The sequence below is a fragment of the Ovis aries genome, chromosome 13 (assembly GCF_016772045.2).
Source record: "Ovis aries strain OAR_USU_Benz2616 breed Rambouillet chromosome 13, ARS-UI_Ramb_v3.0, whole genome shotgun sequence".
Taxonomy (NCBI): Eukaryota; Metazoa; Chordata; class Mammalia; order Artiodactyla; family Bovidae; genus Ovis; species Ovis aries.
In genome coordinates, this window is record NC_056066.1 from 65148200 (window position 1) to 65377093 (window position 228894).

The 228894-nt window shown below is 48.4% G+C and overlaps 2 protein-coding genes across 39 annotated transcripts; both read left to right on the forward strand.

Moving 5' to 3' along the window:
* Window positions 1-29623: 29623 nt before the first annotated feature.
* On the forward strand, window positions 29624-197792 carry EPB41L1 (erythrocyte membrane protein band 4.1 like 1). Of its 36 annotated transcripts, XM_042230098.2 has the most exons (28): window positions 29624-29696; window positions 48000-48174; window positions 48857-49119; window positions 81459-81510; window positions 140674-140864; window positions 142500-142664; window positions 144578-144682; window positions 145489-145531; window positions 149156-149231; window positions 154917-155135; window positions 157332-157419; window positions 157941-158093; window positions 159945-160042; window positions 160499-160674; window positions 161956-162104; window positions 162980-163015; window positions 165450-165632; window positions 168719-168823; window positions 172506-174506; window positions 175015-175122; window positions 176192-176602; window positions 178338-178442; window positions 180537-180617; window positions 185299-185385; window positions 186184-186267; window positions 188264-188344; window positions 188653-188769; window positions 194440-197792. In XM_042230098.2, exons 5-28 carry the CDS (start codon window positions 140688-140690, stop codon window positions 194446-194448), a joined length of 4857 nt encoding a protein of 1618 aa, XP_042086032.1. In that variant the 5' UTR covers window positions 29624-29696; window positions 48000-48174; window positions 48857-49119; window positions 81459-81510; window positions 140674-140687; the 3' UTR covers window positions 194449-197792. The 36 variants fall into 36 exon arrangements, with proteins under 36 accessions (XP_042086032.1, XP_042086031.1, XP_042086030.1 ...); XM_042230097.2 differs by lacking the exons at window positions 29624-29696; window positions 48000-48174; window positions 48857-49119 and adding exons at window positions 63209-63342; window positions 74534-74595; XM_042230096.2 differs by lacking the exons at window positions 29624-29696; window positions 48000-48174; window positions 48857-49119 and adding an exon at window positions 63209-63342.
* A 3440-nt stretch (window positions 197793-201232) lies between these two features.
* Window positions 201233-221147, forward strand: AAR2 (AAR2 splicing factor). Of its 3 annotated transcripts, none has more exons than XM_027977153.2 (4): window positions 201233-201454; window positions 204245-205044; window positions 209080-209309; window positions 219820-221147. In XM_027977153.2, exons 2-4 carry the CDS (start codon window positions 204288-204290, stop codon window positions 219985-219987), a joined length of 1155 nt encoding a protein of 384 aa, XP_027832954.2. In that variant the 5' UTR covers window positions 201233-201454; window positions 204245-204287; the 3' UTR covers window positions 219988-221147. The 3 variants fall into 3 exon arrangements, with proteins under 3 accessions (XP_027832954.2, XP_027832953.2, XP_012044534.1); XM_027977152.2 differs by having other exon boundaries at window positions 201233-201286; XM_012189144.4 differs by lacking the exon at window positions 219820-221147 and adding an exon at window positions 213119-213707 and having other exon boundaries at window positions 201233-201286.
* Window positions 221148-228894: the final 7747 nt, after the last annotated feature.

A 228894-nucleotide genomic window follows, 5' to 3' on the forward strand; every position in this document is an offset into this window, starting at 1 on the left:
TGTCTCCCGGAGTTTGCTCAGACTCGTGTCCATTGAGTCGGTGATGCTATCTAACCATCTCATCCTCTGCTGCCCGCCCCCCTTCTACTGGTTTTCAAATGTGAGCAGTGAATTCAAATTATTTTTGAAATACTGTGTTAGGCAAACAAAACACACACGTAGGCTGTGTTGGGCCCACATGCTGCCAGTCTGCCAATAGCTTGTCGAGTGGCTCTGTCTGACTGACAGGGTGTTGCCGGAGCCTGGAGTGAGGTGTGACCGTGGGGGCAGATACAAGGAGCCCGAGATAGATGGGCAGCGTGACAGGAGCTGGCATCCTGGGTGAAGGATGAAAAGTCAGCAGCCTGAGAGGGAGGACACAGACCCGAGGCAAGGAGGTGCTCGGTGGGACTCACGGAGGGTTTCTTGGTCCCTCTGGCAGGCTCTGGAAGCTACCAGTCACTGGTCTGGGCTGGCTTTACTTGTTGGTAGTGCTGGGCCTAGAACTCAGGGTTCCTGTCTCCCTCCAGCCTTGGTACCACAGACCCAGGACCTAGTCATCTCTCTCCCTTGGGAAACCCCATGGTTTAGCTTTGAGAGCCCCGAAGGGCCTGGAAGAGGCCACGGCAGCACAAGAGCCCAGCCTGGGAGAAGGCAGAAGCCCCTCCGCCAGTCCCCACCCACTCACCTACACCACCCCTGCAAGGAGCAGACTCTGAGGAACACCCAGACACTGAACTCTGGAGAGCCTGCTTCTGCTTGTCTCACGGGATCCCGGTAAGCGCCTTGGTCACCTGCAGCCCAGGTGCCCCAGTGGCACAATGAGCATGTTGGACAAGATGGACGCTTTCTACCAGTGAGCAAGAGGTGAGTGGAGTCTGAAAAGCGTACTCGACATTATAATTTTGTGTGTTTAATTTAAAACAAAACTGTGTTCATGGTGCACAGCAAAGGAGGAGGAGCAGCTGGACTTCCCTGGTGGTCCAGTGGCTAAGACCCCGAGCTCCCAATGCAGGGGACCTGGGTTCCATCCCTGACCAGGGAGCTAGATCCCATATGCCACAGCTAACAGTTTGCATGCCACAACTAAAGATCCCACGTGCCACAACCAAGACCTGCCACAGTGTCGCCCTAATGGTCTGGGATTGGGCAACAAGAATGAAGACAGAACATGAAATCTTGTGCAATGGGTCAGGGTGGTGCAGCCCCTACTGGACTGAGGTGCAGAGTCCACTCTGAGGCCAGCTTTTATTCCTAATTGCAGGCTACAAAACTGTCTTTGATCTGTCTTTCCCAAGACACTACATTGACATAGCCCACATCTTGTTTTTACCCCAGGCCATTCCCTTCTGGGATAGTCTCAGGAACAATCAGCAAGTGTGTGGGCAGTGTTCATACCTAATGCGGACCCTGTGTTCCAAGGTCCATGCTTTCATGATCCCAGTCATACTCCCTTTTGGGTCTGGCCTTGGGGTTTGTAACAAGGCTGTCATTCTAAGAAAAACATGAAAAATAATCATCAATGTGGTTTCTTAATATATGCTGTTTTTCTAGGTGGTATTCCTGTGAAATTTCTCAAGGCTGTGAAAGCACATTATTAGGAACTCCCACTTACATCTTTCCCTTCTTCTTTTTGCAGGAGTAGATATGCTATCTGAGCAACTTTTTTCTTCATCAGTTCTCAGATGGTTTCTGTCGTGCATCTGAGGACTAGACACAAAAGAATTAAAAATATACATCCTGATATTATACTACCAAGTAACACTCCTCCTAAAGTTTTAATCCACATCATGGGGTTAAGTTTATGTAAGCTTTCCTTGATTTCTTTAAATAAATCAGTTTCTGGGAGTAATTTTATTTTATTTATTTATTTTTTCTGGGAGTAATTTTAAATGAACATTCTGCATATTAGAAATAGTAGCCTGTAATTGGGAAATATTTAAGGAAAGATTATTACGAATGTGTCCTCTCAAATGTTTAGATAATTGATCCCAAGTATATGCACTTTGATTATACTTATGAGGTGTGACACAAAAGGAAGAGATATTTCAATCACACTTAAGATGAATCTGTAATTTAAAATTTTGTACTTTGTCCCCTAGTAGGAGAACTGAATTTTCTAAATCAATCAATTGGTCATTAACTTCTTGGTCTATGTGGGTTTGACTTCCCCAGGTAGAACTTGCATTTTGGTGCTGCTGTTGTACAAAGGTAGCTGTTTGTATAGTTTGATGCAGAGCCACCCTGGCTACTGCTGCGGTTGTGGCTGTGGCGATAATTCCCCACAATAGCTGTTATAAGGAGTCCAATAAACCTTTTGGAACGTTGCAGTACTTCCTTTATAACCTTTAAAAGAGCATGTATTTCAGGGGAGCCTTCCCAAGGTCTGGTTTGATTTCCTGGAAGCCATATTCGCAATCTCCTTCTTAATGTAACAAATGAGTGATGAAAATTATAAAGTGAAGAATTTGAGCAAGTATGTAATTTGCAGTCCTGGCAAGAAAGTGTCTGTACACTTTCACTGATAGAAATTGTTCAAGAGCACATAAGGATCTCTCGCACAGCCTGAATGTAAAATGTCCAGTTTGTACTGGTATTAAATGTCAATGAATAATTAGTTTTATCAGAATAATGTCCACCCCAAATTTGGAATTTTTTAAGACTTAAAGTCAATCTCCAAATCTCTGTTTGCCCTCTTTCTTGATCCAGTTGTGGGAAGGGGGTGACATGCCACTACCATGCCGTATAATTGGATGATCTGAATGAGTGGTGGTATTAGTATGGTCAAAGACTTTATGCACCTGCCAACGCAGCCGTTTGTGAGGACTGCAGGACTGATCTGATGAGAGCAATTAGAGACTGCATACCCCTTAGAGGACCAGTCCCATACAATTCCATAGGCACCGTTAATCAAAATTACTCCCTCAGTCCCGTGGCAATTATCCCACTGAATACAATCTTGTTTTTCAGATCTTGAATACAATCTTGTTTTTCAGAACAGCTTGCGATGTTCACATAAAGGTCTGTCTGATTTGGTGTCATTATTGGGTTCTGAGTCGTTATAAGCAAAACTCAGACCAGAGAGAAAATATAGTTGAACCTTAGTATAGTTATGATTTAAAGAATTAGTGAACAGCCAGGCTTGCATAGATAATTTAAGACATCCTGTATCTGGTCCTACACAAATTGGCCAGGATTCATACCCATAAGTAACACTGAAGGGAGTCACTTTCTCTTTTTAAACAAGAGGAAGGCATGTATCTTCAGGTCCTGATATCCAGGAAGAATCATTAACATAAACGGGGATCATATAATCCCCCCAGTTAATGAGTTTTAGTAATGGGGGGTTAGGTATATATGCCCAATAAGTATATATACCAATAAGTATAATTCTTTGCTTCTGCCAAAACCAAGGGTATACTCACTGTGATGGTTATCAGGGCAAACATAACCATGATGAGGTTGTCGGGAGTCACTGGTTGTTTCTGCTCAGTTTTAGTCTATGAGCTGGAATCCACACAGGTTCTAGACCTTTTCCTGGGGAGATACAAGCAAACCCTCTTTCCCATGTAATTAACTTTCCCGGTGACCAAGCATTTGTTAGTGGACCTTGCCACCAAATCACAGTCTTAGTTGTATTTGTGGTTGTAGCCTGAAAATGTTGCTCAGCTACAGTTGCCATAGTTTGTGTACAAATATTCAAAAATTGAGAGTAAATAAAACTTTATTCAATATTGTTTATTGTCCTATGGCATTTTCCCTTTTTGTTTTTGTATTATATGTTTAAGTGATTGATTAGCCCTCTCCATTATGGGCTATTGTTATGGGTTACAGAGAATGTCAGTAGAATGTTTTATAGATCAAATTTTTAAAAATTGTTGGAATGTTCTACTGTTATAAGCAGGGCCGTTATCAGTTTTTCTAGTTTTTGGTAGTTTTATAACAGCAAAAGAAGCATATAAATGTCTGTGTATATGTTTTGTAGTCTCATTGTAGTCTCACTGGAGTGAGCAGTGGCCCATATAAATTGACAGAATGTATCAATAGTCATTTGTACATAAGTCAGTTCAGTCACTCAGTCGTGTCTGACTCTTTGCAACCCCATGAATCACAGCATGCCAGGCCTCCCTGTCCATCACCAACTCTCGGAGTCTGCCCCAACCCATGTCCATCGAGTTGGCGATGCCATCCAGCCATCTCATCCTCTGTCATCCCCTTCTCTTCCTGCTCCCAGTCCTTCCCAGCATTAGGGTCTTTTCCAATGAGTCAACTCTTTGCATGAGGTGGCCAAAGTATTGGAGTTTCAGCTTCAACATCAGTCCTTCCAGGACTGATCTCCTTTAGGAGTTTACCAGAGGAAGATATATGAGTTACATCCATTATAACTGTGGATTTTAAATGGAACTGTATATCATCATTATATCAGTCACACATTTGATAATGTAAGGGACAACATTTCTTGAAACAGGCAATAAAGAAAGCAATATAGTTAGCAGTAATAGTAAAATCATAAGTAAGAACTTAAGTCAAGAACTTTTATTAGGTGTAGCCCAGTGACATCTTTAAGTCATCTGACTTAGTCTGTTAAATGACTATAGCTTGTTGTTAACTTCCTGGTTCTGGATCCTGGAGCATCTGATCTTTATTTAAAGACTGGTTACTAAGATAAGTTTTAGAAACAAAGAGTGTCTTGTCAATGAAGGACCTTTTTAATTTAACTTAACGAAACCTCTTAGCAATGTAACATCAGTTCAGTTCATTCGCTCAGTCATGTCCACCTCTGTGCTACCCCATGAGCTGTAGCACACCAGGCCTCCCTGTCCACCACCAACTGCTGGAGTCCACCCAAATCCATGTCCATTGAGTCGGTGATACCATCCAACCATCTCATCCTCTGTCGTCCCCTTCTCCTCCTGCCTTCAATCTTTCCCAACATCAGGGTCTTTTCCAATGAGTCAGCTCTTCGCATCAGATGGCCAAAGTATTGGAGTTTCAGCTTCACCATCAGTCCTTCCAATGAACACCCAGGACTGATGTCCTTTAGGATGGACTGGTTGGATCTCCTTGCAGTCCAAGGGACTCTCAAGAGTTTTATACAACACCACAGTTCAAAAGCATCAATTCTTCAGTGCTCAGCTTTCTTTATAGTCCAACTCTTACATTCATACATGACCACTGGAAAAACCATAGCCTTGACTAGATGGACCTTTGTTGACAAAGTAATATCTCTGCTTTTGAATATGCTATCTAGGTTGATCATAACTTTCCTTCCAAGGAGTAAGCGTCTTTTAATTTCATGGCTGCAGTCACCATCTGCAGTGGTTTTGGAGCCCCCAAAAATAAAGTCAGCCATTGTTTCCACTGTTTCCCCATCTATTTGCCATGAAGTGATGGGACTGGATGCCATGATCTTCGTTTTCTGAATGTTGAGCTTTAAGCCAACTTTTTCACTCTCCTCTTTCACTTTCATCAAGAGGCTCTTTAGTTGTTCTTTACTTTCTGCCATAAGGGTGGTGTCATCTGTATATCTGGGGTTATTGATATTTCTCCCGGCAATCTTGATTCCAGCTTGTGCTTCCTCCAGCCTAGCGTTTCTCATGATGTACTCTGCATATAAGTTAAATAAGCAGGGTGACAATATACAGCCTTGACGTCCTCCTTTTCCTATTTGGAACCAATCTGTTGTTCCATGTCCAGTTCTAAGGAATTATCTGAGAAGTGAGTCTTAGTAAATATAGATCTTAATGAACAAAGCTAGAACTTAAGATTCAGTGAAACATTAGATGTCATAGGCCTGACATCAGTTGGGTGGATGTTTCTTTTAAAGCTCCCCAGTATACTCTTGAGATTTTTTTATATGTCTGGAGACTTTTTTTTTTTTACCTTGATGAGGCTGTTCAGAACCCAAATGTTTCTAATTTCTGGAGTGATGAGGCAGAGAGAAAAGAAAAATGTTTTAATCTTATCCACAAGTGTAAATCACTAGATTGTTTTAAACCATCAGTGACTTGAGAAGAGCTTTTTTATATCTGAAAACAAAGATTAGAAGCCAGTAATATGTCAGAAAAAAAGTCATGAAAATTGTCATATTTAGCAGTCTGTTCAATCTCAGGTAACCAGTCCCTTTGTTTTGTAGTCCTTGCCTGACAACCAAGGATGTCAGTAAAAATGACAGTCTCCAAGAAGTTTGTGAAGTTTTTTGTCAATGTCTGTACGACCTGTCCAGCAAAGTGGGTGTCCCAATCACTGGAGATCGCATAAAATGTATTTTAACCAATTTTTTTCATTGTGAAATATTAACCCTATAGCCAGGAAAGGCTTTATCTTATCAAATAAAAGTGAGGTTTGCCAGGGAGCCAGGAAAAGCCAAGCGGCCGTCTTGGACTTCCCATAGCCCTGACTGTTTGGTTTATAGCCATTATTTATCCATTTTAAATTTCCTGATGGGTTAATTTTGTAGAAGCAGTATGAGCTTTGTCTATACGTGTCACAGTCTCCATATATCATTGTGAAATAACACTCATTCACTTTATCAAAGTAGCAAAAAAGTTTAAAAGCAAGTATGAGTCACCTAAAGACAAAGAAATTTATATAGGCTGTTATCAAAAGCCATATTCCAAGAAGACTTTGGGTTTTTTTTTAAACAGGAAGAGAAAAATCAAACTCCAGATTGGTACCAGCTTATATTCATTGTGAAACAATAGTTATTCACTTAATCAAAGTAACAGTAAAAGATTTCAAAGGCAGTTTAGTGTCTTAAGAAACCTGTATCATGCACAAAACTCTCTTCCACTTGCCGCAACCCTTTTTTACATTTCTGTATTCATCACTCTATTTGCCCATTCAGAGAACAGCCATTTGTATGTTCAGATGTATTTCCCTTTTCCTTAATAGAATGTAATTCCATTCCGTATACCTTTTTATTAGAAACACACATCTTACTTTTCTTTAGCAACCATGAACTCTTGTATATTAGCATTTTATAGATTGGTGAACATAAGTACCAGTTTTAATTTTTTTAAAATATTTGCTTTTTTTTTTTTAAAATAGAAAACATCTCAGGATGGCACCAAACATATTTATTAATAGTCCAAAATCTCTTTAGTTTTTCTGTAAGAGGAAGTTAGTGTTTAGTTAACTAATGTCTTAAAATCTTATTTTGTTTGGAAATGACCTAGCTATTTAATAAACTTTTATCATTTAGTTTAGTACAACCCTAGAAATTTAATTTACCCCAATCCTCAGAGATTATTTTAGATAGGTATTTCTAAAATATAATTATTTTTAATAGAGTTTATCTAAAAGTTTTCATCTCATTTATATATATTTGTATATAGTTACTTTTTTTGTTGACAAATTTAGTTTACCTTAAACCTAGGCACAGTAAAAGTATTACACAATGTTGATGACTTAAGACATGTCTTAATTAGATTAGCAAACAAACAGTAATGTTAGATATTTAATACTGAATATTTTTCAGTTCAATGTGAACCTGAATTTAAATAGAGCTTATTTATAAATTAACCTCATATTATCCAAAAACAAAGACACACACTGAGACACAGATAAATTTAGACAGACAGACAGACAGAGATCTCATAGTTTTCCACTTGAAATTTAAAATATCTTTTTGCCCCTTCTTTTTTTTTTCTTGGTTTGAGTTCTACCAATTTATTTATGGCTGGAGTCCCAGATAGAATGGGCTGTGTATCCCAAGAACATGATAAGAGTTTACTTCAGGTTTTTTCCCAAGCCTGTTTTTGTTTCCCAGGCAGAACTGGAGCTCCAGGAAAGTATTTTAACAAGTCAACTTTTTCCGAACTGCACATGCAAGAAGAACCGGTTTTGCAATTTCAAAAAAGATTTTATTTTAACCAGTTTTCTCCGGAGTCTAAAGAATGAATATCATGGCCATTCAGTGTCAAAATGCCATTCAATGTCAAAAATCCATAAAATGAATGATATATGCAAGAGGGAATTGCTGTCGCACTGGGTTTAAAGCCTTGGCTACAAAATTTTGACAAATAGTGGGACTGTTAAGCATACATTGAGGTAATGCAGTCCATTGAAATCTTTTATGTGACTCCTTTAAATTAATGCAAGGAACTGAAAAGGCAAATCTAGGTTGATCATCAGGGTGTAAAGGAATAGTAAAACAACAACTTTGAGATCAATAACAAATGCCAATTTCTTAGAATCATACTAGGATTAGGTAGACCACCTCATAAAGCACCCACTGAAACAATAACAGCATTAACAGCTCTCAAATCAGTAAGCATTTTCCATTTAACAGATTTCTTTTGTATAATGAACACTGGAGAATTCCAAGGGCTAAAAGACTCAATAATATGTCCCTTACTAAGTTGTTCATTAATTAGTGTAAAGCCTCCAGTTTTCCTTGTTTTAGAGGCCACTGCTCTATCCACGGAGAAGGCAATGGCACCCTACTCCAGTACAATTGCCTGGAAAATCCCATGGACGGAGGAGCCTAGTGGGCTGCAGTCCATGGGGTCGCTAAGAGTCGGACATGACTGAGCGCCCTCACTTTCACTTTTCACTTTCATGCATTGGAGAAGGAAATGGCAGCCCACTCCAGTGTTCTTGCCTGGAGAGTCCCAGGGATGGGGGAGCCTGGTAGGCTGCCGTCCACGGGGTTGCACAGAGTCGGACATGACTGAAGTGACTTAGCAGCAGCAGCAGCAGCTCTATCCACACAGGGTGATCAGCTTTCCAATTAAGAGGTATAGGTGTGGGTGGAGGAAGATTAATACGAGCAGTGGCCCCTAGTGAAAATGGGGAGATTTGAAATCTTGAGTAGTCAAAGGATAATTTCTTCCTTGTTGATTTTTGCCCAGGCCCAATCTTCGTATATAACCTCGATTGAACATAATTTGACAACTGGCCTCGCTATATTGATTTTGAGGTTTTTCAAAAGAGTCATCATCACTTTCATCAAAAGAATCGGAAGTCTGCAAAGGCTCCAGTACTGACTTAATTAATGCTCATGTACTCCAAATAGAAACAGGGAGCGGAGTTCCTTTTGTATGTTCTTTCTTTAACTCGGCTCCAACCTTTTCCCAGACTTTTAAATCTAAGGTCCCTATTGACGGGAACCAACAGCAATATTTATCTGCTGTTTGTAACAATTCTAATAATCACCCTTCACTAATAGAAGTTCCTCCCGCTTTTAAGAGCTGTCTTAATAAATATATGGGCAATAGTGTTCTGCACTTTCAACATTTCCCATTTTAACCCTGATTAAATGCCTGAGGACTTACCAGCGTGAATTTTCAGAGGGAGCCCTCTCAACCGTCCCAGGTTCTGCTACACTGTATTTTCACTTTCGCTCCTAGTGGTCTTTCGCTTCAGCCTCATGTTGGGTGCCAATTGTTGCCCTGATGGTCCAGGAGTGAGCGATGAAAATGAAGACAGACCATGAAATCTGGTGCGATGGGTCAGGGGACCTGCAGCCTCTACTGGACTGAGGTGCAGAGTCCACTCTGAGGCCAGCTTTTATTCCTAATTGCAGACTACAACACTTTCTTTGATGTATCTTTCCCAAGACACTATACTGACATAGTCCACGTCTCCTTGTTTTTACCCCAGGCCATTCCCTTCTGGGATAGTCTCAGGAACAATCAGCAAGTGCGTAGGCAGTGTTCATACCTAACGCCGACCCCGTGTTCCAGGGTCCATGCTTTCATGATCCCAGTCATACTCCCTTTTGGGTCTGGCCTTGTGATTTGTAACAAGGCTGTCATTCTAAGAAAAACATGAAAAATAATCATCAATGTGGTTTCTTAATATATGCTGTTTTTCTAGGTGGTATTCCTGTGAAATTTCTCAAGGCTGTGAAAGTACATTATTAGGAATTCCCACTACACCAGAGTCAAATAAATAAGTTATTATTTTTAAAAATGAATTAAAGGAGTAGGGAATTTATCTCTCAGAAGAAGATGTGGATAAAAAAGAGGAGAGAAGTAGTGCACGTCATCATCTAAACTTTTCTGACGATTCCAGGGGGTTGAGGAGTCTGGGACATCCGTGGCAGTGTGGAAGTGCTGCCTGTGACCTACAAGGACAGGGTGGCATGGTTTGGGAACCAGGTAAGTTGGGGTTTCAGACTATATTTAAAGATCTTTGTGCATGTAGGGCTGTGGCTCCAAGATGAAGACATAGACATTTTGTTCATTCATTTGAAATATACTTATTAAGTACTTGCTCAGTAGCAGATTCAAAGGAGGATAAGAGGCAGTTTGCATTTTCTCTTATTCTGTAGGCCAGAGGTTGGCAAACTCTTTCTATAAAAGGACAAATACTGAACATTTTAGGTTTTGCAGACCTTACGGTCTTTCTTGTAACTACTCAACTCTGTATAGTGAAGGCAGCCTTTGTGTTCCAATAAAGCTTTATTTACCAAAGCAGGTGGCAGGCTAGGTCAGTTCAGTTCAGTCGCTCAGTTGTGTCCAACTCTTTGCTACCCTATGAATTGCAGCACACCAGGCCTCTCTGTCCATCACCAACTCCCGGAGTTCACTCAAACTCACATCCATTGAGTTGGTGATGCCATCCAGCCATCTCATCCTCTGTCGTCCCCTTCTTCTCCTGCCCCCAATCCCTCCCAGCATAAAAGTCTTTTCCAATGAGTCAACTCTTTGCATGAGGTGGCCAAAGTACTGGAGTTTCAGCTTTAGCATCATTCCTTCCAAAGAACACTCAGGACTGATCTCCTTTAGGATGGACTGGTTGGATCTCCTTGCAGTCCAAGGGACTCTCAAGAGTCTTCTCCAACACCACAGTTCAAAAGCATCAATTCTTTGGTGCTCAGCTTTCTTCATAGTCCAACTCTCACATCCATACATGACCACTGGAAAACCATAGCCTTAACTAGATGGACCTTTGTTGACAAAGTAATGTCTCTGCTTTTGAATATGCTATCTAAGTTGATCATAACTTTCCTTCCAAGGAGTAAGCATCTTTTAACTTCATGGCTGCAATCACCATCTGCAGTGATTTTGGAGCCCCCCAAAATAAAGTCAGCCACTGTTTCCACTGTTTCCCCATCTATTTGCCATGAAGTGATGGGACTGGATGCCATGATCTTTGTTTTCTGAATGCTGAGCTTTAAGCCAACTTTTTCACTCTCCTCTTTCACTTTCATCAAGAGGCTTTTAGTTCCTCTTCACTTTCTTCCATAAGGGTGGTGTCATCTGCATATCTGAGGCTATTGATATTTCTCTCAGCAGTCTTGATTCCAGCTTGTGCTTCTTCCAACCCAGCGTTTCTCATGATGTACCCTGCATATAAGTTAAATAAGCAGGGTGACACTATACAGCCTTGACACACTCCTTTTCCTATTTGGAGCCGGTCTGTTGTTCCATGTCCAGTTCTAACTGTTGCTTTCTGACCTGCGTACAGGTTTCTCAAGAGGCAGGTCAGGCTGTCTGGTATTCTCATCTCTTTCAGAATTCTCCAGTTTATTGTGATCCACACAGTCAAAGGCTTTGGCATAGTCAATAAAGCAGAAATAGATGTTTTTCTGGAACTCTCTTGCTTTTTTGATGATCCAGCGGATGTTGGCAATTTGATCTCTGGTTCCTCTGCCTTTTCTAAAACCAGCTTGAACATCAGGAAGTTCATGGTTCACGTATTGCTGAAGCCTGGCTTGCAGAACTTTGAGCATTACTTTACTAGCGTGTGAGATGAGTGCAGTTGTGTGGTAGTTTGAGCATTCTTTGGCATTTCCTTTCTTTGGGATTGGAATTAAAACTGACCTTTTCCAGTCCTGTGGCCATTGCTGAGTTTTCCAAATTTGCTGGCATATGGAGTGCAGCACTTTGACAGCATCATCTTTCAGGATTTGAAATAGCTCAACTGGAATTCCATCACCTCCACTAGCTTTGTTCATAGTGATGCTTTCTAAGGCCCACTTGACTTCACATTCTAGGATGTCTGGCTCTAGGTGAGTGATCACACCATTATGATTATCTTGGTCGTGAAGATCTTTTTTGTACAGTTCTTCTGTGTATTCTTGCCACCTCTTCTTAATATCTTCTGCTTCTGTTAGGTCATACCATTTCTGTCCTTTATTGAGTCTATCTTTGCATGAAATGTTCCCTTGGTATCTCTAATGTTCTGGAAGAGACCTCTAGTCTTTCCCATTCTGTTGTTTTCCTCTATTTCTTTGCATTGATCTCTGGGGACGGCTTTCCTCAGGCTAGATTTGGCCTATGTGCCATTGTTGGCTGACCCCTCTCTGAGCAACAGGGAGCCCTTGAATGGTTTTTTAAACATGTATTTATTTGGCTGAGCTTGGTCTCAGTTGCAGCATGCAGGATCTTCAGTCTTTGAGCAGCATGTGGGATCTTTAGTTGCAGCATGTGGGATCTAGTTCCCTGACCAGGGATTGAACCTGGGCCCCTTGCATTGGGAGCTCAGAGTCTTAGCGATTGGACCATCAGGAAGTCCCCCCTTGAAGGTTCTTGAGCTGAACTGACATGACCAGAGAATAGGCGGGAGGCCAATTACTGAGCATTTGTTTTGTGACAGTTATCTTGCTAAGCATCTAATGACTTGGACTAAGATCCTAGGTCTGCCACTTAGTGGCTGCTTAGGGTTAAAGAGAGGGCTCAGTGGGTAAAGAATCTGCCTGCAGTGCAGGGGACACAGGAGATGTGGGTTTGATCCCTGGCTCAGGAAGTTCCCCTGGAGAAGGAAATGGCAACCCATTCCAATATTCTAGCCTGAAAAATCCCATGAACAGAGGAGCCTGGCAGCTATAGTCCAGGGGGGTCACAAAGGGTCAAACACGACTGAGCGACTGAGCAGAGACACGTACAGCAAGGTGGAGGATTTTATTCACCAAGACTCCCACATCCAGCTTCCTGGGATGTGAAAGAAAAAGTTTCCAGTGTAGGGGCAGAGTATGTCTTCTAGGGGAGCGGTGGGTAAGAAATTAGACTAGGAGAACAATCTGGAAGCCAGAGTGCCCTGTGTGTGGGGGAGAGTCTGTGAGGGCTAGGCTTTGGGAAATCATGAGGGGGGCAAAGAAAGCCAGTACATGACAGATAAAAAAACTTGAGAACGAGAAATGCCCAGCGAGGTCTTCAAAGAGCTTTTCCATGCTCTGAGAACATGCTTCTCCTTCAGCGTGTTCTTGAGAAACCAAGTCAACATTTGAATAGCTCTTACTTATGATTTTATGTAGTACTGCTGTTTCTTTGACTTCAGTAACCAAGCAGAGAGTGGACTACAGTCCATGGGGTCACAAAGAGTCAGACATGACCACGAGCCCTCCCCACCCTGTTCCACCCATTCATAACCAGGACATATGAATGTGTCCTAGTTATGTTCAGTTATACATATGAAGTCCCTGATGCATAGTACATGCTCGATACGTGTTACATGGTATTGGTGGCGGTGGTTCAGTTGCTAAGTCATGTTTGACTCTTGCAACCCCATGGATCGTAGCCTGCCAGGCTCCTCTAGTGCCTTTTGGATCAAGATCAGTTTGGCCATCCAGAGACTCTCTTCCTCCTTCCATGAAATGGGAAACAGAGGCTTTGGAAGGCTAAGCCTTCATAATCAATGATAAAGACCATCTCCAAGAGATTTGGGATAGGAGGGTCCTGGCAGTCATCTTGCCCAACCCCCCCACTCTTCAGTCAGTTAAAAGGTTAATGTCAATATTAAGGGGCAGCCTTGGGAGCTAGCAGAGGCAGATCACCAAAGCTTTAACCAGCACTAAGGGTGAAAGTGAAAGTTGCTGAGTTGTGTCCGACTCTTTGCCACCCCATGGACTATACAGTCCACAGAATTCATTAGGCCAGAATACTGGAGTGGGTAGCCTTTCCCTTCTCCAGGGGATCTTCCTAACCCAGGGATCAAACCCAGGTCTCCCACATTACGGGCAGATTCTTTACCAGCTGAGCCACCAGGGAAACCCAAGAACACAGGCGTGCGTAGCCTATGTCTTTTTCCCAGCCCAGGAATTGAACAGGGTCTCCTTCATTGCAGGCTGATTCTTTACCAGCTGAGCTATAAGGAAAGCCTGCACTATGGGTGAGGGCGCTGTTTGAAGGAGGAATGGGTGGAACCGGGTGGGGCGGGCTTGTGATCCTGGGTATGTAGGAGCCTCAGAACCTGTGGGCTGTGGCTTCAGAATCCTCCCCTCCCCCGCACACACCAGGAATCAGAATCAGGCAGGGAGGATACATTAGGATTTATGTGGCAGAAAAGCTCATTCAGAAGGAACCAGAATGACACCCTTGGCACAAGCACTAGCAATCAGTATACATTTTCAGTGCTATGGAGGTTCTCCTCGGCCACCTGGCACAGATCCAAGGGCCAGCAAGCCCACACTGACCATCACGAGGGAGAAGAGCCCAGGCTCAGGCACGGAGTGGCCCCCGCCCCATGTGCCTGCACTGTGGGAGGCACTCTGCACAGGCTGTCACTCATCCTGAAAATACTTTCTGGCAACTAACCAGGTGGCACTAGGGTTAAGGCTAAGGCATTTGACAGATGATGAGCCTGAGGCCCAGAGACGCAAAGGCCTGGCCTAAGCTCACTCAGGAGAAGGAAATGGCAACCCACTCCAGTATTCTTGCCTGGAGAATCCCAGGGATGGCGGAGCCTGGTGGGCTGCCATCTATGGGGTTGCACAGAATCAGACACGACTGAAGCAACTTAGCAGCAGCAAGCTCACTCAGCTACCAGGTGGTGGTTCCAGGAAATCTGAGTGCTTTCTCTGCTCCCCCCAGGCCCTCCCAGGCAGGCAGCATCGGGTGTGTGCTGTGACACCACCCTTACTCATCTATCCCAAATGAGCCACCTGTTTTCAAACAAATTCTGTACACACAACCCTGGAAGTATGCTGGAGAAAATCCATCCACCCTCTGGGGTAGTTTCCCATATGTAAGCAAGCCTAGTCATACTCGGAGAGGCACACCCAGGCCACTCAAGCCAGAAATATAGCCCCCAGCACTGATAGCTCCCACTGTTTGGGGAAAAAGGAAAAAACCCATTTGAGAAACACAGGAGATATTGCCAGCATTTGTTTATAGAAAGTGTTTGTTTAAGAGCCCTTCTCAGGGTTGGAAGCAAAAAGCATTCTTTAAATTCTCTATCCCTTTTATGTAACTCATGGAAAAGTCTTGCCTTCCACTTATGGAAAGTCTAAGGGGTGAGACCGGTCACTCTGCCACTCCCGGGGCACCACCAGAGGCCATGTTGCCGTATGCTTTTCTGACATTTGGGGATTTAAAGGGTTTATTCACACGGGTGCTGAGTTGCAGAATTTGCAATCACTGGCTCAGAGCTGATAATGAAGGCGAGCAGTATCTAGGTGGCTGAGAAGCAGCACCAAAGCTGGAACGAGGGTTTTTCATGGCTTCTAAAGGTTGTGGACTTTCTCCCTGGAGACAGAGCCTGTGGACATTGAGAGGGTGGCATATCTGGACAAGTGCTGTGTGACTTTCAGCCACGCTCCATCCCTTTCTGGAGCTTCACTTCCGTCCTTTATAAAATTTGCAGGGTCCGGTAGGCATTCTTAAAGTGAAAGTGAAACTGTTAGTCACTCAATTGTGTCTGACTCTTTGGAACTCCAAGGACTGTAGCCCATCAGGCACTTCTGTCTTTGGGATTCTCCAGGCAACAATACTGGAGTGGATTGCCATTCCCTTCTCCAGGGAATCTTCCCAACCCAGGGATTGAACCCAGGTCTCCTACATTGCAGGCATATTCTTTACTGTCTGAGCCAACAGACAGTAAGCCTCCCCTCATTTCACCAGAAAATCAGAATCAAGAAGAAAACAGATTACCAAGACCCATGGTGAAGGACAGGGAAGCCTGGCATGCTGCAGTCTCTAGGGTCACAAAGAGTCAGACACCACTGAGCGACTGAACTACAACAACAGGAAGTAAGGAGATGAGCCATGCAGATATCTTGGGAAGAATGTTCCAGGCAGAGAGACAGCACATTCAACTTGACTAAATAAGAGCAAGAAAGCTGGTGTGGTTGGAATTGAGTCAAAGGAGAGAGAAACTGGAAGAGGGCAAGGGCAGAGGGGACTGGGGGCCAGCTCATGATCACGTGAAGGGAGCCTTTGGAAAGTTCTTAGCAGAAGAGTGATCTGGCTATAGACGAGGGGTTTAAGCCTGAGTGTAGTGTGGGATGGGGGACAGTTGGGAAGCCAGTGCCAGTGGCATAATCCAAGTAGGAGATTATTGTGGCTCAGCGGTGTCTTGAGGGGGGTGATATATTTTGATGGTAGGACCTACCATGCATGAACGCTCAGTCATGTCCTACTCTTTTTGGCCCCATAGGCTGTAGCCTGCCAGGCTTCTCTGTCCATGGAATTTTCTAGGCAAGGATCCTGGAGCAGGTTACCATTTCCTAAGGATAACACCAAAGATTTTGGTTTGAGTAAGTGGAAGGATGGAGTAACCGTTTCCTGAATAGAGAAGACTGTAGAAGAAGCGTATTTACGGTGAGTAACACGAGTGTGGTTTTCAGCAGTTTTTTTTAAAAAAAAGGATTTAAGGAAGAAGTGACAATACATGTAAAGCAGTTAGAACACCACCAGGCACTTCATGCACTCATGCAAGGTTAATATTATCCCTATTTTCACACTACCGGTTTTGTAGAAAAGCCAGGACTCAAACCAGGAATCTGGGGACTTTCCTAGTGGTCCAGTGGTCAGGAACCCTCCTTCTAATTCATGGGAAGCAGGTCTGATCCCTGGTTGGATAACTAAGACCCCACATGCCGTGGGGTAACTAAGCCTGGAGGAAGAGAGTGGAGACTCCTGCAAGCGGGCTTGGGTTCCAATTTTCCAGTCCCACTGTGACCGCAGCCCACTCACCTCACCTCTGCAGCCTCAGCTCACCTGTTACTTCAAGAGTTGTGAAGATTAACTATAGAATATGAAATACCCATCCTAAGGTAACTAAGCCAGAATACTGCAACTAGAGAAGCCCAGGCGCTGCAATGAACACCCAGTACAGCCTAAAAACAAATAAGCAAACAAACAGGTTTGTTTGGCTCCAAACCTGGGTTTGTTTTTCTTCTTTAACATCCTCAATCTTCCATGATCCCTTGTCCTTAACGTTTCATGCTGATACTGTCAGAAAGTTCTTCCTCCTGCTTAATGGCAGTCTGTCCTATTGCAGTTAGAATCTGGTCCTCTGTTTGGGACTTTTGGGTTATTTCAAGTAAGGTGAGCAAGTTCTTGCTTTTGTTGGGGGTGGGGGTGGGGTGGGGAGCAGGTGGCAGCCCATGAGCTATTTGCCTCTTCAAGCATTATTGGTAGAATCATGAAATTTAAATTCCCTTTTCAAAAGTCTTCATCACAAGAAAGGTCATTCAGAACTTCACTGACAATAGGTAATTCCTAAACAATGTTTTTTAAAAAAATAGGCAAGTAGAAGGTATTGGTAGGTGGATATTTATCTGTATAGATATATTAGAAAAATTCTAAAGATGTTTTAATCTTTCGTAATCCCCAAATTTAAATGTGTATAATGAGAACTGAAACATTTCCACTATTTCACCCATTTAATCTCATCTCCCAAGGATAACTCGACTATGAAAAGTTGGTACATAGGCTTTTCAAAGTTCACATACTCATACCCATTTCCTTATTTATTATTTTAACAACAGGAAAAAGAAAGATGTTATACCAGCGCTATCCAATAGAGTTTTCTGCAGTGATGCCAGTGTTGTGTCCTGAGAGTCCACCAGTCACACATGTCTACTGAGCACTTGAAATGTGGCTAATGTGACTGGGGACTGAATTTTTAAGTAATTCAAATAGCTCTAGGTAGTGGCTCTCATAATGGACAGTATTGTGTTACCCATTTGGGCTTTTTACTTAACAGTATCATGGACATTTCTTTTGTGTGTAATTTTACAAGTTTTGAAGTCATCTCACAGAAAAGATGTAGTAATGGTACAAAAAAAGTTTTTCCCCTGAGCCGCTGAGAGTAAATCAGGACCGGATGCGTTCACTCACCTAGGTAATTTAGTGTTTATTCCCTCAGACAAGGACATTCTCTTGTGTAACCACAACCATCAAAATCAGGAAATTATCACTGACACGTGACAGCCATTGACTCCTCAGAGCCCATCCGCATCTTGCCAGTTGTCCCAGGAACATCCTTCCTAACAATGGATCTAGTTACGATCCTGCAGTACGCTTAGCGGGCACGCCTCTTTTGTTTGCTTCTTTCTGATATAGCTTTCTTTGACATTCATGACATTGATACTTTTGAAGATTATAGACCAGTTACTTTGTAGCGTGTTCTTTCTACAAGACACAGCTTGTTTGATGTTTTTCTCCTGATCAGATATAGGTTATGCATCTTGGCCAGGAAATCCCAGAAGTAATGCTGTGTTCTTCCCACCGGATGTTACCAGGTGATACAAGATTTCAATGGGCCCCATTATTGTAATGTTAATTTTGATTGTTGGGTTAAAATGGTGTCCCATTGTACAGTTACTCTTATGATTTCATTTTTATTTTAAAATGTATGTATGTTGTAGTTAAAATAAAAACATGAAGTTTACCATCTTAACCATTTTTAGGAGTATAGTTCAGGAGTGTGGAGTATGTACATTGTGAGAGGGATCACCAGAATTTTTTCATCTTGCAAATCTGAAATTCTGTACCTATTAAATGACTCCCCTTCCTCCCTCTCCCCATCCCCTGGTAACTACCTTTCTACTTTGTCACTATGAATTTGACAACTTTAAATACCTCACATAAGCAGAATCATACAATATTTGTGTTTCTGAGACTGGCTTATTTCACTAAGCCCAGTGTCCTCAAGGTTCATCCCAGTTGTAGCCTGTGACAGGATTTCCTTCCTTTTTAAGGCTGAAGAATATTCCATGTCATGTATATATGTATGTATCTATATCTATATACACTGAATTTTGTTTATCCATTCATATGTTCTATTTCTGAGATTCTGGATCATCTTTACTATTATTCTGAATTATTTTCTGGGTAGATTGCCTATTTCTTCACTTATTTGGTCTTATGAGTTTTTACCTTGCTCCTTCACCTGTAACATATTTCTCTGTCATCTCATTTTTGCTGATGGGTGGGGCTGTGTTCCTGTCTTGCTGGTTCCTTGGCCTGAGGCATCCGGTATTTGCAGGCAGTTGGGTGGAGCCCAAGTCTTGGTGCTGAGATGAGGACCTCTGGGAGAGCTCACACCTATTAATATTCCCTGGGGCCTGAAGTTCTCTGTTGGTCTAGCAGCTTGGACTCAGTGCTCCCATCCCAGGGGATCAGGCCTGACCCCCTGCCTGCGAGGAGACGTGAGCTCCAGGTCCTCCTAACTATCTTGCCTCCACCCCTTCCATTTATCTGTTGACAGGGATGTGGGTTCCACCTCTTGGCTTCTGTGAATAGTGCTACTGTGGACATGGATATGCAAATATCTCTTTGAGACCTGCTTTCAAGTTCCTTGCATATATGCAGAAGCTGGACTGCTTGGTCATATGGTGGTTCTAGTTTTTGTTTTTTGTTAGTTTATTTATTTGACTGTGTCAGGTCTGAGTTGCAGCATGTGGGCTCAATAGTTGTATCATGGACTTAGTTGCTCCTCGGCATGAAGGATCATTTTTTGAACCTGTGTTCCCTGTATTGCACAGCATATCCTTAACCACTGGACCACTAGGGAAGTCCCATAGTTTTGATGTTTTTGAGAAACTGTCATCCTGATCTCCATAGCAGTTGCAACATTTTAGGATACCACCAACAGTGAACAAGGGTTCCAATTTCTCCACATCCTTGTCAACTTTTGTTATTCTTTGTTTTTGTTAGTAGCCATTCTAATGAGATAGCTACAAGAAAAGATGTTCTTTTCATTATAGGGGGCTGGAATGCAAAAGTAGGAAGTCAAGAAATACCTGAAGTAACATGCAAATTTGGGTCTTGGAGTACAGAATGAAGCAGGGCAAAGGCTAATAGAGTTTTGCCAAGAAAATGCACTGGTCATAGCAAATACCCTCTTCCAACAACAAAGGAGAAGACTCTACACGTGGACCAGATGGTCCATCACCAGATGGTCAATACCAAAATCAGAGTGATTATATTCTTTGCAGCCAAAGATGAAGTTCTATACAATCAGCAAAAACAAGACTGGGAGCTGACTGTGGCATAGACCATGAACTCCTATTGACACATTCAGACTTAAATTGAAGGAAGTAGGGAAGACCACTAGACCATTCAGGTATGACCTAAATCAAATCCCTTACGATTATACAGTGGAAGTGACAAATAGATTCAAGGGATTAGATCTGATAGATAGAGTGCCTGATGAACTATGGATGGAGGTCCGTGACATTGTACAGCAGGCAGGGATCAAGACCATCTCCGAGGAAAAGCAATGCCAAAAGGCAAAATAGCTGTCTGAGGAGGCCTTACAAATAGCTGAGAAAAGAGAAGTGAAAGGCAAAGGAGAAAATAAGCATCTGAATGCAGAGTTCCAAAGAATAGCAAGGAGAGGTAGGAAAGCCCTCCTCAGTGATCAGTGCAAAGAAACAGGGGAAAACAGCAGAATGGGAAAGGCTAGAGATCTTTCAAGAAAATTAGAGATACCAAGGGAACATTTCATGCAAAGATGGGCTCGATAAAGGACAGAAATGGTATGGACCTAACAGAAGCAGAAGATATTAAGATGTGGCAACAATACACAGAAGAACTGTACAAAAAAGATCTTCACGACCCAGATAATCACAATGGTGTGATCACTCACCTAGAGCCAGACATCCTGGAATGTGAAGTCAAGGGGACCTTAGGAAGCATCACTATGAACAAAACTAGTGGAGGTGATGGAATTCCAGTTGAGCTATTTCAAATCCTAAAAGATGATGCTGTGAAAGTGCTGCACTCTATATGCCAGCAAATTTGGAAAACTCATCAATGGCCACAGGACTGGAAAAGGTCAGTTTTCATTCCAGTCCCAAAGAAAGGCAATGACAAAGAATGCTCAAACTACCACACAATTGCACTCATCTCACATGCTAGCAAAGTAGTGCTCAAAATTCTCCAAGTACGCGAACCGTGAACTTCCTGATGTTCAAGCTGGTTTTAGAAAAGGCAGAGGAACCAGAGATCAAATTGCCAACATCCGCTGGACCATCAAAAACCAAGAGAGTTCTGGTAAAACATCTACTTCTGTTTCATTGACTATGCCAAAACCTTTGACTGTGTGGATCACAGCAAAATGTGGAAAATTCTGAAAGAGATGGGAATACCAGACCACCTGACTTGCCTCTTGAGAAATCTGTATACAGGTCAAGAAGCAACAGTTAGAACTGGACATGGAACAACAGACTGGTTCCAAATCAGGAAAGAAGTAAGTCGAGGCTGTATATTGTCACCCTGCTTATTTAACATATGCAGAGTACATCATGAGAAATGCTGGGCTGGATGAAGCACAAGCTGGAATCAAGATTGCTGGGAGAAATATCAATAACCTCAGTTATACAGATGACCCCACCCTTATGGCAGAAAGTGAAGAAGAACTAAAGAGCCTCTTGATGAAAGTGAAAGAGGAGAGTGAAAAGTTGGCTTAAAACTCAACATTCAGAAAACGAAGATCATGGCATCTGGTCCCATCACTTCACACCAAATAGATGGGGAAACAATGGAAACAGTGACAGAATTTATTTTGGGGGGCTCCAAAATCACTGCAGATGGTGACAGCACCCATGAAATTAAAAGACTCTTGCTCCTTGGAAGAAAAGTTATGATCAACCTAGACAGCATATTAAAAAGCAGAGACATTACTTTGTCAACAAATATCCATCTAGTCAAAGCTATGGGTTTTCCAGAAGTCATATATGGATGTGAGAGTTGGAGTATAAAGAAAGCTAAGCACCAAAGAATTGATGCTTTTGAACTGTGGTATTGGAGAAGACTCTTGAGAGTCCCTTGGGCTGCAAGGAAATCCAACTAGTCCATCCTAAAGGATATCAGTCCTGAGTGTTCATTGGAAGGACTGATGCTGAAGCTGAAACTCCAATACTTTGGCCATCTGATGCGAAGAGCTGACTCACTGGAAAAGACCCTGTTGCTGGGAAAGATTGAAGGCGGGAGGAGAAGGGGACGACATGATGAGATGGCTGGATGGCACCATTGACTCAATGGACATGAGTTTGGGTGAACTCCGGGAGTTGATGGACAGGGAGGCCTGGAATGCTGCAGTCTATGGGGTCACAAAGAGTCGGACACAACTGAGCGACTGAGCTAAGGTGAACTAGTTGTATTTCCTTGCAGTTCAAGGGACTCTCGAGTCTTCTCCAACATCACAGCTCAAAAGCATCAGTTCTTTGGTGCTCAGCTTTCTTTATAGTCCAACTCTCACATCCATACATGACTCCTATTCATTCATGTATATTGGCATTGGCCTCATAGCTTCCTACTTTATTCAATGTGTTATAATTTTATTATCATTTTCTATTTTGATGCATAAATTGTCACAGATTAGGCCAATGGAAGCCGCTTCAAGCTTGCTTCTGGGCTCCTTTTGACACGTTCTTGCTATTCTCTGAGGCACTCTCTTGTTTTCTGCTGCCCTGGAGTAGTCCAGGCTGATTTTGCTTTCCTGTTGCAGCCCTTGGAATTAACCATTTCTCCAAGGACCTTGCTTCCTTTTAGTAGAGAATGGGATTTAGCAACTTCTGGCCCAGGCTCTGCTGTTGATGAAATGTGTGACTTTGAAAAGCCCAGCAACTGGAGAGGCCCAACAGCTCATCAAGCAGCTGGAACAAACCTCTCATTTCCAGAGAAGGGGACTGAGGCCCAGATGGGATCAAGGGGCCAACGTTTCCCAGCTGAGACAGCTTCAACGAGAGCTGAGGCATCTGACTCCCTTTCAGTGCTCTTCCCCTGGTAATGCATGCTGTTAGCTCTGAGATGTGATCCTGACGGGGTCTGCTCCTCTGTGGACTCCCTTTTCCTTTTCTGTCCACTGAGGGTTAGCTTTGCTCTGGGGGTCCAGGATTGCCCTTCTGAGGGCTAACCTTGTCTTTTTAAAATTTGCTTTTCTATTTATTTTTGGGTCTTCACTGTTCTGCGGGTCTTCTTTAGTTGCAGGGAGTGGGGGGTCTGCTCTTCATTGCAGCGCACGGGCTTAATTGCGGGACACGGGTTCTAGAGCACGGAGGCTTCTAAAGCACAGGCTCAATAGTTTGGCACAAGGGGTTAGTTGTTCCACCGTATGTGGGATCTTCCCAGATCAGGGATTGAACCCAGGTGGATTCTTTACCACTGAGACACTGGGGAAACACCTAACCTTGTCTTTTAACTCTTTATGAGCCTACCTTCTCTCTACCCTGCAGACCTTTATGGGCAACTCTGCCTTAAATTACAGAGAGCTTCAGCTTTTATCCAGCTCTGTGGATTGGGCTGCAGACTGGTCCTAGGCTGAGATGAGCTGTCCAAATGCACCTAGTTCTCCCCTTCTAGATCAGGGGTTCCAGGCATATGTGCCTCCCTGAAGCCCATCTCTGTCAGCTAACACCTGTCTCTTAGGGGCAGCAACAGGAGATGACAACCGGGAGGGCCTCATCTTGCGCCCTCACTGGCTCCTGGCCCACCAGTTATACAAAAACAGCCCCAGGGAAGCACTAGAAATGCCACCTCCTGACATTTGGAGTCGTGTCTCGTGTCACCCTCAAAGCCAGGTTTAAGAACCCCTCTGATATCCCATTAGAGAATGTTTCATGCCTGATTTGAGAGTGGGTGGTGCTCACCCTACCTTCACCCTCTGGTTGGGTCATCTGACAGGAACTGCCAGCCTGGGAAGCCCTGAATATTCAACCAGTGTCAGCAGCAGCTATACCGTACAAGGCAGTCTGAAAAGCAGAGATTTGGTCTCTTTTGTGTTTAATGCACTGCCTAAGCCCCTACTGTGTCAGGGATTGTGCTGCCCCGTGGTTAAGATTTAAGCCAGAGCTCAATCCACAGCAAACAATGACAACAGAAGTGGCTTCCATCCACAAGGGGCTGCCAAGGGAAAGTGTGTAACTTTGGACATCTGGTTCTGGCACTTTAATTCTGGGGTGTCAGATAAGACTGTATATAAAGTTTGAGAGGGCAAGGAAGAATGATTTTGCTAGACGAAAGATGGGGAAAGGGCACTGTGGGCAGAAGGAATAGCTTGAGCAAAGTTGGAAACGCCGCAAGAGCAGAGATACCTAGAAAAGCAAGACATGGGGTGGTAGAGGGGGGAGGTATATAAGCAATGAAAGGCCTCATTAGATGCCTTAGAGCCCAGGCATGAAGGATGTGGACACTATGTTCTATGGAGTGTGTATGCTAACTTTGCAAGAATGGAAACTTCATTAAGGTTTTTAAAATAACATTTATTTCTTAAAAGTTAACATATACATAATAGGAAACCAAAAAGCACAAGAAGCAAAAAACGAAGTCATTCATAATCACAAGCAGTTTACCGTTTGACATCTCCTTCTAGGTCTCATTTGTGTATTTTCACAACTAAGCATTCATTTTTATGTAATTAAGACCATACAGTTATGTATCATGCTGTTTCACACATCATGAATATTTACCATTTCAAAGTCCCAAAGCTATGAGTATTTTGATAACCAAGAATACACTACACCAACTCAATCTGGAAGGAAAAAAATGTAATCTTGCCTTTCTTGGCAACAAAAATTTTAAAGACAAAAATGGCAACAGGCCTCTAGATAAACATATTGGCAGAGCTATGATTAAAATACTACATTCCCTTAATGTTCAATTAAAATGAGACATAAAGCAACAGAGTACACAAAGTATAATAGTTCTAAGAGGATTCATCATCTGATCTAAACTATTAAGGTATTAGCAAGGAGGTATGTTTCTGCTGAATTATTTAGCAATGCATTCCTATAGGACAGCCAGGAGATGCACACACATCAATGGTTATCATCAAAATATAAACGCGAGCGCATCCACATACAGCCTTCCCTCTATACTTCCTTCCTCCCCTCAGCTGCCAACCTAAATGAACAAGTCCTGATGTACATTTCTCAGAGAAGGTATAATTCCAGGTCCAAGATGCTGCCTTTTTAAAAAAAATCAATTCTAACATAACAAAGATATTTACAAATTGTTAATTCACTAGTTCTACTTTATATCATACCTTGTCACCTCAGGACATCTAAAAAGCCTAGATGCTGCAAAGTAATGAAGCTTGTCCACAATAAACACAGGTACGTCACAAAAATGCACATACAGGCCTATAGTTAAAACCTAAAACTGTCTTCCAGATAATGGGAGATATTAGCCAAGAGCCCTTCCCCTCACCCTTCCTCTTACTCCTCCAGCATTTCAGCGACTAAGTACCAGACTACATCTAGTTCCAAGAGGTGGATTAACATAGATACTCCCAGAAGACACAGCCCTTCCTAAAAACCAACAAAAGGGCATTCATTAAGGGGTTATTTTACTACCTCTACTTTTAATACACTTTGGGCATTAGGACTTGCTTGTTCTTTAATACACAGCAATATTAACTAAAATGCACAAACAGAACAACGGGTAGACAATCTGAACTTGTCTATGAAGACTGATGGGCACAGAGCCCTTCTCTCTCTGCACTTCCTTCCCTGTCCCCCCCTCCCCCGCCACCACCCAGTAAGCGTCAGCTTACTCTCCAAGACAACCCCACTACCCAAATAAAACCATTCCTATTAATTAACAGAAAAAAAACCCCCAAAACTTAAAAGGTGTTTAACTCTCTACTTTCAAAATAGGTTGTGTACTTTTACACATCTAAAAGGCTAGATGTTTCAAATAAGGATTTAAGTTTGTCCACTATACATACACACAGTAGCACTGAATACACTGTGTACAATGGCTATAGTCTCAAAGTATCATCTCAACAGGAACATGCTAGCCAAGGACCCTTCCCCTTCTCTATCAACCCAGTGGACAAGTCTAATAAGCATCTATAATGCTTAGAGGGGATTTTAACAATTTCACTTCTGCCAGTTGTTTTCAGAAATCTTGCCTATGAATTTTAACATCAAGCGTACACAATGTATTTATTGGTTATTTTTGTCATACACTGGCAAGCTCTTTAACATCTAGAAAGGCTAGATGTTGTAAATTTGGACGTTTGTCCCTTATATACACTATGTACACAGCTAAGTAAACCAAAACGCAGACACATACAGGACAATGGTTAACCATCCTAACATAAACATACTGGTATAACCCCCCTTGTACTTTCTCCCTGAACCAGCGCAAGTAAATTAATATGTACTGCTCTGAGAGGTGGTTTGATCATTCTGATCATTCCATTTCTAAACGAGTATTTCGTATGAATCTTAACAAAAGGATATATCTACAAATTTCACTACCTCTACTTTTAACATACTTTGTGCACTTCTAAACATCTAGAAAGACTAGATGTTTCAAATAAGGACTTAAGTTTGTCCGCTATATACACAGTAGTGTTGAATAAACTACACACATGTAACAATGGTTATACCTGAAGGTATCTTCTACAAAGGAACATTCTGGTCTAGAACCTTTCATTTCTTCCAATTCCTCCTTTTTGCCATCCATCCAACAGTGGGTGGAAGTACAGGCACATGTATCACTTAGATGTGATTTATTATAATTTCACTTTCAAAGGTCCTTTTCAGAAGACAGCCTTTCCAATGAATTGTAACACAAAGTGTACAAAATGTGTTAGTTTACTAACCCTACTTTTGTCATACATTGGCAACCTCTTTAATATCTAGAGACTAGATATTATAAAATTGGGACCCATTTGTCCAGTATATACATAATATACACAGTAAAGTTAAATGAAATGTACTTAACATATAAAGCAATGGTAAGCTGAAATGTTCTAGTACACACTAGCAAAACATCTTTTGCAAACCTCCCTCCCACCTCCCTCAACCCAATGAAAAAGCAGAGTATACTGTTCAGAGAGGAGGTTTAACAATTCCATTTCCAATTACAGTATTTCCCATCAGTTTTAAAAAGCTATTTACAAGAAGCATTATAACACTATGTCTACTGTAAAATGCATCAAGCACTTCTAAATATCTAGAAAGACTAGATATTTCATGTAAGAACTTACTTGTCCACTATATACACAGTACTGTTAAGTAAAATTGCACACAGGTAACAATGGTTATAATTTGAGGTATCTCCTAAATATGACCATTTTGGCCTGAACCATTCCCACCCTCACTTCCTTTTCTCCACCACCAATCCAGTGGACAAGTACAGGTATGTGTAACACTTAGAGGTGTCTGAATACATTCATATAAAAAAATCATTTACAGAAAACCAGCATTCCTAGGAATTTCAACACAAAGTGTACAAAATGGGCTAATTTTACTACTTTGTCATACACTGGCAACCTCTTTAACATCTAGAGACTAGATGTCACAAAATTAGGACTCATTTGTCCATTATATACACTATATACACAGCAAAACAAAATGCACGTAATATACAAAAAATGGTTTCATCTGAAAATGTCCAGGTGCAAACAACTAGCATATTACCTTTTGTAATTCTTTCCCTCCCACCTCCTCCAAACCACTGAACAAATGTAAGCAACAGTATACTGCTCAGAGTGGCTTAACATTTAACATTCTCAAAGACAGTACTTCTACAAATTTGAGCAAAAAGTTATTTACAAAGCGGTATTTCACTACCTCTACATTTAACATACGTCGGGCACTTCTAAACATCTAGGTGGGCTAGATGTTTCAAATAAGGACTTCATTTGTCCACTATATACAAAGCAGTCTTGAATAAACTGCCACATGTAACAGTTAAAATCTTGAAATTGTCTTCAAAATATGAGTATTCTAGCCTAAGACCCTCCCCTTCTCTCCTCTCTTCTCTCCACCATCATACCCAGGGGGCTATAATGCTCAAATTTTCAGAAGACAATCTTCCCTAGAAATTTTAACACAAAATGTACAAAATGTATTATTTACTAACTCTATTTTTGTCATACACTGGCAACCTCTTTAACATCTAGAAAGACTAGATGTTGTAAATTAGGACTCATTTGTCCATTATATACACTATATACACAGCAAAGTGAAACAAAACGCACTAACGGAAAAGACAATGGTTACTCTCGCCTCACTATAAACACACTGGCACAGAGATCTGCACTTCTCTCCCCTCTCCCGACACTGAACCAGTGCACAAAACACAAAGTGTACTGCTCCAGAAAGTGATCTGGCCAATCCTCCCCCCGTCCCACCCCGCCCCCGCTCCCCAACATCATTTCATATGAATTTTAAAAGGTATTTACAAAATGTCTTTTTACTACCTCGACTTTTAACATATATCAGGCACTTCAGAACATCTAGAAAGACTAGGTATTTCCAAAAAGTACTTATTCTCAACTATATATACAGTAGTGAGGAATAAAATGCACACACTAAAAAATGGTTATATAGAAATGTCTTCTAAGTATGACCAGTCTGACATAGCACTTTCTATTCTTCCTCCTCAAGGTCTTCTATTCGACGTCGTCCAACCCACTGAACAAACGGGGACTTCAGTGGCTCCGGAAGTTGCTTCTAGAGGTAATCAAACAACTCCATTTCGAAAAGTCATTTCCAGAAGACATTTCTTTTCTATAGTTTTCTTTTTTTAAACAAATGGGCATTTACAAGACGCGATTTTTCTAACTATTTTATCATACGTCGGCAACCTCTTCACATCTAGGAGGCCTAGATGTAGCGAAAGTTTTCTTTTGAAAGGTTGGGGGTAAAGTTGAGAGCAGCTTTTTCATATTATATACACAGGCCTTTATCAGCGGCCAGTAAATCTTCCCAGAGGACGGCGGGCACTTTCTGTTGGCCACAAGGGGTATGTTATTCTACCATTTCCATCTTCCGACATCAATGTCTCGGTAGAACGACGATCACCGCCCGCTGGCCCGCTAACGTTCCACCCGCCGTCAACTGCGGCTCCGCTCACCTTGCGGGCCCGTTAAGGCCTTTGTCCGTCGTTGCCCGGACGAGGAGAGGTCTCGTCCAACTGGGACAGAGCGGCCACCTCAGGTCGCGGATCCGCGTGGCCCCAAGGTCTAAGGATGGACGAGCTGGCGTCCACAATCCTTCCCGGGCCTCCGAGGCTCTAACGGCCCTCCGCGGAGTCAGAGCGGCCGCCATTCTTCTAGTCCTGCCACGCCCGACGCCCAAAGGCGCCACGTTCTCGGTGACCAGGCGGAGGCTTCGCCTAAGCCCAAGCCCTGCAGGTCTGGGTGAAGAGACCCAGCGGTCGGCAGGATCCTGGTTCGGAGGGGCCGCCGCCATTAGGTCGTGGAGGTGGGGGGTGGGGGCAGGGGGAGAGTTTCGAGGCTGCTTCCAGTCTTGGGCCCTGCCAACTGCCGGCCTCGGCGACCGCTCTACAAAACACACCCGAGAATGTCCCGGGGCCCCCCAGTTCACCTACCGACCAGAGGCCGGAGGGCCTGGAGGGCCCCAGGGTAGAAGGCCACGATCCGCTTCTGTCCGCGCTCTCTGCCGGAACTGAGTTGGCAGTTCTCTTCGCTGGCTAGAGAGGAGGGGCACCGGAAGTGCCTTCGCGCTGGGACCCGCGAGCCAAGGTTCCGGGACTAAAACGTTCCGGCAGGGAGGAGGACAAGGGAGGTGTCACGTGAAATTGGGACGCCCGCCTGGCTTGCCCTTCCAAACGGTAATTTTTCAGAATTCCCCGAGCATGCGTATTTCTTTCTTGCCTCACACCCCCGACTGTTGGACGCTGAGGCTTCTTACAACCGTTCACTTATTTCAGTTCAGGCGCTCAGTCGTGTCCTACTCTTTGCGACCCCATGGACTGCATGCAGCACGCCAGGCCACCCTGCCCATCACCAAGTCCCGGAGCTTACTCAAACTCATGTCCATCGAGTCGGTGATGTCTTCCAACCATTTCATCTTCTGTCGTCCCCTTCTCTTCCTGCCTTCAATCTATCCCAGCACCAGGGTCTTTTCCAGTGAGTCAGTTCTTCACATCAGGTGGCCAAAGTATTGGAGTTTCAGCTTCAGCGTCAGTCCTTCCAGTGAATATTCAGGACTGATTTCCTTTAGGATGGACTGGTTGGATTTCCCTGCTATCCAAGGGACTCTCAATAGTCTTCTCCAACACCACGGCTCAAAAGCATCAATTCTTTGGTGCTCAGCTTTCTTTATACTCCAACTCTCACATCCATACATGGCTACTGAAAAACCCATAGCTTTGAGTAGACGGACATTTGTTGGCAAAGTAATGTCTCTGCTTTTTAATATGCTGTCTAGGTTGGTCATAACTTTTCTTCCAAGGAGCAAGAGTCTTTTAATTTCATGGGTGCTGTCACCATCTGCAGTGATTTTGGAGGCCCCCAAAATAAATTCTATCACTGTTTCCCCTTCTATTTGGTATGAAGTGATGAGACTGGATGCCATGATCTTTGTTTTCTGAATGCTGAGTTTTAAGCTAACTTTTCACTCTCCTCTTTCACTTTCATCAAGAGGCTCTTTAGTTCTTCACTTTTTGCCATAAGGGTGGTATCATCTGTATAACTGAGGTTATTCATATTTCTCTCGGCAATCTTGATTTCAGCTTGTGCTTCCTCCAGCCTGGCATTTCTCATGATGTACTCTGCATATAAGTTAAATAAGCAGGGTGACAATATACAGCCTTGACACACTCCTTTCCAAATTTGGAACCGGTCTGTTGTTCCATGTCCAGTTCTAACTGTTGCTTCTTGACCTGCATACAGATTTCTCAAAGGACTGGTCAGGTGGTCTGGTATTCCCATCTGTTTCAGGATTTTCCACATTTTGTTGTGATCCACACAGTCAAAGGCTTTGGCATAGTCAATAAAGCAGAAGTAGATATTTATCTTGAACTCTCTTGTTTTTTTGATGATCCAATAGATGTTGGTAATTTGATCTCTGGTTCCTCTGCCTTTTCTAAATCCAGCTTGAATATCTGGAAGTTCACAGTTCACATACTGTTGAAGCCTAGCTTGGAGAATTTTGAGCATTACTTTGCTAGCGTGAGATGAGTGCAATTGTGCAATAGTTTGAGCATTCTTTGGCATTGCCTTTCTTTGGGATTGGAATTAAAACTGACCTTTTCCAGTCCTGTGGCCACTGCTGAGTTTTCCAAATTTGCTGACATATTGAGTGCAGCACTTTATGCTATCATCTTTTAGGATTTGAAATAGCTCAACTAGAATTCCATCAACTCCACTAGCTTTGTTTGTAATGATGCTTCCTAAGGGCCGCTTGACTTCAGACTCCAGAATGTCTGGCTCTCGATAAGTGATCACACCATCGTGGTTATCTGGGTCATGATTTTTTTTGTATAGTTCTTCTGTATATTGTTGCCGCCTCTTCTTAATATCTTCTACTTCTGTTAGGTCCATACCATTTCTGTCCTTTATTATGTCCATGGAGTTGCAAAGAATCAGAAAGGACTGAGCAACTTTCATTCATCTATCACTTATTTATTGAGCACCTACTGTGTGCCACATAAGCACTGGGGGATGCAGCTGCAAAGGGGTGTGAAAATTTCTGCCCCCTTGAAATTTATACTCTAGTAGGGAAAACAGACAATCCTTAAAATGTGTGAAAGGGCAGAAATGGTGAAAGTGCTATGAAAAAATAAAAGGAGAATATGAGGTGTGCCTGTGGAATGTTTTACATGGTGCCCAGATGACTTTTGAGCAGACATATGGAGGTGAAGGAATGAACCAGCCAAGAGGATGTCAGGTGGAAGAGCCTTCCTGGCAAAGGGAACAGCCAGTGAATAGGCTCTAAAGCTGAGGAATATGGAGATGGCCTGATCCAGAAACAGCAAATAGACTCGAGCAAGTTAGTGAGAAGTCAAAAGTGAGTGAGAAGTAAAAAGTGTAGAGGTTAAACCATTCGAGTATGGAAGTTGGTGTTTTTTTCTGGTGAAATGGGAACTGTTGGAGGGGTTTGGCCTGAAGCATGGAAAATAGCTGATGTAGAACCAGAGGTAAAATCAGGGAGACCTAATAGACCATGGCTGTCAAGAGGGTGAAATTGGATAGTGGCTTGTAGCAGACTGATGGCAGCAAAGATGGCAAAAAGGTGAATTCAGGATAAATATAAGATCCAGCCTGCAGGATTTGCTGATAGACCAGATGTGAAGTGGGAAAGAGAGGAATCAAGGATAACTCGAAGGCTTTTGGCCTGAGCAAATAAGAGAGGGTATTGCCCTTAAGTGAGATGGGAGAAACCATGGGAAGAGGCAATTTAGGGGAGACTATGAGGAATTCAGTTTTGGGCATGATAAGTGTGAGATGCCTGTTTGACATTCAAGTGGAAATGTCAAGTAGACAGTTGGATTTGTGAGTCTGGCATTTAGGGGAAAGTCTGAGCTGAATATGTACTTTTGGGAGTCATCAGAATGTATGTAGATTATCTTTGAAGCTATGAGGCTGCATGAAAGAACCAAGGGCATGGACAGAGAGAGAGGGAGTTCTCAGGTCTGAGCCCTGGGGCACTGTGACGTGTACAGATCAAGGTGATGAGAAGGAACCGACAAAGGAGACCAAGGAGTGACCAAAGGGGTAGGAGGACAAAAACAGAATGTGGTATCCTGGAAGGAAATGAAGGAAGTGTTTCAAGGGAGAGTTATCAACAGTGTCAAACACTGCTGATAGGTCATGCAAGATATGGTTGAGAAGTATATGTCTAGCTTTTATAATAAATGTCATGAGCAACATTCTTGTGGGTTTTCAAACTTTGCGGAGGCTTCTGATTTCCTTTGGATGCAATTCTAGAAATCTAAAGAAAGATCCAGGGTTGGTTCAGGTTTGAGACTCTTGATGCAGATCCACAGAGGATTCCTAGGAGGAAAATCCTATAGTCAGGAAGACCCTTCTGCTGGAAAGTGGAAAGCAGGAATGTTGAGAAGGCCAGGAGCTCTGGGCACTGAGGCTGTAGTCCACTATGAGATGACAGAGGCCTGAGCCTTGGAAGTGGCTATAGGAGCAGAAAACAGGTGGGGTGAGGCTTTCTAGATTAGCAAAGGAAGGAGCCCCCAGGCTCAATACCTGGAGAGAAGAGGGAGGAGGGGGAAGGAGGAGTCACAGATCATACACGGGTTTCGAACAAGATCCACCTGGCTAGGTGAATAGTTGGTAGAATAACCAAGACAAGGAAAAGAACAGTCTCAGAGTGGAGTTCCTGGTCCCCTTTCTGATCTCCCTCCCTTCTAAGCAGCCAACAGGCTGATACCACTGAAACCTAAAGATGATGAGGTCAACCATGTACACATTTTGGTTTCTACTTGATATCTCCACTTGATGTTCTAACAGTATCTTAAACTCCTCTTGTGCAAAAGAAAACCCTTGGTATCTCCCCAGAGCCTGCTCTTCTCCAAATCAGTAAATGGTAGTATCATCCACCCAGTTCTCAAATAAAAAACTAGGCCTCCTGGTGGCTCACCTGCAGGTGAATCCACCTGCAATGCAGGAGACACAGGTTTGATCCCTCTGTTGGGAAGATCCTCTGGAGGAGGAAATGGCAACACACTCCAGTATGCTTGCCTGGAGAATCCCCAGGGACAGAGGAGCCTGGCGGGCTGCAGTCCATGGGGTGCAAGGAGTCAAACATGACTGAAGCAACTTGGCACACATCTTTGATACTACTCTTCTTTCACTCTCCATCCCCCAACCATCACAGGTACTATCTCCTTCCTAAATATTTTTAAGGTACGGCCTATCTCCTGTGCTGTCCAATATAATATAGTAGCTGCTAGTTACAAGAGGCTATTTTTTTTTAAAATTGAAGTATAGTTAACTTATGATATTGTGTTAGTTTCAGGTGTACAGCAAAGTGATTCAGTTATATGTTATATATATATTTCAGATTATTTTCCATTATGTTGTTACAAGGTATTATGTATTATTCCCTGTGTTGTATGGTAAATCCTTGTTGGTCATCTATTTTATGTATAGCAGTTTGTTAATCCCATTCTCCTAATTTATCCACCCCCCTCTTCCCCTTTGGGTAACCATAAGTTTGTTTTCTATGTCTGTGTTTGTTTTCTATATAGATTCATTTGTATAATTTTTTAGATTCCATATATAAGTGATATATGATTTCTTCCTCTGTCTGACTTATTTTGCTTAGTATGATATTCTCTAGGTTCATCCATATTGCCGCAAATGGCAATATTTCATTTATTTTTATGGCTGAGTAATATTCCATTGTATGTATATATCACATCCTCTTAAACCAATCATCTGCTGATTGGCATTTGGGTTGTTTCCATGTCTTGGCTTTTTGTGACCCATGGACTATACAGTCCATGGAATTCTCCAGGCCAGAATACTGAAGTGGGTAGCCTTTCCCTTCTTCAATGGATCTTCCCAACCCAAAGATTAAACCCAGGTCTCCCACATTGCAGGTGAATTTTTTACCAGCTGAGCCACCAGGGAAGTCCATATATCACATCCTCTTAAACCAATCATCTGCTGATTAGCATTTGGGTTGTTTCCATGTCTTGGCTAGGGTAAATAGTGCTGTTATGAACATAGGGATGCCCGTGTCTTTTCAACTAAGTCTTTTCTTCTTTTCCAGATATATGGCCAGGAGTGGGATGACTGGATCCTACAGCAGCTTTAGTTTCAGGGTTTTTTTTAAGAAAACTCCATAATGTTTTTCGTAGTGGCTGCACCAATTTTCATTCCCACCAACAGTGTAGGAGGATTCTCTTTTCTCTACACCCTCTCCAGCATGTATTACGTGGAGACTTTTTGGTGATAGCCCTTCACTGGTGTGAGGTGATACCTCATTGTGGCTTTTATTTACATTTCTCTAATAATCAGTGGTATTGGAACATCTCTTCATGTACCTGTTGGCCATCTGTATGTCTTCTTTGGAGAAAAACCTGTTTAGGTCTTCTGCCCATTTTTTGATTGGGTTGTTTGGTTTTTTGTTATTGCATTGTATGAGCTATTTGTATGTTTTGGAAATTAACTACAGGAGGCTATTTAAATTTGAATTAATTAAAATAACATGAAATTAAAAATTCAATTCTTCAGTTGCACTAGCCACATTCTAAGTGCTCAAGAGCCACAGATGGCCAGTGGATACTGTCTGAGCACAGAGCTAGATAGAACATTTCCACCATCTAGAAAGTCATAGGGCAGTGCAGATCTATAACCTAGTCTGAATCAGCAATATCTCTAGTCTGGGTGACTTGAATAGCCTCTTAATTGAAGTTCTGACTGTTTCTACTACTCTTCCCTTCAAATCCATGTTTCAACCTTAGTGGCTCTTTATTGCACCTTGAAAAAATGCAAACTTCTTACCCTGGCCTATTGCCCTCTCTTGTTACATCCCAGACACACTGGTCTCCTTGCTCTTTTCTCTACTCTTCAAGCTCTTCTCAACCTCAGGGGCTTTACATATGCTGTCCCCTCTACCTGAAAGGCTTTGCACCTGGCTCCTGGCAAGGCTAAGTTTCTTCTCACTTTATAGGTCTCAGTTCCAATATTATTTGGAGTGATATCATGTAATATGTCTTTCATATAATAAAACATGTTATATGATATCACATATCAGGACATTTCCTGACCTCCCTGTCTCAAAAAGTTTTTTTCCAGTTATCATCAAGTGGCCTTACTTATTTCCTTCATTCATCCACCAGAATACCTCATCATTTTACTAGTAATTAACATGTCTGGAGGGGCCTTCCTGGTGGTAGAGTGGTTAAGAATGTACTTTGCAATGCAAGGGACACCAGTTCGATCCCTGGTCTAGGAAGATCCCAGATGCCGGGGGGCAACTAAGCCCATGCACTGCAGCTACTAAGCCCACACACACTGCAGTTACTGAAAGCCCACTGGCCTAGAGCCTGTGCTTCGCAACAAGAGAAACCACCTTAAGGAGAAGCCCACAGACTGCAACAAAGAGTAGCTCCTGCTCAGGGTAACTAGAGAAAGCCCATATAATGTAATGAAGACCCAAACAGCCAAATAATAAATAGATCTAAAAAAAAATAAAGAAAAACATGTCTCAGGACTTCCCTGGCGGCCCAGTGGTTAAGACTCCATGCTGCCACTGCAGGGATCGTGGTTTGATCCATGGTCAGGAAACTAAGATCCCACATGACACACGGTGTGGGGCCCCCCCCCCAAAAAAAATTTAATTTGTGTACTTCTGTGCTAGGCACTGTACATAGGATTTGGCTATATGCTTTACCATATTTATTAATTTGCTAGTTTATTATTTTTTTTCCTTCTTGTTTTCTCCTTGTGACCCTTCCTGGCACCCAGTACTATGCCCAGCATACAGTGGACATTAATAATTGTTAGACAAATGAATGAATTTATTGGGCAGTTACTATGGGTTAGACATTGTGCTAATAACTGTCTCATTTAATTTGCACTGCAATTCTTCCTTCCAATTTTGTGAAGTAGGTATTACTCTCTTCCTTTTATGAGAGGCTGTGTCATTTATCTAGTTCTTTGGAAGAACTAGGATTCTAACCTAGGTCATGTGATTCCAGAGCTCCCTGGCACTAGAGAAGGTTTAGAAGCCTGAGTACACACCAGCCTGCAGCCACCCACAGTTCAGACTAGAAGCAGGGAAATTTAAAAAGACTTATTTCTTGAAGTACTTTCTATTTCAGATCAGGTCAGAGATTCTGGGGCATCACTGCTCAACCAGGAGGTAGATTCAGGGCCTGGGTCAAGACTCAGGATGGTGCAGAGTAGGGCAAGCTAAATACTCCAATGTAAGCATCCTCAGTGGGGCTGGAGAACTGGCCTACAGACCCCAGGCAAGACTCGGGGTGTACAGGATCTGACTGCGGACTCCGGCCACGGCCGTGTCTCTCTGCGTGTCTCAGATGAAGGGTGAAACAGGGAAAAAAAGTAAGAATAACGAGCCTTCCTGGCACTTCTCCTCGGGAAACATCACATGTCAGGCCTGTGACATGGAGCGTGTTTGTTAGGCCAACGGTTCCCAGCTCATTAGTGGGAATGGTGCTGAACAGCAAGCCACCCACGCAGCTCGTTTGGGAAACACAGTGCCGCATCCATCCCTCCCCGGCCTGGGCATGCGCAGTTCCAGCGTTATCAACATCAGCGCGTATCTGCACCGAGGCAGGTCTGCTTGGCATCAGGGCTCCCGGGAATGGATTGTGTGTGGGTGTGTCCCAGAGAGGCTGCTCGTAATCCTCATCATTATCATCATTGCCTCAATCTGAGACGGTTCTGTTTTAGTACAGAGTTTCTCAAACATCCCCTAATCAGCGTTAACAACTACCGCCATACCTTTGTACCATCGATACCAGTTTTTACTTAATAACGCTCTGTGAACTGACTCACTCAGCACAGTCATCACTGTGTTAGCCTTGTCCTCAGTGCTGTTTGTGAACTCATCAATTTGACATACACGTTATGTTTTCCTAAGATCTGGAATATTACAAATATACAGCTCTTTAAAATAAAGATCAGCTGAGTTCACTTGAAATCATCTTAGTGCAACCAAAATGCAAAACAGTTGGAGACAAAGGGACACAAGAGACATCCTGAAAGAGTTTCCAGTGGCGAAAATTGGAGCAATTTGAGCAAGAAAAGAAATAACACAGTACCAGATTATAGCCCAGAGTATAAATATCCATGAGTTCATACTGATGTAGATAAATAATGGAACAAATAAATAAATGGAGAAAGGACAAATCTTCCTAAAGAAAGTTTCCAAATAATTTATCCCCTCCAGGATATGGAGCTTAATCTTCTCTCCCGCCTCCCCCACCTGAAAGTGGGCTGCCCTTGGTGACTTGCTTTCAGAGAGTAGAAAGAAAGGAAAAACAAGAAACTCCACAGGAGAGAAGCTTGGTAAACTTTACCTTGGCCAGGCACTCAAGGTGATCAAGTCATATTAATAGCCTACCCCTGACATGATGCCAGGAAAAAGGCCACTTAACCTTGATGATAACCCTCACTGAAACCATGAGAAAAGCATCAGTGAAACCTAAATTGGGGGACATTCTATAAAATGATGAACACCAAAGTATTCCTCAAAACTGTCAAGGTCATGAAAAACAAGGAAAGTCTGAGAAATTGTCCCAGGCTGGAAGAGACTAAGGGGACATGCAGATTAAATGTAATGTAGTATTTTGGATGGAACCTTGGAACAGAAAATGGACGTTAGGGGGAAAGCTTAGTGAAATCCAAATAAAATGCAGAGTTGAGTTAACAGGAAGATACCAGAGTTGGTTTCTTAGTTGTGACCAATGCACCAGAGTCATGTTAAATGTTAGCAGTATGGGAACTTGGGGGAGGGGTACATGGAAACTCTCTGTACTATAGGAAATCTCTATACTCTGTAAATCAAAGATTTACATTTGTTTCCTGTAAATATAAAATTATTTTAGAGTAATTGTATTTTTAGTGAGGGGGGTTGTGTACACATTAGTGGTTTGGAACATGAATTTTGAAGACTTGCAGATTTAGACCTGTGTATTTGTTGCCTGTGGCTGATGTAACAAATTACCACAAAACTGATAGCCTGAAACAGCAGAAATGTATTCTGTCATAGTTCTAAAGACCAGAATCTCAACATTAGATTTATTGGGCTGAAATCAAGGTGTTGAGAGGACCACGTTCCCTTCAGACTTGTCCTTGTCTCTTGCAGGCTGTGGCTGCCTGCATTCATTGGCTTTCTGGCTGCATCACTCTGATCTCTGCCTCCAAGGTTTCATTTTCTCCTGCTGTTCTCTGTGTGTCTGCCTGCCCCCGCACCTCCCCCGCCCCCCGCACCTCCCCCCCCCCCCCCACAGCCCTCTGCTTTCCTCTTGTAAGGATATTTGTGATGGCATTTCATGCCCACCTGGATGATCTCCTCAACTCAACATCCATAATTTAATTAATCACATCTGTAAAAACCCTCTTCCCAGATAAGTTAGTATCTACAGGCTTCAGGGATTAGATCTCTGCATCTTTGGGAGGTCATTATTCAGCCTACTGCAGCCTGGTTGTGTGAAATTTAGGACTTCTGTAGTATCAAAAAAGTTCCTCTAAAACTGAAAACAACAAAAACTGTGTAACTATTTTTAACATCTTCATTTGAGTTTCACTTGAAGTCATCTTAGTGCAACTAGTGGGACCCAAGCAACACTTTGCAAAACAACTGGTACAAGAGTCTAGTCTCAGAAGTCTTAGAGGGACTTCCCTGGTAGTCCAGAGGTTAAGAATCTGCCTTGCAATGCAGAGAATGTGGGTTTGAGCCCTGGTTGGGGAACTAAGAGCCCATATGCCCACAAGCCTTGGAGCAACTAAGCCTGAGCGCACATGCACCGCAACAGCAAGAACCCATGTGCTCCAACTAAGACCAGATGCAGCCAAATAAATATTTTTTAAAAAAGAAGTCAGAATTAAATTCTAAATGGACTCCATACAAACAAACTTGTGACCTTGGGTAAGTCAGTATATTTTTTGAAGGGTATACTCCTCTTCTGTACAAGAGGGATGCTAAGCTTTGCCTAGAGGAATGCTGTCAGAACCCGTAGACCATGTAGCAGACGTACAGCAAACATTCAGTCAACCTCCTCTTCATACCCCCTCTACTTTTTAGAGTATGTTAGAGTATGTTACAGCTCACAAAATATTTTCTATATACAAAAATGTGTTTAATTGCCCTAAAATTTCACCCTTTTGTGGTGAGATAAAGCCAACTTTTCCTTCCCAGACTAGACAGATGGAAAAACTGAGACTTAATGTTAATTGACTTAGCCAACATCACCCAGTTAGAAGGCTGGAGACAGCAGGAGTCTGAGAACAGGATGGGCAGGAGTCGGGAGGCAGTGCCCCCTTTAGATGGGGAGAGTTTTGCATTCTGGTCACTTGACTTCTTTTAATGACTTTTTTGGCCCTTGTAGGCATTTGAGTTTATGACCCATGATGTGATTCTAACTGCTGGCTCACATTGCTGGAATTTGTTCAAAGATCTTTAAACTCGAAGCCCTGAGGCTCTGCCCATAGGGTTCCCGAGCGACAGCTTCCTGTGGCCTCTTGGCCCTGGGCTTCTCTGATCTCACAGGTTTTCCTTTCTCTGAACTCTATGAGATAGACCCACAGTTTGTCCCCTGGTTTGGCCAGGATCCTGGTTTCGATAGCTCCTTGTTCTGAATCCTTGAAGCAGAGATGAAAACAAGAGCCTCATGCATAGCGTTGGGTGTTTTTAAGGAGACCACGGAGGCCTTCTGAAGGTGACTCATCTCTGCCCTCCAAGGTCAGAAAGAAGGGACCAGAAGGTGTGCGGAGGGCCCAGGAGCCCATGTCAGGAGTTAGACTGCCCAGGATCCAATCCTGGCTCCCCACACAGCCCCTTGACTCTGGTCAAGTCACCAGTCCTTCTGTACTTGTTTCCCCGTTTGTAATAAGGAAACCTTCATTATTTCCCTCAAAAGAAAATTGTGAGGCTCGAGTGAATTATTGTACACGAAGCTGTTATTACAGCGCTTGGTACAAGGTGAGTGTTCACCCTATTCATTATTAAGCCCAGAGAACCCTAAACACCTCTTTCCAAGAGCTGTTCTCCTGTTTCCATACGCGCCCTCTGACTGGGGAAATCTGATTCCTCCTGAGGGGCAACGCAGGGTTCAGGAGAGGTGGAAGTTCTGGGTCTCCGTCACTGTGTAGCTTGACGTGTGTCATTCCCGGTCTCCCCATCATTCCCGGTCTCCCCATCATTCCCCTCTATACAAGGGGACGACAAAAGCGCCAGCCGCAGCCTCTGCCGCTCTGCGGAGAGCAGCCTGCCCAGGCTCGCCGCCCCGCCGCCCCGCCACTACGCGGCCGGGACCTCCACTCCGCAGGCACGGTGTTGGTGGAGCGGCGTTGAGGAAGGAAACCAGCGACTCCCGCCGGGTCCAAAACTGCCATGGCCACGCCTGAAGGCTGTCGGGAGGAGAGAACGAGGCCCCGCCCAGAACGAAGCCCCGCCCCAACAAGGTTCCGCCCAGAAAGGAGGCCTAGGGCCTCAGTTCCGGGATTCCGCGGAGACTTTGCCCCGGCTCGCTGATTCCGTCAGTGCCTGACAGAAGTGCCTCTGACTGGCCGACTGTGTCTGACTGACCACAGACGCCATCACTGTCGTCTATTTGGCTGTGTCTAATGAAAACAGATTTCGTGAATGCCTGATGGACCAAGACCGCGTGATCTGTCTGCCTGACCACAGTCGACTGACTGACTGCCCTACCTGGCTAATGGCAGCTGGGACCGACGGCGCGTGTCTGACTGAGTCGATCTTGCTGTTTCTGACTGACCAGATTCCCTCTGTGCTCAACAAGCTGTATCTGAGTGACCGAGGCCCTGTGTGATTAGTCAATCACACAGCTCAGCTGTGTGTTTTGACCCCAGCTCAGCTCAGCTGATTCTAACTACACCCGGGCCTGTGCGGCTGCCCGAGGCCCCTGCGCCTCTGCCTGACTGGCTGGCTGACAAGCTGGCTGGTTATCCTGACTGCATTGGTCTCACTACAGCCTCTGTGCCTGGTGGGGTCCGCCTGACTGGCCATCTGACAGGTGGGATCAGCCCTCCTGAAGAGTGGACTGACGGCATCTGCCAGACTGCTGGGCTGAGTTTGCGGCTGGCTGGTTCTGGCTGACTGACTGAATCTAACTGTGTCTCAGTGAGCCAGTTTCTGTGCTTTTTTGTATTTGGTTAGGTTTTTCTTGGCTGTGCGGCATAAGGTTCTTAGTTCCCCTACCAGGGATCGAACCCGTAGCCCCTGTAGTGGGAGCACAGAGTCACTGGACCACCAGAGAAATCCCAGGGACTGGGTTTCTGAATGACTGAGTCTGCCTGACTATCCCTCCCTGACCACTTCTGCCTGACTGTGCTTTATGGACAGCGTCTGTCTCTGGCTACACTTGACTGTCGGCTGCCTCTTCTACATTCCATAATGTCAGTTGAATCAGATTGCTGCCTGCCTGAACTGCGGCTGACCAGCTGAATCTGACTTGGCCTCTGAAATTCTCTCCCTAATGACCTCCTTCACTCCAGCTCCCCAACAAATGGCTTCTGAGGTGTTCCTTGTCCAGGGAGCTGGGGCCCAGATGTTTTCAGCTGTAAGTCTGGCCTTGGGGGTTCATAGCAAGGGCTTAGACACAGAAGAGAACGTAGGATGGGGCCTTTGGGGGATGGAGAGAGAAGGAATGGAGGCCATACAGGGAGCAGCTGGAAGAAATTGCAGGGGTCCTCAAGGTCCCAGGCTTGGGATCTGGTGATGTAACAGATTCAGCACCTTGAGGAGACAGGCTGGCGTGTGGGAGCCACAATGCGGCATGACTCTGTTTCTTCACGTTTGTGGGATGTCTCTGTCAGTGTCTTGCTGCTCTGTCCCACAGACCTCAGATCTCCTTCCACATTCCTGAATTTAAATCTTTTTCAGTGTGTGTGTGTGTGTACTGGCCACATCAACTGCACAAAATGGAGAAAGAGGCTGTGTACCAGAATAAGGAGAACACAAATACAGGGAGGGAATTTCCTGATGGTCCAGTGGTTAAGACTCTCTGCTTCCACTGCAGGGGGCATGGGTTTGATTCCTGGTCAGGGAACTAAGATCCCACATGCCAGAGAATTAGATTTGGGGGAATTAAAAAAAGTAAGCATGTCAAGTGCATGGGTGTGCTATGAATTATAGCTATTAATAATAATAAATGAGAGTACCGGACTAGCTTATCTCGATCAAGCTCCAGCATTCTGAGATGCTGCCTTTCCATTAATAACAGAGGCCTAGCTGCCTCACTGATTTCATTATAAGCCAAGGGAGGAATGGGAGGAAATAAACAGCTCTGCTCCCAAGGGCTCTGTCTTAGTCAGCTTGGGCTGCGATAACAAAATACCATAGACTGAGGTTTCAAACAATGCACATTTGTTATTCAAAATTCTGGGAGTTGTAAAGTTCGAGATCAAGGTGCAGGTGGATTTGGTTCCTGATGAGGAACCTTTTCCTGGCCTGCGGACTGTTGCTCTCTCACTGTGTCCTCGCATAGTGATGAGAGAGAGCTCTGCTGTTTTCCTCTTCTATTTTTTATTCTACTGTTTGTCCATGCCACATGACATGCAGTATCTTAGTTCCCCGACCAGGGATCAAACCCATGACCCCTGCAGTGGAAGTGCAGAGCCTTAACCACTGGACCGCCAGGGGAGTCCAAGAAATTCTTACGGTAGGGTGTAGTAATCTAGGCTTTTTTAAAAAAAATTATTTATTTTGGCTGTGCTGGATCATCATTAGTTGCGGCACTCAGGCATCTCAATGTCGTGGCTTCTTGTATTGCGACCACAGGCTCTAGGGCCCATGGGCTCAGTAGTTGTGGCACATGGGCTTAGTTGCCCCAAGTCATGTGGGATCTTCCCTGACCAGAATCGAACCTGTGTCCCTTGCATTGCGAGGTAGATTATTAACCACTGGATCACCAGTGAAGCCCAGTAGTTTATGTTTTAACAAGCCCTCCCAGTGTTGTTGATGCGTACTAAAGTTTCAGAAACACTAGGGGAATGATTGTGGTAGCTCTGGTGTCAGACTGTCCACATTAGAATTTCAACTCTACTGATTTTGTGCAAGTTATTGAATTTCTGAGCCTCAGTTTTCTTATTTGCATAGTCAGTATAATTACGATCACTTTAAACTCTTGTTGAGAGTATTAGGGCATATGAAGCACATAATTTCAGTTCTAGGAATGTATCCTGTGAACCTAGTCCAGCATATGCTGGATGATGTATGTTCACGATATGCACTGATTTGTTGTTTGTAATGGAAAAGAAACACCCTAAATATCTATCCATAGGGGACTGTTTTAATAAATCATGGTCCTAACATGCAAAGAATGAGGCAGCTCTTTGTAGACTCCTATGAAAAGATTGCCAGAATTTTCAAGTTAAAAAAACAAAGTACATGATGAACCTATTTGCAGGGCAGGAATAGAGGGGCAGACAGAGAGAACAGGCCTGTGGACACAGTTGGGGAAGGAGAGGGTGGGAAGAATTGAAAGAGCAGCATTGAAACATATATATTACCGTATGTAAAACAGATAGCTAGTGGGAAGATGCTGTGTAATACAGGGAGTTCAACCTGGTGCTCTGTGACAACCTAGAGGGGTGGGATGGGGCAGGGGGTTGGGAGGGAAGTTCAAGAGGGAGGAGCCATATGTATACTTGTGGCTAATTCACGTTGATATATGGCAGAAACCAATACAACATTGTAAACCAATTATCCTCCAATTAAAAATAATAAATAAAAAGCAAAGTACATAATGGTATGTCTAGCATGCTCCCATGTGTGTACAAAAAAAGACTACACAATCTGTGAAAATGCATAGGTTATCTTTGAAAGCATACTCAGGATACAGTGAGAGAAGAAATGAGTGGCTGGAAAGAGGGAAAGGAGGGAAATTTATTTTTACATACCTTTATCTTTTTATGACTTAAAATTTGCAGTATGTACATGCATTTTCTGTTCACAGAAATGAAGTTTTACAAAAAAGACACTAGTTGGCATAGTGCCTGGCAGCGGTGGTGGTGACAGCCATTCCACAGCTCTAAGCAGATGAACCAATGCAGAAATGCAGCCCAGGGCGTCCAGGGTGTGGCTGCAACATCTGTTCCTTTCATTTCCTGTAGTCTGTGTTGCCCCATTAGAGAATCCTTGCATTTTAGAGATGGGGAGGGCTTTAAGATTCTCTGGCAGAACACTTTCATTTTAATGATGAAGAAACAAAGCCCTAGAGAGAGGCCATAACCAGCCCAAGCTTTCCCAGAGAACTAAGGCTCACCCTGGGGCCTCTTTCACAACATTGTAAGACTAAGCTTTCAATAATTCTGCTTTTAGAGCCCCATCACCAGTCTGCTTGGAAACTGGAAAGACTCCTTCACATGGCTGTTAAGACTAGTTGTGGTAAAGTTCCTAACCAAACTTTCCAACCAATTTTCCACCTTCTCCTATGTGAATTCTCTACCCTGGCCAAATAAGTCTCTTCACTGACCCCAGATGCTCCTGCTTTCCAGATACCACAGTCCGTGCTCTCTGTCTGAAATGCACCTCTCTTTCCTATTTGTAGAGATTCTACCTACACACTGAGGCAGAATCACATCTGAATCACACTTCCCCTAGGAAGTCTTCCCTCATTACTCTGGCTCATGGATCTCTGAACTAAATTAAACATTTCTTGTAACATGTCTACTTCTGAAGAGGGGAATAGGATGCTTCTCTGCGTCTTGAACAATGGAACTGAACTAGGAGAGAGCCGGTTCCTCGTCCCGACTCTCTGTTTCTGGAGGAAAGTGGGCACACGAACTTGGCCCTTCTTCCTGTCTCGAGGAAGCCCTGGGGGAAGATGCCCCTGAGCCAGCCTGGAGCCAGGAGCCTGTCTGCAGAAACTGTTGGGCCTGTTCCTCCCACTGATGTTTACTTGGCCGGGAGGCCCAGCATGATGAAACCTGGCCCTGTTGCCGAGCACCTTGGGAGGCCTCCCTCCAGGGTCCCTCTGTACTCAGACAGTGGCCCTTTGTGGAGCAGAGAAGCAGGACTGAAAGTGGAGCTGCCTCCGTTCCCCCCACCCCCCCACCCCCGCCATCCCCGGCAGTCGTGGACCATCCTGTGCCTGGGTGGCCTCTGTGCAAATCTGCGGCTGGCAGAGTGAGGTAGGTCATCCAGGCAACCAGCTAGACTGGAGGAGCGAGGAAGGGTCCTGCCAGAAGGGCCTGCTGAAACCAGACCTGCTGAGCGTCTAGTCCCTTAACTGCACAGAGGCTGCTGCTTCTTCTGGAGACTGGTCCCCCTACAGGCCAGAGTGACACTTTTCACCATCCTGTCTGTGTCTGTGTATGTGCTCAATCGTTCAGTTGTGCCCTGACTTTGCGACTCCATGGACTGTAGCCCACCAGGCTCCTTGTCCTCTTCCAGGGGATCTTCCCAACCCAGGAATCAAACCTGAGAATCCTGCATTGGCAGGCGGATTCTTTACTGCTCAGCCATCGGAGAAGGCCCTTCTCATCCCACCACTGCCATATATGCCCTAGGATTTACGGCAAGCCCTTCTAATGTGGGTTCTCCCTTCTGCCTCTGTTTCACTGGACCCTACACTCACTCAGCGGAGAAGGCAATGGCAACCCACTCCAGTACTCTTGCCTGGAAAATCCCATGGACTGAGGAGCCTGGTGGGCTGCAGTCCATGGGGTCTCTAAGAGTCGGATACGACTGAGCGTCTTCACTTTCACTTTTCACTTTCATGCATTGGAGAAGGAAATGGCACCCCACTCCAGTGTTCTTGCCTGGAGAATCCCAAGGACGGCGGAGCCTGGTGGGCTGCCATCTATGGGGTCACACAGAGTCGGACACGACTGAAGCGACTCAGCAGCAGCAGCAGCACACTCACTCAGAGGTGGGGTTTGGGGGAATGGGGAATGGGAGGGCAGATTGGGAATCCTTAGATGTCATCCCAAACCTGGTGGGTGGAAATCAAGGGGAGGGACGACTGACTACAGGGAGGAGTATCGTGTAGCACAGGTGAAAACAAAGGGCATTTCCCTGACCTGGGGTCAGGAGGCTCAGGACTCCTGCTGAGCCACTGACTTGCTGGGTGACAGTAGCCAGTTGCTCTCCTTTTCTCTGCCCCTGTTTCTCTAGCTGGCCTCACTTTCCCAGCTGCAAACTTACGGAGGCAGAGTTGATGAATGTCAAGAATTTTTGCAGCTCTGATTTTTCAAAATTCTGTGATCACAGGGAGGAAAAGGAAGAGCGGGGGTGGGTTAGATGTAGGTAGCTGACACAGTGCTCTCTGGCTTCACCAGCAGTCACTGAGCAGCCTCTTCTCTGCTTCCATGATCCCATCCCCTTCTCGTTTCCACCTCACTTTGAGGGTTTCTTCTTTTTTTCCCCATATGGACCATTTAAAAAGACTTAATTGAATTTGTTACAATATTGCTTCTGTTTTTTTTTTTTTTTTTTTTTTTTGGCTGAGAGGCATATGAGATCTTAGCTCCCCAACCAGGGACTGAACCCATATCCCCTGCATTAGACCTCGGGGGAGGTCCTCTTGACCTCTTGTGATGAGAGCTAGAAGCTGATTGGTATACATTTGTTTTATTCCATGTTTTGCCCCCAGAGGGACAGGAAGGGGGGCAGAAAATAAAAGACAGAGGAGGGACTTCCTTGGTGGTCCAGTGGTTAACACTTCACACTCCCAGTGCAGGGCACTCCATTCTATCCCTTGTCAGGGAACTAGATCCCACATGCTGCAACTAGGAGTTCACACGCCACAACAAAGAGTGAAGGTCCCGAGTGCCGCAACTAAGACTTGGCACAGCCAAATAAACAAATACAAATTAAACTTAAAAAACAGAAAGAGAGGTAAGGGTGGGATAGACAGAACTGATGAAAGAGAGCTCAAGGAGAGAAAAGAGGAAGGAAAAGGGAAGGTGGGGATGATGAAAGAGGGGAAGTAGAAGCAAGAGGAGGTAAGGCTGAAAGAAAAAGGGTGAAATGAGATAGGGGGAAGAAGGTAGGAATGAAAGAGAAAAACAGGAAGAGAGCCAGTGGGAAAAGACTGAAGCTTGGATATAGTGCACATGTGGGGATGTCTTGGGGTTTTCCAGGGCAAAAACAGTTCAGTTTGTTTGGAGCTAAGAGTGTGTGTAGGGAAGACAAAATTAGAACCAGGTTGTAAAAGGTTTTGAATGCCAGGCTAACAGATTTGGACTTTATGTCTACTATTTTCTGCAGCTCAAATCCCCTGGGTGAGGGCCAGAGAGGCGTTTTCATTCATCCATCCATTTAACAAGGGACAATGTCTTATCCAATGGTGTATCCCCAGAGCATAATACAATATTTGCACAGAAGAGCTAGTCAGGAAATGCCTAGAAAAATTGAACACTTGAACCGAAAGTGGAGTCCTTGGAGCTAGCAGGGGCTGTGACCATCTCACAGAGAGTGTAAGAATGTGTGTATATGCTTATTCACTCAGAGCAACCCCATGGACTGTAGCCTGCCGACTCCTCTGTTCAAGAGATTCTCCAGGCAAGAATTCTGGAGTGGGTAGCCATTCGTTTCTCCAGGGCATCTTCCCAACCTAGGGATTGAACCCTGTCTCCTGCATTGCAGGTGGATTCTTTACCATCTGAGCCACGAGGGAAGTCCAGGTAAAAGAATAACCATAGTTTAAGCTAGCAACTGCTAGGTACCCTAAGAAAGGTCCAGATAAGTGTCATGGGAGATCAGAGGAAAGTGAGACAGCCCTCCCTGTTAACTTGCAGCATGAAAGTCCCAGAGAAGATTGTAATGGGGTCATTTTAGGTCACATACCCAACCTTGAATTAATCTTTGTGCCCAGGAAGATAAATCTCATTGGCGGTTACAGAGTTGTGTGTATGAATGAAGAGCAAAGAGTTCTCTAAAGAAAAGGGGGAGGTTATTGCCAGAAGAGCGGAAATTAGAACCAGGCATGGCTGCCGCAGCCTGCTGTAATGAAAAGAGGTGAGCCACGTCGGGAGGAGTAGGGATTTTATTAGGGTAGGGATCCGTACGAGATTGGTGGGGAGGCTAGGACACCTGAGGCTCCCCATGGGAGGCCCCCATGCAGGGCCTCAGGTAACAAGCTAAGGAGTTGAGACTTGTCGTTTGAGCTGGAGAGGGTCCTTGTTGGAGCTGTGCTCTGGAATATTTAATCAGACCACTAAGGTATAGAATGGAGCAGAGGCCAGAAGGCCCAGCACTGATGGGAAATTATTCCAGCATGTTCTTTGATAAAATCCATATGCAGGACCTGTCACCCACCTCAGTGTGCTTTGTATTGTAACTTGGTCTGTTTTTTGTTCTCCTCAGTCTAGGTCCGAAAGCTCAAAAGGACAGAGTCACACCTCTGCTAAAAGGGGCTGTCCCTTCCTTCTCTCGGTGTGGCAAGCACTTCACCGGGGAAATGGATGCTCCAGAAATTTACAGGGGCAGGTGAACCCTCGTAAAGTGCTCACTCTCTGAAGATCTGGGCAGTTTCCAGCCAAACTTCTGGAGAGCGGCAGGATCAGCAGCCCTTGTCACTGGGAACCTGACATAATGATAAGAGAAGCAGCTGCGAGGGATCTTAACAGGTAACTGCAGGCTCCTGCTTTTGAGCAAGCCAGTAGCCCGGGCCCTGTTCTAAATATCTCCACAAGGGGACTTCTGTGCTGGTCCAGTGATTTAGACTACACCTTACAATGCAGGGGATGTGGGTTCAATCCCTGGTCAGGGAAATAAAATCCCACATGCAACTAAATCCACACACCAAACCTGCTGAAGTCCGTATCTGAGCCTGCATTTCCTTGTAGGTAAAATGAAGGGAGGAACACCAACCACAGAGAGTCCTTGTGACGGTTGAATAAGTTAACGCTATTGGCAGAGTGCCACACAAGCCACAGGCACTGGGCAAATGTGAATTCTTATTCATCTTTCAGTAACAGAGCTACAGACTGTTAGAGCTCAAGGGGTCTTAGAAGGGACTGGTCCAACCCTTTCATTCCATATGGTGAGAGGACTCCTGATAGCTAATCTCTTTCCTGTTGAAGTATTTGCTGATTCTGTCTTCACTAGAAGCAGAGAGCTGATGTCCCTCCTACGTAAATCCAATTTGAGCTCTATATCTGCCCATAAAAGGATATCTTGACTCCTCCATTTTTCCCCAAGAACACTTGCCTATCATTTGCTCTTTGCTCTGCCAAAGGTGTGATCAATTAATGTACCATATTCAAAGTGATCACGATTATGTGGGAGGATTGTATTAGCAACACAGCGGGGGAATCCTAAACAAATCCAGCAGTCCTGGAATAGCTGAAGGAAATTGGTCGTATTTATTCTTGGATAAGCTAAGAGTTAAATACAATTACTTGTAATTTTTTCACTCTGCTTAATATTTTTAGGAATACAAATTGTTATTTTTCTTTTTTGAGGGCTTTAAAAAATAATTTTATTTTATTTATTATTTTTGGCTGTGCTGGGTCTTTGTGGCTCAGGCCTTTCCTCCAGTTGCAGCAAATGGAGGCTACTCTCCAGTTGGGGTGTGCAGGCTTCTCATTGCTGTAGCTTCTCTGGTTGTGGAACATGGGTTCTAGAGCACAGGCTCAATAGTTGTGGTGCTCAGGCTTAGTTGCTCCTTGGCATATGGGAGCTTCCCAGATCAGGGATTGAACCTGTGTCTCCTGCATTGGCAGGTGGATTGTCTACTAGGGAGCCACCAGGGAAACCCCAAGAGGGCTTAAAAAAAATTTTTTTTTGGCTGTGCTGGGTGTTCCTTGCTTTCTCTAGCTGTGGTGTGCAGGCTTCTTTTGTTGAGGAGGATGGGCTCTAGAGTGCTTGGACCCAGTGGTTGTAGCCTGCTGGCTCAGTAGCCCCACAGCACGTGGGATCTTAATTCCCCGACCAGGCATCGAAGCTGAGTCCCCTGCATTGGAAGGTGGATTCTTAATCACTGAACCACCAAGGAAGTCCCCAAATTGTTATTTTTATTGTGGCAAAATACATATAACATGAAATGTCCTATATTAACTATTTTTAGGGTACAATTCAGTGACATTAGGTACATTCACAAAGTTGTGTGGCCACCACCAGCAGTCCCAGAACTTCATCATCCCAAACAGAAATTCTTTACCCATAAACAATAACTACCTTCCTCCCAGTCCCTGGTAACCTCTAGTCTGGTTTCTCTCTATTAATTTGCCTATGCTAGAAACTTCATATAAGTGAAACAAACACTATGTATCCTTTGGTATCTGGCTTCTTTCACTTAGCATAATGTTTTCAAGGTTCATGTTGTGGCATATATCAGAATTTCATTCCTTCTTAAGGCTGAATAATATTCCATTGTATGAAAATTGGAGATATCAAGGGAACATTTCATGAGCGCGATAAAGGATAGAAACAGTAAGGATCTAACAGAAGCAGAAGAGGTTAAGAAGAGGTGGCCAGAATACACAGAACTATACCAAAAAAAAGTCTTAATGACCTGGATAACTACAGTGATGTCATCACTCACTTAGAGCCAGACACCCTGGGATGCGAAGACAAGAGGGCCTTAGGAAGCATCACTACGAGCAAAGATAGTGAAAGTGACAGAATTCCAGTTGAGCTATTTCAAATCCTGAAAGATGATGCTGTGAAAGTGCTGCACTCAATAGTTAGCATATTTGGAGAACTCAGCAGTGGCCACAGGACTGGGAATTGTCAGTTTTCATTTCAATCCCAAAGAAGGGCAATGCCAAAGAATGTTCAAACTACCATACAGTTTCACTGATTTCACGTGCTAGCAAAGTTATGCTCAAAATCCTTCAAGCTAGGCTTTGGCATACGTGAACTGAGAACTTACAGATCTATGAGCTGGGTTTAAAAAAGGCAGAGGAACCAGAGATCAAATTGCTGACATTCTTTGTTGGATCATGGAAAAAGCAAGAGAGTTCCAGAAAAATATCTACTTCTGCTTCATTAACTAAGCTAACGCCTTCGACTGTGTATATCACAACACACTGTGGAAAACTCTTAAAGAGACGGGAATACCAGACCACCTTAGCTGCCTCCTGAGAAACCTGTATGCAGGTCAAGAAGCAGCAATTAGCACTGGACATGAAACAATGGACTGGTTCAAAACTGGAAAAGGAGTACATCAAGACTGTATATTGTCACCCTGCTTATTTAATTTCTATGCAGAGTACATCATGCAAAATGCTGGGCTGGATGAAGCACAAGCTGGAATCAAGATTGCCAGGAGAAATATCAATAAGCTCAGATATGCAGATGACACCACCCTTATGGCAGAAAGAGAAGAGGAACTAAAGAGACTCTTAATGAAGATGAAAGAGGAAAGTGAAAAAGTTGGCTTAAAATTCAGCATTCAAAACACTAAGATCATGGTATCCGGTCCCATCACTTCATGGCAAATAGATGGGGAAACAATGGAAACAGTGACAGATTTTATTTTCTTGGGTTCCAAAATCACTGTGGACAGTGACTGTAGCCATGAAATTAAAAGACGCTTGCTCCTCAGAAGAAAAGCTATGACAAACCTAGACAGTGTATTAAAAAGCAGACACACACGCATACACACACACACACACAAAGCAGAGACATTACTTTGCCAACAATGGTCCATATAGTCAAAGCTATGGTTTTTCCATAGCTTTGGTAGTCATGTATGCATGTGAGAGTTGGATCATAAAGAAGGCTGAGTGCCAACGAATTGATGCTTTTGAGCTGTGGTATTGGAGAAGACTCTTGAGAGTCCCTTGGACAGCAAGGAGATCAAACCAGTCAATTCTAAAGGAAATCAACTCTGAATATTCATTGGAAGGACTGATGCTGAAGCTGAAGTGTCAATATTTTGGCCACCTGATGCAAAGAGCCCACTCATTGGAAAAGACCCTGATGGTGGGAAAGATTGAAGGCAGGAGGAGAAGGGGACGACAGAAGATGAAAGGCTAGGTAGCATAACCGACTCAATGGACATAAATTTGAGCAAACTCTGGGAGACAGTGTAGGACAGGGAGCCTGGCGTGTTGCAGTCTAGGGAGTCTCAAAGAGTCGAACACGACTTAGCAACTGAACAACAACAAGGAGATTTCACTCTCTCTGCCTAATAGACTTCAATTTGGGACACTAGCCTTTGCTGCCTTTGGACTGAGATTACACTGCTGGCTGTCCTGGGTCTCCAGCTTGCTAACTGCAGATCTTGGGACTTCTTGGCCTCTATAACTGAAACAAGGGAAGGGGGCAGAGCACAGTCTTTCTAAGAATGACATAGTCATAGGACATCACAAAAACTGGTTAAAACCAATGAGGTCCAAGATGGCAGAAGATTCAACTTCCAGTAGACCTTGAGCCTTATTATATGCTCACTGTAATATATTAGAATCCAAATGGCACACCCACCAGTGCCATGACAGCCCCTTACTTGAAACAGTTGGAATAATCCTCTCACTCATTAGTCCATGAAATTACCCATCCAGGAAAAACTAACCACCCCATATTTTGGGGCCTCTCACCTTTTAAGATGGCCTACACTCTGTGGGGTGTGTTTCTCTTTAAATGAATCCACTTCTTGCTTTTGTCTCTCACTGAATACTTTCTGCCATGAGACAGAAAGAACTTGAGCTTCATTAAGTCCTGAGACCAGGTATGTGATCTCAATGAAGAGACAATGGGTTCTGGCAGAGTTCGAGTCCTTACCCATGAGTTCAAATCCTGACTGAGGTCTCACTCTTCCTGCGCGCTGGGGCGTCCTTCTCTTCACATTGAAGAAGGAATTCATAGGGCCTGGACTCCATCTTAGGCCTGTTCATGCTGATCATGCTTGGCCACCTTTCCAATGGACTCTGAACTCTGTGTTTAGACATATATGGTGCCATGACTCAGATTTAACCTGGCCGGAGCAACCTCAGCTCAGCCCCTGCAAGGTGAAAGCCAAGTGGAAGCTGAATGAGAGGAAAACCCAATGCAGAGGAAGTGACAAGAAGCCCAGCGTGCTGAAAACTGGGACAGCAAAAACAAACAAACAGCAGAAAGCTCACAGGGCTCAGTCTCAGATTCCAGAAGACCTCCGGTTAAGGTCAACAAGCTACAACATGCGGTGCCAGTTTAACAAGGATGTATAAAACTACACGACCGTGGGAAATATCACTCACTCTTAGATGGACACCACTATAAGGACTCTGAGGATTGCGATAAGCAAGAGAGGGACGCCCAATGCCCCTTGCTGTCTCAGCTCAGCAGGAAGTAGCCAGAGAGACCTTGATGCCCTATTCCCAAAGAATCGGGCCTCCCATCTCTTGAGGGGGGAATGTTAGGTAGTTAGAAAAGGAAAAAGGAGCCCAGAATGGCAGTGGCTAAAAGACAAAGAGAAAAACTTACAAAAATAGAACAAAGGAAGGTCCGAGGACTGCAGTGAGAACCTCAGGTGAAACAAACAGCCCTCCTGGCTAGCCCAGTTTACACAGGGCCGGCTCAAGGGGAGGAGAAAAATCATACAAAAAGAGGAGCCAAATTTCAGCGGGGGGTTTCTCGTCTCTTCGCATCTTTTGGGTCAGCCCGCCCTCACACCTCAAGGATGTATTTTCCTTTGCTTGCCAAATAAAACTGAGCTGTAACACGAAAAAAAAAAAAAAATCCTGACTGAGTTGCACAGTTTCATAATCACATGGGTTAATTCCTTATAATAAATCTATCTCTCTATTGATATGCATGCTAAGTCGCTTCAGTTGTGTCTGACTCTTTGCAATCCTCTGGACTGTAGCCTGCCAAGCACCTCTGTTCATGGGATCTTCCAGACAAGAATACTGGAGTGGGTTGCCATTTCCTTCTCCAGGGGATCTTCCTGACCCAGGGATGGAACCCGAGTCTCTTAGGTCTCCTCCATTGGCAGGTGGGTTCTTTACCACTAGCTCCACCTGGGAAGCCCAATATAGTCTATATATCCTATTAGTTGTTTCTGTGGAGAACTCAGAGTAATACAATTTGTGCTTTTTATGTCTTGTTTAAGAAATTCTCTTCTATCCTGAAGTCCTAAATATAATCTCCTTTAGTTACTTCCAAAGATTTTAAGGTTTTGCATTTCAAATTTAGGTCCTTAATCCAACGGAAGGTTATTATTGTGTGTGCTCCAAGGTAGAAGTCCAATTTTATTTTTTCCAAATGAATAATCAATTGTTCAGTATCATTTTAAAAGTAATCCATCTGTGTTAATTTCCCAGGGCTGTCATAACAAATTACCATAAATTGGGTGGCTTAAAACAACAGAAAATTTATTCTCTCACAGTTCAAGAGGCCAGGAGTCCAAAATCAAGGTATGGGCAGAATTGGTTTCTTCTGGAAGCTCTGAGGGAGAAAACATCCCATGCCTTTCTCCTAGTTTCAGGTGGTTCTAGCGATCCTTACCACTAAGGATTTGCTTGTAGACACATCACACTAGTCTCTGCCCCTACCTTCACGTCTCCTTCTTCTCTTTGTTTCTGTGGTTCTTCTTTTCTCACGTAGACACCAGTCACTGGATTTAGGGCACCGTCTAAATCCAGGTGTGTTCACCTTGAGACCCTTGACTAATTACATCTGGAAAGATCCGGTTGCCTAAGGTAGAACCTTTCTACCCTAAGGTTCCAGGTAGAAATGAATTTGGAGGAGATACTATTCCACCTGTGACACCATCCTTTGCTATTCTTTTGCAAATGTCATCTCTATTATATAACAAATGTCCATATAAGTGTGGGTAGAATAGTCATCTTCTCATGCAAACTTCTGATGAAATGGTTATACATGTCACAAGATCATCTTATTAATCCTCACAACAGTTCTATGAGGTAAGTACTACAAAAATCACGTTATTATTGTGATAACAACACCAAATCTCATTGTCTTTTAACAAAAAATTTTTCTCCCTCAGATTACACATCAGCAGCTGTGGGGCAGCTGTGGGTTGGCTGAGGCTCTGCTCTCTGTGTTGAAGGCTGTAGGCACAGGTGATGCCATTCTAGTGGCAGAGATAAAAGAGTTTGATTTTAGGCTAAAACATGCTATGGTTCTTCAGGTTTCTGCTTAGGACTGGCCTATAGTCTCTCCAACTCAAATTCCATTGGCCAAAGGGAGTCATGTGATCAAGTCTGACCTCGGCCTGGGGAAGTGTACTCCTTCCTTTGGAGTCACGTGGCAACTGGCTAGAATGTGTAATCTTACTGGGAAGAGGGAAAGCAAATAGTCTGAGACAATGATCTCTCCCACAGGGGTTAAGTAACTTGCCCAAGGTCAAAGAGCTGAGAAGGGACAGAGCCAGGATTCAAACTCAGACAGTCTTTCTCCACAGCCATAGTGCACTCCACACCTCCATGCCTGCTAGATGGTGTGCAAATCCATCTAAGCTTTAGGCTTTCTGCATGTGCGTTCCTATAGCCTGGAGTGTCCCTCTTCCTCTGCATGTTCAATTTACCTTTTAAGATCCACTCTGGTAACTCCTTTGTGAACTTCTGTCCTTGGAATTAATCACCATCTGCCCCCATCACTGTTTAAAATTTTGGCTGTGCTGGGTTTTTGTTCTAGCACATTAGCTTTCTCTAGTGTGATCTTTAGGGAGTTTTCTAGTCGTGGTTAATGGGCAGATGGTGACTGCAGCCATGAAATTAAAAGACGCTTGCTCCTTGGAAGAAAAGCTATGACCAACCTAGACAGCATATTAAAAAGCAGAGACATTACTTTGCCAACAAAGGTCCGCCTAGTCAAAGCTATGGTTTTTCCAGTAGTCATGTATGGATGTGAGAGCTGGACTATAAAAAAAGCTGAGTGCCAAAGAATTGATGCTTTTGAGCTGTGTTGGAGAAGACTCAAGAGTCCCTTGGACTGCAAGGAGATCCAACCAGTCCATCCTAAAGGAAATCAGTCCTGAATATTCATTGGAAGAACTGATGCTGAAGCCAAAACTCCAATACTTTGGCCACCTGATGTGAAGAACTGACTCACTGGAAAAGACCCTGATGCTGGGAAAGATTGAAGGCAGGAGGAGATGGGGACGACAGAGGATGAGACGGTTGAATGGCATCACTGACTCGATGGATATGAGTTTGAGCAAGCTCCTTGGAAGAAAAGTTATGACCAACCTAGACAGCATATTCAAAAGCAGAGACATTACTTTGCTGACTAAGGTCCGTCTAGTCAAGGCTATGGTTTTTCCTGTGGTCATGTATGGGTGTGAGAGTTGGACTGTGAAGAAGGCTGAGCACCGAAGAATTGATGCTTTTGAACTGTGGTGTTGGAGAAGACTCTTGAGAGTCCCTTGGACTGCAAGGAGACCCAACCAGTTCATTCTGAAGGAGATCAGCCCTGGGATTTCTTTGGAAGGAATGATGCTAAAGCTGAAATTCCAATACTTTGGCCACCTCATACAGAGTTGACTCATTGGAAAAGACTCTGACGCTGGGAGGGATTGGGGGCAGGAGGAGAAGGGGATGGCAGAGGATGAGATGGCTGGATGGCATCACTGACTCGATGGACATAAGTCTGAGTGAACTCTAGGAGTTGGTGATGGACAGGGAGGCCTGGAAAGCTGCAGTCCATGGGGTTGCAAAGAGTTGGACTCGACTGAGTGACTGAACTGAACTGAACTGAATGGGCTTAGTTGCCCCGAGCCATCTGGGATCTTAGTTCCTGGACCAGGGATCAAACCTGAGTCCCCTGCATTGGAAGGTGGATTCTTAACCACTGAACCACCAGGTAAGTCTCTCCAATCACACTTTATAAGTATATACTCTTTTGTACTCACTGCGCTATCCTGTCTGAAGGGTGGGAATGCATTCTTATTTCTCATGTGTCTCCTCTGCCCCGGGGCCTTGCACAGTGTCCCCTAAATGTTTGCAGTATTTGGGGGGTGGGGCTGAGCTGCAATGGGGCCATGCTCCTGGGGATGAGAATATTTGGCCTACTTTTTCATCCCTCTAACCTAAGCTTAGCACCTGGTGCTTAGGTGACTGGCAGGTCAGCACCCCGTGACTCACTCTGTAAGCCTTTAGCACCTCGAGCCCTTGGGCTGGGGTGTGTGTGTGTTGGTGATGGTGAGGGAGGAGGTGGGAATTAACTTTTGCCTTTCAGAAGCCCTCCCCTTCCCCTGCCCCAGGAAAAGGACAAGTAAAAGTCCTTCTCTTAAATGGTCTGGGCAAGTCCCTACCCATTAGGTGTAGGAGGCCTGGGGAGGCCTTGGAAGGTACAGGGAAGGGTGAAAGCACTGCTGGGTCAGAGGAGAGGAGCAGAGAAGAGGAAAGAGTGTGAACTGCACCGTGAAAGCTTTACCTAACTTGTCCAAGTGATTGAATTTAACCTCTCTGAGCTTCAGTTTCCCCAGCTGTCATCTGGAGACCATCTTGCCTTCTTCCCTAAGCAGTTGTAAAAATATATAGTTGAATGTTAGAAGCCCTTAGGAATGCAGCCTTGATATTACACAGACTTGTGTTGGAATCCCCCTCATAAATGATGCAACTGTGGGAAAAATGCAAAGCTCCAGGAGCCATGGTGCCCTCATCTATAAAATGGGGGTAATAATTAGAGCTACCTCCCAGGGTGAGAAAACTATGTAAATAAAGTGCTTGGCACATAGTGCTCAACAATACTGTTTTCATATGAGTTGATGACACTTATTATTTACGGAAAGGACCACACCTGGGAACGTTAAAAGGAAGGACATGGAGTCTAACTCACCCTGGAACCGACTGCTTCCTTTAGCCAAGTATGAGGTGTGGCTCAAAGGAATGAGGAAGCTGTTCAGGAGGTGACAGCACAGAGCACGCAGTCTTCACACTATCTCCTCCCAAGGGGGTGGAGTAGGGAGGTTAGCTGACCCACCCCAAAGATCAGATGTCCTTGTCCCCTGCCCACCCCAGCCCCACCACACACACCTACAGTCCATTGACTCGTTATGGTGCCTTCCTGCCAATCAAGTCATCAAATCTTACGGGGGCAGCCTTTGTAATAATAATGATTGTATGAGACTGGTGGTACTGTTACTCTGAAGCATCCTTCATAATCTCTTTCCCAGAAACAGAATCTGGAGTTAGGGACTTCCCTGGTAGTGCAGTGGATAAGAATCTGCCTGCCATGGGGACATGGGTTTGATCCCTGGTCTGGGAAGATTCTACATGCCGTGGAGCCCATGTGCCTGGAGCCTGTGCTCTGCAATAAGAGAAGCCACTGCAATGAGAAGCCCGTAAACCACAATGAAGAGTAGACCCCTCTGGCCACAACTAGAGAAAGTCTGTGCTCAGCAACGAAGACCCAGAGCAACCAAAAATAAACAAGCAAACAAAAATTAATAAATAAAGCTATCGTGGGACTTCCCTGGGGGCGGGGGAGGGGGGGGGAAGAATCTGCCTTCCAAGGCAGGGGACCTGAGTTCGATCTCTGATCAGGGAGCTAAGATCCCACATGCCATGGGGCAACTAAACCTGGGCACCACAACTAGAGAGCCCACGTGCTGCAACTCGAGAAGCCCTAAAGCCATGAAGAAGTGACATGCTGCAACTGAGACCAGTTAAATAAATTAAAAAAATATATAGATTATATGAAGAATCCAGAGTTAGCAGGGACTTGGAGATTATTCTGCATTTCACAGATGGGGAAACTGAAGTCCAGAGAAGGGAAGGGTTTACCCTGCTGCTGCTGCTGCTGCTGCTGCTGCTAAATCGCTTCAGTCGTGTCCGACTCTGTGCGACCCCATAGACGGCAGCCCACCAGGCTCCCCTGTCCCTGGGATTCTCCAGGCAAGAACACTGGAGAGGATTGCCATTTCCTTCTCCAATGCAGGAAAGGTGAAAAGTGAAAGTGAAGTCACCCCACAAAAAGTTCATGGCAGAGGTAGGACTGAAAACTGTAGCTCCTGACTTCCAGCCCAGGGCCAGCGCTCCTGTCACCACACACCAGTCCTAGGCTTTCTTTTCCCACTGCTACCCAACCTATTCTCTAATCTTCTGGACCACTACAGTGGTCCCTAACTGGTCCTTCCTGCCTCTAGTGCCTTCCTATCAATTTGTTCTATATATTCAGCCTGGTGACTGTCTGGAAGCACAGCCTTGATCTTGTCTGTTCCCTCCTAATAGAGCTTACTCATTTTTCAGCTTGAAGAGTTATCTGATTCCTGGTTCAACCTCTAACTGAAGACCCAATCTTTGTTTGAATACATTTATTGACTCCAGATCCAGAAATTGTACCTGTGTCTCCTGCATTGGAGCTTCCCTGGTGGCTCAGTGGTAAAGAATCTGCCTGCAAGGCAGGAGACGCAGGAGACAGGAGTTCAATCCCTGGGCCGGGAAGATCCCTTAGAGGAGGGCATGGCAACCCACTCCAGTTTTCTTGCCTGCAAAATCCCATGGACAGAGGAGTGTGGTGGGCTACAGTCCATAGGGTCTCAAAGAGTCAGACATGACTGAAGAGACCGAGTACGCAGGCATGCACTCTTGCATTGGCAGGCAGATTCTTTACCCCTGTTGACTGTTAGAGTTCTTTATAATAAGCTGAAATTCTCCTGGATGTCCACCCACTGAAGCTGAGTGGAATTCTTTCACATCCATTTGCCAGCAAATTGTAGTCAGTGTTTGATATGAGCCAGGTCCTGGGGGGATTAGGTGCTGAGGGGAACAAGAAAGAGAAATTGGACATGGATCCTTCCATCAGAGAGTAGGGCTCAGGGCTTCACAGAGTTTTTTGTTTTGTTTATTAGGCCTAAAAAATAAGAAACCGATCAAATCCCCTTTCTATATGACAGCCCTTTAGATGTTTGGAGACAGCCTCTATATCCTCCTGTGCTTTCCCTTCCCCAGGGTATTTATTTAATTTGCCACAGAACATGGCATCCGGGTTTCAGCATTCTGGTCTCTTCTAGACATGCTCTAGTGTGACAGTGTACCCTTCGGAACGTAGGCCTGGAGCTGAGCTCTGTGGCCCATTTGTGATCAGCCCAAGTCAGCCCAGAGTCTCTAACAGAGGCTGAATTAGAACCACAGAGGTCTAACCTTCTGTTTCTGTTGATACAGTGTATCATGTTCACTCTCCTCCTCTTCCTTCCTTTTTTCTTTCCTCCTACCCTCCCTTCCTTCTTTCTTTTTTCTTTTTCTTTTTCTTTTTTTTGCAGCCACCTATTGTTGAACTTGAGGTCAACTCAAACCTGTAAGTCATTGTCACTGAAACTGCTCTTAATAAGATTCCTTCTACCCTGTATTTTGGGCACTGGTCCAACATGGCAGCCACTGGCCCCATGTGACAATTTACATTTAAAGTACTTAAACAGAAAAAAACTTAACACTAATTGAAATTAAGATTTTAGTTTCTCATTTGTAGGAGTCACATTTCAAGGGCTCAACCACCACAATTGTCTAGTGGCTACTAACTCAGATAATGCCTATTTAGGACATTTCCATCATCACGAAAAGTTATATGGGACTGCTCTGATTTGGACTGAAGGGCAGGTATTTACATTTATCCCTGGTGGCACTTACTTCATCTTGTTAGTTCCAGCTCAGCTGCTGAGATCTTTTGGAAACTCATTTTGGTTTCCGGAGTGTTTGTGGGCCCTCCCAACTTTATGACAGCTGTAGATTTGATGAGCGTTTCATGCCTTCCTCTGCTTCATTTAAAACCACTGATAAAAATGTCCAGTGGACCAGAGCTGCACCAGAGCACCGCACGTGGCCCTCTGCACTGCAGGGTCACTCAGGCAGTAGTTTAACCCATGAGGCCTATATACCAGGCCCTGTGTGCCAGGCACCTGGTACACACGAGACAGACAATGGCAAGTAAAGAGTCCTGCTAGGAATTCAAATGCCTTTACCTTGCATTCAGGGTTGCTTCTTTCTGGCCTATAGTAGCTAAGTGCAGGCTTGAGAATCAGCTTCCTGGGTTTGGATCCTGATTCTGCCACTTTATTTATTTAAGAAAATATTTATTCATTTATTTTTATTATTATTTTTTGGCTGCACTGGGTCTTTGTTGGGGGCTCTCTAGTGGCTGCACGTGGACTCAGTTGCCCTGCAGCATGTGGAATCTTCTAGGACCAGGGATTGAACCAGTGTCCCCTGCATTCAAAGGCAGATTCTTAATCATTGGACCACCAGGGACGTCCTCTCTGCCACTTTATAGACTATATAATGTCTTCGTGTTTCAATTTCCTAAGAACCTCCATCCCACCATGTTGTTATGAGATTAAATGAGTTAGTGCAAGTAAAGCTCTTAGAACAGCTCCTGGCATATAGTAATTAATGTAATATTAACTATTATTTCTCATGCTCAGTCCTGCTTTGGGGTCTCAGGGCCTCACTTCTGTCCTCTTTTAGTTTGTGGATGACTTTTCAGGCCCAAATGAGGCCTGCCCTCCTTGATTTCTTATGTTCTTGGCTGCTCACCTGGCACTTTCTATCTCTGCTGGAGGGGTTACTGCAGTGAGGAACTCCAATAACTGTCAGGCTTCATCTTGGTTCTGTTCTGCTAGAGAGACCTAGGACAAGCTTTCATCTATAAAATGAAGAAATGATCATCACAGCTGCCTCACAGCACCACAGTCAGGGCTAAGTGAGACAAAGTAGATGCGACTTCCTGCCCTTAGTAGGCCTTTTCATCCAGTAAAGCCTCTGAAAGTGCGGCTTCTTCCACATTTCTGTGCTTTAAGTCGTGTCTAAGCAAGGAGGTCAGGCTCATTATTACCTGTACTTCTGGAGGGCCTGCCCCTATCCCAGGAGTTCTGGGCAGGAATCCCCTGTTTCTTCTGTGGAATGTGGATCCCAAATGGGTTCCCTGCCTTCTCCTCCCTGCTGTCTCGAGCTTGCTGAACTTAGGTTAGTTCCTCCCCCCAAGCCTCAGTCTGTACTCAAAGTAGGACCTGACGGGGCACCTCTAAGGGCGGTGGTGATTTAAACTCTAATTTAGAAAAGCTCTTTACTTTGGGTGTGTCTGAGATTGTGGAGGGTGGGTGTTGGCGCCCCGAGACAGGGGCCAGCACTTGGAAAGCACCCCTACCCCTGCCAGGGTTCGGAGGTACTGCCACCTGGGCTGAGCCCTTCCCCGAATGAGCGGCGCGCTCTTCCTCGAGCTCGGGTCGCGGGAACAATGGGAGGGCGGCTGGGAGGCGGGTGGGCGTCGGCCAGGTCAGAACTGGAGGTGGACCCGGCCGGCGAGCTGGGCGCCTGGGCTGTGGGGTTAGACCGGGGCATTGGGCTGAGAGCCGAGGCGTCTTAGCCAGGGAAAACCGAGGTCGGCGCTGGCGGGGACCGGGAGGAGGCAGGGGGCGGGGCCCGAGCCCACCAGGCTGGGACCGGGAGGGCGCGGAGGCCCTGGGTGGGGTCTCCTCGGGGTCTCCCCGGCACTCGCCCCGGCCTCTGAGCTCCGCGGCGACACAGATAGGCGCCCGGCCCACGTGGGGAAGCGGGCGGCGGGCCAGCAGCGCCAGGCGGGCTCGCGGGGCTCAGCTCCCTCCCTTGCTCCCCTCCCCGGGGGCCGGCGCGGCTCCTCCCGACGCGCGGCCCCGGCTCGGGCAGCTCGGGCAGCTCGCGCGGCGGCGCTCCTCCCGCTGCTCGCTCGCTCGTTCGCCCGTGGCGGCCGGGATCGCCGGCGCTTCGTCGCGGGGAGCCGGCCGGGGCGGGGCGGAGCGGGGAGCCCGGGCGAGGGGGGCGGGCGGGGAGGGGGCTGCGCCGAGGGAGAGAGGGAGGGAGCGGGCGAGCCAGCGAGCGAGCGGGGCGTTTGTGCGCAGCTCCAGTGCGCCTCGGAGCCCGCCGGGCGGCCGCCGGACACACCGACCGAGGACAGACAGCGCCCGGAAGCCGCGCTGCCGCAGCCAGGTTAGCCACCCTTGCCGCCTACTTGGGGCCCCGGGGACCCCGCCGCTTCTGGGCTGGTGGGCGTGGGGAGGGGAATCGCCGAGGGCTCCGAGCGCGATTCCCGGTCCTGGAGCACTGACAGGCGGGTTGGCAGGCTCCAGAGGCGGGGTGGACACCACTGAGGCGGGCGGCGGGCGCCCAGAGCCGGCGGGGTTGGGGGGACCCGGGCCTCGGTTTGTGAGTCTCAGTACTGGCGCCCGTATGTGTGTGTGTCGGGGTCTTCGTCGCCGGATGTGTGTGGGGTGTGAGCGCGCGTGTGCCCGTGGGTCCGTGCAAGTGGATGATCGGTGTGTGCGCGTGCGTGTGTGAGAGGGTGTGTGCCCTGTGTCTCCGCGCGTCCGGGTGGTGTGTGTGTGTGCGTGTGTCTGGGGGTGAATGTGTCTATGAGAGGGTGTGTCTGAATGTGTAACTGAGTGTGTGTACATTTGGATGAGGGTGTGTGCCGATGGCTTCGCCGGTGGCTGGAACCTGTGGCGGTGTGCGTGTGTGTGCGCGCGCGCCAGTGTGAGTCCCCGTGTGTGCGTGTGTGAGGGCGGGTGTGCACCCACGTAGCCCCGCGTAGCCCCGGTGTGCGTGTGCGCGGCTTTGTCTGCACACAGCCGGGAGGAAAGGGGTGGGGGAGGCTGCTGAGGCGCCGCCGTCGCCGGGAACCAGGCACCTGGCCTGGGCAGAGGGCGGCGGCGGCGGTGGGAGGGTGCCCTCGGGGCCGAGACTCCCCGCCGGCAGGTGGGCGGCCACGCCCGGGGGGGCCGGAGGGAGCCGGGGTGACAGCGGAGCCGGCGCGCCCGGCAGAGCCGGAGCGGAGGGCGTGTCCTGCCTGGAGCCCGGGGGTGTGTGTGTGCGGGTGGCGGTGGCGACAGCGGTCCCTAGGTTGGTGACCCAGTCGGTTCAGGGATCCATTTCCTGTCGTGGCGCTGGGACTGTCGCCCAGAGGCAAACCGGGCCCTACCAGGTCTGCCACACACCCACCCTCGCCCCTCCCTGCTCCCTGGGGTAGAGCCGCACCTTAGGTGCCCTGAGGGGAGGAGGGAGATCCACTCTCTTAAAGGGCCAGTGCCCCAACTCCAAGGAATCCCCCTCAGGAGATAGCTACTCGGAGAGAGGTCTCTGGGTGTGTCTTACTCCTTTCTCCATCAGTTGGTGCAGCGCAGGCATTTGGAAATGTGTGCATGTGTGCGTGTTCTCTCTGTGTGTTTCTTGTGCGTTTGAAGGCACAGGTGTATTTCATCAGTGAACAGCGAATGAGGCATCTCTTGATGTCTATGTGTATGTGTTTTTCCATGAGCTTTCGTATATTTGTTTCTATGTATGTACACATAGCTGTTTGTGTGTTAGTGAGTCTGTGCATGTGGGTTTGCAAGAGAAGTGGCGTTTTGCTGCCAACTGGAAGAGGATAGAAAAATTCTGTCCAGGCCACCCTGTTTTAGAAAAACTGGGTGAAAAGGTGGTTTGCAAATTTAGCCTCTGGCTTTGCAGGTTTCAGATGCTGGTACTGAAATGTAGGTAGAATGAGATTAGACTAGCTAGGAGGATAGAAATGGAGACCCTTCCAAGAGGAAGGAACTGTTTTGGAAGAAGGCTATCCAAGTGTAAGAATTCACCCTTCACTTCTAGTTCTTCTTCCCTGGAACCTGACCTCCCCCTCTGCTGCTCAGCTTGCCAAGATAAAGTACACAGGATTTGAAGTATAAAGGGAGTGAGCTGGCAATGAGAAAAGAAGGAGGGTGGCTAGGTAATAGGATTGGGCCAACAGCAGATTTCTGCAATTTAAAAAATGTTTCCCCACCAAGTCAGCAGAAGTTGGGGGTAAGCTGAGCCTGCTGTTGTCTTTCCCAAATCTCTCAGGGCAGGAAAGGCTGGTCTGCAGCTCAGGAGCCCTGGAATTTGATGCAGGGGTCTCCTTTTGACTTTGGTCAAACCTTTCATGTACTTAGCTATTCACTCGACAGATTTTTTTTGAGCTTCTCTTATATAAGAGTCTAAACCCCCTAAGCCTCAGTTTCCCTAGCTGAGCAGCTATTAGGCTGGATTCTGGGACTTTAAGGCCCCTTCCCTTCCTCAGAGTGCTAGAGTTTGTCTCACTGTTACTCACATTTAGGAATCTACCTTTCCAGCCCCTAAATGGGGGCCTCCCAGGTGGCACTAGGGGTAAGAACCTGCCTGCCAATGCAGGAGACACAGGTTCGATCCCTGGGTAGGGAAGATCCCCTGGAGGAGGAAATGGCAACCCACTGCAGTATTCTTGCCTGGAGAATCCCATGGAGAGAGGAGCCTGGTGGGCTATTGTCCATGGGGTTGCAGACAGTCGAACACAACTGAGCACAACACATCCTCCAAATATCCTGGCCATGGGTTTCACTCACTGCTCCCCCTTGCCCTCATATATTCCAGTCTAGAGCAGTGATCCTCAGAGTATGGTCACCCGACCAGAAGCAGCAGCAGGGTGACCTAGGATCTTGTTAGACATTCTCGGGGTTCCCACCAGATATACAGAATCAATAACTCTCAGGGTGGTGCCCAGCAGTCCATGTTTTAACAAACATAGGTAATTCTGATGTACACTAGAGCTCAAGAGAGGTGCAGACAGGGAGCTGGAACCTCCTAGAGGAGGAAACCCCTGGAAAGCATTTCCTGCCCCCTTCCTGAAATAGCTGACAGCCATAATTGTGATCTTGGACAAATTGCTGCTTCACCAAATAATGCAATGACTCATTGACAGTGTCTGCTCTGGGCCAGGTTCTGAGTAAGGGGTTTTCCCTGCTCTGCTTCGTTTCTCCACTTCTTATGCTGATCTACAAGACCCGCAAGACTGAGTCCCTGCCCACTTCCCTAGAAACCATCAGTCTGGCCTTCCTTTAGTTTATCCAGGCGCCAGGAGCTCATATGCATTTGGGATTTTGCACTTGCTGTTCCCTCCATCTACCACACCCTTCCTCTGCTGCTTGTCTTGGTTAACTCCCACTCTTGAGATTTCAGCTCAAAAACCACTTTCTCGGGGGAGCCTTCACCCAGCAACTCCCTAAAACAAGTCAGTTTTTCCTGTTTTACATTCTTACAGCTTCCTGTATTTCGTAGCGCTTGTGAGAGTTTATAATTATACTTGAACTTGTTAGTTGGCTGTCTGTCTCCCCTCGCTGAATTGTGATGCCATCTGGGCAGGAACCTGCTTCTCAGTCCTTCTAGTATCCCACACAGTGTTTGGCTTACGATTCATGTTCGATAAATTTGTTGAATGGATGACTTTATAAAATGGAAGACGGTACTAAATGATACTTGGGGCTTCCCAGGTGACTCAGTGGTAAAGAATCTGCCTGCCAGTGCAGGAGACACAGGAGACGTGGACTCGATCCCTGGGTCGAGAAAACCCCCTGGAGGAGGGCATGCAAACCCACTCTGGCATTCTTGCCTGGAGAATCCCATGGACAGAGGAGCCTGGTGGGCAACAATCCATGGGGTCGCAAAGAGCAGGACACAACTGAGCAACTGAACTTGCAGTGTTCATATTAAATGGTACCTAAAGTGTCCTCTCAAGCCCTGATCTTCTAATATCTGAGCAGGCCTCAGACTTTTTATATATATATATTTATATGTATAGTATATATTTACATATATATATATAGTAGATTTATATATCTGTCTTATTTTTCACTGCTATGTCACCATAGATTTGGGACCTTAATGTGTGCCCAGGTCCATGCTGGGCTCTGCTTTAGGAGAGGCGGGAAAAAACTCTTCAGAAGACACAGTTTTCCGTGTCCTCCTGGGTTAAGTTCCTTCAAGAATGACAAGAAGAATGCTCATCTAGGTCCATGTCTTATTACATGACTGTGAGCAAGTCACTTCTTTCTTGTTTGTTTCCTCTTCTGTGAAATGAAGGTATTAGAATGGATGGTATACCTAGTATTGGTTGTTAGCACTGGCATTAGAGTATGTAGCACTGTCTTTGCCACATACTAGTCGAGTAGACTTGGGCAAGTGACTTCATCTCTTCATTTCCTCACCTGTAAAATAGGATCAATAATAATATTGGGTTCTGAAAATAAAATGAAGGAATATACATTCTTTTATTTAAAAATCCGTTAACCTGTTAATTTGTATTGGGACTTTTTTGCAGTATGCAGGATCATTGTTGCGTTCTATGGGATCTTTCATTATGGTGCACAAACTCTGTAGTTATGGCCTGAGGGCTTCAGAGCGAGTGGGCTTCAGTAGTGGCAGAGTGCAGGCTTAGTAGCTCTGCGATGGTATATGGGATCTTAGTTTCCCGACTAGGGATCGAACCTGCATCCCCTGCTTTTGGAAGGAAGATTCTTAACCACTGGACCACCAGGGAAGTCCAAACAGTTCAACATTCTTAAATGCCTTTGTACTGGGCCCTAGGCCTACAGAGACAGAAATGAATGCAGCATGTTCCCAGGCTGGGTATGTGGGGCGATGTGCGATGCCATGGTACAATGTCCAGGGTGTCAGGGTATGGCTGTTCATGGAGGAAAAGGCAGTGTTTGGGCTAGATTTTATTTTCCAGGTAGCTGGAGCAGCTCATGCAAAGGCATTGTGACTTGTTAAGGGAAATACAAAGAGTTCTATGTGGTTGGAGCAGAAGGTGGTGAGTGGTGGGGACAGGTGCAGTGAGTGGCTGGAGATAAAGAGGACATTTGAGGCCAGATCTGGCTGGGGCTGAAGAGCTTGAGTCCTACAGGTGCTGGTGGAGTTAGGGAAGAAGACTAAGCTAGCCAGGAAGGATCAGATTTGCATTTCAAAACCACAGCTCTCCAGGTGGTGGGAGAGGTTGGCTTGGGTGGAGGGGGAGGATCGTTCACCTGGGGCTCACAGGGTGCTTATTTGCATGATGGAAGGGCCTGGTGGGGTGGATAGAGACCCGGACCACAGAACAACCCTGGTGGATGGAGACTTCAGGTCAGCCTGAACCAGAGTGGTGAAGTAGAGATGAGAATGACTCCTCCCAGGACCCCAGGCCTCCATTCACTTCCAAGGCTGCCTAGTGGGAATCTGAAAACTGGAATTTAAGAATTCCAGGTCTGCTGCTCAATGGACTCACCATGTATTAATTTCTTAGGGCTGCTTCATGAAATACCACAATCTGGGTGGCTTAAAAAAGCAGAAATGTTTTCTCTGGCAGTGTGGAACTAGAAGTCAGAAAGCAAGGTGTCGGCAATGTTGGTTTCATCTGAAAGCTCTGAGCAGGGGGTCTGTTCTGTGCCCCCTCCTAACTTCTGGTGGTGGCCAGCAATCCGTGGAGCTCCCTGGCTTGCAGCTGCACCTGCCTCTGTTGTCACGTGGCTTTCTCCCCTTCCTCCCGGTGTGTCTCTGTGTCATCTCCTCTTCTAAGGACATCAGTCATGTTGGGCTTAGTGCCAGCATGACCTCATTTTATTTTAACTAATTGCATCTGCAAAGACTCTGTTTCCAAACAAGGCCACATTCTGAGCTTCTTTGAAGACATGAATTTGAGGGCGGACACTATTCAACCCAGTACATACAGGAAGATGGAAAAGAGTGCAGGCCTTGGGGTCCCGAAAGCCCAGGTCCAAATCCAGGCTTTGCTTTTTCTCAGCCTCAGTGTCATCTTCTCTGAAATGGGAACAGTAGCAGCTGGATTGCTGGGTTGTGGTAGTGAGACGTGGTCAAGGTAACAAATGTGGGGACTTCCCTGGTGGTCCAATGGCTAAGACTCTGAGTTCCCAATGCAGGGGTCCTGGGTTCAATCCCTGGTCAGGGCACTAAGATCCCACAGGCTACAACTAAGAGTCCACATGCCGAAACTAAAGATCTTGTGTGCTGTAACAAGGGCACAGTGCTGTCAAATAAATAAATTAATTAAAATATACTGACAAAATAAAACCAAGGACAACAGCTGTGAGTGAGCCTGGTGAGGTGGCACACAGCAGGCACCCAGGAATTATTACTTCCTCTTTGGCTCCCCTTTCTCTGCACTTAGTAGCCTGGACAAATCACCTAAATCTTGCGTCACTGTCCTCATCTGCCAAATATGAATAGTTATCATCCAGGTCTACCTACCTCACCAGATTGTGAACCCCAGGGGATAATAAGAAAGCTCTTTGTAAATTGCTTTTGAGTTCGTGGCTGTGATTTTTAATGATAATCGTCATCTCCGTGATAACCCTTGGCCATTGCCACATCCACGGCACTCTCAGCAGAGCCCAGCCCAGCCCACTCTTCTTCTGAGGCAAGTCCTTGTTGCCCCTTTGTGCTTCCAGGCGTCCTACCAGCAGGAGAGCTCTGTCAGAGTCAGGAGAACCTTAGAGATGCTGGTCCTCCATTGCCCTCATTAGCCAGAGGAGGGAAGCAGATTCTGAGGGAAGTGACACCCCTGAAGGTCAACAGCTGGTCAGGGGCAATTGGAACACCCTGTTTGTGGTTCCTGTTTAGAGTCTGAATGGTCCTTTTTCCCTGGCTGCAACTTTAGCCCCAGAAGCAGGACCTTGGCGCAGGTGGTGGCCTGGAGAGAGGATGACACAAGGCCCAGATTTGGGGACGCAGCGGGGAGAGTCCTGCTCAGTTAGGATCAGATTCCCCAGCAAGGGGGTCCCTGAGTCCTGAGTGGACGAGCGCTGCCTCCGCGCAGGCTCAATGGACAGGTCATTTTGCTCTCTGCCTGCTCTGGGGGTGGAGGCCGCGCGCCATGGGCAGGCAGCAGCCTCGTGGGGAGCCAGAGAGTGAAGGTAACCCAAGGCTTCAGTGTCCCTACTGACAGCCGGGGCAGTGCTTCTCAGCAGGCTATGTACCTCTCAGCCTTGCCTTGGCCAGCCTGGGGAAGGCTCTGGAAAGAAGAGAAGGCTTATCCTGTTTTGGCAGTTTCACCAAAGTCATATTCCTTCCCCCACGCTGGTAAGCCAGGCCCCTCCTCAGCCTCAACTGTCCTTTCCCTTCCTCCTCCCTCTTCTCAATTCCTTCTCACTCCCTTCTCCTGCCTTCTTCCCCCCTGCTTTCTCTCTCCCCATCATCTCTCCAGATTAAAGGTCTGAAGATAAAGACCCAGTTCTGGTGGCTGGCTTGGGGGTTGCTTGAGGCGACCTAAGAATTAGAAAGCTTAGAGTCTTCCTCATTAGAGGCTGGGCTGGTGACTGATAAACAAGTGCTTACGTTTATTGGCTCACCAGGTGCCAGGCCCCGTGCTAAGCGCTTTATGCGCCTTATGTCTTTTAATCCTTGCAGCTACCCAGTGAGGCAGGGATTACGATCCCATTTTATTAAAGGAGGCTAATAACTTGCCCAAGTCCTACCCAGTCCTCAGCCAGCAAGTGGCACAGCCGGGATTTCAATCCAGATCTATCCAAAGCCCACGGGTGCTCTTGAACGTTTCCTATACTGCCCTGATGGAGCCTTGGAGGATACTTAGGTGTCCGCAGAGGGATGCACACTTGCTCGAATCTGGAGAATAGAGACTGTGGATTCCACCCCAGGCTTCCTCTCAAGGTTTTGCTGTTACCCCATCAGAGACCAGCCTTCCTATAGGTGCTCGGCCTCTGGTTCTAGGCAGCTGCCCACCTGCAGGAGAAATGCTGCATCAGGGGCAGGTGACAGGGTAGGACTGAAGGCATTTGGCTTTTTATTTATATATTTATTAACTATTGAAAAAAATCCAGACTTCATTTTATTTATTAAAAAAAATTTTAGACCATACCCTGAGGCATGTGGGACCTACATTCCCCAATCAGGGATCAAACCCACACCCCACACCCCCTGCACTGGAAGATGGAGTCTTAACCACTGGATCGCCAGAGAAGTCCTGGCCTTTTCTTTAGATGTTGTTTTGTCACTGGTTTTCTTAGTTTTTCATGGATTGCCCAGAGTGTCCCAGTTAAATAAGCTTATCATCTTTCAAAGCTTAGAAGAGTGCTTGGGGGCTTGGAGGTCCTCTATCAGCCTCAGTGATGGAGGGGAGAGAGGCAGAGGCTGAAGCCAGGAAAGCACACTTGTTCTCAAAAGGAAAAGGAAGGAAGACAGACCAGGCCGAGGGCCAGAGTGAGAGTCTGGAGAGAGGAAAAGAGCCTTTTGGCTGAAATCGATAGAAACCTTCCTCTCAGCCCAAGTTCAGCCCAGGAGTCCAGACTGCCTCCCAGTCAGGGCTGCTGATCTCAGAAGGTCACTTCAGAATCTGGCCAGCTTCAATCCACTTGCTGGGCCTCCACCCACCCCCACCATAACCTTGACCTTGACCGTGGTCAGCTTGAGCAGGTGGCTCAACCAGAGGGGACTTTGATTAATGAGCAGTGGCTTTAAAACTTCTAGCTATGGAGCCCTCTCTATATTCAATAGGTGAGACAGCTAAAAATCACTGTGACTCAGCACCCTGTGCTGGGGCCCTGGAATCAGCCCGTTTTAATCGGTTCCAGTTGAGGTGACTGGGACACGGAGGGTTCTCAGATTGTCCTCAGAGAACACTGGTCTCAGATGTTTGTGAACTTCTGAAATAGCATGCACAATTCTCAGAGTGTTCTTTGTTCTCCAGAAAGGACCCCTAGGCACCATGTGAGTCTTTGAGTCAAGACCCATAAAAGTTTAGAACTGCCGAGACAAGGATTGTTGTACTGAGTGGGAGCCTAAGGACTGGAGAAAGGTCACTAGGAGGTCATGGCAGAGGGGGGTGTTGAAGTCAGATTTCTCCCTCCTCTCAGCACATGGCTGGTTTTGCTCTGAAGATGCGAACCCGGCTCTTCCGCTATCAGGGCCTCAGTTTTCCCAGGTGTAAAGTGAGGTCTGGGCAGGATAAGCCCCAGGTCTCATGCAGCTTTGATCTGTGGTTCTAGAAGCCAGGCCTTCTGCTGTCCACTTCACATTCTTTGTCCCTTTCCTCGCTGCCTCCCCAGCTTCACCCACTTCTGATAGGACCACCTCCTCTCTTCAGCATCTCCCATCTTCAGAGCTTCTACGCAGAGCCTGGATTCTAGCCCCTTGAGCCCGTCTTGTCAGACCATGTGTCCAGGCACCCAGCCCTTTCTTCCTGTCCATGCCCACTCATCAGATTTAACCAGGTGCCTGTGAGTCTGGGAGCACTCATGGTGACCTCTCTTCAGGGCCGGATGCCTGGGCCCAGTGCCAAGGGGAGGAGCTGGTAGAGGGGATCTGCTGTGGCTCCTGGGACACACCCAGTGCTTACCTGTGTCTTTGCCCCAACATCCTGGGTTCATCTCTGCCAGGAATGCCACCCGCCTCCCTCCCTAGTCACTGCTGAAATCCTGCCTGCCTTGTCCAGGCTCAGCTCAGATGCTAACCTCTGTCCCCCAAAGCCTTGTGAGCCCTCTCATCCCCACCCCCACAGTGACATCTGTCTTTCCCCCCTCTGTAGTACCTTATCTGTTCCCCTCTGGGGACAAGGTCTGCTTGCTCTTTGATTTATCCTGGCACGTGGCTTGTCTCTCGTGCTAGATTGTGAGCACCAGATCGCTCATGTAACCTTCTGTGCAGCCAGCACCTAGCACAGAGCTTTGCACAGAGCAGGTGCTTAATAGAAGGTTATGCAGTTTTATTTACTGAGTCTGCCTCTGGCGCTGGGGAAGGACTGGTTTCTCTGGAGCCCCCACGACCTCAGCACTGTCGAGTCACAACTTCTCACTTACCCCCTCTTTTATGTGTGGATTGGAGGGAGGCAAGTAGGGCAGTGGATAAGAACTGAAATTCCAGTCTTGACTCTGCCATTTCCTGGCCACGTGGTCTTGGACAAATCATTTCACCTCTCTGAACCTCAGTTTCCTCAGTTTAAAACAAAGGAGCAGGAATGACAATGGGGCTTGAGAGACTTAACTGAAAAGACGTGTGTTAAATGCTGAGATCCGAGCATTGTAAAGAATAAATGGTCAGTAAACAATTAAAAAATATATATTTATTTATTTGGCTCCACTGGGTCTTAGTTGTGGCATGTGGGATCTTTGGTTTCAGCGTGTGAACTTTTCGTTTTGACGTGTGGGATCTAGTTCCTAATCAAGGATCGAACCAGGACCCCCTGCTTTGGGAGCATGGCATCTTAGCCACTGGACCACCTGGGAAGTCCCTTAATAAGCGATTATAATTCTTTATTTTTCAGCTAATGGTTATTACCCTTGCTGTTTCAGCAGGTAGCCGCTGTGTTCTCACCATGCTAGGGAGCAAGGGTGAGGGACAGAGAAAAGTCATTGCAAGGGGTCCTTGGTCTGCAGGGTCTTAAGGTCATGTAGCAGGGCTGGTAAGACTGTCTTCCAGGAAGCAGTGGCTGAGAGAGACACGGCTGAGAGAGTTGAGGAGTGAGTGTTCAGTGTAGACTCCATGCTGTAGGCAACATTAGAGCTGAAAGGGGATGAAGCAGGAGGGGACAGGGGGAGTCAGGGAGACAGCTATTCCCTGGGGAGATCAAGGAGACGAGTATCAGGCCAAAGATGGGAGAGTGGGCCGCAAGCTCGGAGAGTTGTGAGAAGGAAGCAGGAAAGGGTGGAGTGAAACAGGAGCGACTCTAGAATCTCCACTTCTCTGGTGAGCCAGTGGTTAAGAATCTGCCTTGCAATGCAAGGGACGCAGGTTTGATCCCCAGCTGGGGAACTAAAATCCCATGTGCCATAGAGCAACTAAGCCTCCACATGCCACAGCTAGAGAGTCTGTGCATCACAATGAGGCAAGAAGGATCCCATGTGCTGAAGCTAGGACCTGACACAGCCAAGTAAATAAACAAATGTTTTTTGTTTTTTAAAATAAAAATTGTTTTAAAAAAAAGGGCCTTAGGGTCAATGCTCCAGATGAAGGGTGAGCTTCAAACTTTGTCTTACCAAGAAGAAACTGGGGGAGTGATCACTCATGATGCTGCTGCTGAGAACGACAGAGAGAAGACTGGAAAGGTGGGGCAGGAAAAGAAAGTTGGGACTTTATGGAGGAGGTAGTAGGGCCCAGTGAGCATGGAGGCCCTTTGTCCCATTGCCCAGGCTTGAGCTGAGAATAGTCCGGGGTGAACTGGTGCTCCGGGGCTCTGCAGTCCTATCTCAGAATCTATCTCGTAACATCAAGGCTGCTTGTTTACCTGGCCAGGATCTGAACACTGGTCTGTCTGAAGTTAAAACTCAAATTGATCCCAGAAATGTCAGAAACTCTGAATATCAGGGGAAGCAATCTCTTAGTCCACCCCTCTCACTTCCTCGTTACACAGACCGGAAGCAGAGGTCCAGAAGGGGGAGCCCCTACCCAAGAACGCCCAGGGAACTGGCCACAGTGAGTTCCACACGAGCCTGGGGTGGGCTACGATCCTTTGTAGGTCTGGGTTAGGGGATGGGGGCAAGAGGGTGAGGAGGGGGCCCCAGGAGGGGTGTATAAATGACAAGCGAATGCCAGATGAGAGCAGTCCGTTGCTAGGGTGTGTGTGTGATCCCAGGTGGGTGGGATGTGAGTGGGCTGGAACCGTCATCATCCCGGGCTTTCCTTCTTCCCGGAAAGAAAAAAAGGCCACATAGGTGGGATCCAGGGGAATATTGGGATGTGGGGGAGTTCAGGGGGTGGCCTGAGAAGAAGAAGCTGTTGCCAGGCAGCGAGAGACATGACTGTGTTACAGCAGCATGGAGCACACCAGCAGCTTGGGCCTGGCCCCATGTAGCCCTGTACATGACACTGTAGTGTTATCCGTCACCCCTTGTTTATGGGGAAGATTGCGCTACAAAGGTCACAGCTCGGAAGGGCAGTGCCAGGGCTGGGGGACTTCAGAGCCATTTCCTGGCATGTTCTGGGTGACTGCCCTCCCGGTCCTCAGCCCAGCTTGGTCTCAGCAAGGACCCAGGACAAGTCAACTTTTGCTTTCCTCCACCTGGGGCTTCCTGGGAGGCTCAATTGGTAAAGAACCTGTCTGCCAAAGCAGTAGATGCAAGAGATGAGGGTTCCATCCTGGGTGGGGAAGATCCCCTGGAAGAGGAAAGGGCAACCTATTCCAGTATTCTTGCCTGGAAAATCCCATGGACAGAGGAGCCTGGCAGACTACAGTCCATAGGGTCGCAGAGAGTCAGACATGACTGAGCGCGTGCGTGTGTGCAGGCGCACGCGCGTGCATGCACACACACACACGCACACACACACACACTTCTCCTCTATCACCTCACCTGCTTATTTGTTAATTAAAAATATTTATTGAGGGACTTCCCTGGTGGTCCAGTGGTTAAGAATCTACCTTCCTAGGCAAGGGACGTGGGTCCAATCCCTGGTTGGGGAACCAAGATCCCACATGTGAGGGGGGTAGTGGGGGTGGGTAGCTAAGCTGGCCTACCACAACTAGAGAGCCCACCTGCCACAAAGAAAGATCCCATGTGCTGCAACTAAGACCCAACACAGCCAAATAAATAATTTTTTTTTAAATTTATTGAGTACCTACTATGTGCCAGGCACTGCCCCTGACCTTATGGAACTTACACAACCCCCCTCTAGTTGCCCCACACTGGTAGGATGGGAAGGAGGAGGTGGGTGGCTTTACTAACCACCTCTTTCTCCGTTTCACTCCAACCCCTTCCTCTCTATCCCCTTCCAAGTCCCCCCACCCCAGACGGGACTTTCTGCTGGAACTGCCTCCTGCTGAAGTGGAAACCAGAGTTAATTGTTAAACCTAATAACTGGTGAGAGTTTCGCCCGGTTAGGCTGAAGGGAGGGGGCTGAATGCTAGCCATGCTCCCCAGGAGACGAGTGGAACCACCCAGGTTCTTCTGGCCTATCCCTGCCACCCTTTCCCTTCTCTGGAATCTGCCTCCTGGGCCTGCTCCTCCCTCCTCCTAGGGGTGGGAGTGGACTGCCTCTTGGACCCTTTCCCTGGACTCCAGCTGAGGTGACCCTGGGAGGTGAGTACAGGCTCTGGCCCTAGTCCAGGGGCCTCTGGGTGAGTGTTCTTGGGCAAGATGTCAGGGAGGGCATGGCAGCTAGCCTCAGGGGACCCAACCCAGAGGACAAGCAGCCAGTGGACCTTGCTGGCTTTGCCTCCTGCCGGGTAAGGGAGAGAGGGCTGGTGGGAACGACACCCTAGTGGCCTAAGCCCCACATACAGGACCACCGCCTAGTGCAGACCACGCTACTTCCTCTCCTTTAACCCTTAATTCCTGTTAGGGGACATTCTCTGGGCTTCCTTAGTGGCTCAGTGGTAAAGAACTCGCCTGCCAATGCAGGAAACTCAGGTTCGATCCCTGAGTTGGGAAGATCCTCTGGGGAAGGAAATGGCAACCCACTCCAGTGCTGTTGCCTGGAAAATCCCGTGGACAGAGGAGCCTGCTGGTCTGCAGTCCATGGGGCTGTAAAGAGTTCAGACGTGACTGAGCAAGTGAGCACATATTCTGCCACTAGACTTGCGGAGTTGGGGGATTTAGTGGTAAAGGCTTATTTATTCCTCTAGAAGTCTGTGCCTGAGACCAGGTCCCTGCCAGGCTTTAGGGACAGAGCTTAGGCTTCTGAGTCAGACAGTCTGTGGGTCACAGCTGAGTGACTTTGGGCTGGTCACCTATCTCTCTGAGCCCCCATGCCATCCTCCGAGCATGGGCACACTGATCCCTTTGCCACCTGCACCGTGAGTATAAAGGCACCTGAGGTAGATACTAACATCAGGCTCTGCAGGGGGTTGGAATGAGTAAATCCGGTTCTGTTGACATTCGACTTGACTTTAGGAGGCTCAGCTCTGGATTAGGGGCATGGAGGCCACCAGCCCCACCCTCTAGGACTTGACTGTTGGGACTTTGTTGTCCCATACAGTAGCCACGTGTGGCTATGGAGCACTTGAAATGTGGCTAGTGCCACTGAGGAACGGAATTTGTAATCGTATTTAATTTTAAAACATTTATTTATTTGACTGCGCCGGGTCTCAGTTGTAGCGTCACAGGCATCTTTAGGTGAGGCTTCCGAACACTTAGATGCACCATGGAGGGTCTAGAATCCTAACCAGAGATGGAACCTACGCCACCCGTATTGGGAGCGTGGAGTCTTAGCCACTGGACCATCAGGAATTCCCAATCTTATTTACTTTTAAATAACTTAAAATTTAAACAGAATACTCCAGTTATTGGAAAACATCTGTGTCTGTTTGTGAACTTAGGTTTGTGAAAACACTTTTTCAATTGTAAAGGTTAAGAGACTCTAAATAACTGATGAAAATTTAGCGTCGGGTATACACTGGATTTAGAAGATTTAGTATGAAAAAAAAAGATTGTAAAACATTTCAGTAATACTTAGGGGTTTTTTTTTGGGCAGAGGGAGCTGCATCGCATGACTTGTGGGATCTTAGTTCTTTAACTAGGGATTGAACCAGGGCCCCAAGCAGTGGAAACTCAGAGTCCTAACCACTGGACTGCCAGGGGATTCCTTCAAAAACACTTTTGATATTGTTAAATAAATATACCATTAAAATTAATTTCACCTGTTCCTTTGTACTCTTTTAAATGTGGCTACTGAAAACTTTTAAATTACATATTTGGCTTGCATTATATTTTGATTGGATAAAAACTGTTCTAGCCTGAGAGCTGAGTTGGACATGTTGGAATAATAATACAAAACTGCAAAGATTAGATACTTGGGGAGGTTTAGGGTGAGAGTAAAGGCCAGATATCCCCTTACTCACTGCCCCCCTATATCTGGGTCCACACCCCATGGTGGAATGTTACCCTGAATAACTCCACAGCCTCAAGAATAAGAGCAGGACTTCTAGTGCCAAATGAAGAGCCTGTGTCTGGGTGGCCATGCTACTCACTTGCTCTGAGTGTGACCTTGGGCAGATCACTTCACTTGGTTGAACCTTAGTCTCTCATCTGTAAATCTAGACTAAGGGTGAGATTTACCTCGTTGATGGAGGGGATTACTTAAGATAGAATCCAGGTGCAGCTCTTGGGCCAGCACAGTGCCTGGCACATATGTACAGTCGAGTCTTAGCTGCGACCGTGGTTGCTTCTACTGCTAGTCTTCAGAGCTGTTGCTACTGGTATTGCATCCATGAGCTTGGATTTGGTGTTTCCTTTGGTCCAGATGGGACAGGGGCCAGAGGGAAAGGAGAAGTTAAAAGAGCTTGAGGGTGGGACTTGGGGTGGGCACTGCGGGGATGCTTTGTTCAGTACCTTGGGGGGATTGCTAGACTTTGGGGAAGCTCTTTGGTTCTTCAGGTTCCATAGTTGATCAGGCTAAAGATATGAGACCATTTTACAGATGAGAAAGGTGAGGGAAAGTGATCAGGCTATATAGCCAGAGGCTGAATGCAAGGTTTCCCATGCCTGTTGTGGAAATATGGGAGCCACTGTTAAGAGGCCCCCTTTGGGGGTTTGTGAGAGCGGAGCCTGAGCTAGAGAGTCTGGCATTCATGAGGAATGGTTATGACTAGTCTTCCATAGCTGGAAGGGATCTTGACACCATTCAGTATACTGTCTCCTTCTTGAGCTAAAGAAACAGAGAGCTGAGTGTGTGTATGTGTGTGTGTGTGACCTCTCCAGGATCTGTCAACAAGTTGGGGGCCAAGCTGGAACTGGGTCTGTTTGTTTAGATCCAGCCCTCAGCTCAGCCCTGGCAGGACGGATGGCCCTGCTTGTCAGCCTCTCCTCTCCTGCCTGGTCCCCGGTGAGGGCTGCTGAGAAAGAAGCTTTTGTTTCATCAGCTCCTTCTGGTTTCCTCTCAAGGTGGCTTCATCACCACCCTCTCTCCATCTGCCTGGTTTGCATTTGTCCCTGTTCCAGGTTTAAAGGGCCCTGAAATCTGAAGCTTCTACTTTCTTCCACCATCATGTCTACTTTCTGGATAACTGTAGGGGAGATCACGGGCTTTTCATCAAGAAGGCCTGGGTTTAAATCCCTCTTCTACCATGAATTCCCTCTATGGCTTTGGTCAAGTCATTATAATGTTTAGTCACGTCTTCATCTAAAAAGTAAGTGTTAGTCACTCAGTCGTGTCCAGCTCTCTGTGATCCCATGGACTGTAGCCCCCCAGGCTCTTCTGTCCATGGAATTCTCTAGGCAAGAATACTGGAGTGGGTGGCCATTTCCTTCTCTAGGAGATCTTCCCCACCCAGGGATTGAACCTGAGTCTCCCACATTGCAGGCAGATTCTTTACTGTCTGAGCCACAGGGAGGAACCCAAATGGTGAATGAGTGTATAACCTGGCAGGTAAGAACCTGAACTCTGGGTCTCACTCCAGCATGGATTCTCTAATGCTCTTCAGTGAGTCCTTTCACCTTCCGGGGTCCCAGGGTCCACATCTGGAAATGGGAGCTGCTATCTCCTGGGTTGTTGTGATAGGGAGCTATGCTGAGTTTTTCACAGGCAGCATCTCTTTGAATCCTCCCTTTAGCCCTGGAAGTGGACGCTCTTACTCCTGTTTTCCAAATGAGGAAACTGAGGCTCCCAGCCACTTGCTGGAGAGTGATAAAGCCAGAATTCAAACCAACTCTGTGTGGCTGCAGAAGGTGAAAGTGTTAGTTGCTCAGTCATGTCCGACTCTTTGCGACCCCATGGACTGTAGCCCGCCAGGCTCTGTCCATGGGATTCTCCAGGCAAGAATACTGGAGTGGGTTGCCATACCCTTCTCCAGGGGATCTTCCTGACCCAGGGATCAACCCAGCTGCAGAGTCTCAGCTTAAACCACTGCACTGCATTGCCTCCCAGGTCCCTTGGTAGCTGATCCCCCAGGTTGAAACTGGACTTCGGGAAACAGTAGATGGGGAAACAGGTTGTAAGCTACAGGGTGACAGATGTTACAGCTGCAGGGCCCGTGACCTGAGGCCTCTTGGGTGGGAGAGCAGGAACAAGGCGCCTGCTCCTGCTGTTTCAACCTCAGCCCAGGTGGTCTTCCCTTGATTCTTATTTTCTATGTGAAGCAGAAACACCTCATCCAACCTGGAGGTTACTGTTCTGAGTGTGTGAATCCAGGGGACCCGAGGTTTCTCCTCCAGTGATTCTGCCCATCGTGTACTAGGCCAGGCCTGAAGTTGGGGCTGAAAGATGATTAAAAAGGGTCTTCAATACCCTGTGGGTGGGGACTTCCCTGGTGGTCCAGTGGTTAAGAGTCCAGCTTACAGTGCACGGGATGTGGGTTTGATCCCTGCTCTAAGCCCGTGCATCACAACAAAAGATCCCATGTGATGTGATGAAGATTCCACATGCCACAACTAAGACCCAATGCAGCCAAATAAGTAAATATTAAAAAAAAAAAAAAAAAACAATGGAATGAATTAGCTCAGAACAGAATATTAATGCTATAAAGACCTTAGGGACACCTGAGTCCAACCATGTTTATTTTACAGGTGGGGAAACTGAGGTAAGGATAGGCCAGGTTGAAAGAACAGTGGCTATGTTTGTCCTGGGTGGAGACCAGGGGACTGCTGTGAAAGGGGCACCTGAGGTGTAGGCAGACCTTTCTCTTCCTTATCCCCCAAGATCTGGTCCACCAATGATTTCTGGGAATGCATGTGTGCGTGTATGCTCAGTTGCTTCAGTCTTATCCGGCTCTTTGCGACCCTATGGACTGTAGCCTGCCAGGCTCCTCTGTCCATGGGATTCTCCAGGCAAGAATACTGGAGGGGGTTGCCATTTCCTTCTCCAGGGGATCTTCCCCACCCGGGGACTGAGCCCAAGTCTCCTAGGTCTCCTGCATTGGCAGGCCGGTTCTTTACCACTGGTGCTACCTGGGAAGGTCATTTCTGGGGATACCACTGCTCAAAGAGCTCTGGAATCCAGCCACCAGGTTCCAGGTCTGCTGTCACCACCCCAGCCTGGGTCCTTATCATGTGCCCCCAGACAACCACAGCAGCCTCCAACTCACACGCCTAAAGCTGCTCTTGCCGGTTTTCAGTCCATTCTCAACCCTGCAGGTCAATGGTTTCCCGTAGCTTTTAGACTCTCGAGTCTGGATTCTTTACCTTACCCTCAGAGGCCCTTCCTGGCCTGGGCCCTGCAGGCCGCTCCAGTTTCATATTTGTTACTTTCCCTTTGGCTCCGCAGAGTCACACGGGCCTTTCTGTGTAACAGGTTCAGCAACTTCCTGAAGGTTCCTCAGAGAGTCAAATGCCAGCCTCTCAGTTTCCAACTCCATGCTGGGTCCACAAACTCAGTTCGGAGGTGCTAACACTGTCTGCTCCTTCCAGGTGTCTGACTGCCGTCCTTCCGCCCGGGGAAGCTGGTGTGGTCGGAGCCAGGGTGAGTGTTCCAGAGGCCCAGCCTCCTCTGCTCAGGTTGGACAAATTGACCTTTCAGCCCTCAGGTTATTTTAATGTATTTTACTGCTGGGGAGGTGGGAGTTTGTCTAGGCTACAGATTCCTGGTGGGCCTGAAAAACGAGGGCAGTGTTGAGAGTTCTCTCTGGTTTGGGCTTATTTTGAGGAAGGGACTGAAATGGGTATTCGTTAAGTGCCTCTGTGTTAGGCAGCGTGCTTTGTCCAAATCGCTTCTCCATCCACCATGCTTGGGGGCGAGTGACCTTGAACCTAGAAGCTAGATCCGCTGACCTGAGGCCCTGGTTTTCTTTTGCTAACCTCTTGGAGTTTGTAGACTAGATTCAGAAGGGAGTGTTTTCATTCTGGTTCTGCCACTGATTGGTACATGACCTTGGGCAGCTACCTCCCTCTCTGTTGGCCTCGAGGTCATATATACATTGTCAGGGTAGGGCAGAGGTGGAGTCAGGGTGAAAGAGTTGCTTTGAAATCTTCCAGCAGTGAAATCTCCTTTTCAAGTGAACCCCAAAGAATCTCACTGTACAAAACAGTACAGGAGTTGCAGCCATCGTCAAAGTTGGGGTGAGCCTGGGGGACTCTAACTGGCTAATTCCTCAGCTTCTAGAAGCCCCCCAACAATGCCATGGAACTGTCCTGAGCTCTGTGCAAGATACTTCACAAACCACTGGCCTGGGGCGTGTCAAAGCCCCTTTCCACCTCCTGGTGACTCTGGCAGGGTGAGGTCGTGGAGAGGGAACTGAGCCAAGAAGTTATACTGGTCGGGGAGATCGCGGAGTAATAGGCAGATGTCACTGTGGGGTTATTAGTAAGGCACAACTGTCAGGGTTGTGATGTCATCATTCTAGAATCCTCTGTTTTCTTTGTGTGTTTTCTGGCCTCGCGCATGCAGCATGCAGGATGATAGTTCCCCAACTGGGGATCAAACCCACACCTCCTGCAGTGGAAGCGCAGAGTCCTAACTGCTGGACCACCAGGGACATCCCACTCTGGTTTTGATTTTTGATTAGACATAAAGCACCTCTGTACCCTTAGGGGAACTCCTGTGTGTGTGTGTGTGTGTGTGTGTGTGTGTGTGTGTGTGTGTGTGTAGGCAGCAGCGGCTGTGGGTGTTGAGGTGGGGCTGGACAGACCAGGGCAGATAGAATAAATGTCAAACAGAGCTGGGAGCATGTTGCTCCCAGGGGTGGCAGGGATTCAGGTGGCTTTAGCTCCAGTTGAAAGGAATGATTTGGCTCTTTCCGGCCAGCGCACGGGCCCCGTGGAGGTCGCTGGGCAGGAAGCACTGGGAACAAGGAATCCTCTGTCTGCAGTCACAGCACAGCTTGGACAGAGGAGGTGGATTACGAGTTCCCGGGAGGCGGCCTGCTGGGCTTTGCCTGACATTTGGGCAAATGGGTGGGGAGAAGGGGAACTGAGTGTATGTGTGTATGGTGGAGAAGAGGGTCGAGTTTTTGTCGTAACATTTATTCCACAAGTTCCTTGAGCTCTCTAAGCCCATTAGGAAGCCCTCTAAGGAGCCATGTTCAGAGGCAGGCGGTCCTGGAGGGGCCAGATCTGAGAAAGGTGAGACTATAGAACCAGATGGCGCTAGTGGTAAAGAACGTGCCTGCCCATGCAGGAGATGCAAGAGTCTTGGGTTCGATCCCTGGGTGAGGAAGATCTCCTGAAGGAGGAAATGGCAACCCACTCCAGTATTCTTGCCTGAAGAATCCCATGGACAGAGGAGCCTGGCGGGCTACATTCCATAGGGTCGCAGAGTTGGACATGAATGAAGTGACTTGGCACGCATGCACTAGAAGATATTAACTGCCATCAGTTTACCAGAAGACACAGGAAGTATGAGAGATGATAGATTTTCACAGGCAGCCTGGTGCAGTGGAATTCATTCTGCCTGCGAGTCCAGAGCCCTGCATTCAAGTCTTTGCTGTGACACTGACTTGCTCTGTGACTTTGGTCTCATCACTTCCCCATTCTGGGCCTCGGTTTTCTTTTTTGGAGAATGGAGATGGACACATCAGCCTTAGTTACCTCTTAATGCTCTTTTGAGCATCCATTAGAATCAGGTATTTCACATCTTTGGAGGCAGCAGAATCCTGATATATAAGCATTTGAAACAGAACCACTGTGGTTGAGTTTGCAGCAGTTCCTTAGAATCTTGCTGCCCTCCTTACTGCCCTTTGTTCCATGGCTGTTTTGGTTTTTCTTTTGGCTGTGCTGGGTCTTCGCTGTAGCATGCCAGCTTTCTCCAGTTGTGGTGCTCAGGCTTAGTTACCCTGCAGCCTGTGGGATCTTAGTTCCCTGACCGGGGATTGAACCCACGTCCTCTTCATTGGAAGGCAGACTCTTAACCACTGGACCACCAGGAAAGTCTCTCTATGGGTGTTCTTGGAGGTGCCTCTGCAGGCTCCTAGGGCTCTGGGAGGCAGTGTCAGAAGACCATGGGATCAGGATGATTCATGAGAACATGCTTTGCAGACTGTCCTTTGTAGCGCAGATAATAAAGATTGTGCTGGAACACACAGGAGCAGCCTTAATACCGCTGCTGCCCTGCCCTGCCCACGGCCAGCTCAGACTGTGTCTTGGTTAGGGCCTATATAATTGGACCTGGCTTTTTTGGAAACAAGTGACAAAAGCTCTATTCAAAGTGACTTAAACCAGAAAAGGACTTGAATGGATCCTGGGCAGTTCATGGTATCGTAGGATGAGAAACCAGGTAGATGCTCCATCTGTCTCCATCACAGCTTGTCTCTCCTCTGTCCTTCTGAGGAACTGGCTGACCACTGCCCTAGCTTAGCAACCCAAACAGAAAGTTGTTGTTGTTCAGTCACTAAGTCATGTCTGACTCTTTGGGACCCCATGGACTACAGCACACCAGGCCTCCCTGTCCTGCACTATCTGCTGGAGTTTGCTCAAGCTCGTGTCTGTTTGATGCCATCCTACCATCTCATCCTCTGTTGCCCCTTCTCCTCTTGCCCTGAATGTTTCCCAGCTTCTGTGAAAGTGAAAGCTGCTCAGTCGTGTCTGACTCTTTGCGACCCCATGGACTATACAGTGCTTGGAATTCTCCAGGCCAGAATACTGGAGTGGGTAGCCTTTCCCTTCTCCAGGGGATCTTCCCAACCCAGGGATCGAACCCAGGTCTCCTGCATTGCAGGCAGATTCTTTACCAGCTGAGCTACAAGGGAAGCCCTCCCAGCCTCAGGGTCTTTTCCAGTGAGTAGGTTCTTCACATCAGGTGGCCAAAGTGTTGAAGCTTCAGCTTCAGCATTAGTCCTTCCAATGAATATTTCCTTTAGGATTGACTGGTTGGATCTCCTTGCAGCCCAAGGGTCTCTCAAGAGTCTTCCCTAGCACAATTCGAAAGCATCAGTTCTTTAGTGCTCAGCCTTCTTTATGGTCCAACTCTCACATCTGTACATGATTACTGGGAAAACTATAACTTTGACTATGTGGACCTTTGTCATCAAAGTGATGTCTCTGCTTTTTAATACACTGTCTAGGTTTGTCATAGCTTTTCTTCCAAAGAGCAAGCGTCGTTTAATTTCAAGGCTGCAATTACCATCTGCGGTGATTTTGGAGCCCAAGAAAATAAAGTCTGTCACTGTTTCCAGTTTTTCCCCATCTATTTGCCATGGAGTTATGTGACCAGATGCCATGATCTTAGGTTTTCGAATGATGGTAGTTTTTCTACTAGGATCTATATATCAACCCAAGGGAAGGATTCTGATTGGTTCAGTCATTGTTGCTAGGGGATTAGGGCCATTCCCTATAGTGGCCAGGCCTGGGTTAAGTGCCTCCTTGTGTAGCAAATGGAGGAGCAGAGCTCTCGTTAGAAGAAGGAGTGGAAGGCTGCTGGCAGACAGAGCCATGAGAATATGCAAGCATATTCGTGGAATCTTGGGTTATAGGAGAGTGAGCAGCTTATAGGCCTGCACGGAACCATAGCCCCTCCTCTTCAGTGACAGGAATACAGATATCAACAATGAAAACAATAGGTAATGTTTATTGAGTTACTTTCCTTATGACGAGCATGTTCTATTCCCTTTCTTTTCTTTTTAGTATTTATTTACTTGGCTGCACCGAGTCTTAGTTATAGCATGTGAGATCTTCAATTTTCACTCTGGCATGAGGGATCTTTGGTTGTGACATGTGAATTTTTAGTTGCGATGTGTGGGATCTAGTTCCCTGACCAAGGATTAAATCTGGGCCCCCTGCATTGGGAGTGGGGAGTTTTAGCCACTGGACTACCAGAGAAGTCCCTCTATTGCTTTTAATGTGTAATTTCATTTAATCCTCCAGATGCTCCTTTGGGTAGGTACAATTACTCTCCCCATTTTATAGATGGGGAAACCAAGGCACAGCTAGTGAAGGTCATATACTGAGTAAGAGGAGGAGCTCGGGTTCAAGTTCAAGGAGTCTGACTTCAGAGCCCACCCTCTGATCCTATGTCCATTGCCTCTGATCAGAAGTTCAAGTGGCTTCTCTGTCTACTTGCGTGCTGCTCCGTGACACAGCTTGTGACCTGCAGAGGCAGCCAAGCCCAGATTACCCTGTACTGTGCCACTGGGAAAGGCTTCCTCAGGGTGCCTGCAGATCCACCTGCATAGAAATCCATTTGGTATATGGTTCTGGTGGGTCAGTCGGTAAAGAATCTGTCCACAGTTCAGGAGACCCAGATTCAATCCCTGGGTTGGGAAGATCTCCTGGAGGAGGAAATGGCAACCCACCCCAGTATTCTTGCCTGGAAAATTCCATGGACAGAGGATCCTGGCAGGCTACAGTTCATGGGGTCACAAAGAGTCAGACATGGCTGAGTGACTAAGCATGCATACGATTTTGTGGTAGGCCTTTCAGGAGATGCAAAGGAAAATCATTCATGAACCTATCCGAAAGGTCACCACAGCAAACAAGTCACGTTCCTGAGCTCCCACACTGTGCCAGGCTCTGTCCTGAGCCCTGAATGGTCACTGTCTCATTTAATTGCAACAACGCTATGGAATGGGTATGATTATTCTCACCATTTTCCAGAGGAAACTGAGGCTCAGAGAGGAGAAGTGACTGTCCCATGATCAGGTGGCTAACAAGTGGCAAAGGTGGCATTTGAGTTCATGTCTGTGAGCTCCGTGCCCCCCAGAGGGGAAATCAATGTGTGCAGGTGTGGCCGAGACATAGCCAAGAGTGCAGATCACCGTTGGAGAGGGATGGGAAACTGACACCCGGAGGAAAGGGGCAGCCTGGGCCCTGGGGCCCAGCAGCCAGAATGTGCTTCCTGGAGGAGAAGGCATGGCTCTAGGCTTTGGAAGGGGCTGGACTGGGGCAGTGGGTTCAGGGAGGGCTCTCCAGGAGAGGGAGCTGCTTGGGAAAAGGCGTTGGAAGGGAAAAGCTGGAGTGGTTCAGTCTGGCCAGAACTAAAGAGCTGGGGTGGGGCAGGGAAGCCAGCCATCTTTCAGGCTTCACAGAAGCCCACCCCCTCCCCATTCCGTGTTATTCTCTTCAGAGACGTGAAGAGGTCTGATCATCTCCAGTTGCGCCTGGATGCCCAGGTCCCTTACCTTTTCTCCCAGGTGCCATGTAGAGGGTGGGAAAGGCCATGTGGGCACCCACAGGTGTCAGTCCTTCATTCCTGGGGGCAAATGATGGGAAGAGTGCTCCCCTGCAGTCCTTTGCTCAGAGGAGAGGCTTCCCTCCAGGCAGAACGAGCTCAAGGAACGAGGACTGTTTCTGGAAAGAGTCTTGTGAGCAGTAGGACTCTCCATTCCCTCCCCATGGACCTCTATCCCATAGAGAGGCCTCTTTCCCTCCCCCTGCCCCTTCCACACACCGCGGATCTCATCCACCTTGTCAGCAGATGGACTATGCCCTCAGAGCCTGGGCTCTGTCCTGAAAGTGCCTTCAGATTTTTTCTTCAAATAACTCAGGTGGAAAATTGGAGGAAGATGATGTTGGTACCGGGAGTCTCCCAGGTTTCAAAGGAAGGGAGAATGACAGGCACATTTATTGAACTGGACTCACGGTGTGTCAGAGGCTTTATCACCCCCATTTACCAAGGAAGAAAATGACACAGCTCGAGTTGTCACATGAAAGGTGACATCATTGGTTTTTGCAGGAGGGATGGAGGTGGAGGAGACTCAACAGGAGGACACCCCTCCCCTGCCTGACCACCAACAGCCTCCTCCCTGCTCTCGTCCAGCAATTCCTGTTACCTTGATGGCTCAGAAATGCTGATTCTGGCTCCCCTGTCTGCCCCTCAGCCTCTTCCCGATGTGAATACAGACTGTTGTCCCTGGCTTGCCTGAGAGCTAGAGGGGCTGTCTTGGGGAGAGGGGCCAGGCTTCACAAATGTCATCCATACAGGACACAGATGTTCAGCATTCCTTCTGTGGCCCCTCTTGTCTCTGGGATCCCTGGATTTTTCCAACTCTTCTTGGAGGGATTCCAGCATTTCTCTAGGGGCAACAGAGGTGGAGAAGGGTGGGGGAATTCTTTCATGGGGCGGAACTAGGACTTTTCTATTCATCATCTTATCAGATTTTCCCCATAATCCTGAGGGGGAAGGCACAGAGGCTATATTTATCCCCATTCTGTGGATGGGTTCACTGAGGCTCAGAGAAGGTAAGTGACTTCTCCAAGCTCACACAGCTAATGAGTGGCAGCAAAGGTAGAAGACAGAAACCAGTGAATCCTGATCTTTCTTCCTGTTGCCCAGTGCTGATGGCTCTAAGGACTGACTCTGGGACTCCCTTTTCGGCCCAAAACGTGGGAGTCATGTCCCCAGTTCACACATTCCCAAGCTTCCTGAGGCCCCAGAAAAAAAACCTTCCTCACCAGTTCTAAATCTGAGCATTCCCTAGCCCAGCCCCAGACTGCTGTTCTTGCCAATCTCCGCTGACATAAGAGGTTGGCCTTTTTTTCCTGACAAGGTGGAAGAGATTAGCCATTTGTTAGGAGGGATCCCTCGGTAAGGTGTCGGAGGCTCACGTTTCAGCCTGCACGTGGGGAAACTGAGGCCAGGCACCTAAACAATCACTGCATTGAGAGCAGCTAGAGAGACAAGGCTAGGAAGAGACACGGGCTTGGGCTGGCCTCATGTGTGGGCCCCTTTCCCAGACAGTCCGCAACTTTGTTTCACTAACTGGAACACAGTGTCCGCTGAGTGTTTACATTTTGCTCCACTTCTGCCACAGAGAAGTTCTTCCTAGGGGCACCCTGGCCTTTCCCAGAAAAGTGGCGTCTGGGCCAAACCAGGGAGGAGCCCTGTGTTCCTAGGAGCGCTGGGGACTACAGCTCGGGGCTTGCTAAGAATAACCAGGATTCTGGAATTAGTGGTGATGGTGGCACAACCCTGTGAATGCAGTGTGGGCACCATCTTTACCTCCAGACCTCCAGCAGGGCACGGAGACTGGCCTCCTGGGCTTTATGTGGTCCTGGGGCAGCTGTGTTGGCCTCTAGAACTCTTTACTGGCCAAGGTAGTTTCCTCGTTTGCTAAACTGGGAACTAAGACTAGGAAAGTGGTGGCAGTCGCTGGCCCTGGATGCAAAGGTGGGATTGGGCGGGAGGTGGGGGGGCAGCATTAGAAAACTAGAAGAGTAGACACTGCTTTCTTTTCTCCTTCTTTGTGTTTTGGCTGTGCTGGTTCTTTGTTGAGGGGTGTGGGCTTTCTCTAGTTGAGGCATGTGAGGGCTTCTTTAGTTGCAGCACATGGCTTAGTGGCCCTGTGGCCTATGGGATCTTAGTTCTCTGACCAGAGATTGAATCTAAGTCCCTTGTGTTAGAAGATGGATTCTTAACCACTGGATCACCAAGGAAACCCCACACTGCTTTTTTTCATATGTGTGTCTTACATATGCACAGGTCTTAGGAAAGGTTTGAACGAATGACCTGGGCATGTCTCTTTCCCTCTCCGGGCTTCAGTTTCCCCCACTGGATCCACTCTCCTAAGTCCGTTATATTCCTGCGGTAGTATGATCAGTGGCCTAAAATACATGGTTGACAAGTTGTCCTGGAAGTCAGTTGCCTCATTTGTCAGACAGGGAGGACAGAATCAGCCAGTTCTACCCATGTCAGGGGTTCCTCCTACAAGGGTCAGAGAAGTGATCATATCACTTTGGGCCACAACAGGCTTTGGTAAATGGGGAGTAGCTTTAACAAGGCAACAGGCTTCCACCAGGCAGTAGAATGAGCTGGAACTCCAGACTAAGATAGACTTGGGTGTAGACCCCTGCTCCACCACCTACTGTGTGGATTTCAATGAGATACTTCATTGCTGTGTGCCTAAGCTTTGCCGTCTGTAAAATGGACCCAATAATAGTCCTCACTTCAGAGGTTATGGAGCTGAAATGGGAGAAAGCAGGCAACGAGCAGAGGACTGTGCCCGAGATACAAGTGTCCGAGTCAAGTGTCTCATAAGTGATGTGTTATGTGTTAGTTGCTCAGTCGTGTCTGACTCTTTTGCAATCCCATGGGCTGTAGCCCACCAGGCTCCTCTGCCCATGGGATTCTCCAGACAAGAATACTGGAGTGGGTTGCTATTTTCAACTGATAGGTGTTAATTATTGTTGGTGGCAATAATGATGATGATCACTGACATTTAGAGGTTGGAATTCTCTATGACAACCTCTAAACTACATAGACTGTGTTAAAAAGCAAAGACATCACGTTGCCAACAAAGTTCCGTGTAGTCAAGGCTGTGGTCTTTCTAGTAGTCACGTACTAATGTAAGAGCTGCACCATAAAGAAGGCTGAGTGCCGAAGAATTGATGCTTTCGAACTGTAGTGCTGGATAAGACTCTTGAGAGTCCCTTGGACAGTCAGGGGATCAGACCTGTCAATCTTAAAGGAAATCAACACTGAATACTCATTGGAAGTACTGATACTAAAGCTGAAGCTCCAATACTTTGGCCACCTGATACGAACAGCCAACTCATTGGAAAAGACCCTGACGCTGGGAAAGACTGAAGGCAGAAGAAGAGGACAGTGTATGAGATGGTTGCATGGCACCACTGATTCAATGGACATTAACTTTGGCAAACTTGGGAGGTAGTGAAGGACAGGGAAGCCTGGTGTGCTGCAGTCCATGGGGTCGCAAAGAGTCGAACACGACTTGGCCACTGAACAACAAAGTTATCTGGAGGCCAGTGAGGCTAGTGATGGCAATATTATTGTTATGAATAATCTCTTATATCTCTTTGGCACTTTACAATTTACAAGGCATGTTCACATCCATCACTGTATATGACTTTCAGAGCATTCCCTAAGGGAGGGCAAGGAGGCATCACCATCTCTATTTTACAAATGCGGTTGTGAGTCTTAGGAGAAGTGGCTTGCCACTGATTTCAGCTCAAGTCCTCACGCTTTAGGAGCTCAACTCCTGGTCAGAGGTCCTGTGAGGATCAGCCTCTGGCTCTGGCAGCACTGACTGGCAAATGGGAGACAACTGTTACTGACACTGATTTCAGCCACTGATTTTCAGCCTGTAAGTTTTGGAGAGCAAGGGAGCAAGTGACCGAATAAACGACAGAGTGGCTGGCTTGGTGGCCTTGCCAAGTCACAGGAACACGTACACAAGTCTTCAGGTCCATACGTTCGAGGTGATTGGGGGAGACCTGTCTCGCTTTGGGGCCCAGGATTTCTGAAACTGTGGGCCCACAGTGTGCCTGCTTGTTCTACACAACCTGCTTGGATCCTGAGCTTTTTCTGCCTCTCTCTGCTATTTCCTGCTCTGCCACCCCCAGCTCTACTCCCACCCTCAGTGCTTGGGCCTTGGAGTGGATTAATTCCTCCATTGAGTCTTTTTTTTCCTTCCCCCTTTTTTTTTAAGTGGTCCTGCGTGGCTTGTGGGATCTTAGTTTCCTGACCAAGGATTGCACCCAGGCTCTTGGCAGTGGCAGCATGGAGTCTTAACCACTAGACTGCCAGGTAACTGCCCTCCACTGAGCCTTGAGTTGGCATCCAGTTTGCACTGAATTCGCGCTGTACTCCATGCACGGACCCATGTGCTGGGACACAGACGCGAACACAGCAGGTATACACGTGATCTGTATCGAACAGCAGAACTTTGTACCAGTCTCTGGCAGTTTCCAAGCAGTGGCGAGGAAGGTGTCTCTAGATTCCTCTGTGGGATGCATGATTTTGAATTTGGGAAATCATCTGTGCCCTAGGAGGCGGCAGGTACTGGAAGCTCTGGGCTGGGGGTCAGGTCTGGGTGGAGGTTCCACCTCTGCCGTGGCCTTGCTGTGTGACCTTGGGCCGGTCCCTGCCTCTCCCTGGGCCTCCTTCTCCCCATCTACCAAGGAAGGGGATTGGTTGAGATATGAGAATTTGTTGTTGTTGTTTAGTCCCTAAGTCGTGTCCAACTCTTTGCAACCCCATGGGCTGAAGCACACCAGGCTTCCCTGTCCTCCCCAAGTTTGCTCAAGTTCATGTCCCTTGAGTCAGTGATGCTATCTAACCATCTCATCATCTCCTTTTGCCTTCAGTTGAGATCTGAGGATTGTCCCTGACATTTGTGGGGCGCCTGCCTGACCCATGTGTCCCAAGATCAAAGGCCCAGACTGATGTCGGAGGTCCTTCTTGCTGAGAGTGTGGCTTCTGGGTCTTACAGGCCTTGAGAGTGGTTTCTGAACTGGGTTCTGAGCACTTGGGAAAAGTTGATAGAATGATCAATTCCCTCATACTCTGCCCAGGGGGCCCCACAATCCTGGCTGGCACTAGTGTTGACAGAACAGGTTCCAGCCAGGTGCCCCATGGCATAGAGGCCAGCCCCGTCCAGTGGGGGCCCTGCACACTGATGGGGGTAACCTCTTATGTTTTCCTTTGAGCAGGAGGTGGTGAGAGGTGCAGTGATGGTGGGGGTGAGAGCAAAATTTCAAGGCTCCCTGAAACGATGGAGTTGACCTAACGACCCCATGGGAAAGGCAGCAAGACTGAAGCCCCAGAGGGCAGATTTTCCCAGGTCCGCAAGAGTCTCAGGGCTCCAGAGTGTCTGGAGTCCCAGGGATACAGAGCAGAGTCAAGTGTCAATAGTCTCAGGGCTCCAGAGCTACTGAGGCATGCCCGTGTCTTGACCTCCACCCCCAACAGTCATGACTTGTGCTCAGCTATCTCCTGGCACTTGGTCACTGCAGCTGGGGGGAGGGCAGGATGTCCCTTGAGAGCATGTGTGTCCCCGACAAGGCCAGGAGTGGCGGGACTTAATCCTGATGGCTGTGGCTGGGAGGGGAGACGTTTTCCTGCTTCCTGTCCTCCCAGGTAAGTTCCTGGGTCTCTTGTCCTGGTGGCTCTGATAGCTTACATTTGAGTGTCTGGAGCGAGAGGGGGAAGCAGAGGGCAGGGCTTTGTGCCAGATGGCCAGCTGTGGCTGATTCTGGGTGACAGACTGGTTCACTGCTGGCCCTGGGGCAGTGCCCATGTGGCCTGGCTGGCACGTCTCAGAGGAGCTGCTCTGTGTCCTCCCTGTCTCTTAGCTCTCTCTCTTTTATTGACTGTGCCATGTGGGATCTTAGTTCCTCAACCAGGGATTGAGCCCGGCCTGCTGCACTGGAAGCGCAGAGTCCTAATCCAGGGAAGCCACCGTGGCCTTTAGCTCTTGGTGTCTGCAGCCTACCTGTGCCTCTAACTCTGTGCCCTGCCGCTTGCCCGGGCACAGGCACTGGTTTGGCAGGTTTTGCTGTACCCACAGGCAGTGGGAGGGCTGGGAGCTGGAGAGGGGCAGGAGGAAGGAGGCAGGGCTGCCCTGTCCTTGCCTTCCTCCCCTGACCCCCCCGCACCCCCGCCAAGGCCAGCCTCACCTTTGTCCCCTTGGCTGTCTTTCTCAAGGGAGGCTGCGTGGCAAGCTCGTAAGCGGAAGCTGCTGGGACTCCTGGTTCTAGCTCCATCGCTTACTCAGCATGTGAACATGGGCACATCCTTTTCTCTTCTCGGACCTCAGTGTCTTCATCAGTACAGCAGGGTCTCAGCCCAGTAATCCTCAAACAGCCACGTACTATGATTCTAGTTCTAGCTCCACCGTGTTCTCTCTACCCTTAGGCAACTCAACATACCAAGTGCCTCTGGTTCTGAGGGACAGAATGAGGGCCACAAGCCTTGCTTGCTTCCTGGGGATGGTGATAAGATCAGCTAACATGCTAGCAAGTAGCCTGTCTCCATCCGAAGGGTTTTTCTCTCTATAATCTGGCCTACCCTTATCAGGCTCAAGCAGAAGGAGAGAGTGTACCCAGAGGGGGGCTTACTCTAGCCACTGCCATCCTGAGCCTGGCTCATTTACTTCTTCTCTCTGTTGATTTAGCAAATCCTTCCCTATCCTAGGACCTGCAGGTGATGACTGCAGCCATGAAATTAAAAGACGCTTGCTCTTTGAAAGAAAAGCTATGACCAACCTAAATAGCACATTAAAAAGCAGAAACATTACTTTGCCAACAAAGGTCCATCTAGTCAAAGGTATGGTTTTTCCAGTAGTCATGTATGGATGTGAGAGTTGGACTATAAAAAAAGCTGAGTTGGACTATAAAGAAAGCTGATGCTTTTGAACTGTGGTGTTGGAGAAGACTCTTGAGAGTCCCTTGGACTGCAAGGAGATCCAACCAGTCCATCCTAAGGGAAATCAGTCCTGAATATTCACTGGAAGGACTGATGCTGAAGCTGAAACTCCAATACTTTAGCCACCCGATGTGAAGAATGGACTCATTGGAAAAGACCCTGATACTGGGAAAGATTGAAGGCAGGAGAAGGCAGAAGATAAGATGGTTGGATGACATCACCAACTCGATGGTTATGAGTTTGAGCAAGCTCTGGGGATTGGTGATGGACAGGGAGGCGTGGTGTGCTGTAGTCCATGGGGTTGCAAAGAGTCGGACACGACTGAGTGACTGAACTGAACTGAACTGAACTGATGCCTTCTGCTTCGAATTCTCTTTCCCTGGCTTTTTGCTGTCTGAGATCCTTCTCATTCTTTACAACTCACTTTGGTTAGTTACCTCCCTCCCCAGCCCCACTGCACTGCTCTCTACCTCCACCTCATAATTCTTCATGATACTTATCACAGTTTGTAACCACTTATCTTTTATTATATTTTAAAAAGCATTTGTTTATTTATTTGACTGCATCCGGTCCTAATTGTGTCCTGTGGGATCTTGGTTGTGGTGCCTGGGCGTCTCTCTAGCTAAGGTTCGGGCTCAGTAGTTGCGGTACTCAGACTTAGTTGCCCCGTGGCATGTGGGATCTCAGTTCTGCAACATGCGTCCCCTGCATTGGAAGGCGAATTCTTAACCACTGGGCCACAGGGAAGTCCCTGTCTACTGTTTTTAACCTCATGTTCACTCCACATTGCAGGGCACCTAAAAGATGTTAAGTAGGTATGTGTTGGATAATTGAATGAATGAATTTTAGGGACACAAGATGCTAGTTAAGTGTTTAGCTCAGGGCATGACTCGTAGGAGGTGCTTAGTAAATGGCAACTTTTAGTGAGAACCAACACGGCAGGGTGGTAAATACCAGTGTATTGTGGTTAAAACACACATGCATGGGGACAGGGATGCAGGGAGAAATTAAGGTTGAAAAGATGAGCTGGTACCAGATTGTGGTGGTCCCCTGGTCCTAAGCCAGAGTTTTGACTTCCTGAAAAACATTGCTGAGGGACTTCCCTGGTGGTCCAGAGGCTGAGACTCCATGCTCTCAATGCAAGGGGTCCAGGTTCAATCCTTGGTCAGGGAACTAGATCCCACATGCAGCAACTAAGACCTGGAGCAGCCAAATAAATAAATACATGAAAATAAATTTATTAAAAAAAAAAAAACAACATTGCTGAGAGTCAGTGATGGGCCAGTAATTTTAATTCCAGAGCTCTGCTCCTGAGCTGGGGACTCAGACTCTTTGTATACTTGAAGAGGTTGTGTTGTGTAGTTGTGGGAGTGCAGGGCTGGAGGCAGACTCAGACAGGAACAGGCTGGCCCTCCCCAGAGGCGTTCGGAGGCAGGTTATTCCCAAAGGCCCAGAAGGAAGGGTCGCTGCTGGGGACAAACTGTGTTTTCTGTTCCCTACCATAGCGGCACTGTTCCTGGCTGTGGGTGGGGCACAGAGGATTGGGGCCACCTACGAGTCAGATTTGCTGACAAACGTTCATGTAGTCAAAGCTATGGTTTTTCCAGTAGTTGTATACATATGGGAGCTGGACCATAAAGAAGGCTGAGCACCGAAGAATTGATGCTTTTGAACTGTGATGCTGGAGAAGACTCTTGAGAGTCCCTTGGACAGCAAGGAGATCAAACCAATCAATCCTAAAGGAAATCAACCCTGAATATTCACTGGAAGGACTGATGCTGAAGCTGAAGCTGCAATTCTCTGGCCACCTGATGTGAAGAGCTGACTCATTGGAAAAGACTCTGATGCTGGGGAAGACTGAGGACAAGAGGAGAAGAGGGTGACAGAGGATGAGATGATTGGATGACATCACCGATTTAACGGACATGAATTTTAACAAACTCCAGGAGATGGTGAAGGACAGAGAAGCCTGGTGTGCTGTAGTTCATGGGGTGGCAAAGAGTCAGACACGACTGAACAACTGAACAAAAGCAGAGTCAGATATATGGATCTCTATTCTAGCACCTCTCCTTGTCAACCATGTGACTTCTTCCAGCTTCATTCACATCTCAGATCCCATTTCTCTTCACCCGTAAAGAGGCTGCATTAAGTACCTGCCTCATAGGGTCTTGGTGAGGATAAATGAAGTAGTGCCTGCAAAGGGCTTAGCAGAGAGCCTGGTGCGCTCTTTGAAAGCACTGAGCTTTCAGGAAAGTCAGCTGTTATCTCCATCCAACGTTGGGGGCTTCAAAAAGGGCATTCCAGACAGAGGGAACCACAAATGCAAAGAAAAAAATACAGAGATGTGAAATAGGAGGGTGCTTTGGAGTGGCGGAAGTTTGCTGTGCACGCTGGGGACAAGAAGAAAAACAAAGGAGACCACAGACAGGCCCAGAACCTGCAGCACATGGGCCACGAGTTGCATCTTGTCTGGACGGCTATGAGGACCACTGCAGGGTGATGGGTTGGGAATGATGTGATCTGATTTCTGGAGGTGGGAGGATGGGTTGGAAGGGCAAAGCTGCAGCCCAAAGGCCAGTGGGCAGGCTGTTGGGTGGCCCTGCTGAGAAAGGATGGGCCTAAACTTGGGTGCCTGGAAGGACAAGAGGGAACAGATAAGAGAATGGGTGACGAGGAGGAGTGGACCAAGTGCAGGGACTGATGGGTGTGGGGCGATGGGGTGAGGGAAGCAGCTGTATCCTGGAGGGCTACAGGGTTTCTTCCTTTTCGGTGGGATCTTAGTTCCCCATCCAGGGATTGAACCTGAGCCCTCTGCAGTAAAAGCTTGGAAGCCTAACCCTTGAACCTCCAGGGAATGCCCTTTTCTACTATCTTTTTTTTTTTTTTTAAGGTTTTTTTTTGTCAGGTGCTTGAGGAATCACAGAGCTGAAAGCATAGTGAATGCACATAGGTTTGGACCCAATAGTTAGACTTCTCTGAGAATTAAGAAGCTTCCTGAAAAACCTCTCTTTTTGTTCTGACTCTCGATGTGGAAAGTCTTCCTGAAATCTCTGAATAATTGACTCCTCCCTGAGTGACAAGGGATCCTTCTATGGGGACATTGCACATACTTGTCCCTGCTGGGCTGGAGTCTGGATGAGGGAGCGGGGATGTTCTGGCTTAGCCTGGAGGTGGCTGAGCTGGAGGTTGTATTAGGAAGCTATTTTCAGAGTCCATCAGTTTTCTTATGATTTTCTTTTGTCTTCTCAAGGTGTGTACAAAGAGACAATTCCAGTGGATGGGAGTGTTTTATGTATTTCCAGACTCTGGACCAAGGGCCAGGCAACCTTGCTTTCTTTGTTTTCTTTTAACATTTATATTAATCTATTTGTTTGGCCGTGCCGGGTCTTAGTTGCAGCATGTGGGATCTAGTTACCTGACTAGAAATCAAACCTGGGCCCCCGGCATTGGGAGCTTGGAGTCTTTGCCACTGAACCACCAGGGAAGTCCCCCAGGCAACCTTTTGAAAGTAGTGTAAGTTAAGCTGCTTCCTGTGTCCTCTCCTCAGACATTTTTTGGTGAGTGTGGACAGGGAGCCATTCTTCCAAAGAACCGTAGGTCTTAGATTTTACACCTTACAGATGGAGAAAATGAGACTCCAGGAGGAAGGTGATGAGATGTGCTCAGATCCAGTTGTGAATTAGTGCTCGGGCTGGGCTGGGCCATGTGCCACCCTTCCTGGCACTCCTGTGGCTCCATGCCAGGCAGCTGGCATGGCCTCTTGGGGAATGGTCTGGGGTGGGGGGCTTGATGTGCTGAGGCCACATAGGCCCCCGGCTCAACTCAGGGGCACACACCTGGCAAGAGAGGACCCCCGCAGATAGGCTGGTGGGTGTTGTTACTGTTAAGTTGCTCAGTCCTATCTGAATCTCTTGTGACCCCATGGACTTTAGCCCATCACGCTCCCCTGTCCATGGGGATTCTCCAGGCAAAATACTGGAGTGGGTTGCCATGCCCTCCTCCAGGGGATCTTCCCGACTCAGGGATCGAACCTGAGTCTCCTGCATTGGCAGAGACAGATGAATTCTTTTTTTTTTTGACAGATGAATTCTTTACCAGTGAGCCACCTGGGAAGCACCCCCTGCCCCCAGATAGGATAGGGCTCAACTACTGCCTTAAGCCCCCAATTTACAGGCCCATCCCTACCCCTCCTCCTGATCTGAGATGTGCCCAGAGGTGTGGCTGGAGGTCGGGAGCTAAAACCAAAAGGATGGGGTGTTTCCCTCCTTATAAGAAAAGGAACGGAGAGCCCTGAGTGAATGGGTGGAATATGGTCTGCATCCTATTCCAGCTGATTGCTGTGCTGAGCAGAGGCCTTTGTCTGCGTTGCCAGGGGAACCAAAGTTTCTGCCTCCTTCCGGGGCTGTGATTGGCTCCTGGTAGAGCCTGAGCTTTGGTGAATGGAGGGGCCTCCCTCCTGCCTACGTCTTCTCTGTCTTCTCCGTGGAAGTGAGAGACTAGAGCGAGACTGGGGTCCCCATGGAAGCGCTGCGTAGGCTTCTGTGCTCCTCTTCTTCAGCTCTGGAGGTGATGGGCCCCCTGGTTCATTCAGTATTCATTTATCCCAAGCAGCATCTGCTCCGGGCCCTTCATTCTTCCAGATCTGGGAAAACTAACCTATGGGTCAGGGGACCTGGTATGGCCACAGACTCACTTGTGGCCTTGGGTGGGTCCCTTCCCCTCCATGTACCTCAGTTTCTTTACCTGTAAAGACCAAGGCCTTCTAGCTCTGACTTCCCTAACCGCACAGCCCATATCACCTCCTTTTCAACCTCCCATCCTCCCACCTGGCCTCTTGTTGAGCTCTGATCGTGTTCTTTTTTGTAGGTGCCCCTGTAAGATGCAGAGCAGAATGGGGCGTTGCAACCAGCTCTTAGCATTGTCTCATTTTTTCATTTTTCCTTTTCTAGAAGCCCCAAAGTTTGCAGCCCCCTCTTGTCTTGTCTCTTCCACTTGGGCCCAGGCTTGGGGTTGTATGCCACGGGGTAGCTAAGGATGGCTGCCCATCTCTACTCAGGGCGGGGCGGAGCTGCAGTCAGGGCAGAGCACGCTGGGGCAGGCGTGAGGGGTTGGAAAAGCCATGGGACTCGGCAGTCCTGGGTTCCTGGCCTCATCTGGCTATGTGCCAGCGAGGTGACCTTGGCTGGGGTGCTCAGCTTCAGTTTCTGCTTCAATGACGTAGCAATAATAATGCCACCCTTGGGGCTGTGGCAGAGGTTGAACAAGATGGCACGCCTGCCATACGGGAAATACCGAGTCCCTTCCCTGGTCCCTCCTCTAAAATAGGCAGGGAGCTGGGGAAAGTCCAGATTGAGGAGGGCTGGAGGTGGCAGGGCCCGTGGTGCCACGTGGCAGATTGAAGCCGCTGCTCTTCCCCAGCAGTGCCAAAAAGCAGGCAGCAAAGCGTTGCCTTGGGCGGGTGATGTCTGAGGAGGGGAGGCCGCGTGTCAAAGCTAATGTTTGAATAACACTTTTAAGATCCTCCAGGGACTTCAAATGAGGCTCTTTCAGATGAGCTGAAAATGAAGCAAAGTAATAAGGCTGAGCTCACTGGCAGGAAAGGGGGCAGCTCATTGGTCCTGGCCTTGTCTCTGCCGGCCATGCTCACGAGCACAGGCTGACTGGGAGGGTGGTCCCCGCGTGTATGCTGTGGGCAGCCGTAAGGAAGGTCTGTTTTCTCAGAATGAGGGTGTCATGGGCGATCGCTGTAGTGACTCGGCCCTGCTTCTTGTTGACTCGCTAGATTGAGGGTCAGAGGTGGCATCTTAGGTCACTGGCCTTCAGTGCCTGGTTTGGCATTTTAGCTCTCTGGCCCAGCCTCCCTCCACCCAGTTTGGCCGCGGCCTGCCCTGGGTGTGGCAGGAGGCAGGGATTAATGCTGGGGCTGGGACAGTGAAGTGGGATGTGAGTTGCTGGGGGTCCTTTCCTCCTCTTCTCAAGTTTGCCCAGGGTCTGTGATGAGGTGGGGGGACAGAGGAAGGAGGTTTTCAGGTGAAGAAAGCTGGCTGGTGATCTGACTCTGGGTGTGGGGGGTGTCTGCTTATACCAAGGAGGCCCAGCATCTAAGGATGGGCCTCAGAGAGGCTGAGGGAAGGGCCGAGAAGCGAGTGTGTGTGTGTGTGTGTGTGTGTGTGTGTGTGTGTGTGTGTGCGTGCGTGCGTGCCTGCCCCCGCGTGCATGCTTGTGTAGAATGTGATCCCCGTGGGAACAGGTGACAGAACTGGTGAGTGATTATGGCCCAGGAGGGCTTCCCTTGTAGCTCAGCTGGTAAAGAGTCCACTTGCAGGGAGGGAGACCTGGCTTCGATCCCTGGGTTGGGAAGATCCCCTGGAGAAGGGAAAGGCTTCCCACTCCAGTATTCTGGCCTGGAGAATTCCATGGACTGTATAGTCCATGGGGTTGCAAAGAACTGGACATGACTGAGTGAGTTTCACTTCATTTCACTATGGACCAGGAAGGCTTCCCTTGTGCCTCAGTGCTAAAGAATCTGCCTGCCAATGCAGGAGACACGAGTTTGATCCCTGGGTCAGGAAGATCCCCTGGAGAAGGAAATGGCAACCCACTCCAGTGCTCTTGCCTGGGAAGTCCCATGGACAGAGGAGCCTAGCAGGCTACAGTCCATGGGGTCGAAGAAGAGTCAGACACAATTTAGGGATTAAACAACAGCTGTCTCCTCTATGGCCCAGGAGAGCCTTGTCCTGGAGACAGGAGAGAATCCTGGCCAGACTCTTCTGCCTGAGGCCTTCTCTGCTTTGCTCGAGCTGGGCTGGGAGCTGAGGGCCATGGGGTGGTGCGTCGCTGCTTCTCCTGGTGCCTAGTTTGCATTGGAAGGCCTGCTGCTCGTGGGGACACTGGCCACTCTTAGACTCCTCATTGAGGAATACGTGGGGGTGGATGGCTGATTTCTCTTGGTGCCTGGATTGCGTTGTGAATGCTGTTGGGGACATGGGGGCAAGCTTTGTGTCACCAGCGCCTCCAGGCCACACTGACCTTGGGGATCCCCACTTCCATCTCTTCCCTCATCTCCAAGACACCCCACCCTTCTTTTCAGCTTCCCCACTACCTCCCTGGCCTGTTCCCCCTCGTCTCCTTGACTGCTCAGTGTGGGGTCCTGAGGGCTCCATTGCAATTACTGAATTTTTCTTTTTAATAATCCTTTAAAAAAATAATCAAAGTAATAACAGTACAGAGATTTCAGAAAACAGGAAGAGGGGAAAAAATTGCTTTTGAGTACTGTTGAGAGTTTGGTGTGTTTCCTTCCAGCCATCATTCACCCCAGTACATCTTCACGACCACCCTACGTTTTTCACTTAATGGTGTATGCAAAGCCCCCCTTTAGGGTTGTTCCAGAGGATTCCATTAAAGATGTTGATCTATTTGCCTCTGTTCTTGTTGATGGACAGCCATGTTGTTTCCAGTTTTTGCTCTTTTAAGTAACACAGCAATGAACATGCCCTAAAGTGTTTTTTTTCTGTATTTCAGATGATGTCTGTTAGGGTGGGGCCCCAAAGGGAGACTTTGGGTCAAATGCTGTGGGTGACTTTCAGATGGTAACTCTTGACCAACTGCTGTGCCACTTTGCAGCCCCAGCATCCAGGGTGATGGGACAGGAACTGCTGTGGGTTCCTTGCAGGTCTGAAGAGCCTGTTCCTAGTGTCCAGGCCCTCATTCACTCTCAGATGGGGACAGAGTAGGGCTGTGGAGTGAGGTTGCCTGGGTTCAGACCATGCTCCCTTCTCTACTGCTTGAGTCCATTTCCTTGGCTGTAAAATGGGTATGACTGGGGCTTCCCAGGTGGTCCACTGGTTAAGAATCTGCCTTCCAATTCAGGGGATGTGGGTTTGATCTCTGGTGGGGGAGCTAAGCCTCTGGCAACTAAGCCTGCATGCCGCAACTAGAGAGGAACCCACCACGTAGGGCCAGCCCACTGTAGTGAAAGATCCCATCTGCCGCAACCACAGCCAAATAAATAAACAAATATTTTAAATGGGCATGATGGGAATGACTACCTCACAAGGTCATCATGGAGCTTTAGCATCTGTGTAAAGTGTGGATGCACTCAGCCTGGCACTTGAGAGCTGCTGAGACACGTGGACAGTGGTTCAGGGAGAGGAAGCTACTGAGTGATTCAGACTGAGCTGAGGCCAGCACCCAGGCTCCACCTTCCGGAAGTCTCTCCCTGCCTACCAGCGGAGCTAGCCTACCCCTGGGGACTGTCTGCTTGATGGGGACCGGTGTCCCTACCTGAGAATGTGGTCGAGGGGCTGAGTTCCTGGAGTGGAGCTGTTAGTTTCTCCTTTTCTCCCAGAACCATCCCTCTTTCTGGGGTGCTGTTTCCCCCCAGGTGCCTCTCTAGCCTGTTCCCTAGGGATGATTTGAGGTTTGTTCTAGGCCTAGGAATCTCCCTGACTGGCCCTTGAGAATTTCACTGAGGGCTTCAATCCTGGAGGGAAAGGTGGGCTCCAAGGCTGTATTAATTTTCTATTGCTGTTGTAACCAATTTGCCACACACTTAAGAGGCTTAAAACAACTTAAATTACCATATAGTTTTGGAGGTCAGAAGTCTGAAAGTGAGCCTTATGGGGCTAGAATCAAGGTGTTGACAGGATTGTGTTCCTTCTTGAGGCTCCAGGGGAGAATCTGTACCTTGCCCTTGCCAGCCTCTAGAGGCTGCCCACATTCCTTGGCTTGTGGCCCTCTCCTAGCAGTGGCATCACTCCAACCTCTGCTTCCACTGTTGCACGGCCTTCTCTGATACTCACTCCATGGCTTCTCTCTTTTATTTATAAGGACTCTGTGGTTACATTGGACGCACTTGGATAATCCAGGATAATCTAGCCATCCCTAGATTATTAACCTAATCACATGTACAAAGTCCCTTCTGCTATATGAGGTAATGTACTCATAGACTCTAGGGACTAGGACATGGTCATTGTTGGTGGGGGGGGGGGGAGCTTTATTCTACTTACCACAGTGACCAATAGCAGGGGTCTCTCTGAATTAGTGGACCCCAGCTACTGCTGAAATTATACCATCAGCCTCTGTGATGGAAGAAGGGCCAGGGGGAACCCAGATCTAATTATGATGTAGTTGGGGAGGGGCGTGGAACTTGCCTGGTGACTCAGATGGTAAAGAGTCCACCTGCAATACAGGAAACCTGGGTTCCATCCCTGGGTCAGGAAGATTCCCTGAAGAAGGAAATGGCAACCCTCTCCGGTATTCTTGCCTGGAGAATCCCATGGACAGAGGTGCCTGGTGGGCTATAGTCCATTGGGTCACAAAGAGTCAGACGCGACTGAGTGATGAACACTTGGGGAGGGGCATAAGAGACTGTATCACTAGATTCTCCATGGTGGATGGTCCTTAGGGGAGGCAGTGTACCCTACTGCAGTGTGACAGCGGTGTCCCACAAGGCAGGCGTCAGAGAATGTAGCCCCTGGCCTTCACTGATAGGCGCGGCCCACTGGGAAGCATTGCCACAGGAAGCCAAGCAGCCCTGTCCATCCACTGCCATCACTGCTGTGTGTATACGTGTTTGTGTGTGTGTTCACTCATCTGCATCTCTGCAGCAGTACTCTTGGGAGGGGCCAAGAAACAACTCTTAAAAGGCCCTTTCTGCTCTTGTTCTAAGCAAAATAATTACACAAGTGACTAATTTTATCCCTAATCCCGTAATTACTTTATTATGTAGCTGGTGAGAGGGCTCTGAGCTGTGCCTATAGTGCCACTTTGGCTGCTGGCCCAGCTGGCCTGGTCTGCCAGCACAGAGCCCCGCCCTGCTCCTGCCCTGGGCCCAGGGTTGGCCGCTCCAAGTTCCATTCTGGCTGAAGCCAGCTATACTTTGGTATTTGGGGTCTGAAAGACCATTCGCCCTTTCTCCCAAATCCATGAACAGATTCAGCTGCCTGGAGAGTAAGGTCTCATGCTTATGGAATGAAGTCTGTAGGAGTCAGAAGATCTGAGTTCTGGTTCAGCTCTCTCATGCACTTCCCCCATGACCTTGAGCAAGTCACTTCCCTCCGGGTCTTGGTTTTTTCTGTAAAAAGCTTGAACAGTTCATGATTCCATGAGGGGAACTGAGAGAGCAAGAGCTTTTAGAAGGAGGGTGGCTCAGACAGTGAAGAATCTGCCTGCCAATGCAGGAGACCTGGGTTCAATCCCTGGGCCAGGAAGATCCCCTGGAGAAGGGAATGGCTACCCACTCCAGTATTCTTGCCTGGAGAATTCCACGGACAGAGGAACCTGGTGGGCTACAGTCCATGGCGTCGCAAAGAGTCCAACATGACTGAGTGATAGACACCTTCTTGTTACCTGCCGGCAACATGCTCCAATCGCAGCATTAAAGATCATAGTACTAACAGTAGACATCATTTGTTGAATAAGCATTATACTAGTTCTTTTCTTAATTTTTCTCATTCTATACCTGACTGTGTGAGGCAGCCCTTATAGAAGAGGAAACGGAAGCAATGAAACCGAAGGAATGATTGGTAAAGGGACTTTCCCACCAGAAAGTGGCAGAGCTAGAACTGTAAACTCAGCCCTTTTATTTATTTTTTTTTTAATTAATTAATTAATTAATTTGGCTGTGTCAGGTCTTAGTTGGGGCATGCAGAATCTTGGATCTTTGTTTCAGCGTGAGGGATCTTTAGTGGTGGCATGTGGGACCTAGTTCCCTGACCAGGGATCAAACTCCTGCCCCCTGTGTTGGGAGTGTGGACTCTTAGCCACTGGACCACAGGAGAAGTCTCTGCACTCTGTTCTTAGCTCCCATCTTCCATAGTCTTCTAATATATAAATGAATAGAGGGCCGTCCAACTGGGGAGTGGTGGAGTGGGGGTTTGAACTGAGGTCTGTCTGTCCCCAGAATTTTTGCCTTTCCTATAAGGCCCACCTCCCAGAGTTAGAGAGGTCACTGCTGCTGCTGCTAAGTCGCTTCAGTCGTGTCCGACTCTGTGCGACCCCATAGACGGCAGCCCACCAGGCTCCCCCGTCCCTGGGATTCTCCAGGCAAGAATACTGAAGTGGGTTGCCATTTCCTTCTCCAATGCATGAAAGGAAAAAGTGAAAGTGAAGTCGCTCAGTCGTGTCCAACTCTTAGTGACCCCATGGACTGCAGCCTACCAGGCTCTTTCATCCATGGGATTTTCCAGGCAAGAGTTCTGGAGTGGGGTGTCATTGCCTTCTCCAACAGAGGTGACTAAACCTCTTCAAATTTGAATATTTAAACTTGAAGTTGCGACGGCAAAGAAATAGAGAAGGCAAAATAGGAAACTCCTGTAGACCAGGGAGATGGGGGGCTCAGGGCTGTGTTCTAGCTTTGTCAGTGGCTTACTCTGCGACTTTAAGCTGGTCCCCACTTATCTCCAGGCCCCAGTGTTCCCATCTGTATGACAGGGGGTGGAATTAAGATGGTCTCCGAAGGCAATGGCAGCCCACTCCAGTACTCCTGCCTTGAAAATCACAGGGACGGGGGAGCCTGGTGGGCTGCCGTCTCTGGGGTCGCACAGAGTCGGACACGACTGAAGCGACCTAGCAGCAGCAGCAGCAGCAGCCAAAGGCCTTCCTGGTGTTGAGGCTCAGCAATTGTAGATCACCTGGGCCTGGAAGGTGCTGTGGGGCAGGGGTCAGTCCATGGTGGAGGCCAGTGTGTAGGTGATTTGGCAGCCCTGGTGTTTCTATGATGTCCAGCCCCATGAGAATGGAATCGGCTCAGACTGCGTCCCACTGAGCATCTGCAGAGCCACCTAGGCAGGCCATGGCCTTAAGAACAGAGTGGAGGAGGTCATTTCCAGGATGTTCCGGCTGCTTCTGCAAGGTTCCTGCCCAGCCTGAGCTCTTAGCTCTTTCTAGGCTCTGGGTCTGGCCTCTGTTTTGCTCCCAAGGCTGCACTAGACTCAACCAGGGACAGGCAGTGGCTGCAAGTCTGTGTGTGGTTTCTGCAAGGGGTGACTAGAGGCCTAAACATAATGAATAATAAAAGTTGCTTTGGGTTTCCTAGCCTGACTGTGTGCAAAGCACTTTTCTTGCAGTATTACATTTGATTCTCTTAAAACCATATGATGTGTGTACTATGGTCATCCCTACTTGACAGTTGAGGAAATACCCTCAGAAGATTAAGTAATTTTCTCCCCATCACACAGCTAGTGAAGGATAGAGTGGCATTTGGGATTCTTATTTCAAAAGCCACGTTCATTTTTTTTTAAGTTGGTGTACAGTTGCTTTATAATGTGTTCGCTTCTGCTGTACAGCAAAGGGAGTCTGCTATATGTATACATATATCCCTTCTTTTTTGGATTTCCTTCCCATTTAGGTCACCATAGAGAACTGAGTAGAGTTCCCTGTGTTATACAGTCAGTTCTCATTAGTTATCTATTTTATAGATAGTAGTGTATTATATATGCCAACCCCAATTTCCCAGTCCATTCCACCCACCACTTTCTCCCCTTGGTATCTGTACGTTTGTCCTTATGTCTGTGTTTCTATTTCTGCTTTGCAAATGACTTCATCGATACCATTTTTCTAGATGCCACATATATGCGTTAATAATACGATCATTATTTTTCTTTTTTCTGACTTCACTGTCTTTGACAGCCTCTAGGTCCATCCTCATCTCTGCAAGTGGCACCATTTTGTTGCTTTTTATGGCAGAGTAATGCTCCATTGTATGCACTGCATCTCCTTTATTCGTGCCTCTGTTGATGGACGTAGGTTGTTTCCATGTCCTGTCTATTGTAAATAGTGCTGCAGTGAACACTGGGATGCATATATCTTTTTGAATGATGGTTTTCTTCAGGTTTATGCCCAGGAGTGGGATTGCTGGGTCATCAGAACCCATGGTCTGACCTTAACGTAGTGGTATCCCATGGGCTGAAGGAATAAGCATGAAGTTAGGAGGCAGCTGGTTTTTAAATCCCTGCTCTCTGTTTACCATGTATGTTTCCTTGGGTAAGTTACTTTATGTATCTGAATTTTCATTTCTTTCTCCATCAAATGGGAACATAAATGCCTGCCTGTTATGATGAGAGGTCACTGAGATGATGAGGTAGGACAAGGTCCAGGGTGTGGTAGGTGGTCCTTGAAGGCCCTTTACTGTTTGCCCCTTCTCTCCTTCCCATTTCCCTCTCCACACCAGAGGCTCCTGCCACCCTGGGTTGCTTTCCACATGTAGCACACGGCTCAGGGCCTCCACACATGCTGCTCTGCTGCATGAAAGGTGCCATCTCTACCTCTTATTCCTTCCTTCACTTCCTCTGGGCTTTGATCCTTTTCTGTTTCTCTGAGGATTCTGGGTAGTGGAGAGGATTCTCCCACAGGCTTGTGCTTCAGTGATGATCAGAACAGTGCCTTGGTGGGCACAGAATTGGGGGTAGAAAGTGGACCCTGAGCATCCTGGAAATGCAAATCCCTGCTGGGAAGCCCTCTATTTATGCTCGATGGCTTTGCAAGGGTGTGCACGTGATGTGTGTGTCTCCTCTTTGAATCATCCCACCACTGTGTTACAATGCTGTCATGTTTTCAGTTCTTTCTCTTTCTCTAGCTTGGCCTCTTAGTCTTGTACTTTCTTTCTTGGTTTTTAGCCTGGCACTTTTTGTTAAACATTTGTTGTTGTTGTTGCGTTAAAATAGTCCTAACATAAAATTCACCATGATAACCGTTTTTAAGAGCGGGGTTCAGCACTGTTGGGAGCATTCATGCTGTTTTCCGATCATCATCACATCTCTCTCCAGAACTTTTATTCTGCAAAACTGAAACTCTATACCTATTAAACAATAATGCTTCATTCTTCTCCCCTGCCTGCTCTTGGTAACCACCGTTCTGCTTTCTGTCTCTATGATTTGATTACTCTAGATAACTCCATATAAGTAGAATCATAACAGTATTTGTCATTTGTGATTGGCTCATTTCACTTAGCATCATATCCTTGAGGTTCATCCATGCTCCAATTCACCTGTAGCCTGTGTCAGAATGTCCTTCTTTTTTAAGGTCGAATATTCCACTGTATGTATATACCACGTTTTGTTTATCCATTCATCTGTTGTTGAATAGTTGTGCTGCTCCCACCTTTTGCCTCTTGTGAATGATACTGTGAACATGGATGTACAAACATCTCTTCAAGATCCGGCTTTCAATTCTTTTGAATAAACACCCAGAAGTGGAATTGCTGGATCATACGGTTAGCACTTCTTTTTAAAGCCATTGTTGTGACTTCTCTGGAGTTCCAGTGGTTACGACTCCGAGCTTCCACTGCAGGGGGCATGGGTTTGATCCCTCGTTGGAGAACTAAATCCTGCATGCCATGCAGAGCAGCCAAATAAAATAAAATATCTTTAAAAAAAAATAAAGCCACTGTTTATTGTGTGCTTACTATGTGCCAGGAGCTGGGTTAAGCGCTTGACATGTCTGGCCTCATTCAATGGCTACATTCACTCTCTATTGTAGCTGGAATTATCTGCAATTTGCAGCCGAGAAAATGAAGGCTCAGAGAAGTGAAGCTGTTTGCTCAGGCTCCCAGCTGGGAAGCACTGGAGCAGGGTTTGGAACTCTGACCTGCTGCCGGTCCGTGACCGTCGGGCTGCTCTGCCTCCCAGTAGCCTCTCGTTCTCCCCTATCTAATCGCACTTTTCTGTGTCTGGCTGTGTAGCTTCTCTCTTGTTCATCTCACATCTTCATTCTCCTACCTTGTGTGTGTCCACCCTCTCTGGAAACTTTGAGTGACTTGAATAATGGACCTCTGATTCCTACGAAGTTTTTGTGACTTGGAAACCTACAGAGGCCTGTCATTTGCTTTCTAATCATAGTCCTCTGGATTTCTAGCTGCCTCTCTCCCAGTGACTGACGGCATCTCCCGTGTTGTGTGGCTTGAGAGCCTGCCCAGGAGGGTCGGCTCGCTGGGGGCAGGGGCGCTGTCTCCCACAAGGGGCAGTGTGAGAAGGCAGAGGGCCCAGTCAGTCAGACTGGGATTCTTCGGGCTCGCTGGTATCCTAGCAACAACACAGAGGCAGGAATTTTACAGGATGGAGAAAGAGAGGAGGCTACGATGTGGGTTCCAGTACACTTGCCTTTGCCTGAACTTCCAAACAAGTGGAGCAAAATATCCCCCAGTTTGGGTGATTTTACTGATTATCTAGTCCAGCCAAGGTGCTTCCCAGGTGGCTCAGTGGTAAAGAGTCTACCTGCCAATACAGGAGACACGGGTTTGATCCCTGGATCGGGAAAATCCACTGGAGAAGGAACTGGCAACGTACTCCAGTGTTGTTGCCTGGGAAATCCCATGGACAGAGGAGCCTGGTGAGCTATAGTCCATGGAGTCGCAAAAGTTTCAGACGCAACTGAGTGACTGAACAACAACAATGAGTTGAGCCAGACTTAAAATTTACATATTCATCAGTCATTTTTCTATAGTCCTTTTAAACTTGATTTTTTTTAAAAAAAATTTATTTTAATTGCAGTCTAATTATTTTACAATATTTATAGTGGTTTTTGCCACTCATTGACATGAATCAGCCATGGGTTTATAAACTTTCTTATTATGGAAAATTTCAGGGACTTTCCTGGTTGTTCAGTGGTTAAGAATCTGCCTTCCAATGCAGGGGATCCAGGCTGGATCCCTGGTTGGGGAACTAAGATCCCACATGCCTTGGGGCAACTAAATCTGCGCACCACGACTGGAGAGTCGGCATGCCTCCCCTGTGCCACATCTAAGACCTGATGCAGCCAAATACATATTATGGAAAATTTCAGTCAGAAGAATACTAGAGGGACTAGTATGATGAGCCTCCATGAACCCACTGCTCAGCTCTGACAGTTTTCAATAAATAGTCACAGCCCATCTATCCAATAGTGTGGAACTGAAACAGTTTATCATTCACATTCCTGACTCGGGGCTTCACACATAGTAGCTGCTCAGTAAATGCTAGATTACTACAAATCCTTTCCCCCCTCTGGGTCTCAATTTCCCTCTCTCTGTGGTAAGAGGGTAGGACCAGGTGACTTCTAAGAGATGTGATGTGGTGCAGTGGTCAGAACATACACTTTGGTGTCAGACACACTTGTTCAAATCTTGTTCATTCCTTAGCTGAGTGCCTTTAGGCAAATTACATCTCAGGTTCCTCATCTGTGAAATGAAGATGCTAGCTCCTGCTTCTCAGGGGTGGCTTTGAGCCCTGAATAAAGCAGCTGTTTTGTGGCTAGTACTTGTTACTGCTATTTTTACTATTAATATTATTCTAATGGGAAGATTCCATATATTTCAAGAATGCAAAAGTAAATTGGAATTGACCAGAATTTGAACCCTAGGATTCAGCTTTTTTTTTTTTTTGTCCCAGTCAGCAGACAGTCAGGAGCTCAAGAAAAGAACAGTGTAGCCAGAGCCGGTGCCCCATATGTGGAGCTGGGAGCAGACCCAGAGTGGGGGTTATGCTGGCTGATGCCATCTCCTCCCCCACTCCCCCATCACACGTGGGTGCCACAGCCCCTGTGAGAGGAGCTGCTGACTGCTGGAAAGCCCAGAGGTGGCAAGAGAGGCGCCACAGGATGTCTTGTTGCTAGGAGACCTGAGGAGCCAGCAAGGACCCATTGCCAGAGCTGGGAGAGAGTGATGGACTGGTATGGAGACACAGGGCACGTGGCCTCAAATGGGCTTTTGTGGGGTTCTGGGCAGGGGGTGGTGGTGTAGCAACTATGAGCTCAGCTGGAAGGAGGGACTCTGTAGAATCTGGCTCCTTAGAAGTAGGCTCAGGGTAAGCTGTCCAGTTCTTCCATTTAACTCCTTCTATGTTGAACTCAGACCTGTACTTGAATCTGCGTCACTATGAGACCTTTGGCAGATATTGTGCTGCTATACTTGCTGGGCCCCAGTTTCCTCATCTGTGCAATGGGTATGATACTGCTTGCCTCACAAACCACTGGGCAGGTTCAGTGAAATGTGTTTGATAAAGTGCTCTGTAAGAAGGAACACAAAACATAAATGTGAAGGTTCACTACCACTCTGACCTTTGTTAATTATTATTTCTCTTACTGTAAAATGAGACATACTCTCTCTGGGTGAGATTCATGAACAGGGGGCCTTTGAGGAGGGGACTTCCACTGTGGAGGCATGTGTTAGGGGGCTCTGAGGAAGGACTGGGTGGGGCCCCCCAATTAGCGAAATCCCAGGTGTCTATGGAAGAAGGCAGCAAAGTTCAAAGCCAGAGGGAGACTTGGTAAGAGTGGTGGCTGAAGGGGTGGAGGTTCTGCTGAGCTTCCAGGAAGGGCTTTGATGGTTCAGCCCAGAGGCTGTGAGTGAGGTGAGGGTTATGGGCCTTTCTTGTTGCTTCTCTCATATAAATAATATATGTTCAAACACATATGCACACCAGAAGATAAACAGTGAAATAAAACCCAACCCAAACAAGCACAAAAGAAATTCCACTATCATAAAACAATCTCTGGGAACATAACTTTTTAAATATTTCCTTTCAGTTTTCTTTTTTTTATGTGTGTGCAGACATATTTTATATAAATTGGGTTACATGTTCCATATGCTTTGAAAAAATCTGTATTATGTTATGAACATTATTACATATGGTCATATAGATTCATGACATTATAGTTTAATAGCTATTTAGTATTTCAGGATATGTATTATCACTATATAAAATACCCACTATTTTTGGACATTTACAGTAATTCCAATTTTCCACTTTACTCTGGTAAATAAGACTCCTGTATATAACAGACAAATGTTCTTATAACTACCTCTTTGAGGATCACCATTGATCCCACAGATAAGTTGACAGAAGAGGAGTTTCTGGGTTCAAAGGTGTGCACACTTTTTAAAAAATTAATTATTAGATGTGGTGCTTGGGCTCCAGTGCACATGGGTTCAGTAGTTGCAGTGGGAAGGCTTAGTTGCCCTGTGGCATGTGGGAACTCCCATCCCCTGCTCTGAAAGGCAGATTCTTAACCACTGGACCACCAGGGACGTCTCCAAGGTGTGCACACTTTTAAGACTTATCATGCACTTTTCCAAAATGCCCTCCAGAGAGGAATTCCCTGGCTGTTAGTGGTTAGGACTTCATGCTCTTATTGCTGAGGGTTCTATCCCTGGTCAGGGAACTAAAATCCCATAAGCCACATGGTATGGCCAAAAACAAACAAACAGCAAAAACTCCTGCAGTTAAACCACAAGATGCCCTCCAGAAAGATGAAACCAGTTGATAGCTGCATTGATACCATCCAAGTCTGCCTTTTTAACTGGGCGGGGAGAGGGGGGTCATTACCATAATAACTAGAATGCCATGATTTAGGGGCCGAGTGAGTGGCTTACAGATAGACTGAGGACAGAAAGAGGTATCAACAGCCACTCTGAAGGGACTTGTGCAGAGAATGGCCCCCGTTGGCCTGGTGGCCCAGGGCTGGGCTGGACTGGGCTGGAAGAGGCAGTCGGTCTGCACTGACTCAAGCTGGGCATCTTGCCCCTGGTGTGATCCTGGCCTCTTGCTGCTGTGATCAGCATGGTCACCAATCCAAGACAGTTGCTCCTGAAGCCAGTGCAGCCTCTCTGGCCATGCTGACAGATGTGGACGTTCGCATAGTGGGTGGTGATTCATCGGAGCCGGTGGCGGCAGCGGGAGCTCTGACGGGTGGAACTGGTCTCACCCGTCCTGTCACTCGGCCTCTAAAAATAACTCTTGCCTGTTCCAGGTGGCCTCACCACTGAGTGTCTGGAGGTGCAGTCCCTTCCTTGGCTGTGGCTGTGCGAGGGAGGGCATGAGTGTGGCTCTGTGTGTGTGTGTGTTGGGGGGGTGGAGGGTGGCATCTGGGAGCCTCTTTAGTGGTTGGCATCTGAGCCAGGGATTTGAGGCAGGGGGACAAGAGGCAGGCCAGCTCCTCCTCTTCTACCTTGTCGTGGCCCAGAGACAATCTGTCTACTCTTTGGGAAGTGCCAGAGACAGCTGGTGGGGACAGGAGTGTCTTTCAGGACTACATGCTCGCTCTCTGCTGAGTTGGGGCGGGGAACAGGAAGTTGGGGGAGACTGCCAAGGCAATATGACAAGGTTGGGGGTAGGCTCTCAGATGGATGCATACCATTTACCCCATCAACAGTTGAATCTTATGAAAGCCCATTTCACATCTCTTCTTTTTGGTGAAATTTTTTTTATCATAAGTTCCCTTTAGATTAGATACAAATACAGCTGACTTCTTATCCTGATGGCTAGAGGCCATCTAGCCAAGGTTTCTTAAGTGTCCATGGACGCAAGGGGTGAGCTATGCATGGGTTTCATGAGGTTTCCTGATGCTAAAATCATAATAAGGTTGTGTATGTCTGGATGTGTACCCATGTATGTTTTTCTGGGAGAAGCTCTGCAGTTTTTATCACATTTTCTAAGGAAACCACGACCCAGAAGAGGTTAAGAATTGCACCAGTCCAAGCCCCTCACATTAGAGGTGAGGAAATAGGATCCAAAGAAGAAAATGACTGCCCGAATTCTCACAGCCAAGATCAGAACCCAGGTTTCTTGACAGCATCCTCCCCCAGCTGGTTCCCTGAGTCAGGACTGAGCTACCTGCAGTAGACAGAATTCCAGGTACCATTTCAAATGGCCTTTAGGCTGGCATGGATCCAAATGAATTGAGGCTTTCAATAGCAGTGGGCAACTGGGCACTTTGCTCTGGAAGTTCCTATCCCCAGGTGGTTTTGTGAGAAAGTCTCCTGGGGCATCTTCTGACTTGTTTCCTTACGGGACATCCTAGCTCAGGACATTAAATCCATCTCTTGTGCCTTGACATTCTCCCCTGGTGGAAATGGCCCCCTGACACAGGAAATGCCCCTGCCTTCCGGGAGAAGAACTGACATTCTAGGCCTGGGGGGAAGTAAGTGGTAGGGTGGGGAGCAGGCCTAGGAATATTATTTGATGAACAGGCAGGTAAGAGACAGATGCTGGTCCATTGTCTGTGGGAAGAATTCAACTTTGTACCATCAATTCAGTTCAGTCGCTCAGATGTGTCCGACTCTTTGCGACTCCATGGATTGCACCATGCCAGGCCTCCTTGTCCATCACCAACTCCTATAGTTTACTCAAACTCATGTCCATTGAGTCGGTGATGCCATCCAACCGTCTCATCCTCTGTCATCCCCTTCTCCTGCCTTCAATCTTTCCCAGCATCAGGGTCTTTTCCAATGAGTCAGTTCTTTGCAGCAGGTGGCCAACTTTAGCATCAGTCCTTCAGTGCATATTCAGGACTGATTTCCTTTAGGATGGACTGGTTGGATCTCCTTGCAGTCCAAGGGACTCTCAAAAGTCTACTCCAAATCATAGTTTAAAAGCATCAATTCTTTGGCACTCAGCTTTCTTTATCATCTAATTCTCACATCCATACGTGACTGCTGGAAAAACCATAGCTTTAACTAGATGGACCTTTGTTGGCAAAGTAATGTCTCTGCTTTTTAATATGCTATCTAGGTTGGTCATAACTTTTCTTCCAAGGAACAAGCATCTTTTAATTTCATGGCTGCTGTCACCATCTGCTGTTATTTTGGAGCCCAAAAATAAAGTCAGTCACTGTTTCCACTGTTTCCCCATCTATTTGCCATGAAGTGATGGGACCAGATGCCATGATCTTAGTTTTCTGAATTTTGAGTTTTAAGCCAACTTTTTCACTCTCCTCTTTCACTTTCATCAAGAGGCTCTTTAGTTCTTCTCTTTCTGCCATAAGTGTGGTATCATCTGCGTATCTGAGGTTATTGATATTCCTTCCGGCAATCTTGATTCCAGCTTGTGCTTCATCCAGCCCTGTGTTTCTCATAGGAGTTTATTTACTTTTTAATATTTATTTTTATGTATTTGTCTGCACTGGATCTTAGTTGCAGCTCATGGTATCTTCTAGTGTGGCATGCAGACACTTTAGCTGGGACATGTGGGATCTAGTTCTCTAATCAGGGATCAAACTCAGGCCCTCTGAGTTGGATGCTCAGAGTCTTAGCCACTGGACCACTAGGGAAGTCCCTGTACCATAACAGTTTGGATGAGGTGGCCCATGAGGATTAAAAATAATTAACGTTCATTGAGCACTTACTATAGGCCAGGCATTCTTCTAAGAAAAGTACATGTATTAACTCCTTTAATCCTTATAAGACTGAGGCACAAAGGGATTAAGCACAGCTAGTAAACAGCTGAGCCAAGAGATGTACGACATGGAGCCAGGTTTTCTGATTATAGAACTTAGAGGTATAGAGTCCAGAACCAGAGTTGGCTCCTAGCCTCTATCTGGGGATTGTGCCTCAGAATCAGGAGACAGCTGATGAAAGCACAGGCTGCTGCTCTGAACCCCCAGTTTCTGATTCAGTAGATCTGGGTGGGGTGGGACCTGAAGATTTGCACACCAAGAAGTTCCCAGGTGATGCTGCTGTTCTGGGGACCACACTTTGAGAACCATGGCTCTCTGCTTTCCTGCGTCCTGATAGGAAGAACACAGGGAACAGACGTGATTATTTTTAAAAGGATTTACTGATTTATTTTTATTTGGCTACATCAGATCTTAGTTGCGGCATGAAGGATCTTCCGTTGCAGCACACCGACTCTCTGCGTGGGGTGGGTGGGCTCCAGAGCTCACGGCCTTTGGTAGTTGCGATGCACGGGCTTAGTTGCTCTGTGGCATGTGGGATCTTAGTTCCTCAAACAGAGATCAAACCCTTGTCACCTGCATTGAAAGATGGATTCTTAACCACGGGTCCACCAAGGAAGTCCCTAATCGTGGTTATTGATCTCACCTGGGTTATTACAATACCTGCCCTGGGTCCAGGTCTCTCTCTTACCTCCAGGTACCTACTCCAGGGACAAGTTAATCTCCATAAAGCCCAGCTCCAATCAGTCTCACCTCTGCTCAGTGCCTTTTGGATTCTCTGCTGTGTGTTCCGGTGCCACCCAGTAGAACTATCTTCAGTGATGGAGATGTTCTGCACTGTCCAGTATGGTAACCACCATCACATGTCGCTGTGACTTTTATATTTTTTTTCCTTTTTAATTAATTTATATGTAAATAGTCATGTGTGGCTCATTGCCAGACAGTGCAGGAAACCCATTGGTGTATGCCATTTGAGGCTTCCACTGGGACTGTGTGCCCTTCCAGCCCCAGCCTCAGCCCTCGGCATCTTTTATTCTGGGTCATTCAAGCCAGTTTCCTGGGTATTCCTGGCAGTCCAGTGGTTAGGACTTGGCACTTTTACTGCTGGGGCCCAGGTTTAATACCTGGGCGGAGAACTAAGATCCTGCAAGCTGTGTGGCTCGGCCAAAAAGAAAAGATCAGCTTCCTGAGTCTACCTGGTACTTCCCAATCTGTGCCTGCTTCAGACTCTCTCCTCCATTTAGACTGTCCTTGTGCCCTGTCTTTAAGACTCAACCTAAATGCCACCTCTGCCTTGAAACTTTCTTTGACACCCACTCCCCTCTCATCTTTCTCTCCTCTGAGCTCCCAAGACACTTTCCCACTTTATGACAACCTTTAGTATTTTAGCCTTCTGTTGCTGTTGGCTGATATTGGTGTTTCCTCTCTTTCCCTAAATTTTCAGCTTCCTGAGACTTTTCTAGTCCCTCAACCCCAACACAGGTTCTTCCAGGCGCACAGAGGCGCTCAGTAAATATTGCAGACCCCTGTCCTAGTGCCTAGGGGAAACAGAGATGGATAAAGTGCCCTTCCTGTCTTCAAGCTGCCACATGCTCTCAGGAGAGTCTGATTCGTGCCCAGAGAACCACTGAAGCCAATGGTTATTTTGGGCAGAAAGACAAAAGCCACAGAGGGCCCCAGTTGGCCAGGAGAGTCCGGCAAGAACTGCCCAAGCAGAAGGCTGTGTTTACACACACAGACGGCTCCTCTGCCCAGCCTGGCCTGGTGTGAGGAGACGGGAACATCTAGACGTGGCTGCCTGGCCATCTCATGCAGTTGGGGATTAACAGTGAGGCAGCAGCTGGTCCAGCCGTCTGGGGCGGATGGGTGGATGAAGAGAAAGTTGCAAACACTGCAGAGCAGTGCTAGTTTTTGGAAATTAATTTTTGGTTAGGTGGCGCTTGGTCTGGGAATGTAAGTGTAAGAAAATGTTTGTGGTCTGAGCCATGAACAGCAGGTGAATTTTTGCTGGGTCTGACTTGGGGGTTTATGAGTTTTTCAGAACAGTCCCTGTTGAAATGGCAAGATGGTTAAAAAAGGAAAAATATAGTTTTCTAGTTTCAGACTCTAATATAAAGAGTATTGCACACCCCCTAAATCTCTAGCATAAATTCATCTCTGGCACAAAAACATAAAAAAAAAAAAGTTTACTGAGGTTATAAATGCAGAGAAGTACACAGATCATAAGTTTACACACATTTATGAAACTACCCCCACCTCCCACCCCCAGACAGGAGATAAAATATAGCCGATCTCTCTGCAGTGAATTTGTGTTAAACCGTGTGTGTGTAGGATTAATAGTGGACAAACTGGCTGTGGAGTCAAGCACACCTCAGATTGAATCCTGGCCCCCTACCTACTAGCAATGTGACCTTGCACTCCTGGCTTACCTGCTCTGAGCTTCGGTTTCTTCCCCTATAAAGTCAAGGTAGAATATATCACCTCTGCCTTACAGAGAAGGAAGAAGTGAAGAACTGAAAATGGATGCATGTTGTTAGGCACAGTGCCAGCACGTAGTGGGTCCCAAAGGCTCTCTGTGATGATGATGGTGATTGATGGTGTCTCTGCAGCATCTTCTGGCACAGAGGACCACAGACGCACACACAGACTTTCTTCTGCTGCCTCTCCCTGCTCCCAGCCTCAGTGTGATTCTCTCCAAGGTCTCTTTTGACTGCAAGAAATCTGTGATGCTGTGATGAGGCAAACCTCAGCTGACACTTCAAGCACCTGACGGGAGGCTGGGTGGATGTCTGAATCCAGTGGGAATGTGGCCAGATCTTTTATGTTCAGGCCCCAGGAGTATGGCTCCCAGACGTCCTAGGGGAGGGCTGACTTCCCAGGGGGAGCAGGAGTGTGGAGATCCATTAAAAATGTAGCCGAGGCAGAGTGTGGGTCAGCAGAGCTCAGCTTCAACAGGGTCCTGGCGTCCTGGGTGAACTCCTGGCTCCCTGGCCTCTGGCTCTGGCTCCCAAGAGACACACCCCATGCACCTATTTAGAGCCGAGGGCTGAGTGGGGCAATTCACACATCCCAGGACTGGAGGGCAGAGCGCAGGAGAAAGGGGAGGAGCCTTGAGGTTCCTTCTAGCTGGGAGCTGGGGTTGTAAAGAGGAGGGGATCAGGAAGGACTTCCTGAAGGATGGCTGAAAGCATGATCATGGGAGAGGGGAAGAGGGTCTCCCAGGTGGAGGAGGAACACGTGCAAAAGCGGAGAGGCAGGGCCCCACGTGGCTGCACCCTGGGGGCCCAGAACAAGTCAATTTCACAGAGACCTGAGGATGAAGAGGCAGGTGAGACCAGGCTGTGAAAGGTCTGCGGAGTTGGGCTGAGGGTTCCAGTCACTTTATCAGAGAACCCCTGGCTACTGAAGGTTCTTCCTGTGAGGGAGCAGGGTAGGTGCAGCTCCTCAGGGTGTGCACAGTCATCCTGACTCGCATCACTTTGGGCCAAAGACAGTGGCCAAGTGGCCAAGCCGCTAGGCTATCGCAGCCTCTGGGCTGTGCAGATCTGTGCAGGAACATGTCTGTCGGGGCAGGGGGTGGGGGTGGGGAGGCAAAGACAGGGGGAGGGGGAAGAGTGAGGATAATGAGGGCACAGGCAAGGTTCCCACCTTTGACAAACTGCGGTCTTACTGGAGCGGCCAGAGAGCCTCGTGACAGCTGAACCCCAAATTCAGAAGTAGAGACGAGAGATGTGTGGTCCAGAGGCTAGAGGAGGAACAGGCTGGATGGTAGAAGCAAGGGGGCTGGACTTCCTAGAGGGGAGGTGACCTCTGGAGGCTCTGAAGAGACTGGGCATCTCACAGGTGTTCTCTCGTGTCACAGGAGCTTGAAGAGGTGGTGCTGACAATATCCCCATTGTGTATACTCAGTCACTTCAGTCGTATCTGACTCTTTGTGACACTGTGGACTGTAGCCTGCCAGGCTCCTCTGTCCATGGGATTCTCCAGGCAAGAATACTAGAGTGGGTTACCATTTCCTCCTCCAAGGGATCTTCCTCACCCAGGGATCGAACCTGGATCTCCTGCATTGCAGGCAGATTCTTTACCACTGAGCCATTGGGGAAACCCCATTGTACAGAGGTGGAAACTGAGGCTCAGAGAGGTTTGGGCCCTGCCCAAGATCACACAGCTCCTGTGCTATTAATGAACCTCCTCTGTCCCTCCCCCTGTCCTCTCCCCAGAGATAACCATTGCCCCCCAGCTCTTCAACACTGTCATAGAAAGGATGGAAAAGTGCTTTGCACTGTGTGACCCTCCGTGTAGCTTCATCATTGCATGGCAGAACATGACCTAATGCAGGAATGCGTGGTTCCCACAGTCTGGGCTGGAAGGTTTGAGAGGATGGTGAGGTTCTCTGAGATAGCAGTTGTTCAAGAGGTTTCTTGGGGGAGACTGAAGGAGCTGCGGTAGGGGCAGCAGGAGCCAGGAGGTCCCTGCCAGGTGGGCATTGCTGCCCATCCACCCAGACTGCTCCCCACCCCCGGACACAGCTGCCCTGCAGTGCCTTCCAGAGCATGCCTGGGATTAGCAAGAACAGCCTTGTCAGGCAGAACTTCCCAGGCCCATCGATCACGCTGCTCTGGAAAGTCTGGCTCTGGTAATTTCCTCTATAAGCTGGCCCCACTGTCAGCTGCCTGGGGCTTCATTCAGCTCAGCCCACCCAGGCCCTTGGGGCTTCCCAGGAGGCGCTAGCAGTAAAGAACCCGCCTGCCCATGCAGGAGACATGCGACACAGGTTTGATCCGTGGGTCGGGAAGATCCCCTGGAGGAGGGCATGGCAACCCACTCCAGTATTCTTGCCTGGAGAATCCCATGGACAGAGGAACCTGGTGGGCTACAGTCCATGGGGTCGCAAAGAGTCAGACATGTCTTAGCACACACCCAGGCCCTGCTGCCCTCCTGCCCTGGTGCATGCCTTCCTCCCTAGAACTGTGCCTTTTACTCACTTTTGTTTTTTCTGAGGTCCATGGGCTGGGTTAGGGCTTCAGAGAATCTAAACTGGTGCTGACCAAAAGAAATCTGTGAGCCACGCGTGTTAGCCACATATGTGATTTTATTTATTTCTTATTTTTAAATGTGTTTATTTATTTACTTGGCTGTGCTGGGTCTTCATTGCTGCGCGTGGACTTTCTCTAGTTGAGGTGGGTGGAGACTGCTCTCTAGTTGTGGTATGAGAGCTTCTTATTGAGGTGGCTTCTCTAGTTGTGGAGCTCCAGCTCTAGAGCATGGGCTCAGTAGTTGTAGAATCTTGGAATCTTCCTGGACCAGGGATCGAACTGGTGTCCCCTGCATTGGCAGGTGGATTCTTAACCATTTGACCACCAGGGATGTCCCATATGTGATTTTAAATTTTCTAATAGCCACGTGAAAAATAAAAAAAGCCAAAAGAGACAGATAAAATTATTCTAATGATATATTTTATTTAACTGAATACATCCAAAATAGCATTGCAATACCAAAGTTATTAAGGAGATACAGGACATTTCTTTAATTAAATCTTCAAAACCTAGCTTGGATTTTACACTTACAGCACATCTCAATGTGCACGAGCCACATTTCAAGTGCTCAGAAGCCATATGTGGGTAGTGGCTAGCTCATAGGTCAGCAGAGCCCTAGAGGCAGGGAGCAAAGCATAAGGGTTGAAGCTCAGCGCTTGGCCTCGGACAGACTGGGCAGACGCATCCTGGCCCTGCCATTTGTTAGCTGAGTGAACTTTGGGAAGTTGTAAACCGCAAGCCTCAGAGATTCCTGCTATGAAAAGAGTTAATAATCTCAATGCCAGAGAATTGTTGTAAGGATTAAACAAATGAATGTGTGACTGGTGCCAGGCACAGATCAAGTACTCAAAAAGTGGTGGTGATTCATCTTACAACACCCTCTGATGTACTGGTTTAGGTACCATTCTCTGCCGCTGGACTGACAGTGAATTCCAGGACAGAGGCTACCCAGTTCCTCTTGCCTTCCTGAGGCTCAGCGTGTACATCACTGTTTGCTAAATGAAAGATGCAATCCTTACACCAGCAGCGCCCACCACCCCACCCTGCCCACCCAGGAATCCAGGGGCCCTTGGTGACTGGGAATCATGAGACCATTGTCTCCAATGGGGTGACCTTGGCAAGTTGCCACTTTTCTCTGAGCCTTGGATTCCTCATTCAAAAGATAAAAGAGGTGGGGTGGGAGGGACTCTACCTGAGTATTGGGTTTGGTCCCTGCCCCACCAGTGGGCTCTGGGGGGCTTTAGCTAACACCTCGTGTTTTTGCTCTCCCAGCCAGGGGTGCGAATCACTTTCATTCTATTCCTGGCTTTCCTGTATCCTAGCACTTCTGCACTATCAAGTTCCCTCCAGTTAAAATTTCAGAAGAAAGACTTTCTGGGAATTCCCTGGTTGTCCAATAGTTTGGATGGCAGGCTTTCACTGCCAGGGGCCCGTGTTCAATCCCTGATTGGGAAACTAAGATCCCAAAAGCCATTCAGCATGGCCTAAAAAAAAAAAAAAGAAAGAGACAAAAATAAGAAGAAAGACTTTCTCCTGCCTCCCCAGCGGCCCAGAGAGGGGGAGACCTTCTTTGCTGCTGACATCTGCTGATCTTCCATCACAGCAACTCAAGGAGTAAAGCAGGAAGAATTTCTGCCACTTTATAGGGAATTAACTGAGGCTCAGAAAGATCAAATCATCTACCCAAGTAACATAGAAAGAAGTGGCAGAGCCAGAGCTGGAAGCAGAATTCAGAAGAGCCCTCTTTATTGAGGGAGGGGGGTGAGGTGAGGCTTCTTTTCCTCCACCTGGACGACTCGCATTTCTCCAAGGTTTGGTTCTCGGTTCAGTCTTGGTCCTGTGTTTCAGTTTCCCTGTCCTGGGAATGAAGGAAAGCAAGTAACTGGGGTAGTGATTTCAACTGATGCCTATAGGGGGCTGTTTGTTCTTCAGAGAGTGCCCTCACCCTAATCAGATTTCTCTGGAAAAGGTTATTGTGGGGTGAAGTGGAAAGTGTCTGGTCTAGAAAATCAGTGTTACTGGCAAGTGTGAACTTGGATAAATCACTCACTGCTCTGGGCCTCAAATTGCCTGCTTATAAAATGAGAGGGTGACAGTGTGTCACAGGATGTGAGCATGACTTCTGAAAGTACTTTACAAACTGGAAAGTTCTAATAGAAATGAGAGTCTCTTGGACAGCAAGGAGATCAAACCAGTCAATCCTAATGGAAATCAACCCTGAATATTCATTGGAAGGACTGCTGGTGCAACTGAAGCTCCAATACTTTGGTCACCTGATGTGAAGAGCTGACACATTGGAAAAGACCCTGGTGCTGGGAAAGGTTGAAGTCAGGAAGAGAAGGGGATGACAGAGGATGAGATGGTTGGATAAACATCACCAACTGATTGGACATGAGTTTGAGCAAACTCTCAGAGATGGTGAAGGACAGGGAAGCCTGGTGTGCTGCAGTCTATGGGATCACAAGAGTCAGACATGATTTAGCGACTGAACAACAAATAGAAATGTTAGAGACTTCGCTGATGGTCCAGTGGCTAAGACTCCACACTCCCAATGCAAGGGGCCCAGGTTCAATCCCTGGTCAGGGAACTAGATCCTACATACAGCAAGTAAGACCTGCTGCAGTCAAATAAATATTGTTTTAAAAGTTTTTTTTTTTAAAGTTAGTCAATAATAATAATATAAGAAATAATAATGATAGCGGTAGAAGAAGCCTGGTTTTCTGTGTGGTCCCACTGACTTAAAGGGAATCGAGCTCTTTGGGTTTAAATCCAGAGTCATATCTGGGAATGTTCTGCCTTGGTCTTTGGAATGTAGCCTGGATTCTTCTGGGAAAGTGAGAGGCTCCATCTAGCTGAGGAGGGTGGGAAAGTGGCCCTGCCCCTGGGGAGAGGAGGGGAGGGGAGGGGAGAGGAGGGGAGAGCAAGGCTTCTTCCTGGGGAAAGAAAGGAACGGGAGGAGGGTTGAGGGAAGGAGAGTTGAACTGGCCTGGCCAGGCAGTGCCATCTGGGCAGCTGGGTCTGGCCCATGGGAGCCCAGGGTTGGGGAGGGCAGCAAGCAGAGGAGGCTGTCAATTTGGAAGGAAAATATTTGCAGTAAGCAGTCAGAAAAAAATCTCTTAGCAGACGTGTCTATCAAAGAACGAATTCATCTGGTGTAACTCCTAAGTTTCACTGGTCCTTTCACGCATTCATTTGAGTAAATGTGGTGAACTGAGCTCAAGCAGAGCACCCTAGTGTGAAAAAGTGACTTGCCCAAGGCCACACCCCCGAGGGTCTGGGGAGGTCCTGGGAAGAACTGACTCTGGGAAGCTGGGGATTGAAAAGTCCACAGACAAAAGAGGACATCTGTAGGGAAGTCCGCCCAGCAGGACTCCAGTCCTTCTGGGAGCTGGCCCCCGCTGGTTTGTGCATCTTCACGTCTCCTGTCTGGAGGGAGGGCGTGTTCTCTAGGACTCGGAGGAGCTGGTTGCCTTCTGCTCCCTGCTCTCTGACTACTGAGCCTAGGGGCAGCAGAGAGAGTGGAGGCACCGGAAGCTGTGTCTTGGGAACATCTGGTGAAAGAGCTGGTGATGTTTAACTTGGAGAAGAGAAGGCTTGGTTTGGGGGTGGGGAGAAGGGACATGCTTGCTGTCTTGGTTCTCTGAGAGGGGTTGGGGAGAGGGGCATAGCTTCATTCCGTGGAGGATCTAGGGTTGATAATAGAACCTGGGGTAGGTCATCCTGATGGACCATCTGCCTTGGGAGAGAAGAGTGGACTGAAGGAGCTGCCTGTCTCTGGAGTGTGGGAGTGCAGATGGATCCTGGTGAGGTGGACACTAAGGGATGCAGCCCATTGGTGAGGTGGACACTGAAGGAAATGCAGCCTGGGAGGGGCGGGCGGGGAGGGTGTGGAGGCTTGGTTCTCATGTGGGTGGCGTCCCAGCTTTGAACCTCCAGTTTCCAGTGTGGTGGATTCTGCAGCACCTAAAACGGTGGCTGGCATGCAGTAGGTACTCAGGAATGATTTAAAGAACGTGTATGTGTATGCCCTGGATGGTGGCGGGTCAGGGAGCAGGGGTCGTGTGGGCTGCAAATGTGGACCGGTGGGCAGAAATCTCAGGGGATCATGTTGTGGAGACAGGTACATCCAGCTCTTTCTTTCATTGGCAAAGTGAGGCCCAGAGCAAGAGAGCCATGTGCCCAAAGGTACTGGTTGACACGTGACAGGGCTGGACTGGAAGGCAGGCTGTTGGGGGTTTTCCTCTGTCTGGTAAGGTGGTCTGGACAGCTTTCTGAGTTCTAACAGCGCGGCTGGAAGGGAGGAGCCAGGCTTCACTTGGTTTTGAGCCAGGACCTTGGTGCTGCAGGCCTTCTGGCCACCCCCCAAGCCCACCTTCCTAGAGCCTGGATGCCTACGGCACCTCCAGAAACAGCTGTACACCGGCCAGGCCCCACCGTTACACAGCCATTTGTCACCGAAGCACATAGGAACAAATGCACACGTACACACACATGGGACCCCTGGGAGACGTTTGCGATACCGCCCCCCTGGTGGAGGAGGAGCGCTGGCTCCGGGGAAGTTCTGCCCCGCGCCGAGCTGCCAGGGAGGGGAGGTGAGGGTATCCGGCCGCGCTCGGTGGGCCGAGGCTGAGTCACCCCCTGTGAGTCAGGGCGCCTCTCCTCTTCCTCCCCCACTCCCCTCTCCCTCTCTCCCTGCCGAGCCCCCACGCGAGGGGACCAGAGGCTGGCCCAGGCCAGGGTGGGAGCCACGGAGCCCCAGGACTGGGCGGCCGAGGCACAGTCCCGCCGGGGTCCCGGGGACTGCCCGGTGTGACGGCGCCCCGGAGGAGGTGGCCTGGGAGCTTGCGGGAGCGGGAGAGCGGCGAGAGGGAGAGGGATACCGGCGGGGAGGAGGCGGAGGCAGGGGCCGGACCGCCGCGAGGGAGCAGGCGGGCGCGCGGCGGCGGCCCCCGGGCTGGGAGCGGAGGCCGGGCGGGGGCGGGGGCGGGCCGCGCGGCGGGCGCCAGGCCCGGGGCTGTGGGCACGGTGCCCAGCCCCCGGCGCACGCCGAACCGCCGCCGCCGCCGCTGCTGCAGTCGGCATCCATCAGCGGGCGGGGGTGTCGCGGAACAGGCTGCTCCGCAGAGCCCGCCCCGCCCCGCGGCCTGCCGGCTCGCAGGAGCCGAGGGGGCGCCCCCCGCCCCGCGCGCCCGAGATGGGGACCCCCAGGCCCAGGTAGGCACGTGCGGGCGATCAGGTGGCACGGGAGGGGGGCGTGGGTGGGTTTGGGTAGGGGTGGGCCGGGGGCTCTTTACTCGGAGGCCCAGCCTTCAGCCCTGGGGGAGGACGAGGAGTCGGGGGCAGACCGGCAGGAACTGAGTTTGCAGGCTGTCGGCCCTCCGGCCAGTGTGGGGGCCGTCCTCGCTGGTCCTCCTGACCTCCCGGGTCTGCAGCCTTCCGGGAGAGAGAGGTGGGCAGGCGGGGAGCTGAGGCTTGCTCTAAGGATGAACGTTTGCTGGGTGGCTGCCGGGCTGGCGCACTCCTGTTCTCCCTTCTCGGAGACCACTCCTGCCGCCTCAGAGGAGGCCCAGAGCCCTCTGGATATTTCCTCCAGGATTCAGACGCTGCAAGACAGTCTCTTGACTGGAGCCTGGGTTGCTGGAGAGCTCTGGTCCTCACTCATCCTCTGGCTGCAGACAGTCCTCCACTCGGGCTCATTCCCCATCCTACCTCCCTTCCATGTCTCCCAAAGCTAGGGGGATAGAACTTGGCTCTAGGGACACGGGGTTTCTGGCCTGGCATTGACACGTTAGAGGGAGAGGACTTGTGGGTCCCAGTTGTGCCTGGCACCTTCTCACTTGGGGGACGTCGGAGGGCCCGTGAGGGTGGGATCTTGAGGGGTGGGCATGGTATGTGGCTGCGGGGGGCTGGGGGTGCACATGACTGCAACCACCAGGGTGCTCATCAGATCTAAGGCCACTGTCTGGCAGAGGTATGGCTTAGGAGGCTGGACAAGGACTAGGAAGGAGTACTGAGGATACTGGCCTCCTTCGCAGCTGCCGGTTGCGGTCCTTGCCCACCTCCTTCCCCGCACTCACCCCCCACCCCCCACCCCCGCAAGCTCTGAGAATACCTTGATGGGAGAGGGACACTACCATTTGCTCCTGCCATCACTTCATATCTCCTCCTCTGTACCCAGAGGTGGGAGTGTAAGAGGGCTAGGTTTATAACCTCTCCAGGGCTGGGTGGGATTACAGCTTGCCTCTCCCCCACCTCCCAGCATTAGGAGTCTTCCAGATTCAGTAGCCACCAGGCCAGGCTGAAGGCTCAGGACCTCAAATGATACCCCTGGAGGAAGTGGGGCTGTCTGTCCTGGGCAAGGGTGTGGAGAACAGAGGCGACTGTGTACCCGCCTGCCCACCCATTCCTTCATATGGAGCCTGCGGCAGAGGCAGCCTGTGCCAGCCTCCTCTCTGAGCCGCCGTGGCCCAGGGAGGCTCTGCCAGTTCCGTGCAGGGATGAAGCTGGCTTCTCTTGGCTAGTCTGAGGTCATGCCTACCGGTGACCCCGTGTGCCGTATTTGTGTCCCTCGAAGCAGTCCTGGAGGAGATCAGTGCAAGGGACCTATTCCATTAAAACCCTTCCTGGGCCATGTGCAGTTCCCTGAGCCTGAGTTCAGTGGGCTTCATGGAGAGCTGCTTCCCAGAACCGGCATGAGAACCATGCCTGGTCCCGGAGGGCTCACTCAGGACATACTGAAACATTGACTGAGGCCTCGAAAGGAGGAATGACTTGTCCAAGGTCACAGGCAAATGGGTGTGAGAGCCAGCACTTAGGTACCCACAGCCTCTAATGAGTTCGGGTTTCTTGTAGCCCAAATGCCTGCCTCCCTGTTGCCGTGGCCGTTCCATACACAGGACTCTGATGGGCTGGCGTTATAGCCTGGAGCCTGAGTCTGCCTTCTAGAGAGGGTACATTGGTCTCCCAGCCCTTGACCCCAAAAGGTGAGAAGGCAAGGCCAGGTTGTCTTGGCTGCCAGGCTGCCTTGTCCTGGTTAAGGGGCAAGGGCTGAGGCATAGTCAACCTGGAATCCTGGTCCCTCTTGGAAGTATCCAGAGCCAAGAGGATGCTGGGTGCCCAGGCGTGTTCTGGGCCTGAGCCCCCAGGAGCAGTGGAGAGGGTCTCCCGCCTAGGCTGCTGAGGTGGGAGGGGCCTCTGTGTTGCTCCAGCTCGGTCGTCCGGGTGAGCCTGTCTGGGCTTCTGTGCCCCCATTTATTAAAAGTGGATAGTAATCTCCATCTGGAGTAATACCAGTGATTATACAATCAGAATGAGGATATTTATTGAGTATTTACTGTATGCTTTGCATTATCTCCCAACAACTCTGACAGGTAGGTGCTATTATTATCGTTTTTACACATGACTAAGACTCAGAGAGGTTGTGTCACCTTCCTAAGGTTGCACAGCTGGAAAGAGTGTGGCTGAGTCCAGAGTATCTCTGTTTACCTTGGCATTGTACCTGGAGCAAGTACAACCTGGAAGTACCAGGTTGGTGTCCAGCAGAACCAGAGAATTGATGTGCCAGGACTGGTCCTGGTGGAGAGTTCAAGGGTGGGTTAGGTTTTGTGAGGCAAGGGTGGCCTGAGTGCTCCTGGGGTCCTGAGGGGTAGGGGGCAGAAAGGTACTGGCCGGAAGCCTGAAAGAGGGACCGGCCCTGGCTTTCTGCTTCCTGGCCAGGAACCCCCAGCAGTGAGGATGCTCTGGACTCTGTGCTCCCATTGGCTGCAGGGGAAGACTGGGTGGCTCTAAGGCTGGCTGGCCCTGACACTCACCCCCGCCACACTAGACAGGAACCCAGTGACCAGAACATACAAAGGAGGGAATGCAGGTGCACCAGCTGGGACTGTGAGGAGGAGGCCTGGTGGGGAGGGGACTTGTGCATGGGTAGGCGGGTAGGGGTGGGAGCAGGCTGGCACCGCTTCCTCTGTGGGCGGGAGGCTTGTGGGTAAGAATAGTAGCAGCCAGCATTTATCAAGCACTTACTATATACCAGGCACCCGTTTTAAGGGCTTAACTGTGCCACTCATACAATCTTCACAAGCCCTTTGAGGCAAAAATCCTTTTTTCTCCCATTTTACAGATGAAGGGAACTGAGGCTTAGCAAGGGAAATACAGTTGCTCAAGGTCACACAGCTCAGGTGTCGGGGAGCCAGGATTCAAATCCAGGCAGTGTGAGGTGGAGCCACTTTCCCCATGGCCATGCCAGCAGCTCAAAGTTTCTTTTCAGAGGTCATTCTCGGTTTTGTTCAATTTGAAAAATATCCCCCGAGTACCTGCTGCTGATCCTATACGGCCTCTGGCAAAGCATCCTTATCCTCCCTGGGCTCCCAGTCTGGCCTGGAGAGACATAGACATGGCACAGAGAAGGTGAAGGATGAGCTATTGCCTCTGTAGGCGTGGATTCCTATTCTGGTGATCAGAGAAGGCTTCAAGGAGATTGCAGCCTTGGCACTGGGCACCAAACGCCAAGTGGAATTTTGATAGCTGTGGGGGGAAGGGCACACCCTCTCCTGGGTCAGAGGGAAGGGAAATCGGGACGTGTTTGAAGAATGGGTGGTCTGGTGTGCCTGCAGCAGATGGTGCAGGGGGCTGGGGGCGCTGGGAGGTGACTCAGAAAGTCAGCTTGTCTTTGGGTCTTTGGCAAAACTCTGGAATCTGCCAGGCCTGAGCTCTAGTTGCAGCTCCACTGTGTCCTAGCCACGTACCCTTGGGCTCTCACTCAGCTGATCTGAGCCTCAGTTTCCTCATCTGTAAAGTGCGGCCAAGCGCGCCTGTCTCAAGGAGGCCATGTTAGGGTTGTTACGTAAAGAACTTAGCGCAGTGCTGGCATGCCACAGGGACTCGGCTAACATCACTTTCCTCCCCAGGAGCCTGGACGCTCCAGGAACCTTTGCGGGTATTTGATCTGCATGGGGCCTGCATTGGGGCAGGACAGAGCCAGGTCTGGGAAGGCCCCTTTGGTAAGAACCACGAGGAAGGGACAGGCTCAGCTTTGCAGGAAAGACATTGGCCCTCTGGACCTGGAGGGCTGGGGAGGGAGGGAGGTTGAAACCACACCAAGCTGTCCCCTTGGATGGTTGCGGGAGGAGCAGCTTAGGGTGGGGAAGGCCATGGGGTGGGGGAAGGGCATGAATTTGGTTTGCAGCTTCAGAAGTTTCAGATGAAGGACTCATCTCCCTTCAGTCATTCTGAAGGTTGCGCAGCGTCGTCTTTGTGCATCTGGCTTTTTTTTTCCCTTTTGCATAATTTCCTTTGGATGAAGCCGCATCAGAGCTTCTTCCATAATAGCAGCAAATTGGGACTAAGTGCCCAACAATAGGGGAATGATTGAGAGCGTTTTGGAACATCCAGTGGATAAAATAATATGCAGCCATGAACAGCCGCAGAAATACTTACCCTCGAAGCGTATGGAGCTGTGTACTCGTCAGGTTCCTCGGCATCTTTTCTTTATTTCACTTCATGTTGCTGTGACAGAGGCGGGACAGGGGTTAGAGCCTTCCCGCACGTGAAGAGATTCAGGCTAGGCTGTCATCTCTTGGAGGGCAGTGTTCATGTTTTATTCATTGTTCTGTCCTCAGCGTGTGGCTGAGTGGTTTGCAAATGCTTGTCTGGTGAAAGAATTGATGGAGTGGACAAAGCAGACGGCAAGTGACTTGTCCAAGGTCATGCAGGTAGGAAGACCAGGACCAGGGTCTTCTCAGCCCTACTTGGCACATTCTTCTCACTCACTGCTCAGTATCTGGGAGGGGAGTAGGATGGAGAGGTGTGCAGCGAGGACTGGAGACAGACCAGGGCATAAGTCTCATTTCTATCCTTAGTGACTGTGAGGACTTGGTAAGTCAGTTCATCTTCTAAGCCTCAATTTCCCCATCTGTAATATGGATAATCCAAGTACCTGTTTTTAAGCTTGTCATCAAGATTAAATGATTTCAGGTATGTAAGATCCTTAGCATAGGAACTAGTACACAGAGAAGTACCTAAGAATGTTAGATGTGATGATGATGATATAATAATGTGGAAATATTTCTGATACAGTAAATGGTTTTTTTTTGCCGTGCTGTGTGGCACGTGGGATCTTAGTTCCCCAATCAGGGATCAAACCCACCCCTCCTGCAGTGGAAGCTTGGAATCTTAACCACTGGACTGCTAGGAAGGTCCCTCGATACGATTTAATGTTAAATGGAAAAAAACCCCAGACCATGAGCACTCGGATTAAAATGATATAAAATTAGATCTGACCATAGGTACAGATTGGAAGAGAATAGGCAGAAATAGCATTACAGCAGGTACTATGGGAAATGAATGACTGACCCAGACAAAGCTTTTTAAAAATACTTACTATTTCTTGTTTTAATTACAGAAGAATTATGTGAAAAATCCTAATCATTCAGAAGCATACTCTCTCCTTGTTTTCCCAACCAAAATCCTTCTCTCCAGAGAAGCAGGATGGTGGCTAGAATTTTTTCTATGCCTACATAAACGATAAGCATACAAACCGGAATGGGACCATAAATTGCATTATTGTTTTACAAGTTAGATTTTTTTCATTCTATATGGCAACATCTTTCTATGTCAATGCATCTAAACCCCATCCCCAAAATGTTCACACTAGATACGTAATACTTTTGTAATTCCTTTTTCACAGGATAAATCCTAGTTCATTTGGCCATCAACAGGGGATTGATGGACATTTAAAGTTGTTTCCAATTTTACTCTTTTCTAAATAACGCTGACCATGAACTCTCGTAGTGTTTAAACAAGAAAATCAAGTGAGAGAGATTCAGAAACTGTGAGATTGCTCAGGGTTGCTGGGGAGGGTTCCCTGCTTCTCTGGGCTTCTTTCCCCTCCTCACCTCCCTTCTCAGCAGAGCCCCAAGGGGCAAGGACACTGATCCAAAGCCCATGTTTGTTTCTGCAGTTCCCTGCTCTCTCTCACCAACTGCTGATCAGTGAGGTCCAAGTGAAGTGATGATGATAAAAGGATCCTTTAGACTGTAAAGCACCCGGCACGTGGGAGGGGTTGATACTGCTGTTATTATTTCCAATCCAGAGCAACAGTAGCTTTGGTTACATGGCTGACAGCAAGTGGGATGTAGCAGGTTTGAGGAGGAAGAGCATGGAGCCGTGAGCCAGCAGACCTGGGTCCGAGTCCCTGCTCAACTCGAACTGACAAGTCATGTGACCTTGGCCAGCCCTGCCTGCTGGGGGAATAAACCCACCCATCTCATGTGTCCCTGGTGGAGCTCAAAGGTGACAAAGCCCAGAAGACAGCCAGCTCATGGTCCGGCTCTCAGAAAGGGTGTCCCACTCCAGGGAGGTCTCCTCTGCCTCTGCGGTCATCCGTGTGGACAAGTAGGAGGCTTTTCTCTTTTCTGATGCTATTTACTCTGCAGTTTGGGCATGTCACGTGGTCCCCGGCCTGCAATGGCACATCAGTTTGTGGCTCCACGGTGGCATGTGAGACCTTTGGGCAAGAAGCCAGTGCTGACGGGTGGCAGCCTCTTCACATGGCTTGATTTTATTTAATGCGGTGCCCATGGGTACCGCCAGCCTCTGACAAATTGCCGTCTCCGCCCTGCCACATAGGAATGACTGCAGGCCCAGCTCCTGTTTCTACCCCTCGGGCTCCATCAGAGGCCTGGCTGGGAGGGCGGCACAGTCCCCCTCCTCCCTCCTCACGGGCGGTCATTTCATTCATGTCCACCTGGAGATTGTCACTCAAGGAAGTGAATGTTCTGCACCGGGGAGATCCCAATGGGAGTTAACATCATTCCCAGAGGGAGAAGAATAAATCTTAATAGCCTCTCTTTCTCTCACCGTATTTTTTCTTTTAATTCTTTTCTTTTTCTTTTCTGACTCTCAAAGTAGTACAGGCTCATAGTAGGAAAATGGTGTAACATAGAGAACCCCCTAAAAAGTCAAAAAAACAAAAGTCTGTAATTTCTGCTCTTGTTAACCTTTGAGCCTTTAGACAATAAGAATTTCTAATATTTCTTGAGTACTCACTGTGGGCTTTGGCTTGTAAGTGCTTTACGAGCCAAATTCAGTTTGGTCTAATTCAGTTTTCTTAGTAAAACTAGTAAATGGGTAAGATTATCATCGCGGTTTTACAGATGAAGACACTGAGGCCCAGTGAGATTAAGGGAGAATGCAGGGTTTCCCGGTTGCCTAGTCTATCCTTAACCATTTGACTATACTGCCTCTTTCCAATTTCTCCTCCCCTCCCTCTCTAGTTCGTGTATCTATTTACTGTCAGGTGGTATATCAGTCACAGGTGGCACTAGTGGTAAAGAACCTGCCTGCCTGCAGGAGACATAAGAGACTCAGGTTCAATCCCTAGGTCAGGAGGACCCGCTGGAGGAGGAAGAAATGGCAACCCACTCCAGTATCCTTGTCTGGAGAATCCCATGGACAGAGGAGCCTGGAGGGCTACAGTCCATAGGGTCGCAAAAGAGACGTGACTGAAGCGGCTCAGCACACAGCACAGTGTATCAGTCAGATTCTGGCAGAAAACTCAGATGCTTTAACTTGGAGATGTTAAGAACGCTGTGGGCAGGGTTAAGGGAACCCACAAGGGGGACCCACAAACTCACGGTGACAGAGACTGTTAGCTCCCTTCGGCCTGAATGAACAGAGGGAGGGAATAGTGTTACTGGGCTTGTGCATGGAGCTGTCACAGAGCCACTCAGCCGCCACTAGAACCACAGGGAGGGCGACTGGGGAGACCTACCCCCTCTCTGCTTCCACTCTCTGACCTCCTGCCAGTGCCTCCCGTTGACCAAAGGCAACCAGAGGTCAGCAGGCAAAGGAGTTCAAAGGACAGTCCAAGAGCTCAGCCTCCTGGCTCTTTGAGTGGGACATGGTTCTGGGGGTGCAAATGGGGATCAACAGCCCAGGAATTGGTCCTAGGGGGATGGGGAAGATGTGCCCCGTGACTTCCCCAAAAGAAAGGATGATCTTGGTAACGGTGATCATTGAAAACATCTTTCAGAAGACTCTCACTTTCTGCCTAGCGTTCTCTTTGTTTTGGCGTTTTCCACGCCCTGTTCCTTCTTCCTCTCTGCACTCCTTCCTACTGTGAGTTCCTGCCTGGTTCAGAATTCCCACAACCGTCTGGATAGAAGTTGTCAGTGTCTCAGATTTAGAAGAGAGCCTTCGTGGCTGGGGAGTGATTGTTCATGACCGTGGATACTCGTGGCTGTGTGTGCTCTCACGTGGTTCCACTGCAGTGCATATGTATGCAAAGACACGCTTCTGGGACGCATGTCATAAACATCTGTGATACACGCTCCCTTGTCTTTAGCGTGACTGTAACTTTTGCATTTCAAAGTCCTTTTGTTCTCTGAAACATCCTTTTTCTCTACATGGCCCTGCTCTGAAGTGGACGATTAGGGCCTCTCCTCCCTGCTTAACAGATGGAGAAACTGATGCTCACAAAGGGGAAGTGACTCGCCCAAGACCCATCAAATATGATATGGCAGAACTGAAACAAGAAATGGTGGTCTTGATTCTAACTTCAGCTCTTCTCAGTGTATTTGCCTTTTAATCTTAGGAAGTTTTTCCTTAGCCAGTTTTACCCCTGGGAGAAATTAGTACAGACAAACCCCCTGAAGCTGCTGGAATGTCATGTAGTGGGACGGACGTCAAAGAGTCTTGGCACAGCCTTATGACCTTGGGCAAATCGGTAGGCATCTTTGGGCCCGTGTGTCCTCATCAGTCAAATAAGGATGATAATATCAGGAGTTTGGATGGAAAAGTTAGCTGCTTAAGATCTGATAAGTTGTCAGGACAGGCTCCTGAAGTGAGTGCAGCCCAGGTCTTTTGACTCGTCTCAGTGCTGTTCCATCCACCCATCACCCATGTGTTTTTCCATTTATCCATCTGACCCCAGTGGGTTTGAATTCTGACACTGCTGTTTACTAGCTGCATGATCTTGGGCCAGTTAGTTCACTTCTCAGTGCTTTAGTTCCTTCTGTTGTGAAATGGAGATATTGAGAGTACCTATTATGGGTTATTATGAAGATTAAATGATGTAAAATGCTTAGATCAGGGCCTGGTAAATAGCAAACTCTATAAATGTTAGCTTTGTCATTGTTATTTATCAAGAACTGCTCTAAACCCTGGGGAAAATGGCAAATGAGACAGATAAAGGTTTTTTGTTGTTGTCTTTTGGCCATGCTGCACAGCTTGCAGGATCTTAGTTCCCTGACCAGGGATTGAACCCAGGCCCGTTGCGGTGGATACACGGGAGTCCTAACCACTGGACCACCAAGGAATTTCCAAGACATAAAGTTTTGTCTTTGTGGAGTTTACATTCTAGAGAAGGAGTAGAAACAATTTGTGAACTTATGAAGAAACACATGCTTGCTTCATGGGAATAAAGTTTCTTTTTGATGGGTGGTGAAATTTTTTGAAAGTAGGTAGTAGTGTTTGTTATACAACACTGTGAATGTAATTATTGTCCCTGAATTGTTACCCTTAAAGGTGGTTAAGATGGCAAAAACAGAATAAAGCAAAACCAAAAAACCAGCTGTAACCAAAAAAAATAAAATAAAATAAAATGGAAAGAGGGACCCACTTTAGACAGAGTGGTCAAGAGGCACATAAACTGAGATCCGAAGGGTGAGAGCTACCAAGAGACAGGGGACAAGCCCACTGTCCACATAGAGGGAGCAATAAGGGCAAAGACCCAAGGCAGGGGCAAGCCTGGCGTGACTGCGGTGCAGACAGAAAACCTGTGTGGCACCACTGTCGCAGTGATGGGGGCAGTGGGGGAGCTAAGCAGAGGCCTTATGCAGGGACCTGGAGCTTTGGTAAGGAATTTGCATCTTATTTTGATGGGAGGTCATTGGGGGTTTTAAAGAGGCCATCCACTTGGACTGTAACTGGATCCTCTGTGGAGAATAAGCCCTAGGAGAGCCCAAGTGGCTAAAGGGACCGTGGAAGAGATGGAGCCGCCATGCAGACAGGAGCTGAGAGTGGCTTGGACCTGGGTAGAGGTAGGGCTGGAGAAAAAGAACAAATCCAATTTACTGGACTCAGAGATGCTGAGTCACGCTAACCCTGGTGGGGGAGCTTGAGGTATAAACCAGTAAATTCACTTTTAATGTAGGGGTACAACCGCAGGCCAAGTGGGCATTGCCTCTTCCTAGCGGAGACACCCTCTCCCTCTAGGCAGCCCAGATGGAAAGCCACAGTGTCTGAAGCCTGCTTAGTGCCCCCAGAAAGTGAGCCCGGGGAGCCAGCCTGTGGTTGCAGTGTTGAAGAGTGTCAGAGGCTGACAGGCTGCTGAGCTGGCCCCAGAGGGGGCCAGGCGAGCACGCTGGGCCTTACTGGGCCCCTCACCTCCAGACAGGGCTGGCGCAGGCACCGTCAGCATTTCCTTCTCTGGCTGACCTTTCCCTTTTCTAATCCTGTGCATTCGCGTTTTCATATGTTAGTGTCATCAGTCAGGCTTTGCTGGCCTCTGTCTCTCTCTCCATCTGTTCTGGGTAGGCACTTCTTTTTTTGTTTTTGTTTTTTTAGTTGTTGTTGGGTTTGTGTGTGTGTGTGTGTGTGTGTGTGTGTGTGTTTTGGCCTCCTCATGTAGCACGTGGAATCTTAGTTCCCCCACCATGGCCCAAGGATTGAACCTGTGTCCGCTGCAGTGGAAACGCCAAGTCTTAACCACTGGACCACCAGGGACGTCTCAGGGTGGGCACTTCTAAACCTCAGCTTTGCAGACCACTTCCCACTCTGGCTTCCCATTACTGCTTGTCATTCTGGATCTTCTCAGGATTGTTTTATTGGGTGCCCTCTTTATGCTATTTTCCTGAATTTCCATCACCCCCCTGAGAAGGAGGGAGGAATATCTCTGTGTTAGGGTTGAGATGACCTAAGCTCAGAGGAGTGAAGTCACTTGCCCAGCGTCCCAGAGGGAGCTAGTGGGGGAGGGTTCCGGGTCTAGGTCTCACTGACCTGGGTCTGCCTCTGGCCCTGCTGCCCTGCATGGAGGGGTCCATGAGATGACTCTGCATACGGTCTTTGACGCTAGGCCTGGCCTGCAATGGCTCGGTGACAGGAGTCTTACCCTTTGCAGCAGAGTAACTTTTCTGAGTCTTGCAAAGCTGCTGCCCCCCACACCGCCCCCCGACCCCATCCATCTCCAGCTTCTTCATTTCTCTGACTCAAACCTGTTCCTCCTGCCAGCCTGTGTGGAGCTCACATTTATAGGCTTCTTGTTCCAAGAAGTCAAGTTGTCAACGCCGGGACTTCACTGGTGGTCCAGTGGCTAAGACTCCACGCTGCCAACACAGGGGCCAGAATTTGATTCCTGGTCAGTGAACTAGATCCCACATATGCAACTAAGAGTCTGCATGCCACAACTAAGACTCAGTGCAGCCAAATAACTAAATATGAAAAAAAAAAACAAGAGGTCAAGACTCCCTGTCCTCTACACATCCCTGCTTGTTCCCACATCTGAGCATTTGCCCACATGGTGACCTAGTCCAAATGTCCTCCCTGCCATCACCTGTCTAGAGTCTCCCTTTTTTCAAAACCTAACTCCAGCTCACCCTGCACTTCCTACCCTATAAGTCTTCCTTGGAAACCCCAGACCATACTCCCAATCACCAGGTCCCAGAATCTTCTAGAGGCTGAAATGTACATGGGCAAATCTAAGTCACATCCTGGGTGAGTATCATCCTCCCATGTGGCCGGGAGCTCCACGGGAACCAGCACACGGTCCTCTGGGTCCGCTACAGTGCCTGGCCAGCTTGGCCGCCCAGCAGGTTCCATCAGTCTGTGCTGACCTGGTCCTGGACAGAACTGTGCCCATGTGACTGGCTGTGGCAGAAGCCAAAGTCAGGTTCTTGGCTCACTTTCTGGGCCCCAGTGAGAGAGTCATGCCATTATCCCCAGACTTGTGAGATGAAGAAGGTTCTCCTCATCACAGATTTTAAAAATAATAATGTGATTTTTCTTTTTAATTCACAAATTTTCTTTTAGGTTTAAACAGATTTTATTTATCTCTGTCTCATCCTGTCATACCAGACCATGTGCACTGGAAACATTTATTTTTTGACTTCTAGTTATTTTTTTTTAAATCATTCAAGAAATCTCCAAGTGTAGTAGAGAAAAATGAGAACTACAGTTAAACAGAAAGAAGAAAAAAAAAATTTGTCTGCCCGCCTTCTAGAAACAACCATAGTTAATACTTTGCTGAATTTTCTTTTTTCTTAAAATATTTATTTCTTTGGCTGCACCTGGTCTTATTTATAGCACTCGGGATCTCTAGTTACAGCATGAGAACTCTTAGCTGTGGTATGGGGAAAGCTAGTTTTCCGTAACCAGTGATTGAACCTGGTCCCCCTGGATTGGGAGTGCAGAGTCTTAGTCACTGGACCACCAGGGAGGTCCTCTGCTGAATTTTCTGTATCTGTATGTGTACATTAGTTAAGATAGGGTCGATCTGTACAAACTGTTGTGTGTCATGCTTTTTCACTCAGGTGTCCTCCATGATTTTGTACATCACCTCTTTTCACTCTCTAGAGCAGACACGCCATCTTTTGTCTCACCAGCCCCTGGCCACGGGATTTGTCTGTGGCTCATGCCGCTGTCTTGGCTCCCAGCCCGGGCCTGAGTGCTTTTTCCTCCTCTGAGATTCTGTTGAGGTTTGCCTGAGGCAGCAGAGTGCAGCGGGAAGAATAATGGACCTGGAGCTGGGGTCTGGGGAGTCAGGAGGCTGGGTGAGGAGGAGAGTGGGCGGGGGCGACCAGGGAGAACCTGTCTGAGGAAATGACTGTTGCTCTAGCCCCTTTTGCTCTCTGGGTCTTACCTGTAAAAGAAGAGGAGGAGACTGAATTATCTCAGAAGCTTCCAGTTCCTCTCATCTGTGGTTCTGCCAGCACCAAGCAGTTATGCCAGCAGCCTCTGCTGGAGACCTGGGTGGTGAAAGCCTGGGATATTTATTTAAGATTACTTGGCTGGCTATTTCCAAGACGATGCAGGCCCTGGTGAAGGTTCAGTGAGTCCAGGCTGAAATCAGACTGAAGCAGAGGCAGGAGGAGATGTCCTGGAGCCTCTGGGCTGCCTGAATCCATGAGGGGTGTGTGGATTCTGCTTCTCCCAGCACAAAATATACAGATTAGTCTGTGGATTTTTTTTTTTTTTTTGAAGCAAAATTAAGCAAGCATTTATTTGAAGAGTTCTTCCCTGTAGGCCTTATCTAGCATAATGCCTGATATCTCCAGTGCAGGCTTAGAAGAAATCCAGATCATCTCAGTTTGACCTCATGAGGCTGTGCGCCACCGCCCCCCACGCCCTCCTCCCCTCCATGCCCCCACCCCCCAACCCCCCCGGAGCAGCTCTGTGGCTTTGTGTTCTGGCACTGAGTCAGCACTTAGCGTCATGTAAGCAACAGAGCTTTTATTTAACGATGGCTTTAAGTTATAACCATAAAGCCCAGGGCAATGATGTGAGTGGAAAGCATTTCTGGGTGGGGATGAGGCCACGTGGACCAAGGCCTTCCCTTCTTCCTCATCTTAACAACAGCATCCATAACACTAGACCTTCTCATTAGTGCAACAAGCTCCAGCTTATAAAGTGCTCCGCTCATTATCCATAAGGTGGGGATTGAGGATGCTCATGACCTATCTTGGGCCCTGGAGACATTGGGTGGCTGAGTGGGGCTGCTCAGGGCCCTTGACTTTCTGTTCAGTGCCCTTTGCTTTGGGCAAGGCTGGTGGCTCCTAGAAGGCAGTGGGGGAAATAAGATTGGGGCTTGGAGCATGTGCACAGCCCAGGGTGGATCAGTATCAGTCTGCATCTGCCTGTCAAAGGCCCCCAGGGTGGGTGGGGTGGGGGAGGGACCTGCCAAATCTCATCTGGATCTTTCTCTTTTAAAGTGATGGATTCAGAGGAAGGCTCTAGACTCAACAGGTGAGGGTTCCTGCTCATTTCTGTTTCCAGGTTTTCTCTCTAAACTTTTTTATTTTTTTGAGAGGTGTGTTTTCACTGAAGGGGGTCAGAAATGGATTATTTTGCTTTCCTAAAAACAAACAACTTGTGGGTTAAATATATGTATATATATGTGTGTGTGTGTGTGTGTGTGTGTGTATTTTAAAAATTACGCAAGTAATTCCAAAGTGTATGAAGTTAAAAATGAAGTTCCCTCTCTTATCATGCCCCGTGGAACTCTCTTTTTCTCCTCTACCTACTTCTGAATTATTGACCTCTCTTACAGTTTAGTGAGTATCCTTCCAGATCTTTTACTACATGTGTACAAGCACTAAGATGTTGAGATTGTTGGGGTTTATAAGGACCTACTGCCCAGCTGCTCTTTGGAATAAGCAAATTGCAAAGAGAGAAAAGGAGAGAGAGAGAGAATGACATGGTCCCATTTATATTTATATATATAAAATTTATAATATAATTATATAAATATATTACAAAATATAATATAAATTTTAAATATAATTTAACTATAGTATAAAATTATATTATATATATACATTTTATACATATAAATGGGACCATGCCATTCTCTCTCTCTCTCCTTTTCTCTCTTGGCAATTTGCTTATTCCAAAGAGCAGCTGGGCAGTAGGTCCTTGATTCTCTGAAATCTCATTTCCTGCTTCAAGGGGGAAATGATAAGAATAGTCTGTCGCAGAGATAATTTCTGAGCCCTTCGCTTTTGGGATGAGTCCTAGTGAGACGAACTGACTGCCCGTTTGTAGCAGACATGGGGCCCGAGCCCAGATCTCCGTCTTTGACATCATCAGGGCTATGCGTTTGTTAAGAGGACCTGTCTTACCCCTTTAGATCCATCCTGACCGCATCCCCGTGGAGTCAGAGGGCAGGAGTTATTGAGGCTTGGGGCATGAGGAGCCTTGCCTAATGTCGGGGCTGGAAGGACTGGGAGCGCAGGGCTCTTTGGGTTGAGTTCAGGTTATCCAGCATTGGCTGAGGGGCTGCCATGTGCCAGGTGCTGTGGTGGGAGAGACAGCCAGGCCCAGGGCCTGCCTGGAGGTAGTCCCTGACTGTCCCTGGGGCTCTTGGCAGAGTGGGGCCCCCTGGAGAGACTCTCCTTGTCTCCAGGAAGGGCCCTGATTCCAGACCTGGGCCAATAGACTGGAGTCCCTGAGGAGCTATATGGGCAAAGGGTAGTGGGTGGGGGTCTGTGACCTCAGCTGCTGCCGCTGACCCCTCACTTCTCTGGACTCTCTCCCCATCCTCCTTTTCTGTCTCTCCCTCCTCCCCCTTCTCTCTGGCTCTTTGTCCATTTGTCTCCATCTGTCTCTCTCGGCGTGTGGTTCCTGTCCCCCTCGCTCTGTTCTGTCGTGCCCTTGCTGCCCCTCTCCCTCATCACATTCTCTCTCCTTCATGCCAATGCAGGCGTGCTGGTCACCATGACAACAGAGACAGGCCCTGATTCTGAGGTGAAGAAGGCTCAGGAGGAGGCCCCGCAGCAGCCTGAAGCAGCCGCCGCAGCGACCACCCCTGTGACCCCCGCGGGCCACGGCCATCTCGAGGCCAACTCCAATGAGAAGCAGCCGCCCCAGCAGGACGCTCGGCCTGCAGAACAGGTGTGTGCCCGGGAGCGGGGAAAGAAGGGAACTGAGGTGTACTGTTGACCCACGACATGCCGAGCACTGTGCAGGGACCATCGTGTTCATTTTTACATTTTATTCTCCAGGACCTCAGGAGATAACTATTCATTTGCCCATGTTACAGTGCGGGAAATAGAGCCTCAGCAGGATGGACTCACATTGCTATAAAGTGCTGTGTGCTTAGTCGCTCAGTCATGTCCAGCTCTTTGTGACCCCATGGACTGTAGTCCGCCAGGCTTCTCTGTCCATGGGGATTCTCCAGACAAGAATACAGGAGTGGGTTGCCATGCCCTCCTCCAGGGGATCTTCCCAACCCAGGGATCGAACCCAGGTCTCCCACATTGCAGGTGGATTCTTTGCCATCTGAGCCACCAGGGAAGCACAAAGTGACAGAAGTGCAAGTCAAATCTGCATCTGTGTCTGTATATATATTGACCGCACTGCATGGCATGCAGAATCTTAGCTCCCTGACCAGGAATTGAACCCATGCCTTCTGCAGTTGAAACGTGGAGTCTTAACCACTGGACTGCCAGAGAAGTTCCAAGTCAAATCTAGATCTGGTGTTGAAAAATCTGTGTTCCTTCAACCTTATTTTCCTCTTCCCTCAAGCTGTCCATTCTAGCTGGGCAGGCCTGGTGTGACTGCAGAGCAAAATTCATCATCTAAAGAGACAAGAAGGGGCTTCCCTGGTGGTCCAGTGGTTAAGAATATGCTTTCCAATGCAAGGGACGCAGGTTTGATCCCTGGTAAAGAAACTAAAACCCCACATGCACAGAGTAGCTAAGCCCACACTACAGTTAAAGAGCCTGCTCACTGCAACAAAGACCTAGCACTGCCAAAAAAAGAAAAACTTAAATAAAAGAATAAAGAGACAAAGGACTTGAGGCGGGGGGTGGGTCATCTAGCCATTGAATTCACACCTCCCTCAGTTCACAAGACTAGAGAGGGAAGGGGCCCAGCCAAGATCATTGAGGTTATCTGCTGCAGAGTTAGGACTGATATGCAGGGCTCTGACCGCCCTTCCTTCCATTAGATCAGTCCTAGCCACAGGTGGCTCAGTGGTAAAGAATCCACCTGCCAATGCATGAGACTTGGATTCGATCCCTAGGTCGGGAAGATCCCCTGGAGAAGGAAGTGGCAACACATTCCAGTATTCTTGCCTGGGACATCTCATTGACAGAGGAGCCCGGCAGGGGCTACAGTCCATGGGGTTGCAAACAAGTCGGACACAACGTAGTGACTAAACAACAACAACAGAACCTCATGCTTGACCCAGTGACAGACTGGGAAGGAGGAGGCCCAGCCCTGATAACTCGGGCAGTGTTAGTTCCAAGGAGAAAGGATAGCGCCGGCCTCTGGGTTTGGTTCTGTGGGATGCTTCTGCCTGAAGGGGAGCAGTGGCCCCCTCCTATGAACCCACCCATTGTACGCAGTGCTGACTCTCCTCCTGCACCTTAGACAGGGGTGTCACCTGGGGGTGTTCTTAGAGGGCCATGGCTCTCATTTTGGAGTCTGCCTTAGCTCCAGCTGCTTCCTCATTGCATCTCATTTGGATGAAAGGCTATGGTTTCAAGCTCATTGACCAAATCCTTCCCTTGGTTGGACCTGCAGAGCCTAGACATGGAGGAGAAGGACTACGGGGAGGCCGACGGCCTGTCAGAGAGGACCACACCCAGCAAGGCCCAGAAGTCACCCCAGAAGATTGCCAAGAAGTACAAGAGCGCCGTCTGCCGAGTCACTCTGCTCGATGCTTCTGAGTATGAGTGCGAGGTGGAGGTAGGGAGCCACAGCCCAGCCCCAGCCCCAGCCCACTGGCCTCGGAGCCAGGACAGGCCTCTGGGCACTCAGCCTGGGCCAAGCCAGAGGGCATCCATTCTTAATGGAGGCCTGGACCGACTGCCGTGAGATGATAGGCCAGCCCTCCTTTGCCTAGACCTTGTCACTAAGGCCCAGAGAGGGCTCTTATGATTGCACATAGAATTAGATGAGGCCCAGGCCTGGCACCGGGAAAAGCCTTCTTAGGGTGGCTGTACCTTGGGTAGGATTCACTGTCTAGGGGCTGATCTGTAGCCTGGTAGGACCTGGCCTCTTCTGTCTCACCGTGTAGATACCGCGGTTTCGACTAGAATCATTTTCATGTATTTATTGGATGGGGAGAGGGGTTCTTCCTGTGAACCACCCTGTCCAGGGCTCCAGGACAAACTGGTCACTCGAGGGTTCCATGGTAAAGTGTCCCCCAGGCATAGGGAGGCAGCGCATGGGAAGGACTGCTCTCCACAGGCTTTGTAGAAACCCCGTGGCATGGTTCTGTCCCCCAGTGGGTGGCAGGGAGGACACCTCTTCTCTGGGGTCAGCCCTCCTGGCCCCGCATTTAGCGTCTCCCTTTCCTATATTGGCTGGAACTCCCACTCGAATTCTGAACTCTGACCGCCCCCTTAGAGGTTCTGCCCCTGTCCACGTGCCATTCCCGGCTTGTCCACATGTATGGAAAAGTCCAGAGGGTGGCCTTACTGCTGAGAGTTACAAGAGCCACCAGTTCCCCCCTACCCCACCCCAACCTCTGACTGGTCATAAGGGACTAACTTACTTCTAAGCCCTGGGAGGCTGGTTCTGTCTTCTTTTCAGGGTTGGGGTTTCTGTCTTTTTTTTTTTTTTTTTTGATGTTTATTTCTTCCATAGAAGGGTTGCAGGGTGGACACCCAGGGCCAAAGAGAGGGATATCCTCTCCCTCTTTTCTGCCCATGCCGGCTCCAGGGTGCTGTTTCAGCTGCCCTAGGAGAGTGTGAGGGTTTGACCGAGGCCGCTTTCTCTGAAGGCCTCCTTCAAGAGAGGAGGCCAAAACCCCAAAATTCCTCTTGATTTTTCAGCCGATCCCACAGTCAGGCCTGATCCCAGTTCCCAGTGACTCTGCCAGACCTTGCAGGGAGCTCACCACCTCCCTGGAGTCCCCTGCCTCTTTGGGTGGTGACCGCTTCACATGCCTCTGTTGGTGCTCGTCTTCACACCTGTGGGTTGGGTACCCACAAGTTCTGGGCTTTGTCCTTCCTAATCCTCAGGCCTGGATGGTGCCCAGAGAAGTACCACGTGTGGATGATGGGAGCTAGGGAAGAAGGTGACTCCCACAGTGCTGCTTCCATCTGAAGCTGATTTAAGCACTATGAACAACTGAAGAAACTCTTGCTGCTTGGATAGGGGGTGCCCCCTTGGTGTAAGGGGAGGGACCGGGAAGGAGAGTTACTCTGTGACACTGAGTTCCAGGCCCACCCCTCCTCCCCTGCCCACATCCGTGACTTGTCAGGCAGCTCGTCTCTTCCTCTCACATCCAAAGTTCAGATTTTTGGTTTTCTCCTCCTTGGGTCCAACTTAGACTGTTTCTCTTACTCACTGTACAGGAAGGAGAAGTCAGTCACACCCTGACCCCACTCCAGCTTCCCCCCAAGCAGATTAAGTGCTAGGAGGACCCCAGGAGGGCTTGGACGAAGGCAGTGGATGGGCTGGGATTAGTGTCCCCCCAGGGTCCCTTTGGACTTGGCGAGCAGAGCCCGGTGGGAGACAGGAGCTCTGAGATCCTCCCCAGACGCTGGAAGCCTCTTGGGGGTTTTCATGTTGTCCTGGTGAAGCCTGGGGCACCTTCCCACCCCACCCTGACGTGTATTCCAGCCTCATGGGATCTCTGCATCTCTCTCTAGAAACACGGCCGGGGCCAGGTGCTGTTTGACCTGGTCTGTGAGCACCTCAACCTCTTGGAGAAGGACTACTTTGGCCTGACCTTCTGTGATGCCGACAGTCAGAAGGTACCTGGGCTGGGGAGCGGAGTTGGCTGGAGGGTCTGCTGCGGGGAGACGTCTTCTCTTAAGCCCCCATTGGCCTGGCCGCATGCTATGGCTTCCATCAATCCTCAGACCTTCATTAGGCACCTTGTCTGTTTTGGGGGGAGGCGGACACGACTGAGCGACTGAACTGAACTGAGACCATTTTTAAAGTCTTTATTGAATTTGTTTCAATACTGCTTCTGTTTTATGTTTTAAAGGTGTTTTGGCTGAGGGGCATGTGGGATTTTAAATCCCCGATCAGGGATCTAACCTGCAACCCTGCATTGGAAGGTGACCTCTTAACCCCTGGACTGCCAAGGAAGTCCCCACTAGGCACCTTCTGTTTGCGCAACCCCAGGGTTCATCCATCCCTGTCTATCCTCAGTTCTCTGTCTCCCCTGTGTGCCGGTCCTTCCTTGGGACCTGCAAGTCAGCCCCAGATGTGTGACATAGCTTCCTGGGGAAATAACCCCAGTGACTCCTCCTCACCCTTGGGACACTCCTCTCTGCATTTCCTCCTTCTCACCCATTCCAGCTACATTACCTGTTCACCATGCTGCCTCAGGGCAATGCCAGGCCCAGGGCCCCAGGTCTCCAGTCCTGTGTGAAGCCAGGCCTCATTCCCTCACCTCCCAGTCCCAAGGGAAATGACCCAGACTGCTCAGCCAGGGAAGGATGTTCCCTGCTGGGGTGCTGTCTGCAGGGCGTTTTAGGATATTTCTGTCTCCTCGCCCTACCCAAGTCCCCTCTCCCAGCTCCCTCTAAGGACCTCTTGTCTTTTCCTGCAGAACTGGCTGGACCCCTCCAAGGAAATCAAGAAGCAGATCCGGAGTGAGTGACTTGCCTTAGTGGGAACATGGTGGGGCCTGCATCCTCCTTGGGATAATGCATTCAGACCCATGAGTTCATTTGCTCTGCGTGGCAGACCTTAGGGAAGGCAGGGTATTATTGTAAAGATGAGGAGCCTGAAGCCTGGACAAGAGGAATCACTGTCTGGAGTCAGTTAGCATGTTAGCAAAGGAGTATTCAGGATGTCAGCCCTAGGCAGCCCAGGTCTGCAAGCCCAGAAGGGACTTACAGAGTCATCTAAGACAAGGGGGCAAACTGATGGCCCTCAAAACAGCCACCCTCCTGTGCCGGGCCAGTGTTGTCTTGGGTGATCAGTGACCTTTGACTCAGAATCCTTGTCCGCACTGCACTCTAGGCTGCTGCCAACTGATCGGTAGTGAACATGTCCTGTATTTAATACTGGGTAACTGAGGCCCTGAAAAAGGCAGTTATTTACCCAAGATCACAGAGTGAGGTATTGGCCACGCCAGGTCTCCAGCCCTGGCCTCCCAATACCATCCTGCACTCTTTTCAAGGCCTGGAGCGAAGACAGATGAACAGGCCAACAACCTGTCTTTTCTGGCCCAGAGGGGAAAGCAAGGCATATTGGGAGGGATAGGGCAGCCTTCAAATGGCAGAAGGGAGAGGTAGGTGGCCTCAGCCAGGGGGATATGCAGTAGGTGGGGACTTGAAGCCTGGAGGCAGAGATGCCTCCACCAGGGGCTCCGCCCCCTTGGCTGTGCTTGGGTTCCCTGGTCCCCTGGCTGGAAGGCTATAGCCGAGTCTGTTGCCATGACAGCAGGCAGCTGGATCTAGGGATGCCAGCTGACTATGCAGGAGGGGGCTTGAGGATTCTTCCTGTAGCCTCCTGTCAGTTGGAGACAAAGAGGCAGGCTCGCAGATAGTGCCCTCTCCTCTGGGGCCAGCAGGGTCCCAGGCCTGGCCTTCAGTCTCCCCCCAGGAATGTCAGCCCCGCCGGGAAGGCTGCCCCTCATGCCTGAGAGGGTCAGAGCACATGCCGGTGGCTGAGAGTGTTTGAGATGGACCAGAGCTTTGGAAGAGCGAAGCTGCTGATAGAATCTTTGGGTCTCAGCTCCCTCCCAGGGCAGGGAGTCAGGTCTCCTGAAGTTATTGCAAAGCAGAGCTGCCTCCTTCAATCCCTGTTCCTTTCCCCAGTTTCTACTCATTCATCTCAGTTCTGTCTTCCGGGGCTCCATGGAACAATTTGTTTATCCCCTACTCTACCCTCCCCATCATGTGGCTTGTAGAATCTTCCCCAACCAGTAATTGAGCCCAGGCCTTCAGCAGTAGGGTGCAGAATCTTAACTACTGGACCACCTGGGAATTCCCTGTCCCCTTTCTTGATTTGTGACAGCCCCAGCCTTCTGAAGCTGGCACCTGAGTTCTGATGTCCTGGCCTTCAGAGTTTGGTATATTTCCTCCTGAATCTCAGTGCCCATCACTCAGGATACTGGGGGTGATTCCTCTACTTCTCCAGATTCCTGCATCTCCCTAGCAAGTGGGTTAATGATTCCTGCCTTGCTAGGTGGGGATGAAGTTTCTATGATGTGGTGTGGACAACAGCCAGCACAGAATAGGTTCTTCACAAAGTAGGAGGCAATCTGGTGTGATGGTTAAAAGGGCAGATACAAGTCAGACTGCCTGGATTTGAATCCTGACTCCATCACTACTTCTTGTGTTAGTTAATTGTTCTGTACTCATCATTTATAAAGTGCAGGTCACCCTTATAACTAGGGTTCTTGTGAGGATTAAATGAGTTATTAGGTGTTTAATACCTAGAATGTGCCTGCACATAGTAGCACCCACTTGTTTTAGCCATTGTTATTATTATTGTTAATTATGCCATTATTTTTCCTCTTTCTCTCCTTTTTTTTTTTTTTGGCTGCACGGCATCGCTTGCAGAAGCTTAGCTTCCTGGGCAGGAATTGAACCCAGTGAAAGCCCGGAATCTTAACCATAGGCCACCAGGGAACTCCTCCATTATTATTCTTGAGACAGGAATTGTTTCCCCTTGAGGAGTCGGCTGTGGTCAGGAACCTAAGCTGTGGGGTCTTGGGATCAGAGGCTAGATCTGCTTTCTACCACTGGCTGGCTGGGTGATCCTGGGAGGATGACTTAACCTCTCAAAATCTTCGTCTATTAAAAGTGTACCTCAGGATCATTATAAAGATTAAATTTCACAAACACATGGAAAGTTCTTAGCAAGCCAAGCAACCAGCACTTGGTAAGTTTGGGAGAAGTGAGAGCTATGAAGATGGTAATGGTCAGAGGGACAGGATGGTAGTGGCCGTGTGGTCACCAGCCCTTCCTGACCATGGCTATGCCCTGGATGGACCTTGCTTTCTCAGTTTGTCAGGGGTCCTTTTTTAAAAAATTGAATTAATTAATTTAAAAATAAATTTATTTCTTTTGCCATGCCAGGTATTAATTGTGGCATACAGAATCTTTGATTTTTCACTGCAGCACGAGAACTCTTAATTGCAGCATGTGGGATCTAGTTCCCTAACCAGGGATTGAACCTGGGCCCCCTGCATTGGGAGCATGAAGTCTTAGCCAATGGACCACTGAGGAAGTCCCTGTTGGGGGTTCTTTCAGAACTTGGAGCCCAAAATATCCCAGGGGCCATCTGACCATTGTTCTGGACTATGGCCTTTCATCAAGGCCTCCTCCCTTCCCACCCCCCGCTTCTTAAGTGGTCATCCCTTTTCTCGGCTCACAGAGCTTTTCTCCAGCTAAAACCTTGGCCTTTATTTTTCTTTACTTTTTAAATGTGTACCATTGATTTTTCGTAGCTAAATGTGGAGGTTAACATTTATCCCCGTGAAATGTGTTTTGTTACTTTTAGCCCATTATATTTGCCTTTCAGTCTCGTTTATAATCCATTTGAGATGGAGTCAACATCAGATAGGACAGAATTTTGCAAAGTCTGTTCTGAGAAACATTAATATGGAAGGAGGCCCTGTGACAAATGGATGCTGCAGGTCAAATTGGCTTTGGAAACTCTTGAATGCATGCCCCCCGCCCCCTCCTTTAAGAGGTGCAGGGCACAGCAGCAGAGTGAGAGCTCTGAGAAACCCAAAGTCAGGAAACCTGTTTAATGTGGTACTTTCTAGATTAGCTATCTTCCCATTAATGTCCTGGGCACAGACTTTGGTGTAGAGGAGAGTGGGCTCTGTAGCCAGGTGGCCAGGGTGGGTCTGAACCTTAGCATTGCCACTTCCTAGCTGGTGACCTTGGACTGGCCATTTTGCTACCTGGGCCTCACCATCCTCATTTACAAAATGGGGGTGATGGTAGAACTTGTTTACTGGGCTCTTGTGAGGTTTAATGATGTGATGTTTGTAAAGTATTTAACAGCATGTCTAGCATGTACCGCTGGTTTTTTCTTTCTACCTTCCTTCCCACTGCTAGTTCACAAGTCTTTTAATCTGGGCCTCAGTCTCCTCGTCTGTCAAGTGGGAGTAATGTTCCAGGCTTTCTTACGGGTTTGTCCTAAGATTACAGTCATGGGAAAACTTTGAAAAATTGCCCATGAGATGGTACATCCGGGCCACCCACTGGGAAGATGGGACCCCTCTGATCTCTTCTCCCACCTGCTTCTCTCAGGCAGCCCCTGGAATTTCGCCTTCACAGTCAAGTTCTACCCTCCTGACCCTGCCCAGCTGACAGAAGACATCACAAGGTGAGGGCTGGGGAGGGGTGGTGTTGGAGGGGGATGGACATGGGCCCCTGGGAGACACGAGATGGAATATGGGTACACAGTGTGGAGGGCAAACCCAGATGCCCACTGAGGCCATGCAGACAGCATCCCCAAGGGAATCCGACTCAGTGCAAGAGAGAGTGATGCAAGCGTAGTGGTCTATGCAGTGAGTCCTTGACTTCGGAGGGGGAGGAGTCACAGGGTGCGGAGGGTCTCAGTGGGAATTCAAGAGGACAGAGCCCACCTAAAACGGTCCCTGTTCCCCTTGGCAATCACATGGGCATCGGACCCTATTGTTGGAGGAAAGCTAGATTTGAGAGTAAAAGACACGACTGAGCGACTTCACTTTCACTTTTCACTTTCATGCACTGGAGGAGGAAATGGCAACCCACTCCAGTGTTCTTGCCTGGAGAATCCCAGGGACAGTGGAGCCTGGTGGGCTGCCGTCTATGGGGTTGCACAGAGTCGGACACGACTGAAGCGCCTTAGCAGCAGCAGCAGCAGCAGCCACAATTTTAAAATGCTGGCAACTCATTTAAACTTTCAAAGCATATGATGTGGGCCATCTCTGGGTAGGATAAGCCAGACACATCTGAAGGCTGATGGGCTGGGTGGACCACCCGGTTTTGACTATGGGGATAAGGAGGGATTAGAACACAGATGCCTTTGAAAGTGGGAGTTTGGTCCTGTGTTTTGAAGTGTGGTAGTCAAATGGGTCGTATGACATCCCCAGGGAGGCAAGCCCAGGCTGCTGGAGTCGAATCTGGATTGTGGATGTAGGCCTTGTGCCTCAGGGCCAGTAGATAAGAAGGCTTGGTGATTAGAAGAGGGTGTGAAGCATCACTCACGGGGCTCAGCCTGCCTCTGGAACCCAAAACAAGGAGAGGACTTTCTCTTATCTAAGTGTGTTAGTTGCTCAGTCATGTCTGACTCTTTGCGACCCCATGGACTGTAGCCTGCCAAGCTCCTCTGTCCATGGAATTCTCCAGGCAAGAATACTGGAGTGAGTTGCCATTTCCTCCTCCATCTCTTTATCTAAGCCCCTTCCAAAGAGATAGTCTTACTTCTTGATATCCTGGGGCTGTGTCAAGCCTACCACAAATAGGATGTGCTTTGGAGCTACTAAGCCAGTCCCTATCTCCCACTGGGTCCCTCTCTAATCTCTGCCACTTGCCAAGCAGTCAGCCAAGGTCAAGATACTGACTCTGGTCTTGAGAGATAAAACAGATGTTCCTGGAATAGATCAAATCTGAGGCCTTGGCCTCATTAGCCCTGCTCTAATTCCTGAGGTCAGCTTGGGGCTAGGGTGGCAGCAGCAGGGTCTAAACTTCATTCCTGACAGGGCTGAGAGCTTTAGACCAAGACAACCCCCACCCTTCCTTGTCTTGCCCACTGTGCCTCCCCTCTTTGTTCCTGGACATTGGGACACCAGGAAAGAAGTTAGCCCTGCCCAGTATGGATGGCCTCAGGTAGTAGCAACTATTTAGGTGTTTATTTTGGGGGGAGGGTACACTGCGTGGCATGCAGGATTTTAGTTCCCCAACCAGGGATCAAACCTGTACCCCCTGCAGTGGAAACCAGTGGACCACCGAGGAAGTCCCTGTGGCAGCTGTTTAACAAAAAAATTTAAACCCCAAATAAACTGGTTAAAATGACAAAGTGACTGGAATGAAAGACAAGTCTGTGTACTTGGCAATGATTTCTGAATTTGGAGACTTTTGAATGAAATGCCCATAAGCCCACCCTTGGTGCCTGTGATGTTTGAGCTGCTGTTGATTCTGAACCGCAGCCCTGCCTCTGAGCATACACTGAGGCTCCATGTACTTTTTGCCAGAGCTTTAGTTCTGACTGCAAGATCATGTCATGGAGCAATGCAAACTACTTAAAAATAAAAGCCACTTAAAAGATACAAGTAATTGGAAAAAAAAAAATGGTGAGACATGGCAAAGCGGTCAGGGAGGTACTGCAGGCTGAGAATGAACTGGAACATTAAAAAAAATACACAGTAACTTAAAAAGCAGTAAAAATTTGTTTGAAATGGTTCTAAAAATGGTAAAATCATCCAAGTGTGCATGAAAGTTACAAAAAGTCTTGAAAGTTATAAAAGTGGTTGGAAATGTTTCTTCTGAGCCAATTTGGTTTTTGCCAATTCATTTAGAGCTGTAGCCAAATTAAAAAGTTCTGAGAATACATCGGCAAACAGGTTTTTCCGGATGGTGGATTATGGTACCGAAGTTAAAGTGAATAAAATCAAGTCGCACGTGCTGACATGGGAAGGGCTCTAAGGCACCCAGCTGAGTGTGAGAAGGCAAGTGAGCTGCACAGTCAGATGTTGCATTTGCTAGATTTAGCTGCTAAAAACTCCCCATTAATCAAAACCATGTGCATTTTAAAACTTTATTTTATTGAAGTATAGTTTCTTTATAATGTTGTATTACTTTTTGCTGTACAGCAAAGTAATTCAGTTATATGCACACACACACACATGTATTTTCTTTTAAATGTTCTTTTCCATTATGGTTTATTTCAGGTAATAGTTCCCCATGCTATCCAGTAGGACCTTGTTGTCTTTCTATTCTGTATCTATTGATAATAGTTTCAACCCGTGAATCTGCAACTCCCATTCTGTTCCCCCTGTGCCACCCCTCCCCTTTGGCAACCAAGTCTGTTCTCTGTGTCTGTGAGTCTGTTTCTGTTTTATAGATAAGTTCATTTGTGCCATATTTTAGATTTCACATGTAAGTGTTATCATGTGGTATGTCTTTCTCTTTGTGACTTACTTTACTTAGTGTGATACTCTTTAGATCCATCCATGTTGCTGCAGATACCATTATTTCATTCTTTTTTATGGCTGAGTAGTAGTCCATTGTCGGAGAAGGCAATGGCGCCCCACTCCAGTACTCTTGCCTGGAAAATCCCATGGACGGAGAAGCCTGGTAGGCTGCAGTCCATGGGGTCGCTAAGAGTCGGGCACGACTGAGCGACTTCACTTTCACTTTTCATTTTTATGCATTGGAGAAGGAAATGGCAACCCACTCCAGTGTTCTTGCCTGGAGAATCCCAAGGATGGGGTAGCCTGCTGGGCTGCCATCTATGGGGTCACACAGAGTTGGACACAACTGAAGTGACTTAGCAGCAGCAGTAGTCCATTGTATTTGGTTGGCCAAAAAGTTCATTTGGGCTTTTCTGTAATGTCCTGTGGAAAAACCCAAATGAACTTTTTGGCCAACCAAGCATACTACGTCTTCTTTATCCATTCATCTGTTGGTGGATATTTAGATTGTTTCCATGTCTTGGCTACTGTGAGTAGTGCTGCTATGAACATAGGAGTGCATGTGTCTTTTTGAATTATATTTTTTCTGAATATATGCCCTGAAGTGGGATTGCTAGATCATATGGCAACTCTATTTTTAATTTTTAGAGGAAGCACCATACTGTTTTCCTTAGTGGCTGCACCAATTTACATTCCCAACCACAGTCTAGGAGGGTTCCCTTTTCTTCACACCCTCTCTAGTATTTGTTATTTGTAGACTTTTTAACGATGGTCATTCTGACTAGTGTGAGGTGGTACCTCATTGTAGTTTTTATTTGCATTTCCCTAATATTTAGTGATGATGAGCATCTTTTCGTGTGCCTATTGGCCATCTGTATGTCTTCTTTGCAGAAATGTTTATTTAGGTCTTCTGCCCATTTTTTGATTGGGTTTTTTTTTTTTTTAACTAGATTATATGAACTGTTTGTATGTTTTAGAGATTAAGCCCTTGTTGGTGGCATCATTTGCAAATATTTTCTCCCAGTCCATAGATTGTCTTTTTGTTTTGTTGATGGTTTCCTTTGCTGTGCAAAAGCTTATAAACTTGATTAGGTCCCATTTGTTTAGTTTTGTTTTTCTATCGCCATGGGAGACTGACCTAGGAAAACATTGGTATGATTTATGTCTGAGAATGTCTTACCTATGTTCTTTTCTAGGAATTTTACAGCGTCATTTCTTATATTTAAGTCTTTAAGCTATTTTGAGTTTATTTCTGTGTATGATGTGAGGGCATGTTCCAATTTCATTGATTTACATGTGGCTGTCCAGCTTTCCCAACACCACTTGCTGAAGAGACTGTCTTTTCCCCATTGTGTTTTCTTGCCTCCTTTGTCAAAGATTAATTGACCATATAGGTCTGTGGGTTTATTTCTGGGCTCTCTAGTCTGTTCTGTTGATCCATATGTCTTTTCTTGTGCCAATATCGTGCTGTTTTGATTACTGTAGCTTTGTGTATTGTCTGAAGTCTGGGAGGGTTATACCTTCTGCTTTGTTCTTTTTCCTCAGGATTTAGCAATTCCGGGTCTTTCATGGTTCCATGCAAATTATAGGACTATTTATTCTAGTTCTGTGAAAAATATCACAGGTAATTTGATAGGAATTGAATTAAATCTTAAGATTAGTTTGGCTAGTATGGCCATTTTAACAATGTTCATTCTTCTAATTATGAGATGTCTTTCCATTCCTTTGAATCATCTTTTCTTTGAATCATCTCTGATTTCTTTTATTAATGTTTTATAGTTCTCAGCATATAAGTCTTTTACTTCCTTGACCAGGTTTATTCTTATTTGTTTTATTAATTTTTTTGGATGCAGATTCTAAAGGGGATTTGGTTTTTTTACTTTACTTTTCTGATATTTCATTGTTAAAGTGTAAAGAAATGCAACCAATTTCCGTATGTTTATCTTGTATTTTGCTACCTCACTGAATTGATTGATCAGTTTCAGTAGTTTTTATGAGGAGTCTTTAGGATTTTCTATATATAGTATCATGTCATCTGCATATAATGACAGTTTTATCTCTTCCCTACCAATTTGGATACATTTTATTTCTTTTTCTTGTCTGATTGCTGTGATTAGGACTTCTATTCAATATTATGTTGAGTAGAATTGGTGAGGTGGGCATCCTTGTTTGTTCCAGATTTTAGTGGGAAGGCTTTCAGCTTTTCAGCATTGAATATCATATTGGCTGTGGGTTTGTCATAAATAACCTTTATTACGTTGAGATATGTTCCGTCTATACCCACTTTCTTAAGATGTTTCTTTATCATGAATGGATGTTGAACTTTATCAAATGCTTTTTATGAATCTATGAAGATGATCATGTGAAAATTACATACATTTCTAGATGTCCATGGAGGAAAAAGGTCTAAACACCACAGGGATAACAGGAGTAACCTCTGGGGGAGGGGATTAGGACTGAGGATGAATATAAAGAGGAAATTTAGAATTACCTCTAAAGTTTACACTTTTTCGCACCATAAGTGTATATTAATTGTATAATTCAAAATACATCACATTTTTAAAAAATGGCTAAACCAGCAAAGCAGTCCTAATTTAGCTTGAAAATGAGTTCGAAATTGAAAATGTTCCCATAGTAGGAAAAATCCATCAAACTTAGAAATGAACAAAAATGCTTAACATTTCATGAAATGTTACATAACCATCTTCTAAGATATACCCAGAGCATTAACACATGACCTGCCAGTATTAACACATGGCATGTCTGGGAATATTCCTCTCTGTGCTGAGTATCGATTAGTTTGGAGCTGATGGATCCATATGAAGCTGTGGTTGGGGGCATCTAGGGAGGGAGTGGGCCCCCCCGTGCCCATGCCCGCTCTCCCCTATCTCCAGATACTACCTGTGCCTGCAGCTGCGGGCGGACATCATCACAGGCCGCCTGCCCTGCTCCTTCGTCACGCACGCCCTGCTGGGCTCCTACGCCGTGCAGGCTGAGCTGGGTGACTATGATGCCGAGGAGCACGTGGGCAACTATGTCAGCGAGCTCCGCTTCGCCCCGAACCAGACTCGGGAGCTGGAAGAAAGGATCATGGAGCTTCACAAGACATACAGGTGAGAGGACCTCCACCCAGGCCTCCCCTGGCTCCTCGGCCTATTGGCCAGAACCTTCCTGGCTAGACCCTAGAGGCTGTGCTGTAAGAACCCCACCTGCTTCTGCTGCTAAGGTAAAGTGTGTCTGAGAGCAGATTATCTCATCAGAGGGGAATGATGGTAACTCACTATGTGACCTTAAATGACTTCTGTATGGGTGCGATAATTCCCTGTCCTTGGCCTCTGAGAATCGGTCTCTTGATCGGCCAATTGGAGATAACACAGTAATAACTATTATGTGTCCCTGGGTAAGTGTCCTGATGTCTCCATCTTGGCATAAAGGTCAAATTTACATTCTAAAGCCAGACAATCAGGTTCACCTTTTGGCTCTGCCACTTTCTAACTAGGGCATCTTGGGCTGGTTGTTTCACTTCCCCTTGCTTTAGTTTCCTCATCTGTTCAGTGGGCACTAATAAAATCTACATTATAGGGTCCTAGGGGTGCTAAATGGCATATATTAGAGACTCACTGCATGTAATTGTTGCTCTGTGATTTGAGGGTTTGAGTCATTGATTGTGCAGTGGAAGACACCTTGTTCCAGGAGTTAGAAGATAGTTAACTAGTTGGGTGATGGTGGGCTGGCTATTTAACCTATCTGCCCCATTTTCTACCTGTATTTAAAGAAATTTTTTTTCCCACTTGTATTTGTAAGGACATAGATTATCAGTGTTTCTCAACTCCTGGTATTGGGGCAAAAGAATTCACTGTGCGGGATGTTTGGCATCCCTGGACCCCAGGCCCTAAATGCCCATAACACCCCTTCAGTCTTTGTAAAAACTGAAATGTACCCCCCATTTCCAAATCCCTGCCATGAAGGTGATACCCTCTCCCTGAGGGTCCCGTGGAATTAAAGGACCTGAGGGTCCTTTTAAGCTGGAAGCACTTTGGACTGCAAGTCCAGGCTTGTTAGGGGAACCCAGTGTGATAAATGATACGAAAGTGTTAATCACTCAGTCATGTCCGACTCTTTGCAACCCCATGGACTTAGCCCGCCAGGCTCCCCTGTCCATGAGATTTTCCAGACAAGGATACAGAGTGGGTTGCCAGGCCCTCCTCCAGGGGATCTTTCCGAATCCAACCAGTGTCTTTTATGTCTCCTGTGTTGGCAAGCAGGTTCTTTACCACTAGCACCACCCAGGAAGCCCCTTAGTTGAGACATGTAAGATCTAGTTTCCAACCAGGGATTGAACTCAGGCCCCCTGCCTTGGGAGCATGGAGCCTTAGCCACTGGACCAGCCGAAGTCCCCAGCACTTCAGCTTTAACAGCTCTTTTGACTTAAAGCAGACTGACCTCTAGTGTCTAGGCATCCAAGCAGCAGCTCCCCAAGGTAGACGGAACACAGAAAACTGAGGATACAAGACGGATGGAAAAAAGTGGTTGGGAATACAACCACGGAGCCACATTGTCTGGATTCAAATTCTGACTTTGCTACTTAATAACTGTATGCCCTTAGGCAAGTTATTCAAGCTGTCTATGCCACAGTTTCCTCATCTATCAAGTGAGAATAGTGATATCTATCTTGTAGACGTGTTATGAGGATTCACATGAGTTAATACATGTTAAGTGCTAGGACTGGTAACCAGCTCATAGTACTCAACAAATGTTAGCCGTGGCTAAGTGCAGAGCGTGCAGTTTCCTGGCAGCCAAAGCCAAGAAGGAACGTGGTGAATTACATAACTCCTTTTTTCAGAGATTAGAATGTGCACCTGTTCTTCAAGGAAGATTAAATGGCTTCTGAGAAAAATAGCTGATGTGGGTAATAATTCAGGAGCCCCTGGGTGATTATAATGATCAGTGTCAGTCACAGTGGTTTCATTGTCGTGAAGAAACAGAATTTATGGTTCACGCTTAACCCAATGGCAGAATGAGGCAAAACTCCAGACTCCCAGCTGAGCCCTTGAATGCTTCCAGGAGGGCCCTGAGGACTGGCCCTGAGCTTTGGCAAGAGATGAGAGTTCAGTGGGCTGAAGCAGGGGGCTAGGGGCACACCATCTGGCACTGAGAGCAGAGGGGAGAGACCGGGAAGGCCCAGCTGCACTGTGCTCCAGAAAATTTTCTTTCTGGAATCCCAGGTTCTGATCATAGCCACCTTCAGCTGGCGGGACTTGGGCCCAGGCCTTTCCCATGGCCATCATTGATCACTTTCTTTCCCTTAGGGGCATGACCCCAGGAGAAGCAGAAATCCACTTCCTAGAGAATGCCAAGAAGCTGTCTATGTATGGAGTGGACCTGCACCATGCTAAGGTACGGCTGGGGGCCGGGGTTCCCCGGGCCTGGGGGTGCCCCCGAGGAGCCACCAGGGCCTTCCGGAGGGCTCGGTGTGCCCGTCTTTCCTCGTTTCTCACTCCTTGACGCCCCATAACCATTTTCTTCCCCATGACCCTCTCGATTGTCCTTATTATTCATGAGCCTGTCTGTGCTGCCACTAGACTGAGAGCGTCATGCGGGAAAGGCATGGGTCTGAACTCACTTCTGTATCCTGAGCGCACAGCGTATGATCTAGCCTAGGCACCACTAAATGTGTGCTGGGTGAATGAGTGAGTGAGCGATTGGTGGAAAGTGATGGAACAAGTGAGTGGTGAGTCAACGGCAAAATGAATGAACTGATGGCGCTGTGAGGGATGCATCAGGCGACTCCCCGTGGATGCTCAAACCCTGCTCCTGAGGGCTCGTTACAGGCAAGCCCGGAGAGGGGTTGTGGGGTGAGTGGCAGGCTGTCCTCAGGCTTGGACCCAGACCGTCCTTGCACGGGCCCTCCCACACAGGACTCGGAGGGCATCGACATCATGTTAGGAGTCTGTGCCAACGGCCTGCTCATCTACCGGGACCGGCTGAGGATCAACCGCTTCGCTTGGCCCAAAATTCTCAAGATCTCCTACAAGAGGAGTAACTTCTACATCAAGATCCGGCCCGGGGAGGTGAGCCTGCCTAGGGAATCCCTTCTTCCCTGGGATCAACTAAAATGGTGGGACCCTGGCAGCTAGACCTTGGATTTTTCCTTCCTGGGACATAGATGGAGGTGCTGGGTGAGGAGAGGGCCCTCTTTTGCTGGGGCTCTCTACATAGACATTACACTTTCAGTGTGTGCCTGCATGTGCACACGTACACGCACACACACATACAATAGTGTACCTATAAAGACAGCCACATAGGGACTTCCCTGGTGGTCCAGTGGTTAAAACAATGCACTTCCAATGCAAGGCCCGTGGGTTCAATCCCTAGTCAGGGAAATAAGATCCCATATGCCATGTGCGGCCAAAAATTAATAATGAAAAGATAACCACATATACTTAGGTTACACAGATCAATGAATGTATGCCCATATCTGCGCTTCCCTAGTGGCTCAGTGGCTAAAAACTCACCTGCCAATGCAGGAGATGCGGGTTCAGTCCCTGGGTCGGGAAGATCCTTTGAAGAAGGAAATGGCAACCCACTCCAGTATTCTTACCTGGGAAATACCATGGACAGAGGAGCCTGGTGGGGCTACAGTCCATATAGGGTCTCAAACAGTCAGACACAACTTAGCAACTAAGATAACAGCAGCACCATGTCCATGTTCCCGTGTTTTGCTTACATGTGGTGCTCGAGCGTGTACACGTATGAAGGTACACACGCATGCACATGATTATACACACATGCAAACATCCCGTGCATCACAAACTCCACTTTGTTCTACCTCTAGAATTAGGGCGAGCCCTTCTGCCTCTGGCCCCCTGTCCACTGCCCTGGCCACCACCTCTCCCCTCCACCCCTCTCCTCTCCTTCCCACTGGTCCCCCGGCCTCCACAGTCACTGTAGGCCTTTTCCCTCACAGCTGCTCAAGAGTCCCTTCCAGCAGATCAGGACAAACCCACCCCACTCCCACTCCTCACTTGAACCTTTCGAGGGCTCTCTTGGCTCTTGGACTCAAGTCCTGACTCTTCTGCCCACCTGCCTCTCGCACATGTCTCTGCCCTGCCGCCCCACACCTGTGGCACTCCAGCCGCTTGGGGCCTCTCTGAGATCCTTAAGTAAGCAAACTCTCACCTGTCCGAGCCCTTTGCATCTGATGTTCCCTCTTCCTGAGATCCTCTGCCCCTCTTTCTCACAGAGCTTTGGTTCCTTTCCCATCCTCCAGCTCTCTGCTCCAAGATCCCCTGTGTAGAAAGTATTCCCTGATAACCCTTTCTTTCTTTCTATTTATGTACTGATTTGGCTGCACCGGGTCTTAGCTGTGGCATGTGGGATCTTTGTTCTGCACAGCAACATGTGGAAACTTTTAGTTACCACGTGTGGGATCTAGTTCCCTGACTAGGGATCAAATCTGGGCCCCCTGCGTATGGAACACAGGGTCTTGGCCACTGGACCATCAGGGAGGTCCCTGATCACCCCTTGTAAAGTAGCGCCTGACCCCCGGCCTGCCCAGCCATTCTTTGTCACATCCCACACCTGTGTCCATTCCCTTTGTGCCCTTATCAGTGTCCGAGATGAGCTTGTGGACTCAGTTATTATCGATCCCCCTGCCCTCCCCCAACCCCTGAGAATCTCCTGTTTGGTCACCATGGTGTCTGCCGCTTAGCCCTGGACCTGTCACAGAGTAAGGGCTTAACCCACCTGATTGATTAAATGAATGAATAAATGATATATACATATATCATTTATATATATATTTATATAAATAAGTAACCAGGGCAGAGTCATACAGGCCTGAGAAGAGGTGCAGAAAGCCTGCACTGGCGGCGGGAGTGGGCCTAGGCCCTCCTTCTGACCCGCCCTCCCTGGTTTTGCAGTACGAGCAGTTTGAGAGCACGATTGGCTTTAAGCTCCCGAATCACCGGTCAGCCAAGAGACTGTGGAAGGTCTGCATCGAGCACCACACGTTCTTCCGGTGAGCCTGCACCCGGGCGGGGTGGGTAGCTGGGGCTGAGTTAGAGGCCGTGTGAGGGGATGTGGGTCGTGTCTGTGTTCTGTCCGTAGAAGGAGCCAGTAGGGACTCTAGGAAAACCCTCCTCCTCCTCCTCTTTCCCCAAGCCTCTCCCCTTCTGGACCACTTAGAGTTGTAGGAGGAGAAGGGGGAGACAGAGGATGAGACGGTTGGATGGTATCATCAACTCAGTGGACATGAGTTTGAACAAACTCCAGAGATGGGGAAGGACAGGGAAGCCTGGCGTGCTGCTGTCCATGGCGTCACAGAGTCAGACATGACTGAGCGATTGAACGGCAAGAGTTGTGGGACAGCTGGTGGGACAGCGGGATGGAAGGCCAGCTGTGGTCCAGCCTTGGGTCTGGCATTGCAGGTCTGGTCCTCCCTCCTTACCTCCACCCTTCCACCCCTCCCCTGCAGGCTCGTGTCCCCTGAGCCCCCACCCAAAGGCTTCCTGGTGATGGGCTCCAAGTTCCGGTATAGCGGGAGGACCCAGGCACAGACGCGCCAGGCCAGCGCCCTCATCGACCGGCCCGCGCCCTTTTTTGAACGTTCCTCTAGCAAACGGTACACCATGTCCCGCAGCCTTGATGGAGGTATGCCCCGCACTGGAGGTTGGGGGACAGGGGTGTGTGGAGGGTACATCACACTCGATTTGCGCCAGGCCTGGAGGCCCAGGAACACTCCTGCACCCAGTGCCTCTCTGTGAGTTAGTTTAGCCTCTGGGTTCCCCTCCTGCTGGAATGTGGCACTGCCAATTCTCTGGGCTTCCCACAACTTCCCTGAGCTGTGGCCTTTTGGGGTCCCAGGTTCACCATATGGTTTTCTGGGCCCCCTTCCTAAGAAGCTGAGCTGTTCACAGCTTGTCACCATACTGGAATGGTGAGGAATGTAACTGCAGTGAGGAGCTGGTGATGTCCTACCGGAGGCAGAGTTATTCCCAATCATTTCTTTGGTTCCACTGGGCTCTGGACATCTAACCACAGGGCACGCTCCACTGCCCCCATTTCTGTTGAGTTGATAAAGGCCCTTACTGTCAATGAGAATTACCTGTATTGAGGCCCAGAGAGGTTGTGTGATTTATCCAAGGTCACACAGCCAACAAGAGATGGATTTGTGATTTGAACCGAGGTTCTAAAGGTGTGGAATCAGGAAAGGACCTGGGACTGGAGGCAGCTCAGTTGCCCTTGTATGAAGCAGACCAGGGTTTCTCAAAATGTAGCACCAGAACCAGCTGTAAGCTTGTGAACTTGAGGAATCTCAGACCTTGACCTGATCCTACTAAATCAACACCCCTTAGGGCCCAGGACTGTCCCAGGATATGCACACAAGTTTTTAGGAGAGATTCAGGAGCCCTATGGGGCATTGGGAGTTAAGCAGATCTGAGTTCCCCTGCTTTGGAAGCACAGAGCCTAAACCAGGGAAGTCCCCCAAAACAATAACATTCGTGAGCCAACATTGATTGAATTGGCTTACTCAGTGCTAGCCACTTCTCTTAGACACGTCAGTTTATTTGTTCCGCCTCTCAGTTGTCAGAATTAGCTACTGTTTGTGGATGAGGCAACTGAGGCCCGGAGAGGTTGTGCAGTTTACCCAAGGTCACACAGCCAAGAAGAGATGGAGCTGAGATTTGAACCCAGGCTTTAGTGCGACAGAGTCAGGAAAGGAGCTGGGGCTGGAGGCCACTCAGGCACCATCCACGTGACCTGGGAAGGCCCACTCACTCCTCGGGGCACTGGCTCCTTATCCGCAGGGTGCTGGGGCTGTTTGAGTGTCTGCTCTACTCCAGGCGTGGCTGGGCAGGTGGTGGGCTGGCTCCCGGTCCCTGCGCCTGGGAGACGACTCACACAGCTGCCGGCCATCTCTGCCCACTTCAGCAGAGTTCTCTCGCCCAGCCTCCGTCAGTGAGAACCACGATGCAGGACCAGACGGCGACAAGCGGGAGGAGGACGGCGAGTCTGGAGGGCGGCGGTCCGAGGCTGAGGAGGGGGAGGTCAAGACCCCCACCAAGATCAAGGAGCTAAAGGTACAAGAGGCTGGCTTTCTTGTTTCCTCTGACCTAGAGGGTCAAGAGGCTGATCCTGGGTCTAGGCTCAGCCTTGGCCTTCAGGTACCCCCGCTGTGGCCAAGCACCTTTGCTGTGCGGTACGCCATGGATAGGGCCTTGCCCTTGGGCCATGCTCCGTCCCTGGAATTGCCAGGTGGGGGTGGCATGTGCTGCCCCTGTACCCTTCCCCTCCTTTGGCCCTGCTGTCCCAGAGGGGCACTCTGCCCCTTGGTGGACTCTGGCCTCCTCTTGCTCACTCCTGATTTGCCCCTTTGCCTCTGATCTGGGTCTGCACAGCCTTCTTCCACCCATGATGGGGTGTCCCTGCAGACCACAGGGGTGAGGTTCAAGTGTGACACCTCCTGCTGCCACCCCCGTCTCCCACCAACCTGTGCACACGCTCACGCAGGCCCACATAGCCTCAGACTCACACGCGTTCACTCATAGTTGCGTACCCCTCTCGCCCATAGGGTTATGCACCCAGACGTGCAGACAGCCTGCATGCACACACAGGCACGTGTGCACACGGGTGTAGTGTGTTTCCATCACGCACCTCGGGGACACAGGCCCCTGAACACACACTGCCTGCAAGAAGCGTGACTTCCCAGAACCCCTATGTCCCATCGGCTGAGTGCGACTGCCCGCTTTGCCTCTGGTCCTCCCACCCCCCTTCTTCGCCTTCTTGGGCTCCCTGCTTCCTGCACCTTCTGACGATCTCACTGCCCTGCTGGCGGCCCAGCCAGCATCCCACAGTGCTCCGGGCTACCTGCTAGACCAGGGCGGTCGCGGTTGTCTCTAAGCCATTTGCTCTACTGATCCTGCTGGTTCCTTTTCCTCCTCCCATGTCCCGCTAGCCGGAGCAGGAAACCACGCCGAGACACAAGCAGGAGGTACTGCGCAGGGGCTGCCTGTCCCCACCCACCCAGCCATTCATCATTGGCCACCGCCGTCCATCCCAGGCTCATATCCCGGCTCACATCTCAGCTTCTTGTCCACTCCTGGCCATCTCTCTCTATCACCCGAGGCCACCCACCATCACTCCCTCCCTGTCTTAAGCTCATGGATAGACTCCACGCCCCCACCCACCAACCAGCCATGCTCCCCTCTCTCCCTACCCCTCCCTCCCCCAGCTTCATGCTCTGCCTCTCTACCCCATGCTTGCTTCCCACCTGCTGACCATCCCCACTGTGTCGCCACCCCCATTCTTGTGATCCATGATTCCATGATTTTATTGAGCTCATCTCCACCCCTATTTCCCTCACCCCCTGTCCCAAACCCTTCCTTAGACTCCGCTTCCTCCACCACTGTCTCGTCATGCCTCCACCTCATCAGTGTCTATGGCATCCCACCTCAAACTGCTTTTTGTATCTATTGGCAACCGGATGTGGGGGGTGGGGTATGGGGGGGTGGAGCCTCAGAGCACATCTGTCTTCTCAGACCCCTGGCGCTCCTCCTGTCACCCTGGTGGGACCCTCCCTGCTCCAGCTCCACCGGGAAAGCTCCCCCCCCCTCCTCCTCCTCCCCTTCTCTTCCTCCTCCCATTTTTTGATTCTCTCAACTTACTCCTCCTGTGTTAACCACGTCTCCTTTCTTTCACATAGTCTCCAACTCTCCCTTTGAAACTTAACTGCCAGAGAAGTGGGTCTGTTCTTGGGCTGCTGAGGGAAAGGCCAGAGGCTGGAGCATCAGAAGGGTCTGGCTTTTGGGGTCCCGAGATCTGGGTTTCAGCCCCAGTTCTGCCACTGACTCTTTGAGAGTCTTGGGAAAGTTGTCTCAGGCCCCAGCCCCCTGTCTGCACAGCAGGGCATTCAGATTAGGTTTCCCCCAGGCCCTTAGCCTTCGGGGATCCACCGCTCCCTCCAGCCTGGGGGAGCACCACGTGCGCATAGGGCCAGGGCAGCTGCTTCTGGATGGAAGGTCACCAGCCACGTCTTGGGTTCATGGCAGCCCAAGCCTGCCATTCTGTGCATGCTCTCTCAGATTTGATTGCTCAGACAGATGTCGTCCTGGGGCAGCTTTGCTCAGGAAGGGGTGCAGGAGGTACAGACAGATGTCTGGAGGGGAAGCAGAGCCTCCGTGGCATTGGTTTCCTTCCTGAAGTGACTTCAGAGTCAGTCCTAGTGGATCCTTGGATGTCAGACATAAGCCCAGGGCAAGCGTCTAGCCTTGTCCAAGGGCGAACTTGCCTCCCAGGCAGTTGTTCCAGAACCGATGATGCAACTTTATCATGAGCTGAGATTGTCTGTTTCTTGTCCTGAATCCTCAAACAGCTTTGCAGATAAGGGTCCATGGGCTTCCAGCCCACCTGCCCTGCCTCCAGAAGTGGGCAGACCACTTCCAGCTTCTCTGCAAAGGCTGGTCCTTACTTGAACTCAGGGAAGATTACTGCCTCATGCTGTACTGGCCAGAGCTCTGACCTGACAGTTTAATAAGGACACACCTCTGACTCCAGCTATACCAGGCTCGGTTCCTGTGCCCAGCCTTGGGACTTACCTCCCTTCTTCCTGGTTTCTAATGGTAGTCTTCCTGAACACCTCACAGAGCCCTGGTTTCTCCATCTGGCTGTGTCTCACGCTGTCTGCTCTTGAGGAGTGGGTGCCCACAAGGTATCTGGGAGATCCTGGGTGGTCAGGGAAGGTAGTAGCTCACAGCAGAGAATGCTGAACGTCATCTCTCCCCAGTCCCTGGCTTGGAAGCAGGATGCTTTTTCCTGGATGTCCTTGGCTTTAGAAGGGTCCTACAGGGCCTGAGCAGTGACACACACTGGGCTAAGAGGGGCCTAGACTGAGAATCCTGCTTAAACACAGTGGTCCAAGGCTTGGCCAGCAGTGGGGACCAGGATCCAGGGAATGACCAGAGCAGCCCAGTGAACAGAGTTGGTGAATTCTCACTGTGGCTTTAGTAGCCAGAGGAAAGGCGCACCTTATGAAACTAAACGGAACTTTACCCAGACCCATGGGATTTGAGTTGACTTAGGTGCTCCGAGGCCAGGAGCCAGTCCAGGGAGAAGAAAAGGTGGTACTTGGCCAGACGTCTCCTCTTCTTGATCTTGAGTGCTTTTTGTCCTTCTGTCTGATCCTGAGTGCTCTTTGCTCTTCTGTTTAAAATCTTGGGTGGTTTGTGCACCTGCTGGGGCTTATCATCCTTGCTCTGCTTGGCTATGGAGTGCTGTAAGGGTAAGGCGGGGCCATGGATGGGACCGACTTTGCTGATGGAGGGCGGTGATGGGGACCATTACCATCTTCACCATCTTCACCCACGCCTTGCGTCCTCCTCTTGGAGCTGTTCCTCTGACAGCTGACTGTCCTCTCCGTGCACCCCTAGTTCTTAGACAAGCCAGAGGACGTCTTGCTGAAGCACCAGGCCAGCATCAATGAGCTGAAAAGGACCTTGAAGGAACCCAACAGCAAACTGATCCACCGGGATCGAGACTGGGAGCGGGAACGCCGTCTGCCCTCCTCGCCCGCCTCCCCCTCCCCCAAGGGCACTCCTGAGAAGGTCAATGAGGTAGGTCTCACCCTGAGCCCCTCAGCTGGTGGGGAAGGTTGCCATGTCCTGACTTATCACTCCCCTCCACACCCCACTGCTGCATAAGGTGGTGATGGGAATGGGACAGCGGGTTAAGCCAAGGAAGACAAATTTACTCTGTCTTGGACTCTTGGGCCTCAGGGACCACCTTGAAATGTTCTAAAGACTCACTGTAGCTGGGAGTATTTCCCTTCCATCAGCCAGAATATAATGGGGAAGGGGTGCTGGTTAGAAATGCAGGTTCTGGGGCCCCACATTGGACCTACTGAATCAGAATATTTGGTGTTAGAACCCTGGAATCAGCATTTTAAACAAGGAGATCCTCACACATATCCTAAGTTTTAAGAATCCTGGTTGCTCTGTCCAGTAACTGCACCTTTTTAAGCCTGTGGTGAAAACACGGCTAGGTGGTGGGGGCAGTGTTCCTTCCTGGGAGGATCCTCAGAGCCCACCAGAGGGGACCAGGTCCTCTAGGAAAGTCAGAGCTGTTCCTGATGCTCCAGGAAAAGGTCCCACTTGACCCGCCTGTCAAAGTGGAAAGCACGGGGTGTTTTTTCAATGAGAAAAGAGAAAGGTAGGCTCTTGAGAATTCCTGTATTTATAATCCCAAACCGTTATTTTTAGCACTGCTACATCTGGGCACTCTTTCCCCCTGTTGACATGCAGGTGTTTTCCCTCTAGTGCTGCTGCTCACTGATCTCAAACCCATCTGAGGTCTAGACTTAGAGTGCCTGGGTTTATTCAGTGGCTCTGCTGCCTGCTAGCTGGCTGACTCTGGGCTTGCTACTTAACCTCTCTGAACCTGCATTAAGTAGAGATAATAAAAGTCCCTAGTTCCTAGGACAGTTGTGAGCAGCCAATGAGACAAAGCAGGGAGGGATCGGCTTGCAGGAGAGGACCTAGATGCTCAGTGTGAGTTACTTCTTTCATCTGGAGAGCCTTGGGACAGAAAGTTAATTTCAAATCAGAATCCTTTCGAAAGACCCTGGAAACCTACTTGGTCCAAGGTCATCATTTTACACACGGGGCACAGAAAATCAGAAAGGGGAAGGCCTTGGACTTAATCAGTGTCATAGCTGCTAGAAGAGGAGCCGGAATCTGATTTTCTTGTGACCCAGGCCATTGCATTCGCTATTAAATCACAGCTGCCTGGGAGCAAGACCAAATCACATGAAGACCAGGACAGAGTCAGTTGTGCGTGTGCTGCCCTTTAATGGTTTGAAAGTCGGTGATGCAGCTGTGATCTAATAAGCGAGCCTTTGATTGAATCAGTACTCCCGTGGCCTTGACACGCGGGGTGACGGAGGGCCTCATCCAGTGAGGCTGCTGTAGGAGCCCCCTGGCTGGTGATTCACAAAGTCACGGATGCTCTGGAGGCCTTTAGGTCTGGAGGAGGGTGCCTGTCTTCACCCCCTGAGCGCTTCTGTGGTCCCCACCGGCACCATCAAGGATGCTGCAGACCCTGCATGGGGCTCTGGGGCTGATCTGGTGATCCGGTTACACGCCCCTCTCCTAACTTCCCTGAGAGACTCTTGTCCCTGGTGGCCTCTGTTCAGTCCTGAAGTGGGTGAAGTGGATGCACAGCCTTCTGAAAGGTCGGACTCCAGCTGAGAAGGGAAGGCTGAGGCCAGAACAGGGCTCTGGAGAGTTGAGGTGCCTCTGAGGGGGTGGGTGCCCCACCTGCTGGTGACAGCTGGAACTGCTAGAAGGTGCATCTTACTAGAAGGTGGAGTCTGTTCTACCTCCCACCGCCCCGCCGCCCCTGTAAGAAGCATAGTGCCTTGTCTGGTCCAGGAGCTAACCTTGGAGCGATGGACAATTTAACTGGCTTACAGCTCTCACTGGCATTTAGAGGCCCTTGGAAATTTGGGAAATGGGAGGAGCTGTAGCCCAGGACTGGACTGGGTCCTTGGGCCGGTGACATCACCTCTCTGAGTCTCACTGCCTAGTCAGACCATCTAAAAGGGCACCAAAATTGCCACTCCACAGCATTGCTGGGAAGTTTGAATGAAATAATGGATATAAAGTGAAAGTTGCTCAGTCATGTCCAACTGTTTGCGACCCCATGGACTGTCCATGGAATTCTCCAGGCCAGAATACTGGAGTGGGTAGCCTTTTCCTTCTCCAGAGGATCTTCCCAACCCAGGGACTGAACCCAGGTCTCCTGCATTGCAGGCGGATTTTTTACCAGCTGAGCCACAGGGAAGCCCTAATGGATATGAAAAAGCACTTTATAAACTGGAAAGTGCTGGACAGTCATGGGGCCATTGGCTGACAGTAACTAGGATCCCTGGTCCAGACGTGGGCTTTCTGGGTCTATCCTGCAGGTGTCACTCAGAGTTCCTAGTAGCTCCTCATGTACTTTGGGGCCCCCATCTGGGCCAGTGGTAAAGTGGTAGGAACTTAAACCAAAATGGGGACCCCATACTATAGAGTTCCCACCTGCCAAAGCCAGGTTTTTGTTCCAAAGATAACTTAAAAAAAAAAAGCTTTCTGTTTTGTATTACAGTATAGCCAATTAACAGTGTTGTGATAACTTAAGGTGAACAGTGAAGGGACTCAGCCATACATATACATCTATCCATTCTTCCCCCAAACTCCCCTCCCATTCAGGCTGCCACAAAACATGGAGCAGAGTTCCATGTGCTATAGAGTAAGTTCCAAAGATAATTTTTTTTTTAAAGGGGCTGAAACCCAGACTGCAGGATTGAACCATTGCCTCCACCAAAGATACCCAGGGAAGACTTGGACTCAGAGTCCGAGTAACAGGACTCCAGACCTCTTGGATGAGAGTGGCAGGTGATGAGGAAAGGCCCGAGGTCTGGTGCTGGCTGGCAGCTGACCATGGGCCTCCCTCCCTTGAATGGCTCCAAGGGATGGTTCCTTTCCATCTCACCCCGCAGTCCCCACATGGCTCCTTCCTGACCTAAGGATGCAGGGTTTACAAAGCTGGGCTATTCACGGACTCTGTGTGTGTGTCTCTCCTGCTTTTTCTCTCTCCCTCTCTGTCTCTCCTTCCCTTCCTCCCTCTTTCCCTCTCCTCCGGCCCTGGGCCTCCCCTGCAGTCCCAGAGGACCCCGGACACCTCTCAGCAGGACTTGGCACCTGAGCCTGGGACGGCCATAGGCTTGGAAGTGTTCACTCAGAAAAGCCTCGCAGCGTCGCCTGAGGTTACTGTCATCACCTCCCTGCCCACCCAGAACCACCTTCATGGTCTTAAGAAAGCCCTTTCTCTGGGTTGAGGGGGTTGGACCAGGGTCTGTCCTGCAGGTGGGAACAGTGGGTACCCCATGTTATCCACATGCTGTGACAAGTTAGTGTCCCCCTTCCCAGGGATCCATAAAGGGCCAGCCCATCCCTCATCGTGGTTTCTCAGGAAGGACAGGACTGAAAGCATTCAAGGGAGACAGAATAGTCTGAGTCCCCTTTGGCTTAAAAAGGGCAGGCAGAAATGACCTCTCCAGCCCCACTGAGGCAGGTGACCTGGAGGCAGACTCTGACTGCTAGGCTTAGGATCAGGGGTTGTGGCACCTAACTGCTTTTGCCCTGAGGTCTTGTCTCTGCTCAGAGGCCTGAGTGAAGTCTAGCAGTGGCTTGTTAGTCATCCATCCCCTGCCTCCACCTACTCTAAACTCCACTTGGAGCTTGGGTCTGTCAGGGTCTCCAGGCAGGAAGAAGTGAGTGTCTTTCTCCAGAGAGCATCCTTGGGGTTGTAGGGATGTTGTTGAGGCAAGTATTCTAAACTAGGAGGGCATTACTTCTGTGCTCAGGACGACAGCAGGCCAAGAGCTCTCAGAACTTCCTGTGCCCCTGCCTGGAAGCCAGACAGAATCCAGGTCCAGGGCAGAGGGGTTGCATCATCCCTCTCTACTGGAACTTCGTAAACTGACAGGGTTGGAAAGGATGACCAACTGATCATCTGGGCAAAACTTCCTTCTCCCCGATAGCCAACCCTTCTCTGTTGGCAGAATGTGTGTGGGTGCATGTAGTATTCTATACTCGCAGAGGAAAATTTTGTAGCTGCTAGAAATGTCCTGGAGCCGTAAAAGAGCTGTGAGTCAGCTACATAAATGGTAAAACATAACTCACAGTTCCACTCAAATAGTCCTCAATGTAAAAGTAAAAACAAACCCAGGAACACTCGAGAGAAGTTGGACAGGAATCAACAGCATCCCAAGGTTAGGGAAGCAGTCATGTCTTGGAACACAGAGATGTGAGTGGACCCAAGCCCTAACGCCCTTGTTTGAGGCACAGCATGCATCCTTCACCAGCATCCCCAAAATGTCTGTCCAGCCTCTTCTACAAGGCGAGGCTCTCGCCATTCTTAACAGCATCCCATTTTGTCTTCAGTCATCCTTTGGCAAGTTTACATACTGAATTATCACCTGCCCTTCCGAGTCACCTGCCCACGAGCTGCTCTGCCCCCTGGCACCTGTAGATTGGTTTGCATCCTCCTCCAGGAAGACCCTTCAGAGTTGAGCATCCCTTTTACACCCCCAATTCCCACTTTATTCAGCAGCTTCTACTTTGGTTTCTAGAGGGTTCCTTGTCCTGGACCCCTGCTTGGGGCGGGGGCATTTCTTGTAAAGAGCAGGGCCCAAAATGTGACCTAGAGCTCCAGGTGGACCCTGAAGGGCCTGGAGTCAGCAGAATCCTGGCTGGAGATTTTCTCCCGGTGGGCTTTTGTGGAAACGTAACTGCCCTGGCTCCCAGCTCCCAGCTCCCTGCTTCTGTCTCGGGGCCAGTCTTGTTGCAGTGGCCCCATCTGACAGCAGGGGGCACTCTGAGCAGGCACTAAAGGTCCCCTGGCTCAGTGAAAAAGAATGGCTAGGGAGGCTATCCGGTGAATCCGGTCAGAGGGCCAAAGCTTTCCTCTTTTTGTGCAGTCTTTTCTTCTCTTCAGGATGTTTACTTGTTAGAAACAGAGTTTTCTCTTCCCTCTAGGAGCCTCAGTTTCCCCATCTGAAATAAGGGTAACAGGACCTGCCTGGCAGGTCTCCATCTGGGTTAAATTTAATACTGTCTCCAAAGGGCTGACATTGCCTGGCACATAGTAACTAAATATAAGGGCATGTTTCCCTTTTTCTTCCTGCAGAACCTTTCTGTTCTGTGCTAGCTCCCACCCCATTCAACCTAGTTCCTAAGCTTCTGGTTTCTAGAAACTAGTTTCCAGTTAGACTTGGGGCAGGGATGCTCCAGAAGGGGTCTCATGGACTATCTTTGGCTATCATTGATTGCCAAGCTGTTGATGTCAGTACAAGCTGAAATGGGAGCAGCTAAAGCTGCCTGCTTCTCAAATACAGAAAGGAGGCTTTGTAGGCTCTCAAAGTTCTTCCCTCTGGGATGGTTCAAGTGCTGGTGTCCTGAAAGCTTAACAACCTGAAGGAAAATCTCAGAAACCGATGCAGACTTTCTCTGGACCCTCCCGCTTCCTTGTCTCTCTCTTTCCTGTTGACATTCTTTTCATGAAGTTTGATTCCCTGAAAGTCATGGGGATTTTGCTAAAGTGGATCTGGGGAGTGGAGGTCAGAGGTTGACCATGCTCCCTTGATCCTTCAGAATGCTTCAGATCTTCTAGGGTCTGACAGACTCCTCACCAAATGCTCACCTGCATCAGAGCCCAAGCTCCTGGAAACTTGCCCCCTTCTGTTGTTGGGAGCAACTTTCATCACATCTTACCATTGAGCTCTTCGTAGGATGTGGAGTCAGAGACTGGTTTCTAGGCCTGCCTTTATCGCTGGCTTACTCTTTGACGCAGATTACCATCTGAGCTACCAGGAAAGTCATTTCTAAGAATAGGCCTTGGTATTTGTTTTTTGGGGAATGAACCCCACAGAATTCAAACTGTTTAAACCATTATGGTGACTGGTACTGACCTCTAGATCTGGCCGTGTGGCAGTTTTCACTCTAATCTCTTTCCTTCCAATTAGCTCTTGCAGAAAGGTTTCAGGCTGTGGCCTGTGAAACTCAACTCAGTGCTTCCCCCTCAGTTGGACATTAGATTACAGTTTGGACCCATATTCTGTTGGCTGTAAGTTGGCCAAGCTCTCAGGCATCAAAAATCAAGCATTCTTTTCCTGACTGTACCATCAGTTGACTGTGACCTTGAGTAAGTAACTGACCTTCTCTGCTGCTGCTAAGTCGCTTCAGTCGTGTCCAACTCTGTGCGACCCCATAGACAGCAGCCCACCAGGCTCCCCAGTCCCTGGGATTCTCCAGGCAAGAACACTGGAGTGGGTTTCCATTTCCTTCTCCAATGCATGAAAGTGAAAAGTCAAAGTGAAGTTGCTCAGTCGTGTCCGACTCTTAGCGACCCCATGGACTGCAGCCTACCAGTCTTCTCCATCCATGGGATTCTCCAGGCAAGAGTGCTGGAGTGGGGTGCCATTGCCTTCTCTAGGCCTCAGTTTACCCCGTTTCTCAGTACACGGAGAAAACTGGAGGGTCTTAGGAGTTCTTTTGGCTCTAACCTTCAAAGGTTCCACGTGATGTAAGCTACTTTCCCCTCTGTCACTGACAGTTTTATTATTAAAAGAGAAAGAGTCCTGGATCATCGATAGATCTCCATTTCCCCTTGGTTAACATGGGGAGGGTATGAGACCCCCACCCCATTTTACCAAGTTAGGGTGGTGGTTGAGGGGAGATAACATCAGTAGATAATTGGTTGGGTGCCTTGATGGGAAGTGTAGTGTTGATCCTTGATGAGGCTGACCAGCATTGTCATGCCTTCCTCTGCCCTGCCAGTTCTGGGGACAAGTTGACCTTGGCCCCTTCTTGCAGAGGGAAAAAGTGACGCGTTCTTCAGGTGCCAGATATTTCATGTTAACTCTTCTTGCTCCAATTGAAACGCAGGGTTCAGAGCACTGGGTATTTATAGAGAGAGAGTACATTAGGCCAGAAGAGCTCAGTCTCCTAAAAGTGACCAGCACGCAGCAGGAAGGAAGCGACTCAAGCCTCGCCAGCATCCTTGCTGATGGCAGACTCTCCAAGGCAGACATCCTGGTGGACAAGTTCAAGGTGGAAGTGGCCACCGAAGAAAAGGTGGGAACCAGAAGAGCAAACGCCCAGCGACCAGGAAGAATGATCGCAAGCCCTGAAGACTTCGAGTCCATGTGGGAGGAAGCCCTCTGGGCCAGGGGATGCCCAGAAAGGGCTTCTCTGGCTCCAGGCAGCATCCCAGCAGGAAGGCCCCCGGAGGGCTCCCAGTTCAGGGTGGATGCTGCAGCGGTAGCGGTCAGGAAGCCCCCGGCCTCCGATGATCAGCTGGAGGGCCCGGCAGAGCTGAGGCAGGAGCTGGAGGAGTTCCAGGCTTGCAGAAGACCCACTGCCCCGGGCATCCAACCCGCAGAGGGGTATGTGCCCTCTCCAGCCTCTGACATGGCAGGACTCCGGTCGTTTCTTCTGGACCCCACCCACACAGAAGCCAGAGCCGACTCGAGTGATGAAACCGATGCTTCCTTTGCAGAGGGAAGCTTCTACTTCAGCTGCGGAGAGAGAGATGCTGAAGATCAAGTCCTCCCTCCAACCCTGGAGGAGAGAGAAGAGCACTCAGATGCCCTATCCGAATGGGAGACCAGGCTGAAGCTGGTAGAGGGGCTCACGGAGAGATTGGAGCTGGACTCCTCAGGCCCGTGGGGCTCTGCTGCTGCTGGGAACAAACACCATGGGGGTGTCGCCCCCTCAGCTTCCCCAGAGGACGAGGCGGGGCCCCCCAGGAACCACCGACCAGAGGACCTGGAGGTCTTTGATGAGCAGCTCGGAAAGGGACCTTCTCCAGGGCTGATGTTCGCTGAGGATGGGGACGCAGCTCAGTGTGGGGTGGAAGGAGAGGCCGCTCTCGCCTTATCCTCAGAAGCTGCCGAGGAAGAGGCCCCCAAGTGTGGAGATTTGATGGGAAAGGCTGAGAAAAGCCCCCCCGGAGAACGGAACCACTCACCTCACAGAAGAGGGGCCATGCGTCCAGATCCCCAGGGCTTTGCCCTTCCGTGGGCCATCCCTCCTGGCGACGTCGGGAAGCCAGCCAGGCCGGACAGAGGTAACTTCTTGCCCAAAGAAAGGGGACCGGTTCACACCCAGACAGGAGAACCTGCAGCAGAGGACAGCAAAGTCCCAGCCTTCCTTCAGATGGAAGTGATCACCCCACTCCCGACCTCCCCTTTTCCATCTGCGGCTCAGATTTCTCCAGAGGCAGCTTCTGCAAGCTCATCCCCTCATGGGTTAGGGGACCCTGTGCAGCTCAGGGACCCCTTTGGAGAACAGCCCCCTGTGTTTCTCAAATATGCCCATCCTTCTAAAGAGAGCCTGGAGCCCGAGCACCGAGTCGGGCTGGCTGGGACCCCGACAGATGGAGGGGAGCGCAGGGCCCCCCCCGTCGCCAGCAGGAAGCCCAGAATCATCTCTGAAGAGGCAGAGGGGTTGGTGTTCCCTGCAGGGAAGTACAAGGAGATGCCCTCTCTCCAGGCTGGGGGTCAAGAGGGCTCACTGGAAGATATCAGCAAGACCTCCGTAGCCAACAAAATCCGCATCTTTGAGACCCATGGAGCTGAAACTCGCCGGACAGGTCTGGGGGAAACCAGGGCCTTTGCCCATGAGTTGTCTTCAGAGGCCTCCACAGGGCAGGCAGAGCAACAGTGGAGTAAGCGTTTCGACCTGGGATGTGTCCAGTTCCAGCCCCTGGGGGATTTGGCTGTCCCCACAGTCACACAGCCTTCAACGATGCCGCTGGCTCCCAGCCGCCTCCAGGAGGGCGTCTCTACATCCTTCCCTCGGGAAGGACGCAAGGATGTTGAGCTCGTGTCCAGCAATCCAGGCTGTGAAACCACACTGGAGGAAGCCCCTGGGGGAACTGGCCACGTGAGCCCCCGCCCCCACCGCCGCCCCTGGCAGGGGAGCTGACCGCATGCTGTGTAGCTCTGTAGAAGCATGGTTCCGTGGCCCCTCGTCATTACCGCAACCAGAGGCTGCTTGTCCAACCCTATGAGTTCTCTTCCCTAAATGGGCCTGAGTGTGGCCCAGGCGGAATGACGGGTTCATCTGCTTGGCCCATGTTAGCTTAGCCACAGAGACCCTCGGCTTCTGGTGTGATCTGGCGCCCGGAGGGTCCCACAGCCCGGGTGGAGAAGGGGGTACCACCTCCGGCAAACTACACACTCGCTTTGCCTTGCTGCCCCCACCTGCTGGGTTCCTGCCATTTTGCTTGGCTTGGCCAGCGATCTTCCTTCATCCTCTTCCCTTCCCTGATGCTCCTGCCCGTGGGAAGCTGACAATTCAGAGGTTTCCATCCTTCGCTTCTGGTTCCCTCTCGGTCCCAGTGCCAAGTTCCTTTCTGCCTCCTTAAGACTAACTGTCTTCTCTAATCCAGAACAAAGCCGGAGACGTGGTCAGGCAAGAGATGCAGGTCACCAGCCTAGCGGCGAACCCCTCAGGACAGGGGGGGCACCTGAGATTCGCCAGCCCCCTGGGCCCTCAGGTCTCTGCAGCCCCTCGGTGCCCTGATGACCTAGTCACCTTCACCTGGTCAGGGTGCCTCGCGACCTCCACACCCCCACCTGCTCTGGCAGCTCACCTCTGGCTTGTCTGGAATGTGTCCTCACACCTCTCAACCTTCCAGAAACTGGCTGAACGGAGGCTTGTCTCGCGAGTGAATCTCTAAGCCTACTGAGTCTCTAGAACCTGGAGCCAAGTACTTAAAAAAAAAAATATTTGGTGGATGTTAGATTGGTCTTTAAAAAAAGAATGTCGTAAAACAGCCAAAAATGTGTGTGCGGTGTTTAATCCCTGACAGGCCAAGTTGAGAGGTATGTATGTCAGACAAGAGTGGCTGGTCCCCCTCCAGCACTTCCTTGGCCTGCTGTTGTCAATTGCACTGATTTGACCAGAACCTCCACTCAGGGAGCTCAGGGTGAAGGGCTGTAGCACCCAGCTCCCAGGAATTACCCCGTGTGGCTCCTCCCTCTAGACGATGCTGACTCCACCCACCGAGACTCAGTGGAATTGACAAAACCGTGCTGGCTTCCTCTTTGTTCCTCAAAGCTCTTGGCTCCAGCCTTTCTGCCTCCCCATCCTGGGTGCCCCTGAATCCCTGGGCCTTCCTCCTTGGTTTCTGTCTCCTCAATGTCCGCCTGCACGGATGGGCCTGGGGTCCGGGCTCCCATCCCTGCCACGTGCGCAGTGCCGCTTCTGATAAACTCCCAGAGCCAAACCTTGGATGGAGCCTCCTGTCCAGGCCCAACTGGCAGGATGTTTGCTTTGTACTTGCTTTTGCCATCAGCGAGAGACCCTCGGAAAGGAGCGTCCTCACTCTTGAGAAATTTTCTGTGTGTGTGTTTTCTTTTCTTTTTCTTTTTTTTTAGCTTATTATGGTGTCAAAGAACCTTTCCGGGGGTGTTTTTCTTTTCCTGACCTGCTCTTCCATTTGGGGGCATCAGCTGGCCCCAAGATTTCTTCTGTCATTCACCATCTTGATTTCTCTCTTTCTCTCTCTCTCTCTCTCCCCCCATCCCACACCCCGCCATTCCTCTGATTTTATCTGGTCATAGAGAGCAGGGCTGAGGGAGGGCTCCGAGGAGAAAGTCAAACCACCACGGCCCAGGGCCCCAGAGAGTGACACGGGAGACGAGGACCAAGACCAGGAGAGGGACGCCGTGTTCCTGAAGGACAACCACCTGGCCATTGAGCGGAAGTGCTCCAGCATCACTGTCAGCTCCACGTCCAGCCTGGAGGCCGAGGTCGACTTCACGGTCATCGGCGACTACCACGGCAGCGCCTTCGAAGACTTCTCCCGCAGCCTGCCTGAGCTTGACCGAGACAAGAGCGACTCGGAAACCGAGGGCCTGGTGTTCTCCCGGGATCTCAACAAACGGGGCCCCAGCCAGGATGACGAGTCCGGGGGCCTGGAGGACAGCCCGGACCATGGGGCCTGCTCCACCCCGGATATGGCCCAGTTCGAGGTACAGTGGAGCGTCACCGGGACCCGGGCCCGCCCGGCACTGCATGTTCAGAGGGCCCTGGGCCACGCGTGAGAAGACTGAGCCGCCAGCCGGAAGCTCTGATCCGTGTTGCATGACCACCCCTCCGCAGAGCAGCATGGTTCTGTGCTCGCATGTTCGGCAGCTCGGTTTACCCCTAACGTGCACTCCCAGGCGCTTTAACCCCGTGACCCCATCTTTTGCCTGAGGTCAGGTGACGACAGGCAGTCTGGTCCGACTCGACTCCTCCCCTGCCTGCGTTGCATGGCACCTGCAGAGACTGCTTGTGGACTCATGGGGGCGCCTGTGGCCTGCTCTGAAAGCCAGATGTTTGTTTCTGATCCCTGCGCTGGCTCCTCTCCCTGGGGCCTGGGGTCTTGGGGGAACAGTGGAAACTCCTAGAGAAAAGGAAACGTCATTGCAGAAGGGGACTAGGGGACAGACTGGGTCTGGGCCTCCCTGCTCTCGGTGCTTCTTTCGGGGGACCTTTAGTCCCGATTCCTTTGCTTTTGCGTCTCTCCCAGCCCCAGCTGCCTCCCACCACACTGTCCCTTCCCCCACATTCCAGGCATTGAAATAGGAGCTCATCCACTCTGGTTTTTCACTCCGTGCTGAACCCTCTGGAGAAAGTTTTTTCTCCCTTTCTCTGCCTTGCAAACTTGTCATGTTCCAGAACCGAGTCCACATATCGCTTAACAAGTGAATGCTTTCCTGACCACCCAGGGCAGAAGCGTTGCTCCCTGCTCGCCCCCCTTGCTCTGCTTGCTTCTGCTCCCATCATAACTACAAGTTGTCAGGTTACTGGCTGACAGGTCTGTGTTCCTACCAGGTGGCAACTCTGCTAAGCTTGCACATACCAAGCACTAATAATGATTAATTGAATGAATCTCTAACTATTAAAAGAAGAGTTCCCTCTTACCAGCCTCCCAACCTGATGAAAACTGGCATTCATTCATTCTTTCATTCACATGTTAGCACCTGCTGCGTGTATAGCCATGAACTAGGTTCGATGGAGGACTCAGAAGAAACTAATCATTTAACATAAGACTTCTAGAGTAGAGGCTGTAGTCTGTTTGCCCACGGGTGTTTTCTTTGACCTTGTTTTAAAAATCAGGACAATGAATATAAGATCCAAGGATTTTTTTTTAATATCATTTAAAAAATCAGATAAGCCAGTCACTCAGACCAAACCTGAGTGGACCCCATATGCTCTCCAGTTCATCCCTGTCCTCAGCAAGCCCACTTCACTCGTTTACATCTGCTGCCTGCCCCTTCCCCGCACCCCCAGGCCTCCTGTGGACTCTTGCTCTAAAGAACAGACAAAGCAGCTGGGAGGTGGTGGCATCACCCCTGAAGTCATTCAGGATGGTGTGTATCAGGAAGATGCTGGATGTGAGACCCGGCAAGGAGCATGTTTACTGAATAGTGAATGTTCTCTTAATGGTAGCCTGAAAACCAGCACCGACCACCATGAGGTTGTATTGTCGCAGGGTCCCAGGCAGCCTGTCTGGGTGCTGCTGATGGGTCTGGTTCCCTTCCCAGGCTGTTTGTCTGTGACATCACACCAGGCCTCTTTTGCCCTGGCCTGCATCACCCTCTGGAAAGTCAGCCAGCAGCAGGGGTTGGAATTCACCTGCTGACCGTATGTCACAGTTGCCTGTAAGCAGGAATCATGCTGGGGTTTGAGACACAGTGTTCCTCCCTCATCTCCCTTCAGCCCGTGAAAACGGAAACCATGACTGTCAGCAGCCTGGCCATCAGGAAGAAGATTGAGCCGGAGGCTGTACTGCAGACCAGGGTTGCCACTGTGGACACCGCCCAGGTAACCTGTGCCTCTTCCTATGTGCCTGAGCATAGAAACTGGGCATTGGAGTGTGGCGTCCCCACCGTGGCAAACTCCCTTGGCCAGCCCTTGCCACGTTGGCTTCCCCCAGCGCCACAATTTTAACCCCGATGCTCTTCCAAGCTTCATTATCTTCCCTGAGCCCCACGGGTGGGTGATGGGATGGGCAGACTATTCCTCTTAAAGCTTCAATTTTCCCATCTGTAAAATGGGGATGGTCATGTGGCCTTTATTCTCCTGGGAGTGTTACATGGATAAGACAGTGGGTCTTATCAAGTGACGATGGGTCACTTGAAGGAGTTGGAGAGGTTTCTCGAGCGATCCCAGGGACTGCTTTGGGAGAAGAGAGATCCCAATTCAGCTTTAACCAGAGCTGCTCACAGAGGGTTTTTTTTTTTTTTTTTTTAATGCAAGGGGTTCCACATCAAACTGACAGAATGAACAAACTGAGAAAAAAAAAAAAAAGATAAGTTATTTGGCTCAGCAAGATGTAAAAATACTTAGTACCCTGGAGAAAGTGTTAAGTCATTCAGTCATGTCCAGCTCTTTGTGACCCCATGGACTGTAGCCCACCAGGCTCATCTGTCCATGGGATTCTCCAGGCAAGAATACTGGAGTGGGTTGCCATTCCTTTCTCCAGGTGATGTTCCCAATCCAGAGATTGAACCCCGGGTCTCCTGCATTGTAGGTAGATTCTCTACCTGCTTGAGCCACCAGGGAAGCCCAACCTGGAGAGGCTGTTGCAAACAGACACAGATCATTACTTACAGTGCATTTCCTCAGCTCCTTTCATTTTTAAGCTCTGAAAAGGGAGACTGAGGGTCTGATAAATTTCCTTTTGGTTCTTGCTGGCCAGAGGAACTGCAGTGCTGGGGGCTCTTTTGCCCTGGGGACCAATCTTTGTCTCAAGAACTTAAAGTAAGATGTAAATCTACACGACGTGGGCAACTCTGTCCTTTCCAGAACTTTTTCTCCATCTTTGATAACATGCATAGAGGTTTCTGAGGTGGCTAGTGCAGCTGTAAAAACCTTCGAGTTCTGGCTGTGTGACCCTGGGCAAGCTGCCCCACTCATCTGTTTTGTTTTAGTAATGAGTGTTGGCTTTGTTTTTATACAGAGAAGTAGAAAACTAAAAATGGCCCCACAGCTCCTATAACAAAATAACAACAAAATAGTCACAGTTATGAAATTCAAACAGAACAAAATGAAATTTTTCATGTGATTCTTCCCAGAAAAAGAAAAAATATTATGCATATACAAACATATGTGCTTACATCTCTAGATATTTAAATTTTTTACACAAAAGAGATTGTTCTCGTTTACATTTTACCTTTTTTCTTAATATTTACCCCGGAGATCCCTCCTTGTTGGCCCATGTGGACCCACTCACTCTCCTTATTCCCACTTAGGAGTGGATCCTGATTTAGCATGTATTTATCTCCCATCAATGGACCTGTGACTGTTTTTGTCTTTTGCAGCTAACACTGATGCTGCAATGAACTTTTCTGTTCAGACCCTGGTAAAACTTCAGTATGCATCCGAAGGGTGAATCCCTAGCAATGCGTTCCTCAGTCAAAGAATACAGGCTCTGAAATATGGATGGAATGTTTCAAATTATCTGGGATTGTTTTCCATTCCCGAAATAAAAGGATTCCAATGAGCCAGAGGACCTGTGACCTGGAATGACCTGAGGCCCATTTGTAGTTTGGTCTGTGCTAGGGCTTCCCAGGTGGCGCTAGTGGTAAAGAATCCGCCTGTCAATCAAGAATAGATGTGGGTTCGATCCCTAGGTTGGAAAGATCCCCAAGAGGAGGAAATGACAACCCACTCTAGTAGGAGAATCCCATGGACAGAGGAGCCTGGTGGGCTACAGTCTATGGGGCCGCAAAGAGAGTCATATACAACTGGTACATATGGTGTGTGGACATCCCCCTCCCCACTTCGCTCACACTGCCTGCCACTTGGTACCCGGGGATGCCTCCTGCCCAGGTGGCAGATGCTGCAGTCGTTCTCGGTACTCTTTTTCTCTCCCCCCCCCCCCCCGCCTCTAACAACTCCTCCTCTGGCCCCCAGGTTGATGGGACTGCCCCAGGAGGGAAGGAGTTCCTCACAACTACTCCCTCCATCACCACAGAGACCATATCAACCACCATGGTAAGTAGGACCTGAGACTCGCCTCTCTGACCAGCCCCCTTGCCCCTGAAACAGCCAGATAACAAGCTGACCTCGCCAGGTGAGGCAGGAAGCCCTCATCCACCTCACTGTGTCAGGCATGAGACACAGACTCACAGTTTGAAAGTCTGGCCCATAGCTGCCATAGACAGCCTGTGAGAGCTCAGTTTCACAAAGTGAATAATGTGGGAGGTGGCATCCCCGAGTTTCAGTCATCTGGACCATCTGAGCTATGGCAGGGACAAAGAGAGGATGCTACTGTCTGATTAACTGATTATCAGCAACACAGAAGGACTGTGCCTATAAAATCCTTCCTGGATGAAGTCCATCCTCCTGGCACCTGTAGGTAGCCCAGGCCACTTCCTCACGTTGGTCAGTAGATGGTGTGTGGTGACTTTAGGCCAGAAGCTCAAGTCCTGAGGGAACCTGTGGTTCTGCTCTGAAGAATCACATCAGATTCTTCAAATGATGACACAGCATAGCTAGCATTCAGCCACAGGTTGTGGCTCCATACAGTGCCCTCGGGGGGCAGAAAAAGAGCTGTGAGGTGGATGCTCTTTTTCCTCCACCCTTCACAGAGGAGGAAAATAAAGTTCAGACAGGTACAGTGACTTACCCAAGGTCACACCACCAAACACATGCTAGAGCCAGGTCAAAGCCAGGCATTCTGGGTCCTGAAGCCCCACTGTCCACCTCAACCGCTCTGCTCTGCTTCCCGATTATGACCGTTGTGAACAGTGGCCACATGGGGCTGGGGCTGGGGCTGAGCAGGCATCAGTGCCTGGGCTGGATCTGTCTTGAGCCAGGGGAGGTTGTTTTCAAATGCTTTCTCTTGCCAAACTCCTGATACACACATAGGAAGAAAATTATACATTAATTTAGGCTACTCCATAGGAAGGTTTTGAGTAAATAAAGACTTTAAAGATACATAAGCCTAAACCAGTGACCAGCTTGCACACTTTCCCTGGGTCACTCTGTTCCTCCTCTCCTGTCAACCCTTTGCCATGTGGCATCAGGATGCTCCTCGGGCTAAATGTAAATCTGTACCATGGTGAGCAGGCAGTTACATCATTCATTTACTCATCCATCCATCCATCCATTCATTTGTTCTAAAAACATGTATTAGTCTCTACTCTGCCTGGAATGGGGATATAGAGTTGAAGAAAAGACACTGCCTGTTAGAACTCATTCGTCCAAGTGATAATCACGGACACATCTAATGTTTAGGTCCTGGCACACAGTGGTGAACAAGGCCCGGCTCTCCCACTTTCCTGGCTGGGTGACCTTGGACAAGTTACCCAAAACCTTTTCAGACCTGTTTCCACTTGGAAAATGGGGTGGGAGGGCAACAATAGTATATCCCCCAAAGTGTTGAGATGAGGCTAAACTAGGGTAATCTATGCGAAGCCCTCCAAAGACTGCCTGGCACACTGTAAGTGGTCTGTAAACGAGAGTGGCCATTATATTTTCCTGCCTTCAGGGAATGGTGTAATAATGCTTTCCCAGGGAGCCCAGGGTATGGGTTGAGACTGCAGGAGCTGGGGAAGGCTTTCCCTAGGCAGTGACATCTGAGCTACCCTGGAGGATAAAATTAGGGGGCAGTCATGGGAGGAGGTTTCATAGGTCATGGTAACAACAGGTGTAAAGGCAAAGATGTCAAGAAGTGGAGCATTTAGGGAAAGGAAGTGGTCAGGGAGTGAGATGTCAAGTGTATGGACAGGGAGCAGGGGCAGAAGGAGCTAGAAACGAAGGCTGGGCTGAAAGGGCCTCAAATGTCATGTATGAAGTTCAGACTTCATTCTGGAGACCATGGAGATTCACTTCCATTTTAAAAATATTTATTTATTTATTTGGCTGTGCCGGGTCTTAGTTGCAGCATGTGGGATCCGGTTCCCTGACCGGGGACTGAACGCAGGCTCCCTGCATTGGGAGCACAGTTTCCCAGCCACTGGGACCACCAGGGAAGCCCTTCAGTTTTTTAAGTAGGGGCATGATGTCATCAAATATGTGTTTCTGTGCTTTAGAAAGATAACTCTAGCAACCTGTGTGGAACATGCTTGGGACAAATTTCCTTCCCTTGGGAGCTCGCATCCCCTTTTTTCCCCTTCTTCCCTCTAATCCTTCCTCCCTCCTTCCCTCCCTCCCTCTTTCCTTCCTGCAGCAAATATTTATTGAACACCCACGGTGTGTGAAGTAGTGTGAAGCCAGGCACTGTGAATCCAGCGCGGAGGGAGACAGCAGCACTAAGCCATATTCTGCTGGGAGAGACGGAAAGAGCAGGCGGAGAACTAGTTTAGGGGCTGGAGCAGGGCCAGAGTGAGAGGTGGTGGAGGCTGACCAGGGGGATGGGGTTAACGCTGTCTGGAGGCTGGAAAGTTCAGCATTTAGTCACTGATTGGACGTTCAGATGATGGGAGAAAAGATGGACCAGTGAGGCTGCTCAGTAGCGTGGAGAGTCGCCCTGGAAATCTGCTAGAAAGGAAATTCTCAGGCCCCACCCCAGACGACTCGAAAACTACAGGTTGGGGCCCGGGGTGGGGGTTGTCTATGTTTTCACAAGTCCTTCAGGTGATACCCCTCAAATCTGAGAAGCACTTACACCAAGGAGGAGCACAGCAGAGGGTGCTCCTTAGCGGAAGGCATATGTTGGGGGTGAGGGAGGCAGTGAATTCCATTTGGGGTCTGATTGAGCCTGAGATGCCTGTGGGACATTTCCAGGGGAGAATATCACAGAGATGGTTGGTTTTAAAGGTCTCGGGTTCAAGAAAGATCTGAGCTGCAGATATAGGGAGAGGGGACTGTGGCTTTGACGAGGCCATAGAAGGCTTGAGTGGCTGAGGCGTCTCAGAGAGTAGTTGGGGGAGTGGGGGCGGGGAGAGGAGGCCCGAGTCTGGGGAGGAAGGACCTGGGGTGGAAATGGAGGTGTAGCCCCAGCCAGGGAGAAGGGGTGCTCCTCCTTGAGGCAGGAGAGGTGACTGGTTAGCTGGAGATCTGGGAAAGGAAAGTGGAGTAGCTGGCACCTTGCTTGGAACGACCTGTGCGCCCAGCAGTGTGAAGGTGGAGGTGAGGCTTGGCTAGAAAACAGGGATCCGTACAGGAAGTAGAAGTTTGAAGGCCTGGAGGGATGGGAGGATTCAGAGGGGCCAGTGGCTGTCTCCCTGGCTGGGAGAAAGGAAGCCTGAAGCCCAGAAGGCTGCCCTTTCAGGCCTGCTGCTGAGCCACATTCTGGGACACTCTCTGAGAAAGTGGCTTGTGATTAGAATACCAGGTAACCAGGTTACCCACAGCTGCAGCTAGATCAGAGGAGGGTGGGGTGAAGGCAGAGGGCTTCTGTCCTCACCTGCCCCCTGGCAGACAGAGGTCCAGATCTAGAATCAGTCATGCACAGCCCAGACCTGAGGCTCAGCCCACTGGGGAGCTGCAGAGTGGACACAGCTCTGGGCCCCTGGATGGACAAGGCTGAACCCCAAGGTGGTGCAGGAAGTGGGAGATGGAGGCTGCCACCAGTAATTGTTGTTGTTTAGTCATTGTGTCTGACTGCTCTGTGACCCCATGGACTGTACCCCACCAGACTTCTCTGTCCATGGCATTTCCCAGGCAAGAATACTGGAGTAAGGGTGGGTCAGTAAGCCTGGTTCCAATTCCAGGAATATCTAGGAGTTAGACCCCAAGGCTGGACCAGGAGAGCTGGTTCAAGGGCAGAGGGGCATGGCAGAAGGAGTTTGTTGAATCTGGAGTCTGACCAACTTGGATCTAAATCCAGGCTCTGTCACTCACTTGCACAGGGGCTTGAACAAGCCACTTAATATTCCCTGACCTTCCAGTTTCTCACCTGTAAAACAGGAATATTAAAACAATTTCCTAGGTGGTTCAGAGGCTTAAATGAGACCATGCATCCTTAGCACAATACCTAGCACCTCGTGAGTACTCAGAAAGCAATAGTCATCATGTTGTTAGTACCAGCCTGTACTCCTGTATTTACCTGACAGATTGCTGTTTGCAAAGCCCTTTCATCCTCTGTCAGTTTCATAACGTCTCTGTGCAAGTGGGACAGGGTCTCCCTTAAAAAAAATTTCTTTTAAGACTTTATTCTTTTAGAGCAATTTTAAGTTCACAGCAAACTTGAGAGAAAGGTCCAGAGATTTCTCCTAGACCCCTTGCCCTCCAGCACATACACAATCCCCCACCTGCATCTCATTATCAGCATCTCCCACTGGAGTGGGATGTTTGTTGCCACTGGTGACCTGTATCCTGCAGGGTCCTTTTATGTAGGTGAATTGAGGAGGCTTGGAGAGTGGAAGTGGGCCTGCCCCAGGTCACATGGCTGGAACATGGCAGGGCCTGGATGTCTCGACTCCTTTGTTAGTACTTCCAGGGAGAACATTGAGTCTTGAGTCTTGTTCACCACAGTGTCCCTAACGCCAGGCATTCAGTAAATATTTGTTGAATGAGTGGGGGTATGAGTAAGTGTGTAAGCATGTGTGTTGAGTGAGCAAGCAAGGGATGAACAGGAGCAGACTGGACTGAATGATGCCTTCAGCTCTCTGCCTCTAATGTCGCTATTCAACCTTGTGGCTGGGAGAGCTCCATGGTCACGTGCTCCAGCCATCCTGGGGGCCCGCCCGCCTGAGACCTGGCCATCTGAGCACTATTGTTTCCCCAGGAGAACAGTCTCAAGTCCGGGAAGGGGGCAGCTGCCATGATCCCAGGCCCACAGACGGTGGCCACGGAAATCCGTTCTCTTTCTCCGGTAAGTGGGCAGGGCCAGCTCAGGCTAGGGGACTCCACACAGAGCGTGTGGACGCGGGTCCACAGGTGGCCCAAGGCAAGTGCGGCGTGGAGCCTGGGAGGCTGCCCCTTTAAGGACAGCACTAGGAAACGGCATCACAATCGGATGCCCACAGGGCTCCCTGGTCAGGGTCTCGTCCATTGCCCTCCCCATCAGCCCCCACGTACAAGTAGGGCAGTGGCAGAGTGGGATGAACTGGTCCCTCCCCTTGGTGATGCCTGTAATATCACAGCTCTTTGGCATCTGCTCTCCTTACTGACCAGGAGGAGTAATGGATTAGGAGTCCAGAGGCTTGCACTCTGGACCTGCTCCACCCTCAGCAGCCCGAGTCTGTCCTAAGAGGTCTCTGGCAGTGCCTCCATTCTCCCGATCTGTCGTCTTCATCATCTGGTCCCAGAAAGAGCATCTTCCCCACCCTTTGCTCTGTTTCTGCCCTGGGATCCCTCTGTTCATCCTTCTCAAAGGCCAGGATTCTTAAATTTTAGGGTCTTGTTAGGCTTCGAGACCTTAGGAATCTCAGGTTCTAGGAATCTTAGATTCCAGGTTTGGGAATTTCATGGGTCCAGCCTTCTGAAAACTCCAGTATTCCTGAGTTCTTAGACTCCGTGACTCAAAGCATCTTGGCTTCCAGACTTCACCTTCATGGAACCACCCCCTTCCCCACTTCTCCCTTGGTTGGCCCCACCCCCGGCCCTTCCTGCAGACCCCAGCGTCCTCACCTGACCCCTGGGGTGGGGTGGTGGTGGTTATATTCTGCAGATCATCGGGAAAGATGTCCTCACCAGCACCTACGGCGCCACCGCGGAAACCCTCTCCACCTCCACCACCACCCATGTTACCAAAGTGAGTAGCAGCAGCAGGACCCTGTGTGCCCCCAGCCTGGCTGTGGGGCTCGGAAGCTCGCCACAGCTCTGCCTTGTGACGTGGATAGAGAAGACTGCAGTGTTCCCAGTTCTGGAGTGCTATGCACTTTGTTCTGTGCTAAGCATCATAGGCACCAACCTGCCCTTCATTGTTGACGGCCAGGCTGGGGGGATGGGACTGTCTCCTTGGAAGACATTGTGAACCATAGTGTTTGTGCCTTATGGAGCTTAAGTGCCAGAGGGATTTAGCGGGGAGCAATTTAAGGAAGGCTCCAAGAATGAGGAAGGGGCTTCTGGAAAAGGTGGGGTTTGCGCAGGGTCTTGGAAAGCCAGGGAGGACTTTTGAGGGAGGAGGCAGACGTTCTAAGCCACGTAAAAGATGGGAGCAGAAACCGTGTGTTCACTTATCATTCTCTGAGCAAATGTTAGTTTGTCACCCTCACGCTAGGGATTGCTGGAGGGCCTGCAAGCAGTGCACACGGAGAAACAAGATAAGCTGTCTCTGCCAGGAAGAAGCAGCATGTAGGGGCGGAACTGTGAGAAATTAGGTTGAACTGAGGGAGGGGGAAGCAGAACAGAGACAAGAAAGAGAAATCCCAGGACAAGGGTGACAACAGAGGGTCTGAGTCTGAGAGCCATGGAAAGCCATCAAGGTTTTTAAAGTGGGAAGGAACCCAGTGAAAAGGGGTTTAAGGAGAGGAGATGAGGTCCACCAGGATGTGCGGCTAGACGGGAGAAAGAAGAGAGTTGTGGAAGAGACTAGGAGTGGAGGGGGTGCAGCAGGGGTCCAGGAGGAAGGGGCGGGGCCAGAGGAGGGAGACCTTCCCGGGGAGGGGGGGTCAGCAGTGACTTACAGGATGGGGCCTGCGGGCTTTGTCCATGCCTGAGTGGCCAGGAGGAAGAAAAGGAGGGAGCCCAGGGCAGAGATGCAGTCCTGGAGGAGAGAGGCCAGGGAGCCAGGCTGGCCTCTGTAGTGGGAGGTTCCGTTCAAGCATCGAAGGAGGAATCTGGTAGACAGCACTAGCCCTTAATAAGCAAGACCGTCCCAGCCCTGCCGTCACCCACACAGCATGGTCCCCAGAAAGAACCCATTCCTACCAAAAGCATCAGTGAGCAAGGATGACTTGACTGAAAGGTTTATGGGAAGGGGTTCCATCACACACCCTGCAGCATACAGTTCAAAAGTCTCTCCTGGCCCTGCCACCTGGGAGCCGTCTACTCTGTCCTGGGAGCCGTCTTCTCTCTGTCCACTCCTGACTCCAGCTGGGCCTTCCCTCCGCCACCACCTACCTTTAATATACCAAGCAGTTAAGTCCTGCCCCATCTTCTAAGCTTGCTCCCAGGCTCCACCCCTTCAGAAAACAGTGGCAGCTATGAGCTTATGTATAAGCATCATCCATGCAATTTTCTCTTCTAGTGTCTTTGGAAGTCATTTAAAGGAGAACCTTGTCACCATTCACATTTCATTCATGTGTTTCATTCAACAAATGCTCATTTTAGCACCTATCTGGCCAGGGGAAGGGGGCAGGGGAATGGGGGAGGAGGGGATGCAGAGGTGAACAAAAATAACAGCCCCTGCCCTCAAGAGCCCTAGCCTAGTGAGCAAGGCCAGGTCACACACACAAGGTCAGCACAAGACAGAGAGGCCCAGAACCATGAGAGATACGAACTTGCCGCTCGGGAAGTACCGAGGCAGGAAGGTGGAAGGGCAGCTCACCAGGGTGAGGGCCACAGCATTCGAGCCCGGCTTGGAAGAGCTAGAGAGGGCAGCTTGGTAGCTGGGGGAACAGTGGCAGTCAGGCAGGGTGTTCAGTCTGAAGTCCCAAAACTAGAAATGGGAAAACCTGAGGGAGCCAGGAGAGAAGGCGACTGCTGACTCCAGCCTTGCCCTTGAGGGGTGCTTTGGCTCTGTCCCCTGTTGAGGCTGCTGCCCCAGCCGGACCCAAGGTTGAACCCGCCTCCCTCTCCCCCTGCAGACTGTGAAAGGAGGGTTTTCTGAGACGAGAATTGAGAAGCGGATCATCATCACCGGGGACGAAGATGTCGATCAAGACCAGGTATGCGGATGGGAGCGTGGGTCCCAGTGGCACTGCCCAGGCCGCCGGCCCTCCCGCGTTGGGTTACCTGTGGACGCCTGCGTGTGTGAGCAGAGAAGATATCCACTTCCTGCTGACTCTGTCCAGATGAGAAGCCCCCAAGGAAGGGGCACTGAATGGGAGGCAGAAGGAGCCAGAAGACCTGAACTCCACCCTCTCCCGTGAACTTGTGGGGGCCTCGCTGTGCACTGGAGGGGCTTGCTGGTCTCCGCGGCCTCACCGGTATTCAGTGTGCTCTGGCTCTTCACCCTGCTCTTCTTTTCCTCCAGGCCCTGGCTTTGGCCATCAAGGAGGCCAAACTGCAGCATCCCGACATGCTGGTAACCAAAGCCGTCGTCTACAGAGAAACAGACCCATCCCCGGAGGAGAGGGACAAGAAGCCACAGGTGAGGCTCGTGGGGCTCAGTAGCTGTGAGACAGAGGAGAGAACAGGGTCCTCCGAGAGGCGTTTCCATGTGAGGGCCCACCCAGAGGCTGGGTCCCCAGCACAGCTTTGATCACCACCCCCCAGGCTTTCTGATTTGGGGTTCAAAAGGAAGAAATCACTCCCCTAGATTTGATATGAGGACAGAGGGGAAGGAAGACTGGTTTCTTTGGGATTTTAGGCTCCAGACCCAGAAAAGTAAATCCAGAAGTGGTGAGAAATGAGGAGAGAGGATTGGATGGGTGGATACCAAGGTGGGATAGACAGAGATAAGCAAAACCTCACTGGCCCATTGCCTATAAGCTGGAAGTCAGAAAAAGTCCTACCCAGCCCACGGTCATATTCCTGTCCCCAAGGCTCTGTCTCCATCACCACCCACTAGATGTCGCCAAGAAGGAAAGTTTTATAAGTTGAAGAATAGTTGAATGTTGAAAAAAGATAAAATTATAGCTTTATCTTTTATGCTGAAAAAAGATAAAATTTTTTAATCTTTAAAAAAATTGTATTTATTTAGGCTACTCTGGGTCTTCATTGCTTTGCATGGGCTTCCTCTAGTTGTGGAGAGTGACGGCTACTGTTCATTGCAGTGCTTGGTCTTCTCTCGCTGCAGAGCATGGGCTCTAGACACACAGGCTTCAGTAGCTGTGGTTCATGGGCTTAGCTGCTCTGTGGCCTGTGGGATCTTCCTGGTCCAGGGACTGAACCTGCGTCCCCTGCACTGGCTGGCGGATTCTTATCCACTGTGCCACCAGGGGAGTCCTAATTTTTTTTTTTTAATTGAAGGTATAGTTGATGCCAAGGAGGAATATGGGACCCAGAGTCCTTCATCGCATCTTTCTTGCTAGATTGGAAACCCTGCTGAGGCCACCTGGGGTCAGAATCTGAGGGGACCTCAATCTTTACTCTTTCGTCTCGGGCCATCAGTGCCTTGGTGAATAACAGGAGGGAAATGGTGCTGGAGCAGACAGGTCTCCCCCCTGAACTTGGGGGAAGCTGGTGAGGCCCCTCTAGAAATTTACTGAATTTTATCAGATCTATAATAATTGAGTTGAGTGAAATGTTAGACACAAAAAGTACTTACAAATGGGTCCATTCATAGGAAGTTCAAAAACAGGCCGTACTAAAGATGCTCAAAGTCTGAATATTAGTTCCTGCTGAGAAGTGGCATTGACAGGGAAAAACCATAAGGGAACCTTCGAGGATGCTGGAGGTGTCAGTGTCTTGAACTGGGAAGGCTGCATGGATGTGGACACATATAAAAATGTGTTAAGCTCCACACTTATATTTGTGTACTTGACTGACTTTGCACATTATACCTCACTGAAAAATAAATCCATTTCAAAGGCCCCCACGAGTAGCAGGTCTCCTTTCATCCTCTTCCCTGACGAAGGAAACCAGTGTTTTCTAGAAAGACACAGACTGTTTCTTTTACACCCTTTGATTACCACCCCCTTCATGTCACAAGAAAAGGCATGGAAGTATTTTCCTGCCACTCTGAAGCGTTGCCAACCCCGATCTAGACCAATGCTGTCCAATAGAACTTTCTACAGTGATGGAAATAATTTTCTGTGCTGTCTGTGTAGGAGCCACTAGCCACATGTGACTGTTGAACACTTGAAACTGGCTAATCTGAAATAAGATGTACCTTAAGGGTAAAATGTGTGCTGGAGTTTGAAGATTATATATGGAGAAAAAGAGTATACAACAGTTCAATAATTTTAATATTGATTACATGTTAAGTGATAATGTTTGGATATATTGGGCTAAGTAAAATACATTATTAAAAATTAATTTCACCTGATTCTTTTTACTCTTTTTGATGTAAATTCAAACATTAGAGTTTTGCTAATATGGCTGGAAAATTTTAGAAAGCCATAAATTTCTAGAGCATTTAGAAAATATTGTCTAGAAAATCTATTATCTGAAAAATTTTCAATTCCATCTGTGGCTCATATTTCTGTTGGACAGTACTGGTCTATTTGTGTGCTTAATTTATTTATTCATGCCGGGTTCGTTGTGCCGTGGGAGCTCTTAGTTGCAGCCTGTGGGATCTAGTTCCCGGACCAGGGAATGAACCCAGGCCCCCTGCATTGGGGGTGCAGAGTCTTAGCCATTGGACAACCAGGGAAGGCCCAGACAGGGCTGGTCTAGAAGCCACGTAAGCTGATCACAGGCAGGGCCTGCCTTCCTCAGACCTTCATGTAAATCGTCACTCTTGTCCCCTCAGTTGCTCAGTTATTGTTGCTTTTTGTTACCCAGGTCTCAGACGGGTAGAGTGTAGGTCACTTGCCAAGCTGGTGCTGTATACCCTGGGAACACAGATAGTACAGAACTATTGTCATAGAGTCTGACTGAGAAGTGCTGGGTTAGGACCTGGGAATCTTTTTTTTTCTTTTTTTTCAGTTTTATTATTTTATTTATTTGGCTGCACAGTAACTTCCCTGACCAGGGATTGAACATGTGCTGCTTATTTGCATTGCAAGCTCAGAGTCTTAACCACTGGACCAACAGGGAAACCCCCTGGGAATCTTTATTTATACCTTGGTCCTTAGGAAGTCTGTGTGCAGCCAAGTGTAGGAGCCACTGATGCAAAGAATTCTGTGCTGGGAATCTGGACCTGACTCCATTCCATCCACCCTGCTGACTTAGCTTCATAACCATCGGGGTCTCAGTGTGCTCATTTGCAAAATGAGGAGACAGGACAAGCCCTCTTGTAGTTATATCCAATCCTCTCGCTATTTATTTGCTTCCCTAGGTTCTTGTACCTCCTCCGTTCCCTGTCTCACTCCTCCTCATCTCTCCCAGAAGCATCCCAGTCAGTTCCCCCGGGCTCCTGCCTTCCGTGTTCCCTGGCTGTTCGGTGCTCTCAGCTCTCACCCCAGCTTCCATGTCCTGCCTGCCCGTGCGGTCTTTCGCGTCTGCCCACCGCAGTGCTCCCTTTGCCGTCTCGTTCCCTCCTCCTCCCCCCACCCTTTGCTTCTTTCTTGGTTGCCATTGTCCCCCATGTCACCACACACCCTCTCTACCTCTCTCTCTTCTAGATTCTTCTGTAAAGGTCACCTTGTTATGTTGCCCTGGAGAGACAGAAGTTTCTCCCTTGCCTTTTCTGCCCACCTTCCATCCCATTAATTGTCGCTAAGTAGGAACCACCTCTGACTCTTAATATAGTCAGACTCACTAATTCCGGAGGGGAAGTCTTCTCTGAATTAGGAAACTCTTTTTTTAAAAAAATTATTTATTTTTGGCTGTGTTGGGTCTTAGTTGTGACATTCAGCTTCTCTCTAGTTGAGGCATGCAGGCTTAGTAACTATGGCACACCAGCTTAGTTTCCCTGCATCGTGGGGGATCTTAGTTCCCCGACCAGGGACTGAACCTGCATCCCCTGCATTGGAAGGCAAATTTTTAACCACCGGACCATCAGGGAAATCCTCTAAGTCAGGTACTCTATTAATTGATGAGAAATCTTAAAGTGAAGCCAGCACTGTAAGAAAAACTTCTCAGAAAGTAACAGAATGGAGTAGAAAGAACACACCCAGCTTTGGACACAGAAAGTGTGTCCAGAGGAACCACCCGGGGCTCAGTTTCCTCATCTACAACATGGAGTTAATCTATACATTGAAGCTGCTGTAATAAACCACATTTATGAGTGTTGGAGATTGCACAGGCTGCTGTAACAGAACAGAAAACTGGATGGCTTAAGCAAGACATGCTTAATTTCTCACAGTTCTGGGGGCTGGGGAGTCCAAGGTCAAGGTGCCAGCCACTCTGGTTCCTGGTGAAGGCCCTCTTCTGGTTTGTAGGCAGCTATCTTCTCTGTGTCCTCATGCAGTGGAAAGCAGAGAAGTCATATTTCTCATGTCTCTTCTTAGAAAAGCACGCATCCTGTTTATGAGCACCTCCTAAAGGCCCTGCTTCTGAATACCATTCTCTTGAGGGTTAGGGCCTCAACCTGTGAATTTTGGGGGGACACAAACATCGAGTCCATAGCAGTGACTTACGAAGGTGTCTCTCATGCCAAAGGTGCTTGGCGATGTGAACTTGCTTCCTTGTCCCTATAGTTTCGTCCTGTTGAGTGGTTGATGAGAGCCCTGAGCAAGTCAGACTTTAAACTTCTATCACCAGCCTGCTGCATGAGTTTCTGTTTCTGTGTGGGCATCCATCTTGCCAGTCTTCATTGCCTCTCCCCTCCCTGAATCCTCCTTCTGTCCCTGCTCCCGCAGACTTCCTTATGAAGTTCTTCCTTCTTGAAGTTCTTGCTGCGAGTGTGGAAATCACCTGCCTTACACAGTCTTCTCTCCCTGCAGCTCACAGACCAGCTGTGAGGCTTTGGCACTGTCTTTGCTCCACTGGCCCACCTCCTTCAGGCAGGATCTATATACAAACACTACCAGCAAGAGGGTGACACCCACCCAGCTTCCCAGAGCTTTCTTGCTTTCAGAGTTCTAATTAAATGGGGAAGGGGAGTGGGGAGGCAGGATTGACCTATTTCAAAGCAGGAGCCTTGGGTTCTAGTCTTGTTTCTGCCACCAACTTGCTAAGTCTTTGCACCCTCTGGGCTCAGTTTTCCCATCTATCAAATGAGCCAAGAAGGATCAGTTATCTACCACTCCATTAGCGCTTGCCCATGTAAGTGGTAAAGGACAGGGATGGCATGCCACCTGATAAATAGTTCTGGGTAGTTGCTATATGTCAGGCATGGTGTTGGGCTCTGGAAAGACAGCAATAAGTAAGAGACAGCCCTTGCCCTCAATGAGATCAGAACAGTGTGTGGTTAAGTTAACAACAGCAGTAGTAATGATAAGAACAGCCAGTATTTACTCAGCACTTACGCTGATCCTTGTCTTGAATCTTCCCTACAACTTCTGTCCATTTTACAGAGGAAGCAACTAAGGTCTAAAGAGGTTAGGAAACTCGCCCAAAGTGACAAGAGTTAGACCACGCAGTGGGATTTGACTTCAGATTGTCTGATTTCAGAGCCCAGACCCTTTAACCACTCAAGTTTTGGAGTCAAACTTGAGCTGGGATCCAGATTCCAGTTTCTTTTATTTAAACACTACTCTCTGGGGTTTAACCTCCAGGACACAACAGGCCATGGAAAACAGAAAGGAAAGACAAAAAAAAAACAAAAAACAAAAAACCCACCTCTGCCATCATGTCTAATATTTTTTAGATCTGAGAGCAGATAGGAAGACAAAATGAAACAAGTGTGATCTTAAGCTTTCAGGGAAAGCTAAGGACAAAGTTTCAAAATTTTCAGCCAAAGTGAAAGATCCTACCTGCATGGAAACAGCCCAGCAAACATGCATGGACTTTGGAGTCAGACAGGTGGCTTCAAGAGAGAGTGAAGAACAGGAAAGCCTGGTGTCCTGCAGTCCATGGGGTCGCAAAGAGTATGACTGAGTGACTGAACAAGATGGCTTCAGTTGTCAGTGGCCATTTTATTACCAGCTGTGTGGGCTTGGATAAGTCACTCTGTCTTCCTAAGTCATAATCAAGGGCACACGGTAAAGAGAGTGGAAACAGCCATGTATTTAAAGATGAATGACAAAAGTTACTAACTCTTCTTGTCCTCTTCCTTCCTTTGCATCTCCCCTCTCCTCTCTACCCACCACCCCCCGACCTCTGGCTTCAGGAATCCTGACCTCTGTGAAAAGATGCTGGCGTTTCTGGTCCAACCCAAGCCAGAGAACCATAAAGAAGGGGCCTTCATCCTGGATTCTCCAACTCAACACTGACGTCCCAGCTGTGACGTACTGTCCCTGAAAGAGACTGGGAAAGGAAAAGCATATATATATAGATATATATAGATATAGATATATATACAGGAAACACCACGTCCTTGCACTGCTGCCGGGGCTGGCCGAGCATTCGGCCGACAGCAACAACCAACATCTGAACGCCTACGTTTCCTTTGCAGACAAATTGAAGAATTGGTGGGATTTTCCAGGAAACCAAACAAACAAAAATTGTAACAACAGTAATCCCTTGCTCCCCTCCCCACCCCACTTTGAAGCCCTGCAGAACAACCAAGGCAAGCCAGACCACGCTGATTGTAGACGTACAATGCCACCTGGGCCTACACGTTCCCTTCAGTGGACAAGCATCCCATTTCTTCTTTTCCTGCGTCTGTTGCCCACTCCAATGCAAAGGAAAACACTTTTGCAGCCAGTTAGAGAAGCTGCAGCAGCAAGACACGCCCCTGTCAACCGCTTTCCAAGAAAGAAAAATCCCCCATTCGGAAAGGAGGAGGAGGAACACTGGATTCTGATTTTTTGGGTCTTGACACTGGGCTGCAAAATCCACCTGCCTTTCTTCCGCCTCCTTTCCCCCTCAACTCTCACACGTCTTGTTGTCATTTTCTGTCTGGGTTCCCTCCTCCCTCTCCCCAACCCCATGCCCCTCACCCTCTGTGTCCTGGTCCTGCCGAGGGCCACTGCAGATGACTCTCACTGGAAATGAGAAAAAGAAAAGAAAAGCAAGAACGTGAAACCAAGCCACAGGAGGTGAAGTAGACATTGTATGTTTATGGGTTCTCATTATGAAGGTGCCGCTTGTAGGAGATTTGTATGGATGTGCTTTAAGTTATGTATATTACATATAACAGGAAACAAATATTAAAATAAACAGTGCCGGTAAGTATGAAGCTGACGTTTTAAAATTATAATTATCTGACTGTGATTGATGTATTCTCAAGGTTCCTAGATCTCACCGAACCAACCCAGCCAAGGAGACCCGGACTTGGGCTGTGGGTCGCTCACAGTAGGAGCTGACAGTTCAGTGTAGAAATACAGTGTGTGGTGTTTGTACTTGGTTGATTGGTGGGGAGGGGTGGGGTCCCCATATGGAGAGGCAGGGGTTTGGCAAGAAGGAAGCGACCCGGGTGTGGTTCAAGATGCCTTCTCCCCCAGGCAGTAGCAGCCGGGACCTGGGCCGTGCTCAGGGTCCTGCAGCACAGATCCCCTAGCTCAGTCCCGCTACCTCCCTGGAAGGCTCGCCGCAGTTCTCAGTTGTCTCTGTGTTGTGCCACGTGTCTTGCCTTTCCCTGACCGCAGTGTGACAGCTAACTCCTATCCCAAGGGAGGTGATGCCCCCAGCTGCCACGGAAGATGGTGGCTTCCACCTGGCTGTCTGAATGTCCCCAGCTCAGTTCTTTCTTTTGACCACTCCTGTATTCTGTCTGAATCATTCTCTTCTTCCTGGGTCAAAGCAGCCACGGTAGAGAATGAACACAGGGCAGGCCCTGATAGGTCAAGACTGGACTCCCAGAGGCTCCTGAAACAAGCTGAGGTGGACTGGAGGTGTTGCTGGGGCTCCACCTGCGAATAAGACCCTGGCTTTGAGACCTCCCCTTCAGTCAACATTTGCTCTCTGATCCTGGGCCCTAAGAGTCCCAGAAGTGGCCTGGAGACCACAGGAGCCCTTGGAGAAGGTCCCATCAAAAGCTTGGCATTGCCCTGTGGCACACGTGGGCTTTCCAGACACAAGCTGCTTTCCTGAGCTCAGTGAGGCCCCTTCTGAAGGCATTTGCCCTTTAATTTCTCAGTCCCATTTCACTTCCCCCATCTTGCTTCTAAAGCAGTCGATAAATTCATTCAGCAATATTTACTGAGTACTTACTTGTGCCAGGCACTATTGTAAGGCTCAAGGAGAAAGCGTTGGGGGAGGGGTGATCAGAGGGACCTGGAAAGCTCCCTGAGCCAGCCTTACATCTCCAGCCCCTCTGAGAGCACTTCCGCCTTCTCTCCAATTATCAGACATCTGCAGATGCCCAGGCTTGCTTATCCGTTCCCCTGATGACACATGGTTCGCTGCTTAACTGGTGCTGACCTGAGGCAGAACGGTGTTTGCCTCTGTAGGTAAACATGTGATGAGGAGAGGCAGAGAGAGCCCTGCATCTGGGCCTCAGGTGGCGCAGCCAGCCGCACCCCCTCCAACTCCCCCTGAGAGTGGAAGTGCGTCAGGTTCTTCTTACACGGAAGCCACAGAACTTCCTCCCCGTCCTCCTCAGCTTGAGAACCCCCACTCCTTCTGGGCCAAGAGCTGGAGTGGCTCTGCCCTCTCTGGGCTATCTGGAATCTGGCTCAGACATCCTTGTCTTTGCAGGAACCAGGTGTCCTAAGCACACTGGACATACCTCAGAGGAAGAATATTTGTTGTGGGTTCTGCACCTGCCTGCAGACCCTATGTGTGCGGCTTCAGGACAGGGAAGAAGTGACCAGGCTTGGTTTGTGGGCCAGCCAGGGTTTATGGAGCTCTCCAGTCCACAGATGCTCTGACCTTCCACAGAGAGGCAGGCATCTGCCAGCAGGGAGGAGGGGAGCTGCAAAGCTGAAATCTAGGGCGCTGTTTCCCTCCCATCCTCCTCTTCATAGGGAATATAGATGTTTTTCTTATCTGTCTTCAACCTACTTTTCCGTTTTACATTTCACATCCTTTCTGTGCCGCCTCTCCACCCAGGAGACCATGTAGCATAGTGGAAGAAGTCCTGGAGGGCAGTCAGGAGTTCTGCGTGGCCATCCTGGCTCAGCCTCTAACTCACCACGTGCCATTGAGCTCATCTTATCCTCGATTCGGGGCCTCAGTTTCCTCACTTGCAAAACGAACAGGAACAGCAGATGCCCTCCATGGCTTTTGTCCACTCTGCCAGCCTGTAAGTCTTTGTTTTCCCCTATTTTGCTTTCTTGGGATCTTTTCCATCTGAGGGTACAGGAAGTGCCAAGACCTGTTTCAGTTTTTGAATCCTGTAAGCACATTCCAAGACTGGCCTGAAATTGCATGAACAACATCACTCTAAATTTTTTTTTTTATCCAAAAAGCACCTTCCTAACCAACTGCGATGCTGTCCTGGTCCTTTTTACTCACACCCCACTCTCCTCTCTCGTCCCCGCGCTCCCCCACCTCAGTGCTCCGTGCTCTATGCGTGTGCTCTCTGTTCTTGTATACTCAATAAAAGTGAAATAAATGTGTTTGATGCTGAACCACAAACTGCCTTGGCATCTCTCTCTGACCTTGGCTACCAGTACAAGTTGGCATTGTGGGACAGGCTAAAACCGGGGTGGAGAGATCCCAACTGGAACATTTTTATTCAACCTACAGCACAATTCAAATATCTGCCTATCCCAGTGTGGACCAGGTCTTGGCTTTATGGGAACAACAATGAATAAGACAAAGCCCTTGCCCTCCAGGAGCTCAGAGGCTAGTGGAGAAACTGACAACAAACCAGGCGGGCGCTCAAAGACGATTCCAGCCAGGGTGATCAGCACCAGGAAGGAAATGCGCCAGCGGAGGGGATGGTCACTGAAGGAGACCACTTTAAATAAGGTGGCCCGCGATGGCCTCCCTGAGGACATCTTTTTGAGCTGAATGAAGAGAAAGATCCAGTAAGGTGAATAACTTGAGTGAGTGCATTCTAGGCAGCAAGAACAGTAAGCAGGTGGGCCCAGGACACAGAAGGGCTTGGTGTGTGGAGGCTCCTCCTTGGGAGTCAAATGGATAACGTACACAACAAGCCCCAACTTCAGCCTTTGCTCATCCGCTTCGCATATGTTGCCATGTCTCCGTACGTGCCACCTGTCCCAATGTTGATATCATTTTTCTTTAAATTGACTCTCTGAGCAAACTCTGGAAGATAGCGAAGGACAGGGGAGACTGGTGTGCTGCAGTCCGTGGAGTCACAAAGAGTCAGACATGACTAAGTGACTCAACAACAACAACAAAAACAGAATTATTTGTAAAGGAAACTCTTATGTCCACAAATGAAAAACTAGGGTCACTTGCCAAAGAAAGGAGGTCTTTATAAAAATAAATGCAAAAATACTAAAATTTGAAAGCCATCATCCATGCAAAATTTAAACCTGTCCTGTGGGCTACCTGAGATACACATACCAGCACTTTAATTCTACCAAACAGCTCACCCCAAACCCTTTCTTTATTATCCCAAATCTCATAAGGAACAACCATGGCTAAACTATTTGGTGCAGTTTCTTCCAGTCTCTTCTCATGTATAAGTATCTTATCAGAGTTGAAGTCACCTTGTACATGCCATTCTGCTGCTGCTGCTGCTAAGTCGCTTCAGTCATGTCCGACTCTGTGCGACCCCATAGACAGAAGCCCACCAGGCTCCCCCATCCCTGGGATTCTCCAGGCAAGAACGCTGGAGTGGGTTGCCATTTCCTTCTCCAATGTATGAAAGTGAAAAGTGAAAGTAAAGTCACTCAGTCGTGTCCGACTCTTCACGACCCCATGGACTGCAGCCCACCAGGCTCTTCCATCCATGGGATTTTCCAGGCAAGAGTACTGGAGTGGGGTGCCATTGCCTTCTCCGACATGCCATTCTAAATACTTATAAAAACTTAAATCCTGATCTTTTCCCTAGAATTTGAAACACTAAACACCACATCTTTTCTTCTTTGTTTTTTGGCCACACTAGGCAGTATGTGTGATCTTAGCTCCCCAACCAGGGATTGAACTCATGGCCCCTGCGTTAGGAGCTCAGAGTCTTAACCACTGGTCCACCAGAGAAGTCCTATGTCTTTTCTTTTTGAAGGTAATTCATTAAATGATATAAAATGCTGTGCTATGAAAAGCAATTCTTCTACTATCTCCAAACTCCTGTCCGTTGTCAGAAGCAATTGTGAATCCTTCCCCGTATTTTCCCTGTAGGTTTCCTTTAGTTATCTGTCATTCCTGGGATCCTGAAATAGGACATCGTTTGCAAACACTGGGTACCCACACACCCTGGATCTGTGTGTCTGTCTCCCATAAATACAGGGTCAGTCTCTGAGCTGTTAAGGAATAGTGTGGCTGATTCATTTAGATCAGTGATTCTTAACACGGGGGTATGTGTGATTTTGTCACCCAGGGAACATTTAGCAATGTCTGGAAATACTTTTGGTTGTCACAACTGAGGGATGCTACTAACATATAGTGGGTAGAAACCAGGGATCCTGCTAAACATCCTACAACACAAGAGGACAGCTGCCCTACAACAAAGAATTATTTGGCTCCAAATCTCAATAGTATCAAGGTTGAGAAACCTGATTTGAACAGACATGCAACCCACCACGTGAGATTCCTGGGCTAACATCTACGATGCCTGTGCCCAGAGTTCAGTGCCCCAGAGTCTCAGAAGATGGTGAGTTCAGCTGGAACAGGGAGCTTGTCATGAAAACAGACCATGATGCTCAGCGCCCAAGACCAGGAATGGGGAGGGGAGGGAGGGAGCTGAGCTTCTTCGTGCAGGAAATGGAACTGACATGACAGGCTGAGATTGACACGCGTGACTGTGACTGATAGAGGCCATCTCTGGCTAATCCTGGGGCAGCTCGTTGTGATCCACCGTGACTGCAGGGCCCAGTCTAGTCTGCAACCCACTAAGAGATGAATTTTGACTGAGACAGATGGGCATGTCCAGCTGTCACTGAGGAATTGTGACAGGCAAGCTAAAGAGCAGCAGCACAGAGACAAGAAGAGCCAGTCACCAATGAGACCTTGGTTTGCATTCTAGCCTGGCCTCTCTCTGGCTGTGCAACTGCTCGGAGCCTCAGTTTTCTCTTCTGCATGTTGGGAATACCGAGTCTGCTTACTAGGGTTAGTGCAAGGATTAGATATCATATACCCAAGGGGCCTGCCCTCTGGATTTTGAATTTCCTTAGGCAGCCCTCAGAATCACATAAGCCAGTTCCTTGTAATAAAGCTCTTAAATACCTCCCGCTGGCTCTGCTTCTTTGATTGAACCCTGAGTGATACAACCACCCAGCACAGAGCTAGGCTCCAAAATAGAAGTCACTAATTAATAAAGAATCACTGTCATTAATTAAATGCATAATATTTAATAATTGAACTGGGTCTTTGTGTGGATTCCAGAAAAACAGCAGAGAACAAGACAGGTTCCCTGCCTCAAGGTGCATATACAGCCTACCTAAGATTTCATACTAGGCCTGCACTGCCAGAAGATATCGGGTGTTTATGGCAGGAAGGATCACTGTGGTGACTGCGGCTGTTAGACTGGGTCTTTCTGGCCTGGGTTTCTGAAGCTCTCCCCTACAGCTGAGTATGGTTGGAAGCAAGACCAGGTGATAAAGGGCCAACTGTGACACTCACTCTGATTGAGATCGGCTGACCAGGACTATGACTGAGCCTCTGACTGTGGCTACTGGACAGCTAGGACCTTGACCAGAACCTCAGAGACCACGACTGATTGAAACCGAAAAGCCGTGACTTGCGGATGTGTTTCTGTACCTGGATATAAAATGCATCGTTTGATGAAAGTTATTATCCACGGGTTCAAGAACTAAATCCAGCAACTCAAAGTAGCCAAAGGCAATGTTCCATGGGGCGGAACCTGCTGGCACGGGCCGTTTCTTCCGCGACCCAGGGACCCGCCCGGCCCCTTTCCCCTGTTGTTCCCCTCCGGCGCTATAGAGGGAGAACTTCCGGTGCGCTTCTGCGATCCCTGGACCTGGGCGAGACACCAGTCGGTGAGTGCAGCCTCCTGTCCTCTTTCAACTGTTCTGCTTTCGTTGTCTGTGTGGTCCGGCCACCCTTCTTTCCGGCTGGGGATCGCGGAGGGCCTGAACTCGGGCACCGAGCTGGGACTGTGGCGTCCCGGTCTTGAGCCGGTGGTGGGACCGACCTGCCTCTTTCAGGTGGGTTACTCTTATTGCTCCCCTTGTAACCGTCAGATACGCCGTCGCCAGAACTTTGTGGGGGCACCTGGGAAACTTCTTTTTTCCTAACTTTAGAACTTATGGGCTCGGAGGCCTTGGCTCCGCCTGACGTGGTTCTGGTGTTCTCTATCTTCGGTAAGGTCTTTTCCACGAACCGAGCCTTTGTTTCTCATCTACAACATGGATATCGTGCTTTTATTAAAAACAGATGTTTAGCCAGCGTCTAATATGTGCTAGAGGTACGAAAGACCCGCATCTCCTAGAGGTGACAGCCCTCTATTAATATTTGCGAACTTGCAGTTGTGATCAGTGAAATGGAAAGATAAAAAGCACTTTGAGAGCACATCACAGGAGATCTGACTTAGCCCCAGGTCGAGGAAGCGTTGCTGAGAAGGTAAATATTAAGCAGAGATCAGAAAAATGGTTTGAGACAGAGAGGAGGGAAGAGTTTTCTATCAGGGGAGCCTCTGTTTGAGGGTCTGAAAGAGTCAGTGTGGCTGCAGCAGAGCTTGGGGAGGAAGCATGATATGAAACAAGCTGGAGGAGTTTCCATGGACCAGGCCATACAGCCCTTGTAGGTCGCAGTGGGAATTTTGGTTTGCCAAGAGCCACGTGAGAAGTCTCTCAGAGGATGTTAAGTATGGGTGGTGACATGCTTAGACTGGCGGTTTGAGAAGGTCACTCCTGCTTTTGGATGGAGAAGGGATTGCAGGGACAATCTGGCTGAGGGACATGGTAGCTTAGATTAAGGATGTGGTGGAGAGAAGTGGGTAGATGTGATTCTCTGTATCTCAAGGCATCTTCTTTGTGCCAGGTCATTTGCCAGCTGTGGAAGATATAGTGAAGAGAATTACAATCTGCTGGAAGTAGAAAGAAAGAAGTGGCATTATCAAAGAGGAGCACACAGATGCCACTGGGAAAATGGCTAATTGATGAGCAGTTATTCTAAATGCAATAGCTGTTCATTTAATAAATATATTAAGTGCCTTTTGAACTCAAGATTGGGGATAGTAAGATGATATAAATTATTTAGAGCAGTGGCTTTCAGACTTTTTGCACTGTGACCTACAGTAACGCATACATTTTACATGGTGACCAAGAGTCCATACAGACACACAAAGCTTCAGAAAACAGTACTTCGCTTTACTTCTTAGGATGTACTCTGATTTTTTAAAATTTTGCCCTTTTATTTAAAAAAAAACAACAAACAATGTTGGTTGAGATCCTCTAAGTTGATCTTTTAACCCATTATCAGATTGTGACTTGCAGTTTGAAAAAAAATGTTGATTTAGAGTCATAATCATTTGTGTGGGTTTTGGGTAAAGACAATAAAATATGTCCTTTCCATATTGGGAAAAGTGTTGGTCTTCCTTTCCTCATGGTATTGTTTTGTTTGTTTAAATAAAATGAGTAAAAGGAATTAAACAGGCAGCTGGTTCTTCTGTTTGTGAAGTTTTGTGGTCTTGTTGATATGTCTGGCTGGATTGGAAGTGCCTGGAAGGCAGTAACTGTCTTCTCCATGATTATTTCTGTTCGTGTCTGGCAAAAATCCTGCAGGCTCTCCAAGGTTATTTGTTGAATTGAATAGGTAGGTGTCTTGGGACTAGAGAGTTAGACGTGTTCTGTTAAAATTAGTTCATGTTGGACCCATCCTTATAAATACAGAGACTATGTCTGTTTACAGAAGTCTTATCAGTGTGTCCTCTTGGGTAGTTCAGAGGTAGATAAAAATAAATGTTCTAAGGTCTTGGTCTTCTAAATACTGATCCGAGGCCAGCCATGCCACCTGGATCCATTTGGGTGAGCAGTCCAGAGGTGCTACTGACTGTGGACCCTTTGGAAAGTTGTTTCACTCCCTGGACTTTAGACTTCTTTATATATATATATATATTTTATATGTATATTTGTATATATGCAGGAGAAGAGGGTTGTGGTTGAAAAGCTCTCCACTGCCCAAACCTTTTGTGAATTTTATTTATTTTATTTTATTTTACTTTATTTTACGTTACAATACTCTTGTGAATTTTAGATGCTAAGCACCCCGTTTCCACTTTCTGTCCATTTCTGGGCCTCCGCTGAGGCTTATGGGAAACTGGGTGGATGCTTCTCGAATCTTCTAAGTTTTAGACAGAATTATAGTTTAAGACAGTTTAGGCACACTAATCCTTTAGAGTGGACCAACCAGGCATTCTCCACCTTCATCTTCTGTTATGAGAAGGAGATCTGAAGAGTGCACAGATCTGAAGGAGCTTCGGAGTGCACAGTGGGAAGAACGCTGGCCTGGAGGGCAGGGTACCCGGGTTCTAACTGGGTCCTTGTGTGGTCTTGAACATGTCTCTTTTCTTTAACTGATGTCTTTCCAGCTGTGCAGTGAGTGTTCTTGCTCATTAAACTCAGAAACAAAAACTGTCTTCTCTTTGAGTGTCGTTTTCTTTACCTGTGATGAAAATTAAGGTAGAAAATTATGTCACTGGAAAAGATCCTGATGCTGGGAAAGATTGAAGTCAGAGGAGAAGGGGACGACAGAGGATGAGATGGTTGGATGGCATCACTGACTCAATGGACATGAGTTTGAGCAAGCTCCAGAGTTGGTGATGGACAGGGAAGCCTAGCATGCTACAGTCTAAGGGGTTGCAGAGTCGGGCGCAACTGAATGACTGAACTGAATTGTTTCAGGGGTCTAACTCAGTATCTGGCACATAGAGAATGCTCAGCAAATGAAGAATCCTTCCCAAGGTTCTGATTAACTCTGACTTCTTTCTTTTTCAGCGGAATAGAAAAGTTTTCCTTTCGATCACTCACCCCTGGCCCCATGGCTGCCATGCAGATGGATCCTGAGCTTGCCCGGCGCCTCTTCTTTGAAGGGGCCACCGTGGTCATCCTGAATATGCCCAAGGGGACAGAGTTTGGCATTGACTACAACTCCTGGGAAGTGGGGCCCAAGTTCCGAGGTGTGAAGATGATCCCGCCAGGCATCCACTTCCTCCACTACAGCTCTGTGGACAAGGCCAATCCCAGGGAGGTGGGCCCTCGCATGGGCTTCTTCCTTAACCTGCAGCAGCGGGGGCTGAAAGTCCTACGCTGGGATGCGGCCCGGGAAGAGGTCGACCTGTCCCCAGCCCCAGAAGCTGAGGTGGAGGCCATGAGGGCCAACCTCCAGGAGCTGGACCAGTTCCTGGGACCTTACCCCTACGCCACGCTCAAGAAGTGGATCTCCCTCACCAGCTTCATCAGCGAGGCCACCGTGGAGAAGCTGCAGCCCGAGAGTCGGCAGATCTGTGCCTTCTCAGAGGTGCTGCCCGTGCTCTCCATGAAGCACACCAAGGACCGGGTGGGGCAGAATCTCCCGCGCTGCGGCACCGAGTGCAAGAGCTACCAGGAGGGCCTGGCCCGGCTGCCCGAGATGAAGCCCAGGGCCGGCACAGAGATCCGCTTCTCCGAGCTGCCCACACAGATGTTCCCGGCAGGTGCCACGCCGGCCGAGATAACCAGGCACAGCATGGACCTGAGTTATGCCCTGGAGACTGTGCTCAGCAAGCAGTTCCCCTGCAGCCCCCAGGACGTGCTCGGTGAGGAGGAACACGGCTTTGAGAGTGGGCCAGGGGAGGGCTGTGTAGCCGAGCGGCTTGAGAATAGGGAGTCCCTCTTTGCTGATTTGGTCTAGTGGTTCCTAAACCTGGCTAGGAGGGGGTCTTATCCAGGATGCTTGTTAAAAGAACAGATTCCCAGGGATTTCACTAGTGTTCCAGTGGTTCAGAATCCGCCTTGCCATGCAGGCGGCTTGGGTTCAATCCCTGCTCGGGGTACTAAGATCCCACAGGCCACAGAGCAGCTAAGCCCACACGCTGCAGCTACTGACCCTGTGCACCACAACAGAAAGTCCTGCATGAAGCAGCTGAGACCTGATGCAGCCAAATACATAAACTATATATTTATTTATTTATTTATTTAGGTACAGATTCCCAGGCCTTACCCCTGGAGACTGATTCAAGAGATCTGGAGTAGGTTCCCAGCATTTTACCTGTCTGTCTGCCTGACAGGCAAGTGCTGTAGGTGAGCCTGATGCAAACAGTCCCATGTCAGGGAACCCATAGTGTGGCCTCGCCTGCCCACCACTACATTATACAGATTGAGGTCCATAGAGGGAAGGGATTTGACTGCTAAGTGATATAGCTGAAGTGAGACCAGAGCCCAGGGCTCCCGGTCCCAGGCCCATCGTGTTCCTGGGAGCCTTCCACCTGCCCCTTCAGTTTACTCTTGACTCTCAACCAGAACAGTGATTTTCTTTTAACTGTTACAGTCTTTATTGTTGTTTTTCCCCCCCTTATTACAAAAAATAACATATTTATCCTTAAAGGAAAACAAAAATGAAAGTCCAAATCCCACCACCTGGAAATAGCTGTCTTTGTTCACTTTGTTGTACTTTTCTTTTTTTTTAACAAGAAACACAGAAGGACATTATATAATGATGAAGCACCAGTCCACAAAGAAGACATAGCTATTCTAAATTTGTGTGCAACGGACCACAGAATTGCAAAATATGTCAATGAAAACTTGATAGAATTGAAAGGTGAAATAGATGGACCCACAATAGTTTTAAGTCTTCAACACTAAACTCAAAAATTGATTGGACAATTAGATTGAAAATCAGCAAATATTTATAGGAATTCAACAATAGCATCAATGAATAGGATCTAATTGATATTTATAGAACATTCCACCCAACAACCTCAGTATATACATTCATTTCAAATCCTTACAGAACATGAACAAGTATGACCATATTCTGGGTCTTAAACCTTGACAATTTAAAAGGAATTAAATCATACACAATGTCTTTAAGATACATACATATTTTTAAGGTACACATTTGTATGTATTTCTCAGTTTAATATGTTTCTGTTTCCTTTTAGTCTTTTTATTATGTATTTGTGTATATATGATATTTTTACAAAAGCAGGATTACAGTATATTATCCTATAATTTGCTTCAATATAAATACTATTCCATGTCACTGAAATGGTCACTTCTCTTTAGTGGCTACTGAACTTCCATAGTTATTGGACCAGCCTCTGTTAATGAATCTTTGAAGATGTTCCTGGTTTCCATATTGTAAGTGTAAGAGTCTCCTGGTGTGCCCTTCTGCGTATTTTGGGGTTGAAATTGTTGGATCAGAGAGTGCGTGCTGCCAGGAGAAGGTCAGGCATCTTTGCCAGCTAATGAGGTTGTGGCCCATCACCTTTTGACATGGCGTTTGACACGGTGATTTAGCAAAGTCCTCTTCTGACTGGATGGTTGAAGAGTGACTTCCTGTTTCAGTTTATATTCTTTGATTACTAGTGACAGCAAATGTTTGTCACAGCTTTAATAGCTACTAATATTTTTGCTTTTACAAGTCTATATTTGCATATTTTTCTATTGGAAGATCAGTGAGAATTTTGAATATAGGGCCTTTTATATAATAGGCTCAGCTGATAAAGAGGGACATTTTAAGGGTGTGTATCAATTTTCATTTAATAAGTAACACTTGAGATCCTGGCTTCAGAATGAACAGAAATCCTGTTTTCTACCTCCTAAACATTTCAGTTCTTCAAAGTAATCTTGTGAAAAGGTCTGTTGCAAGGATCACTGTATCTTTTTGACAGCTCTTTGAAATTATTTCTCATCTCAATTTAATTTTAGACTAAGCCAGAGATGTATAAATTTAAATGAATGCCCTAAATTCAGAGAAGCAGCTTGTATTTCCACAAACTAACCAGGTAAAGCCAACTGAAGAAGCAAATCATTAACCTCTGTCATACAGAGGAAACTTGACTATATTTTGAAAATATTAATCAAATGTCCAAAATGTCTAGACCCCGTAGCAATCTGCTCAAATCAAACTTAGTTCCACAAGCCTACGAACAGAGAACTAGTTTTTCCAGCTCTCCAGAAGTGACGGAAATTGGACACCATGTGTTTAAAGAGGTGTTTAGTGTTGAGTACATCTTTTTTAAAAAATTTTGGCCACGCCCCACAGCTTGTGGGACCTTACAGTTCCCTAACCAGGGATCAAACCTGCCCCTCCTGCTGTGGAAGGCAGAGTCTTAACCACTGGACCACCCGGGACGTCCCACATCTGTTCTTTTCATGGCCCATGTGTAGATATACCACAGAAGTCCCCCTTAAATTTGAAGCCAGAGAAAACATGTCTGATCAGCAACAGTGTATCTTGGCACCCAGAGACCCAGCTGCTCACCCAAGGACAATGGCTTCTGGACTGTCAGGTCTCTTTGCGACAGGGATCTGCTGGGAATGTGGGAATAATAACTGAGGTTTCTGGAGTGCTAATTTGCGCTGACATTGACATTGACATTGAAGTCGCTCAGTTGTGTCCGACTCTTTGCGACCCCATGGACTGTAGCCTACCAGGCTCCTCCATCCATGGAATTTTCCAGGCAAGAGTACTAGAGTGGGTTGCCATTTCCTTCTCCAGGAGATCTTCCCAACCCAGAGATCGAACCTGGGTCTCCTACATTGTAGGCAGATGCTTTAGCGTCTGAGCCACCAGGGAAGTCTAATTTGTGCCAAGTGTTACACTAAGTGCTTTATATATATTGGGCTGGCCCAAAAGTTTGTTTGGATTTTTCCATACGATGTTATGGAAACCCTGGCATGAATTTTGGGGCCAACGCAATACTGTATCGATTCACATAATCTCTACTGCATCCCTCAAATAAGGAAACTGAAGCATAAACAGATTAAGTAGCTTGCCCAAGGTCACACACCTGGGAAGTGGTGGAGCTGAGACTTGAACCCAGGCAGTTTGGCTCCAGAGCTCATGCTCTTAGCCACAAGCTGCTCATAGCAAGCAAATCGTAGAGCCCTATGATTAAACAAATAATTTGGCTGACAGGCTCACCCTGGAACAAGTATTTATGAATTTTCCTGTTCTAGAAGGCCCTAGAACCATTCCCACCCAATAGAAATCTGTTTATCTTTCTGTTGTTCAGTTGCTAAGCATTAGATGTGTAACCTTGGGCAAGTCTCTTGACCTCATCTATACACTGAGGCAAATACCACCTTCCCTGACCACCTTATGGAATTGGGCTGAGGGTTCCGTGGTGTTACACAGCCTTTCCCTGCCCCTGAAGCAGACCATGTGCATCAGATTCACCCAGGAAGCTTGTTAGAGCTACAGATGCCAAGGCTCCATCGTCTGTCCGCAACCAGGATCTCTCACAGTGAGGCTCGGGCAGCTTTATTTTTCCCAAGTTCTCCTAGTAATTCAGATGAGCAGCCAGTTTGAGGACCCACTTGGCGCAATGTCCACAGACCCATTTTGTTAACTTGTTAAATGCTAGGTAGATACTTGGTGTGCCTCTTCTCTTGCAATCTGATCTTACAGAAATCCAAAACCAGTTGAGTTTCTCACGGCTTGAGTTTATAGCAGTTCAGCAAATGTTTATTGAGCAGCTGCTAGGTGCAAAACCCCATGCCAGGCTCTGGAGGAGTGACAAGGCTAGACAGCCACTTCAGGCTGAGGTCCGGTGGCCCTGATGGCTTAGTCGAGTCAGCCAGCAACCCTCTCCCTCAGGTTGATCTCTCCTCTCTGTACCTCTCAGGTGAGCTCCAGTTTGCCTTCGTGTGCTTCCTGCTGGGGAATGTGTACGAGGCCTTCGAGCACTGGAAGCGGCTCCTGAACCTTCTGTGCCGGTCAGAAGAGGCAATGGTGAAGCACCACACCCTCTATGTCAACCTCATCTCCATCCTGTACCACCAGCTCGGCGAGATCCCCGCGGACTTCTTTGTGGACATTGTCTCCCAGGACAACTTCCTCACCAGCACCTTACAGGTGAGCGGGCTTCTGGCTGACACCCAAGTGGGTCAGAATGAAGGCCATGGTGTGTGAAAGCACCCAGAGAGGCTTACATTTCTGTCTCTTGCTGTTCTTTCCTTGGGGCTTCCCCAGGGACTGAGGGGTAAAGAATCTGTCTGCCAATGCAGGAGATGCAGGTTTGATCCCCGGTTTGGGAAGATCCCCCAGAGAAGGAAATGGCAACCCACTCCAATATTCTTGCCTGAGAAATCCCATAGACAGAGGAGCCTGGTGGGCTATAGTCCAAGGGGTTACAAAAGAGTCGGACACAACTTGGCGACTGAACAACAGTGCTTTCCTGAGCCAAGCTTTCTTCATTTCAGTTTCCTAATCATAGACTATTCCCTGGTTCTCTTTCTCCTACTCAATTGTAAGCTCCTTAATGCCAGAGACCCTCTCTCTATACCCTCTTCTCCCTGCCTCACCCCAACATGCCTAGCAGTGGGGCACTTGGAATTTGATTCAGCCCCACCCTTTGAGCAACTGCACTCAAAACAGTTTTTCTTCCTCCCGGCCTAGAGCTGTGAGTTGCCGCAACCCAGTAGGACAGAGTTTGGAAGCTAGTTATTCCCAAGGAAACATCTGCAACTGCTTAGATCTCATTTAAGCACGAAAGTAACTTTGATTTCCTGTTCAAACAAAATGTGCCAGTTTCTGCAGAGATCCTCTGATAGAAAAAAGTGAAATTTGCTTTTAACTCAGCAATTAAATTTTCATTATGAGTGGTAATTAGGGAAGAAGCTTCAAACAACTTAAAATCTTCATCCTGCGCTATTTCCTCCCTTTGCAAACAGATTAGCTCCCTTTATGTTCTTGGGACAGCCTCTGTCGCTCACGTTTTATAACTTTCTTGAGTGTAGAAGAGGCAGAGCTGCAGGCTGTCAGTTTCCATACTTTTTGTTCCAGGACTGCTTTCTTCTCCCTGTGTGGGAGACCCCCATAGGCCTACCCCTTAAAAGGGGGCCAGTCACTCATCTCCCACTCCCACGCATGGTAAGGGGAGGAATGAACAGTCATGAAATGCCTGTTGACATTTAATGGGCACCATGCTTCTCTGTTTATGTGAGTCCCCTCATTTAATCTCTCTGGAGCACCATAAGGCAGGGAGGATTATTCCCATTTTACAGATGAGAACACTGAGACTTACAAAGGTTAAATCATTCACATAAGGTCACAGAACTGGTAAGTGGCAGAGTCAGGATTTGTACCCAGGCCTTAGTCTTGATTTCAGGCCTGTGCTTATGCCCCTATGTACTGAATACAGTGTCTCCCCCTCTGGAAAGAGTCTTGATTGACATTAATGGTGACACCATCAGGGGCCTGTTTCTCAGACGTAAAGAACACTTTTCTAAAGCCAAAATGCTGTTGGAAGAGTCCCTGTGATCAAGCAGCTGCGATAAAACTCTGGAAGTTGAAGGACATGTGCAGATGAGGGATGAGTCAGGCAAGCTGATGGTTTGAGCCTGGCATATTCCACTTCATACAAGTTATAAAACTGCCCTTTTATTGGTTTTTGATGTAACAGAGAAATTAAATCCCTTTATTCTTCCTCTGCAGGGGAAATCCACCCCACAGTTACTGGGTTGTGGGTTGCAGAGCAGTAGGAGGCCGCAGCCTGCTAACCTGCCTCTGGCAGTGGCTGTGGCCCACGGGAATGCACACTGCCCTTGCGATGTGCATTAATGCTGTCGCGCAAACATAGGAGAGCCACACTGTGTCACTGGCCGTCCCAGCCATTGTCAGCGCAACCAACAGCTGAGCTCTAATTGCTGAGGCTTTGTTGCCAGCAATGATTTATGAAGCATAAAGGGCCCAGCTGGATTGCTCGATATCCAGGTGGGGTGTGCAAAGCTGATGGTTAGAGGCATTCTGTCTTTGGAGTTTTCACCAAGAAAATTCAGTGTCATTATTTGGAAAAATCCAGGACATGTGCCTTTTAAAAAATAAATCAGCATCTGTTTTTGCGCATCCTTTCTTTATGTACAGCATTCTTCTGAAAGTGTTGAGGGACACATACGTGAGATAGCCTGTTTCTCGGAGGTACAGAACACTTTTCTGAAGCCACCATACAGTTGGAAGAGTCCCTGTTATCAGGTAGCTGACATATAACTCTGGAAGTTGAAGGACTTGTGCAGTGGCTTCACTTCATTGATTTAGCAGATATTTGCTGAGCACCTGCTGTATACAAGGCTCTGATCTAGGGTGGGAAATATAGCTTTGAGCAAGACATAGTCCCTTGGAGTTTATATTTTGGTGGGAAAGTAAACAAATGAATTAACCAAATGACTCCAGATAGCACTAAGTGTTTTAGAAGGCAGTACCATTTCCCTAACCCAGGCCTTTTGGTCTCATCTGGATTGCATCAGACTTTACCAACTTCCGTGTTTATCCCTGTTAATCTGTCTGTCTCGCACTCTGCCACCAAAAGGCACCTGTGATCCTGTCTCTCTGTGGTCCTTACTGCCTGCAAACCTAGGTCCCGAGGTCCATGTTGATCTAGCTGCTAACCTGTTCTCCAGCGTCTCCTTTCTTCCCCTGTTTCCCCATCAGCCACAGCGGCCGTGGTCTCCCTGCAAGTTGCCAGACTGGCCATGTTGTTTCATGCTTCCCTTTTATTTTCTTAACTGTAAAAAATACATAACGTGAGATTTACCCTCACAATAATTTTTTAAGTGTGCAATTGTTCAGTCGCTAAGTCGTGTCCGACTTTGCAACCCATGGACTGCTCTGTCCTCTGCTGTGTCCTGGAGTTTGCTCAAAGCCATATCCATTGAGCTGGTGATGCTGTCTAACCATCTCATCCCCTGCTGCCCACTTCTCCTTTTGCCTTCAGTCTTTCCCGGCATCAGGGTCTTTTCTAGCAATTCAGCTCGTCACACCAAGTGGCCAAAGTATTGAAGCTTCAGCTTCAGTATCAGTCCTGCCAATGAATATTCAGGGTTGATTTCCTTTAGGATTGACTGGTTTGATCTCCTTGCAGTCCAAGGATGCAGTACAGTATTGTTAACTATGAATAGAGCGGATCTCTAGAACTTTTTCATCTGGTACAACTAAAACTTTATACCCGTATTTCACATCTTCTTAACTGAATCTTGGTTTTCTCCCTGCCTGCTGTGTACCCCTCATCCCACAAGGTGTCCGCTAGGCATCGCTCTCTGTGGCGCCGTGTCTAATCTCTCCCTCCTTGCCATACTATTAGCCTACTTTGTACTTGTCACTATTAGATGGCACAGGCTGTGTTTGCTGAAATGTATGTGCTGTCTGTCTGACTCCCCCACCGAGCCATGGGCTTTTTCCGGAAGCCTACTTTTTGTCCATCTGGTTATCTTCCACACCTGGTTGAGGGTTAGCACGTCTTTTATGTTGTGTTACTGGGTGTTTTTAGATGGGCACAGTGCATAATTCCTGTGACAGTGTAAATAGATGACCATGCTACGATACTGTAAACAGTGAAGTCTGATCAAAGAGTATTAGGAGCACCAGAGAGGGTTGGTTGGTTGGTTCATTCACACTGGTTGAGATTTAAGAGATGGAGGATCAAGAAGGGCTTTTTTTGTAAAGGGGGGGCCTTTGGCCATGGGCTTGAAGGATGACACAGATTTCAACAGGCAAAATGTGGAAAAGATATTACAAAAGTTTTTCTTGCCTTTTCCATGGTGAGTTACATTGGTGCCATCTTGGCACTGAGATCCAGTGCCCCCCACACAGGCACTCACCTCCGGTGTCTGTGAGGGAATGAATCAGCCCATAAACGCCTCGCAGCCAGTCCCGTGCTCTCCCCACAGGTCGCCAAGTAAGTGGAACCAGCTTTCCTGCTTCGGAGTTTAAATGGCTGCTACCCACAGAGAGGGGCTGGTGTCTGTGTGTGAGCACTTAGACAGCCACATTAGCTTGTGTAAAATCAACCATGTAATGCCCTCTGCCATTAGAGGCCCCTTTCAATAGATGCCACTGGGATTTTTACAAATCCCGTGGATTTAGCATGAATAAAAATTATTTGTTTTACAAAAATAGATACAGTTTTTTCTTTTACTTAAAGCAACTTAAGTCATCATGATTTGTTTAAAGCCAATGAAAGGATAATCTGAATTTAATAGTATGTTATAAAGTGAGTTATGTACAGAATAAGAATTCTTATTGCTGATTGCATAGCATTTGGCATATAGTCATGTAACCTTTTTTTTTTTTTTTAATACTTTTAGTCACAATAGGCCGAATAGGCTTTCCAGCTTCATTTCTTGTCAGTATTCTAAATACTGTCCATCTTTAACTCTCAAGGGAGAACACTAGTTCTGACAATGTCTATAGCACAGGCATACCTTGGAGATACGGGTTCGGTTCCAGACTACCACAATAAAGTAAATATCGCCCAAAGTGAGTCACGTGAATTTTTTGGTTTCCCAGTGTATATAAAAGTCATACACTGGGACTTCCCTGGTGGTGCAGTGGCTAAGACTCCATGCTCCCCACACAGGGGGGTCAGGTTCGATTCCTGGTTGGGGAACTAGATCCCACATGCTGCAGCTGAGGGTTCAAATGTTGCAACTGAAGATCCTGTGTGCCACAACTAAGTCCCGGTGCAGCCAAGTAAATAAATAATTTTTTAAAAGTCATATACTGTCGTATACTATAGTCTATTAAGTGTTTAATAGCGTTATGTCCAAAAACAACCCTAATGAAGAAATTCTTTATTGCCAAAAAATGCTAATCACCATCTGAGCCCTCAGTGAGTTGTAATCTTTTTGGTGTGAAAGGTTTGAAATATTTTGAGAATTACAAGAATGTGACATAGACACAAGGTGACCAAATGCTGTTAGAAAAATGGCACTAATAGACTTGCTGAATGGAGGGTTACCACAGACCTTCAATTTGTAAAAAAATGCAGTGCCCGTGAAGTGTAATAAAACATATACCTGTGTTTTATCATAACACCAGCCATGATAAACTTCACCTACCTGCTCCTGCACCTCCTGCTGACAGCTATCGCTTCTGCACATTTCCTGTACGTTATTTTGTTTAGCTCTCACAACAATTTAAGAAGTTAAGTATATAATCCCATTTTACTGATTTCCTTACTGATGAGGAAACAAATAATTTTGCCCAAGATTGCCAGACCTGGTGGATGACAAGGCTGAACTTTAATTCTGACTCTCCCATATGTGATTAGAGCCCCAGATAAAACATCCTAAATTCTTTAAATTGACCTTAGAAAGCATGATTGCTGCTGCTTTTTACCTTCTTGATAATCACTGTGAAGTGATAGTCTTGCTTTTAACACCACTTTCTTCTTCTGCAAGTGAAAATAAAATGTTCTACCTCTGGCTAGTTTCATTCTAAGTTGAATAATCATCTGGGAGTTTAAAAAATTAGAAAATTGCATCTTTTTGGTCTAGCCAAAAAAATAGGATAAGAAGTGACTCAGCTATCTACCGTGGCATTTTTAATTTCTCAAGGTGACCTGACTGAACTCAATTTGTTTAACTTGGGTTTAAAGGAAAGCTTTCACTTTTCTGACTAAAATAATTTACAATTTTACAATATATAGACTTAATGGTAGATGTATTAATACCTTTTTTTACATTTGAAGAAAAATCCCCAATGGGTTTGCTTTTAGTTTTAGATAAATACAGATGTTTATAAAATGTTATTTTTTCTATTTCAAAAGTATTTTTATAATATCCAGGGTTAATATTCCCATATTAAGGTGATTCATTTCTCAGTGATTTTAAAAAGTTTGCTGTTTCACAGTAACCAGATCACTACTAAATCTACATAAGAAGGCATAACAATTAATCTAAAAACAAGAGAATCAAAGTAAATTGTCTAAACATCTGTCTCAATGTGAAACTGTCTAAATATCTCCTCTTCTGAATGGTGAATTTTGTAAACTCTTGGGACAAAAATAGATCAGTGCATCCCAGGGGCTAGGGGACAGGGGAGGATTTGATCCCTAAGGGACAGCATGAGGGAATATTTTTGGAATGATGGAACTGTTCAGTATCCTGATAGTGATGGGATGTGGGCCTTTAAACTCGTAGAACTAGGTACCAAAAGGAGAAGCTATAAGCAGACACTTATCCGCCTTGATGATGTCGTATACTGGCTGCACAGGTATATTGTCTGTCGTTTAGTCGCTCAGTCGTGTCTGACTCTCTGCGACCTCGTGGCCGTAGCTCACCTGGCTCCTCTGTCCATGGGGTTCTCCAGGCAAGAACACTGGAGTGGGTTGCCATTTCCTTCTCCAGGGGATCTTCATGACCCAGGGATCAAACCCGGGTCTCTTGAGCATCTCCTGCATTGCAGGCAGATTCTTTCACCACCGTGCCACTGGGGAAGTCAGTGTATGGATGTATACATTCATCAAAATGAATCGAAATTTTAAATGGATGAACTTAGTTGTAAATAAATGATGCCTCAGTAAAGTTGGTTTGTTAAAGCAGTCAACCTGGACTGTGCCCTGGGTCTCGGAGGCCTACAGAAGGCACAGTTCCAGAAGAACCTGGTCTCCAGGCCCCTTGGCTCCCCACAGGCACTGCTGAAAATATCAAGGATGGATTAAGTCTGTATCAAGACAAAAGGAAGGTCTTGGTAGGGAAGAAGGATTTCAGTTTCCCTACTTGGACTGCATCTTGCTTGACCCGTATCACTTGCTCAGCGTTTATCACCATCCTCATCTGTACAATGGAAATAGTAATTTCCTGTCCTCCTACCTCCAGGTTTGTAGCAAGGATTAGACTGACAGATTCTTCAAAAAGGACATAGCCCTTTTAAAATCTGAAGCCTTATATTTCAGACTGAAGGCTTCTGTTGTACCTGCCTAGAGTTGATGTTGCCCCGCTGGTGGTGTTGAGGGGGTGAGTGGGGAGGGTGAATGATGAGTCTGAGCCCAGCCTGTTCCAGTCCCTCGCTGTTGGCCATTGCTGAATGCAGGGCGATCCCTCCGTCTCATTCATATCCATTCAGGGAGCATCCTGTGGGCTCTAACTCTGTGCCAGGCCCTGGGCAATCTGCCATGCGGGTCACATGGATAATTAGGGAGTGACCTCTACTCTGAAAGGGCATAGATCACAGATCACTGTAATGCAAGCAGAGAGTGAAAAACGCTGTAAGGGAAGCTCAGGCATGGTACTGGGGAAGCAGAGGCTGGAGCTAAGTTCCTTTCAGCTTGGGCTTTTATAAGAGTCCTGTCACACAGAGGTGGCCTGTGAGCCAATGGCATTAGGGGCCTCGTAAATAAGCCACCTCCTCCCCAGGATTGAGTCCCTTGCTCTGTTCGGCACCATCACATAATTATTGAGCAATCATTTGGTGTAGGCATTGTGCCAGAGGAACCCAGAAATGGATTTTCATAGAACCTACGGTTGTCTTTTGTTCATTAAACATATCATGGGTCCTTTATATACGTCAGACTTTGTACCAGGGGAGCGGGATGCAGATATGTAAAGGAGTCAGTGCTTGGGAGTTCCTCCTCATCTCTTGGGAGAGCTCAGTAGTAAATGGATTACCACTGACTGAGAGTGAGGCTATGTCCCAGGTAACCCTGGGCACCAGGGGAGCGCAGAAGAGCACCTGGTCCATCCATGGTCTGGGAAGACATCCCAAGGGGGGTGGCGTCTGAGCTGAGTTTGGGTCACTAGTAGAAAGCTGTAGGTGCAGGAGGAGAAAGCAGGGGTGGAAGGGTGCTATAAGCAGAGGGAATCGCCTGTATGCGCAGAAACGCAGAAACGATGGAGCGTCTTTGGGTCGCTGCTCAGGGCAGCTGGAGAGGAAGGACTGTGAAGTGAGTAGCCCAGTGTAGCGTGTAAGGAGTGGAGGCTTCTGCTAATTGAGCCATCAGGCCCCCCAGGACCCCTGGAGACAGACCCATGAGGGTGCAGGGCCTCCAGCGCCAAGGCCGTTTGCAACAAGGCTTCTCTGCCTCCTGTACCAGGCCCCTCCCCCGAGTTCAGCGCTCCAGAGCAAGCTCTATTAGCCGCCCGCAGACAGGCCGCCGGCTTCCCTGCTGCCCGCTGGCCACTGAGCTCACACAGCCCCTCTAATTAGTTATTGATCCCGTGTTTTGTTGTGGCTGTGCTTCCTGCTCCTGTGTTTAGTTGATTCTCAAGTAATGAAACCAAATTCTGTAACCCCCCCACCTTCTGCTTCTGTTCCCCCCTCCCCTGTCACTTCTGTCCCTGCTCCCACCCGAACAGAGTGGCTGCAAAGAAAGACTACAAACGTGAGCCTCCCGCCACCTGCCACCGGAAAGGCAGTGGAGAGGCAGGTGGGAGGGGGCTGCCTCTAGAAGCAGCTGAAGAGTCCACCTGTACCTTTGTCAGGTCAAGACCCCTGGAGCCCAGATCCCTTCCATGGTGGTCTACAGTCACTGGGGCACCAGGGTGACGTGGATCAAATTGCTGCTTTCACCCTCCTGCCGCTTGTCTAGGGTGGTCTTTCAGGGAGCCAGTGAGGAGTCTGGGAAAACTACTTCCTTTCTGGTAATTTAGACCCAGGCATTTAACTCCCCTTAGCTTCTGTTTCCATAATAGAGTCGGACACGACTGAGCGACTTCACTTTCACTTTTCACTTTCATGCATTGAAGAAGGAAATGGCAACCCACTCCAGTGTTCTTGTCTGGAGAATCCCAGGGACGGTGGAGCCTGGTGGGCTGCCATCTATGGGGACGCACAGAGTCGGACACGACTGAAGTGACTTAGCAGCAGCAGCAGTGTGTCTTCCCAGGGCCTCATGAGGATCTGTTGGGCTACTCTGTGAAACTTCTTTGAAAATAGTAAAATAGTGTGAGGAGGAGAAATGAGTTTGCTGTCATTCTTAGAAGGGATTGAAATCCAGGACAGTCTGAAATGGAGTTTCAGATGTAGAGAAAATTACTCGTTTGCCCCTGCCCGTGTTTCCACTAGTCATAAAGAACCCACCTGCCAATGCCGGAGATGTAGGAGACGCGGGTTCAATTCCTGGATTGGGAAGATCCCCTGGAGGCGGGCATGGCAACCCACTCCAGTACTCTTGCCACACCCATTTGGGTTGCTATTGTGAACAAACAAACAAAAAGAGAAAATAAAAGATGTTAGAGAGGTGTTGGATTGCTGATGGAAATGTGAAAACGGCACAGCCACTGTGGCAAACAGTATGGTGGTTCCTCAAAGCATTGACTAGAATCGCCTTATAATCCCAAAGTCCATTCTCGGTATGCACCCCAAAGAATCAAAAGCAAGGCTTCTATAGGAGATGCTGTTAGATTCATGTTCATAGCAGCATTATTTATAATAGCCAAAACATAGAAACAACCCAAATGGCCCTTGATAGACGAACGGAAAACGAAGTGTGGTATATACATAACAATGGAATATCATTCGGCCTTAAAAAAGAAGGAAATTTCTAGCACATGCTATATGAATGAGCCTTGAGGACATTATGCTAAGAGAAAGAAGCCAGGCACAAAAGGACAGATATTGTATGTTATGTAAGGTTATATAAGGTACCTGTTGGGGTTTTGTGATTGTTTTTTAGTCGCTAAATCATGTCCTACCCTTTTGCAACCTCTTGAGCTGTAGCCCACCAGGCTCCGCTGTCCATGGGATTTCCCAGGCAAGAATACTGGAGTGGGCTGCCATTTCTTTCTCCGGGGAGTTTTCCCGACCCAGAGACAGAACCCACACCATCTGTATTGGCAGTCGGGTTCTTTACCACTGAACCGCCAGGGAAGCCCCATGAGGTACCTGGAGTAGTCAGATTGATAGAGACTGAAAGTAGAATGATAGTTACGGGGGCTGGAGGAGAGGGGATGAGGAGTTAGTGGGTATAAAGCTTCAGTTGGGGAAGATGAAAAAGTTCTAGAGATGGCTGCATAATAATGTAAATATACTTAATGCCACTGAACTGTACTTTTAAAATGGTAAATGGTATATAGTGTTTTAAATGATAATTTTTTAATGGTTAAAATGATATATTTTGTGTTATGCATATATTGCCACAATTTTTAAAAAAAATCAAAGACAGCTTTTAAGGAGAATACAAACCTCACATTGTATACAATGTGTACCCACACCTGGAGTCTATTTAGACTAGAGCAGCAATTCACCCTCAGCGGGTTCGGGCCTGGGGTTTTTTACGGGACCTAGGGGCTCATAAGCTCCCCACACCTTAGCACCAGCTGGTGTCACTGCTGCCATTTTTCCTAAGTTCCTGCCCACGTGCCCAGTAGATCTCACCAGAGGGCAGGGCCGGGTGATGGCCCTGCTGGCCTTATTCTCAGTGGGGCATCTCTGCCCAAGACAGTAATTTTCCATTCTCGTCCTGCCCCAGCTTCTCATCTGGGCTTGGACCTTCTTTCTTGGTTTGGGGGAGAGCACAGCAGGTGTCCTGAGCCTGTGCCAGCAGCAGCTGATCCTCCCGCCCCGGAGAGCCGAGCACCCGGAGGAAATTTCCACCGCTTTCTCGGCCCCTGCGTGTTCTCAGGAGTGACTTCTCCTCTGTTCTCTGTAGGTTTTCTTCTCCTCTGCCCGCAGCGTTGCTGTGGATGCCACCCTGAGGCAGAAAGCCGAAAGGTTCCAAGCTCACCTGACCAAGAAGTTCCGGTGGGACTTTGAGGCGGAGCCTGAGGACTGCGCGCCGGTGGTGGTGGAGCTCCCCGACGGCGCGGGGACGGGCTGACTGGGAGAGCTCTCGGCCAGGGGAGGCCCCCTCCCCACGGCCGCAGTCCTGGCTTCTCCATCCACCTGTGCAGCTGGGACCTGCTGGGGCAGGAGCCCTGCTAGGTCCTGCAAAGATGAAGCCAGAATCCCCTCCTTCACCAGTAATCAAGTCCCTTCAGTGCCAGAGAGGCTGTTCCCCATCTCGCAGGCACCTTGTGGGTTCCCCGTCAGCCTGGTCATGGTGCTAACCCAACTGAATTCCACACGGGCTCTTGGGAGAAACCTGCCTCAGCAGCAGTCCACTTCCTTCCAGAAGAGAAGCTGTTGAGCCCCAAGCCCAAGAAAAAGGATTGGTTATTCCATAGAGTGGTTTCAGGAAACCCTGGAGTGCCCAGGAGTCTGAGATGTCAGTTGTTGACTTTTTAAAAGTTAAACACAGGGTAATAGGGAAATGAGCCAGAATTTCTGCCTGCCCCTTGTGGATGGGAATACATCCCAGAAAACATGGGCTTGTGGCCTCTCTGGAGCCCCAGGTTGAGGAGGGCGAAATAAGACAGTGGGCTAAATCTGGTGAGTGGTCAGCTCTTGCAGTCTCTGAAGTTCCTTGCTCCTATCCAGAGGTCCCAGTGGATAACCTTTCAAGATGGTTGTAGCCCCTGACCTCAGAGGCCTCGCTAGTGCCACTCTCCTCCCACCTGTTCCATTCTGAGGCCTCAGACCCAGAAGTGGCCCTTGGCAACCCTCCTAGATGGGCCTGTTCCTCACCAGGGTCACCACGACTGTTTCTGATGACCTGGAGATTCAGCAACAAAGAGAACGGTTCTTGCTCTGGACAGGTTTCTTTGGCCTTGTAGTAGTTCTGCCTCGTTATCCAGAGCTCCAGAGACGACCTTGTCAGCCTGGGTGCCCCTGTCCCTCTGTGGAGACCACAGGAGTAGATGATGGTTCCTGTTTCCTGGGTGTCCTGAGGGGCTCGCCCATCACGCACACAGGCCCTGGCTGACCTCACACTGTTGTGCCTTGATGAGGGTCCCTGTCCCACTGCCTCCCAAGGCTGCGGCTCACACCAGGTTTCTGAGTGAGAATCCCCGCTGGTTAAGATGTTCAGTTCTACTTGTTTCCTTGGAGTTATTTTTCCAAGAGCATAATGTACATTAAAGTCTTGGCACTGAGACCAAATCCCCTTGTGTGAGTCTCTTGCGGATGCACAGGGCCCCGCGCAGTCAGACGCTGTCCTGAGCCACACACGTCCTCCCTCCCAGGTGCCAGAAGACCCTGCCCACCTCTGCAGAACCAGCAGATTCACCTTGTGTGGGTTTGCTATTCTTTTTCTCCCTAAAGCCCACTCATCGGAATTACCTGGTGAGCTTGTTAAAAGTGCAGATTCCAAAGGAACGAAGCCCTGATCCATTCAGCAGCATACGTGAACCTTGAAAACACTGTGCTGAGTGAAGAAAGCCAGCCACCAAAGACAGTGTGTCCTATGATTCTGTTCGTGTGAATCGTCCAGAGTGGACGAATTTGAGGAGACCAGGGATGAAAGAGTGAGCAATGGGGAATGACTGCTAACAGGTACCAGGCTTCTCTTCAGGATGATGAACAGGTGCTAGAAGTAGATACTGGGGGTGGTGGTCCAACCATATAGTAAAAACCACTGAAAATGCACACTTAAAAATGATAGATTTTATGGTGTGTAAATTGTCATTTCAATTTTTCAAACTTCTAAGTCCCACCCTACAGAAACTAAGACAGTCGATGTGGATACGGCCTGGGTTCTGAGGCATGCTAGGTTTTGACTTAATACCTAGAAGTAACAGTATCGCAACTTAGTACCTGGAGCTCCACTGAGACTAAGTTGCTCCCGATGACCTTGTCAGGGCAACACCTGGAAGCCGGGCCATGTGACCTTGTTCTCTAACCTTGTTGGTCTTATGTCTATACAGACACCCCTCTCTGCCCACCGACACAAATGGGTTAAGGAAAAGTAGCTACAGTTTAGAAGTCCTCTGTTCTGTCACTTAATCCTCACAACAGTATGTGGCCAGTGCTCTTATTATCCCCATTTTACAGATAGGAAAATAGGCTCAGAGAGCTTCATTTTATCAGGGGCCCATAGCTCATAAGGATTGGGGCAGGCATCAAGCCAAGCCTGTTGGTGCCCAGAGCCCACGCTCTGCACTGCATCCACTAGGGTTTACTCCTTCCCTACCCTTCCCTATCCAGGACAGCCTTCCCCTCTCTCTGCATCCCCAGGTCTAACCCTGGCCCTGTTGACAGCCAGCTGTGTGACCTTGGACAAGACACGTACATTCTCTGGGCCTCAGTGTACTTATGTATAAAGTGAGAGGATTTGCTTGGGGTGGAGATTTCCGGTTTAGCTACTCCAGGCTCCTCCAGACTCCCTCCACTTAAAAAATGGACCCCTGTGTTATTTTAAATGTTTTCAAAGGGAAACTACATTCACACGAGGTAATACGGCTTAGCTGACAAAAAAACAACAATAGAACTCTTGTTTGGGGCTGGAGTGACATCGACACTGTGTCTTCCCCTGCTTGTCCCAGCTGGCAGTCTCTGTGTCTTTGATGAATAAAAAATGTGAAAACAAATTAATTATTACTTAACACTTGCAGTATTTTTGGAAGGCAGAAACCTTGAAAACCACGAACCAGTGGCATCACTGATCTCTAAGCTCCCTTCCAGTTCTAACACATTTAAAAGTGAAGCTATTGGCAGGACCTGGCCTGATTTTCAAATCCCCTCAAATGCAGGCCTCCTGGGGCCTGGCTCTTATTTGCCAGGCTGCTTTATCCTATTAACAGAATCAGCAGAGGTAGCGACTCCCCAGCGCCTTCCGCTGTCCCTGTGACAAACCCTGCTGCTCCGGGGCCCCACTCCGGCTCATTTCCCACCACTTGAGGAGGGGAGGAGTTCCCTGCCACTGATTGCCTCTTCCCACCAGTAATTACTTTCCCAACATCATCCCCTGTAAATATTATTTAATATTCTCAGGGCTCTGTGACTGTTGGTTTCTCCAACTAATCAGACTCTGGCTTGACCGAGATGCCATCCCCTGCTGAAACGGGGGCTGGAAAAGCAGAGGATGCCATGGCAAAGCCATCGCTGAGTCACAGTCGCCAAGACTGAAAGCAGCATGGAGCTGGGCAGCTCACCTGAGCTACCTGCTAATCCTGGAGGCGGTGTGGCCCTGTGACTCCGCAGAGCCACCGCCGGGGGCTACGGCACTACTTTACCCCAGAGCTCACCACAGCTGGTCCAGGCAGCCTTTGCAGTCGTTAGGCCCTTCCAGTCCCGTCTTCCTCTGCAGCATCCAATGTCTGTCTCTGGGGCTGGCTCGTTCTCACAAACCCTGGGCACCTGCTGTGGACTGGCAGGTGGCCTCCCCGCTGAGATGGGGGTTGAGGACCAAATGTAATGTCAGCTGCTCCCTGCTGGGGGGCAGGGGAGGAGTGTGTCCAGCCCCTCCCCCACCTGCTAGGCCTTCTGTCCTGTGTCCTCAATCTGGGGCTCACCTGCACAGACTCAATAGATGTCTCTGGAAAACAGGGATCCTCAGGGTTCTCAGGCTGTCAGTTAAAAACCCTTGGTGGGAGGAAGGTAGGAGAAGTCAAGAGGCTTCAGTGCAATGTCAGACGGCCAGTTTCAAAGCAACTGCACAGGGGCATCTTCCTTGCACCTCTGTCTTGCTTCTTCCCTCCCCAGATCTCTCTGTTTTCCCTCTGTCCGCCTCCAGACGTCTACCTGGCTCAAATCTGGGCTCTGCATGGCCAAGGGGGATGCCGACAGATGGAGTTTCGTCTTGAGGAGACAGAGCTGTGGAATGAGAAGCAGTTGGAAGAGAAATGTGAGACCTTCACCCAAGAGCAGAGAGGCTGGGAGAGCTGTCTTGAAAGAGGAGCTCTCTGCATCCTTCAGAAGGCAGAGACCCCAAACTGCAGGAGGGCAGAGCTTGGCTTCCCTTCTTTACCCAACTCACACTTTCTGAGTGCCTACCCCTGGGCACTTACATTCCAGTGAGGTGAGGGTTGGGGACAACCGGCAATAAGTGTGATAAGTAGACTATAGATTACGTGAGTTGTGAGAAATGCTCTGGAAAAAGAGCGGGATGAAGGAAATGGAGAGTCCTGGCAGGGCAAGAGGACATGCTGCAATTTAAATGGGGCGACACTTGAGCCGAGGCTGGAAGGAGGTGAACAAGTGAGCCATGCAGGTATCTGGGGCAGGAGTGTTCCAGGCAGAATGAACAGTGAGTGCAAAGGCCCTGGGGCAGGAGCATGTCTGGCGTGTTAGGGAAGCACCAGGGGTCAGCATGGTGTGAGTGCAGTGATCAAAGCAAAAATGGAAGGAGAGACCATCTCCAACTGTACAGAGTGGTCAGGTTGTCCAGGGCTTAGAGACTGTGGCAAGAATGTTGCATTTTACTCAGTGAAATGGGATCCATTAGAGGGTTTTAAGCAGAAGAGTGCCATGGTCTGATTTTTGTTTTAACAGGATCACTAGCTGCCCTGTTGGAAATAGACTGCAGGGTGATGGGTGGAAGCAGCGAGACCGGTAAGGAGGCTGGTACAATGGAGGGGATGGGTGATGCTGACTTGATGAGGGTGGCATCATGTGTGCACGCTAGGGCTGGACTCATGACTCAGATCAGGGATGTACTGGATGTCTTTCCAGGGCTCTTCTACCCTGATAATCCCTCCTTCTCTAAAGTCTCAGAACCTGGGCAGAATACTGACTCATTGAGTCCCACACACACACACACCACGAGTCCCCTGTCAACTCTCCCATCAGGGATCTGCCAGCCCTGCCAGTTCCCAGGTGTCCATGTGGTACCTTAGGGCAGGTGGGGCGATGATCAAGGGCTGGGGAGGAAGCCACAGGGATTTTGGGTGGTGGGGTGGAGCAGGGACTCGACAGCTCTGTTCGGAAACCATAACTGAGTCAGCGCCCCGTAGGCTGCGCTTGCACTGCCAGAACCTGTGCGGCTGTTCTTCCTGCTAGTGCTTGACAAGGAGGGTCACGCTGGCTTCTCACAACTAACAGAAAGTTGAGGGTTGTTGGTATTAGTTTGCCCTGGACAAGAATCATTCAAGCACCCACTTCCCCCAGGGCATTTCCGTGGACTTCCAGGGGACTAACATGAACTGGCGTGGAGTTGGGGGCCTCTATCCTCACGGCTGGGAACGTGTTGGGAATGAGCTTCATCTTATTCAGGCGGAGCTTCAGGTCTTTGAGGAAGGTCTTATCATTCCTTATTGTGTAGACAGTTGTCAAGGTGAGAGAGGTGAGGCACAGGCGACCAAGTCTCCAAGCCCGAATCCCAGCCTGAGTCCAGCACAGCCCTGCCATCACGCAGCTCCTCTCCTTAATAAGGACGGTTACATAATCTGGGATAATTACCAGTGGATCCAAGGCTGCCAGCCTGGTAACTGGCAGTGTCAGCCACTTACAAGAGTGGTGGGCAGGTCCCGCTGGCCTCTTGGTTCATGACAGCTGCTCATGTTTCCGCCCAGACTTTTAGTGTCCGGATCTGGCCTTGGCCATGATGGACCGACTGGTTTAAGCGAGGTGGCACCTGGGTGTGGGAGGAGAGGGGGCAGCATTTGGTCCAGAAGAAGGCTGCTTCTAGCCTCTGCAGACCACTGGGGCCCCCGAGGGGCTGCTCAAGTCTGGGGTACACCTGAGCCAGGGCCTTTCCACCCTGTCCTGCTATTGATATTGAATTTGCAAAAGGTGTTTGCTTGAGAGAAAGATGCTTTGAGATGTGGGGCCTGTGAGGACCTGATAAAAAACCTGGACTTCCTCTGTGGATCAATAAGTTGTTCTGTTCCGAGTGTAGGAGCCTGAGGGCTTCTCTATTGGCTTAGAGGCTAAAGAATCTCCCTGCAATGAAGGAGACCCAGGTTCCGTCCCTGGGTGAGGAAGAGCCCCTGGAGAAGAGAATGGCAACCCACTCCAGTATTCCGGCCTGGAAAATTCCATGGACAGAGGAACCTGGTGGACTACAGTCCATAGGGTCACAGAGTCATCCACATCTGAGCGACTAACACACACATGTCCACACATACACAGAGGAGGCTGAAGATAGAGAACCGGATGTAGGGGATTGAGGGGGTGTCTCCGTGGAATATTTTGAATAAAGAAGGCTAGACCATTGTTCATGTGCCCTGTTAGAAACTGTCTATTTATGTCCTCTGCCCATTTTCCTGTTGAATCTTTTTAAAAAACTTTTTAATTTCTGTAAGACATTACAGAAAAACTCGAATGAACTTTTTGGCTGACCCAATAAAATATGCATTTATCTTATCATAATAGATCTTAACATTAGAAATATTTCCTGCAGTTTGCCTTTTAATTTTATGATTTTTTAAAATGTATACATTTTTATGTCAAATATGTTGAGCTTGTTCTTTTGATTTGGTTCTTTACTGCTTTAACAATTTTTCCCACTGCTTTAAATGCTTAAAAGTCCATTCCTGTATTAAGATGAAATATATACTAACCTATATTTAGGTTCTAGTGTTTCTCAGTGTTACCATTTTTCATTTTGTATTTTGCTGGAGTCAAAAATCCTGTTTCCTTGGCCTCACTTAATCCATCCCCGCTCCTACCTATCACACCTCACATCTGCTCTTGATTTTTCTCTCCAGATTTTAAGTCCTAACAACCATTTCATGCCTCCAACCTTGTCCTTTCCTTGGCCACCAAGGGCTTCTCAAAAGGCTTCCTGATCCCCTCAGAGCATTTACAGCCAGAACCACACCCATATCCAGCCCTCAGTATTACAGGCTGGTGACGTGGCATGCTTTTCTTGTTGCTTCCCAAGGCTAGAATTGTTTGTTCGTGATTCTGCACTGCCTTTTTCCAAGCATGGGGCTAATGGCATCAATGCTCTGTTGACTGAAAGATCACCTCTCCCTCTCTGAGAAGGTCCCATCACTTACCCCAGAACGGCCAGTGGCTGCTGCTTTGTAGACTAAACGACCCATTTTTCTTCACCCCTCTACCCATGTCAAGCCTCCTTTGCTTTGAGGAAGACTTCTTCTATTCCACACCATCTTTGGTAGGAGTGCCAATCACAGTATCTCATTCCATCCTTCCACCCTCAGAGACAGACACACAGCTTCAGCTAGACCACTTGGCATCACCCCTGGGATGCTTCTTCTTCTAGAAGGTGCAAAAAGATAGCGCATGCTTTTGGAGTTATGGTGTAGAGGACTGTTGGTTGGACCTAATAGGGATCATCATATCCATTAACAACAACAACAAAAAAAGCCCTTGCACCAGAAATGAGGATGAGAATAACACAGAAAGAAGCTGAATTGAGAGATGAGAGTGAGAAAGAGAGCCAACAACATCTCTGGAACACCTGAAACCAGCCCCACTTACAGCCCATCATCCCCAGTATTCCTCCAAATGAGCCAGTATGCCTCCCCCTCCCAACCCCAGTTTAATTTTGTTGTGGTAGTCACTGCAGATGGTGACTGCAGCCATGAAATTAAAAGACGCTTACTCCTTGGAAGAAAAGTTATGACCAACCTAGATAGCACATTAAAAAGCAGAGATATTACTTTGCCAACAAAGTCTAGTCAAGGCTATGGTTTTTCCAGTGGTTGTGTATAGATGTGAGAGTTGGACTATGAAGAAAGCTGAGCGCCGAAGAATTGATGCTTTTGAACTGTGGTGTTGGTGAAGGGACTCTTGAGAGTCCCTTGAACTGCAAGGAGATCCAATCAGTCCATTCTAAAGGAGATCAGTCCTAGGTGTTCTTTGGAAGGACTGATGCCAAGGCTGAAACTCCAATACTTCGGCCACCTCATGCGAAGAGTTGACTCATTGGAAAATACTGTGATGCTGGGAGGGATTGGGGGCAGGAGGAGAAGGGGACAACAGAGGATGAGATGGCTGGATGGCATCACCGACTCGATGGACGTGAGTTTGGGTGAACTCTGGGAGTTGGTGATGGACAGGGAGGCCTGGCGTGCTTCGATTCATGGGGTCACAAAGAGTCGGACACGACTGAGCGACTGAACTGAACTGAACTAAGAACATTTAACATGAGACCTACCCTCTTAAGAAATTTTAAGTGTACAATACAGTGTTGTTGACTACAGGTTCAGTGTTGTACCACTTACTCATCTTGCTTAACTGGAACTTCATGTCCATTGACTTGTAACTCATTTCCACCTCCCCCTGGCAACCACCATTCCATTCTTTGAGTCTGTGAATTTGATTGCTTTTGATACTTCGCACTATTCACAATAGCCAAGTGTAGAAGCAACCTAAACATCCACCAATGGATGAATGGGTAATGAAATTGTAGATTATGCATACAGTGGAATGTTATTCACCCTTAAAAAAGAAGAAATTCTGCAATATGTGACAATCTGGAAGAGCCTTGAGGACATTATACTGAGTGAAATAATTCAGTCCCAGGAAGACAAATACCTTTTTTCTTTAGGCCCCTTTGTGACAGGTCCCTGGCCTTGTAGCCAAAAGATTCCAGACTAATTCATTCCTGAATGGTAAGGTTTTGGACTTTATTGCCTTTCTGTCTGCAAAACTCTCAAGGTGTCAGAGCTCAAAGGAGCACTAGAGACCAGAGGCTGACCCTGCAGTCAGTGAAATCAAGATTCCAGGAGAAAAAAAGAACTCATCTAAGCTTACATGGCGAGTTATTTTCTGTCCAAAAGGAAAACGGAGCTTGAACTCATTGGCCAGCAGCCTGGAACGTGCCGTGGGCCTCAGCCATGGCATCGGAGTGCCGAGTGGCTATTGATCTGTTGTCTTTGGATGCATTACCCAGACAGGATTGCTGCCACCCCACAAGCACACGTGCAGCCGAGGGAGTGCTCCAGGATGGGCCCGAACCAGGCTGGGGATGGCGTCAAGGGCTGCTGCTTGTGCTGCT

Excerpts from the sequence above, each read along its gene's own strand:
- AAR2 (XM_027977153.2), top strand. The coding sequence starts at position 204,288 with ATGGCTGCCATGCAGATGGATCCTGAGCTTGCCCGGCGCCTCTTCTTT. Across the intron at positions 205,045-209,079 it reads CAGCCCCCAGGACGTGCTCG|GTGAGCTCCAGTTTGCCTTC; the intron begins GTGAGGAGGAAC and ends TGTACCTCTCAG. Across the intron at positions 209,310-219,819 it reads TCCTCACCAGCACCTTACAG|GTTTTCTTCTCCTCTGCCCG; the intron begins GTGAGCGGGCTT and ends TGTTCTCTGTAG.
- EPB41L1 (XM_060397758.1), top strand. Across the intron at positions 142,665-144,577 it reads AGTATGAGTGCGAGGTGGAG|AAACACGGCCGGGGCCAGGT; the intron begins GTAGGGAGCCAC and ends ATCTCTCTCTAG. Across the intron at positions 160,043-160,498 it reads GAGCACCACACGTTCTTCCG|GCTCGTGTCCCCTGAGCCCC; the intron begins GTGAGCCTGCAC and ends CCTCCCCTGCAG.